The 266,167-nt window shown below is 32.4% G+C and overlaps 14 protein-coding genes, 5 long non-coding RNA genes and 1 other non-coding gene across 41 annotated transcripts; 6 read left to right on the top strand and 14 right to left on the bottom strand.

The window, feature by feature from the left end:
- Positions 1-2,145: 2,145 nt before the first annotated feature.
- LOC7478809 (serine/threonine-protein kinase ATG1a) lies at positions 2,146-7,992 on the top strand. The gene is made up of 13 exons (XM_024595714.2): positions 2,146-2,530; positions 2,628-2,745; positions 3,217-3,275; positions 3,751-3,815; positions 4,474-4,567; positions 4,658-4,738; positions 4,843-4,954; positions 5,350-5,404; positions 5,552-5,841; positions 5,946-6,310; positions 6,869-7,166; positions 7,261-7,331; positions 7,422-7,992. The coding sequence occupies exons 1-13, from the start codon at positions 2,294-2,296 to the stop codon at positions 7,656-7,658; spliced, it is 2,082 nt and encodes a 693-aa protein (XP_024451482.1). The 5' UTR covers positions 2,146-2,293; the 3' UTR covers positions 7,659-7,992.
- A 589-nt stretch (positions 7,993-8,581) lies between these two features.
- On the bottom strand, positions 8,582-17,247 carry LOC7478808 (protein LATE ELONGATED HYPOCOTYL). The gene is made up of 8 exons (XM_006386602.3): positions 16,955-17,247; positions 16,687-16,712; positions 16,242-16,431; positions 15,983-16,094; positions 15,699-15,760; positions 10,936-11,160; positions 9,397-10,848; positions 8,582-9,270 (listed from the first exon to the last, which is right to left on the bottom strand). The coding sequence occupies exons 3-8, from the start codon at positions 16,278-16,280 to the stop codon at positions 8,854-8,856; spliced, it is 2,307 nt and encodes a 768-aa protein (XP_006386664.1). The 5' UTR covers positions 16,281-16,431; positions 16,687-16,712; positions 16,955-17,247; the 3' UTR covers positions 8,582-8,853.
- A 7,106-nt stretch (positions 17,248-24,353) lies between these two features.
- On the top strand, positions 24,354-157,297 carry LOC7487746 (caffeic acid 3-O-methyltransferase). 9 transcript variants are annotated; one of them, XM_052450461.1, is made up of 5 exons: positions 24,354-24,692; positions 64,782-64,889; positions 65,066-65,376; positions 65,790-65,854; positions 65,944-66,379. In XM_052450461.1, the coding sequence occupies exons 1-5, from the start codon at positions 24,466-24,468 to the stop codon at positions 66,241-66,243; spliced, it is 1,011 nt and encodes a 336-aa protein (XP_052306421.1). In that variant the 5' UTR covers positions 24,354-24,465; the 3' UTR covers positions 66,244-66,379. The 9 variants fall into 9 exon arrangements, with proteins under 9 accessions (XP_052306421.1, XP_002302677.3, XP_052306418.1 ...); XM_002302641.4 differs by lacking the exons at positions 64,782-64,889; positions 65,066-65,376; positions 65,790-65,854; positions 65,944-66,379 and adding exons at positions 24,977-25,287; positions 25,700-25,764; positions 25,854-26,289 and having other exon boundaries at positions 24,354-24,800; XM_052450458.1 differs by lacking the exons at positions 24,354-24,692; positions 65,066-65,376; positions 65,790-65,854; positions 65,944-66,379 and adding exons at positions 155,985-156,295; positions 156,708-156,772; positions 156,862-157,297 and having other exon boundaries at positions 64,420-64,889.
- Positions 51,536-52,078, bottom strand: LOC127904991 (uncharacterized). The gene is made up of 2 exons (XM_052450462.1): positions 51,811-52,078; positions 51,536-51,715 (listed from the first exon to the last, which is right to left on the bottom strand). The coding sequence occupies exons 1-2, from the start codon at positions 52,032-52,034 to the stop codon at positions 51,559-51,561; spliced, it is 381 nt and encodes a 126-aa protein (XP_052306422.1). The 5' UTR covers positions 52,035-52,078; the 3' UTR covers positions 51,536-51,558.
- On the top strand, positions 97,723-100,132 carry LOC127904992 (uncharacterized). The gene is made up of 3 exons (XR_008058525.1): positions 97,723-97,968; positions 98,863-98,922; positions 99,882-100,132. It is a non-coding gene; the product is annotated as an uncharacterized LOC127904992 (long non-coding RNA).
- LOC112325484 (uncharacterized) lies at positions 112,655-116,776 on the bottom strand. The gene is made up of 5 exons (XR_008058524.1): positions 116,511-116,776; positions 115,959-116,294; positions 115,126-115,231; positions 113,731-113,786; positions 112,655-112,920 (listed from the first exon to the last, which is right to left on the bottom strand). It is a non-coding gene; the product is annotated as an uncharacterized LOC112325484 (long non-coding RNA).
- A 5,590-nt stretch (positions 157,298-162,887) lies between the features above and the next one.
- On the bottom strand, positions 162,888-164,620 carry LOC7478806 (protein CURVATURE THYLAKOID 1B, chloroplastic). Of its 2 annotated transcripts, XM_002301411.4 has the most exons (6): positions 164,247-164,611; positions 164,041-164,144; positions 163,875-163,961; positions 163,690-163,752; positions 163,336-163,373; positions 162,888-163,236 (listed from the first exon to the last, which is right to left on the bottom strand). In XM_002301411.4, exons 1-6 carry the CDS (start codon positions 164,413-164,415, stop codon positions 163,179-163,181), a joined length of 519 nt encoding a protein of 172 aa, XP_002301447.1. In that variant the 5' UTR covers positions 164,416-164,611; the 3' UTR covers positions 162,888-163,178. The 2 variants fall into 2 exon arrangements, with proteins under 2 accessions (XP_002301447.1, XP_024450503.1); XM_024594735.2 differs by lacking the exons at positions 162,888-163,236; positions 163,336-163,373 and adding an exon at positions 163,375-163,598 and having other exon boundaries at positions 164,247-164,620.
- Positions 164,621-167,183: 2,563 nt separating this feature from the next.
- LOC112326600 (uncharacterized) lies at positions 167,184-168,360 on the bottom strand. The gene is made up of 2 exons (XR_002980342.2): positions 168,213-168,360; positions 167,184-167,892 (listed from the first exon to the last, which is right to left on the bottom strand). It is a non-coding gene; the product is annotated as an uncharacterized LOC112326600 (long non-coding RNA).
- Positions 168,361-181,701: 13,341 nt separating this feature from the next.
- Positions 181,702-184,564, bottom strand: LOC7478805 (transcription factor bHLH70). Of its 3 annotated transcripts, none has more exons than XM_024595002.2 (4): positions 184,045-184,564; positions 183,025-183,681; positions 182,424-182,822; positions 181,702-182,261 (listed from the first exon to the last, which is right to left on the bottom strand). In XM_024595002.2, the coding sequence occupies exons 1-4, from the start codon at positions 184,075-184,077 to the stop codon at positions 182,181-182,183; spliced, it is 1,170 nt and encodes a 389-aa protein (XP_024450770.1). In that variant the 5' UTR covers positions 184,078-184,564; the 3' UTR covers positions 181,702-182,180. The 3 variants fall into 3 exon arrangements, with proteins under 3 accessions (XP_024450770.1, XP_024450769.1, XP_024450771.1); XM_024595001.2 differs by lacking the exon at positions 184,045-184,564 and adding an exon at positions 183,772-184,036; XM_024595003.2 differs by lacking the exon at positions 184,045-184,564 and adding an exon at positions 183,779-184,036.
- A 13,557-nt stretch (positions 184,565-198,121) lies between these two features.
- On the bottom strand, positions 198,122-201,944 carry LOC7478804 (metal tolerance protein 1). Of its 5 annotated transcripts, none has more exons than XM_024596012.2 (3): positions 201,784-201,939; positions 201,095-201,347; positions 198,122-199,536 (listed from the first exon to the last, which is right to left on the bottom strand). In XM_024596012.2, exon 3 carries the CDS (start codon positions 199,534-199,536, stop codon positions 198,355-198,357), a length of 1,182 nt encoding a protein of 393 aa, XP_024451780.2. In that variant the 5' UTR covers positions 201,095-201,347; positions 201,784-201,939; the 3' UTR covers positions 198,122-198,354. The 5 variants fall into 5 exon arrangements, with proteins under 5 accessions (XP_024451780.2, XP_024451784.2, XP_024451779.2 ...); XM_024596016.2 differs by having other exon boundaries at positions 201,211-201,347; XM_024596011.2 differs by lacking the exon at positions 201,095-201,347 and having other exon boundaries at positions 201,784-201,944.
- Positions 201,945-207,045: 5,101 nt separating this feature from the next.
- On the bottom strand, positions 207,046-208,066 carry LOC7478803 (NDR1/HIN1-like protein 12). The gene has a single exon (XM_002301408.4). It carries the CDS (start codon positions 207,868-207,870, stop codon positions 207,283-207,285), a length of 588 nt encoding a protein of 195 aa, XP_002301444.1. The 5' UTR covers positions 207,871-208,066; the 3' UTR covers positions 207,046-207,282.
- Positions 208,067-213,553: 5,487 nt separating this feature from the next.
- Positions 213,554-219,085, bottom strand: LOC7487745 (two-component response regulator-like APRR5). Of its 6 annotated transcripts, none has more exons than XM_024595647.2 (9): positions 218,514-219,085; positions 217,750-217,911; positions 217,521-217,651; positions 217,302-217,433; positions 216,359-216,533; positions 215,845-216,250; positions 214,426-215,194; positions 214,128-214,214; positions 213,554-214,047 (listed from the first exon to the last, which is right to left on the bottom strand). In XM_024595647.2, exons 1-8 carry the CDS (start codon positions 218,719-218,721, stop codon positions 214,164-214,166), a joined length of 2,034 nt encoding a protein of 677 aa, XP_024451415.2. In that variant the 5' UTR covers positions 218,722-219,085; the 3' UTR covers positions 213,554-214,047; positions 214,128-214,163. The 6 variants fall into 6 exon arrangements, with proteins under 6 accessions (XP_024451415.2, XP_024451417.2, XP_002301443.2 ...); XM_024595649.2 differs by having other exon boundaries at positions 214,128-214,205; XM_002301407.3 differs by lacking the exon at positions 214,128-214,214 and having other exon boundaries at positions 218,514-219,083.
- An 8,523-nt stretch (positions 219,086-227,608) lies between these two features.
- Positions 227,609-229,103, bottom strand: LOC18096393 (uncharacterized). The gene is made up of 3 exons (XR_002980026.2): positions 228,366-229,103; positions 227,999-228,273; positions 227,609-227,901 (listed from the first exon to the last, which is right to left on the bottom strand). It is a non-coding gene; the product is annotated as an uncharacterized LOC18096393 (long non-coding RNA).
- A 419-nt stretch (positions 229,104-229,522) lies between these two features.
- LOC7487744 (conserved oligomeric Golgi complex subunit 4) lies at positions 229,523-232,808 on the top strand. The gene is made up of 2 exons (XM_002302639.4): positions 229,523-231,293; positions 231,919-232,808. Exons 1-2 carry the CDS (start codon positions 229,632-229,634, stop codon positions 232,546-232,548), a joined length of 2,292 nt encoding a protein of 763 aa, XP_002302675.2. The 5' UTR covers positions 229,523-229,631; the 3' UTR covers positions 232,549-232,808.
- An 811-nt stretch (positions 232,809-233,619) lies between these two features.
- LOC7478801 (pyruvate dehydrogenase E1 component subunit alpha-3, chloroplastic) lies at positions 233,620-236,775 on the bottom strand. The gene is made up of 3 exons (XM_002301406.4): positions 236,305-236,775; positions 235,131-235,911; positions 233,620-234,176 (listed from the first exon to the last, which is right to left on the bottom strand). The coding sequence occupies exons 1-3, from the start codon at positions 236,572-236,574 to the stop codon at positions 233,899-233,901; spliced, it is 1,329 nt and encodes a 442-aa protein (XP_002301442.2). The 5' UTR covers positions 236,575-236,775; the 3' UTR covers positions 233,620-233,898.
- Positions 236,776-241,812: 5,037 nt separating this feature from the next.
- On the top strand, positions 241,813-241,884 carry TRNAC-GCA (transfer RNA cysteine (anticodon GCA)). Its single transcript has one exon. It is a non-coding gene; the product is annotated as a tRNA-Cys (tRNA).
- A 2,468-nt stretch (positions 241,885-244,352) lies between these two features.
- On the bottom strand, positions 244,353-245,482 carry LOC7478800 (60S acidic ribosomal protein P1). Its single transcript, XM_006386586.3, has 4 exons — positions 245,325-245,482; positions 245,099-245,171; positions 244,704-244,910; positions 244,353-244,600 (listed from the first exon to the last, which is right to left on the bottom strand). The coding sequence occupies exons 2-4, from the start codon at positions 245,165-245,167 to the stop codon at positions 244,544-244,546; spliced, it is 333 nt and encodes a 110-aa protein (XP_006386648.1). The 5' UTR covers positions 245,168-245,171; positions 245,325-245,482; the 3' UTR covers positions 244,353-244,543.
- Positions 245,483-248,487: 3,005 nt separating this feature from the next.
- LOC7478799 (pentatricopeptide repeat-containing protein At1g05600) lies at positions 248,488-250,911 on the bottom strand. Its single transcript, XM_002301404.4, has 2 exons — positions 250,745-250,911; positions 248,488-250,243 (listed from the first exon to the last, which is right to left on the bottom strand). The coding sequence occupies exon 2, from the start codon at positions 250,182-250,184 to the stop codon at positions 248,673-248,675; it is 1,512 nt and encodes a 503-aa protein (XP_002301440.4). The 5' UTR covers positions 250,185-250,243; positions 250,745-250,911; the 3' UTR covers positions 248,488-248,672.
- Positions 250,912-250,981: 70 nt separating this feature from the next.
- Positions 250,982-252,204, top strand: LOC112326672 (uncharacterized). The gene is made up of 2 exons (XR_008058622.1): positions 250,982-251,469; positions 251,602-252,204. It is a non-coding gene; the product is annotated as an uncharacterized LOC112326672 (long non-coding RNA).
- A 1,353-nt stretch (positions 252,205-253,557) lies between these two features.
- On the bottom strand, positions 253,558-256,660 carry LOC7478798 (uncharacterized). 2 transcript variants are annotated; one of them, XM_002301403.4, is made up of 6 exons: positions 255,807-256,660; positions 255,551-255,683; positions 255,042-255,159; positions 254,872-254,908; positions 254,528-254,777; positions 253,558-254,414 (listed from the first exon to the last, which is right to left on the bottom strand). In XM_002301403.4, exons 1-6 carry the CDS (start codon positions 256,011-256,013, stop codon positions 254,278-254,280), a joined length of 882 nt encoding a protein of 293 aa, XP_002301439.2. In that variant the 5' UTR covers positions 256,014-256,660; the 3' UTR covers positions 253,558-254,277. The 2 variants fall into 2 exon arrangements, with proteins under 2 accessions (XP_002301439.2, XP_024449806.1); XM_024594038.2 differs by having other exon boundaries at positions 253,558-254,440; positions 255,807-256,636.
- Positions 256,661-266,167: the final 9,507 nt, after the last annotated feature.

Here is a 266,167-nt window from a genome sequence, read left to right as displayed (position 1 = left end):
CATCATCTCAAATACACATCGTTACTTTTGGTTGATGCTCAATTGTACGAGCGTCTATTTTTATTATCATATCATTAAGTAAAAAATAAAAAAAACTTGTGAAACCAAGTGGAGTCCGTGATTTGGATTGCAGGTTTGATAGGTTAAGCCACGAAGCCCGGGTTGATCCTATATGTCACCCTTTCAATATTAAAAAAAAAATATTATCTTTAAGTTTTTTAAAGTCAAATAATGTTTTTACCAGTCATCCAATGCGTTTTTGACCTATCAAATCAATTGGATCATATCAAGACGACTTCCATGTGAATTAATTTTAAACCTAGGCTAGATAAGAAATTAAATCAAGAAGTTATAAGGTTGAACCGTTGGGTCGAGGTTTTTTTTCTTTTCTTTTAAATTCAATCTTCCAATTTCTTTCTTTTGAATGAATTCTTTTTACTTTATTTTTTTAATTTTATCATTCAGTATTTGGTTGATTTTAAATTGGTCTTCATTTTTTGTTTTGCTTTGCTTTCAATGAGGTTATTATAGTCTCAAACAAATATTCTGGTATTTTATTGGTGTTTAATTTTTCTAGTGTTTATTTTTTTTGCTATCATATAATTAAGTAAAAAAAAATAGTTTTTTTAAAAAACAATTTATTAAACCCCGTGGAGTTCATGATCTGGGTCATGAGTTTGGAGGGTTAGTCGTGAAATTTGGATAAATCCAATATGTCATTGTCATAATTTAAAAAAAAACATCATCTCGAATTTTTTTTAAAGTTAAACGACGCTTTTTAATTACCTATCATCTTGGTTTCTTTTGAGTTTTCCAAGTCGACGGTATCATATCATGACAACTCTCACGCAAGTTAATTTTAAACACGAGTTAGGTAAGAAGTTAGAGTAGACTGCTAATTCAGGTTTAATAACAATGTCAAATAGTTTCTTGTGCTTGAACTTTTTTTTTTCATGTTCAAAATAACTTTAATCTGACCAGCAGCATAACGCGTGCCAATAAATTAGTATGAGCTAAATTAATCTATAATATAATTAATCCAGGTAAATATAAGAGTAATCTTATTACTTTGGGAAATTTTATGGTGCTTAGAGCAACTTAAGGAGTGTGCTAAATGGAAAGCCAAAAATAAATAAAAAATATTATTTTGACTTTTCCATGCTTGTTTTACATGCTTCAAAGGGAATGCTAAACAAAATGTCAAAATATCTTTTCTCTTCCAAAAATATTATTTATACATATCTTTAAAAAAAAGCTAAAACCAACAAAGTAAGGCCAATAAAAATATAAACCAATTAAATGTAGCCATATGGAAAAAAATGATATTAAACTCATTAAAGAAAAAATAAAACATTTATTTCTTCCACTTCAATACAATTGGCTTTTCAAATGGTTTTTTTCATTGGAGTATACATAATAATAAAAAAACATATTTATATTATTCAAAATGCTATTTTATCAACTTAACTCTTCAAAATAACATTTTTCCTTGGAGATACATTCATAGAGTAATTAATAGCTTCCTACTAATTACTCTTTGAGGTCACCATAAAGAAAGAAACAAACTTATGAAACTCATGACCTACTAAAAGTAATGAGAATATTTATACCTATAATTTCTTTTTTCTATTTATATCTATTTTTTTAAAAGTGAATATAACAACTAACTAATAAAATATTACTAATTATTTTTTAAATACCGTAAGATTCTATAAATTATAAAGCATAACCAAAACTAACCTAAAAAAATAAGAGAATAATAATATATAGAGCAAACAAATACAACCAAAAACCAAGATTAAAACCAAAAAGGTGCAAAAAAGTTGAAAAAAATAACTATGCAAATCCTTGAAAAAATACACAAGTTGTGAAGCTTGTGAAATATGAGTTTGTATTTGTTTTTGTGATTTAATCATGATTTTTTTAAAAAATAATTTTTTTAAAAAAGTTAATTCCTTAAGAAAAACTTTAATCTTTTTTTATTTGAAATTAATTTTTTTTTATTTTTAAATTATTTTAATGTGTTAATATAAAAAAATTAAAAAATATATTATTTTAATATATTTTTAAATAAAAATAACTGTGTGCCCCCGGTATATTCTGTCCTTCTTATATATCAGGGACTATTTAGCCAAACACGTAAAAGACCACCAACATGAGTCTACGACAACAGCTGCAAAAGCAACTGCATGATCAATATTTTCTTGTCACTCTTTAATCATACCAATATCAACCCATCTAGACCTAGACCGAGACCCAGTCTTTTTAGTTTTCCTTCTTTTTTCTTCCTTCGATGGATCTTAACCAGACCCGTTTGATTGGTGATTATATTCTTGGCCCGATAATCGGGCGGGGATCTTTTGCTGTTGTTCGGAGGGCTAAACACCGGTCTTCGTGTTTAGAAGTTGCGGTTAAAGAAATTGACAAAAAATTACTTAGTCCAAAAGTTAGTGATAATTTGCTCAAAGAAATTTCTATTCTTAGTACTATAAATCACCCCAACATTATCCGCCTTTTTGAGTCCTTTGAGGTAAACTCTACTCTCCTTCCCCTTGTGTGCGCGCGCGCTTGTTATTTTTTAATATGGTCTTGCTGTAATTTGATTTTTCTATAATGATATTGTTTAGACTGAAGATAGGATATTTCTTGTATTGGAATACTGTGATGGAGGTGATCTTGCTGGGTATATTCAACGCCATGGGAAAGTAACTGAGGCTGTAGCAAGGCACTTTATGAGGCAATTGGGTATTCCACACAATCAATTATTAATCTTCCTTTTATAGATATATTGGTGGTTCTATTTTCATGAAATATGAACTTTGCAGATAGTTTTTGAATGGTTAAACTTAGAAAGATGCTGTTTTGGGTGCTTAACTATAATGGGTTTCATGCTTTTAGTGTTTCTGCAATTGGGTTCCTGCAAATATTTCTTTTGCTGTCTGTTTAATTACTGTTATACTATAATAGTGAGCAATTGAGTGTCTGTTTACATTTAAAAAGCGTTGCTATTTGTTTTAAGGATGATTAATTCAGATTAAATGGGAAAAGAGGACATTTAACGCAAGGTTATAATAAATCGATATTCTTAATTGGAAAGTCGTGAGGTTTTTCTCAAAATAGATTGTTGGTACTATATCCATCCCTTCCTTTCACCGCGGTTCATGAGGGAAATAAACAAACTTTTTTTTTTTGTTTTTTGTTTTTGTTTTTTTGCAGCTGCAGGGTTGCAAGCGCTTCAAGAAAAACATCTTATTCATAGAGACTTAAAACCACAGGTACATTGATTATTTTCGAAGTTCTATTCTGGCAACATTTAGTGAGATTATCTTATTGTTGTAGTTGTTGTGTCTGGCTATATCATCACATTTGGATCCTTTTTGTCAGGGCCTTTGCATCTGCACATATTGTTTTTTGTCTACTCATACAGTACTCTTATGTTCTGTTCTAGTTTGCTTTCATTGGTTATTAACCGCTAGTTAGAGCGTGTTTGGCAGTGTGGTTGTGGGTGCTTTTCAAATAACTTTTCGTGCCAAAATGCATGCCAATGATGTTTTTTTATTTTTTAAAAATCATTTTTGACATCAGTACATCAAAACGATCCAAAACATACAAACCATATTAAATTTTAGTAAAAAAAAAAAAAAAAAAATTCAAATTTTTTGGGAACGCAGCCGCAGCCGCGTTCCCAAACGTAGCCTAACTTCTCTCACTCTACTGTCATTCTGAACTGGGAAGTTGTCATACTTGCAGAACCTACTTTTGTTATCAAATGACTTAACTCCACAATTGAAGATAGGTGATTTTGGCTTTGCAAGGTAAGCATGCTTTGATGTTAGTGATGTTTTTTTTCTCCCGGAAAGTGATATTCATTTCAGATTTTTCTAAGAATAGAAATGTCTGTTGTTTTTAGCATACTCCACCAATTTGAAAATGTTCTATTCCCATTTATTTGGCTTGCCTACAAAGTTTATCACAGTTTATCCAGGCCCATATATTTCATAAGTGGCATCCCAATTTCATGTTTATCTTTCAGAGAGACAATTTGATAAAAAGGGCTCGCCTTTATATGCTCTTGAATAATTTGAATAATGCGATCCAATTCTATATGAAACTTCTTAAATCATCGCAAAAACCAGATACTATTGAATGATCAGATTTATGATCGGCTCTTGGTTTAAGGGGTCGTCATGGAAGTAACATTGCTGGTTTCTGTTATTATACCTCTGTGAAAACACAATTTTTTAGTAGCTTTGTAAATAAATTTGTTAACTCTATGTAATAATTACCATGTAGAAAAGTCTAGTTCACTGAGAAAATTGTACAAGCAAGTAGCAGCTTCGTTAAGCTGCTAAACTTGACAAATATTTCTTATTGATCTGAATGCCAAAAACCTAAAATACTAAGCTGCTTCATAATGCTCATGAGATTCTCTCTAACACTCGGTTATCTCCCTGAATTTCTAAAATATGCCAGGTCTTTGACATCATCAGACTTGGCTGATACACTATGTGGCTCACCATTATACATGGCCCCAGAGATTATTCAGAATAAAAAGTATGATGCGAAGGTGATGTAACATTGAATTTACATAAAATTGACAGTAATGAAATTAATTTTTTGGAAGTATATTCTTTAACATAATTTATCATATATGCAGGCTGACTTATGGAGTGTTGGGGCAGTTTTGTTCCAGCTGGTAACTGGGAAGCCTCCATTTGATGGCAACAGCCAATATCAGGTTTTTAAAAGAATTATACTCAAACTAAACATATGAGAAACCTAAAGATTTGCCATACATTATGCAGCTCAAGGCTAATTCTCACTGCTAATTGCTGTAAACAGCTTTTCCAGAATATTTTGACATCTACAGAGCTTAGGTTTCCACAAGGTGCGTTGGAGGAGCTCCATCCAGATTGTGTGGATCTTTGCAGAAGCCTTTTATGCCGAAACCCTGGTACTGATTACTATGGTGAAATTTTTGTTCTTGTATATGTGCACATGCTTGGTATGTCTTTGCATGTGGGTGGGGTGGACTACTGGTGGAAGGGGGTGTTCGCCCCACGTTTCAACCGGAGTTTTGCATATATATTTTTTTTTGCTTCAATTTTTTTTTTTTGTGATTTTGGATCGTTTTGATGTGCTGATGTCATCAATGAATTTTAAAAAATAAAAAAAAAATTATTTTAATGCATTTCTAACCGAAAAACACTTTGAAAAACAACCTCTAGCATTGTTCCAAACACCTCCGAAGTATATAAGCCAAGCTAGAAAGTACAAGGGTCATTACGGAGTCACTTGGTGCTGTAACCAATGAAATTTTCATGTAGATGTTCTGACTTTTATTTGCAGTTGAGCGATTAACATTCAAGGAGTTCTTCAATCACAAGTTCTTTGAGGAGCCAAGGTAATGTTCTGAAGTCCGGACCTTCATTTTTTTTTTATGCTTTCTTATTGGTGCATTTCATGTCTGTTGAGACTTTCTGCTTTGACGTGCTAGCAGTTAGGCATATCAAAGCTACTTACATATATTTACCACCACAAAATTCTGTAGGCTATTGCTGGATGCTAAATCTCCTCTACTTCCACAAATGAAATCAGTAGTTGAGCAGTTTGATGCGTCTGCTTCTAATACAAGGTCTCAAATGGGGCATTGCTTGCACTCAGCTAATAGAAATGCTATATTAACTAGCACATCTGAGCATGACAACATAACAATGCTGGCAAAGGTTCATGACAGTACATCCAGAAATGACAGTGTTCATGGGATTGTGCCAAGTATTGTGCATGATAGGATGGGGAGATCTGCTTATGGCAGCCAATCTTCATTGGATCAGCTTCGAGGTCTGCTTTTATTCTATTCTATTCCGTTTGCTTTCTTATATGTTACAATTCAGCTTGTGGTTTTTCCTTTTTGGGCAAGTACTGATTTCCTCTTTTCTATTCAGTTGCTGATTTAATGGAGTCCCTAGAGAAGGATTATGTTATTGTTAATCGTCATTTTTCTTCAATGGAAAATTTCTCTTATTACCTTGAAACATCTCTGCAAGATAGCTCCACCAGCAAATCTTCTGTACAGCTACCACAGAAAAATAACCAGGATATGGTTGTTGCTATACAAACAGAGGCGTTTACTGGTAGTTCTGTTAGTAGTGCAAACGATCCTCAGGTCCATGGATCAGAGCCATTAACTGCATCATGTGTGCCAAATATATTAAGGGAAGTGCAAGGACTACCCATACCGCATCCCTCAATTAAGCTTCACTTCCTAAATCAGTATGCACAGGCAATTGTAGAACTAGCCCAAGAAAAGGTGAGTTCTTCAGTATGTTATGCTGAGCTCTTGTCTCACTTTTGTTGATTAATCCATCGATTTTGCACAGGACATGTAATACAAAGTTATAATTCGGAATCATCACTCATTAGTCATGTTATTCTCTGTTTAGCAGTGCCCTTTTGCTTTCTAAGACAAGATGGGTGATAAATCCAGATGCCCATTGGGGCATATGGTACCACTGCAAAGTATAAGAACAGAGGTTCTTTTTTCTTTTAGGTTTCTTCATGAGCAACTTGTCCAGTGGAAACTTACTCACAGTATCACCAACCTTCGTCTTATGTCTTACGAGAACCATTTTTAATATTAATTTTGAATTCTTGAGCTATAGGATAATATTATATGCAGTGTCAAAAAATTTCATGTGCTATAACTAGGTATCTGAAGAGTAGAAAGGATACATATATATAGTACTGCTAAACATATTTGCACATGCCCAGTTGCTTTTAAACTGATCTTTCACTTTTGATTTCGTGTAGAAATGGTTCCTTTCTGTTTCTGTTTCTGATGTAAAGTTGTAATTGCTATTGCTTGCAGTATGATTCAGGATTGTTTCTGGAATCATTTTCAGTTGAGCTTGTTGTTTTGGCTATATGGAAGAAAGTTCTTGAAATTTGCAACCACTGGGTAGCCTCTAATGAAGGGAGCGAATTACCTGAAAGCAGTTCAGCCAATGAATCTACATTTGTTCATGGAGGCATAGATTTGATCCCGCCTGCAAGTGGTAAAATGGATTTTATCGAGCCTTCTTCTGCCTACAAGTGGGCAGAAAAAAGTTTCATTCTCGCGTTTGATCGTACAGAGAAGTTATCGCATAATCTCCGATACATGGATGGTATGGCTTTGTATCAATGTGCTGTAAATGCTTGCCTTTTTTTTTTACTGTGTTACTGCTTTTGCAATATCCTCATCTGTCAAATATGTTGCAGCTGCTGCTGAGATGCCTGATGCCATGGAACTGATATTCCAAGAAGCACTCGCTGTTGGGAGAAGTGGTGCCGTAAGTGACCAACATCTTTGCTGTAAGCATCAATTGTCCTGTTCCTTATACAAATACATTAATGCCGGGCAGTTCTTGTAATCGTTTCAGGTAGATGAATATATGGAGAACAAGGGTGGTGCTGATGTCTCATATTCCAAAGCAATGCTTCTGCTTCATTTTATAGCAGAAGAAGCAACATCTCTCCCACTGAAACCTCCATTTTCATTAACTTCTGCTTGTAGGAAGCGAATCCAAAGCTACATTCTCAACTTGCAGTCTCATAGATCTCACTTCTCAATGTTGCAGCCTATTCCTGAACAATCCCCTGATTCTCCTACCAAGTAGAAGACAACTGTTGTACAGCTATATTTAGAAACCCTCTTACGCTGCAGATTACCAACACATAACCTGAAAATTAAGGTCAGATGTGGCGTGCAATTTTAAGTCTGCATGTTTCTTGAAATGGATGCACAGTAATATGCTGACATGACCAAGGAAGCCCTTCAATGTATATATGATGTACAGAATAACATACAGCAGACCCGTCATACTGGAAGAAGGATGATCAATGTTTGAGGAATGTGTAAATAAGACTGCTTATTCATTAATGGATCTGTGTAAATAAGACTGCTTATTATGTCTGGAAAGAATTGTAAATATGAGAGCTTTCTTAGCATAAGTTCTAAGTTGATGATTGCACAGAAATTCTCATTGTTACCTCAAATCAGTTGTATCCAAAATCAAATATGATCAGGTGAATAGTAAGATTCCTACTTGTAAAAACAAGGATGAAAAATAGAGCACGCTGGTTTATGAAGGCAAAATTCTGAACCCACTCTGTATGTTATTCTTTTGTATGACCAGCCATCATTGTCTTGTTAGATGCAAAGTCTCGTATAACTCTGCGCACATACCCATAACTTCCCTATGTGGAAAGCTTGTCAAACCTTCTTCCTATGTGAGAATCTTTGGTATGGACTGTTGAGAAAAAAGGCACGAGCCTCAGAAAATTGCTTAAAAGAAACATTAAAATGTCATTCTGTATCCATCCTCTTTGAGACATAATCCAACTTCGTGATAAAAAATAATAATAATAATAATAATAAAAACCTTGTATCAGAAGATATCTCAACGCAAGTTCAATTTTCTTTCACACATCAGTGGCAACGGGCAATTGACCAACAAGGAGATACTTTCTGGTCACAGCCACAATGTGATTAGTAAGAAAGAGAACAGTAAAACCTAGATGTTAGGAAAGAATAATGAACTTCGGGGGAAAAAGGCCAAGCATGGCCAATTCAATACTTAATGCTTCTTAAGTTCTTATCTAGGTCTTTTGATGGATACTTAACTGCAGTCATGGGTTCAAGAAAGTAAATAAGCCAATGTCTGATATATAAGCACACACACTTACACGAAAAGTCTCCTGGGTTGCCGTTCCTCTAATTTAAACATGAACGGAATGATAGACAAGGGAGAAAATTAGAAATTACATACAAAAACAAAGGTTTTCCCTTGTTTAAGCATGCAGTATCAAGTATCAAACTGAAGCTTCCCTTTCCAAACGTAACCTCTTGGGGCCTTTCTCCTCGCCCTGGCCACCAGTGGTTCCCATCCTGCTTTCTTTGGCCTCCAGTGAACACCTTTTGTAAGGTTTAAATCCGGTTAGATGAGCCTTCAGATTTCCATGTCCAAGTCCAATAGTCAGCAGCCCTTCCTCCCCATCGTTTACACATCTAGGCACTACAGCATTTTTCTCCCCTTCTTGATAGCCAGAGCAGTAACCCCATGTTTTGCTGTTGAGATCTAACAGTGACGCATCTCCATCTTTCTCATCTGGATTTTTCTTTTCTTCAGTATCTTCCTTCTGGTGCATCTTACTCTTCAGATCATGTGGAGGTGAGAAGCTCTGGGGCAATCTCTCTCTGGTGAATAGTGCTTGAAATGCCAGCCGCCCCTGATAAAGTAGTAAAACATGAGTAGAGTGGAGATAAATGCAAAATACAATCATAATCTCTACTCTTCTGGGTTATAGGAATGCCATTAAATAATTATCAACAGAGAAGTATATTTATCTAGCCACCTCTTCGGAGACCTCTTTCCACGAATCACTCATGCTGCTGCTACTTCTGCTGCGGCGACAGTTCAACTCAGAGGCTGGATGATTTGCATCAGCTTCTTTTGGCTCTTCCTTGCCTTTCTCATTCTTCTCTAATGCATCTGTCTCAATTTCACTGCTAGATGGTGTATTTGAACCACATGAAGAACGGTCAACCTGTTTTCTGCTCTTTGTTTTGCCTGAATCCTGGACCTCAGGAGCTTTTGAATTTAACTCGTGATCAGTAACTTTTGGTGCAGTGTTTAGCTTTGTGCCTCCACTCTCTTCAGAATCTGATGATGACAACGTTGGTGGTTTTGATGCAGAGTTTTGAGCTTGCACAGCTTCAGAGTGCTCCAGGTCCTGTATTTGACCTTGCAAAGGAGGATTATCAGGAGTTGTTTCCTTCCTTTCTGGCTTGGCTGGAGGAACTTGATCAGTATCCGCAGACTGAATTGCAGTTGCAGAAGCAGGAGGGCAGGCAAAGGCAGTGTGAAGAGGAGCACATATGGGAAGTAGTCCATGTGCTGCCCACCATGCAGTTGCTGCTGCCACTGTAGCAGCAGCAATAGCTGCCATACTGGGAGCAGAGTTTATTTGCCCCGATTGGAAACCTTCTTGGGCACATGCTGGAGAATCTGCGGAACTCTCCACATTTCCATAGGGCCAAAAGGTAGCTGCAAAGCTTGCTGCAGCATGGGCTGCCGGGTTTTGTAGCAGAGTAGATACAACGGGACTCGAAAATGTGGAGGATATGTGGAGAAATGATCTGTAGTCATCTTGATTATGATGAGTTGGGGTAAATGGAGGAGGAAAAAATGGAAATGATTGATGCATAGAGGATCTTGGCAAATTAGTTGGATGATCAGTGGTAGTGGATCCAGTAGGATGTGAGTATAAAATAGGACACGCTGGAATATCTCCTACTGGATGAAACATGGAATCCTGAAATGACAAATCCGAGGGAGTTTCCATACATGTTCCCAGGCTCCCATCTAGAACGTGTACAGGGACATGCCTTGGATAGTTCTGCATGGCTTTCATCTCATCTGTTGGCAATGATCCAATAAAATCATCTGATTTCTTTTGCTGAAACAATATCTCATGCAAAGAGCAAGAATTTTCTGATTTTGAAGCTTTAACAGTGCCATTATCCAAAACTGTCTGATTGGCATCAGAGCTGTCCAACTTTTGATTTGCTTCATGCTCGACAGTGATAAAGGATTCATTGCATGCATCATGATTTCCCTTCTTCGGTGAAGGTACAAACTCCCTGAAAGAGCTAGTCTTTTTGAGAACCTCTAGTGCTGGTACACAATTTTTGTTGACTGAAGCTACAGAGGAACAATGAGCTTCTTGGAGAAGGGTAAATACTTCTGAGCAATTGTCATCCTGATTTTCCTTAGCATTGGTTGGCCTCTCATCTCCATTAGGTTTCTGTAGAATGTACAATAAAAAAAAATCGTAATGAAGGGGAAGGAACAACTGAGTGAACGAGGAGGGAAAAAGAAAATGATAGTTCACCTCAGGACGTGGTTCTTTCTCCAAATCTAAAACTTTCCTACAATGTGGAGAAGAAGTTGAAGTTAAAAGCTTTCCATCCTTTGCTCCTGCCTGTGATGCGGGAGGACCCACACCTGTCTTTCGAGGATAAGGATTGCTTGGTTTCCTTTTGGGACGTGGTGGTGGAATGTCTATTTCAAGTGCTTTTCCTATCGGAACACCTTTAGCAACAGCCTCCTTCTCCAACTGCAAGTGAGATATTTGTTAACACCTCAACGGAGAATAAATTACAAGAAAAAAAATCTGCTCCACAACATGGCAATAGTCCACAATCGAAGGTAAGACCTCGGCAGGGAAATATTCTTTTATCAGACAAGAGTATTTCTAAATATTCTCATATATGGCATGCAACTTTATTGTATGAACTCAGAAAAAGCATGTTATTTTGGTTGAGAAAGAATAGGATTCAAACCAAATAGTAACATATCTAAGACCTTTCAGTATCAAAACATGGTAAAAAAGGCAGTTATATATTGCCAAAATAAGTCAGATAAGATGCATTAAGTTTCGGCAGAAAGTTTTTGCTACCTCAGTAATCCAATTGTGCCACTTTATCCCACAACCCATCGCCTAAAATGTTGCTGGATGAGATGAGAATTTTATGAGATGACATCTCCATGCCCCTAAACATCATTCAGTGTCGTTCCTAGGTCTAAATCTCCATGTTAACGACCCAAAAATAACCTAGGCCTGCTATACTAATTGGCGCACATACAAAAGAAGAGGAATAATCCTGATGGATAAACTGCCTCAATATGCAGCACTAAAACACCTGATGTTCAAGAGTTTCCATGAGATCTTACAAAAAATGCACACCCATGCTCGAAAAGAAAAGAAAATATGCTATTCAGATAGCATCCTCCTACACTTGCTCATTTTGCATTCTCATGCAGATGTGTTTGCTCATGTGACCCCCACCTCCTCCGAAGTAGATGTTTACTCGTACCATTTATAAGTTTCATTGAAATAAGCATAGGAAAATGGGAGGGATTTCTTTACGATATTCGTTCCTTTCATTTATTAAAAATATAATCTCCCCTCTTAACTCCTTGAACTCCTAAACTTGCAATTCCTCACAAAACTATCCATCCTCAATCATGTGGCACTCTATCAAATCATAAAATACAGTAGTTTAGTTCGCTACTGTCCCTCCTTGTCAGTTGAATATGCTGTAAAATTAGTTTACCTATCATCTATAAAGAGTACATCTGCGCATACACTCACTCAGTACTGTTCCTGTACTTGCTACTGTTCATATAACAAAAAAAAAGGGGGACTGGTTTGGCCAAGCAGTCATCTTGACTCCTTGGCCAAACCAGCCCCCCCTTATTATCAGAACAGCAAAATACATATGGAGATCAAGTTGAGACGGATAGAAACAGACCATGGGATTTCTCATGGGCACATTTTGGTGTAATTTCACTGAAAATATTCAGAATATTGATTGATTAGGCAGGACAATAAATGGTAACAGCTATGCCATTCTTTGGTAGTCTATTGACCATACCCAGGTAATAGAAACTCAATCCAGATGGAAAGAGCTGAACTATTTCTCACATTTCAATACTAATGGATGTTGGCATTATGCTCGGCAGCTTGTTTTGAGCTTGTTTTCAACATCTTATATAAAGGTTCAGTGACTCCAAATTTAACTAATAAGAATTTCATTTTTTTTTTTTGTAAGATGAAAATCTTCATATGGTAATTGGCTCTTACATTAACATACACAAACGCTTGCACATAAGCCTTCATATCATCAAACTCCATTCAAGGTTTTCTAATTTATATCAAAGATAAGCAACAAATCAGGGTAAATTGAAGAAGGGAACTATTATTTATGATCCAAACAGAGAGTCCAATCAATATAGTTCGCCATTTCATTGTTTTTCAGTTAGTATTCAATGATATTGGAAACCCCCTCCCCATTTCAGTCCTTGTGTTTGTGTCACTCTGGCAAACAAGCCCCTGAAAGAAAAACTTCATCAAATTTACCTATATTTGCCAAATTTCATCAATTCAACCCGATTGGATTAAATTGTAAACAAACTGTGATTTACAATTCAGACCAATCAGGTTGAATTCATGAGATGTGATGAATACAGGGTGATTTTGATGATAATTCTTTACGAAGGCTTGTTTTCCAAATCAACACAAACACAGGGCAAAATGAGGGATTTTCCCAATGGTTATTATCATTCAACACATAGATTTTACGTCTGATACTTAAAATGGATAAAGAGATCAAATAGTCCCATTAGCATATTATGAAACCTTCACAAAAATAGCCCACCTCCATCTCTGGCCTAAAAAAATTGAAGGAAATCTAACAGTAAAGAATCATATGTTATGTGTGGAAAAGGGTATACTTTATTAACCAGAATATCATACAATACAAATAAAATTAGGGGCTATTTCTTGGTGGAATGGTAAAAGGCTCACGCCGGTTGCAGTTTTGACATTTAAAAGCAGCAACTTTTTGCAAAAATGTTGAAAGAATGGTAATACTCTGAATTTTCCCTTCTAAGACACTAGTTGAGTGAATCATATCTTGTTGCTTTTATAACAAAGTAACATGGTTAAAAAAACATCCGAAATGGACTGACCAAGTCAGGGACTGCAAATTGGAACATACATACTCTGCCTAGCACAAGTAATATCAAGGGTTCTTGCAATTATAGAGGACTAAGGATCGCAAGCGCAGAAATAGAAATAGTACAACTAATTCAACCAATGATAAGGAGATTGTAAATCTTCAAACTTCGCTAGCTTGGGATAGCCATCTCTGTCCACATTGTAACTTCATTTGAAGCTCTAATAAAATTGGTTAAAATGTTGGAAGTTGTTCTTTAACTCTTTTAAAAAAAAAATCAAAGCCATTTTGTCTTTTAATTTACTTTTGGAAAACAGCTTTATGCTGATAACAAATATTTCCTAGTCCTCATTGACATTGTTCTGGTACTCTGCTCTTCGACGAATAACTAGAAGAAACATTTTCTTTTAAACAAAAAATGGGGTCACCCTCCAACTGAGACAGCACAAGCCTGTTGGTTAGTAGAGAAAGCGTGCCCCTTAAACAAACTTTCCTAAATATACCCAACCTGGGTCCTAATGTCAAAATCCACAATTAAGCAACAAAAAACAGCCAAGACCTACTTAAGTGACTGGACGAGGCCAGTAGGCCACATAATTTCATGGGTGAATGTTAACAAAATTGCTTAGCGAGTTCACTATTGTCACAAATCACAGATCCAGATTTCCCAGGTGCCACTGCCAAAAAGATCACCAATCTCCTATATATCGTTCATTATAAATTCCAAGTTACTGATTTCTACATAATTGAGTAGAAACAGTATGACCATATGAAAGTATGCTAGACCCTTCTAAACTCCAGTAGGATCCTTTCTTAGAAGTTAGTGCCTTTCTGTAAGATGTAAGTCTATAAACCAGTTGATATTGATTGAAGGTTTTGTGGCTTGGGATGGCACAACACATTGTCCAGATATAATCTTCATAACAGCATGAACTACACAGATTACTATTAAAAAATGGTAAGAAAAGACAACAAAGTCATCTGCACCTCCATATGTCACAGCACAAAGATATCAACAGCATCATGGATTACAATGAACTTCCACCTGATGATATATGAACAAATCGAAGTAGATATATTGACAAGCACATATGGTGATCTTGATGACATTCAAAAGTGGAAGGTCATCAAAATACATTGTCAGAAATTTCAGATACTCCAGTCCAGGTCTAGTAAACAACCAAAATGAAACTTCCAAACCCTCAAGAATTATTAGAAGCATATTTGTTAAATAAAAATCTCCATGCTCATTTAAAACCTTAGATGATCAATAGTTCAATTTCTAGATAGTTCTGAATTTTTCCAAAGTAGAAAATGCTGGCTGGCATGAGCCTAAAGTCTCCATGCATACCTAAAGAGACTAAAAGGGATCAATACGAAGTTTGCATATTGTAACAGCCAAAGGTGCCACCCACATGGCTACAGAGACTAAAAGGGCACAAATTATACAAAATGCAAATTTTCCCTTATAGTTACCTCGCTAATTAGATATTTAATCAAAGATATTGACTGGTGGCATGTACGCTGCTTAAAATCCTAATGTGGCTATTTTCCTTCTACAAGAGTCTAAACACAATGTGTAAGAACTAGTACTATTTGAGAATAAAAAAAAAGTGTTTCAAACACCCTATTCTTTTCTCTAACTTTCCCTGACTACTTAAAAACCAAGCATCTTTAGAGACTAAATATTTTATGGGAGGATGTTCTTAATGATGAGGGAAGGGGGGGGGGGCAAACAAACATCAACATCCATCTCTGTTCTTCCTCAAAAAGTCAATTTAAATATACTCAACTCTTATGCATGGATCTTGTCAATTATAAGTTCAAAAAAGTCCCCAGCAAATAGTCCACCACTGTCAATCTCTCAAAAACTTTGATAAGCTGTGTGGGTATTGTGCAACAAGCATGTGTAAGAACAACATATACACTCTAGTTGGTTCCAAACACCAGAAACAGTTTGCTTCTAAAAGAGTGAACAGAAATTCAAATTACATATATGATGACAAAATAATCTTGAGGCATATAATTTAAATGGCACACAACTGAAGAATCAACAATGATGCACCGAATCAAGAAATATAGAAGCAGAAAAAAAATATACAGTTGATATAGAGGCATGCAAATAGATACAGACCTTCGAAAAGAACTTCTGTGCATGACTTCTGATTTGCACGGCAGTCTTTGTACCAATATGTTCTGCATAACACCAAGATGAAAACACAAAGAGAGAAGAGTCCGATCTCCAATTAAGAGTAAAATACAAAAGAACAGTTTTTCATGCATTCCTGTAAGGAATATTCATAATTTCGTATCATCCACCCACTTTTATTTTGAAAACACTTCATAAATTTACAATAAATCAGCCCACATCAATATTAACTTTAAAAAATAAAACTGAAGAATATATGAAAATTAGACCTTCGATTCGCTGCCAAGCTCGTCCATAGAGCTTCAAGGCCTCTAGGAACCTGTTATGCTCCTCCTCTGTCCATCTTTCTCGTTGCTTGGTAATTGTATATGGTTTCCTCGTCTATAATTAACACAACTTAATAATTCAGATTAGATTAAATGTAAACATTCAAAACTAATACTACTTCAATTTGAAAGAATTAATTTAAAGATCAATAAATATCATAATGAAAGTTACCTAATACTAATTTATTTATTTATTTTTTACCTTAATAACCAAGTCTTCTCCTGCGGAGTATGTATCCATTACCGGACCTTAAGCAGCTAACGCTGCTTCAAATCCTCGCTAACGAGCAACGGATAGAACAGAAGCCTCCCTTCATTTCTTGCACCACCCAATACTACCAATAAAGCCGTCGTCTTGTTTGAATTCCACAGAATCAGAAAATCCGCTGCAACTGCAAACACCCAAACAAGATACCAACAATCGATAGAGATTCGTCTCTCTGTAATCCGTATGTATGTATGTATTACAACAGCTATAATTATACGTATACGTATAGATAAACTATAAAATACCACTTCCAGTATAGAGGTAGAGACTTAGAGTATATGTATAATAAATCATTCAAGAACATAAAAGAATCCACCAGAACAGAGAGACGCTTCTCCGTTACAACTTAAAAGTAAATTCCTTTATTCAGAATCCTCACCAAAACGAACACATAGACTCCAATTCCTTCAAAAAACAAACAGAGAAAGAAAAACAGTGAAATCCGAATCAGTGATTAACAATAGCTTCCAATAATATCTAACAGTAAAATATAATTGTTGCAGAGAAAAATTTAAACAAATCTCGAATATTTTCACTGATTTAATGAGCAAATCAACTGATTGAATTCTGAGGAAAAAAAGGGTTCAATTTTCTCGTCAACCAAAGGGAAATGAAAAGAAACAAAACCTTGAAATGAGAGAAAGTACCTTGCGAGAAAGTCATGGTGAAGGAAAGCTGTACAAGTACGGATAGAGTTAGCGACCATGCACGCACGAACTCACCGGAAACTCACATGAAAACTCACTGTTCCCGGCAATGGTGGATCGGAAATTAGAAAAAAATTGAAAAGCAAGAACTATGTCCTGAGAGAACTGATGAGGAGGGGAAGCGGCAGTAAGAAGAGAAAGCCAATTTTCGGTGACTCCGAAGACACCAGAAACTACACCAAGGAACAATTTCAGCCACTATATTTTGTAGATTTATTTATTTTATTAATTTTTATTATTTGAGGCTGCTATTGAAGTTGGCTACCCAACTATGAGGGAGAGATGGGAGAGATGATGCCATGTGGCAATTATTTAGTGGCTGATTAGTCTAAATCACACCCCTGCACTTTTCCCCCATTTTTGCCCTCCTCGTTCAATCTCCAAATCTCCACCACAAAGTCCGTGGCTCTCTAAGGTTAATTCCGTAAACGCGCATATCATGTGGGGGATTCATTGGTGACGTGGCTCTTCTCTAAGGACCGGTTCCACACGGTAGCGTTTATGTACGGACGGGTAGATAGGAGGAAAGGGACGGTGTGTGCCAACGTGGCGGCTTACGGAGAAAACGGAAGATGTGCACCACAGAACGAGGCTGGTGTTTTTTACTCCAGTGAATAGTCGAGTACCGTTATCTTTGACTGCTGGGTTTTGTTTTGACTTGCTAAAGTTTCGTTATGGACGGTGTGATCAGGGTGATAGAAGTCCGTGAATATCTTGGCCGTTGAAGTGTTTTCCTTTTCATTTCTTACCCTGTATGAATCTTGAAGGGGCGTATACGCTGCGTCGCGTGAGACAGGGACAGTCTTGCTTTTGAGAGATGGGCCAGAAAACAGGCCCGATGGTGCAACTGGACAGATGAGCTCGGGCCTCTTTTTCAAAACAATTGGTCCATGGTTGCTTTTCGGTGCGCACAACATCAAGCCTGCAGTTTAAAATCTGAACCACGTGAAACTTTCTAGCTGAGCTAAAAGAAAAATTCGAACTCGGACATGTTTGATCATTTCATTAAACTAAAATTGTGAAGGGTTTCCGACCAAGATATAATTAAATCTTTTAGCCAGTTAAAAATTCATAAAACTTTTTTTTTATAAAAATTGAAACAGGCTTACATATCACTTTAAATAAATTTAAAAAATATAATAAAATTTTATAAAATAACTAAAACTCTTTAAATATATAGATGCTTGGTAACCATATTTAGACAATAAATCTAAAAATAAAATCATTAAAATTCTTCACAAAATTTTTATTGTAATTATTAAGTCTTAAAACATAATAAAAAATAAAAACAAAATCAAACCTTAAAGTAAAGATGATAGTAGATAAATTGGATAAAACATTTTCACCTTTGTTTTATATTTTTTTCATGGACATCATGAAAAAATATAAAAAAAGGTGAAAATGAAGAAAAAAACCGAAAAATAAAAGAAAGAAAGCCGATGATTTCATTGGGGGCAGCTAAGGCAAAGCCAAAAATAGAGGTGAGTAAAACAATTGAAAAATCAATTAAACCGAAAAAACCAGAAAAAAAATAACCGAAAAAACCAAACCGTGAAAAAAAACCGATTAAACCGATTAAAATTTTAAAAACCGACCGGTTCGGTTTTATAAGCCTAAAACCAAACCGAACCCAAACAAAAAAAACAGAAAAAAACCGAGTCAAACTGGAAAAAACCGAGCCAAACCGAAAAAACAGAATTGACAACTTTGGTAAGGACTCAATGAGGATTTGAAAAGTTTAATTAATTTTACTGAAGACTTAATTATAAGGAATATTATTTTTTTGGAGTCAATTTAGGTGTTAATTAGAAGAAATTGAAGTTTAGGAATTGAAATTGAACATGAAAAGTGTAATTGGTCAAATCATAGGCTTAATTATGAAAAAAAATAAAGTTTGATAGCTATTTAGGGGTTTGATTGAAGAAATTCAAGTCAATAACCAAATCATAAGAGATGCAAGACTTTAAGGGATGAAATTGACCAAATCATGGGTCAAATTTTTAAAAAATAAAAGTTTGATAATCAATTAAGGGTTCAGTTGCACAAATCTGAAATCAATGACCAAGATGAAAATGGTCACTTGTTGTCAATCGACACTTTCTTTCTCTACTGCTGGAATTCGATGACTTTCTCTTTTCTTTCTCAAACTAGAGACCGGAAAATTAAAAAAATAAATTTTTATATTAAATTTAAATTTTAAAAATGTTAAGGGACAGAAATGTTATCATTTAAAAAGTTGGTGGGTGAAAGTAAATTTTTTGCCCAAATTTTGAAAACCACCACCTTTTTTCTCTACTTTTCTTTTTTACTTTGACCTGTAATTTTCAATCCTCCACTTTCTTAGTAAATTAACCTAAATTGGTTATTAATCTAGCCATAAAAGAGCTTAATGGAGTATGAAAAAAATTTAATAATAAAATTAAGAAAATTATAGAAAAATAATACAACTCTAGTCGTAAAAATCTACTAAACAATCATAAATCCAAAATCCTAATAAATCAAGGTCAATCCTCGCAAAATTCCTATATACAAACTATTAATTATATGGCTGCCACAGCTCTTTTGTCTCAATTTCCTTGGTTCCGTGCTTATTATAGAAATAGAATCACCCCAACCTTATTATACTTATAGATTATAGTAGTTAACTCACCGGTGTTATGCTATGAATATGATTAATTTTTAAAACAACAAAGAATGAACATGCATTATTAACCTGTTTTTCTTTAATCATAAAAAATTAATTGTAAATTAGAAAATTGATGTGTGCATTTAATAAAAATAAAATGAAAATTATATGTTTTTTTTAACAAAAATAGTTTTTTTTTATCATAAGCATTGTTTTTTATATAAAAACTTAGCATGATATAAAAAATAAATTTTAATTTACAGAACACATTGAAAATCATGTCTAGCCATTTTGTATGCAATATAATAAAAAATGGCTAATCTGAGAAAACAATTTAAAAACTTTATAATAAAATTATAATAACTTATAAACTTTATTTTCATTGAGTATTCATATATACAAACTAAAAATACCTCCGTAGTAGGTTCATATATAATAATAAACAATGATTGCTAATATTATTAAAAAAAGGTGTTATAATCTTAAATGAAAATAAATGTTAAATTGAATGGTATTTAATGGAATAAAATTCTAAATATAATTTTAATTATGTGATTATAATGAATATTGACTAATAATTTAAGAATAATATAATCACTGTAAAAAAACAATATTTGCTAATATTATAAAAAAAGGTGTTATAATCTTAAATGAAAAAAGTTAAAATTGAATGGTATTTAATGGAATGACATCTTAAATATAATTTTAATTTTTTCTTAACAATTTATATTAATAAAAAATTAATGAAAAATAAAAATAATAATAAAGGATTGTTTAAAAAGAACATGGACGCTTGGGCTAGGGTGAGCCAGTGCAAATGACCCAACAAATAAAAGTTCTGGAGGATGTGAGCATGCAAGCTAGGCCTACATGCCTCTACTTTTTTTTTTAGATGACACGATCTATTTATACAAATTCTAGCTACGGCAGGAAAATCATGTTTCAACTTATCTAATCTAAAAAAACCTATTTTTTAATTTTTATTTTTTTGCTTAAAAAAAACCAAAAAAAAAAACATAATAAACTTATTCCTAACCTTAAAACACCCTTTAATATACCAAAAAATACAAAAAATAATTTGAATCAATAAATAACTCTTGAGTCCCATTGTACTTTTTCCAACAAGATAAAAAAAAAAATTCCTCTCATTAAATGAAACTCATTAATATTAAAATTGATTTTTTTATTGTCGAAATGTTATCAATCGATAACTTTCTCTCTCATATGTTGTTTTCAGTAATTTTTCTCTTTTTTCTCAAACTAAAATGAAACATGAATAAAATGAAGTTTTGAACCAAAACTAATATTTCTAAAACTAAATGGATAAAAAATAAAGTCACAGATCATATATTGTCTAAAGTGTAATTTTTTGCGTGAATTTAAGATGAGCAATGTTTTTTTTTTTTTTTTTTTTTAAATTTGTTAGATATGCTACAAATTCAAATTATACCTCATTTAATTGACATCCAATTAATTTTTTGAATCTAATTAACGCCTTTAATTCTTAAGGATATTCAAAGAAAAGAAACTAACCTACAAAACACAAATAGAACATATAAAGAATTAATTATTAAAATGAAAAAAAATCCATTATTACAATTCACAGAGTATGTACAATACACTCATCTATAGTAAAACACCCAGGGTATTTGGTTTTCTTCTGGTTTAATTTAATTTAATATATAAGTAGATTTGTCAAGTTCCGAGATTAGAAATAAAAACATGTGAAACAGGCGGACATGTCTCCGTTCTCAAGCAGCCACAGCTCAAATAATTATTGTTAAAGCTACCTGAGCGTGCAGTAATTCTTGTTTTTCACAGTAGTGTTTATTTAGAAATATATTAAAATAATATTTTTTATTTTTAAAAAATTATTTTTAATATCAATATATTAAAAAAATATATAAAAAAATTAAATATATTTTTTTAAAAAAATTTCATATAACGCGTGAGTGGTACGTTCCATTATGGTTGATAAAAAGTAAGGGTGATCATTTTCAGTTCGATTCAGTTTTTACCTATAAAAACAACCAAACCGAAAAAAAAAATTTATATAAAAAAAAACTAAAACCGAACTGAACCTGGTTCCAACCGACCGGTTTCGGTTCGGTTCGGTTTCTATGTAAAAAACCGAAAAAACCTATATTGTTTTTAACATAAAAAAGCCACAAAATCAATCCCATCTTCATCACCAGAAGCCCCCACGACAGTGTTGAATCCATACCGGCCTTTTCTCAAGCAAATAGCCTCCTACAGAACCACAAAAACACATCACGCTCTCTTACAATAATCAATCACTCTTCACTATCACAACCCCAAAAACCTACATCACCGAGAACCATACTCTCAAATACAAACCATCACCGCCACAATAAACACTGTGCAGTGCCCACTGCCACTTTCTTTATCCATTTTCCTTTCATAAAAAAAGAAAACTCAGCAGCTGCCAACAACCCAAACCATAAAATCCACTAATCACCTGCAAATTAAAGAAATCTCACTGCTGCTGAGGTTTATGGGTGTTATTGGGATGATAGATCTGGAGATGATTGAAGAATGAAGATTGGAAGGTTAGGTGTGGCGTGTGGGAGCTTGGGTTGGGGTGGTTAAACTTTGAAGAACGAAGAATTAATGTTGTGAAGAATTAATTGTGCTGTGTGCTATGGAGAATTAATTGTGAGACGTGAGTGGACTTGTGAGCATAGTTATTAAACCCGGCCCGGGGTTGACCCGGTCAAGGGGCCAGGTCTCGGGTTTCATGGGTCAACCCATGTCAACTCGGGTCAACCTGGATCAACCCGAAAAATTAAAAAAAATTAAAGTTTTAATATTTTATATGAAAAAATTAAGAAAAAATCCATGTAAATATAGACTATATAAATTGTAAATAATGAAGTTTAAAAGAATATTTTAAAAAGTTTTTTATCCCATAATAAAAAGATATTATGTTAAGCTCTAAAAAGTTTTTTATCCCACATTGAAAAAAAAATCTTTTTTCTTGGGAACATAAAGTATATATACTAATAGGTTTCAAATCCCACATTGAAAAAAGATAGTTTTTTTTTTGGGAACATAGAGTATATATACTAATAGGTTTCAAATCACACATTGAAAAAACATAGTTTTTTTTCTTGAGAACATAGAGTATATATACTAATGGGTTTCAAATCTCATATTAAAAAGATATTATGTTATCCTTTTAAGTTTAAGTATTTAAACCAAAAGGTTTTTTTTTTATCTCACATTGAAAAAACATAACTTTTTTCTTGGGAACATAGAGTATATATACTAATGGGTTTCAAATCCCACATTTGAAAAAAAAAAAACCTGGGTCTCACCCGGGTCACGGGTTGACCTGTCAGGTCGACCGGGTTTGGCCGGGTCGTTGCACCGGGCAGTCTTTTGATAAAACTGGACCGGTCCAGCCCCCAGGTCGATCGGGTCCCGAGCCAACCCACCGGGCCGAGTTTAATAACTATGCTTGTGAGAGCTTGGGTGGGGGTAGTTAAAGAACGAATAATTAATTGGGTGTAGAGTCTGTAGACTTTTGAGTGTTGTGGGAGGCTGTGCCGCTGTGAGGATTGAAATGGTGTGGCTCGTGTGGGTTGTGTGGTGTGTGTTTGTGATTATGAAGATTGAGGAGTATTTATAGATTTTTTTTTTAATTTAAACCGGTTCGGTTCGGTTCAGTTTGGGTTGCTCGTTTAAGTATTATAAAACCAAAACTGAATCGAACCAGAAGTTTTTCTAAATATTCTAATCGGTTTTTTTTATGGTTCAGTTTTTTCGGTTAATTGTTTTTCACTTTTTTCAGTTTAATCGATTTTTTTGCTTACCCCTAATAAAAAGATTACTCCATTGTCAACTATTTCTTCATCTTTTAATTTTTTAATTTTTTAGATTTGATCTCTATTATTTTGATTATTATTTATTTTATTTGAGATAATTTATGAATTTTTTTTTTCAATTTCATTCTCATTCAACTTTTTAATTTGTAAGATTTGTTCCTTATTATTTTAATAAACTTGAAAAAAATTATACATTAATAAGTTATTTTTCAGTTTATTTTCCATGACATAACCAAACACTGGAAATTGTTTCCAACTTATTTTTCATTACACTACCAAACATTAAAAAATAATTCACTTTCTCGAAATTCACTTTCCAAATAGAAACTACTTTTCAGCAAAAAAAAAAAGAAAAAAAAAGAAGCTAAAATGCAACTAGATTCTTGATATCATTTAAAAGAAAATACAAAAAAGAGAAACCAAAGCATTACAAGTGCGTTTTTTTAGAAAAATAAAAATCAAACATCTAAACAACATAATTTCTTCTAAAACATTAAAACTATTACGTGTTGTGTCAGACAACTTATTATTCTTTTGATTATTTTCATGTTAGCTCTAATGAGTTCAAGTTAAATGTTTTTATACTAAAATATCTAAAAATTATTATAGAAATGTTAAAAAACTCATTTACAACTACGACACAATCTTTAATGACTGTATTAGTTAAACATTGTTCTTACGACATTTTTTTTTATTTCTTTGTTGTAGTTTACAAGATGTTTTTGCGTTTTTTTTTTCAGTATCCTCGATTAAATCGGTTTTTCAGTTTTTTTTTTTCACCTACAAAAAGATTACTCCATTGTCAACTATTTCATCCAATCTTCCATTATAAATACTTTTGAAGCTGAATATTCATAAACCCATCCGGTTTCTTCTATCTAAAATTGATCGACATCCTCAAAAAACATTATGGCATCTTCTATAGAAATCACGTCAGTCAAGTTGATGAAGCCAAAGATGAAAACTTTGGATATGCCATGCAACTAGCTTTGAGCTCAGTGCTACCCATGACTCTACACACGGCGATTCAGCTTGGCATCTTTGAGATCATAGCCAAAGCAGGTCCAGATGTCAAACTCTCTGCTGCAGATATCGCAGCCAAGTTGCCAACAGATAACCCCGATACACCAAAGATGCTGGACCGTATTCTAAGGCTCTTGGCTAGCCACCAAGTGCTTTGTTGTTTTGTCGATGGCTCGGAGAGGTTCTACAGTCTGGCTCCTGTGTCCATGTACTTCGTGCGCAACCAAAATGGAGTTTCTTTGGCCCCCTTCATGGCCTTGATTCAAGAAAACGTCGTCTTACAGAGCTGGTTTGTCACTCCCTATCTATTGTCACATTTTTTCTACTTAATTTTTGCTTGCTTCAATTTACTAAAATAATATTAGTAAACATTGCACCTCTTATCATCATTTCTCTCCCCTATCTCTCTCTATTTTGTTGATAAGGGCAGCTAGCTAATCTCAATGTTTATCCGTTTCCTGCTAGGTCTCAACTAAAAGATGCAGTTCTTGAAGGAGGAGTTGCGTTTCACAGAGTCCATGGAGTACATGGCTTTGAGTACAATGGCTTGGACCCTAAGTTCAATCAGGTATTCAACACAGCAATGTACAACCAAACCACTGTTGTAAATGGTTTTATGCTTGAGAAATACAATGGTTTCAAGAACCTGAAACAGCTGGTTGATATTGGTGGCGGCTTGGGACACACTATGAAGGCAATAACCTCTAAATATCCCCATATCAAGGGTATCAATTTCGACTTGCCACATGTTATAGAGCATGCGCCGGCCTATCCTGGTATGTTTTGTTCCTCCTCTCCTTACGTTTAATTTATGGTAATTGTTAAATTTTATTCTTTCTGGTTCCGCTGATACTTGCTCATGTTTCTGTCAGTGATTAAGGTTAATCAAACACTGTGGGAAAATTAAATTGACAAATTGAGAGAATTTAGGAAAACATGATAACATGCTCCGTATTCATTATTGAATCTGCCTGAAACTTCAAACCTCGTACGACCAAAATCTGAAATTTGAGGTGCCACAATCTAAAACATGACAAGCCACACATATACTTTACCCATAAAAATGTTTTCAGTGAACCCAAAAGAAAAGAAGAGAAGTTTGCAGAGAATCACAGGCTTTACAGGACAAGGAAAAGACTAGACAATGAAAGACTTGGTCATAGATGTGGGAACTGGTTTCTCATGCAGGTGTGGAGCACGTGGGAGGAGATATGTTTGAAAGTGTTCCCAAAGGAGATGCCATTTTCCTGAAGGTACCAAAATTCTGACGGCATATAATCTACTTGCTCAATTTTAGACACCAAAATCACTAATAACGACTAATGGATATATAATCTTATAGTGGATACTCCATAATTGGAGTGATGATCACTGCTTGAAGTTGTTGAAGAACTGCTACAAAGCTATTCCAGGGGATGGGAAGGTAATTGTAATGGAATCAGTTCTTCCGATCACGGCCAAGACAAGCCCTGCTGCGAAAGCGATCTCGCAACTTGATGTACTGATGATGATAACTCAAAACCCAGGAGGGAAAGAACGGACTGAAGATGAATTCATGGCCCTGGCCACTGCAGCTGGATTCCGTGGCATCAAATTTGAAACCTTTGTTTGTAATTTTTGGGTCATGGAGTTCTTCAAGTAGATTACTGCTTAAAATTGCATTTTGCAGAAATTGGAGCATGCATTACCAGTTTCTACCAGAATTGAAGCGTTCATGACTGCCCGTGTGGAACGATATTTATGGAATAAATAAAATAGCTGTTCATCAGCTTTTAGCATTCCCAAGATAGAAGTTTGATGAGCTACATGCTTTGCAAATAGATATTGTATTTTTGTTGCAACAATGCATTCCTATCCATGTATGAACGTAAAAAAAACAAATTAATATGTTGAATAATAATAAGAGGTGATTGTGGATCCCAAATAATTATAAATGATTGGTGTATATTATGAGTGTTACGTTCAGGCATTGGAACTAACTCTATACTAATAGCTGAAAGGAGCTTCATTGTTCATGAATCGTGATCTCTTCATTTTTTTTCTTTTCATTTTTTCATTTTTTTTAATTTTATTTCCATATTTTTTTATTGAATTCTTCTCTGACCTAATTTCTTCATATAAAATTTTAAATTATTGTAGAAAGATAATATTTAAAGAGAGGATTGAAATGTAAAGCATGAAAAAAAAATGCATTTTGATTTTGATTTAAAAATTTATTTTATTTATTTTTTAGTCCTTAGATTTAAGAAAAGAAAGAAAAAGTTGCTAGAAAATAGCGAAATAGAGATAAAGTTGTTAAGTGCTCTTTTATGGAATAAAAACAATCTTTGTGTCAATGAATTTTTCTTCTTGAGAATAGTTCAATAAAGATGGCATCTCCTTGTTTTTTAGAGTAGATTGGGATCCATTTGTTTTTCTATTGGGTTGATTTTTATTTTTAGAGTGATTTTGGGATGTTTTGAGGTTGTTAAGTGCTCTTTTAAGGATCATATTATATTTAAAGGTGTTTTTAAGCAGAAAGAGTTGAAAATTAGATTTTTAGGGCCCAAAAACTTATCCTGATTTTCAATCATCCGACGAATCAAATAATGCAGGTCACTTATCACTATAGGTGACTTGTCGCTATTTGTTTTTTTAAAGAAACAAGCATCTCGTCTTAATAATAATAATAATAAAGCATATGCCCATACTTGGGAATTTTTATTTTATTTTTTCCTCACTAGAGCAATGCTTTGCTTTTGCCCCTTTTTTTATATAATTTTTAATTTTATTTTTCAATAACTAATCTTTTTTTTTATTTTTTCTTGCAATTTCAATCTTTAACATGTGATTGGTGAAATTATGCTTCATGTTTTTTTTGTAATTCTTTTATATAGGGCTATCATAATCTCATGATATGAGTAACGAGTTTGAAAGGTTAACTCACATTGATTAGAGTGATTTTTTTTAATTATTATTTTTTTCAATTTCATCTTTCAACATTGGATTAACTGTGAATTAAGTTTCATAATTTATTTTAATTAGTTTTTTATTGGTTATTTCGATCTCATGACTCAAATCACGGATTTGACAAGTTAACACGAGTTAACCCAAGTCAATCTAATTTGTAGTCATTTAAATATTTTTTAAAAAATATCACTAATATTCGTTGTCTCAATATTTAAAAAGATATCATATAATATGAATTATATTTTGAGTTCATGATTATAATTTTTATTTTAGCTAGAAATCACATTAGCAATACCTTGATTTTTATATTAAAAAAAATTTGATCCAATATATCATCATTTTTATAATTAAAAAAATACTATCTAATATTTATTATATTTTGATTTTATGATTAAAAAAATTTCTATTAAAAAACATGTTAGTAATATTTAATTTTTTTTTACATTGAAAAAAAATAAATATGAGATTTGTTTTAACATTAAAATTAATTGCATCGCACTCGCAGCTTAGCTCATGCATACTTGTGTTTGGTATTGTGGTAGCTTTTGTGGTTGTAGTTTGAAAAAAGTTTTATAAAAAGTATTTTTGGATGAGGTTGATTTGGTATATATATTTAAGTTTGCTTAAAACTGTGGTTAAAATTAAAGTTGAACAAAAAATAGTTTAATGTGTTTGGTTAAGAATGCTTTTTAAATTGAGGCAATAAAATAACTATATATATATTTACAACCCAAAGATATGAGAGCGGCTTTGATGGGTTAAGGCAATAAAATAAACCTAGTGGAGTTCATGATCCAGGTTAAGGGTTTGGTGGGTTAAGACGTGAAGCTTGGGTCGATCCAATATGTCATCGTCTTAATATTAGAAAAATAAAATAAAATAAAAGATATCATCTTGAAATTTTTTTAAAAGCCAAAACATGTTGTTAGTCCTATCTCTATTTTTTCTCGTTTAATAAATCATTATTTAAGTTTGTCAAGTATTTCTATAGTTATCAAGCATTTATGACAGGAATTGAGAATAAATTGGTTTGAAATACTCAACACTCATTGTATTTATGTGAGCTGTTAAAGTTGAGGTTTCTGTGACTTGTGCTCGATTAAAAGATAATTAATAGCATGCCACTGCTTTTTATCCATCCAGTGCCGTTGTGAATTTATTGGATCTTGGAACAAAAACTTGATGGCCGGATGTTATGAAACTACTAACCATTAATGGAAGAAATTATCATAGATCTAAGCCAATATATCTCAATCAAACAATAATGATTTGGGTTATCCTTCATTAACTCACGTCTAATGTCCCCACCATCTTCTCTTTAACAGCATCACATATTCCAAAGGCAGAGCTCTGGTTTGCAAATTATAACTTACTATACTTTTTATTCATCTAGTTAGGACTGGTTTTTGTTAGCTAGCCATCCCATCTACTTTGTGGATGGGTGTATCGATCGGCAAGGTCCTCAATATGCAACCAGGTTAGGTAATGACATATTTCTATTTGGTTTGGTATATATATATGACTTATTTCTACAAGTATGTAACCAAGTGTGGGCCAAATTAAGAAGTACATGATTTGGTCAATGAGTTGCCATAATGATACACAAGGGAATGATGAAGTTTAGAATGAATGAAAGGAGGATTAGGATACATTATAAAAATGGTCCAATTTTATCAAAGAAAAATTGACAAGTTACGTGGATTAATAGAGAAAAGCAATTGAATTTGTGCATCCTTAGAATTAGAAAAAATGAAGATTATGTGTGGTTACTTGGTGGTTTTCCTTACTTAAAAGAGGCTAAGAAAGAAAAATTGCACTGCTTGGTAGTAATTAATCAGCAGGCTTGTAATTAGTAGGTTTGTAATCTAGTAAGCTTGGAATGTTCATTATTAAGAAATCTAGAAAACACCAAAAATATCAGTTCATGCTTTTTTGTCAAAGCATTTCATTTCGTGGTTGTAATCGAACCAAAGATCATTCAATGAGTATAAATTCTTTAATCTTGAATTATTAAAGTTCTTATTTACATTCATAGCATTAAAATATTTGATTACTTTTCATTAATTAAATTATATTATGACATTGCTATAAGTCTAGAATTACAAATCTAGAGTTCTGGTGAAGGTCTAGAATATAAATTTCATAAATTAGACTTCCTATCCAAACTTGAGATAAAATTAAAGTCCTCTTAATTGAGGTAGACACAAAAGAACCTACAAAATAATTAGCAACCTCACTAGGAGTGCCATATTTGTTCTTTGAAACTATGGCACTAAAAATATTAATATTAGCGGAAAATGTAGAAGAAATAGAAGAATTAGTTGATCTCTTTATTAAAAAAATAAATAAATAATCAATCCTTTAAGGGGAAGAAATATAAAATGAAAAAGGAAACAAGTTTATGACTATAGAAGAGAGATATTTACTCTTTGAACGGAGAGTGGATGATGCAAATAATATACTCGAAGAGAGGTATAAATATCTTTCTAAAAAACCTAAGAAGAAATATAGAATCGATATAAAAATGACTGAATATCATTTAAATATAATTGTAGTAATGAAGAGATTAAATCATGTCATTTCAGAGTCTAATGTTAGAAAAATAAAAAATTCATGAAATAAGTTTGGACCATAAAGTAGGAAAATTACAAAATATAAAGAGAGGTATAAATGTCTTTATGAAAAAACTAAAAAGAAATATAGAATCAATATAAAAATAATTGAATATCATTTAAATATAATTGCATCAATGAATGAGTGATTAACTCGTGATATTCTAGAGTCTAATGTTAGGAAAAGACAGAAATGTAAAATAAGTTTGGAGCATGAAGTAGGAAAATTACAAAACATGAATAAATAATATTATAAGAGAATGATTAAGGCTATTAAATATGTCAGTGCAAAATTAAACACCAAAAAAAAAGAGGAAATGATGAAGTGATTTTTTATTTAATTATACTATGTTGGAGACAGTGAATAATATTTCTAAATAAATGGTAGTTAAAATTAAAAACCATTTAGATGAGAAAGTTGAAAAAGAATCAAATTATTGGAAGTATGATCATAAACAAAATGGAAAGCCTTTAATAATAGAGGAAGCCGAGAGTAGTTCAAAAAATAAATTTATTAATTGTAAAAGTTCATCACTAAAAGATATAGATGAGATTATGATTCCAAATAACCTCGAAATAAATGGACTTCCAAATAAAATTAATCCAGAGTATATTCTAGGTATAATGAAATAAGCTTATAGACTTAGATTTTAACAAATACATAGGCCAATATATAGAAAACCATATTTAGATTACATTGATAGAATATATATTTATCCTAATAATTTCAAGTTTCCAAAGTTTACTTTATTTAATGGCTAAAGAACTGTGTTTGCTAGAGAACATATAGCAAGATTATTTTGCCAATGTAAGAAAGTATTTGATTCTAACTTTTTAAAATTAATATCATTTTCAAATTCTTTAACTGGAGATGCTTTTACTTGGTTTACAAATTTGCCGCCAAATTCAGTCCAAAGTTGGAATGATATGTAAACAACAATCCAAGCTCGCATCTCTATAACAGAATCAGAATTTGTTTTGGCTAATTTGGTGAAATTGAAGCAATATCCTGAACAAATTGTTAAATGATATTTAGATAGGTTCATGATGCGATCTTGGCTACAACATCAAAGAATTCATTAGGAGTGTCTATCGGGTCTATTTTAAGGCCTAAAACGAAGTGGATCCAAGAGAAGTTTGATGGGCTAAGTCAAGAGGTTTGAGTTAAAAAGGTTCAAATCTTCCAATCTAAGCCTTCGTCTACCTTTTGGTTCATATTTGGAGCTACAAAAGAATTTTGGATGTGATTCCAATTGTGTTGGAAAATACACATTTGTACTTTTCTATCCATATATGGTAGGCCCGTTAATTCATCCGTACAAGAGAGAACTGAAGTTGGGCCTAGACTTTGCGAGCAAAGTGCGAAAACAAAAAAGATATTATTTCCTTAAGAATTATGGATTCCATTTACTATAAGGAGTCCTTAATGCTATTGGAAAATTATACGGCAGCCTTTGACTTACTTATTTTACAAAGATTCCATATCAAATAATAAGAACTAATTGGTCATAAATTAATTCTTATTTTATAAGGCATCAAGTCTTTGTTCAGTATGGATTCTTCAACAGTTATTTCTCTTAGGTATTTTTCATTATCATATATGGCAAAGGATGAAAAATAATCTTAGACTATTATTTTATTTATTTTTATTATTTTAAACCTAATTTTAATTAATTTGGGTTTTATTTAAATTGGGTGCATGTTTGACCAATTAGTTTTAAGGTTTACATACAAATACTTTTATCTAAGGATTTTATTCAGTTTTGACAATAATAAACAAAGTTGCTGCATTTTGTGTGTGCTCTGTAAGTTATTCTCATATTTTGATTCTTGATTGAAATACTTAAATTTATCGAAGGATTGACCAATCTTCGTGGCGTTTTCTATACTTCTCGTTCGCATCTTGATATAAGTGGAAGGTGGGGGTGGTCTTCTTTACAATCTTGGTTTTTCAAGATAAGGTTCTTGTTGGATCAAGCTTAAATTCAAACTTGATCTTAGCTTTTTTAAGAGGACATCAATTTTTATACGAGTTTGTGGATCTTTATATTCATAGGATTCACATCAGTTAATGGAAACAAGGAAAAATTTGGCTAGAATTCTTGAAACAGTTAATGGAAGCAAGGGAAATTTTTTGGCTAGAATTCTTGAAAGGGAATTTATTATGATTACTAAACAGGGATTAAAATTAGAGTTAAGAAAGAAATTCATAGGAATGGAGTTCAAAGAGATATATAAATTGGAAGTAAGGACTTCTAGACATAAAATTATTGAAAGAAGAAGTAGACAAGAGGAGTCCAAATTTTAAAACTTATTATCAAGAAAGTACATGTAGATGTCGTAGAGTTTGTACCTGGTGCACCTGTAGTTTATGATCTAATTTGTAGTCATTTAAATATATTTTTAAAAAATATCATCTAATATTCATTGTCTCAATATTTAAAAAGATATCATATAATATGAATTATATTTTGAGTTCATGATTATAAGTTTTATTTTAGCTAGAAATCACATTAGCAATACCTTGATTTTTATATTAAAAAGAATTTGATTCAATATATCATCATTTTTATAATTAAAAAAAATACTATCTAATATTTATTATATTTTGATTTTATGATTAAAAAAATTTCTATTAAAAAACATGTTAGTAATGTTTAATTTTTTTTTTACATTGGAAAAAAATAAATCTGAGATTTGTTTTAACATTAAAATTAATTGTATCGCACTCGCAGCTTAGCTCATGCATACTTGTGTTTGGTATTGTGGTAGCTTTTGTGATTGCGGTTTGAAAAAAGTTGTTTTATAAAAAGTACTTTTGGTTGAGGTTGATTTGATATTTATATAAGTTTGGTTAAAACTGTGGTTAAAATTGAGGTTGAACAAAAAATAGTTTAATGTGTTTGGTTAAGAATGCCTTTTAAATTGAGACAATAAAATAACTATATATATATTTACAACCCAAAGATATGAGAGCGGCTTTGATGTGGACTAGTTGTGGTCCTCTGGAGCTTTGACTTGTGACATCTCGAGGAAACAAAATTTTGTTATGAGAGCGGCTTTGATGTGGACTATCAATGATTTCCCAGCTTATGGAATGGTTTCTGGTTGGAGCACGCATGGAAAGCTAGCATGTCCATACTGTATGGAGAAAAACAAGGCATTCACGCTAACAAACAGGGGTAAAGCTTCTTTTTTTTTACTGTCACCGTCGTTTCTTGCCACATAACCATAGGTACAGAAAGAACAGAAAGGATTTCTTTATTGGCAGAGTTGAAAAGGATGTTGCACTCCCACGTCTTTCCGGTGAAGAATTGTTTGATGTTGTGTCAGAGTACGGTGACCAAGGTTGTTAAAATCATGTTTTGACTCGTAAAATCGTACGATTTTACGAGTCAAAACATGCTTTACGTGTTGAATAGCTTGAAAAAATCGAAAATGGGTGAAATCGGGTTGAAATCGGGTAAAATCGCAAAAATCGGATGAAATCGCACAAAATCACGATTTGAGGACCGATTTTGCGATTGTGCCAAAATGATGCGCTGAAACAAAATTCCCCCCTGGTCCAGCTGTCAGGCGCCTATTGGCTGTGGAAATGCATAGTCACGCGAGCCGCTCTTCACTGTCTTCAGTGAACAAATCCCTAAAATCACAAATCACAAATCACAACTCACAAATACTCTTTCTTTTCACAACTCACAAAATACTCGCCTGATACTCACAAATCCCTAATCAGCTAATCCCTAATCCCCTTATCTAATTAACCAACTGGGCACCAGCAACCATAAAAGCGGCGACGACGATCTCCATTCTCCACAAAAGCAGTCACGGTCCAGTCTTCACTCCTTCTCTTTCCTCAGTGCTCACGATTGCGGCTTCCTTTTCTGTTTATCGTGATTTTACAGCAACGATGATCTCCTCAACAGCTCACGGCTTCGGGCTTCCTCTTCAATCTTCATTAACAGCGGCACGCCAGCAACGATCTCCTTTCTTTCCCATCTTCAACATCAGCAAGCGACATCGGGCCTCTTCACCAGCAACTGTTCAGCCATCATCATCAACGGCTCTTCACCGTAAGTTCATTTTGCCTTCATCATCATCACTGCAGTCGTTGATTTTGCCCCTGTAATAGATTTTTATTTTGCCCTGTTAACTGTTAGTCTGTTACCCTATAATTATTAATTATAATTTTGATTTTGCTCGGTCCTGTAATTTGTATATGTATAATGTTGAATTGAATTGAATGGAATTGATCGGGTGAAAATTGGATGGACTGAATAGATCGGGTGAGAAAATTGTTGAATTGAATGCCACACTACGACAGTATATATCTTGACTGAATTAATAGTATTAATCGGGTGAAAATTGGATTGAAAACTGTTGAATTGGACTAAATTGAATGTCATTTCAGTATTATAGGACTGAATTAATTGGACTGAAATGAATTAAATTAATGGGGTGAAAATTGGACTAAAAAGTGTTGAATTGGACTGAATTTAATGCCATTTCAGTATTATAGGACTGAATTAATGGGGTGAAAATTGGACTAAAAATTGCTGAATTTGACTGAATTGAATGCCATTTCAGTATTATAGGACTGAATTAATTGGACTGAATTGAATTGGACTGAATTGAATTGAATTGAATTAATCAGGTGAAAATTGAAATCGTTAAATCATGTTTTTTGCTTTGTGGAGTGTGGGGCTGTGGGCTGTCCATTTATGTTGTGGAATGATGGAATGATTTTAGAATTCCATTTCAGTATTATAGTTTTATGAATTGTTATGTATAACAAAAAGTTAATTACAATCATAAAATGTTTGGATTGATTACATGGCTGATTTGAGTTGATTCTTGAATTTTTATTTGAAGCATGAATTTTTTGTTAATGTATTTTAAAATTCTTTACTATTTTACGATTTTACGATCCGTTTTTACGATCCGAGTTTGTATTACACTTTCCGTGCCGTGTCAAAATCGCGATTTTAACAACCTTGACGGTGACATTGTGTTTGGTCTCCAATTAGGTAAGCAGAAGTTTCCTGGTTTTGGTTTGACCCATAATTGGATGAAGCGAAGTATGTTTTGGGAGCTTCCTTATTGGAAGACCAATCTTCTCCGCCATAACCTTGATGTCATGCACATTGAAAAGAACGTGTTTGAGAACATTTTCAACACCGTCATGGATGTGAAGGGGAAGACAAAGGACAACATCAAGGCTAGATTGGATGTAGCGCTGTTCTGTAACCGTAAAAATATGGAGTTGGTTTGTGATGGGTCATGGGTCGCAAAACCAAGAGCAAGCTTCGTGCTAGAGAAAAACGCACAACTACTAGTCTACAAATGGCTTAAGAGTCTGCGTTTCCCCGATGGACATGCCTCAAACATATCAAGGCTGATTAATACGGAGGAATGCAGATTGTATGGAATGAAGAGTCATGACTGCCATGTGTTTATGCAAACACTCATCCCATTAGCTTTTCGTGATTTGTTGCCAAAGAGGATATGGGATGCACTAACGGAGATCAGTCATTTCTTCAGAGATATATGCTCCAGCAAGTTGAATGTTGATCACATTGAAAGGCTTGAAAAGAATATCGTCGAGACAGTATGCAAACTTGAGATGATATTCCCTCCATCATTTTTTGACTCAATAGAGCATCTACCCGTACATTTACCGTTTGAGGTAAAAGTTGGAGGACCGGTCCAGTACAAATGGATGTATCCATTCGAGAGGTTAGATATTACAGGAGCTATGTAATTTATAATTAAATGTTTTTATTTTTAGTTTTATTTTTTTAATTGATAATTTTTTTATATATATATATATATGCAGGTACTTGTTCAATCTTAAAAAAAGGTTAAGAACAAGGCGTATGTTGAGACATCAATATGTGAGGCCTATATTGTTGAGGAGATCTCAACATTTATCTCATACTATTTCGAACCTCATTTGAGAACGAGGATCAACCGTGTTCCACGGCATGATGATGGTGGTGAAGTGCCTTCAAGTGGGAACTTGTCAATATTCTCCAATCCTGGACGACCCACACCTAAAAATGCCGTGAGGGGAAGATATTTGTCTGAAATAGAGTTCAGACAAACACACAATTATGTCCTATTTAGCTGTAATGAGCTGAGACCTTTTATTAAGTAAGTAGATGTTCGACTTAAACTTTGTCAAGAGTGTACTATTTATGTTTTGTGATACCACACACTCATATAATTTGGAACAACCTTGCAGGCAACATCGACGATACTTACTGTCCAATAACTCACAGCTGACCGAATCCCAGATCTTTCAATTACAAGATGAACAATTTGCCACATGGTTTAGAACACATGTAAGTCCTATCACAAATTCATTATCTCTTGCAATGTAATTAATTGTAGTCAATGTTACATAATATCCGTTTATTGATTATTGTTGTATTTAATTTACAAGCTAGGTTTATCAAATGGGAGGTAGTGCTGCTATTTCACTGTCTTTACTATGTCTGGGCTCTGAAAGAAAAGTCAAGTGCTATAAAGGGTATTTTGTCAATGGATATGTCTTTCATACTGAAGAATACGGGCATGGAAGAAAGACATACAACAACGGTGTTTGTATTAAGGGATCGACTTCTAGTGAGTTTGAAGTTGACTACTACGGTAGATTGGAAGAGGTCATCGAACTGCAATATCATAACGAGCAAAATAGAGTGTTTTTATTCAAATGCTATTGGTATGACACAACTGACAGAGGAATCAGAGTAGATCCTCACTATGGTCTCGTTGAAATCAACTCAAAAGCTAGACACCGCAACGTAAACGACGTCTTTGTTTTCGCAAAGCAATGCCAACAAGTTTATTACACATACACCCCTTCCTTTAGAAATGACCGATCAAGAGTTGATTGGTTATCCGTTTTAAAAACAAAACCCAAGGGTCGTGTCGAGGTTGTTCAGGATGAGAACGAAGACACAAGTGTGATAGATGAAGTCTTTCAAGCTAGTGAGTTGGTTGAACCATACCGAGTTGCTCCGTCGATTGACTTAGAAGAAAATTTGAATTTTCGTGTTTTCAACGATAGTCTTGTTGATGTTGACGCAGAGGAGTTGAATGTTGTTCTGAGCTCTACTAGTGGAAAAAAGAATGTTGTTGAAGAAGATGATAACGAAATTGAAGAGTGCGATGAAGCTGATGATAACAATTCAATAGAGGATGAAAATGAAAATTCCGACTAACTAAACATGTTATAAAGCCTTATTTTATAATGTAATAATTTGAAACATGAAATATTTATTCTTCTTTAATGGTCAGCCCTTGTTATTGTGTTGTGTGTGCTGTAAGATTGCAATTCAAGATTTTTTGATAGGGTTACATAAAAAAAATAAGAAAAATTTACCGTTTCACCGACGGGTATACTGACGGACTATAACCCGTTGGTATTTCACAGAGAGTTGCAAAACAATTACGGGATTGTGCTACAATCACCGACGGATTTGCCGACAGACTATAACCCGTCGGTATTTCATAGAGAGTTGCAAAAAAATTACGGGATTGTGCCACATTCACCGACAGGTTTACCGACGGAGTTACCGACGTACAATACCGGCGAAATCACCAACGGATTTACGTACATCATGAAGTGCACACATGTCTGACACGTGTCCGTCTGCACAAATACCGATGGAGTTACCGATGGAATCACCGAAGACTTTACGCACATCCCGAAGCGCACGCATGTGTGACACGTGTCCGTCTGCACGAATACCGACGGATTTTCCGATGGATCGAAAAGTTTGGCGGGATTTTCGAACTTTTTTTGGTGCGCATTTCAATTAATTTCCGTCGGTAATACCGTCGGAAAAATTGCTATATATAACCCCCCCATCCCCCCACTTGGTTCATTTTCTTCTCTGCTTCCGTTTCTCTTCTCCTCTTCTTCTCTCGTTTATATTTAGCTTTTAGAAGGGATTTTATTGTTTTGGTGGTAGTTTTAAAAGGTACGTATTCTTTTTTCTTTATCTTTGTATTTTTTTTATTTTAATTATGATTATTTTTTTTGGTGTTCTTTATTTTGTGTATTGTTTGTAGATAAAATCTTAAATTCAACACACTATTAAGGTAAGCATTTTTTATTCCCAAATTTATTTTGAATTGATATAGTGTTTTTTAGTTTTGTGTATTGTTTGTTTTGTGTTTATGTTGTTCTGTGTAGTGTTTTTTAGTTTTTTAATTTTATTTATTAATTTTATGATATTATTGTTTGTATTGCTATAATTGTTATTGTTGAATTTATGTTAAAAATGTTAATTTATATGTATAGAATTACATTTAATTAGTTTATCTTAATTTAGGATATTATTGTTTGTATTGCTATAATTGTTATTGTTGAATTTATGTTAAAAATGTTAATTTATATATATATAATTACATTTAATTAGTTTATCTTAATTTAGGATATTATTGTTTGTATTGCTATAATTGTTATTGTTGAATTTATGTTAAAAATGTTAATTTATATATATAGAATTACATTTAATTAGTTTATCTTAATTTAGGATATTATTATTTCCATGTCATTGTTATTGCTTGTTATTACATTTTTATATTTATGTGTACACGTTAATTTCTATTTTGAGGTCCATTAGGTTCGATCGTGTTAGGAATGATATTGATTTAATTATCTTTTGCTTTTGACCATGTAATTATTTATAAATTAAGAGTCTTGTCTCCTAAAACTTGAAATGTAATATTAATCCGTAAATTTGAATGTATGACTTTAATCTAATGTTTGTAACTCTAAGTCCAATTTAACAATGAATGTTCATAGTTGAAATTGATTCTTTTACTTGAATATCATTATATGATGTTATTGAATAAAATGTTGTGTTGATGATGATGAGTTGGGTTGAGATCCAGGATGATTGGATCGGGATGTGAAATAAAATTGGAAGTGTAATATGATTTTGTCGATAACTTGGGACCCCCCAGTATAGGGGAGACTCTGTCGAATTTTTTTTAAAATAATCGAAGTTAATTATGTAATTATTCGTATAAATTTGTGTAGATGCGTAGAATGAAATCTACAGCACGTCGTTAGAAGACGGTTGCAGCTAGTTCTTCTAGCAGCTAGTTCTTCTAGCAGCGAGGAGGACGTATCCTTAGGTGCTGATCACGGCGAGGAATCTACGCCAACTTGTGATGCTGCCTCTTCTAGCGCAGTTTCACAGCGCAGAAGCGGTGTGCCTTCACAGCGGGGTCAATTCACCCGCAAGTACCAGGCACAATGGAAGCATGACCTCTCAATGTAAGTTTGTTTAGGTTTTAGTTTTTTTTTATATACTTATAACATAATTTATGAACAACTAATTAATATTAATTACTACTTTTATTTAATTTAAGGTTTCACAAACATTGAGGCTGCAAGGACTATAACAGTTGGCGTTTAAATCGTCGATGGAGATTCCATTGTTTCAATGGAGCCAGGTTTCCAAGACATCCTGAGTGGAAACCTAATATCGATGCATGGTTTAAGCGATTTCAGGTCGGTGTTAATTTTTAATTTCCAGCTTATTTTTAATAAATGATTTTTATAATTTTATATCTTGTACTATTTTTATTTTATATGAATTATTTATATACACAGAACAAATTTGAGTGGGATAGGGCGGACAACAATGTTGTGAGGAGGGTATGGGAGAATCACGCGGCAACTAGGTAACATCGAAAATAATATTTATTTTTGTTTTATAATTTTATGTTTTAAATTCTAATTTGTTACTATGGAAGTAGGTTGTGTGATTTTTGGTATGACACCAAAAAAAAATCAAAAAGACGTGCGAGGGATAACGGTCTTAAAGGATGGAATGAGGTGGCAGTTTGGCAAGAATTCAAACCGCCATTCAACTCGGGGGAAATATGGACGGCATATATTGAGCATGTGACCTTAGAGCGGTTCTCACGGCACTCACAGTCCGGCGCCGACAACCGGAACCGGCAAATTCATGGTTCGGTGACCATGCACACTGGCGGATCTGTCCCATTCAGCGCACATGCAAAACGGATGGTAAGATTAATTTTAATGAAATATATCGTTAATTAATTTGTCGTTCCTTATAATATATTTAACTTTCAACCTATTTTTTCCTTATAGGCTGTGTCTCTTGGACATGAACCGAGTCCAATGGAGTTGTTTGTAGAGACGCATGTGCGGAGTCAAGACCGCCAAAAGGGGGTGCAGCAGTTCGTGGACAACCGTGCTCAGCACTTCGTGGTATGTTCGTTCATTCATTTTATTTTGTAAGTTATTATTTTCTTGAATTGCATCTTGAACTGCATTTGATGATTTTTTTACCGACGGAATTTTCAGGAGACCTATAATAGCCGGTTGATGGGGAGATATGGGGACAATCCGTCGACCCATCCAGATTTGTGGATGGAGGCGGGATCGTCTGGTGGACCCGATAAAAATTGGGTCTATGGGCTCTCCAACACTACGGCTGAAAACTTGCATTCGGCTCGTAGTGTCTCAACTGTTGGAAGCTCTCTATCAGTATCGAACACCCAGTCTGAGGAGTTCATTGCGTTGAAACAACAATATCAACAACTCTTGACGAATTATGATGAGCTCCGTCAAATAGTCATGGAGATGAGATCAAAGATGGGTGACGATACTTGTGCAGCTTCTTTTTGGCCGTATGATCCCGGGAACAACCAGCCTCCTCCTCCTCCTCCTCCTCCTCCAACTCCGCCGCTATTTTAGTTTAATTTTGTTTTTTAAACACATTAAATTTGTAATGAATATTATTTAACATTACTTTTATATTTTTAATGTTTAATCCATTTTTATTTGTTTATTAAGGTTTTTTACTATTAATAAATTATTATTTTTATATATTTTAAATACATACCGACGGATATACCGACGGATAATATCCGTCGGTATTTCACAGAGAGTTGCCAAACAATTACCAGCCATGCCATAATTACCGACGGAATATATCCGTCGGTGATTAAATACATACGGATTTACCGACGGATACTATCCGTCGGTATTTCACAGAGAGTTGCGAAACAATTACCAGCCATGCCATAATTACCGACGGAATATACGTCGGTAAGTCCGTCGGTACTTACCGTTGAAATTGCAGACGGATTTATTCCGTCGGTAATGTTCCGGCGGGAAACTTTTTTTTTGGCGCGCGCGTATCCGTCTGTAAGACCGTCGGTGTTCTGTCGGTGGGTGTTTTTTTTTATTTGCGACAGACTTAGCGATGAAAATGGAAGTTACCGACGACTGGTATACCGACGGACGTGTTCTGTCGGTGAGGCCGTCGGTAATTATTTCACCGACGGATTTCAGTGCTGTCACCGATGGAATTAGTCCGTCGGTAAAACTGGTTAATGGTGTAGTGTATTTCTATAGTTATCAAGCATTTATGACAGGAATTGAGAATAAATTGGTTTGAAATACTCAACACTCATTGTATTTATGTGAGCTGTTAAAGTTGAGGTTTCTGTGACTTGTGCTCGATTAAAAGATAATTAATAGCATGCCACTGCTTTTTATCCATCCAGTGCCGTTGTGAATTTATTGGATCTTGGAACAAAAACTTGATGGCCGGATGTTATGAAACTACTAACCATTAATGGAAGAAATTATCATAGATCTAAGCCAATATATCTCAATCAAACAATAATGATTTGGGTTATCCTTCATTAACTCACGTCTAATGTCCCCACCATCTTCTCTTTAACAGCATCACATATTCCAAAGGCAGAGCTCTGGTTTGCAAATTATAACTTACTATACTTTTTATTCATCTAGTTAGGACTGGTTTTTGTTAGCTAGCCATCCCATCTACTTTGTGGATGGGTGTATCGATCGGCAAGGTCCTCAATATGCAACCAGGTTAGGTAATGACATATTTCTATTTGGTTTGGTATATATGACTTATTTCTACAAGTATGTAACCAAGTGTGGGCCAAATTAAGAAGTACATGATTTGGTCAATGAGTTGCCATAATGATACACAAGGGAATGATGAAGTTTAGAATGAATGAAAGGAGGATTAGGATACATTATAAAAATGGTCCAATTTTATCAAAGAAAAATTGACAAGTTACGTGGATTAATAGAGAAAAGCAATTGAATTTGTGCATCCTTAGAATTAGAAAAAATGAAGATTATGTGTGGTAACTTATAGTTTTCCTTACTTAAAAGAGGCTAATAAAGAAAAAGGGGACAATCAAACATAATAACAACCGAACAACCCAATAACAATTGCACTGCATTTCAATTAAGTTTGCAAAAACTTCACATCAACTACTAGGTAGTAATTAATCGGCAGGCTTGTAATTAGTAGGTTTGTAATCTAGTAAGCTTGGAATTTTCATTATTAAGAAATCTAGAAAACACCAAAAATATTAGTTCATGCTTTTTTGTCAAGGCATTTCAGTTCGTGGTTGTAATCTAACCAAAGATCATTCAATGAGTATAAGTTCTTTAATCTTGAATTATTAAAGTTCCTATTTACATTCATAGCATTAAAAATATTTCATTACTTCTCATTAATTAAATTATGTTATGACATTGCTATAAGTCTAGAATTACAAATCTAGAGTTCTGGTGAAGGTCTAGAATATAAATTTCATAAATTAGACTTCCTATCCAAACTTGAGATAAAATTAAAGTCCTTTTAATTGAGATAGACACAAAAGAACCTATAAAATAATTGGCAACCACACTAGGAGTGTCATATTTGTTCTTTGAAACTATGGTACTAAAAATATTAATATTACCGGAAAATGTAGAAGAAATAGAACAATTAGTTGATCTCCCTATTAAACAAGGAAATAAATAATCAATCCTTTAAGGGGAAGAAATATAAAATGAAAAAGGAAACAAGTTTATGAATATAGAAGAGAGATATTTACTCTTTGAACGGAGAGTGGATGATGCAAATAAGATACTCGAAGAGAGGTATAAATATCTTTCTGAAAAACCTAAAAAAATAAATATAGAATCAATATAAAAATGATTGAAAATCATTTAAATATAATTGAAGTAATGAATGAGAGATTAAATCATGTCATTCTAGAGTCTAATGTTAGAAAAAGAAAAAACCGTTAAATAAGTTTGGAGCATAAAGTAGGAAAAATACAAAATATGAAGAGAGGTATAAATGTCTTTATGAAAAAACTAAAAAGAAATATAAAATCAATATAAAAATGATTGAATATCATTTAAATATAATTGCAGCAATGAATGAGTGATTACCTCATGCTATTCTAGAGTCTAATGTTAGAAAAAGACAGAAATGTAAAATAAGTTTGGAGCATGAAGTATGAAAATTACAAAACATGAATAAATAATATTATAAGAGAATGATTAAGGCTATTAAATATGTCAATGCAAAATTAAACACCAAAATAAAAATAAAATAAAATGATGAAGTGATTTTTTATTTAATTATATTATGTTGGAGACAGTGAATAATATTTCTAAATAAATGGTAGTTAAAATTAAAACCCATTTAGATGAGAAAGTTGAAAAAGAATCAAATCATTGGAAGTATGATCATAAACAAAATGGAAAGCCTTTAATAATAGAGGAAGCCGAGAGTAGTTCAAAAAATTAATTTATTAATTGTAAGAGTTCATCACTAAAAGATATAGATGAGATTATGATTCCAAATAACCTCGAAATAAATGGACTTCCAAATAAAATTAATCCAGAGTATATTCTAGGTATAATGAAATAAGCTTATAGACTTATATTTTAACAAATACATAGGCCAATATATAGAAAACCATATTTAGATTACATTGATAGAATATATATTTATCCTAATAATTTCAAGTTTCCAAAGTTTACTTTATTTAATGGCTAAAGAACTGTGTTTGCTAGAGAACATATAGCAAGATTTTTTTGCCAATGTAAGAACGTATTTGATTCTGACTTTTTAAAATTAATATCATTTTCAAATTCTTTAACTGGAGATGCTTTTACTTGGTTTACAAATTTGCCGCCAAATTCAGTCTAGAGTTGGAATGATATGTAAACAAGAATCCAAGCTCACATCTCTATAACAGAATCAGAATTTGTTTTGGCTAATTTGGTGAAATTGAAGCAATATCCTGAACAAATTGTTAAATGATATTTAGATAGGTTCATGATGCGATCTTGAATACGATATCAAAGAACTCATTAGGAGTGTCTATCGGGTCTATTTTAAGGCCTAAAACGAAGTGGATCCAAGAGAAGTTTGATGGGCTAAGTCAAGAGGTTTGAGTTAAAAAGGTTTAAATCTTCCAATCTAAGCCTTTGTCTACCTTTTGGTTCATATTTGGAGCTACAAAAGAATTTTGGATGTGATTCCAATTGGGTTGGAAAATACACATTTGTACTTTTCAATCCACAAATGGTAGGCCCGTTTATTCATCTGTACAAGAGAGAACAACGTGTTTGAAGTTGGGCATAGACTTTGCGAGCAAAGTTCAAAAACAGAAAAGATATTATTTCCTTAAGAATTATGAATTCTATTTACTATAAGGAGTCCTTAATGCTATTGAAAAATTATACGACAACCTTTGACTTATTTATTTTACAAAGATTCCATATCAAACAATAATAACTAATTGGTCATAAATTAATTCTTATTTTATAAAGCATCAGGCCTTTGTTCAGTATGGATTTTTCAACAGTTATTTGTCTTGGGTATTTTTCATTATCATATATGACAAAGGATGAAAAATAATCTTAGACTATTATTTTATTTAATTTTATTATTTTAAACCTAATTTTAATTAATTTGAGCTTTATTTAAATTGGGTGCATGTTTGACCAATTAGTTTTAAGGTTTATATAGAAATACTTTCTAAGGATTTTATTCAGTTTTGACAATAATAACAAAGTTGCTGTATTTTGTGTGTGCTCTGTAAGTTATTCTCATATTTTGATTCTTGATTGAAATACTTATATTTATCGAAGGATTGACCAATCTTCGTGGCATTTTCTATACTTCTCGTTCGCATCTTGATATAAGTGGAAGGTAGGGGTGGTCTTCTTTACAGTCTTGGTTTTTCAAGATAAGGTTCTTGTTGGATAAGCTTAAATTCAAACTTGATCTTAGCTTTCTTAGGAGGACATCAATTTTTATACGAGTTTGTGGATCTTTATATTCATAGGATTCACATCAGTTATTGAAAACAAGGAAAAATGTTTGGCTAGAATTCTTGAAACAGTTAATGGAAGCAAGGGAAAATTTTTGGCTAGAATTCGTGAAAGGGAATTTATTATGATTACTGAACAGGGATTAAAATTAGAGTTAAGAAAGAAATTCATAGGAATGGAGTTCAAAGAGATATATAAATTGGAAGTAAGGATTCTAGACATAAAATTATTAAAAGAAGAAGTAGACAAGAGGATTCCAAATTTTAAAACTTATTATCAAGAAAGTACATGTAGATGTCGTAGAGTTTGTACCTGGTGCACCTGTAGTTTATGATCTAATTTGTAGTCATTTAAATATTTTTTAAAAAATATCATCTATTATTCGTTGTCTCAATATTTAAAAAGATGAATTACATTTTGAGTTCATGATTATAATTTTTATTTTAGCTAGAAATCACATTAGCAATACCTTGATTTTTTATATTAAAAATAATTTGATCCAATATATCATCATTTTATAATTAAAAAAATACTATCTAATATTTATTATATTTTGATTTTATGATTAAAAACATTTCTATTAAAAAACATGTTAGTAATGTATAATTTTTTTTTACATTGAAAAAAAATAAATCTGAGATTTGTTTTAACATTAAAATTAATTGTATCGCACTCATAGCTTAGCTCATGCATGCTTGTGTTTCGTATTGTGGTAGCTTTTGTAATTGTGATTTGAAAAAAATTGTTTTATAAAAAGTACTTTTGGTTGAGGTTGATTTGGTATTTATATAAGTTTGGTTAAAACTGTGGTTAAAATTAAGTTGAACAAAAAATAGTTTAATGTGTTTGGTTAAGAATGCTTTTTAAATTGAGGAAATAAAATAACTATATATATATATATATATATATATATATATATTAATGGTTTTAAATTTAAATATTATAGATTTAACTACTCCTATCACATCATGAAATAAATAATACTTTATATAAAATATTTTTTATTGTTTCATTAAACTATCTACAATTCTATTACGTACAAAATTCATCTGACAAGAACTATAGTTTTCATGATTTTTCGAGCGTGCAATAAAATTAGATAAAATATTATCAGGAATAAAATTGAGATTACAGTGCCAGTGAATTTAATTCAATCTACACTAGTTTTTCGGGTAAAAACAATACTGTTCACATGACAGTGTGAGTGAATTTATAATTCACTGTACTGGTTTGACGAAGAAAAAGATACTGTTCACGTTAACGTGAACAGTGCGACTGAAATTATAATTCATTGCACTGGTTTTTCAAGGAAAACAAATTGTTCACTTAAAAAAATAACAGTGCAAAGTAGAAAGCAGTCGAGAATTGCTTTGATAAAACCTGCGTTTGAAACGCGAAATACGTTGGGCCCCATAAAAAATAATTTGTGTTTTTAACTTCAATTGTTTCGCTGTGATTACTTCAAACACATTCATCATTTGTAGTAGGTTAATTAAACTACTCCGAGGGTTATTACATTAGTTTACGAAATTTGGCATCATTTCCTAAGTTATCACGTCAAGAAAAGTCTGTTAGGTGGATAAAGCTTTTCTATAATATTCTAAAATATTATCTATAACTAAAAGAATTCAGCCTTTTATTATGAATTGCACTGTATAATCCATAGTGCAAGGCTGATGCCTTTTGGTTATAGATTGTTTTTTTTTTGTTTTTTTTTCTTTTCAATTAATTTTTTTAATTAATTTTGTTAATATTAATTTTTTTTTCTATTTAGTTATCACACTCTCATGACACAAATCCCACGTTTGGCGGGTTAACCCAGTTGATTTAGATTTTTTTTTTCTTAATTAGTTTTTTTCTTCTAATTTTATCTTTTAATATCGATTTGATTAAGAATTAAAATTCATGATTTGTTTTGTTTATTTTTCATTAGATTATCGTGATCTCATGAGGGGATTTTACTGTACCCCTCTTCGCAAAGCACTTTTTATTGGAATAGTGCTTTGCTTTGTTTTTTTTCTTTTATTTTCCTTTTCAATTATTATTTTTTGTTTAATTTTATTCTTTAATATTATTTTTTTTTCTATTTAGTTATCACACTTTCATGATACGGCTTTGCAGATAGATCCACATCTAAGGCTCTTGGATCTGGTGTTGTAGTTAGACCAAAGGTTTATGGGCCTAACGTCGCAGCCAGACTCACTTAAACTTGGATCATGCAAGTTTAATATTATTATTAATATTAAAAATATTATTATTTGCATTATGAATATTATTATAATGAATATTTCTATTATAATAATTAATAAATTTGAAAAAATATTATTAATATTAAAAAATAACCATGATTTGATTTGAAGGATAAAATTAAAAACTATAAGAACTTGGGTCAAACATGTTTAATATTATTGTTAAAAATATTATTATTGTCATTATTATTTATATTATTAATAAATTTGAAAAAAATATTATTACTATAAAAAAAAACCTTACATTTGATTTGAAAGGTAAAATAAAAAATTATTATTGTTGTTGTTGTTGTCGTCGTCGTCGTTGTTGCTATTCTTATTAATTTTATGATTATTAGTGCTATTCTTATTCTTAATATGGTTTTTATTTTTATTATGATTAAATTTGAAAAAAAATATTATTGCCATGGAAGAAAAACCATAATTTGATTTGAAATGATTAAAAACTATAAGAACTTAGGTCGGATAAGTTTAATATTATTACTATTACTATTATTATTATTATTATTAGGAGAACCAGACCCCAGAAACTTAGGTCTGGTTGGGGCATCAGAACCGAGTTTATAATCATTAGTATTATTCTTATTGTTATCATTATCATTAATAATTTTTTAAAACAATATTATTACTATTGAAAAAAAAACCTTAAATTTGATTTCAAGGGATAAAAAACTATAAGAACTTGGGTCAGACAAGTTTAATATTATTTTTAATATTTAAAATATTATTATTTGTATAATAAATATTACTATTGGTATTATTATAATTAATATTATAAATATTACTCTTGGGTCAGGTGTTGCAACCAGGCCTATGACTCTTGGGTCTAGCTTTATAAATAGACCTAACGCTCTTGGATCTTAGCTTTTTTTGATATTTTTTTATGTCAAAAAAATTAACCCGCGGTGTAGTGCAGGCCACCTAACTAGTCTTTACTATAAAAACTGGAACAACCCAGCTTCTTCACTGCTTATGTGAAGAGTGAATGAGTTGCCTTTTTTATTTTCTTTTTAAATTTCATCTTTTATTTTTTTTATCGAATTATTTTAGGCTATTTATTTTTTCAATTTCATCTTTAAACATCTCATTGATTTTGAACTGGTTTTATAATTTGTTTTTGTTTGCTTCCTATAAAGTTATCATAATCTCAAACAAATATCACAATATTTGGTTAGTGCTCATCAATTTTATGAGCATCTATTTTTGTTATTATATCATTTGGGAAGAAATAGTAAAAAAAAATATTTAAACCTAATAGAGTCCATGATCCAGGTTGTTGGTTTGACAGGTTAAATAGCAAAGCCAGAGTCGATCAACAATATCACAATCTAAATATTGAAAAAAAGGATGTCATCTTAAATTTGTTTTAAAGCCAAACCAGCCTTTTTATTAGTTTTTCATATTGCCTTTGGACCCACCAAGTTGATTAGGTAACGTTAGAAAAACTACCACATCAATTAATTTTAAATCTGGGCTAAATAATGAGTCAGGTTGGGAGGTTTTAAAGTTGGGCCGGGCCCCTTTTTTTATTTGATTGAATCTTTTTTTCCTTTTATTTTTCAATCTTGTCTTTTAATATTTGGTTGAATTTGAATTGGTCTTTATACTTTATTTTAGTTCACTTTGTATGAGGTTATTACTGTCTCAAATAAATATCATGGTATTTGATTGGTGCTTAACTTTGCTGGAGATGATTTTTGTTATCATATTTTTAAGCAAAAAATAATTTTAAAAAACAAAGCGGTTAAACCTAGTAGAGTTCATGATCCAGGTTAAGGGTTTGGTGGGTTAAGACGTGAAGCTTGAGTCGATCTAATATGTCATCGTCTTAATATTAAAAAAATAAAATAAAATAAAAGATGTCATCTTGAAATTTTTTTTAAAAGCCAAAACAAGCTTCTTACTTGTTTTACGGGTAGTTTTTAGACTAGTCAAATTAACTGAATCATATCGAGACAACTTTCATTCGGGTTAATTTTAAACTCGAGCTAGAAAAATAGCCTATTATATAGATTTCAAGATGGGCTTTACATGTTCGAGTTTAATAATATTGATAAATAACTTTCTACGAACTTGACTCTTTTTTTTTAAATGATTAAAGGTTTGAGAAATTATTCTCGCATCCAAAAATTCGAATGAATTGTTGTATATTAGAAAAGAAGCGTATTATATGTAAAATTGTCCATGTGCAAAAATGCTTCTGCATGCTACCACTACAACATTATCCAGTTTTACCGACGGATTACTTCCGTCGGTGACAGCAATGAAATCCGTCGGTGAAAACAATACCGACGGACTCACCGACGGAACACGTCCGTCGGTATAACAGTCGTCGGTAAATCCCATTTCTGTCGCTAATTCTGTCGCAAATAAAAAAACCCACCCACCGACGGAAACACCGATGGTAATACAGACGGATACGCGCGCGCCAAAAAAAATTCCCCGCGGGAACATTATCGACGGATTTTCCGTCGGTAATGTTAAGGGTAATTACCGACGGCATCACTGACGGCTTTTCCGTCGGTAATTATGGTATGGCTTGTAATTTTGTTGCAACTCTCTGTGTAATACCGACAGATATTATCCGTCGGTAATGCCGTCGGAAGTTAAACACCGACGGATAATATCCGTCGGCGATGCCGTCGGTAACGATGGCATGGATGGTAATTGTTCGACAACTCTCTGTTAAATACCGACGGATAGTATCCGTCGGTATATCCGTCGGTAGGTATTTGAAATATATAAAAAAATAAATTATTAATTGTGTAAAACCTTAATAAACAAATAAAAATGCATTAAACATTAAAAATGTAAAAGTAATAATATTCATTACAAATTTAATGTGTTTAAAAAACAAAATTAAACTAGAATAGCGGCGGAGCTGGAGGAGGAGGCGGAGGAGGAGGAGGCTGGTTGTTCCCGGGACCAAACGGCCAAAAAGAAGCTGCACAAGTATCGTCACCCATCTTTGATCTCATCTCCATGACTATTTGACGGAGCTCATCATAATTCGTCGAGAGTTGTTGATATTGTTGTTTCAACGCAATGAACTCCTCAGACTGGGTGTTCGATACTGATGGAGAGCTTCCAACAGTTGAGACACTACGAGTCGAACGCAAGTTGTCAGCCGTAGTGTTGGAGAGCCCGTAGACCCTGTTTTTATCGGGTCCACCAGACGATCCCGCCTCCATCCACAAATCTGGATCGAAATCTGGATGGGTCGACGGATTGTCCCCATATCTCTCCCTCAACCGGCTATTATAGGTCTCCTGAAAATTCCATCGGTAAAAAAATCATCAAATGCAATTCAAGATGCAATTCAAGAAAATAATAACTTACAAAATAAAATGAATGAACGAACATACCACGAAGTGCTGAGCACGGTTGTCCACGAACTGCTGCACCCCTTTTTGGCGGTCTTGACTCCGCACATGCGTCTCTAGAAACAGCTCCATTGGACTCGGTTCATGTCCAAGAGACGCAGCCTGTAAGGAAAAAATTAGGTTGAAAGTTAAATATATTATAAGGAACGACAAATTAATTAACGATATATTTCAATAAAATTAATCTTACCATCCGCTTTGCATGTGCGCTGAATGGGACGGATCCGCCAGTGTGCGTGGTCACCGAACCATAAATTTGCCGGTTCCGGTTGTCGGCGCCAGACTATGAGCGCCGTGAGAACCGCTCTGAGGTCACGTGCTCAATATATGCCATCCATATTTCCCCCGAGATGAATGGCGGTTTGAATTCCTGCCAAACCGCCACCTCATTCCATCCTTCAAGACCGTTATCCCTCGCATGTCTTTTTGATTTTTTTTGGGTGTCATACCAAAAATCACGCAACCTACTTCCATAGTAACAAATTAGAATTTAAAAAATTAAATTATATAAAAAAAAATATTATTTTTGATGTTACCTAGTTGCCGCGTGATTCTCCCATACCCTCCTCACAACATTGTTGTCCGCCCTATCCCACTCAAATTTGTTCTGTGTATATAAATAATTCATATAAAATAAAAATAGTACAAGATATAAAATTATAAAAATCATTTATTAAAAATAAGCTGGAAATTAAAAATTAACACCGACCTGAAATCGCTTAAACCATGCATCGATATTAGGTTTCCACTCAGGATGTTTGGAAACCTGGCTCCATTGAAACAATGGAATCTCCATCGACGATTTAAACGCCAATGTTATAGTCCTTGCAGCCTCAATGTTTGTAAACCTTAAATTAAATAAAAGTAGTAATTAATATTAATTAGTTGTTCATAAATTATGTTATAAGTATATAAAAAAAAACTAAAACCTAAACAAACTTACATTGAGAGGTCATCCTTCCATTGTGCCTGGTACTTGCGGGTGAATTGACCCCGCTGTGAAGGCACACCGCTTCTGCGCTGTGAAACCGCGCTAGAAGAGGCAGCATCACAAGTTGGCGTAGATTCCTCGCCGTGATCAGCACCTAAGGATACGTCCTCCTCGCTGCTAGAAGAACTAGCTGCAACCGTCTTCTGACGACGTGCTGTAGATTTCATTCTACGCATCTACACACATGTATACGAATAATTAACTTCGATTATTTAAAAAAAAAATTCGACAGAGTCTCCCCTGTACTGGGGGGTCCCAAGTTGTCGACAAAATCATATTACACTTCCAATTTTATTTCACATCCCGATCCAATCATCCTAGATCTCAACCCAACTCATCATCATCAACACAACATTTTATTCAATAACATCATATAGAATTATAACTATGAACATTCATTTAATTATTTTATCCTAAATTAAGATAAACTAATAATTAAATGCAATTCTATATATATAAATTAACATTTTTAAAATAAATCAACAATAACAATTATATTTATAAACTAACATTTTTAACATAAATTCAACAATAACAATTATAGCAATACAAACAATAATATCCTAAATTAAGATAAACTAATAATTAAATGCAATTCTATATATATAAATTAACATTTTTAAAATAAATCAACTCTAACAATTATATTTATAAACTAACATTTTTAACATAAATTCAACAATAACAATTATAGCAATACAAACAATAATATCCTAAATTAAGATAAACTAATAATTAAATGCAATTCTATATATATAAATTAACATTTTTAAAATAAATCAACTCTAACAATTATATTTATAAATTAACATTTTTAACACAAATTCAACAATAACAATTATAGCAATACAAACAATAATATCAAAACTAAAAAACTAAAATTAATAAATAAAATTAAAAAACTAAAAAACACTACACAACACACAAAATTAAAAAACATTATATCAATTCAAAATAAATTTGGGAATAAAAAATGCTTACCTTAATAATGTGTTGAATTTAAGATTTTATCTACAAACAATATACAAAACAAAGAACACCAAAAAAAATAATCATAATTAAAATAAAAAAAATACAAAGATAAAGAAAAAAAAATACATACCTTTGAAAACTAAATGAGAGAACAAGAGAAAGGGAGAAGAGAAAGGGAGAAGAGGAGAAGAGAAAGGGAGAAGAGGAAGGGAGAAGAGGAGAAGAGAAGTGAAAGGGAGAAGAGGGGGAGAAGAGGAGAAGAGAAAGGGAGAAGAGGAAGGGAGAAGAGGGGGAGAAGAGGAGAAGAGGAGAAGAGGGAGGAGAAGAGGAGAGAAGAGGAGGGGAGAAGAGGGGGGGAGAGGAGGGAGAGACGAGGGGGGGAGAGGAGGGGGAGAGGGAGGAGACGGTGCGGGGGGGGTGGGGGTGGCGGTATATATAGGTAAATTCCGACGGAATTACCGACGGCACTTAATTGCTGTCGGTGCAATTAATTTCCGTCGGTAATTCCGTCGGAAATTAATTGAAATGCGCACCAAAAAAGTTCTAAAATCCCGCCAAACTTTTCGATCCGTCGGAAATGCCGTCGGTGATGGTGCAGACGGACACGTGGCAGACATGCGCGGTCCGTCGGTAATGCCGTCGGTATGGGACGTCGGTAATGCCGTCGGTGATGGTGCAGACGGACACGTGTCAGACATGCGTGCGGAAAACCCGTCGGTGATTCCGTCGGTATGAGCGTCGGAAAATCCGTCGGAAAGACGTCGGTGAATGTGGCAAAATCCCGTAATTTTTTTGCAACTCTCTGTAAAATACCGACGGGTTATAGTCCGTCGGTATATCCGTCGGTGAAAAGTTAAATTTTTCTTATTTTTTATATGTAACCCTCTAAAAAAATCTTGAATTGCAAACTAAAAAACACACACAACACAATAACAACGGCTGACCCTTAAAGAAGAATAAATATTTCATGTTTCAGATTATTACATTATAAAAATAAGGCTTCATAACATGTTTAGTTAGTCGGAATTTTCATCTTCGTCCTCCATTGAATTGTTATCATCAGCTTCATCGCACTCTTCAATTTCGTTATCATCTTCTTCAACAATATTCTTTTTTCCACTAGTAGAGCTCAGAACAACATTCAACTCCTCTGCGTCAACATCAACAAGACTATCGTTGAAAACGCGAAAATTCGAATTTTCTTCTAAGTCAATCGACGGAGCAACTCGGTATGGTTCAACCAACTCACTAGCTTGAAAGACTTCATCTATCACACTTGTGTCTTCGTTCTCATCCTGAACAACCTCGACACGACCCTTGGGTTTTGTTTTTAAAACGGATAACCAATCAACTCTTGATCGGTCCTTTCTAAAGGAAGGGGTGTATGTGTAATAAACTTGTTGGCATTGCTTTGCGAAAACAAAGACGTCGTTTACGTTGCGGTGTCTAGCTTTTGAATTGATTTCAACGAGACCATAGTGAGGATCTACTCTGATTCCTCTGTCAGTTGTGTCATACCAATAACATTTGAATAAAAACACTCTATTTTGCTCGCTATGATATTGCAGTTCGATGACCTCTTCCAATCTACCGTAATAGTCAACTTCAAACTCACTAGAAGTCGATCCCTTAATACAAACACCGCTGTTGTATGTCTTTCTTCCATGCCCGTATTCTTCAGTATGAAAGACATATCCATTGACAAAATATCCATTATAGCACTTGACTTTTCTTTCAGGGCCCAGACATAGTAAAGACAGTGAAATAGCAGCACTACCTCCCATTTGATAAACCTAGCTTGTAAATTAAATACAACAATAATCAATAAACGGATATTATGTAACATTGACTACAATTAATTACATTGCAAGAGATAATGAGTTTGTGCTAGGACTTACATGTGTTCTAAACCATGTGGCAAATTGTTCATCTTGTAATTGAAAGATCTGGGATTCGGTCAGCTGTGAGTTATTGGACAGTAAGTATCGTCGATGTTGCCTGCAAGGTTGTTCCAAAGTATATGAGTGTATGGTATCACAAAACATAAATAGTACACTCTTGACAAAGTTTAAGTCGAACATCTACTTACTTAATAAAAGGTCTCAGCTCATCACAGTTAAATAGGACATAATTGTGTGTTTGTCTGAACTCTATTTCAGACAAATATCTTCCCCTCACGGCATTTTTAGGTGTGGGTCGTCCAGGATTGGAGAATATTGACAAGTTCCCACTTGAATGCACTTCACCACCATCATCATGCCGTGGAACACGGTTTATCCTCGTTCTCAAATGAGGTTCGAAATAGTATGAGATAAATGTTGAGATCTCCTCAACAATATACGCCTCACATATTGACGCCTCAACATGCGCCTTGTTCTTAACCTTTTTTTTAAGATTGAACAAGTACCTGCATATATATATATATATATATATATATTATCAATTAAAAAAATAAAAATAAAAACATTTAATTATAAATTACTTAGCTCCTGTAATATCTAACCTCTCGAATGGATACATCCATCTGTACTGGACCGATCCTCCAACTTTTACCTCAAACGGTAAATGTACGGGTAGATGCTCCATTGAGTCAAAAAATGATGGAGGGAATATCATCTCAAGTTTGCATATTGTCTCGACGATATTCTTTTCAAGCCTCTCAATGTGATCAACATTCAACTTGCTGGAGCATATATCTCTGAAGAAATGACTAATCTCCGTTAGTGCATCCCATATCCCCTTTGGCAACAAATCACGAAAAGCTAATGGGATGAGTGTTTGCATAAACACATGGCAGTCATGAATCTTCATTCCATATAATCTGCATTCCTCCGTATTAACCAGCCTTGATATGTTCGAGGCATGTCCATCGGGAAACGCAGACTCTTAAGCCATTTGTAGACTAGTAGTTGTGCGTTTTTCTCTAGCACGAAGCTTGCTCTTGGTTTTGCGACCCGTGACCCATCACAAACCAACTCCATATTTTTACGGTTACAGAACAACGCTACATCCAATCTAGCCTTGATGTTGTCCTTTGTCTTCCCCTTCACATCCATGACGGTGTTGAAAATGTTCTCAAACACGTTCTTTTCAATGTGCATGACGTCAAGGTTATGGCGGAGAAGATTGGTCTTCCAATAAGGAAGCTCCCAAAATATACTTCGCTTCACCCAATTATGGGTCAAACCAAAACCAGGAAACTTCTGCTTACCTGATTGGAGACCAAACACAATTTCACCGTACTCTGACACAACATCAAACAATTCTTCACCGGAAAGACGCGGGGGTGCAACATCATTTTCAACCCTGCCAACAAAGAAATCCTTTCTGTACCTGTGGTTATGTGGCAAGAAACGACGGTGACAGTCAAAAAAAGAAGCTTTACCCCCGTTTGTTAGCGTGAATGCCTTGTTGTTCTCCATACAATATGGACATGCTAGCTTTCCATGCGTGCTCCAACCAGAAACCATTCCATAAGCTGGGAAATCATTGATAGTCCACATCAAAGCCGCTCTCATAACAAAATTTTGTTTCCTCCAGATGTCATAAGTCAAAGCTCCAGAGGACCACAACTGCGTCAACTCATCAATCAACGGACGAAGACAAACATCTATATTCCGCCCCGGACTGCTCGGACCTGGTATGACCATAGATAAAAACATGAACTCCGGCCTCATACACATCCCCGGTGGCAAGTTATAAACCGTCAGTATGACCGGCCAATAAGAATAAGGAGCAGCAAATGACCCGAATGGATTGAATCCGTCTGTACACAACCCAAGACGCACGTTCCTTGATTCAGCTGAAAAGGGAGGATGCATACTGTTAAAGTGTTTCCAGGCTTCACCGTCAGAAGGATGAACCATCACTCCATCAACCGCATGGTGTGATTGGTGCCATGTCATGTGCTCAGCAGTCCTTGGTGACATGAATAACCTCTGCAGTCTAGGTGTGATTGGGAAGTATCTAAGTTTTTTATATGCCACGAGAGTCTTCCCTCTACCAGTTTTGGGTTTGTAACGGGAATGCCCACACGTCATACACTCGGTCATCTCGGCATTTTCAAGGTAGTATAACATGCAGAAGTTAGGGCATATATCAATTTTCTGGTATCCTAAACCGAGGGGTTTCATCATGGACTTGGCAGCATAGAAGTTCTCTTTCAGCCTGTTCCCTTCAGGTAAAATGCTTCTCGCCCATTCAATAATCTTGTCATAACCGGCCTCACTCAACCCGTGATCTGACTTGATGGTGAACACCTGTGCTACGGCTGATAATTTACTGTGGTTCGTGCAGCCATCCCATAATGGTTCGTCAGAATCTCTCAACAGATCAAAAAACCTTGCTGCATCTGCATTAGGTTCTTCTTCTACGATTGGACATCCCCTGACATTATCTTCACTCATTCTCATTGCATCCATAACCATATTCCTGTAAGGATTACTGTTCTCATTTCCAACTTTATGCATGTTACTAGCACTAGAAGTTGACCCAACCACCTGTTCTTCCATGCTCTCATCAGGAACAAATAGTTCTCCGTGAGCATACCAACATATGTAATCTTCCATGAACCCTTTGGTTAGAAGATGCATCGTTACAACATCTTGATGCAGAAACTTTAAATTTTTACACTTTCTGCATGGACACCTAATACCGCCATCAGTAAAATTCCTCGGAATAGATGTTGCGAAATTAATAAAACCCTGGACACCGTTACAATAATCCATCCTCCGCAATCCTTGGGGTGAGTCCCGATACATCCATGAACGATCATCCATGACTTCTATTGAACCTCTATAAAACATAAAAAAAATATTGGTTTTCCCCGACATTATCCAACAAACTAAAACAACACTTATGTTAAATATTCATTATCAATTATCAATTATCAACTATCAACGTTCATACATACAAATTTATACATATATAAATTTACAGAATTAATCACAACTTCGAAATATAATTGATAACAATTAAACAAGACACTTAAACAAGCTATTAATTATTTATTTCATCACAACGACACATTTAATTCGGTGTAATTCAAACAAAATTTCAACAATTTACAAACAAATATAATTTGACAAAATCTAAAACAACCTATAACAACTACAAAATTATACATTCATACTACAAGTTTCTTTGACAAATAACAATTAAACAAGTACAAACGTTAACAAAATACATATACTAAAACAATAAAATTCACAATTAAATATTAAAACTAAAAAGGATAGATTTACTTACAAAAAAATGATAAAATCTACAAGAAACGGATATTGTGACCACGTACAAGATATAAGAAACTTGAGTGCTCGTGTTGAGAATAGTGGAGAGTTTGGGATGGGTGTTTGGCTGCAGTTTGGGAGGAGTTTGGGAGGGGAGAGGTGGGATGGAAAGAAGAAGAAGGAGAAACAGAGGATGAGAGTGTCGGCAGATGGGTGCATATAATGGTTTTTTCCGACGGCATCACCGACGGAAGGAATCCGTCGGTGATTCCGTCGGTGACAGGGCCACGTCACTGTACGGCAATCTCAGTTTGAATCCCTCGGTACTTTCCGTCGGTAAAATCGCCTGACGTCACCATGCCGTTGCGTATTTCCAGACGAACTGTATATTCCGTCGGTGAAACCGACGGTATATACTGACGGAAATATTCCGTCGGTATATACCGACGGCATTACCGACGGAATGATTCCGTCGGTATATACCGACAGATTTTGAGACGGAATTATGTCCGTCGGTATAAATTACCGACGGAATTTTTCCGTCGGTAATTCCGTTGCTTTTCTCCGGTTTTCTGGTAGTGTACAAACACAGGTTGCTTCTAAAACTCTTATATTTTTCAATATTTATTTTTAATTCTAATTATTTGTATTATTGCTTTTAGTTGTTGATTTAATGTAGATAAAGGAAACAAAAATCTATGTTGCCTTTGTTTGCCTAATTCTTTCCAATTAATCTTCTAACAGCTTCACCACTTTCCTTCATTGCACCACTCTCTGTTATCACTACAGGGAAAAATTAACCACCAAAATAGTCTCATAGAACAATCAAGCTGTTAGTCCCATCTCTATTTTTTCTCGTTTAATAAATCATTATTTAAGTTTGTCAAGTATTTCTATAGTTATCAAGCATTTATGACAGGAATTGAGAATAAATTGGTTTGAAATACTCAACACTCATTGTATTTATGTGAGCTGTTAAAGTTGAGGTTTCTGTGACTTGTGCTCGATTAAAAGATAATTAATAGCATGCCACTGCTTTTTATCCATCCAGTGCCGTTAACGTTGTGAATTTATTGGATCTTGGAACAAAAACTTGATGGCCGGATGTTATGAAACTACTAACCATTAATGGAAGAAATTATCTACAATCTTTGGGTTATCCTTCATTAACTGATCACGTCTAATGTCCCCACCATCTTCTCTTTAACAGCATCACATATTCCAAAGGCAGAGCTCTGGTTTGCAAATTATAACTTACTATACTTTTTATTCATCTAGTTAGGACTGGTTTTTGTTAGCTAGCCATCCCATCTACTTTGTGGATGGGTGTATCGATCGGCAAGGTCCTCAATATGCAACCAGGTTAGGTAATGACATATTTCTATTTGGTTTGGTATATATGACTTATTTCTACAAGTATGTAACCAAGTGTGGGCCAAATTAAGAAGTACATGATTTGGTCAATGAGTTGCCATAATGATACACAAGGGAATGATGAAGTTTAGAATGAATGAAAGGAGGATTAGGATACATTATAAAAATGGTCCAATTTTATCAAAGAAAAATTATGGACTAATAGAGAAAGCAATTGAAGTTGTGCATGAAGATGATGTGTGGTTTTCTATAGTACTTGGTGGTTTGCCATAAATTTAAAAGAGGCTAAGAAAGAAAAAGGAGATAATAAAACATAATAACAACCAAACAACCCAATAACAATTGCACTGCATTTCAATCAAGTTTGCAAAAACTTCACATCAGCTACTAGTTAGTAATTAATCAGCAGGCAAGTAACTTGTTGGCTTGTAATTAGTAGGTTTGTAATCTAGTAAGCTTGGAATTTTCATTATTATGAAATCTAGAAAACACCAAAAATATTAGTTCATGCTTTTTTGTCAAGGCATTTCAGTTCGTGGTTGTAATCAAACCAAAGATCATTCAATGAGTATAAGTTCTTTAATCTTGAATTATTAAAGTTCCTATTTACATTCATAGCATTAAAAATATTTCATTACTTCTCATTAATTAAATTATGTTATGACATTGCTATAAGTCTAGAATTACAAATCTAGAGTTCTGGTGAAGGTCTAGAATATAAATTTCATAAATTAGACTTGCTAACCAAACTTGAGATAAAATTAAAGTCCTCTTAATTGAGGTAGACACAAAAGAACCTACAAAATAATTGGCAACCTCACTAGGAGTGCCATATTTGTTCTTTGAAACTATGGCACTAAAAATATTAATATTAGCGGAAAATGTAGAAGAAATAGAAGAATTAGTTGATCTCTTTATTAAAAAATAAAATAAATAATCAATCCTTTAAGGGGAAGAAATATAAAATGAAAAAGGAAACAAGTTTATGACTATAGAAGAGAGATATTTACTCTTTGAACGGAGAGTGGATGATGCAAATAAGATACTCGAAGAGAGGTATAAATATCTTTCTGAAAAACCTAAGAAGAAATATAGAATCGATATAAAAATGATTGAATATCATCTAAATATAATTGTAGTAATGAAGAGATTAAATCATGTCATTTCAGAGTCTAATGTTAGAAAAATAAAAAATTCGTGAAATAAGTTTGGACCATAAAGTAGGAAAATTACAAAATATAAAGAGAGGTATAAATGTCTTTATGAAAAAACTAAAAAGAAATATAGAATCAATATAAAAATAATTGACTATCATTTAAATATAATTGCATCAATGAATGAGTGATTAACTCGTGATATTCTAGAGTCTAATGTTAGAAAAAGACAGAAATGTAAAATAAGTTTGGAGCATGAAGTAGGAAAATTACAAAACATGAATAAATAATATTATAAGAGAATGATTAAGGCTATTAAATATGTCAATGCAAAATTAAACACCAAAAAAAAAAAGAGGAAATGATGAAGTGATTTTTTATTTAATTATACTATGTTGGAGACAGTGAATAATATTTCTAAATAAATGGTAGTTAAAATTAAAAACCATTTAGATGAGAAAGTTGAAAAAGAATCAAATCATTGGAAGTATGATCATAAACAAAATGGGAAGCCTTTAATAATAGAGAAAGCCGAGAGTAGTTCAAAAAATAAATTTATTAATTGTAAGAGTTCATCACTAAAAGATATAGATGAGATTATGATTCCAAATAACCTCGAAATAAATGGATTTCCAAATAAAATTAATCCAGAGTATATTCTAGGTATAATGAAATAAGCTTATAGACTTAGATTTTAACAAATACATAGGCCAATATATAGAAAACCATATTTAGATTACATTGATAGAATATATATTTATCCTAATAATTTCAAGTTTCTAAAGTTTACTTTATTTAATGGCTAAAGAACTGTGTTTGCTAGAGAACATATAGCAAGATTTTTTTGCCAATGTAAGAAAGTATTTGATTCTGACTTTTTAAAATTAATATCATTTTCAAATTCTTTAACTGGAGATGCTTTTACTTGGTTTATAAATTTGCCGCCAAATTCAGTCCAGAGTTGGAATGATATGTAAACAATAATCCAAGCTCGCATCTCTATAACAGAATCAGAATTTGTTTTGGCTAATTTGGTGAAATTGAAGCAATATCCTGAATAAATTGTTAAATTATATTTAGATAGGTTCATGATACGATCTTGGCTATGACATCAAAGAATTCATTAGGAGTGTCTACATGGTCTATTTTAAGGCCTAAAACGAAGTGGATCCAAGAGAAGTTTGATGAGTTAAGTCAAAAGGTTTAAGTTCATGATATAATTTTTATTTGAGCTAGAAATCATATTCGCAATACCTTCGTTTTTTTTTTCACATTGAAAAAAAATAGATCTGATATTTTTTTAACATTAAAATTAATTGTATCGGACTCGCAGCTTAGCTCATGCTAATTATCTAACAAAAGTACATGTCTTCGTCATCATTTGTAGTGGGTTAATTACTACGAGGGTTATTACATTAGTTTACGAAATTTGGCATCATTTCGTAACCGATCATACCGATCACGTCAAGAGAAGTCTGACAGGTGGGCAAAGCTTTTCTATGATTGTACTAAATATTCTAACTTGTAAAATTATTCCATTTGTCAAGCTTTTTTTTCTAAACAGACTGCGGAAGAGTTGCGTGTTCTGTCATATAACCTATTATTCTTTTGACTATTTTCATGATAGCTCTATTGATTGAAAATTAAAGTTCAAATTAAATGTTTTTAACTTGATTTTATACTAAAATATTTAAAAAATAATCTAGAAATGTTAATATAGTCATTTACAACTACAAATGACATCTTCCTTTATTTCTTTGTTGTAGTTTATAAGAGTATGTTTGTTTTTGTATTATTTGTTTTATAATTTTTTTTATTTTAAATAAAATTTTTAATAATTTTATATTATTTTAATGTAATGATATTAGAAAGAAATTTTTTTTTAATTTTTTTTAATATAATTTTAAATAAAAATCACTTTATAAACAACTAATATCACAATTTTTAAAAATAACTTATTGATTTTTGCGTCAATCAATTGATTTAAGATGAAATGATTGATTTAAAATGAAATGATTGATTGTTTGATTTTTTATGTGGTTTTTTATATTTTAAATGGGTTTTGATTATTTTTTTTGTATAATAGCTTGTTGTATTTTAAACAGATAAAATATAAATTTGGCAATTAAAATAAATAAAATTAAAAATAAATCATTCAAAAAAAAAATGAAACGTTAAACACAAAATCTGCGGTTTTGTTTTAGTAATGACATAATTATATTTTTCTCTATTAATAGATTGTTGTAGCAATAAATACCACATTTATAAAAAAACAATACAGAGAAGAGATTATTAATTCGTATTAATAAAATTAAAGATGAGGGAATCCTTGAGATAACTAATGGAGGGGTTACAATATTGCAAACAAAGTTTTAGGGACCACAGTAAGAAAATATAAAGTATTGGAGTTTAGTTTTTATTGAATAATTTTTACATTGTGGATTTAATTTTGCAAACTGACATGCTATGACCCCTTTTTGTCTGGTGAAACATGTTTCTTTTAAGTGTGAGTTAGTTTTCTGGAAAATGACAGGTTACTTTTTAAATTTTCTCGTATTTATTAGTTATTATAAAAGTTGATCAACGAAAAATACTTTCCAGTCAAAGAAAAATTTGGCTTGGTTTCCAGAAAAGTGTTTTCCTTTTATTTTGGGCGGAAAACAATTTCTCGAAGTTGTGAAAAATTTAGAAATGTCATATTATTTGCTGATTATATCAAATTTGGTCCTCAAACTTTTGATTGCTATATATATTTTGTTTTGAATATTTTTTTTTTCAATTTCATCCCTTAGAATTAATTTTTATATTAACTTTGATCCTCATTTTTATAATTGTTATTTGCTTTTCCCTTATTATTTTTTAATTGAAATTTTTTATCTATCAAATATATGGCCCTCATTGTTTTGATTGTTACTTATTTTATTTGAAATCATTTATGAAATGGTAATTATTATTATTTTAATTTCTTCATCTTTTTATTTTTTTTTATTTTTTAGATTTGATCTCTATTATTTTCATTATTATTTATTTTATTTGAGATAATTTATGAAATTATATATTTTTTTCAATTTCATTCTCATTCAACTTTTTAATTTGTAAGATTTGTTCCTCGTTATTTTAATAAACTTGAAAAAAATTAAACATTAATAAGTTATTTTCCACTTCATTTTCCATTACATAACCAAACACTGGAAAGTGTTTCCAACTTATTTTTCATTACACTACCAAACATCGAAAAATAATTCACTTTTTTGGAATTCACTTTCCAAATAGAAACTACTTTTCAGCAAAAAAAAAAAAAAAGGCCTAAAATGCAACTAGATTCTTGATATCATTTAAAAGAAAATACAAAAAAGAGAAACAAAAGCATTACAAGTGTGTTTTTTTTAGAAAATAAAAATCAAACATCTAAACAACATAATTTCTTCTAAAACACTAAAACTATTACATGTCGATCGCGTCAGACAACCTATTACTCTTTTGATTATTTTCATGTTAGCTCTAATGAGTTCAAGTTAAATGTTTTTATATTTAAATATCTAAAAAATATTATAGAAATGTTAAAAAACTCATTTACAACTACAACACAATCTCTAATGAATGTATTAGTTAAACATTGTTCTTACTCTAATGACTGTATTAGTTAAACATTGTTCTTACGACATTTTCTTTTATTTTTTTGTTATAATTTACAAGAATATGTTTGTTTTTGTGTTATTTTTTTTCAGTATTCTCGATTAAATCAGTTTTTCAGTTTTTTTTTACACCTCTAATAAAAAGATTACTTCATTGTCAACTATTTCATCCAATCTTCCATTATAAATACTTTTGAAGCCGAATATTCATAAACCCATCCGGTTTCTTCTATCTAAAATTGATCGACATCCTCAAAAAACATTATGGCATCTTCTATAGAAAACCACGTCAGTCAAGTTGATGAAGCGAAAGATGAAAACTTTGGATATGCCATGCAACTAGCTTTGAGCTCAGTGCTACCCATGACTCTACACACGGCGATTCAGCTTGGCATCTTTGAGATCATAGCCAAAGCAGGTCCAGATGTCAAACTCTCTGCTGCAGATATCGCAGCCAAGTTGCCCACAGATAACCCCGATACACCAAAGATGCTGGACCGTATTCTAAGGCTCTTGGCTAGCCACCAAGTGCTTTGTTGTTTTGTCGATGGCTCGGAGAGGTTCTACAGTCTGGCTCCTGTGTCCATGTACTTTGTGCGCAACCAAAATGGTGTTTCTTTGGCCCCCTTCATGGCCTTGAATCATGAAAACGTCATCTTACAGAGCTGGTTTGTCACTCCCTATCTATTGTCACATTTTTTCTATTTAATTTTTGCTTGCTTCAATTTACTATAATAATATTAGTAAACATTGTACCTCTTATCATCATTTCTCTCCCCTATCTCTCTCTAATTTGTTGATAAGGGCAGCTAGCTAATCTCAATGTTTATCCGTTTCCTGCTAGGTCTCAACTAAAAGATGCGGTTCTTGAAGGAGGAGTTGCGTTTCACAGAGTCCATGGAGTACATGCCTTTGAGTACAATGGCTTGGACCCTAGGTTCAATCAGGTATTCAACACAGCAATGTACAACCAAACCACTGTTGTAAATGGAAATATGCTTGAGAAATACAATGGTTTCAAGAACCTGAAACAGCTGGTTGATATTGGTGGTGGCTTGGGACACACTATGAAGGCAGTAACGTCTAAATATCCCCAGATCAAGGGTATCAATTTCGACTTGCCACATGTTATAGAGCATGCGCCGGCCTATCCTGGTATGTTTTGTTCCTCCTCTCCTTACGTTTAATTCATGGTAATTGTTAAATTTTATTCTTTCTGGTTCCGCTGATACTTGCTCATGTTTCTGTCATTGATTAAGGTTAATCAAACACTGTGGGAAAATTAAATTGACAAATTGAGAGAATTTAGGAAAACATGATAACATGCTCCGTATTCATTAATGAATCTGCCTGAAACTTCAAACCTCGTATGACCAAAATCTGAAATTTGAGGTGCCACAATCTAAAACATGACAAGCCACACATATACTTTACCCATAAAAATGTTTTCAGTGAACCCAAAAGAAAAGAAGAGAAGTTTGCAGAGAATCACAGGCTTTACAGGAAAAAGGAAAAGACTAGACAATGAAAGACTTGGTCATAGATGTGGGAACTGGTTTCTCATGCAGGTGTGGAGCACGTGGGAGGAGATATGTTTGAAAGTGTTCCCAAAGGAGATGCCATTTTCCTGAAGGTACCAAAATTCTGACGGCATATAATCTACTTGCTCAATTTTAGACACCAAAATCACTAATAACGACTAATGGATATATAATCTTATAGTGGATACTCCATAATTGGAGTGATGATCACTGCTTGAAGTTGTTGAAGAACTGCTACAAAGCTATTCCAGAGGATGGGAAGGTAATTGTTATGGAATCAGTTCTTCCGATCACGGCCAAGACAAGCCCTGCTGCGAAAGCGATCTCGCAACTTGATGTACTGATGATGATGTCTCAAAACCCAGGAGGGAAAGAACGGACTGAAGATGAATTCATGGCCCTGGCCACTGCAGCTGGATTCCGTGGCATCAAATTTGAAACCTTTGTTTGTAATTTTTGGGTCATGGAGTTCTTCAAGTAGATTACTGCTTAAAATTGCATTTTGCAGAAATTGGAGTATGCATTACCAGTTTCTACCAGAATTGAAGCGTTCATGACTGCCCGTGTGGAACGATATTTATGGAATAAATAAAATAGCTGTTCATCAGCTTTTAGCATTCCCAAGATAGAAGTTTGATGAGCTACATGCTTTGCAAATAGATATTGTATTTTTGTTGCAACAATGCATTCCTATCCATGTATATATGAACGTAAAAAAAACAAATTAATATGTTGAATAATAATAAGTGGTGATTGTGGATCCCAAATAATTATAAATGATTGGTGTTTATTATGAGTGTTACGTTTAGGCATTGTTCATGAATCGTGATCTCTTCATTTTTTTAAAAATTTTATTTTCATATTTTTTTATTGAATTCTTCTCTGACCTAATTTCATCATATAAAATTTTAAATTATTGTAGAAAGAAAATATTTAAAGAGAGGACTGTAATGTAAAGCATGAAAAAAAAAAATGCATGACCAATCTCTAAAGTCTTAAAATTTTGATTTTGATTCAAAAATTTATTTTATTTATTTTTTAGTCCTTAGATTTAGAAAAAGAAAGAAAAAGTTGCTAGAAAATAGCAAAATAGAGATAAAGTTGTCAATTAATTACATTCCATATACACAAAAATAAAAGCAATCTTTGTGTCAATGAATTTTTCTTCTTGAGAATAGTTCAATAAAGATGGCATCTCCTTGTTTTTTAGAGTAGATTGGGATACATTTGTTTTTTTATTCGATTGGTTTTTATTTTTGGAGTGATTTTGGGGTGTTTTGAGGTTGTTAAGTGCTTTTTTAAGGATCATATTATATTTAAAGGTGTTTTTAAGCAGAAAGTGTTGAAAATTAGGTTTTTAGGGCCCAAAAACTTATCCTGATTTTCAATCATCCGACGGATCAAATAATGCAGGTCACTTATGACTATAGGCGATTTGTCATTTTTTTTTATAAAAAAACCCAGCATCTCGTCTTAATAATAATAATAAAAAGCCTATGCCCATACTTGGGAATTTTTATTTTATTTTTTCCTCACTAGAATAATGCTTTGCTTTTGCCCCCTTTTTTATATAATTTTTAATTTTATTTTTCAATAACCTAATCTTTTTTTTATTTTTTCTTGTAATTTCATCATTTAACATGTGATTGGTGAAATTATGCTTCATGTTTTTTTGTAATACTTTTATATAGGGCTATTATAATCTCATGACATGAGGAACGAGTTTGGAAGTTTAACTCACATTGACTAGAGTGGTTTTTTTTTTTTTTGTATTTTTAGTTGTCTTTTTTTTTTTCAATTTCATCTTTCAACATTGGATTAACTGTGAATTAAGCTTCATAATTTATTTTAATTAGTTTTTTATTCTCATGACTCAAATCACGGATTTAACAGGTTAACACGAGTTAACCCAAGTCAATCTAATTTGTAGTCATTTAAATATTTTTTAAAAAATATCATCTAATATTCGTTGTCTCAATATTTAAAAAGATATCATATAATATGAATTATATTTTGAGTTCATGATTATAATTTTTATTTTAGCTAGAAATCACATTAGCAATACCTTGATTTTTTATATTAAAAAGAATTTGATCCAATAGATCATCATTTTTATAATTAAAAAAAATACTATCTAATATTTATTATATTTTGATTTTATGATTAAAAAAATTTCTATTAAAAAACATGTTAGTAATGTTTAATTTTTTTTTACATTGAAAAAAAATAAATCTGAGATTTGTTTTAACATTAAAATTAATTGTATCGCACTCGCAGCTTAGCTCATGCATACTTGTGTTTGGTATTGTGGTAGCTTTTGTGATTGTGGTTTGAAAAAAGTTGTTTTGTAAAAAGTACTTTTGGTTGAGGTTGATTTGGTATTGATATAAGTTTGGTTAAAACTGTGGTTAAAATTAAGGTTAAACAAAAAATAATTTAATGTGTTTGATTAAGAATGCTTTTTAAATTGAGGCAATAAAATAACTATATATATATATTTACAACCCAAAGATATGAGAGCGGCTTTGATGTGGACTAGTTGTGGTCCTCTGGAGTTTTGACTTATGACATCTCGAGGAAACAGAATTTTGTTATGAGAGCGGCTTTGATGTGGACTATCAATGATTTCCCAGCTTATGGAATGGTTTCTGGTTGGAGCACGCATGAAAAGCTAGCATGTCCATACTGTATGGAGAACAACAAGGCATTCACGCTAACAAACAGGGGTAAAGCTTTTTTTTTTTTACTGTCACCGTCGTTTCTTGCCACATAACCACAGGTACAGAAAGAACAAAAAGGATTTCTTTGTTGGCAGAGTTGAAAAGGATGTTGCACCCCCGCGTCTTTCCGGTGAAGAATTGTTTGATGTTATGTCAGAGTACGGTGACATTGTGTTTGGTCTCCAAATAGGTAAGCAGAAGTTTCCTGGTTTTGGTTTGACCCATAATTGGATGAAGCGAAGTATGTTTTGGGAGCTTCCTTATTGGAAGACCAATCTTCTCCGCCATAACCTTGACGTCATACACATTGAAAAGAACGTGTTTGAGAACATTTTCAACACCGTCATGGATGTGAAGGGGAAGACAAAGGACAACATCAAGGCTAGATTGGATGTAGCGCTATTCTGTAACCGTAAAAATATGGAGTTGGTTTGTGATGGGTCACGGGTCGCAAAACCAAGAGCAAGCTTCGTGCTAGAGAAAAACGCACAACTACTAGTCTACAAATAGCTTAAGAGTCTGCGTTTCCCCGATGGACATGCCTCGAACATATCAAGGCTGATTAATATGGAGGAATGCAGATTATATGGAATGAAGAGTCATGACTGCCATGTGTTTATGCAAACACTCATCCCATTAGCTTTTCATGATTTGTTGCCAAATAGGATATGGGATGCACTAACGGAGATCAGTCATTTCTTCAGAGATATATGCTCCAGCAAGTTGAATGTTGATCACATTGAAAGGCTTGAAAAGAATATCGTCGAGACAGTATGCAAACTTGAGATGATATTCCCTCCATCTTTTTTTGACTCAACAGAGCATCTACCCGTACATTTACCGTTTGAGGTAAAAGTTAGAGGACCGGTCCAGTACAGATGGATGCATCCATTCGAGAGGTTAGATATTACAGGAGCTAAGTAATTTATAATTAAATGTTTTTATTTTTATTTTTTTAATTGATAATATATATATATATATATATATATATATATATATATATATATATATATATATATATATATGCAGGTACTTGTTCAATCTTAAAAAAAGGTTAAGAACAAGGCGCATGTTGAGGCATCAATATGTGAGGCCTATATTGTTGAGAAGATCTCAACATTTATCTCATACTATTTCGAACCTCATTTGAGAACAAGGATCAACCGTGTTCCACGGCATGATGAGGTGGTGAAGTGCCTTCAAGTGGGAACTTGTCAATATTCTCCAATCCTGGACGACCCACACCTAAAAATGTCGTGAGGGGAAGATATTTGTTTGAAATAGAGTTCAAATAAACATATAATTATGTCCTATTTAACTGTAATGAGCTAAGACCTTTTATTAAGTAAGTAGATGTTCGACTTAAACTTTGTGAAGAGTGTACTATTTATGTTTTGTGATACCATACACTCATATAATTTGAAACAACCTTGCAGGCAACATCGACGATACTTACTGTCCAATAACTCATAGCTAACCAAATCCCAGATCTTTCAATTATAAGATGAACAATTTACCACATGGTTTAGAACATGATTAGTACTTAAAAGTGCATTTTTATCAAGGTTCTATATCATCATTTTGCACTTGAAGTATCAATAACTCCTTAACTAAAGCATGTTTTATACTAACATATCTAATAATATAAGATACCTTTAATTTATGGTAAATATTCATCTTAAATGCAGGCCTATCACATAAATGAAAGAATTGATTGATGAGTTGAAGTACTGAAATTGAAAGGACAGAAAGATGGCCAAACTTAGAAAAGAGATGTTGGTGCAGTCCAAACTGGAACACTGTTCGGTAATCGGGTCATATCTGGAGTTGTAGATCTCGGATTTAGGTCTGCCTTATATGGATGGAAAGCTAAGACATAGGCCTACAACTTTCATGAGGAGTCCAAGATTTAACAAGGCCTTTTTCAAGTCCAAATTGTAGCAACAATGAAGAAGTCCGAATCTGTCCTACATCCCAGACACTGTTCAGTGTTCAGCCCATATCTCGAGTTCTAGAAGTCCATATGATCTCAAATTGTTACCCTGGAAAGATGAGACAATTCCCTAGAACTTTCATGATTGAAGTCTGTTCAAATTATGACGTTATCAATGACGTTTTTGGCAGACAAGAAGATAAGAATTGTCACCAAGTCAAGATGTGGCCACTCACTCATCAATTAGTCAACAAATCAATAGTTCCTGAATTTTGGCCTATAAAAGGAGGCATTTGCCATGTATTTAGGCATCTTGGTGTTCAGATCAAGATCATGCTCTTGCTCTCTCTTTATATTTTGTAATGCTTAAGTTTTGCTTATATTAATTTCTTGCTTATGCTTTTCATTTCCTTTCCTTGTTTATTTATGTTTCTTTCTTTCATTATGTGTTGCTAAGTTAATTATGTCAAGGTGAAAAGGGTACACTAATGGTGTAAGAATAAGTATAATATAAACTTAACATGGACCTTAATGTTGGATACTAACATGCTTTATATTTGTTATCTTGTTCACTTTTAATACTTTGCTTGTTAAATGGTTAATCTAGATTTATGTTGTATAACACTTGGTACAACAAATACTTGGCACTTTCATAGCCCATACTGTATGGTATAACCGACACCTGAGCTATGAAAGGAACTTGATTTGTTGTTAACATAAGTTATAATCATGAATGCCTGACAACATTTACAAGTATTAGCATTATTCGAATAAGATAACTAATGTAATCATGTTAACAATTTATAATCTGATTGGAACCTCCTTTGTGTGTGGTTTTCCAATTTAATAAAAAGAGTCTATACTATACTTGTTTGAAATACCATTAGTGGATCCTCTAACCTTGACATTTGTTGTTATCATTGTTTAATCCTTACGTTAATCTTGCATCTCAAAGTTCTCATCAACTTCTTTATTATTATTATTATTATTATTATTATTATTATTATTATTACTATTATTGTTGTTGTTATTGTGTTGCTGTTAACTATAATTTATACAATTAACCTCCCTGTGGTTCGACCCCGGTCTTGCCGGGTTATTTATTACTTCGACACTCCTACACTTGGGAGAAGACATCAATCTTTTGGTCGTGTCAAGTTTTTGGCGTCGTTGCCGGGGAGGTAAATTCTTGTACAAATTATAGTATTTATTTTATTCTCTCTTTTTACTTTTCTTGTATTTAACTTTATTTCTTTTGTGTTGTTTCTTTTTCTTTTGTTTTCTCCTTTTTATTCCCTTCCTATACGTGCATGAGAGTGTGATCACGTACATTAAGTGGTAGACTTTGTAGGGTATCCTCATCATTTTCAGAAAAAATGGCCGAAGAAGATAACCAATCACTTCATATTGAGAATAATGAGAATATTCGGGTTAGAACACTTAGAGACCACATGAATCCCACAAGAACAAGTGCACCCTCATGCATAATTTTTCCACCTAATGCATCTCATTTTAATTTTAAGGCAGGCATTATTCAACTTTTACCTTCTTTTCATGGTTTAGATTTAGAAAATCCATACTTGCATTTAAGGGAATTTGAGGAGGTCTGTAACACCTATAATGACTCAAATTGTAGCATGAACACCATTAGGTTAAAGCTTTTTCCTTTTTCATTAAAAGGTAAAGCTAAAACTTGGCTACAAAATTTGAGACCTAGATCCATTCGTACTTGGGATGAAATGCAACAACAATTTTTAAAGAAGTTTTTTCCATCCCACAGAACAAACTCCTTCAAAAGACAAATCATCACTTTCACTCAAAAACCAGGAGAAACATTTTACCAATGTTGGGATAGATATCGAGACTTGCTTAATACTTGCCCCCATCATGGTTTTGAAACATGGAGATTAGTTTCACATTTTTATGAAGGATTAACACCTAAAGATAGGCAAATGGTTGAATTGATGTGCAATGGAACTTTTGAAGATAAAGACCCTAATGAAGCAATGGAGTACTTAGATTTGCTAGCTGAAAATGCACAAAATTGGGACACCACAGGTACTTATAAGGCACCAAGTAAAACCCAACCTCATACATCTAGTGGAGGTATGTACAACCTTAGGGAAGATCATGACCTCCAAGCCAAGTTTGCATCCTTAGTTAGAAAAGTCGAGGCACTAGAATTGAAAAAGAGTGGTCAATTAAAATTTGTTCAAGACATTGCGTGTCAAATCTGTGAAACCAACGAACATTCAACCAATGACTGTCCAACCTTGCCTTCTTTTAAAGAATGTCTCCATGAACAAGCCCATGCTCTAAACAGTTTCCAAAGGCCCAATCATAACCCGTACTCGCAAACATATAACCCTGGTTGGAGAAATCACCCAAATTTCAATTGGAAGAGTGATAACAATAATGCACAAACTTCACAGCCACCATTTCAAGCACACCATAATTTCCAAAATTCTCATGGATATGCACCTCCTTATGCTCCACCTCCTAGAAGAAATCTTGAGGAAACATTGCATGCATTTATGGAAAAGCAAGAGGCAATTAACACTCAACTTGCTCAAAGCATGACAGATTTTAAAGATACTCTTGCAAAATTGACATCTGCTCTCAGTTTCCAAGAGAAAGGTAAGTTCCCATCTCAACCTCAACAAAATCCAAAGGGGCAATACAATGCGAAGGCAAGTAGTTTTGGAAGCCAACACATGGATCAAGCCAAATCAGTCATCACTCTTCGCAGTGGTAAGGTTATTGAAAAACCCATTCTTGAACCTTGTGAAAATGATGATGAGTCAATCTCTGAGGGTAAGGAAGGGGTTGAATCTGATCATTGCAAAGAAAAGACTGATTCCCCGCCAGCACTTCCATTTCCTCATGCCATGACCAAACAAAGGAAAGTTAATCACAACTCTGAAATCTTTGAAACTTTCAAACAGGTAAGGATCAATATACCTTTGCTGGATGCTATTAAACAGGTTCCTTCTTATGCTAAATTTTTGAAAGATCTATGCACTGTGAAGAGAAAACTGAATGTCAAAAAGAAAGCCTTTTTAGCCGAACAAGTAAGTGCCATTCTTCAGAACAATAATGCATTGAAATATAAAGACCCTGGTTGTCCTACAATTTCTTGCTTTATTGGAGAACATAAAATTGAAAGAGCTTTACTTGATCTTGGGGCTAGTGTGAATTTACTTCCATATTCAGTTTTTCAAAGTCTCAATCTAGGTGAGTTAAAACCAACTTCTGTGACTCTTTTACTTGCCGATAGATCTGTAAAAGTGCCTAGAGGAATAGTTGAAGATGTGTTAGTACAAGTCGATAAATTCATTTATCCTGTAGATTTTATTGTCTTGGACACACAACCTGTTGAAGTATGTAATTCATTTCCTGTTATTTTAGGACGTCCGTTTCTTGCAACTTCTAATGCATTGATTAATTGTAGGAATGGACTGATGAAGCTATCTTTTGGAAACATGACATTGGAGATGAATATTTTCAACATTTGCAAGCAACCTGGAGATGATAATGATTTACAGGAAGTGGACTTTACTGAAAAATTAGTTCATGATCAATTTCAAACCACTTCTAGTGAAATTGAGATTGATGAATCTGATGATTTGCAAATGGTTTATTTTCAGGAAGAATCAAAGGCAAATAATTGGAGACCAAAAATTGAGGAATTGCCACCACGATCAATTGAGTCCATACCTTCAAGTGTTCAACCACCAAAACCGGATTTGAAGCCGTTACCATTCCATCTCAAATACTCATTTTTGGGAGAAAATGAAACTTTTCCGGTAATAATCTCTTCCAAACTTAATGCACATCAAGAAGGTAAGTTATTACAAACTTTGAAAATGCACAAAAATGCATTAGGATGGACCATAGCTGACATAAAAGGAATTAGTCCTTTGATTTGCACACACAGGATTTATTTGGAGGAAAATGCTAAACCCTCTAGAGAAATGCAATGAAGGCTTAATCCTAATATGAAAGAAGTAGTAAAAAATGAAGTCATTAAGCTTCTAGATAATGGAATCATTTATCCTATTTCTGACAGCAAATGGGTAAGTCCTACCCAAGTTGTACCCAAGAAGTCTGGAGTCACTGTGATAACAAATGAGAAAAATGAGTTAATTCCAACTAGGACTATTACTGGTTGGCGCATGTGCATTGACTATAGGAAACTTAATTCAATGACTAGAAAAGATCATTTTCCTTTACCTTTCATGGATCAAATCCTAGAAAGAGTTGCAGGTCATGAATTTTATTGTTTCCTAGATGGCTATTCAGGTTATAACCAAATTGAAATTGCATTGGAAGATCAAGAGAAAACTACTTTCACATGTCCATTTGGTACTTTTGCATATCGAAGGATGCCTTTTGGATTATGTAATGCACCAGCCACGTTTCAAAGATGCATGCTCAGTATATTTAGTGATATGGTTGAACGTTTTCTTGAAATTTTTATGGATGATTTTTCTGTTTTTGGCGATTCATTTGATGATTGTTTGACTAACTTAGAAAAGGTTTTGAGCAGGTGTGAAGAGAAGAATCTTGTACTGAATTGGGAAAAATATCACTTTATGGTAACAAACGGCATTGTACTTGGTTACATTGTTTCATCAAAAGGAATTGAGGTTGACAAATCTAAAATCGAGTTAATTGCTAACTTGCCAACACCAAAATCTATTAAAGATGTTAGATCATTCTTAGGACATGCTGGTTTTTATAGAAGGTTCATCAAAGATTTTAGTGTAATATCTAAGCCCTTGAGTAACCTTCTAACAAAGGATAATATTTTTGAATGGACTGAACATTGTGAAGAAGCCTTTGTTAAACTTAAAAACCTGCTTACTTCTGCTCCTGTCATTCAACCTCCTGATTGGTCATTACCTTTTGAAATAATGTGTGATGCTAGTGATTATGCCGTGGGTGCTGTCTTGGGACAAAGAAAAGATAAGAAACCCTATGTGATTTACAATGCAAGTAAAACTTTGAATAGTGCTCAAATAAATTACACCACCACTGAAAAAGAATTACTTGCAGTAGTATTTGCATGTGAAAAATTCAGGTCTTATCTTGTTGGCTCACCTGTTGTTGTTTTTAGTGATCATGCAGCATTGAAATATCTTTTTTCTAAGAAAGATTCTAAGGCTAGATTGGTTCGGTGGATTTTGTTACTTCAAGAATTTGATATCACAATCAAAGACAAGAAAGGCACCGAAAATGTTGTTGCAGATCACTTGTCAAGATTGACAACAGAATCGAGATCTGACATCACACCAATCGATGACTACTTTCCTGACGAATCTTTATTTTCTGTCTCTACAATGCCTTGGTATGCTAATATTGTTAATTTTCTTGTTTCAGGACAATTGCCGGCTCATTGGAGTACCCAAGACAAAAGAAAGTTCTTGAACGAAGTAAAGAACTTTTATTGGGATGACCCTTATTTATTCAAATATTGTCCTGATCAAATATTTCGAAGATGCATTCCTGACAATGAGGTAAGTAGTGTCATTAAATTTTGTCATTCTGAAGCATGTGGGGGTCATTTCTCATCAAGAAAGACCACTAGTAAAAATCTTACAAATTGGATTTTACTGGCCCACCATGTTCAAGGATTCACATGCATTCTGCAAGACTTGTGAAAACTGTCAAAAGTTGGGATCTATTTCAAAACGTCACATGATGCCTTTAAATCCTATTCTTGTCATTGAGATCTTTGATTGTTGGGGTATAGATTTCATGGGTCCATTTCCTCCATCATTTGGTTTCTTGTACATATTAGTCGCAGTAGATTATGTTTCAAAATGGATAGAGGCAATTCCAAGTCGAAACAATGACCATAAAACAGTGATAAAGTTCTTGAAAGAAAATATTTTGAGTCGATTTGGAATCCCTCGAGCCATGATAAGTGATGGTGGAACACATTTCTGCAACAAGCCATTTGAGTCTTTAATGAAGAAATATGGAATCACACACAAAGTTGCCACCCCTTATCATCCTCAGACAAGTGGACAAGTAGAGCTTGCTAATAGGGAGATCAAACAGATCTTAGAGAAAACAGTGAACCCTAATAGGAAAGACTGGTCTTTAAGACTTAATGATGCACTTTGGGCTTATCGAACTGCTTATAAAACATCATTAGGTATGTCACCTTATAGACTAGTCTATGGAAAACCTTGTCACTTGCCTGTGGAACTGGAACATAAAGCTTATTGGGCTATCAAAGCTTTCAATTCAAACCTTGATGATGCTAGTCAGCTGCGTAAGTTACAAATAAATGAGCTTGAGGAAATAAGAAATGATGCATATGAGAATTCAAAAATTCATAAAGCAAGAATAAAAGAATTTCATGACAAGAGAATCTTGAGAAAAACATTTGATGTTGGTCAAAAAGTTTTGCTTTATAATTCTCGACTCCATTTATTTCCTGGAAAGCTAAGATCAAGATGGAGCGGTCCTTTTATTGTGAAACATGTGTATCCATATGGGGCCTGTGATATCGAGAATCCAAAGAATGTCAATGTTTTCAAGGTAAATGGGACATCGTTTGAAAGTTTACTTTGACAATTTTTCAGTTGAAAATGACTCTACTGAATTGAGTGATCCTGTATATAAAGAATGATTCTTTTTCTCACATTGTTTTGTGTTTCGTTTTGGTGTGAATTTTGTTTTGCTAGTCTCTCTCACCCCGGTCAAATGGCGGATAACGGTACTCCGTGACTTCAGTCGGTTCTTTCAGTTTCCCATAATAACTGATATCTGTATATATTTGTGCAATTCTTTGCTCTTTCTCCCTTCTTTGACTCTCTTCTCCAATTCTCATTTGAAAATGGACACCACTCTTGAAAAATTGAAAAAGTACTTTCCCGCTCTGCCTCAGAATGCGATTACAAAAATTTACCATGCTAGGTGTGCAAGATTGAGGTTGTTAATGAATCATGGAATTCCTGAAGATATTCGTTGGTTGATTGAAGCAAAGGTCCGATTATCAGGTGAGTCCTCCAATTCTTTCATCTCACACATGCCTGGAACAGGTAAAAGCACTTTTGCAAAGAAACGTCGTGCAAAACGACTGAAAGTCTGTCACAAATGTGCCAGATGGACTTGTAATGCACAATGTCGTTCTTTAGGAATGGTATCTATAAACCGTGAAGATAAAATACAATTCATTAAGGATGGCCTGAGTAAGGGGTCTTTAGATAATCTTCTATTAACCCTTGAGACGCATCCTAGTGGAGATGTGCATCGTGTTATTCATGATTTATGGCCCCATTTTCATAAAGAACATGATTGACTTAGTCTTGGGAATCTGACTAAAAAAGACCCTGTTTGCCAGTTTTTAAGAAAACTAGATGGGAAGCCTATCCCCGACCCATAGAGGGCGTTTAAGCCGTTCTTGGACGTAAAACCAAGGGAAGATGTGAGCCACAATCACAACTACCTGTACATACACATGTTTTTTCAAAATAAATAATTAAATAAAGAGAGAGAGAAAGAGTGTGTGAGACTCCAGCTGGTCTACATATAGGGGTATGATTGCATCTTCAATTTCTCATCTATAAAATCTTCTCTTCCTTCCCCTCATTTCTACTCAACCCTTACATTAGACAGATATAGAAGTGTGTAGAAATGGCAGGTCCCTCAAGTTATCACATAAAAAATATTTGTGTTTTCGGTGGATCCAGCCCTGGGAAGGAAATAGCATTTTTAGAAGCAGCAAATCATCTTGGTTAGGTACTAGCTGAGAGAAAGATTCATTTAGTGTATGGAGGAGGCAGCCTTGGGTTAATGGGGGGTGTGTCAATAGCTGCATTTTTAGGAGGTAGTCAAGTTTTGGGGGTTGTCCCCAAAGCTTTAGCAAAAGGGGACATCATTGGAAGAACAATTGGAGAGGAACTACAGGTCTCCACAATGTTTGATCGAATGAATACAATGTTTAACCATGTTGATGCCTTCATTGCCTTACCAGGTGGTCTGGGCACATTGGAAGAGATCTTTCATATTTCCTCTTGGGCCCAACTGCACATTCACCATAAACCTATAGGTTTGCTCAATGTTAATGGTTTTTATGATAATTTGTTGTCTTTTCTTGATCAAGCTGTGGAACAGGAATTTCTAACATCTTCGGCACGACAAATCATAATCTCTACTGCTACTGCTGAACAATTGATCGACCAACTACAATCTTTCACCCCTGTAATTGATCCTTCCATGAGTCGCATAAATTGGTCAACTAAGGAAAGCCGTAAAAAGCTTAGATTGGATTTGAGCCTTCGTTTATGAATCCTTGTGTCTTTTGGTTTTATTAATAGCATATTATTTTGTGTTGTTATTTCTTATATTTGTTTAAGTGTGTTTCAGGTTTGTCAGTGTTCGTTGTTTCAGGTGATGTCTTCTATACTCTATCTTTCTATCTTATGACATTGAGGACAATGTCTTGTTCTGGTTGGGGGGAGAGGGTAGTAGTTGACATTAAAAAAAAAAAAAAAACTAACTTACTAACTGTTTTTGCTATTATTAAAGCCATTTGACAAAACTGTTATTACTAGGATGACAGAGTAAGGAGGAATTTTAGTGACTCTTGAGACGCATCTTAGTAAACATTTTCTAATGGTTATTTGCAATATTCATAACAAGGCATATTAGAATACTTCTTGAAATATTCAGGTTTACAAACTCTCACATTATTATCACTTGATTCTGCTCATATACTCATTTAACAAGTATTCTTAAACCTTCATTTTCACACACACACTGTAACATATGATTGTGGGTTGCATATTGGATTATTACATTATTTATGTTCTTTTGTTAAAGGTAACAACTAAGGGATAGGGATAGTATATAATTTTCAAAAAAAAAAGAGAAAAAAAAATAAAAAAATGATGATAATAAAAACGTAGATAAGTTTGGTTTCGTAGCCTCCCTAACTTAAGCAATTAAGCCCGAAGGGGTGTTTTAACACCTAATACCCTAAAGTCAACTGACTTGGGAGCTATTGGCCCAAAGCTTGTTACATGGGTTAAGGAGAAAAGCTTAAGGGAATCAAATATTGCACTATCTACGTATCAGTATCTGCAACCCGAGTTACTAAGCTCGTAGGGGTGTCTCAACACCTAATGCCCTAAGACCAACTGGTCTAGGAGTCATTAGCCGAAAGCTCGTTACATGGGTTAAAGATGCATTGTGTTTTAAGTATATGTATATATATATTGAAAAAAAGACAAAAAAAAAAAGAGAAAAAGAAAAAAAGAAGATAATAATCTCAACCCAAGGAAGTTAACCTTAAACATTAGAACAGAATATTGTTTTCTTCCAATAAAAGCCCCATCATCTATGTTTTCATACATTGAGCACATAAAAAGGAAGGTTTAATAATATTTTGTTTAAGAGGTATTGAGCAGATATATAAAATTTAATGAGAGTTTGTTTATCTGGATAGATTAATGGAAGTTGAATGATGAATGCCTTGCTTTGTGGAATTTGCAAATTGTTTCTCTATTTTAACGCTTTGATTACTAGGGACTAGTAATAAGCTGGTTGGGGGGTGTGATTAGTACTTAAAAGTGCATTTTTATCAAGGTTCTATATCATCATTTTGCACTTGAAGTATCAATAACTCCTTAACTAAAGCATGTTTTATACTAACATATCTAATAATATAAGATACCTTTAATTTATGGTAAATGTTCATCTTAAATATAGGCCTATCACATAAATGAAAGAATTGATTGATGAGTTGAAGTACTGAAATTGAAAGGATAGAAAGATGGCCAAACTTAGAAAAGAGATGTTGGTGCAGTCCAAACTGAAACACTGTTCGGTAATCGGGTCATATCTGAAGTTGTAGATCTCGGATTTAGGTCTGCCTTATATGGATGAAAGCTAAGACATAGGCCTACAACTTTCATGAGGAGTCCAAGATTTAACAAGGCCTTTTTCAAGTCCAAATTGTAGCAACAATGAAGAAGTCCGAATCTGTCCTACATCCCAGACACTATTCAGTGTTCAGCCCATATCTCGAGTTCTAGAAGTCCAAATGATCTCAAATTGTTACCCTGGAAAGATGAGACAATTCCCTAGAACTTTCATGATTGAAGTCTGTTCAAATTATGACGTTATCAATGACGTTTTTGGCAGACAAGAAGATAAGAATTGTCACCAAGTCAAGATGTGGCCACTCACTCATCAATTAGTCAACAAATCAATAGTTCTGAATTTTGGCCTATAAAAGGAGGCATTTTCCATGTATTTAGGCATCTTAGTGTTCAGATCAAGATCATGCTCTTGCTCTCTCTTTATATTTTGTAATGCTTAAGTTTTGCTTATATTAATTTCTTGCTTATGCTTTTCATTTCCTTTCCTTGTTTATTTATGTTTCTTTCTTTCATTATGTGTTGCTAAGTTAATTATGTCAAGGTGAAAAGGGTACACTAATGGTGTAAGAATAAGTATAATATAAACTTAACATGGACCTTAATGTTGGATACTAACATGCTTTATATTTGTTATCTTGTTCACTTTTAATACTTTGCTTGTTAAATGGTTAATCTAGATTTATGTTGTATAACACTTGGTACAACAAATACTTGGCACTTTCATAGCCCATACTGTATGGTATAACCGACACCTGAGCTATGAAAGGAACTTGACTTGTTGTTAACATAAGTTATAATCATGAATGTCTGACAACATTTACAAGTATTAGCATTTTTCGAATAAGATAACTAATGTAATCATGTTAACAATTTATAATCTGATTGGAACCTCCTTTGTGTGTGGTTTCCAATTTAATAAAAAGAGTCTATACTATACTTGTTTGAAATATCATTAGTGGATCCTCTAACCTTGACATTTGTTGTTATCATTGTTTAATCCTTACGTTAATCTTGCATCTCAAAGTTCTCATCAACTTCTTCTTTATTATTATTATTATTATTATTATTATTATTATTATTACTATTATTATTGTTGTTATTGTGTTGCTGTTAACTATAATTTATACAATTAACCTCCCTGTGGTTCGACCCCGGTCTTGCCGGGTTATTTATTACTTCGACACTCCTACACTTGGGAGAAGACATCAATCTTTTGGTCGTGTCAGAACACATGTAAGTTCTATCACAAACTCATTATCTCTTGCAATGTAATTAATTGTAGTCAATGTTACATAATATCCGTTTATTGATTATTGTTGTATTTAATTTACAAGCTAGGTTTATCAAATGGGAGGTAGTGCTGCTATTTCACTGTCTTTACTATGCCTGGGCCTTGAAAGAAAAGTCAAGTGCTATAACGGGTATTTTGTCAATGGATATGTCTTTCATACTGAAGAATACGGGCATGGAAGAAAGACATACAACAGCGGTGTTTATATTAAAGGATCGACTTCTAGTGAGTTTGAAGTTGACTACTACGGTAGATTGGAAGAGGTCATCGAACTGCAATATCATAGTGAGCAAAATAGAGTGTTTTTATTCAAATGCTATTGGTATGACACAACTGACAGAGGAATCAGAGTAGATCCTCACTATGGTCTCGTTGAAATCAACTCAAAAGCTAGACACCGCAACATAAATGACGTCTTTGTTTTCGCAAAGCAATGCCAACAAGTTTATTACACATACACCCCTTCCTTTTGAAAGGACCGATCAAGAGTTGATTGGTTATCCATTTTAAAAACAAAACCCAAAGGTCGTGTCGAGGTTGTTCAGGATGAGAACGAAGACACAAGTGTGATAGATGAAGTCTTTCAAGCTAGTGAGTTGGTTGAACCATACCGAGTTGCTCCGTCGATTGACTTAGAAGAAAATTTGAATTTTCGTGTTTTCAATGATAGTCTTGTTGATGTTGACGCAGAGGAGTTGAATGTTGTTATGAGCTCTACTAGTGGAAAAAAGAATGTTCTTGAAGAAGATGATAACGAAATTGAAGAGTGCGATGAAGCTGATGATAACAATTCAATAGAGGACGAAGATGAAAATTCCGACTAACTAAACATGTTCTAAAGCCTTATTTTATAATGTAATAATCTGAAACATGAAATGTTTATTCTTCTTTAATGGTCAGCCCTTGTTATTGTGTTCTGTGTGCTGTAAGATTGCAATTCAAGATTTTGTGATAGGATTACATAAAAAAAATAAGAAAAATTTACGGTTTCACCGACGGACTATAACCCGTCGGTATTTCACAGAGTTGAAAAAAATTTACGGGATTGTGCCACATTCACCGACGGAGTCACCGACAGACTATAACCCGTCGGTATTTCACAGAGAGTTGAAAAACATTTACGGGATTGTGCCACATTTACCGACGGAGTCACCGACGGACCATAACCCGTCGGTATTTAACAAAGAGTTGTAAAAAAATTACGGGATTGTGCCACAATCACCGATGGGTACACCGATGGATTTACCGACGTAAAATACCGATGGATTTTCCGACAGATTTATGCACATCCCGAAGCGCATGCATGTCAGAATTACATTATATGATATATAAAACCCCCCTCCCCCCATTTGGTTTATTTTTTTCTCTGGCTCTGTTTCTCTTCTTCTCCATTTCTCTTCTCCTCTCCGTTTATATTTGGCTTTTGAAAGGGATTTTATTGTTTCGGTGATAGTTTTAAAAGGTATGTATTCTTTTTTCTTTATCTTTGTATTTTTTTTATTTTAATTATGATTATTTTTTTTTGGTGTTCTTTGTTTTGTGTATTGTTTGTAGATAAAATCTTAAATTCACCACACTATTAAGGTAAGCATTTTTTATTCTCAAATTTATTTTGAATTGATATAGTGTTTTTTAGTTTTGTGTATTGTTTGTTTTGTGTTTAGGTTGTTTTGTATAGTGTTTTTTAGTTTTTTCATTTTATTTATTAATTTTATGATATTATTGTTTGTATTGCTATAATTGTTATTGTTGAATTTATGTTAAAAATGTTAATTTATATATATAGAATTACATTTAATTAGTTTATCTTAATTTAGGATATTATTGTTTGTATTGCTATAATTGTTATTGTTGAATTTATGTTTTAAATGTTAATTGAAATATAGAATTAAATTTAATTAGTTTATCTTAATTTTAGGATATTATTGTTTACCTGTCATTGTTATTGCTTGTTATTACATTTTTATATTTATGTGTACACATTAATTTCTATTTTGAGGTCCATTAGGGTCGTGTTAGGAATGATATTGATTTAGTTACCTTTTGCTTTTGACCATGTAATTATTTATAAATTAAGAGTCTTGTCTCCTAAAACTTGAAATGTAATATTAATCTGTAAATTTGAATGTATGACTTTAATCTAATGTTTGTAACTCTAAGTGCCAATTTAACAATGAATGTTCATAGTTGAAATTGATTCTTTTACTTGAATTTCATTATATGATGTTATTGAGTAAGATGTTTTGTGTTGATGATGATGAGTTTGGTTGAGATCTAGGATGATTGGATCGGGATGTGAAATAAAATTGAAAGTGTAAAATGATTTTGTTGATAACTTGGGACCCCCCCAGTATAGGGGAGACTCTGTCGAATTGTTTTTTAAATAATCGAAGTTAATTATGTAATTATTCGTATAAATTTGTGTAGATGCGTAGAATGAAATCTACAGCACGTTGTCAGAAGACGGTTGCAGCTAGTTCTTCTAGTAGCGAGGAGGACGTATCCTTAGGTGCTGATCATGGCGAGGAATCTACGCCAACTTGTGATGCTGCCTTTTCTAGCATGGTTTCACAGCGCAGAAGCAGTGTGCCTTCACAGCGGGGTCAATTCACCCGCAAGTACCAGGCACAATGGAATGATGACCTCTTAATGTAAGTTTGTTTAGGTTTTAGTTTTTTTTTATATATATACTTATAACATAATTTATGAACAACTAATTAATGTTACTACTTTTATTTAATTTCAGGTTCACAAACATTGAGGCTGCAAGGACTATAACATTGGCGTTTAAATCATCGATGAAGATTCCATTGTTTCAATGGAGCCAGGTTTCCAGACATCCTGAGTGGAAACCTAATATCGATGCATGGTTTAAGCGATTTCAGGTCGGTGTTAATTTTTAATTTCCAGCTTATTTTTAGTAAATGATTTTTATAATTTTATATCTTGTACTATTTTTATTTTATATGAATTATTTATATACACAGAACAAATTTGAGTGGGATAGGGCGAACAACAATGTTTTGAGGAGGGTATGGGAGAATCACGCGGCAACTAGGTAACATCGAAAATAATATTTATTTTTATTTTATAATTTTATGTTTTAAATTCTAATTTATTACTGTGGAAGTAGGTTGCGTGATTTTTGGTATGACACCCAAAAAAAATCAAAAAGACATGCGAGGGATAACGGTTTTGAAGGATGGAATGAGGTGGCGGTTTGGCAGGAATTCAAACCGCCATTCATCTCGGGGGAAATATGGACGGCATATATTGAGCACGTGACCTCAGAGCGGTTCTCACGGCACTCATAGTCTGGCGCCGACAACCGGAACCGGCAAATTCATGGTTCGGTGACCACGCATACTGGCAGATCCGTCCCATTCAGCGCACATGCAAAGCGGATGGTAAGATTAATTTTAATGAAATATATCGTTAATTAATTTGTCATTCCTTATAATATATTTAACTTTCAACCTATTTTTTCCTTACAGGTTGCGTCTCTTGAACGTGAGCTGAGTCCAATGGAGCTGTTTGTAGAGACGCATGTGCGGAGTCAAGACCGCCAAAAAGGGGTGCAGCAGTTCGTGGACAACCGTGCTCAGCACTTCGTGGTATGTTCGTTCATTCGTTTTATTTTGTAAGTTATTATTTTCTTGAATTGCATCTTGAATTGCATTTGATAATTTTTTAAAAAATTTTCAGGAGACCTATAATATCCGGTTGAGGGAGAGATATGGGGACAATCCTTCGACCCATCCAGATTTTGATCCAGATTTGTGGATGGAGGTGGGATAATCTGATAGACCTGATAAAAATCAGGTCTACAGGCTCTCCAACACTACGGCTGAAAACTTGCGTTCGGCTCGTAGTGTCTCAACCGTTGGGAGCTCTCCATCAGTATCGAGCACCCAGTCTGAGGAGTTCATTGCCTTGAAACAACAATATCAACTCTCGACGAATTATGATGAGCTCCGTCAAATAGTCATGAAGATGAGATCAAAGATGGGTGATGACACTTGTGCAGCTCCTTTTTGGCCGTACGGTCCCAGGAACAACCAGCCTCTGCCTCCTCCTCCAACTCCGCCGCTATTCTAGTTTAATTTTGTTTTTTAAACACATTAAATTTGTAATGAATATTATTTAACATTACTTTTATATTTTTAATGTTTAATCCAATTTTATTTGTTTATTAAGCTTTTTTACTATTAATAAATTATTTTTATATATATTTTAAATACATACCGACGGATATACCGACGGACATTATCCATTATCAGTATTTCACAGAGAGTTGCCAAACAATTACCAGCCATGCCATAATTACCGACGGCCATATTCCGTCGGTGATTACATACAGACGGCTTTACCGACGGATATTATCCGTCGGTATTTCACAGAGAGTTGCCACACAATTACCACCGATGCCATACTTACTGATGGATAAGCTTTCGGTAATTACCGTTGAAATTGCAGACGGATTTATTCCGTCGGTAATGTTCCCGTGGGAAACTTTTTTTTTGGCGTGCGCGTATTCGTCTGTAAGACCGTCGGTGGGTGTTTTGTTTTATTTGCGACAGAATTAGCGACGAAAAGGGGAGTTACCGACGACTATTATACCGACGGACGTGTTCCGTCGGTAATTATTTCACCGACGGAGTTAATTCCTGTCACCGACGGAATCAGTCCGTCGGTAAAACTGTTTAATGGTGTAGTGTAAGGTTGTCGTAATCTCAAACAAATATCACAATATTTAGTTAGTGCTCAATTTTATAAGTATCTATTTTTGTTATTATATCATTAGGTAAGAAATAGTTAAAAAAAAAAATTTAAACCCAATAGAGTCCATGATCCAGGTTGTTGGTTTGACAGGTTAAACAGCAAAGCCAGAGTCGATCAACAATATCACAATCTAAATAGTGAAAAAAAGGATGTCATCTTAAATTTGTTTTAAAGCCAAACCAGCCTTTTCATTGGTTTTTCATATTGCCTTTGGACCCACCAAGTTGATTAGGTCACGTTAGAAAAACTACCACATCAATTAATTTTAAATCTGGGCTAAATAATGAGTCAGGTTGGGAGGTTTCAAAATTGGGTTGGGCCTCATTTTTTTCTTTGATTGAATCTTTTTTTCCTTTTATTTTTCAATCTTGTCTTTTAATATTTGGTTGATTTTGAATTGGTCTTTATAATTTATTTTAGTTCACTTTGTATGAGGTTATTACTGTCTCAAATAAATATCAAGGTATTTGATTGGTGCTTAACTTTGCTGGAGATGATTTTTGTTATCATATTTTTAAGCAAAAAATAATTTTAAAAAACAAAGCGGTTAAACCTAGTGGAGTTCATGATCCAGGTTAAGGGTTTCGTGGGTTAAGACGTGAAGCTTGGGTCGATCCAATATGTCATTGTCTTAATATTAGAAAAATAAAATAAAATAAAAGATATCATCTTGAAATTTTTTTAAAAGCCAAAACATGTTGTTAGTCCTATCTCTATTTTTTCTCGTTTAATAAATCATTATTTAAGTTTGTCAAGTATTTCTATAGTTATCAAGCATTTATGACAGGAATTGAGAATAAATTGGTTTGAAATACTCAACACTCATTGTATTTATGTGAGCTGTTAAAGTTGAGGTTTCTGTGACTTGTGCTCGATTAAAAGATAATTAATAGCATGCCACTGCTTTTTATCCATCCAGTGCCGTTGTGAATTTATTGGATCTTGGAACAAAAACTTGATGGCCGGATGTTATGAAACTACTAACCATTAATGGAAGAAATTATCATAGATCTAAGCCAATATATCTCAATCAAACAATAATGATTTGGGTTATCCTTCATTAACTCACGTCTAATGTCCCCACCATCTTCTCTTTAACAGCATCACATATTCCAAAGGCAGAGCTCTGGTTTGCAAATTATAACTTACTATACTTTTTATTCATCTAGTTAGGACTGGTTTTTGTTAGCTAGCCATCCCATCTACTTTGTGGATGGGTGTATCGATCGGCAAGGTCCTCAATATGCAACCAGGTTAGGTAATGACATATTTCTATTTGGTTTGGTATATATGACTTATTTCTACAAGTATGTAACCAAGTGTGGGCCAAATTAAGAAGTACATGATTTGGTCAATTGAGTTGCCATAATGATACACAAGGGAATGATGAAGTTTAGAATGAATGAAAGGAGGATTAGGATACATTATAAAAATGGTCCAATTTTATCAAAGAAAAATTGACAAGTTACGTGGATTAATAGAGAAAAGCAATTGAATTTGTGCATCCTTAGAATTAGAAAAAATGAAGATTATGTGTGGTAACTTATAGTTTTCCTTACTTAAAAGAGGCTAATAAAGAAAAAGGGGACAATCAAACATAATAACAACCGAACAACCCAATAACAATTGCACTGCATTTCAATCAAGTTTGCAAAAACTTCACATCAACTACTAGGTAGTAATTAATCAGCAGGCTTGTAATTAGTAGGTTTGTAATCTAGTAAGCTTGGAATTTTCATTATTAAGAAATCTAGAAAACACCAAAAATATCAGTTCATGCTTTTTTGTCAAGGCATTTCAGTTCGTGGTTGTAATCGAACCAAAGATCATTCAATGAGTATAAATTCTTTAATCTTGAACTATTAAAGTTCTTATTTACATTCATAGCATTAAAATATTTGATTACTTCTCATTAATTAAATTATATTATGACATTGCTATAAGTCTAGAATTACAAATCTAGAGTTCTGGTGAAGGTCTAGAATATAAATTTCATAAATTAGACTTTCTATCCAAACTTGAGATAAAATTAAAGTCCTCTTAATTGAGATAGACACAAAAGAACCTACAAAATAATTGGCAACCACACTAGGAGTGTCATATTTGTTATTTGAAACTATGGCACTAAAAATATTAATATTACCGGAAAATGTAGAAGAAATAGAAGAATTAGTTGATCTCTCTATTAAATAAGGAAATAAATAATCAATCCTTTAAGGGGAAGAAATATAAAATGAAAAAGGACACAAGTTTATGACTATAAAAGAGAGATATTTACTCTTTGAACGGAGAGTGGATGATGCAAATAAGATACTCGAAGAGAGGTATAAATATCTTTCTGAAAAACCTAAGAAGAAATATAGAATCGATATAAAATGATTGAATATCATTTAAATATAATTGTAGTAATGAAGAGATTAAATCATGTCATTTCAGAGTCAAATGTTAGAAAAATAAAAAATTCGTGAAATAAGTTTGGACCATAAAGTAGGAAAATTACAAAATATGAAGAGAGGTATAAATGTCTTTATGAAAAACTAAAAAGAAATATAGAATCAATATAAAAATAATTGAATATCATTTAAATATAATTGCAGCAATGAATGAGTGATTAACTCGTGATATTCTAGAGTCTAATGTTCGAAAAAGACAGAAATGTAAAATAAGTTTGGAGCATGAAGTAGGAAAATTACAAAACATGAATAAATAATATTATAAGAGAATGATTAAGGCTATTAAATATGTCAATGCAAAATTAAACACCAAAAAAAAAAGAGAAATGATGAAGTGATTTTTTATTTAATTATACTATGTTGGAGACAGGGAATAATATTTCTAAATAAATGGTAGTTAAAATTAAAAACCATTTAGATGAGAAAGTTGAAAAAGAATCAAATCATTGGAAGTATGATCATAAACAAAATGGGAAGCCTTTAATAATAGAGGAAGCCGAGAGTAGTTCAAAAAATAAATTTATTAATTGTAAGAGTTCATCACTAAAAGATATAGATGAGATTATGATTCCAAATAACCTCGAAATAAATGGACTTCCAAATAAAATTAATCCAGAGTATATTCTAGGTATAATGAAATAAGCTTATAGACTTAGATTTTAACAAATAAATAGGCCAATATATAGAAAACCATGTTTAGATTACATTGATAGAATATATATTTATCCTAATAATTTCAAGTTTCCAAAGTTTACTTTATTTAATGGCTAAAGAACTGTGTTTGCTAGAGAACATATAGCAAGATTTTTTTTGCCAATGTAAGAAAGTATTTGATTCTGACTTTTTAAAATTAATATCATTTTCAAATTCTTTAACTGGAGATGCTTTTACTTGGTTTATAAATTTGCCGCCAAATTCAGTCCAGAGTTGGAATGATATGTAAACAATAATCCAAGCTCGCATCTCTATAACAGAATCAGAATGATATCTAAGCCTTCGTCTACCTTTTGGTTCATATTTGGAGCTACAAAAGAATTTTGGATGTGATTCCAATTGTGTTGGAAAATACACATTTGTACTTTTCTATCCATATATGGTAGGCCCGTTAATTCATCCGTACAAGAGAGAACCGAAGTTGGGCCTAGACTTTGCGAGCAAAGTACGAAAACAGAAAAGATATTATTTCCTTAAGAATTATGGATTCCATTTACTATAAAGAGTCCTTAATGCTATTGGAAAATTATACGGCAGCCTTCGACTTACTTATTTTACAAAGATTCCATATCAATCAATAAGAACTAATTGGTCATAAATTAATTCTTATTTTATAAAGCATCAGGCCTTTGTTCAGTATGGATTCTTCAACAATTATTTCTCTTGGGTATTTTTCATGATCATATATGGCAAAGGATGAAAAATAATCTTAGACTATTATTTTATTTTATTTTATTATTTTAAACCTAATTTTAATTAATTTGGGCTTTATTTAAATTGGGTGCATGTTTGACCAATTAGTTTTAAGGTTTACATACAAATACTTTTATCTAAGGATTTTATTCAGTTTTGACAATAATAACAAAGTTGCTGCATTTTGTGTGTGCTCTGTAAGTTATTCTCATATTTTGATTCTTGATTGAAATACTTAAATTTATCGAAGGATTGACCAATCTTCGTGGCGTTTTCTATACTTCTCGTTCGCATCTTGATATAAGTGGAAGGTAGGGGTGGTCTTCTTTACAGTCTTGGTTTTTCAAGATAAGGTTCTTGTTGGATCAAGCTTAAATTCAAACTTGATCTTAGCTTTCTTAGGAGGACATCAATTTTTATACGAGTTTGTGGATCTTTATATTCATAGGATTCACATCAGTTAATGGAAACAAGGAAAATTTTGGCTAGAATTCTTGAAACAGTTAATGGAAGCAAGGGAAAATTTTTGGCTAGAATTCTTGAAAGGGAATTTATTATGATTACTAAACAGGGATTAAAATTAGAGTTAAGAAAGAAATTCATAGGAATGGAGTTCAAAGAGATATATAAATTGGAAGTAAGGACTTCTAGACAGAAAATTATTGAAAGAAGAAGTAGACAAGAGGAGTCCAAATTTTAAAACTTATTATCAAGAAAGTACATGTAGATGTCGTAGAGTTTGTACCTGGTGCACCTGTAGTTTATGATCTAATTTGTAGTCATTTAAATATTTTTTTAAAAAATATCATCTAATATTCATTGTCTCAATATTTAAAAAGATATCATATAATATGAATTATATTTTGAGTTCATGATTATAAGTTTTATTTTAGCTAGAAATCACATTAGCAATACCTTGATTTTTTATATTAAAAAGAATTTGATCCAATATATCATCATTTTTATAATTAAAAAAAAATACTATCTAATATTTATTATATTTTGATTTTATGATTAAAAAAATTTCTATTAAAAAACATGTTAGTAATGTTTAATTTTTTTTACATTGAAAAAAAATAAATCTGAGATTTGTTTTAACATTAAAATTAATTGTATCGCACTCGCAGCTTAGCTCATGCATACTTGTGTTTGGTATTGTGGTAGCTTTTTGTGATTGCGGTTTGAAAAAAGTTGTTTTATAAAAAGTACTTTTGGTTGAGGTTGATTTGGAATTTATATAAGTTTGGTTAAAACTGTGGTTAAAATTAAGGTTGAACAAAAATTAGTTTAATGTGTTTGGTTAAGAATGCTTTTTAAATTGAGGCAATAAAATAACTATATATATATTTACAACCCAAAGATATGAGAGCGGCTTTGATGTGGATTAGTTGTGGTCCTCTGGAGTTTTGACTTATGACATCTAGAGAAAACAGAATTTTGTTATGAGAGCGGCTTTGATGTGGACTATCAATGATTTCCCAGCTTATGGAATGGTTTCTGGTTGGAGCACGCATGGAAAGCTAGCATGTCCATACTGTATGAAGAACAACAAGGCATTCACGCTAACAAACAGGGGTAAAGCTTTTTTTTTTTTTTACTGTCATCGTCGTTTCTTGCCACATAACCACAGGTACAGAAAGAACAAAAAGGATTTCTTTGTTGGCAGAGTTGAAAAGGATGTTGCACCCCCGCGTCTTTCCGGTGAAGAATTGTTTGATGTTGTGTCAGAGTACAGTTACATTGTGTTTGGTCTCCAAATAGGTAAGCAGAAGTTTCCTGGTTTTGGTTTGACCCATAATTGGATGAAGCGAAGTATGTTTTGGGAGCTTCCTTATTGGAAGACCAATCTTCTCCGCCATAACCTTGACGTCATGCATATTGAAAAGAACGTGTTTGAGAACATTTTCAACACCGTCATGGATGTGAAGGGGAAGACAAAGGACAACATCAAGGCTAGATTGGATGTAGCGCTGTTCTGTAACCGTAAAAATATGGAGTTGGTTTGTGATGGGTCACGGGTCGCAAAACCAAGAGCAAGCTTCGTGCTAGAGAAAAACGCACAACTACTAGTCTACAAATGGCTTAAGAGTCTGCGTTTCCCCGATGGACATGCCTCGAACATATCAAGGCTGATTAATACGGAGGAATGCAGATTATATGGAATGAAGAGTCATGACTGCCATGTGTTTATGCAAACACTCATCCCATTAGCTTTTCGTGATTTGTTGCCAAAGAGGATATGGGATGCACTAACAGAGATCAGTCATTTCTTCAGAGATATATGCTCCAGCAAGTTGAATGTTGATCACATTGAAAGGCTTGAAAAGAATATCGTCGAGACAGTATGCAAACTTGAGATGATATTCCCTCCATCTTTTTTGACTCAACGGAGCATCTACTCGTACATTTACCGTTTGAGGTAAAAGTTAGAGGACCGGTCCAGTACAGATGGATGCATCCATTCGAGAGGTTAGATATTACAGGAGCTATGTAATTTATAATTAAATGTTTTTATTTTAATTTTTTTAATTGATAATATATATATATATATATATATATATGAGGTACTTGTTCAATCTTAAAAAAAGGTTAAGAACAAGGCGCATGTTGAGGCATCAATATGTGAGGCCTATATTGTTGAGAAGATCTCAACATTTATCTCATACAATTTCGAACCTCATTTGAGAACAAGGATCAACCGTGTTCCACGGCATGATGATGGTGGTGAAGTGCCTTCAAGTGGGAACTTGTCAATATTCTCCAATCCTGGACGACCCACACCTAAAAATGCCGTGAGGGGAAGATATTTGTTTGAAATAGAGTTCAAACAAACACACAATTATGTTCTATTTAACTGTAATGAGCTGAGACCTTTTATTAAGTAAGTAGATGTTCGACTTAAACTTTGTGAAGAGTGTACTATGTTTTGTGATACCATACACTCATATAATTTGGAACAACCTTGCAGGCAACATCGACGATACTTACTGTCCAATAACTCATAGCTAACCGAATCCCAGATCTTTCAATTACAAGATGAACAATTTGCCACATGGTTTAGAACACATGTAAGTTCTATCACAAACTCATTATCTCTTGCAATGTAATTAATTGTAGTCAATGTTACATAATATCCGTTTATTGATTATTGTTGTATTTAATTTACAAGCTAGGTTTATCAAATGGAAGGTAGTGCTGCTATTTCACTGTCTTTACTATGCCTGGGCCTTGAAAGAAAAGTCAAGTGCTATAACGGGTATTTTGTCAATGGATATGTCTTTCATACTGAAGAATACGGGCATGGAAGAAAGACATACAACAGTGGTGTTTATATTAAGGGATCGACTTCTAGTGAGTTTGAAGTTGACTACTACGGTAGATTGGAAGAGGTCATCAAACTGCAATATCATAGTGAGCAAAATAGAGTGTTTTTATTCAAATGCTATTGGTATGACACAACTGACAGAGGAATCAGAGTAGATCCTCACTATGGTCTCGTTGAAATCAACTCAAAAGCTAGACACCGCAACATAAATGACGTCTTTGTTTTCGCAAAGCAATGCCAACAAGTTTATTACACATACACCCCTTCCTTTTGAAAGGACCGATCAAGAGTTGATTGGTTATCCATTTTAAAAACAAAACCCAAGGGTCGTGTCGAGGTTGTTCAGGATGAGAACGAAGACACAAGTGTGATAGATGAAGTCTTTCAAGCTAGTGAGTTGGTTGAACCATACCGAGTTGCTCCGTCGATTGACTTAGAAGAAAATTTGAATTTTCGTGTTTTCAACGATAGTCTTGTTGATGTTGACGCAGAGGAGTTGAATGTTGTTATGAGCTCTACTAGTGGAAAAAAGAATGTTGTTGAAGAAGATGATAACGAAATTGAAGAGTGCGATGAAGCTGATGATAACAATTCAATAGAGGACGAAGATGAAAATTCTGACTAACTAAACATGTTCTAAAACCTTATTTTATAATGTAATAATTTGAAACATGAAATGTTTATTCTTCTTTAATGGTCAGCCCTTGTTATTGTGTTCTGTGTGCTGTAAGATTGCAATTCAAGATTTTGTGACAGGATTACATAAAAAAATAAGAAAAATTTACGGTTTCACCGACGGACTATAACCCGTCGGTATTTCACAGAGTTGAAAAAAATTTACGGGATTGTGCCACATTCACCGACGGAGTCACCTACAGACTATAACCCGTCGGTATTTCACAGAGAGTTGAAAAACATTTACGGGATTGTGCCACAATCACCGATGGGTACACCGATGGATTTACCGACGGATTTTCCGACAGATTTATGCACATCCCGAAGCGCATGCATGTCAGAATTACATTATATGATATATAAAACCCCCCTCCCCCTATTTGGTTCATTTTTTTCTCTGGCTCTGTTTCTCTTCTTCTCCATTTCTCTTCTCCTCTCCGTTTATATTTGGCTTTTGAAAGGGATTTTATTGTTTCGGTGGTAGTTTTAAAAGGTATGTATTCTTTTTTCTTTATCTTTGTATTTTTTTTATTTTAATTATGATTATTTTTTTTGGTGTACTTTGTTTTGTGTATTGTTTGTAGATAAAATCTTAAATTCACCACACTATTAAGGTAAGAATTTTTTATTCTCAAATTTATTTTGAATTGATATAGTGTTTTTTAGTTTTGTGTATTGTTTGTTTTGTGTTTAGGTTGTTTTGTATAGTGTTTTTTAGTTTTTTCATTTTATTTATTAATTTTATGATATTATTGTTTGTATTGCTATAATTGTTATTGTTGAATTTATGTTAAAAATGTTAATTTATATATATAGAATTACATTTAATTAGTTTATCTTAATTTAGGATATTATTGTTTGTATTGCTATAATTGTTATTGTTGAATTTATGTTTTAAATGTTAATTGAAATATAGAATTAAATTTAATTAGTTTATCTTAATTTTAGGATATTATTGTTTACCTGTCATTGTTATTGCTTGTTATTACATTTTTATATTTATGTGTGCACATTAATTTCTATTTTGAGGTCCATTAGGGTCGTGTTAGGAATGATATTGATTTAGTTACCTTTTGCTTTTGACCATGTAATTATTTATAAATTAAGAGTCTTGTCTCCTAAAACTTGAAATGTAATATTAATCTGTAAATTTGAATGTATGACTTTAATCTAATGTTTGTAACTCTAAGTGCCAATTTAACAATGAATGTTCATAGTTGAAATTGATTCTTTTACTTGAATTTCATTATATGATGTTATTGAGTAAGATGTTTTGTGTTGATGATGATGAGTTTGGTTGAGATCTAGGATGATTGGATCGGGATGTGAAATAAAATTGAAAGTGTAAAATGATTTTGTTGATAACTTGGGACCCCCCCAGTATAGGGGAGACTCTGTCGAATTGTTTTTTAAATAATCGAAGTTAATTATGTAATTATTCGTATAAATTTGTGTAGATGCGTAGAATGAAATCTACAGCACGTTGTCAGAAGACGGTTGCAGCTAGTTCTTCTAGCAGCGAGGAGGACGTATCCTTAGGTGCTGATCATGGCGAGGAATCTACGCCAACTTGTGATGCTGCCTTTTCTAGCATGGTTTCACAGCGCAGAAGCGGTGTGCCTTCACAGCGGGGTCAATTCACCCGCAAGTACCAGGCACAATGGAATGATGACCTCTCAATGTAAGTTTGTTTAGGTTTTAGTTTTTTTTATATATATACTTATAACATAATTTATGAACAACTAATTAATGTTACTACTTTTATTTAATTTCAGGTTCACAAACATTGAGGCTGCAAGGACTATAACATTGGCGTTTAAATCATCGATGAAGATTCCATTGTTTCAATGGAGCCAGGTTTCCAGATATCCTGAGTGAAAACCTAATATCGATGCATGGTTTAAGCGATTTCAGGTCGTGTTAATTTTTAATTTCCAGCTTATTTTTAGTAAATGATTTTTATAATTTTATATCTTGTACTATTTTTATTTTATATGAATTATTTATATACACAGAACAAATTTGAGTGGGATAGGGCGAACAACAATGTTTTGAGGAGGGTATGGGAGAATCACGCGGCAACTAGGTAACATCGAAAATAATATTTATTTTTATTTTATAATTTTATGTTTTAAATTCTAATTTGTTACTATGGAAGTAGGTTGCATGATTTTTGGTATGACACCAAAAAAAAATCAAAAAGACATGCGAGGGATAACGGTTTTGAAGGATGGAATGAGGTGGCGGTTTGGCAGGAATTCAAACTGCCATTCATCTCGGGGGAAATATGGATGGCATATATTGAGCACGTGACCTCAGAGCGGTTCTCACGGCACTCACAGTCCGGCGCCGACAACCAGAACCGGCAAATTCATGGTTCGGTGACCATGCATACTGGCAGATCCGTCCCATTCAGCGCACATGCAAAGCGGATGGTAAGATTAATTTTAATGAAATATATCGTTAATTAATTTGTCATTCCTTATAATATATTTAACTTTCAACCTATTTTTTCCTTACAGGTTGCGTCTCTTGAACGTGAGCCGAGTCCAATGGAGCTGTTTGTAGAGACGCATGTGCAGAGTCAAGACCGCCAAAAAGGGGTGCAGCAGTTCGTGGACAACCGTGCTCAGCACTTCGTGGTATGTTCGTTCATTCGTTTTATTTTGTAAGTTATTATTTTCTTGAATTGCATCTTGAATTTCATTTGATAATTTTTAAAAAAAATTTCAGGAGACCTATAATATCCGGTTGAGGGAGAGATATGGGGACAATCCTTCGACCCATCCAGATTTCGATCCAGATTTGTGGATGGAGGTGGGATCGTCTGGTAGACCTGATAAAAATCAGGTCTACAGGCTCTCCAACACTACGGCTGAAAACTTGCGTTCGGCTCGTAGTGTCTCAACCGTTGGGAGCTCTCCATCAGTATCGAGCACCCAGTCTGAGGAGTTCATTGCCTTGAAACAACAATATCAACAACTCTCGACGAATTATGATGAGCTCCGTCAAATAGTCATGGAGATGAGATCAAAGATGGGTGATGACACTTGTGCAGCTCCTTTTTGGCCGTACGGTCCCAGGAACAACCAGCCTCCGCCTCCTCCTCCAACTCCGCCACTATTCAAGTTTAATTTTGTTTTTTAAACACATTAAATTTGTAATGAATATTATTTAACATTACTTTTATATTTTTAATGTTTAATCCAATTTTATTTGTTTATTAAGCTTTTTTACTATTAATAAATTATTTTTATATATATTTTAAATACATACCGACGGATATACCGACTGTGAAGCCCGAGAATAAAATATACAAAGAGGGGGGGGTTTATAATAATTCAAAATGTTGTTATAATATAAAAAAAAGCAAAAAAAAAAAAAAGGTGAAAGATGGGGCCAAAATGGAATTAACAAGAGATGGGACTATAAATACCCATCCCTTCTCTCATCCATGGCCGGCTGATAATAAGAATAAGGAGGGGAGGAGAATTTCATATTTTTCCTTCATCAAAACTAGGAGTAAACACTTAAAATTAGTAAACCCAAATAAGCCTTGGAATTATTAAGTGGAGGAACACAATCGGGTGGAAGAATTAACAAGAAGAAAAGTGAAGAGTTGGTGAAGAAAAGAGGGGGAAGAGTGGCTGACTACATACAAGGAGAAGAAGGCTAAGATTCTTCTAAAAATTTGTGAAGTAAAGTTTAGATTTCCATCCAAGTAAGGAGTTCTAATTCCAATTTCTATGAAATCAACTTCAATTTGATTAGAAGTTTATGCTTTTCTTGAATTGGGAATTAGGGTTCTTTAACATAAAATGTTGGGAAAATGCAGAAATGAGTGAGGTTTAATGGATTAGAATAATCTAAGTGCCTTAAAGAAGAAGAACAAATGAGTGCATAAAAGAGAGGAAGGGAACTTTTGGTTCCTTTGGGCACGTTCTCTGCTGGATACTGCAGAGGGGAATGAGAACGTATGATATGCTTAATTAATTAATTTGGTACAAGTGACCTTAAGAGGACATAAAATGAGACGGGAATGCCATGAATAAAGGGAAGGGGCTGTGACTGATGAAGAAGCAGGGATTTAAGACGAAATGGAGATACTTTCTCCATTAGCAAAACAGGGCAGGTTCGCTGCCCTGTCTTCTGGGGGGATTTTGGACCTGAAAACTACTACGAATTCAGGGAGGGTCCCCTCATAGAAGTTGTAGCCGGAAGTGTTAGCTTTCCAACGAATCCGACCCCGCCTAATTTGGAGTCCTAGAACTCCAGATACAAATAAAAAACTGAGGAGAGGTCAAGCTGCCACCCCTGTTGGCAGATTCGGCCAAGTTGATAAAACGGCGAAATTTAGCCATATTAAGGGTAGAATTTGTTTTCTTGCCCTTCATAAAGTGTGTCTTGATCTTCAAAAAGAATAAACGGTAATCAAAATTGAATTTATGATGTTCACTTAGACTACAAATGAGCTGAAAAGTTAAAGGATAATAATGAGGAATGTAAGTGAGAAAGAAAAGATTTGGTAAAAGAGAAATGAATATTATTTCCATTGTTACTGTTGCGTTTGATATGTGGACTAATATGGAATAATGATGGGTGTTTGTGGTTTCAGGAGGAACCGCGGGAGGAGTACAACAACCACAGGGGAACGCAAGTCGAGCGTCTACAGCAGGTAGGTACTTGGTACCTATATCTCCTCTAGTTAATAATTATTTTCACTAACTTTTGAACTATAAAATTTTGGTGCTTATTGATGAGGAAAAGGGGGGGGAGGAAGGAAAGGTTAAATGACGAAAAATAAAATAAAATGAAACGGAGGACTAGATTTAATTTATGGGTTCTTTTGGAGTAACAACGAATTTTGGTAATGACTGTTTCTCAAATTTGATTTGTTTGTTTCTGATATGGGAGGCTGATGATGTTAACCAAGCTGGATAACATCGACATTACCGGTACGTGAAAGGAGAAATATAAACTTGATTAACTATTCGGTTTCAGAATAGTTAATGATATCGGCGGGTGACGTCGATATCGGCAAAATTTATAAACTTGATTAACTATTCGGTTTCAGAATAGTTAATGATATCGGCGGGTGACGTCGATATCGGCAAAATTTATAAACTTGATTAACTATTCGGTTTCAGAATAGTTAATGATATCGGCGGGTGACGTCGATATCGGCAAAATTTATAGACTTGATTAACTTTCCGAGGTGGAAGCTAATGATGTTAAGAATTTTTGACATCGGCATACCTGAGAACCTCCCAAGGTAATATGGAACAATGATTAACTATTTTAGTTTTTTTAAAAAAAATAGTTAATGACACAAACGGTTACGTTCGTGTCGGCATTTTCATGAAACTGATTAGTTGTTCCAGGACGGGCAACTAAAGACACTAATGGAGGCCAATGGTGTTGGCAATAGTCTTTCTGATGTGGAGGGGGGGGGGAGAAGTAGTCAACAGAAAAAAAAAAAAAAAAAAAAAAAAGAAAAAAGAGAGAATTCTTATATAACCATAAAAAGGGGTTTATGATTTAAGTAGATAGATATGCTGTTTAATTTTTCTTCCGTAAATTGCTTGTATTTGAATCATTTATTTTTAATTATATGGAAAATTTATATTTTTGCAGGTCCCTCCCATTCACGTCAGGAATAGATTTTAAGTTCTTTGATCCCTTTTTGTATAAGTTAAGAACTTAGGGATTTGTGGTGTAATTTTGTCATGCAGTAAACATGTAACCTGTATAGAATATTATATTCGTAATATTTTGTTTCTGAAATATTAAATGTATCCACCTATGCTTGGGATATTAGAATGTACTAGACTATGTTAGAATATTAAACTATGTTGTGTTATATATATGCAATCTTCGTGCTCGAATTTGGCTATTTTAATTATTAACTTATGCGTGTGATGTAAGATGGAGTTTGGGAATGAATATGGTCCTGAGCATAATCTGGAATGAATTATGCGATTGATTGTGCTAAACATGGATGTGATTGTGGATGAGATGTAATTCTAAATGTGTGCAGGGTACATTGTCGATAACTTGGGATCTCCCGGTATAGAGGAGACTCTGCCGAAATTTCGTTAGAAATTTCGGCGAGTAAAAAAAAAAAAAAAAAAATTGCTCCATCTACCCTTTATAGGGGGAAGATTAACGGATAAACTAATAGAAAAATTGGGGTTGTTACACCGACGGACATTATCCATTATCGGTATTTCACAGAGAGTTGCCAAACAATTACCAGTCATGCCATAATTACCGACGGCCATATTCCGTCGGTGATTAAATACAGACGGCTTTACCGACGGATATTATCCGTCGGTATTTCACAGAGAGTTGCCACACAATTACCACCGATGCCATACTTACCGATGGATAAGCTTTCGGTAATTACCGTTGAAATTGCAGACGGATTTATTCCGTCGGTAATGTTCCCGCGGGAAACCTTTTTTTTGGCGTGCTCGTATTCGTCTGTAAGACCGTCGGTGGGTGTTTTGTTTTATTTGCGACAGAATTAGCGACGAAAAGGGAAGTTACCGACGACTATTATACCGACGGACGTGTTCCGTCGGTAATTATTTCACCGACGGAGTTAATTCCTGTCACCGACGGAATCAGTCCGTCGGTAAAACTGTTTAATGGTGTAGTGTAAGGTTGTCGTAATCTCAAACAAATATCACAATATTTAGTTAGTGCTCAATTTTATAAGTATCTATTTTTGTTATTATATCATTAGGTAAGAAATAGTTAAAAAAAAATATTTAAACCCAATAGAGTCCATGATCCAGGTTGTTGGTTTGACAGGTTAAACAGCAAAGCCAGAGTCGATCAACAAGATCACAATCTAAATACTGAAAAAAAGGATTTCATCTTAAATTTGTTTTAAAGCCAAACCAGCCTTTTTATTGGTTTTTCATATTGCCTTTGGACCCACCAAGTTGATTAGGTCACGTTAGAAAAACTACCACATCAATTAATTTTAAATCTGGGATAAACAATGAGTCAGGTTGGGAGGTTTCAAAGTTGGGTTGGGCCTCATTTTTTTCTTTGATTGAATCTTTTTTTCCTTTTATTTTTCAATCTTGTCTTTTAATATTTGGTTGATTTTGAATTGGTCTTTATAATTTATTTTAGTTCACTTTGTATGAGGTTATTACTGTCTCAAATAAATATCAAGGTATTTGATTGGTGCTTAACTTTGCTGGAGATGATTTTTGTTATCATATTTTTAAGCAAAAAATAATTTTAAAAAACAAAGCGGTTAAACCTAGTGGAGTTCATGATCCAGGTTAAGGGTTTGGTGGGTTAAGACGTGAAGTTTGAGTCGATCCAATATGTCATCGTCTCAATATTAGAAAAATAAAATAAAATAAAAGATGTCGTCTTGAATTTTTTTTAAAGCCAAAACATGCTTCTTACTTGTTTTATGGGTAGTTTTTAGACTAGTCAAATTAACTGAATCATATCGAGATAACTTTCATGCTGGTTAATTTTAAACTCGAGCTAGAAAAATAGCCTATTAAATAGATTTCAAGATTGGCTTTACATGTTGAAGTTTAATAATATTGATAAATAACTTTCTACGAACTTGACTCTTTTTTTAAAAAATGATTAAAAGGTTTGAGAAATTATTCTTGCATCCAAAAATTCGAATGAATTGTTGTATATTAGAAAAGAAGCGTATTATATGTAAAATTGTCCATGTGCAAAAATGCTTCTGCATGCTACAAACACAGGTTTCTTCTAAAACTCTTATATTTTTCAATATTTATTTTTAATTCTAATTATTTGTATTATTGCTTTTAGTTGTTGATTTAATGTAGATAAAGGAAACAAAAATCTATGTTGCCTTTGTTTGCCTAATTCTTTCCAATTAATTTATCTAACAGCTTCACCACTTTCCTTCATTGCACCACTCTCTGTTATCACTACAGGGAAAAATTAACCACCAAAATAGTCTCATAGAACAATCAAGCTGTTAGTCCCATCTCTATTTTTTCTCGTTTAATAAATCATTATTTAAGTTTGTCAAGTATTTCTATAGTTATATCAAGCATTTATGACAGGATTTGAGAATAAATTGGTTTGAAATACTCAACACTCATTGTATTTATGTGAGCTGTTAAAGTTGAGGTTTCTGTGACTTGTGCTCGATTAAAAGATAATTAATAGCATGCCAGGAAGCCACTGCTTTTTATCCATCCAGTGCCTTTTATCTTCAATTGAATCAGTTCTACTCGGTACAACGTTGTTATTAGTCATAACAACAATTAAGATTCTGTCAACTCGGCTCATATATGTTTTTATAGATTCGTGAAGCTAGATTAAACAGGAGCCAGGGTGGCCCTGTTGTGAAATGTTGAAAACGTAGCAACTAAAAGAGAACTTTTGTGTAAAACATGTGGAGGGAGATATGTTCAAAAGCGTTCCAAAGGGAGATGTGTTATCATTCTAAAGGTGAGTTAAAACCTTGCTGACAGTTTCCCCTAGTGACTGGGATGATGAATACTGCTACTTGGAATTGTTAAAGAGCTGTCACATATTTGTTCTAACTGATGGGAAATTAATTGTTGTGGAGCAGATTCTTCCAAATCTTGCAGAGATTACTACTGTTTCCATGCATAGACGAGTCTCAACTTGACATGGTTTCACTAACTCAACAGGAGGGAAGGAACGAAGGTAAAATCACCTTTTTAACTTGGCATTCAGGGCTGGATTTAAAAGTGTCAATTTTGTATCTTATCTTTATCACTGTTAGGTTAGAAGTTCTTGAAGTAGATGATATCCGAGTTTAAAAGCTGTATCTCGTATAAGCTTTAATTATCACTGTTAGTTATCACTGTTAGTTACTCGTACCAGATGAGAAATGAAGTTGTTTGATGCATGTTCCCTAGCAGAACTGGGAAAAGGTATTTGATAGAGTCCCGTTGTGAATTTATTGGATCTTGGAACAAAACACTTGATGGCCGGATCTAAGCTAATATCTCAATCAAACAATAATGATTTATTGGATCTTGGAACAAAAACTTGATGGCCGGATGTTATGAAACTACTAACCATTAAAGGAAGAAATTATCATAGATCTAAGCCAATATATCTCAATCAAACAATAATGATTTGGGTTATCCTTCATTAACTCACGTCTAATGTCCCCACCATCTTCTCTTTAACAGCATCACATATTCCAAAGGCAGAGCTCTGGTTTGCAAATTATAACTTACTATACTTTTTATTCATCTAGTTAGGACTGGTTTTTGTTAGCTAGCCATCCCATCTACTTTGTGGATGGGTGTATCGATCGGCAAGGTCCTCAATGTGCAACCAGGTTAGGTAATGACATATTTCTATTTGGTTTGGTATATATGACTTATTTCTACAAGTATGTAACCAAGTGTGGGCCAAATTAAGAAGTACATGATTTGGTCATTGAGTTGCCATAATGATACACAAGGGAATGATGAAGTTTAGAATGAATGAAAGGAGGATTAGGATACATTATAAAAATGGTCCAATTTTATCAAAGAAAAATTATGGACTAATAGAGAAAGCAATTGAAGTTGTGCATGAAGATGATGTGTGGTTTTCTATAGTTTTCTACCTAGTACTTGGTGGTTTGCCATAAATTTAAAAGAGGCTAAGAAAGAAAAAGGAGATAATAAAACATAACAACAACCAAACAACCCAATAACAATTGCACTGCATTTCAATCAAGTTTGCAAAAACTTCACATCAGCTACTAGGTAGTAATTAATCAGCAGGCAAGTAACTTGTTGGCTTGTAATTAGTAGGTTTGTAATCTAGTAAGCTTGGAATTTTCATTATTATGAAATCTAGAAAACACCAAAAATATTAGTTCATGCTTTTTTGTCAAGGCATTTCAGTTCGTGGTTGTAATCAAACCAAAAATATAAGTTCTTTAATCTTGAATTATTAAAGTTCCTATTTACATTCATAGCATTAAAAATATTTCATTACTTCTCATTAATTAAATTATGTTATGACATTGCTATAAGTCTAGAATTACAAATCTAGAGTTCTGGTGAAGGTCTAGAATATAAATTTCATAAATTAGACTTGCTAACCAAACTTGAGATAAAATTAAAGTCCTCTTAATTGAGGTAGACACAAAAGAACCTACAAAATAATTGGCAACCTCACTAGGAGTGCCATATTTGTTCTTTGAAACTATGGCACTAAAAATATTAATATTAGCGGAAAATGTAGAAGAAATAGAAGAATTAGTTGATCTCTTTATTAAAAAAATAAATAAATAATCAATCCTTTAAGGGGAAGAAATATAAAATGAAAAAGGAAACAAGTTTATGACTATAGAAGAGAGATATTTACTCTTTGAACGGAGAGTGGATGATGCAAATAAGATACTCGAAGAGAGGTATAAATATCTTTCTGAAAAACCTAAGAAGAAATATAGAATCGATATAAAAATGATTGAATATCATCTAAATATAATTGTAGTAATGAAGAGATTAAATCATGTCATTTCAGAGTCTAATGTTAGAAAAATAAAAAATTCGTGAAATAAGTTTGGACCATAAAGTAGGAAAATTACAAAATATAAAGAGAGGTATAAATGTTTTTATGAAAAAACTAAAAAGAAATATAGAATCAATATAAAAATAATTGACTATCATTTAAATATAATTGCATCAATGAATGAGTGATTAACTCGTGATATTCTAGAGTCTAATGTTAGAAAAAGACAGAAATGTAAAATAAGTTTGGAGCATGAAGTAGGAAAATTACAAAACATGAATAAATAATATTATAAGAGAATGATTAAGGCTATTAAATATGTCAATGCAAAATTAAACACCAAAAAAAAAAGAGGAAATGATGAAGTGATTTTTTATTTAATTATACTATGTTGGAGACAGTGAATAATATTTCTAAATAAATGGTAGTTAAAATTAAAAACCATTTAGATGAGAAAGTTGAAAAAGAATCAAATCATTGGAAGTATGATCATAAACAAAATAGGAAGCCTTTAATAATAGAGGAAAGCCGAGAGTAGTTCAAAAAATAAATTTATTAATTGTAAGAGTTCATCACTAAAAGATATAGATGAGATTATGATTCCAAATAACCTCGAAATAAATGGATTTCCAAATAAAATTAATCCAGAGTATATTCTAGGTATAATGAAATAAGCTTATAGACTTAGATTTTAACAAATACATAGGCCAATATATAGAAAACCATATTTAGATTACATTGATAGAATATATATTTATCCTAATAATTTCAAGTTTCTAAAGTTTACTTTATTTAATGGCTAAAGAACTGTGTTTGCTAGAGAACATATAGCAAGATTTTTTTGCCAATGTAAGAAAGTATTTGATTCTGACTTTTTAAAATTAATATCATTTTCAAATTCTTTAACTGGAGATGCTTTTACTTGGTTTATAAATTTGCCGCCAAATTCAGTCCAGAGTTGGAATGATATGTAAACAATAATCCAAGCTCGCATCTCTATAACAGAATCAGAATTTGTTTTGGCTAATTTGGTGAAATTGAAGCAATATCCTGAATAAATTGTTAAATTATATTTAGATAGGTTCATGATACGATCTTGGCTATGACATCAAAGAATTCATTAGGAGTGTCTACATGGTCTATTTTAAGGCCTAAAACGAAGTGGATCCAAGAGAAGTTTGATGAGTTAAGTCAAAAGGTTTAAGTTCATGATATAATTTTTATTTGAGCTAGAAATCATATTCGCAATACCTTCGTTTTTTTTTTCACATTGAAAAAAAATAGATCTGATATTTTTTTAACATTAAAATTAATTGTATCGGACTCGCAGCTTAGCTCATGCTAATTATCTAACAAAAGTACATGTCTTCGTCATCATTTGTAGTGGGTTAATTAACTACTACGAGGGTTATTACATTAGTTTACGAAATTTGGCATCATTTCGTAACCGATCATACCGATCACGTCAAGAGAAGTCTGACAGGTGGGCAAAGCTTTTCTATGATTGTACTAAATATTCTAACTTGTAAAATTATTCCATTTGTCAAGCTTTTTTTTCTAAACAGACTGCGGAAGAGTTGCGTGTTCTGTCATATAACCTATTATTCTTTTGACTATTTTCATGATAGCTCTATTGATTGAAAATTAAAGTTCAAATTAAATGTTTTTAACTTGATTTTATACTAAAATATTTAAAAAATAATCTAGAAATGTTAATATAGTCATTTACAACTACAAATGACATCTTCCTTTATTTCTTTGTTGTAGTTTATAAGAGTATGTTTGTTTTTGTATTATTTGTTTTTAATTTTTTTTATTTTAAATAAAATTTTTAATAATTTTATATTATTTTAATGTAATGATATTAGAAAGAAATTTTTTTTTAATTTTTTTTAATATAATTTTAAATAAAAATCACTTTATAAACAACTAATATCACAATTTTAAAAAATAACTTATTGATTTTTGCGTCAATCAATTGATTTAAGATGAAATGATTGATTTAAAATGAAATGATTGATTGTTTGATTTTTTATGTGGTTTTTTATATTTTAAAATGGGTTTTGATTATTTTTTTTGTATAATAGCTGTTGTATTTTAAACAAATAAAATATAAATTTGGCAATTAAAATAAATAAAATTAAAAATAAATCATTCAAAAAAAAAATGAAACGTTAAACACAAAATCTGCGGTTTTGTTTTAGTAATGACATAATTATATTTTTCTCTATTAATAGATTGTTGTAGCAATAAATACCACATTTATAAAAAAACAATACAGAGAAGAGATTATTAATTCGTATTAATAAAATTAAAGATGAGGGAATCCTTGAGATAACTAATGGAGGGGTTACAATATTGCAAACAAAGTTTTAGGGACCACAGTAAGAAAATATAAAGTATTGGAGTTTAGTTTTTATTGAATAATTTTTACATTGTGGATTTAATTTTGCAAACTGACATGCTATGACCCCTTTTTGTCTAGGTGAAACATGTTTCTTTTAAGGGTGTGTTAGTTTTCTGGAAAATGACAGGTTACTTTTTAAATTTTCCCGTGTTTGTTAGTTATTATAAAAATTGATCAACGAAAAATACTTTCCAGTCAAAGAAAAATTTGGCTTGGTTTCCAGAAAAGTGTTTTCCTTTTATTTTGGGCGGAAAACAATTTCTCGAAGTTGTGAAAAATTTAGAAATGTCATATTATTTGCTGATTATATCAAATTTGGTCCTCAAACTTTTGATTGCTATATATATTTTGTTTTGAATATTTGTTTTTCAATTTCATCCCTTAGAATTTAATTTTTATATTAACTTTGATCCTCATTTTTATAATTGTTATTTGCTTTTCCCTTATTATTTTTTAATTGAAATTTTTTATCTATCAAATATGGTCCTCATTCTTTTGATTGTTACTTATTTTATTTGAAATAATTTATGAAATGGTAATTATTATTATTTTAATTTCTTCATCTTTTAATTTTTATTTTATTTTTTAGATTTGATCTCTATTATTTTCATTATTATTTATTTTATTTGAGATAATTTATGAAATTATATATTTTTTTCAATTTCATTCTCATTCAACTTTTTAATTTGTAAGATTTGTTCCTCATTATTTTAATAAACTTGAAAAAAATTAAACATTAATAAGTTATTTTCCAGTTCATTTTCCATTACATAACCAAACACTGGAAAGTGTTTCCAACTTATTTTTCATTACACTACCAAACATTGAAAAATAATTCACTTTTTCGGAATTCACTTTCCAAATAGAAACTACTTTTCAGCAAAAAAAAAAAAAAAAGGGCTAAAATGCAACTAGATTCTTGATATCATTTAAAAGAAAATACAAAAAAGAGAAACAAAAGCATTACAAGTGTGTTTTTTTTAGAAAATAAAAATCAAACATCTAAACAACATAATTTCTTCTAAAACACTAAAACTATTACATGTCGATCGCGTCAGACAACCTATTACTCTTTTGATTATTTTCATGTTAGCTCTAATGAGTTCAAGTTAAATGTTTTTATATTTAAATATCTAAAAAATATTATAGAAATGTTAAAAAAATCATTTACAACTACAACACAATCTCTAATGAATGTATTAGTTAAACATTGTTCTTACTCTAATGACTGTATTAGTTACACATTGTTCTTACGACATTTTCTTTTATTTTTTTGTTATAGTTTACAAGAATAGTTTGTTTTTGTGTTATTTTTTTTTCAGTATTCTCGATTAAATCAGTTTTTCAGTTTTTTTTTACACCTCTAATAAAAAGATTACTTCATTGTCAACTATTTCATCCAATCTTCCATTATAAATACTTTTGAAGCCGAATATTCATAAACCCATCCGGTTTCTTCTATCTAAAATTGATCGACATCCTCAAAAAACATTATGGCATCTTCTATAGAAAACCACGTCAGTCAAGTTGATGAAGCGAAAGATGAAAACTTTGGATATGCCATGCAACTAGCTTTGAGCTCAGTGCTACCCATGACTCTACACACGGCGATTCAGCTTGGCATCTTTGAGATCATAGCCAAAGCAGGTCCAGATGTCAAACTCTCTGCTGCAGATATCGCAGCCAAGTTGCCCACAGATAACCCCGATACACCAAAGATGGTGGACCGTATTCTAAGGCTCTTGGCTAGCCACCAAGTGCTTTGTTGTTTTGTCGATGGCTCGGAGAGGTTCTACAGTCTGGCTCCTGTGTCCATGTACTTTGTGCGCAACCAAAATGGTGTTTCTTTGGCCCCCTTCATGGCCTTGAATCATGAAAACGTCATCTTACAGAGCTGGTTTGTCACTCCCTATCTATTGTCACATTTTTTCTATTTAATTTTTGCTTGCTTCAATTTACTATAATAATATTAGTAAACATTGTACCTCTTATCATCATTTCTCTCCCCTATCTCTCTCTATTTTGTTGATAAGGGCAGCTAGCTAATCTCAATGTTTATCCGTTTCCTGCTAGGTCTCAACTAAAAGATGCAGTTCTTGAAGGAGGAGTTGCGTTTCACAGAGTCCATGGAGTACATGCCTTTGAGTACAATGGCTTGGACCCTAGGTTCAATCAGGTATTCAACACAGCAATGTACAACCAAACCACTGTTGTAAATGGAAATATGCTTGAGAAATACAATGGTTTCAAGAACCTGAAACAGCTGGTTGATATTGGTGGTGGCTTGGGACACACTATGAAGGCAGTAACGTCTAAATATCCCCAGATCAAGGGTATCAATTTCGACTTGCCACATGTTATAGAGCATGCGCCGGCCTATCCTGGTATGTTTTGTTCCTCCTCTCCTTACGTTTAATTCATGGTAATTGTTAAATTTTATTCTTTCTGGTTCCGCTGATACTTGCTCATGTTTCTGTCATTGATTAAGGTTAATCAAACACTGTGGGAAAATTAAATTGACAAATTGAGAGAATTTAGGAAAACATGATAACATGCTCCGTATTCATTAATGAATCTGCCTGAAACTTCAAACCTCGTATGACCAAAATCTGAAATTTGAGGTGCCACAATCTAAAACATGACAAGCCACACATATACTTTACCCATAAAAATGTTTTCAGTGAACCCAAAAGAAAAGAAGAGAAGTTTGCAGAGAATCACAGGCTTTACAGGATAAGGAAAAGACTAGACAATGAAAGACTTGGTCATAGATGTGGGAACTGGTTTCTCATGCAGGTGTGGAGCACGTGGGAGGAGATATGTTTGAAAGTGTTCCCAAAGGAGATGCCATTTTCCTGAAGGTACCAAAATTCTGACGGCATATAATCTACTTGCTCAATTTTAGACACCAAAATCACTAATAACGACTAATGGATATATAATCTTATAGTGGATACTCCATAATTGGAGTGATGATCACTGCTTGAAGTTGTTGAAGAACTGCTACAAAGCTATTCCAGAGGATGGGAAGGTAATTGTTATGGAATCAGTTCTTCCGATCACGGCCAAGACAAGCCCTGCTGCGAAAGCGATCTCGCAACTTGATGTACTGATGATGATGTCTCAAAACCCAGGAGGGAAAGAACGGACTGAAGATGAATTCATGGCCCTGGCCACTGCAGCTGGATTCCGTGGCATCAAATTTGAAACCTTTGTTTGTAATTTTTGGGTCATGGAGTTCTTCAAGTAGATTACTGCTTAAAATTGCATTTTGCAGAAATTGGAGTATGCATTACCAGTTTCTACCAGAATTGAAGCGTTCATGACTGCCCGTGTGGAACGATATTTATGGAATAAATAAAATAGCTGTTCATCAGCTTTTAGCATTCCCAAGATAGAAGTTTGATGAGCTACATGCTTTGCGAATAGATATTGTATTTTTGTTGCAACAATGCATTCCTATCCATGTATATATGAACGTAAAAAAAACAAATTAATATGTTGAATAATAATAAGTGGTGATTGTGGATCCCAAATAATTATAAATGATTGGTGTTTATTATGAGTGTTACGTTTAGGCATTGATGAATCGTGATCTCTTCATTTTTTAAAAAATTTATTTTCATATTTTTTTATTGAATTCTTCTCTGACCTAATTTCATCATATAAAATTTTAAATTATTGTAGAAAGAAAATATTTAAAGAGAGGACTGTAATGTAAAGCATGAAAAAAAAAATGCATGACCAATCTCTAAAGTCTTAAAATTTTGATTTTGATTCAAAAATTTATTTTATTTATTTTTTAGTCCTTAGATTTAGAAAAAGAAAGAAAAAGTTGCTAGAAAATAGCAAAATAGAGATAAAGTTGTCAATTAGTTACATTCCATACACAAAAATAAAAGCAATCTTTGTGTCAATGAATTTTTCTTCTTGAGAATAGTTCAATAAAGATGGCATCTCCTTGTTTTTTAGAGTAGATTGGGATACATTTGTTTTTTTATTCGATTGGTTTTTATTTTTAGAGTGATTTTGGGGTGTTTTGAGGTTGTTAAGTGCTTTTTTAAGGATCATATTATATTTAAAGGTGTTTTTAAGCAGAAAGTGTTGAAAATTAGGTTTTTAGGGCCCAAAAACTTATCCTGATTTTCAATCATCCGACGGATCAAATAATGCAGGTCACTTATGACTATAGGCGATTTGTCGTTTTTTTTTATAAAAAAAACAAGCATCTCGTCTTAATAATAATAATAAAAAGCCTATGACCACACTTGGGAATTTTTATTTTATTTTTTCCTCACTAGAACAATGCTTTGCTTTTGCCCCCTTTTTTATATAATTTTTAATTTTATTTTTCAATAACCTAATCTTTTTTTTTATTTTTTCTTGTAATTTCATCATTTAACATGTGATTGGTGAAATTATGCTTCATGTTTTTTTGTAATACTTTTATATAGGGCTATTATAATCTCATGACATGAGTAACGAGTTTGGAAGTTTAACTCACATTGACTAGAGTGGTTTTTTTTTTTTTTTTGTATTTTTAGTTGTCTTTTTTTTTTCAATTTCATCTTTCAACATTGGATTAACTGTGAATTAAGCTTCATAATTTATTTTAATTAGTTTTTTATTCTCATGACTCAAATCACGGATTTAACAGGTTAACATGAGTTAACCCAAGTCAATCTAATTTGTAGTCATTTAAATATATTTTTTAAAAATATCATCTAATATTCGTTGTCTCAATATTTAAAAAGATATCATATAATATGAATTATATTTTGAGTTCATGATTATAATTTTTATTTTAGCTAGAAATCACATTAGCAATACCTTGATTTTTTATATTAAAAAGAATTTGATCCAATAGATCATCATTTTTATAATTAAAAAAAATACTATCTAATATTTATTATATTTTGATTTTATGATTAAAAAAATTTCTATTAAAAAACATGTTAGTAATGTTTAATTTTTTTTTACATTGAAAAAAAATAAATCTGAGATTTGTTTTAACATTAAAATTAATTGTATCGCACTCGCAGCTTAGCTCATGCATACTTGTGTTTGGTATTGTGGTAGGTTTTGTGATTGTGGTTTGAAAAAAATTATTTTATAAAAAGTACTTTTGGTTGAGGTTGATTTTGTATTGATATAAGTTTGGTTAAAACTGTGGTTAAAATTAAGATTAAACAAAAAATAATTTAATGTGTTTGGTTAAGAATGTTTTTTAAATTGAGGCAATAAAATAACTATATATATGTAACACCCTGTAATTTAGTACATTCATAAAAGAGCTTTGAGCCTTAACTTTTAAAAAAAATGGATATTTTTTTTTTCATCCACCGAACTTATCCGAGAGTTGCCAAAATTTCCACTGAAATTTCGGCAGAGTTTCCTTTATACCTGGAGGTCCCAAGTTATCGACAATCATCCTGTATAGTTATACTCATTTCTCAATCATATCATAATCATGTAGAACCTTAACAACACATCATTCATGGTACATGCCTCACATTTCGCATGCTCATTTCTTTCCCATTAACACACATAATTCATAACAATTGCAAGTAAACAAACTAAGATTACAAATACATAATAATACATTTTTATGTCCGACACTTAATGTAAAAGGAGTACTATTACATATTAAGTCATTTAGTTCCTTAAAGACAAAATACATTAATGTTCATCTTCTTATTCAATCATACAAAAGGAGACTAGAGGACCTAAAACGCTACTCCTGGCGTGAATCTGAAGGACCTGCAATTTCATAATGTATATAATAAATATAGCATAAAAGGAAAATCACACAATACATGCACAAGTAATTAAACATATATTCAACGATATGCAATCATAGTTCCTTGAAATTCTCATTTATCCTTCCATTATTACGTCTCTATTCATCCTTCCTAGAATCATTCAACATTTTCATTTTGTGTCTTGTTTCACCTCACGAGCGCATTTAATCCATTATAATATCTACCATGTGATTTCTCTCCCTCTTACTCTATCTCTTTATATCAATTTCAATCCCAACATCTATTATACCCATTATGGCTTTTCCATATAAGTTGTCAAACTCGTCATGATTTCGGTCCAATTTTAGTTTATAAATATATTCAACTTACAAATTTCTTGTGCCCATTTCGACACATTCCAATGTTTCTTTAGATTTTCAGTAAAATCTCTCATTATCATGGAACCTGCCATCATTTTCACAATATTCACATCCGATCCATCTTCAAATAATATGAATACCATACATACATCATTCTCTTTAATTCATCAACCTAATCTCATTTGACCACTATAATTAAGGCCAAATTTCATTATCTATCACTATTATTGGCATTTTATTACACTAGTATAATTATCACCAAATTCTTATCATGCCAGCAACAACACGAAACCTTACTACAACATATTTACATTATTAGTCATAATTTCTTTGACATCCTCCATGTGCGCAGGACATGATTCTCAAATTATATCAATTACAATTCATTAATTAATTTAAAATACAACATATATATATAGCATTGCATTCCTTAAGTGTATAACACCTACCATGGTTAATGAACTTCTATTCTCACGTCCCAAGCGATACGATATTTGCCTCCATCCTTCACAAGAATTAGATCTTCATCAGTTTCTCTCTCTCTTTTTTCTTCAATAATCCATACCATAAACATAAATTACCATTTTTGTTTAACAATTAGGTATCGTCCAACATTCCATTTATAATCTGACAAGTCAGTCATCCTGACAATATTAACACCACACAAGTAAGTTTAACTCAAGTTGTATATTCCGGTCATTAGAAAACAAAACTAATGCCACTAGCCCATCACCGGGTAACTATTTCCTCCGCCCATCTTATTCCATAATTTCCAATCAATATCCGCCTCTTCAAGGCCGAATGAATAATCATATCAAGATGTCAATCCCCATTTCATTAATATTTTTAATTATTCCCTATCGGAAATATCATTATAATACCTCTCCCCTAAAACTTGGAAGGGAATGCTGACACTAATAAATTTTCATTAGTGTTATTAGTCTCCCATATCAGGATCGGCTAATCAAGTTCATTGTAAACATCAAAATTAATACCACTGATTGATGTTGTCGACTATTTCTAACATGAAATAGCCAATCAGATTTTTCTTTCCATAATATCTAGGAATATTTCCGGAAATATTGATGTCAAGATTCTTGACACCATTAGCTTTCACTTCAGGAATAGCTAGTCAGGTTTCATGTGATTGCCGATATCAACAACACCGGTCGATATCATTAACTATTCTCACCCAAATAGTTAATCAAATTCAGTATCCCTCATTTTCAGGGATGATTATGCAGATGGATGATTATGCCGATGTTAGTAAACCTTACTAACATCATTAGCCTCCGCATTCGGGACCGGCTAATCAAGTTTCGTGTGATTGCCGATATTGACAGCACCGGTCAATATCATTAACTATTCTCACCCGAATAGTTAATCAAGTTCAGTATCCCTCGTTTTCAGGGATGATTATGCCGATGTTAGTAAACCTTACTAACATCATTAGCCTCCGCATTCGGGACCGGCTAATCAAGTTTCGTGTGATTGCCGATATTGACAGCACCGGTCAATATCATTAACTATTCTCACCTGAATAGTTAATCAAGTTCAGTATCCCTCGTTTTCAGGGATGATTATGCCGATGTTAGCAAACCTTACTAACATCATTAGCCTCCGCATTCGGGACTGGCTAATCAAGTTCGAGGAATGATCATCAACGAAGTCTATTAGTGTAATCCATATTCTTAACCCAGTCAAGTACTCAAATCCATTTTTAATTTCTCGTTTATTTCACTTTATCCTCTCTCTTTGTGGTTTCACCCATAGACGCAAAGACCAAGAATTTAATAAGTTAGTAAATTAACGCTACGTAAAAAGTGTAGGTATAGAACACCTACCAGCTGCAGAAGCTCAACTCGCTCTTCCTTGTTGTTGTGCCCCTCTTGCAGTCCCTCCTTAAGCTCCTAATATACGAGCTCCTGAGAAGTCGAGTGAATGCTTCTCCTACATTTTTAATATAACATCCTGAATCATTATTGAATCTTCCCGATTTATTCATAATATTCATAAATTCACAAAATCGAATACTTCCGTAAACAATTTCCATGAATGTATTTTATTTTCTTACTTGTCATTTAAATTCATTTACATTAGAATTTATTTACACTAACATTAAACGCCCATTTAATTCAATTTTTCATCGATGATCTTCAATGTCCAAAGGGCATGACTTTTCGTCACCGATTTTCTTTTGTCCCAAGACATTTAATCTATCACCAAACAATGTAATTTAACTTAAATTTCATCAATGACTACACATGCCAAATTTTTCCAAAAGCACACTCAAAATGATTCCTTATATCATAATTCAACTTACAACATGATTTCCCATTCTAACACAACCAAAGTATTAGTCAATCACTATTCTTTATAGAATTTAACTATATCATCACTTATCAACACATCAAACATGACTCAAACATAACACAAACACAACCATCATCATTAAACCCATTGCCATTATCCTTAGTCCCAAAACATACTTTTTATGCTAAACCTCGTATTCTCATTCAATATTTCTCAAACCAAACTTAAAACATCATTCTGTAAATTTAGAATTCAATAAATCCAAACGGTGGAATTATACATCATCATCATTAGAATAACATATCCAAAATTAACATACATCCAACGGTTAAACCTCCCGATATCAGAACAATACTGGACTGACCTGAAATTTGGAGACCTGCTGTTCGGGAAGTATAATTTATGGTAGGAGTGTTCTTTTCCGATCCAAACCGTTCAGAATTTATATAACATCTGGATGAATAACATATCCAAAATCCAGACCAATCCAACGGTGAAACGATGATATAACGGCCGACGAACAAAGCTGTCTTGAAGGGTGATTTTCCAGAAATGTTCCTCCGGTGACAGCCCTCAAACGAAATCTGATATTTGCAATCCCTCCAGTCAGAATGTAGGTGACATTGAGTATAATAACATATCCAAAATTCAATCTAATCCAACGGTGCAAAGTCAAAATATGGCTGCCGAAGTTCCTGCCCTGTTGCAATCCCAAAACCCATAGTTTCAAATCAATTTATTCCTTCTATTTTTCAGCAAATCAAGCCATTATCATGCAATTAATCTTGAAATTCACATGAACAATTACTCCCCCAAAATATTTACATGAACCCTAGAATTTTAAACTTGGAGGTTTTCTTCTCCTCATGCAAGAACAAGAGAGAAAAACGAAATTACTAAAGGGTATGTTGCTTACCTTTGCTACTTTAACTTATTTCAATGAATTCTTGCAAAAATTTACAAAAATCATGTCCTCCTCTTCCAATTTCCAGCTTCTTCTCTTTGTTTCTCTCAAGCTCTATAACTCTCTAAGTTGTCATTTAATTTGTTTTCTTGGATATAATCCTCCTAAGCACACTCCCTTTTGATTTAGCTTGAAGAAATGAAGAGAAAATGAAGAAAATGGGACAAAACAAATGGTCTCCCTCCTGTTTTTCCATTTGCAGAGGACGTGCTATGTTTTTGAAGAGAGGAGAGGAGAGTATTTGTTTTGATAAAATTACAAAAATACCCTTATTAATGCCCCTTGTGTCATCTTCTTCAATTTACCTGATTTTCAGTGCTCTCGTAAATCCTTCCCAGACTCCGATTGACACGAAATTTGAACCTAATATAAAATAATATGTTTGGAGATTCCTTATAAAATTTCAGCCCGATCCAACGGTCGGATTGAGATATATCATCGATACCGTAAAACTAGACAATCAATGTCTTTTACGCTAAAATCTGAATTTCATGCATTAATTTATTTACTTAGATCCTCGTGACATTTCCCCTTAATTTATACTCAATAAATTCAATTTACCACATTTATCATTAATTTGTCAAAATACGTGTTTTGACCGGGGTTTACATATCTTCTGGTTTTTTTTTTTCTTATTCTTTTATCCATTAAAACTCGTCACTAGTTTCGCTAACGTTACAAGTTTTAAACTAAAAATCATGACTCTCTTTTCGACTTCAACAATATCTTTAAATTTGTTTATGGAGATCATTCTCTCTCTCACATGACACATTTATTGTCATTCCTACTATTTATTCATTTCTTTCATACCGAATATCCATTACTCATCGAAATGTCATTACTTCGATCCTATGTGTTGTTTTTTTTTTATTATTATTATTATTTATTTTTATTTACGGGGGTTTACAATATATATATATATATATATATATATATATATGTTTTTAAATTTAAATATTATAGATTTAACTACTCCTATCACATCATGAAATAAATAATACTTTATATAAAATATTTTTTATTGTTTCATTAAACTATCTACAATTCCATTACGTACAAGATTCATCTGACAAGAACTATAGTTTTCATGATTTTTCAAGCATGCAATAAAATTAGATAAAATATTATTAGGAATAAAATTGAGATTACAGTGCGAGTGAATTTAATTCAATCTACACTAGTTTTTCGGCTAAAAAAACATATTGTTCACATGACAGTGCGAGTGAATTTATAATTTATTGCACTGGTTTGTCGAAGAAAAAAACACAGTTCACGTTAACGGGAACAGTGCGAGTGAATTTATAATTCACTGCACTGGTTTTTTGGAAAAAAAACACTGTTCACGTTAACGTGAACAGTGCGAGTGAATTTATAATTCACTGCATTGGTTTTTCGAGGAAAAAAAAATTGTTTACTTAAAAAAATAAACCGTGCAAAGTAGAAAGCAGTCGGGAACTGCTTTGATAAAACCTGCGTTTGAAACGCGAAATACATTGGGCCCCATCAAAAATAATTTGCATTTTTAACTTTACCCGATAATTGTTTGGCTGTGATTGCTTCAAACACATTCATCATTTGTAGTAGGTTAATTAAACTACTCCGAGGGTTATTACATTAGTTTACGAAATTTGGCATCATTTCCTAACTTATCACGTCAAGAAAAGTATGATAGGTGGATAAAGCTTTTCTATAATATTCTAAAATATTATCTATAACTAAAAGAATTCAGTCTTTCATTATGAATTGCACTATATAATCCATAGTGAACGGCCGATGCTTTTCGGTTATGGATTGGTTTTTTTTGTTTTTTCCTTTTCAATTAATTTTTTTAATTAATTTTGTTAATATTAAATTTTTTTTCTATTTAGTTATCACACTCTCATGACACAAATCCCATGTTTGGTGGGTTAACCCAGTTGATTTAGATTTTTTTTCTTAATTAGTTTTTTTCTTCCAATTTTATCTTTTAATATCGATTTGATTGAGAATTAAAATTCATGATTTGTTTTGTTTATTTTTCATTAGATTATCATGATCTCATGAGGGGATTTTATTGTACCCCTCTTCGCAAAGCACTATTTATTGGAATAGTGCTTTGCTTTGTTTTTTTTCTTTTATTTTCCTTTTCAATTATTTTTTTGTTTAATTTTATTCTTTAATATTAATTTTTTTTCTATTTAGTTATCGCACTTTCATGATACGGCCTTGCAGCTAGATCCACACCTAAGGCTCTTGGATCTGGTGTTGCAGTCAGACCAAAGGTTCATGGGCCTGACGTCGCAGCCAGACTCACTTAAACTTGGATCATGCATGTTTAATATTACTATCAATATTAAAAATATTATTATTTGCATCATGAATATTATTATAATGAATATTGCTATTATAATAATTAATAAATTTGAAAAAATATTATTAATATTAGAAAATAACCATGATTTGATTTGAATGATAAAATTAAAAACTATAAGAACTTGGATCAAACATGTTTAATATTATTATTACAAATATTATTATTGTCATTATTATTTATATTATTAATAAATTTGAAAAAAATATTTTTACTATAAAAAAAAACCTTACATTTGATTTGAAAGGTAAAATAAAAAATTATTGTTGTTGTTGTTGTTATCGTTGTCGTCGTCGTCGTTGTTGCTATTCTTATTATTATTATGATTATTAGTGTCATTCTTATTCTTAATATGGTTTTAATTTTTATTATGATTAAAAAAAATATTATTACCATTGAAGAAAAACCATAAATTTGATTTGAAATGATTAAAAACTATAAGAACTTAGGTCGGATAAGTTTAATATTATTATTATTATTATTATTATTATTATTATTATTAGGAGAACCAGACCCTAGAAACTTAGGTCTGGCTGGGTCATCAGAACCGAGTTTATAATCACTAGTATTATTCTTATTGTTATCATTATCATTAATAATTTTTTTAAAAAATATTATTACTATAAAAAAAAAACCTTAAATTTGATTTCAAGGGATAAAAAACTATAAGAACTTGGGTTAGACAAGTTTAATATTATTATTAATATTGAAAATATTATTATTTGTATAATAAATACTACTATTGGTATTATAATTAATATTATAAATATTATTCTTGGGTCAGGCGTTGCAACCAGGCCTAGGACTCTTGGGTCTAGCTTTATAAATAGACCTAACGCTCTTGGATCTTAGCTTTTTTTGATATTTTTTTATGTCTTTACTATAAGAACTGGAATAACCCAGCTTCTTCATTGCTTGTGTGAAGAGTGAAAGAGTTGCCTTTTTTATTTTCTTTTTAAATTTCATCTTTTATTTTTTTTATCGAAGTATTTTAGGCTATTTATTTTTTTAATTTCATCTTTAAACATCTCATTGATTTTGAACTGGTTTTATAATTTTTTTTGTTTGCTTCCTATAAAGTTATCGTAATCTCAAACAAATATCACAATATTTGGTTAGTGCTCATTAATTTTATGAGCATCTATTTTTGTTATTATATCATTAGGTAAGAAATAGTAAAAAAAAAATATATTTAAACCCAATAGAGTCCATGATCCAGGTTGTTGGTTTGACAGGTTAAACAGCAAAGCCAGAGTCGATCAACAATATCACAATCTAAATACTGAAAAAAAGGATGTCATCTTAAATTTGTTTTAAAGCCAAACCAGCCTTTTTATTGGTTTTTCATATTGCCTTCGGACCCACCAAGTTGATTAGGTCACGTTAGAAAAACTACCACATCAATTAATTTTAAATCTGGGCTAAATAATGAGTCAGGTTGGGAGGTTTCAAAGTTGGGCCGGGCCCCATTTTTTTCTTTGATTGAATCTTTTTTTCCTTTTATTTTTCAATCTTGTCTTTTAATATGTGGTTGATTTTGAATTGGTCTTTATAATTTATTTTAGTTCACTTTGTATGAGGTTATTACTATCTCAAATAAATATCATGGTATTTGATTGGTGCTTAACTTTGCTGGAGATGATTTTTGTTATCATATTTTTAAGCAAAAAATAATTTTAAAAAACAAAACGGTTAAACCTAGTGGAGTTCATGATCCAGGTTAAGGGTTTCGTGGGTTAAGACGTGAAGCTTGGGTCGATCCAATATGTCATCGTCTTAATATTAGAAAAATAAAATAAAATAAAAGATATCATCTTGAAACTTTTTTAAAAGCCAAAACATGTTGTTAGTCCTATCTCTATTTTTTCTCGTTTAATAAATCATTATTTAAGTTTGTCAAGTATTTCTATAGTTATCAAGCATTTATGACAGGAATTGAGAATAAATTGGTTTGAAATACTCAACACTCATTGTATTTATGTGAGCTGTTAAAGTTGAGGTTTCTGTGACTTGTGCTCGATTAAAAGATAATTAATAGCATGCCACTGCTTTTTATCCATCCAGTGCCGTTGTGAATTTATTGGATCTTGGAACAAAAACTTGATGGCCGGATGTTATGAAACTACTAACCATTAATGGAAGAAATTATCATAGATCTAAGCCAATATATCTCAATCAAACAATAATGATTTGGGTTATCCTTCATTAACTCACGTCTAATGTCCCCACCATCTTCTCTTTAACAGCATCACATATTCCAAAGGCAGAGCTCTGGTTTGCAAATTATAACTTACTATACTTTTTATTCATCTAGTTAGGACTGGTTTTTGTTAGCTAGCCATCCCATCTACTTTGTGGATGGGTGTATCGATCGGCAAGGTCCTCAATATGCAACCAGGTTAGGTAATGACATATTTCTATTTGGTTTGGTATATATGACTTATTTCTACAAGTATGTAACCAAGTGTGGGCCAAATTAAGAAGTACATGATTTGGTCAATGAGTTGCCATAATGATACACAAGGGAATGATGAAGTTTAGAATGAATGAAAGGAGGATTAGGATACATTATAAAAATGGTCCAATTTTATCAAAGAAAAATTGACAAGTTACGTGGATTAATAGAGAAAAGCAATTGAATTTGTGCATCCTTAGAATTAGAAAAAATGAAGATTATGTGTGGTAACTTATAGTTTTCCTTACTTAAAAGAGGCTAATAAAGAAAAAGGGGACAATCAAACATAATAACAACCGAACATGTAATTGTCATGCGTGCTAGTAGTGTTTTCGCCAAGCCTTGACTATCCATTGTCTAGACTCATCATCAACCTCTACTGTCGATTCTATCTACACTGTTGATTTCGATAGTACTGTCCTAAAAACTGTCATTGCCCACTGTGTTGTCTGTACCCCCGACAAATTTACTACCAGAAATTTGCTAAATAGCAACGAATTTACCTACAAAATATGTTTATCGGTAATTTGAAGTCGAAATTACCGACGGATACATTTCCGTCCGTAATTCAGTCGGTAACTACCGACGGAAACTTTTCCGTCCGTAATTCAGTCGGTAACTCCCGACTGAATTACGGACGGAAAAGTTTCCGAATTAAAAAAAAACGGGTCGCTTACGTGGAGGTTTTGGCGGGTTATTTTTTCCGACGGAATCACCGATGGATTCAAAACGACAGCCCGTACAGTGACGTGACCGGTTCGCCGTTTAAATTGCCGACGGACTCACCGAGGGATTTGAAATGGCAGATCCGTACGGTGACGTGTCGATGTTTTTGTCAGAATCACCGACGTAATCACCGACGAAGTTTCCGTCGGAAAAAGTTAATATATGACAGCTCTGCCGACCCTCTCCTCCCCTATTTCTCCTTCTTTTTCCTAATCCCAACTCTCCCCATCTACAAACAACCAGCCCCCCCTCCCCAAAAAAAAAAAATCTCCCTCATATCAGCAATGTCAACAAGTTTATTACACATACACCCCTTCATTTAGAAAGGATTGATCAAGAGTGGATTGGTTGTCCGTTTTAAAAACAAAACCCCGGGGTCGTGTCGAGGTTGTTCAGGATGAGAACGAAGACACAAGTGTGCGAGATGAAGTCTTTCAAGTTAGTGAGTTGGTTGAACCATATCGAGTTGCTCCTTCGATTGAATTGGAAGAAAATTCAAATTTTCGTGTTTTCGATGATAGTCTTGTTGATGTTGACGCAGAGGAGTTGAATTTTGTTTTGAGCTCTAGCGGACAAGCAAATGTTGATGAAGAAGATGATATCCATATTGAAGATTGCGATGAAGGTGATGACAATTCAATTGATGACGAAGAAAAAGAAAATTCTAACTAACTACCAAAATGAAGCCCTGTGTAAAACCTTTTTTTTCATGTAATTGAGATTATGGATGATATATTTTGAAACACCAAATATTTATTACTTGAAATAATTACTTGAAATGCCACAATTACGAAATAATTACTTGAAATAATTATAGATCATGGATGATATATTTTGTAACACGAAATAATTACTTGAAATGTCACATTCACCGACGTCCATACCGACGGACTAAGTCCGTCGGCATTTCACAGAGAGTTCGAAAATAATTACTTGAAATGCCACAATCACCGACGTCCATACCGACGGATATAAGTCCGTCGGCATTTCACAGAGAGTTCGAAAATAATTACTTGAAATGCCATAATCACCGACCCTAATACCGATGGATTTATATCCGTCGGTAAGTTGTCGGCGGGTCAAGTTTACCAACAAAAATATCACTAGTACGCAAGTTGTCCCCTATCCATATAAAAAGGGGACCATTTTTTATTTGCATCTTCGGCTTGCTGGTGTGCTAGCGTTTGTTGATCGATCTTGATATTTTTGGGCTCTAATTTGTAGGTTAGTCTTTCCTTGATTTGTGCAATGGAGTGATTGTCCATGAAATGCGTTTCGGCAAGTTATGCAGATATATTGTTGTTTGTGTTGGGAGGGGTGCTTACTATACTTTTTATTCATCTAGTTAGGACTGGTTTTTGTTAGCTAGCCATCCCATCTACTTTGTGGATGGGTGTATCGATCGGCAAGGTCCTCAATATGCAACCAGGTTAGGTAATGACATATTTCTATTTGGTTTGGTATATATGACTTATTTCTACAAGTATGTAACCAAGTGTGGGCCAAATTAAGAAGTACATGATTTGGTCATTGAGTTGCCATAATGATACACAAGGGAATGATGAAGTTTAGAATGAATGAAAGGAGGATTAGGATGCATTATAAAAATGGTCCAATTTTATCAAAGAAAAATTATGGACTAATAGAGAAAGCAATTGAAGTTGTGCATGAAGATGATGTGTGGTTTTCTATCGTTTTCTACCTAGTACTTGGTGGTTTGCCATAAATTTAAAAGAGGCTAAGAAAGAAAAAGGAGATAATAAAACATAATAACAACCAAACAACCCAATAACAATTGCACTGCATTTCAATCAAGTTTGCAAAAACTTCACATCAGCTACTAGGTAGTAATTAATCAGCAGGCAAGTAACTTGTTGGCTTGTAATTAGTAGGTTTGTAATCTAGTAAGCTTGGAATATTCATTATTATGAAATCTAGAAAACACCAAAAATATTAGTTCATGCTTTTTTGTCAAGGCATTTCAGTTCGTGGTTGTAATCAAACCAAAGATCATTCAATGAGTATAAGTTCTTTAATCTTGAATTATTAAAGTTCCTATTTACATTCATAGCATTAAAAATATTTCATTACTTCTCATTAATTAAATTATGTTATGACATTGCTATAAGTCTAGAATTACAAATCTAGAGTTCTGGTGAAGGTCTAGAATATAAATTTCATAAATTAGACTTAGTAACCAAACTTGAGATAAAATTAAAGTCCTTTTAATTGAGGTAGACACAAAAGAACCTACAAAATAATTGGCAACCTCACTAGGAGTGCCATATTTGTTCTTTGAAACTATGGCACTAAAAATATTAATATTAGCGGAAAATGTAGAAGAAATAGAAGAATTAGTTGATCTCTTTATTAAAAAAATAAATAAATAATCAATCCTTTAAGGGGAAGAAATATAAAATGAAAAAGGAAACAAGTTTATGACTATAGAAGAGAGATATTTACTCTTTGAACGGAGAGTGGATGATGCAAATAAGATACTCGAAGAGAGGTATAAATATCTTTTTGAAAAACCTAAGAAGAAATATAGAATCGATATAAAAATGATTGAATATCATTTAAATATAATTGTAGTAATGAAGAGATTAAATCATGTCATTTCAGAGTCTAATGTTAGAAAAATAAAAAATTCGTGAAATAAGTTTGGACCATAAAGTAGGAAAATTACAAAATATGAAGAGAGGTATAAATGTTTTTATGAAAAAACTAAAAAGAAATATAGAATCAATATAAAAATAATTGACTATCATTTAAATATAATTGCAGCAATGAATGAGTGATTAACTCATGCTATTCTAGAGTCTAATGTTAGAAAAAGAAGAAATGTAAAATAAGTTTGGAGCATGAAGTAGGAAAATTACAAAACATGAATAAATAATATTATAAGAGAATGATTAAGGCTATTAAATATGTCAATGCAAAATTAAACACCAAAATAAAAAAAGGGAAATGATGAAGTGATTTTTTATTTAATTATAGTATGTTGGAGACAGTGAATAATATTTCTAAATAAATGGTAGTTAAAATTAAAAACCATTTAGATGAGAAAGTTGAAAAAGAATAAAATCATTGGAAGTATGATCATAAACAAAATGGGAAGCCTTTAATAATAGAGGAAGCCGAGAGTAGTTCAAAAAATAAATTTATTAATTGTAAGAGTTCATCACTAAAAGATATAGATGAGATTATGATTCCAAATAACCTCGAAATAAATGGACTTCCAAATAAAATTAATCCAGAGTATATTCTAGGTATAATGAAATGAGCTTATAGACTTAGATTTTAACAAATACATAGGCCAATATATAGAAAACCATATTTAGATTACATTGATAGAATATATATTTATCCTAATAATTTCAAGTTTCCAAAGTTTACTTTATTTAATGGCTAAAGAACTGTGTTTGCTAGAGAACATATAGCAAGATTTTTTTGCCAATGTAAGAACGTATTTGATTCTGACTTTTTAAAATTAATATCATTTTCAAATTCTTTAGCTGGAGATGCTTTTACTTGGTTTATAAATTTGCCGCCAAATTCAGTCCAGAGTTGGAATGATATGTAAACAGTAATCCAAGCTCGCATCTCTATAACAGAATCATAATTTGTTTTGGCTAATTTGGTGAAATTGAAGCAATATCCTGAACAAATTGTTAAATGATATTTAGATAGGTTCATGATGCGATCTTGGCTATGACATCAAAGAATTCATTAGGAGTGTCTATATAGTCTATTTTAAGGTTTAAAACGAAGTGGATCCAAGAGAAGTTTGATGGGTTAAGTCAAGAGGTTTAAGTTCATGATATAATTTTTATTTGGGCTAGAAATTATATTAGCAATACTTTCGTTTTTTTTATCACATTGAAAAAAAATAGATCTAATATTTTTTTAACATTAAAATTAATTGTATCGGACTCGCAGCTTAGCTCATGCTAATTATGTAACAAAAGTAAATGTCTTCGTCATCATTTGTAGTGGGTTAATTAAACTACTACGAGGGTTATTACATTAGTTTACGAAATTTGGCATCATTTCGTAACCGATCATACCGATCACGTCAAGAGAAGTCTGACAGGTGGACAAAGCTTTTCTATGATTGTACTAAATATTCTAATTATTCCATTTGTCAAGCTTTTTTTTCTAAACAGACTGCGGAAGAGTTGCGTGTTGTGTCATATAACCTATTATTCTTTTGACTATTTTCATGATAGCTCTATTGATTGAAAAATTAAAGTTCAAATTAAATGTTTTTAACTTGATTTTATACTAAAATATTTAAAAAATAATCTAGAAATGTTAATATAGTCATTTACAACTACAAATGACATCTTCCTTTATTTCTTTGTTGTAGTTTATAAGAGTATGTTTGTTTTTGTATTATTTTTTTATAATTTTTTTTATTTTAAATAAAATTTTTAATAATTTTATATTATTTTAATGTAATGATATTAGAAAGAATTTTTTTAAAATTTTTTTAATATAATTTTAAATAAAAATCACTTTATAAACAACTAATATCACAATTTTAAAAAATAACTTATTGATTTATGCGTCAATCAATTGATTTAAGATGAAATGATTGATTGTTTGATTTTTTTATGTGGTTTTTTATATTTTAAAATGGGTTTTGATTATTTTTTTTGTATAATAGCTGTTGTATTTTAAACAAATAAAATATAAATTTGGCAATTAAAATAAATAAAATTAAAAATAAATCATTCAAAAAAAAAATGAAACGTTAAACACAAAATCTGCGGTTTTGTTTTAGTAATGACATAATTATATTTTTCTCTATTAATAGATTGTTGTAGCAATAAATACCACATTTATAAAAAAACAATACAGAGAAGAGATTATTAATTCGTATTAATAAAATTAAAGATGAGGGAATCCTTGAGATAACTAATGGAGGGGTTACAATATTGCAAACAAAGTTTTAGGGACCACAGTAAGAAAATATAAAGTATTGGAGTTTAGTTTTTATTGAATAATTTTTACATTGTGGATTTAACTTTGCAAACTGACATGCTATGACCCCTTTTTGTCTGGTGAAACATGTTTCTTTTAAGGGTGTGTTAGTTTTCTGGAAAATGACAGGTTACTTTTTAAATTTTCCCGTGTTTGTTTGTTATTATAAAAGTTGATCAACGAAAAATACTTTCCAGTCAAAGAAAAATTTGGCTTGGTTTCCAGAAAAGTGTTTTCCTTTTATTTTGGGCTGGAAAACAATTTCTCGAAGTTGTGAAAAATTTAGAAATGTCATATTATTTGCTGATTATATCAAATTTGGTCCTCAAACTTTTGATTGCTATATATATTTTGTTTTGAATATTTGTTTTTCAATTTCATCCCTTAGAATTTAATTTTTATATTAACTTTGATCCTCATTTTTATAATTGTTATTTGCTTTTCCCTTATTATTTTTTAATTGAAATTTTTTATCTATCAAATATGGTCCTCATTCTTTTGATTGTTACTTATTTTATTTGAAATAATTTATGAAATGGTAATTATTATTATTTTAATTTCTTCATCTTTTAATTTTTTTTTATTTTTTAGATTTGATCTCTATTATTTTCATTATTATTTATTTTATTTGAGATAATTTATGAAATTATATATTTTTTTCAATTTCATTCTCATTCAACTTTTTAATTTGTAAGATTTGTTCCTCATTATTTTAATAAACTTGAAAAAAATTAAACATTAATAAGTTATTTTCCAGTTCATTTTCCATTACATAACCAAACACTAGAAAGTGTTTCCAACTTATTTTTCATTACACTACCAAACATTGAAAAATAATTCACTTTTTCGGAATTCACTTTCCAAATAGAAACTACTTTTCAGCAAAAAAAAAAAAAAAGGGCTAAAATACAACTAGATTCTTGATATCATTTAAAAGAAAATACAAAAAAGAGAAACAAAAGCATTACAAGTGTGTTTTTTTTAGAAAATAAAAATCAAACATCTAAACAACATAATTTCTTCTAAAACACTAAAACTATTACATGTCGATCGCGTCAGACAACCTATTACTCTTTTGATTATTTTCATGTTAGCTCTAATGAGTTCAAGTTAAATGTTTTTATATTTAAATATCTAAAAAATATTATAGAAATGTTAAAAAACTCATTTACAACTACAACACAATCTCTAATGAATGTATTAGTTAAACATTGTTCTTACTCTAATGACTGTATTAGTTACACATTGTTCTTACGACATTTTCTTTTATTTTTTTGTTATAGTTTACAAGAATAGTTTGTTTTTGTGTTATTTTTTTTTCAGTATTCTCGATTAAATCAGTTTTTCAGTTTTTTGTTACACCTCTAATAAAAAGATTACTTCATTGTCAACTATTTCATCCAATCTTCCATTATAAATACTTTTGAAGCCGAATATTCATAAACCCATCCGGTTTCTTCTATCTAAAATTGATCGACATCCTCAAAAAACATTATGGCATCTTCTATAGAAAACCACGTCAGTCAAGTTGATGAAGCGAAAGATGAAAACTTTGGATATGCCATGCAACTAGCTTTGAGCTCAGTGCTACCCATGACTCTACACACGGCGATTCAGCTTGGCATCTTTGAGATCATAGCCAAAGCAGGTCCAGATGTCAAACTCTCTGCTGCAGATATCGCAGCCAAGTTGCCCACAGATAACCCCGATACACCAAAGATGGTGGACCGTATTCTAAGGCTCTTGGCTAGCCACCAAGTGCTTTGTTGTTTTGTCGATGGCTCGGAGAGGTTCTACAGTCTGGCTCCTGTGTCCATGTACTTTGTGCGCAACCAAAATGGTGTTTCTTTGGCCCCCTTCATGGCCTTGAATCATGAAAACGTCATCTTACAGAGCTGGTTTGTCACTCCCTATCTATTGTCACATTTTTTCTATTTAATTTTTGCTTGCTTCAATTTACTATAATAATATTAGTAAACATTGTACCTCTTATCATCATTTCTCTCCCCTATCTCTCTCTATTTTGTTGATAAGGGCAGCTAGCTAATCTCAATGTTTATCCGTTTCCTGCTAGGTCTCAACTAAAAGATGCAGTTCTTGAAGGAGGAGTTGCGTTTCACAGAGTCCATGGAGTACATGCCTTTGAGTACAATGGCTTGGACCCTAGGTTCAATCAGGTATTCAACACAGCAATGTACAACCAAACCACTGTTGTAAATGGAAATATGCTTGAGAAATACAATGGTTTCAAGAACCTGAAACAGCTGGTTGATATTGGTGGTGGCTTGGGACACACTATGAAGGCAGTAACGTCTAAATATCCCCAGATCAAGGGTATCAATTTCGACTTGCCACATGTTATAGAGCATGCGCCGGCCTATCCTGGTATGTTTTGTTCCTCCTCTCCTTACGTTTAATTCATGGTAATTGTTAAATTTTATTCTTTCTGGTTCCGCTGATACTTGCTCATGTTTCTGTCATTGATTAAGGTTAATCAAACACTGTGGGAAAATTAAATTGACAAATTGAGAGAATTTAGGAAAACATGATAACATGCTCCGTATTCATTAATGAATCTGCCTGAAACTTCAAACCTCGTATGACCAAAATCTGAAATTTGAGGTGCCACAATCTAAAACATGACAAGCCACACATATACTTTACCCATAAAAATGTTTTCAGTGAACCCAAAAGAAAAGAAGAGAAGTTTGCAGAGAATCACAGGCTTTACAGGATAAGGAAAAGACTAGACAATGAAAGACTTGGTCATAGATGTGGGAACTGGTTTCTCATGCAGGTGTGGAGCACGTGGGAGGAGATATGTTTGAAAGTGTTCCCAAAGGAGATGCCATTTTCCTGAAGGTACCAAAATTCTGACGGCATATAATCTACTTGCTCAATTTTAGACACCAAAATCACTAATAACGACTAATGGATATATAATCTTATAGTGGATACTCCATAATTGGAGTGATGATCACTGCTTGAAGTTGTTGAAGAACTGCTACAAAGCTATTCCAGAGGATGGGAAGGTAATTGTTATGGAATCAGTTCTTCCGATCACGGCCAAGACAAGCCCTGCTGCGAAAGCGATCTCGCAACTTGATGTACTGATGATGATGTCTCAAAACCCAGGAGGGAAAGAACGGACTGAAGATGAATTCATGGCCCTGGCCACTGCAGCTGGATTCCGTGGCATCAAATTTGAAACCTTTGTTTGTAATTTTTGGGTCATGGAGTTCTTCAAGTAGATTACTGCTTAAAATTGCATTTTGCAGAAATTGGAGTATGCATTACCAGTTTCTACCAGAATTGAAGCGTTCATGACTGCCCGTGTGGAACGATATTTATGGAATAAATAAAATAGCTGTTCATCAGCTTTTAGCATTCCCAAGATAGAAGTTTGATGAGCTACATGCTTTGCGAATAGATATTGTACTTTTGTTGCAACAATGCATTCCTATCCATGTATGAACGTAAAAAAAACTCCTCTCAATTAAGCCGTGTAAAAGAATTTATGAACAAATGAAATATACTAGAATTTCATACAAATTAATATGTTGAATAATAATAAGTGGTGATTGTGGATCCCAAATAATTATAAACGAGATGACATGCCCGCACGCTGCCGCGGGCTTATAAAATAAATGCACTTGACAGTGTTATAATTGTGAACAAACGCTAGATAAGTAATAGAAATTAAATGTATGATGGAGCAAATATTTCATGACGGGAAAAAAAGTTGTGTTGGTGATCAAAAACTTAGAGACTGAACAAAATGATTTGTAGCAATCTACAATATTTTGTAAGGAAAGATACAGTGCTTTCGCCACATGATTTAGCTTTTCAGTTAATAAAAAGAAAAAAAAATTACAAAGCTAAATTCTCTACCAACTTAATATTAAAAAAAAAAACCAACAAAGATAATTTTGGAAGGAGAAAAACCCATGAGAAAAAACGTTGTAGCAATTGACAATGTTCTGTGAGGAAAACTATAGCGCTTTTCCCAATAAAATAAAATAAAAAACCATTTAGAGAAATATTGTAGCAAGCCACGGTGTTTTGTGAGAAAAACTACAACGCTTTCCTCATATAATTTAGCTTTATTGTAATTATAATTCTTAACCAACTCAATATTCAAAAAAAAATCGACAAAGATAATTTTGGAAAATATCATAAAAAAATCACATGGAAAAACACTGCAACAATTCACAGTGTTTTAAAGAAAAAAATTACAAAGCTAAATTCTTAATCAGCTCGATATTTAAAAAAAAATCGACATAGATAATTTTAGAAGAAAAAAATAACAAAACAAACACCAAAAAAAGAAAAAACAAATCATTCTGGAAACACTGTAGCAATTCACAGTGTTTTGTGATGAAAGCTACAGTGCTTCCCCACATGATTTAGCCTTATTTGTAATGACTTGTAATTGTAATTCACAAACAACTCAATATTAAAAAAATAAAATTGAAAAAGATATTTTGAGAAAAATTATAACAAAAATAAAACCATGCGGAGAGACACTGTAGCAATCCATAATGTTTTATGAGCAAAGCTACAATGCTTTCCCCACATGATTAAGCTTTATTACAAAGTTAAATTCTAACCAACTCAATATTAAAAAAAATAAAATCGACGAAGATAATTTTGGAAAAAAAAATTACAAAAAAAGAAAACACAAAAGAAACTGGAAAAAAACCATGTGAGGAAAAACTGTATCAATCCATAGTGTTTTGTGAGGAAAAACTTGTATTTACTTGTAATTGCAATTCTTAACCAGCTTAATATTTAAAAAATAAAATTGATAAAGATAATTTTAGGGAAAAACATAACAAAAACAGGAAAAAATCATGTGGGAAAAAACACTGTAGCAATCAACAATAATTTTCGAGGAAAGTTACAGTGTTTTCCTCACATATTGTAACTGTAATTTTTAACCAGCTCCATATTAAAAAATAAAATAAAAAAAAGATAATTACGGAGAAAATCATAAAAAAAACCATGCGAAGAAACATTATAGCAACCAACAATGTTTTAAAGAAAAAAAATTACAAAACTCAACTCTCAATCAGCTCAATATTAAAAAAAAATCTACAAATATAATTTTGAAAAATAAAGAAATAAAATAGAAAAACTATGTGGAAAAACATTGCAGCAATCCACAGTATTTTAAAGAAAAAAATTACAAAGCAAAAATTTTAATAGGTTAATATTTAAAAAGTAAAATCAACAAAAATAATTTTGGAAAAAAAAAAGAAAAAATAGGAAAGTTGAAAAAAAAAGTAATTTTGAAAAAAAAAGAAAAAAAAGGGAAAAGTTAGCAAAAAAAAAAGAAGAGGAAAGCACTATGGAATACTGTTGTAATCCACAGTACTTTGTGTGTAGGGAAACAGTGATTCCCCCACACCATTTAAAGTATTGTATAATGATTGGTGTATATTATGAGTGTTACGTTTAGGCATTGGAACTAACTCTATACTAATAGCTGAAAGGAGTTTCATTGTTCATGAATCGTGATCTCTTTATTTTTTTTCTTTTCATTTTTTCTCTTGTTTTTTTAATTTCATTTCCATATTTTTTTATTGAATTCTTCTCTGACCTAATTTCATCATATAAAATTTTAAATTATTGTAGAAAGATAATATTTAAAGAGAGGACTGTAATGTAAAACATGAAAAAAAAATGCATGACCAATCTCAAAAGTCTTAAAATTTTGATTTTGATTCAAAAATTTATTTTATTTATTTTTTAATCCTTAGATTTAAGAAAAGAAAGAAAGAGTTGCTAGAAAATAGCGAAATAGAGAGAAAGTTGTTAATTAGTTACATTCCATACACAAAAATAAAAGCGATCATTCTGTCAATGAATTTTTCTTCTTGAGAATAGTTTAATGAAGATGGTATCTCCTTGTTTTTTAGATTAGATTGGGATTCATTTGTTTTTTTATTCGATTGGTTTTTATTTTTAGAGTGATTTTGGGGTGTTTTGAGATTGTTAAGTGCTCTTTTAAGGATCATATTATATTTAAAGGTGTTTTTAAGCAGAAAGAGTTGAAAATTAGGTTTTTAAGGCCCAAAAACTTATCCTAATTTTTTATCATCAAATATATTAGATGATGCAGGTCACCTATCATTAAGGTGACTTGTCGCTATTTAAAAAAAAACATTCTCAACTTAATAAATAAAAAACCTATAAATTTTCAATTATATTTAAACTTAGGTCTGGCTGGGTCATCAGAACCGAGTTTATAATCATTAGTATTATTCTTATTGTTATCATTATCATTAATAATTTTTTAAAAAAATATTATTACTATCGAAAAAAAAACCTTAAATTTGATTTCAAGGGATAAAAAACTATAAGAACTTGGGTCAGACAAGTTTAATATTATTATTAATATTTAGAATATTATTATTTGTATAATAAATATTACTATTGGTATTATTATAATTAATATTATAAATATTACTCTTGGGTTAGGCGTTGCAACGAGGTCCAGGACTCTTGGGTCTAGCTTTATAAATAGACCTAACGCTCTTGGATCTTAGCTTTTTTTGATATTTTTTTATGTCAAACAAATTAGCCCGCGGTGTAGCGCAGGCCACCTAACTAGTCTTTACTATAAGAACTGGAACAACCCAGCTTCTTCACTGCTTATGTGAAGAGTGAATGAGTTGCCTTTTTTATTTTCTTTTTAAATTTCATCTTTTATTTTTTTTATCGAAGTATTTTAGGCTATTTATTTTTTTAATTTCATCTTTAAACATCTCATTGATTTTGAACTGGTTTTATAATTTTTTTTGTTTGCTTCCTATAAAGTTATCGTAATCTCAAACAAATATCACAATATTTTGTTAGTGCTCATCAATATTATGAGCATCTATTTTTGTTATTATATCATTAGGTAAGAAATAGTTAAAAAAAATATTTAAACCCAATAGAGTCCATGATCCAGGTTGTTGGTTTGACAGGTTAAACAGCAAAGCCAAAGTCGATCAACAATATCACAATCTAAATACTGAAAAAAAGGATGTTATCTTAAATTTGTTTTAAAGCCAAACCAGCTTTTTTATTGGTTTTTTATATTGTCTTTGGACCCACCAAGTTGATTAGGTCACGTTAGAAAAACTACCACATCAATTAATTTTAAATCTGGGCTAAACAATGAGTCAGGTTGGGAGGTTTCAAAGTTGGGCCGGGCCCCATTTTTGCCTTTGTTTGCCTAATTCTTTCCAATTAATCTTCTAACAGCTTCACCACTTTCCTTCATTGCACCACTCTCTGTTATCACTACAGGGAAAAATTAACCACCAAAATAGTCTCATGGAACAATCAAGCTGTTAGTCCCATCTCTATTTTTTCTCGTTTAATAAATCATTATTTAAGTTTGTCAAGTATTTCTATAGTTATCAAGCATTTATGACAGGAATTGAGAATAAATTGGTTTGAAATACTCAACACTCATTGTATTTATGTGAGCTGTTAAAGTTGAGGTTTCTGTGACTTGTGCTCGATTAAAAGATAATTAATAGCATGCCACTGCTTTTTATCCATCCAGTGCCGTTGTGAATTTATTGGATCTTGAAACAAAAACTTGATGGCCGGATGTTATGAAACTACTAACCATTAATGGAAGAAATTATCATAGATCTAAGCTAATATATCTCAATCAAACAGTAATGATTTGGGTTATCCTTCATTAACTCACGTCTAATGTCCCCACCATCTTCTCTTTAACAGCATCACATATTCCAAAGGCAGAGCTCTGATGAATACTGCTACTTGGAATTGTTAAAGAGCTGTCACATATTTGTTCTAACTGATGGGAAATTAATTGTTGTGGAGCAGATTCTTCCAAATCTTGCAGAGATTACTACTGTTTCCATGCATAGACGAGTCTCAACTTGACATGGTTTCACTAACTCAACAGGAGGGAAGGAACGAAGGTAAAATCACCTTTTTAACTTGGCATTCAGGGCTGGATTTAAAAGTGTCAATTTGTATCTTATCTTTATCACTGTAGGTTACGAAGTTCTTGAGATGATATCCGAGTTTAAAAGCTGTATCTCGTATAAGCTTTAATTATCACTGTTAGTTATCACTGTTAGTTACTCGTACCAGATGAGAAATGAAGTTGTTTGATGCATGTTCCCTAGCAGAACTGGGAAAAGGTATTTGATAGAGTCCCGTTGTGAATTTATTGGATCTTGGAACAAAACACTTGATGGCCGGATCTAAGCTAATATCTCAATCAAACAATAATGATTTGGGTTATCCTTCATTAACTCACGTCTAATGTCCCCACCATCTTCTCTTTAACAGCATCACATATTCCAAAGGCAGAGCTCTGGTTTGCAAATTATAATTGCAGTTATAATTAAAAAAAAAAACATTAAAAGATTTGGTGATTCAACTGTTCACTTAGAGGCAATCAACTATTCACTAGACTAGTTCTAAGCTACACCCCCTCGACTGGCTTTTTTTTCCAGATATGTCTGGTCCAGGAGCTGCTAGGTGCTTTGTTCAACTAATGTTTTCCTATGTTCCTATGAATTTCCTGCCTCATGTGCCCTTTTTTCCATCCAAGACACCAAGAGCTGCATTATTTCTTGTGTTATAGAATGGCTTATGTTGGTCTTTTTAGCTCACAGGGTTTGCACGTCTTATCAGTCTTTATTCTCTTTCTTTTTTATTTGCATCTTCGGCTTGCTGGTGTGCTAGCGTTTGTTGATCGATCTTGATATTTTTGGGCTCTAATTTGTAGGTTAGTCTTTCCTTGATTTGTGCAATGGAGTGATTGTCCATGAAATGCGTTTCGGCAAGTTATGCAGATATATTGTTGTTTATGTTGGGAGGGGTGCTTCCTATACTTTTTATTCATCTAGTTAGGACTGGTTTTTGTTAGCTAGCCATCCCATCTACTTTGTGGATGGGTGTATCGATCGGCAAGGTCCTCAATATGCAACCAGGTTAGGTAATGACATATTTCTATTTGGTTTGGTATATATGACTTATTTCTACAAGTATGTAACCAAGTGTGAGCCAAATTAAGAAGTACATGATTTGGTCATTGAGTTGCCATAATGATACACAAGGGAATGATGAAGTTTAGAATGAATGAAAGGAGGATTAGGATACATTATAAAAATGGTCCAATTTTATCAAAGAAAAATTGACAAGTTACGTGGATTAATAGAGAAAAGCAATTGAATTTGTGCATCCTTAGAATTAGAAAAAATGAAGATTATGTGTGGTAACTTGGTGGTTTTCCTTACTTAAAAGAGGCTAAGAAAGAAAAAGGGGACAATCAAACATAATAACAACCGAACAATCCAATAACAATTGCACTGCATTTCAATCAAGTTTGCAAAAACTTCACATCAACTACTAGGTAGTAATTAATCAGCAGGCTTGTAATTAGTAGGTTTGTAATCTAGTAAGCTTGGAATGTTCATTATTAAGAAATCTAGAAAACACCAAAAATATCAGTTCATGCTTTTTTGTCAAGACATTTCAGTTCGTGGTTGTAATCGAACCAAAGATCATTCAATGAGTATAAATTCTTTAATCTTGAATTATTAAAGTTCTTATTTACATTCATAGCATTAAAATATTTGATTACTTCTCATTAATTAAATTATATTATGACATTGCTATAAGTCTAGAATTACAAATCTAGAGTTCTGGTGAAGGTTTAGAATATAAATTTCATAAATTAGACTTCCTATCCAAACTTGAGATAAAATTAAAGTCCTCTTAATTGAAATAGACACAAAAGAACCAACAAAATAATTGGCAACCACACTAAGACTGTCATATTTGTTCTTTGAAACTATGGCACTAAAAATATTAATATTACCAATGATTGGCAACCACACTAAGAATATATATTTATCCTAATAATTTCAAGTTTCCAAAGTTTACTAGTTGAAACAAGGTTTGTGATAATTGAGAGATATTTACTCTTTGAACGGAGAGTGGATGATGCAAATAAGATACTCGAAGAGAGGTATAAATATCTTTCTGAAAAACCTAAGAAGAAATATAGAATCGATATAAAAATGATTGAATATCATTTAAATATAATTGTAGTAATGAAGAGATTAAATCATGTCATTTCAGAGTCTAATGTTAGAAAAATAAAAAATTCATGAAATAAGTTTGGACCATAAAGTAGGAAAATTACAAAATATGAAGAGAGGTATAAATGTTTTTATGAAAAAACTAAAAAGAAATATAGAATCAATATAAAAATAATTGACTATCATTTAAATATAATTGCAGCAATGAATGAGTGATTAACTCATGCTATTCTAGAGTCTAATGTTAGAAAAAGACAGAAATGTAAAATAAGTTTGGAGCATGAAGTTGGAAAATTACAAAACATGAATAAATAATATTATAAGAGAATGATTAAGGCTATTAAATATGTCAATGCAAAATTAAACACCAAAATAAAAAAAAAAGAAAATGATGAAGTGAATTTTTATTTAATTATACTATGTTGGAGACAGTGAATAATATTTCTAAATAAATGGTAGTTAAAATTAAAAACCATTTAGATGAGAAAGTTGAAAAAGAATCAAATCATTGGAAGTATGATCATAAACAAAATGGGAAGCCTTTAATAATAGAGGATGCCGAGAGTAGTTCAAAAAATAAATTTATTAATTGTAAGAGTTCATCACTAAAAGATATGGATGAGATTATGATTTCAAATAACCTCGAAATAAATGGACTTCCAAATAAAATTAATCCAGAGTATATTCTAGGTATAATGAAATAAGCTTATAGACTTAGATTTTAACAAATACATAGGCCAATATATAGAAAACCATATTTAGATTACATTGATAGAATATATATTTATCCTAATAATTTCAAGTTTCCAAAGTTTACTTTATTTAATGGCTAAAGAATTGTGTTTGCTAGAGAACATATAGCAAGATTTTTTTGCCAATCTAAGAAAGTATTTGATCCTGACTTTTTAAAATTAATATCATTTTCAAATTCTTTAACTCGAGATGCTTTTACTTGGTTTATAAATTTACCGTCAAATTCAGTCCAGAGTTGGAATGATATGTAAACAACAATCCAAGCTCGCATCACTATAACAGAATCAGAATTTGTTTGGGCTAATTTGGTGAAATTGAAGCAATATCCTGAACAAATTGTTAAATGATATTTAGATAGGTTCATGATGCGATCTTGGCTACGACATCAAAGAAATCATTAGGAGTGTCTATCTGGTCTGTTTTAAGGCCTAAAACGAAGTGGATCCAAGAGAAGTTTGATGGGCTAAGTCAAGAGGTTTGAGTTAAAAAGGTTCAAATCTTCCAATCTAAGCCTTCGTCTACCTTTTGGTTCATATCTGGAGCTACAAAGGGATTTTGGATGTGATTCCAATTGGGTTGGAAAATACACATTTATACTTTTCTATTAATATATAGTAGGCTCGTTAATTCATCCGTACAAAAAAGAACAACATGTTTAAAGTTGGGCCTGGACTTTGCGAGCAAAGTGTGAAAACATAAAAGATATTATTTCCTTAAGAATTATGGATTGCATTTACTATAAGGAGTCCTTAATGCTACTGAAAAATTATACGGCAGCCTTTGACTTACTTATTTTACAAAGATTCCATATCAAACAATAAGAACTAATTGGTCATAAATTAATTCTTATTTTATAAGGCATCAGGTCTTTGTTCAGTATGGATTCTTCAACAGTTATTTCTCTTAGGTATTTTTCATTATCATATATGGCAAAGGATGTAAAATAATCTTAGACTATTATTTTATTTATTTTTATTATTTTAAATCTAATTTTAATTAATTTGGGCTTTATTTAAATTGGGTGCATGTTTGACCAATTAGTTTTAAGGTTTACATACAAATACTTTTATCTAAGGATTTTATTCAGTTTTGACAATAATAAACAAAGTTGCTACATTTTGTGTGTGCTCTGTAAGTTATTCTCATATTTTGATTCTTGATTGAAATACTTAAATTTATCGAAGGATTGACCAATCTTCGTGGCGTTTTCTATACTTCTCGTTCGCATCTTGATATAAGTGGAAGGTGGGGGTGGTCTTCTTTACAGTCTTGGTTTTTCAAGATAAGGTTCTTGTTGGATCAAGCTTAAATTCAAACTTGATCTTAGCTTTCTTAGAAGGACATCAATTTTTATACGAGTTTGTGGATCTTTATATTCATAGGATTCACATCAGTTAATGGAAACAAGGAAAAATTTGGCTAGAATTCTTGAAACAGTTAATGGAAGCAAGGGAAAATTTTTGGCTAGAATTCTTGAAAGGGAATTTATTATGATTACTAAACAGGGATTAAAATTAGAGTTAAGAAAGAAATTCATAGGAATGGAGTTCAAAGAGATATATAAATTGGAAGTAAGGACTTCTAGACATAAAATTATTGAAAGAAGAAGTAGACAAGAGGAGTCCAAATTTTAAAACTTATTATCAAGAAAGTACATATGTAGATGTCGTAGAGTTTGTACATGGTGCACCTGTAGTTTATGATCTAATTTGTAGTCATTTAAATATTTTTTAAAAATATCATCTAATATTCATTGTCTCAATATTTAAAAAGATATCATATAATATGAATTATATTTTGAGTTCATGATTATAAGTTTTATTTTAGCTAGAAATCACATTAGCAATACCTTGATGTTTTATATTAAAAAGAATTTGATTCAATATATCATCATTTTTATAATTAAAAAAAATACTATCTAATATTTATTATATTTTGATTTTATGATTAAAAAAATTTCTATTAAAAAACATGTTAGTAATGTTTAATTTTTTTTTTACATCGGAAAAAAATAAATCTGAGATTTGTTTTAACATTAAAATTAATTGTATCGCACTCGCAGCTTAGCTCATGCATACTTGTGTTTGGTATTGTGGTAGCTTTTGTGATTGCGGTTTGAAAAAAGTTGTTTTATAAAAAGTACTTTTGGTTGAGGTTGATTTGATATTTATATAAGTTTGGTTAAAACTGTGGTTAAAATTGAGGTTGAACAAAAATTAGTTTAATGTGTTTGGTTAAGAATGCCTTTTAAATTGAGGCAATAAAATAACTATATATATATTTACAACCCAAAGATATGAGAGCGACTTTGATGTGGACTAGTTGTGGTCCTCTGGAGCTTTGACTTGTGACATCTCGAGGAAACAGAATTTTGTTATGAGAGCGGCTTTGATGTGGACTATCAATGATTTCCCAGCTTATGGAATGGTTTCTGGTTGGAGCACGCATGAAAAGCTAGCATGTCCATACTGTATGGAGAACAACAAGGCATTCACGCTAACAAACAGGGGTAAAGCTTCTTTTTTTTTACTGTCACCGTCGTTTCTTGCCACATAACCACAGGTACAGAAAGAACAGAAAGGATTTCTTTATTGGCAGAGTTGAAAAGGATGTTGCACCCCCACATCTTTCCGGTGAAGAATTGTTTGATGTTGTGTCAGAGTACGGTGACCAAGGTTGTTAAAATCATGTTTTGACTCGTAAAATCGTACGATTTTACGAGTCAAAACATGCTTTACGTGTTGAATAGCTTGAAAAAATCGAAAATGGGTGAAATCGGGTTGAAATCGGGTAAAATCGCAAAAATCGGATGAAATCACGCAAAATCGCGATTTGAGGACCGATTTTGCAATTGTGCCAAAATGATGCGCTAAACAAAATTCCCCCCTGGTCCAGCTGTCAGGCGCCTATTGGCTGTGGAAATGCATAGTCACGCGAGCCGCTCTTCACTGTCTTCAGTCTTCAGTGAACAAATCCCTAAAATCACAAATCACAAATCACAACTCACAAATACTCTTTCTTTTCACAACTCACAAAATACTCGCCTGATACTCACAAATCCCTAATCAGCTAATCCCTAATCCCCTTATCTAATTAACCAACTGGGCACCAGCAACCACAAAAGCGGCGACGACGATCTCCATTCTCCACAAAAGCAGTCACGGTCCAGTCTTCACTCCTTCTCTTTCCTCAGTGCTCACGGTTGCGGCTTCCTTTTCTGTTTATCGTGATTTTACAGCAACGATGATCTCCTCAACAGCTCACGGCTTCGGGCTTCCTCTTCAATCTTCATTAACAGCGGCACGCCAGCAACGATCTCCTTTCTTTCCCATCTTCAACATCAGCAGGCGACATCGGGCCTCTTCACCAGCAACCGTTTAGCCATCATCATCAACGGCTCTTCACCGTAAGTTCATTTTGCCTTCATCATCATCACTGTAGTTGTTGATTTTGCCCCTGTAATAGATTTTTATTTTGCCCTGTTAACTGTTAGTCTGTTACCCTGTAATTATTAATTATAATTTTGATTTTGCTCGGTCCTGTAATTTGTATATGTATAATGTTGAATTGAATTGAATGGAATTGATCGGGTGAAAATTGGATGGACTGAATAGATCGGGTGAGAAAATTGTTGAATTGAATGCCACACTGCGACAGTATATATCTTGACTGAATTAATAGTATTAATCGGGTGAAAATTGGATTGAAAACTGTTGAATTGGACTAAATTGAATGCCATTTTAGTATTATAGGACTGAATTAATTGGGCTGAAATGAATTAAATTAATGGGGTGAAAATTGGACTAAAAAGTGTTGAATTGGACTGAATTTAATGCCATTTCAGTATTATAGGACTGAATTAGTGGGGTGAAAATTGGACTAAAAATTGCTGAATTTGACTGAATTGAATGCCATTTCAGTATTATAGGACTGAATTAATTGGACTGAATTGAATTGAATTGAATTAATCAGGTGAAAATTGAAATCGTTAAATCATGTTTTTTGCTTTGTGGAGTGTGGGGCTGTGGGCTGTCCATTTATGTTGTGGAATGATGGAATGATTTTAGAATTCCATTTCAGTATTATAGTTTTATGAATTGTTATGTATAACAAAAAGTTAATTACAATCATAAAATGTTTGGATTGATTACATGACTGATTTGAGTTGATTCTTGAATTTTTATTTGAAGCATGAATTTTTTGTTAATGTATTTTAAAATTCTTTACTATTTTACGATTTTACGATCCGTTTTTACGATCCGAGTTTGTATTACACTTTCCGTGCCGTGTCAAAATCGCGATTTTAACAACCTTGACGGTGACATTGTGTTTGGTCTCCAATTAGGTAAGCAGAAGTTTCCTGGTTTTGGTTTGACCCATAATTGGATGAAGCAAAGTATGTTTTGGGACCTTCCTTATTGGAAGACCAATCTTCTCCGCCATAACATTGATGTCATGCACATTGAAAAGAACGTGTTTGAGAACATTTTCAACACCGTCATGGATGTGAAGGGGAAGACAAAGGACAACATCAAGGCTAGATTGGATGTAGCGCTGTTCTGTAACCGTAAAAATATGGAGTTGGTTTGTGATGGGTCACGGGTCCCAAAACCAAGAGCAAGCTTCGTGCTAGAGAAAAACGCACAACTACTAGTCTACAAATGGCTTAAGAGTCTGCGTTTCCCCGATGGACATGCCTCGAACATATCAAGGCTGATTAATACGGAGGAATGCAGATTATATGGAATGAAGAGTCATGACTGCCATGTGTTTATGCAAACACTCATCCCATTAGCTTTTCGTGATTTGTTGCCAAAGAGGATATGGGATGCACTAACGGAGATCAGTCATTTCTTCAGAGATATATGCTCCAGCAAGTTGAATGTTGATCACATTGAAAGGCTTGAAAAGAATATCATCGAGACAGTATGCAAACTTGAGATGATATTCCCTCCATCATTTTTTGACTCAATGGAGCATCTACCTGTACATTTACCGTTTGAGGTAAAAGTTGGAGGACCGGTCCAGTACAGATGGATGTATCCATTCGAGAGGTTAGATATTACAGGAGCTATGTAATTTATAATTAAATGTTTTTATTTTTATTTTTATTTTTTTAATTGATAATTTATATATATATATATATATGCAGGTACTTGTTCAATCTTAAAAAAAGGTTAAGAACAAGGCGCATGTTGAGACATCAATATGTGAGGCTTATATTGTTGAGGAGATCTCAACATTTATCTCATACTATTTCGAACCTCATTTGAGAACGAGGATCAACCGTGTTCCACGGCATGATAATGGTGGTGAAGTGCCTTCAAGTGGGAACTTGTCAATATTCTCCAATCCTGAACGACCCACACCTAAAAATGCCGTGAGGGGAAGATATTTGTCTGAAATAGAGTTCAGACAAACACACAATTATGTCCTATTTAGCTGTAATGAGCTGAGACCTTTTATTAAGTAAGTAGATGTTCGACTTAAACTTTGTCAAGAGTGTACTATTTATGTTTTGTGATACCACACACTCATATAATTTGGAACAACCTTGCAGGCAACATCGACGATACTTACTGTCCAATAACTCACAGCTGACCGAATCCCAGATCTTTCAATTACAAGATGAACAATTTGCCACATGGTTTAGAACACATGTAAGTCCTATCACAAATTCATTATCTCTTGCAATGTAATTAATTGTAGTCAATGTTACATAATATCCGTTTATTGATTATTGTTGTATTTAATTTACAAGCTAGGTTTATCAAATGGGAGGTAGTGCTGTTATTTCACTGTCTTTACTATGTCTGGGGCCTGAAAGAAAAGTCAAGTGCTATAAAGGGTATTTTGTCAATGGATATGTCTTTCATACTGAAGAATACGGGCATGGAAGAAAGACATACAACAACGGTGTTTGTATTAAGGGATCGACTTCTAGTGAGTTTGAAGTTGACTACTACGGTAGATTGGAAGAGGTCATCGAACTGCAATATCATAACGAGCAAAATAGAGTGTTTTTATTCAAATGCTATTGGTATGACACAACTGACAGAGGAATCAGAGTAGATCCTCACTATGGTCTCGTTGAAATCAACTCAAAAGCTAGACACCGCAACGTAAACGACGTCTTTGTTTTCGCAAAGCAATGCCAACAAGTTTATTACACATACACCCCTTCCTTTAGAAAGGACCGATCAAGAGTTGATTGGTTATCCGTTTTAAAAACAAAACCCAAGGGTCGTGTCGAGGTTGTTCAGGATGAGAACGAAGACACAAGTGTGATAGATGAAGTCTTTCAAGCTAGTGAGTTGGTTGAACCATACCGAGTTGCTCCATCGATTGACTTAGAAGAAAATTCGAATTTTCAGTGTTTTCAACGATAGTCTTGTTGATGTTGACGCAGAGGAGTTGAATGTTGTTCTGAGCTCTACTAGTGGAAAAAAGAATGTTGTTGAAGAAGATGATAACGAAATTGAAGAGTGCGATGAAGCTGATAATAACAATTCAATAGAGGATGAAGATGAAAATTCCGACTAACTAAACATGTTATAAAGCCTTATTTTATAATGTAATAATTTGAAACATGAAATATTTATTCTTCTTTAATGGTCAGCCCTTGTTATTGTGTTGTGTGTGCTGTAAGATTGCAATTCAAGATTTTTTGATAGGGTTACATAAAAAAAAAAAAAAAAATTTACCGTTTCACCGACGGGTATACCGACGGACTATAACCCGTTGGTATTTCACAGAGAGTTGCAAAAAAATTACGGGATTGTGCCACAATCACCGACGGATTTGCCGACAGACTATAACCCGTCGGTATTTCACAGAGAGTTGCAAAAAAATTACGGGATTGTGCCACATTCACCGACAGGTTTACCGATGGAGTTACCGACGTACAATACCGGCGGAATCACCAACGGTTTACGTACATCATGAAGTGCACACATGTCTGACACGTGTCCGTCTGCACAAATACCGACGGAGTTACCGACGTCCAATACCGACGGAATCACCGAAGACTTTACGCACATCTCGAAGCGCACGCATGTGTGACACGTGTCCATCTGCACGAATACCGACGGATTTTCCGATGGATCGAAAAGTTTGGCGGGATTTTCGAACTTTTTTTGGTGCGCATTTCAATTAATTTCCGACGGAATTTAATGCCACCGACAACAATTAATTTCCGTCGGTAATACCGTCGGAAAAATTGCTATATATAACCCCCCCATCCCCCCACTTGGTTCATTTCTTCTCTGCTTCCGTTTCTCTTCTCCTCTTCTTCTCTCGTTTATATTTAGCTTTTAGAAGGGATTTTATTGTTTTGGTGGTAGTTTTAAAAGGTATGTATTCTTTTTTCTTTATCTTTGTATTTTTTTATTTTAATTGATTTTTTTTTTGGTGTTCTTCGTTTTGTGTATTGTTTGTAGATAAAATCTTAAATTCAACACACTATTAAGGTAACTAAACATGTTATAAAGCCTTATTTTATAATGTAATAATTTGAAACATGAAATATTTATTCTTCTTTAATGGTCAGCCCTTGTTATTGTGTTGTGTGTGCTGTAAGATTGCAATTCAAGATTTTTTGATAGGGTTACATAAAAAAAAAAAAAAAAAATTTACCGTTTCACCGACGGGTATACCGACGGACTATAACCGTTGGTATTTCACAGAGAGTTGCAAAAAAATTACGGGATTGTGCCACAATCACCGACGGATTTGCCGACAGACTATAACCCGTCGGTATTTCACAGAGAGTTGCAAAAAAATTACGGGATTGTGCCACATTCACCGACAGGTTTACCGATGGAGTTACCGACGTACAATACCGGCGGAATCACCAACGGTTTACGTACATCATGAAGTGCACACATGTCTGACACGTGTCCGTCTGCACAAATACCGACGGAGTTACCGACGTCCAATACCGACGGAATCACCGAAGACTTTACGCACATCTCGAAGCGCACGCATGTGTGACACGTGTCCATCTGCACGAATACCGACGGATTTTCCGATGGATCGAAAAGTTTGGCGGGATTTTCGAACTTTTTTTGGTGCGCATTTCAATTAATTTCCGACGGAATTTAATGCCACCGACAACAATTAATTTCCGTCGGTAATACCGTCGGAAAAATTGCTATATATAACCCCCCCATCCCCCCACTTGGTTCATTTTCTTCTCTGCTTCCGTTTCTCTTCTCCTCTTCTTCTCTCGTTTATATTTAGCTTTTAGAAGGGATTTTATTGTTTTGGTGGTAGTTTTAAAAGGTATGTATTCTTTTTTCTTTATCTTTGTATTTTTTTTATTTTAATTATGATTATTTTTTTTGGTGTTCTTCGTTTTGTGTATTGTTTGTAGATAAAATCTTAAATTCAACACACTATTAAGGTAAGCATTTTTTATTCCCAAATTTATTTTGAATTGATATAGTGTTTTTTAGTTTTGTGTATTGTTTGTTTTGTGTTTATGTTGTTCTGTGTAGTGTTTTTTAGTTTTTTAATTTTATTTATTAATTTTATGATATTATTGTTTGTATTTCTATAATTGTTATTGTTGAATTTATGTTAAAAATGTTAATTTATATGTATAGAATTACATTTAATTAGTTTATCTTAATTTAGGATATTATTGTTTGTATTGCTATAATTGTTATTGTTGAATTTATGTTAAAAATGTTAATTTATATATCTATATATAATTACATTTAATTAGTTTATCTTAATTTAGGATATTATTGTTTGTATTGCTATAATTGTTATTGTTGAATTTATGTTAAAAATGTTAATTTATATATATAGAATTACATTTAATTAGTTTATCTTAATTTAGGATATTATTGTTTCCATGTCATTGTTATTGCTTTTTATTACATTTTTATATTTATGTGTACACGTTAATTTCTATTTTGAGGTCCATTAGGGTCGATCGTGTTAGGAATGATATTGATTTAATTATCTTTTGCTTTTGACCATGTAATTATTTATAAATTAAGAGTTTTGTCTCCTAAAACTTGAAATGTAATATTAATCCGTAAATTTGAATGTATGACTTTAATCTAATGTTTGTAACTCTAAGTCCAATTTAACAATGAATGTTCATAGTTGAAATTGATTCTTTTACTTGAATATCATTATATGATGTTATTGAATAAAATGTTGTGTTGATGATGATGAGTTGGGTTGAGATCCAGGATGATTGGATCGGGATGTGAAATAAAATTGGAAGTGTAATATGATTTTGTCGATAACTTGGGACCCCCCAGTATAGGGGAGACTCTGTCGAATTTTTTTTAAAATAATCGAAGTTAATTATGTAATTATTCGTATAAATTTGTGTAGATGCGTAGAATGAAATCTACAGCACGTCGTCAGAAGACGGTTGCAGCTAGTTCTTCTAGCAGCGAGGAGGACGTATCCTTAGGTGCTGATCACGGCGAGGAATCTACGCCAACTTGTGATGCTGCCTCTTCTAGCGCAGTTTCACAGCGCAGAAGCGGTGTGCCTTCACAGCGGGGCCAATTCACCCGCAAGTACCAGGCACAATGGAAGCATGACCTCTCAATGTAAGTTTGTTTAGGTTTTAGTTTTTTTTTATATACTTATAACATAATTTATGAACAACTAATTAATATTACTACTTTTATTTAATTTCAGGTTCACAAACATTGAGGCTGCAAGGACTATAACGTTGGCGTTTAAATCGTCGATGGAGATTCCATTGTTTCAATGGAGCCAGGTTTCCAGACATCCTGAGTGGAAACCTAATATCGATGCATGGTTTAAGCGATTTTAGGTTGGTGTTAATTTTTAATTTCCAGCTTATTTTTAATAAATGATTTTTATAATTTTATATCTTGTACTATTTTTATTTTATATGAATTATTTATATACACAGAACAAATTTGAGTGGGATAGGGCGGACAACAATGTTGTGAGGAGGGTATGGGAGAATCACGCGGCAACTAGGTAACATCGAAAATAATATTTATTTTTGTTTTATAATTTTATGTTTTAAATTCTAATTTGTTACTATGGAAGTAGGTTGTGTGATTTTTAGTATGACACCCAAAAAAAATCAAAAAGACGTGCGAGGGATAACGGTCTTGAAGGATGGAATGAGGTGGTAGTTTGGCAAGAATTCAAACCGTCATTCAACTCGGGGGAAATATGGACGGCATATATTGAGCACGTGACCTGAGAGCGGTTCTCACGGCACTCACAGTCCGGCGCCGACAACCGGAACCGGCAAATTCATGGTTCGGTGACCATGTACACTGGCGGATTTGTCCCATTCAGCGCATATGCAAAACGGATGGTAAGATTAATTTTAATGAAATATATCGTTAATTAATTTGTCGTTCCTTATAATATATTTAACTTTCAACCTATTTTTTCCTTATAAGTTGTGTCTCTTGGACATGAACCGAGTCCAATGGAGTTGTTTGTAGAGACGCATGTGCGGAGTCAAGACCGCCAAAAGGGGGTGCAGCAGTTCGTGGACAACCGTGCTCAGCACTTCGTGGTATGTTCGTTCATTCATTTTATTTTGTAAGTTATTATTTTCTTGAATTGCATCTTGAACTGCATTTGATGATTTTTTTACCGACGGAATTTTCAGGAGACCTATAATAGCCGGTTGATGGAGAGATATGGGGACAATCCGTCGACCCATCCAGATTTGTGGATGGAGGCGGGATCGTCTGGTGGACCCGATAAAAATTGGGTCTACGGGCTCTCCAACACTACGGCTGAAAACTTGCATTCGGCTCGTAGTGTCTCAACTGTTGGAAGCTCTCTATCAGTATCGAACACCCAGTCTGAGGAGTTCATTGCGTTGAAACAACAATATCAACAACTCTTGACGAATTATGATGAGCTCCGTCAAATAGTCATGGAGATGAGATCAAAGATGGGTGACGATACTTGTGCAGCTTCTTTTTTGCCGTATGATCCCGGGAACAACCAGCCTCCTCCTCCTCCTCCTCCTCCTCCAACTCCGCCGCTATTTTAGTTTAATTTTGTTTTTTAAACACATTAAATTTGTAATGAATATTATTTAACATTACTTTTATATTTTTAATGTTTAATCCATTTTTATTTGTTTATTAAGGTTTTTTACTATTAATAAATTATTATTTTTATATATTTTAAATACATACCGACGGATACTGTCCGTCGGTATTTCACAGAGAGTTGCCAAACAATTACCAGCCATGCCATAATTACCGACGGAATATATCTGTCGGTGATTAACGGATTTACCGACGAATACTGTCCGTCGGTATTTCACAGAGAGTTGCCAAACAATTACCAGCCATGCCATAATTACCGACGGAATATATCCGTCGGTGATTAAATACAGACGGATTTACCGACGGATACTGTCCGTCGGTATTTCACAGAGAGTTGCGAAACAATTACCAGCCATGCCATAATTACCGACGGAATATATGTCGGTAAGTCCGTCGGTACTTACCGTTGAAATTGCATACGGATTTATTCCGTCGGTAATGTTCCGGCGGGAAACTTTTTTTTTGGCGCGCGCGTATCCGTCTGTAAGACCGTCGGTGTTCCGTCGGTGGTTGTTTTTTTTTATTTGCGACAGACTTAGCGACGGAAATGGAAGTTACCGACGACTGGTATACCGACGGACGTGTTCTGTCGGTGAGGCCGTCGGTAATTATTTCACCGATGGATTTCATTGCTGTCACCGACGGAATTAGTCCGTCGGTAAAACTGGTTAATGGTGTAGTGTATTTCTATTGTCCCCACCATCTTCTCTTTAACAGCATCACATATTCCAAAGGCAGAGCTCTGGTTTGCAAATTATAATTGCAGTTATAATTTAGAAAAAAAACATTAAAAGATTTGGTGATTCAACTGTTCACTTAGAGGCAATCAACTATTCACTAGACTAGTTCTAAGCTACACCCCCTCGACTGGCTTTTTTTTCCAGATATGTCTGGTCCAGGAGCTGCTAGGTGCTTTGTTCAACTAATGTTTTCCTATGTTCCTATGAATTTCCTGCCTCATGTGCCCTTTTTTCCATCCAAGACACCAAGAGCTGCATTATTTCTTGTGTTATAGAATGGCTTATGTTGGTCTTTTTAGCTCACAGGGTTTGCACGTCTTATCAGTCTTTATTCTCTTTCTTTTTTATTTGCATCTTCGGCTTGCTGGTGTGCTAGCGTTTGTTGATCGATCTTGATATTTGTGGGCTCTAATTTGTAGGTTAGTCTTTCCTTGATTTGTGCAATGGAGTGATTGTCCATGAAATGCGTTTCGGCAAGTTATGCAGATATATTGTTGTTTATGTTGGGAGGGGTGCTTCCTATACTTTTTATTCATCTAGTTAGGACTGGTTTTTGTTAGCTAGCCATCCCATCTACTTTGTGGATGGGTGTATCGATCGGCAAGGTCCTCAATATGCAACCAGGTTAGGTAATGACATATTTCTATTTGGTTTGGTATATATGACTTATTTCTACAAGTATGTAACCAAGTGTGAGCCAAATTAAGAAGTACATGATTTGGTCATTGAGTTGCCATAATGATACACAAGGGAATGATGAAGTTTAGAATGAATGAAAGGAGGATTAGGATACATTATAAAAATGGTCCAATTTTATCAAAGAAAAATTGACAAGTTACGTGGATTAATAGAGAAAAGCAATTGAATTTGTGCATCCTTAGAATTAGAAAAAATGAAGATTATGTGTGGTAACTTGGTGGTTTTCCTTACTTAAAAGAGGCTAAGAAAGAAAAAGGGGACAATCAAACATAATAACAACCGAACAATCCAATAACAATTGCACTGCATTTCAATCAAGTTTGCAAAAACTTCACATCAACTACTAGGTAGTAATTAATCAGCAGGCTTGTAATTAGTAGGTTTGTAATCTAGTAAGCTTGGAATGTTCATTATTAAGAAATCTAGAAAACACCAAAAATATCAGTTCATGCTTTTTTGTCAAGGCATTTCATTTCGTGGTTGTAATCAAACCAAAGATCATTCAATGAGTATAAGTTCTTTAATCTTGAATTATTAAAGTTCCTATTTACATTCATAGCATTAAAAATATTTCATTACTTCTCATTAATTAAATTATGTTATGACATTGCTATAAGTCTAGAATTACAAATCTAGAGTTCTGGTGAAGGTCTAGAATATAAATTTCATAAATTAGACTTACTATCCAAACTAGAGATAAAATTAAAGTCCTTTTAATTGAGATAGACACAAAAGAATCTATAAAATAATTGGCAACCACACTAGGAGTGTCATATTTGTTCTTTGAAACTATGGTACTAAAAATATTAATATTACCGGAAAATGTAGAAGAAATAGAACAATTAGTTGATCTCCCTATTAAACAAGAAAATAAATAATCAATCCTTGTAGGGGAAGAAATATAAAATGAAAAAGGAAACAAGTTTATGAATATAGAAGAGAGATATTTACTCTTTGAACGGAGAGTGGATGATGCAAATAAGATACTTGAAGAGAGGTATAAATATCTTTCTGAAAAACCTAAAAAAATAAATATAGAATCAATATAAAAATGATTGAAAATCATTTAAATATAATTGTAGTAATGAATGAGAGATTAAATCATGTCATTCTAGAGTCTAATGTTAGAAAAAGAAAAAACTGTTAAATAAGTTTGGAGCATAAAGTAGGAAAAATACAAAATATGAAGAGAGGTATAAATGTCTTTATGAAAAAACTAAAAAGAAATATAAAATCAATATAAAAATGATTGAATATCATTTAAATATAATTGCAGCAATGAATGAGTGATTAACTCTTGCTATTCTAGAGTCTAATGTTAGAAAAAGACAGAAATGTAAAATAAGTTTGGAGCATGAAGTATGAAAATTACAAAACATGAATAAATAATATTATAAGATAATGATTAAGGCTATTAAATATGTCAATGCAAAATTAAACACCAAAATAAAAAAAAAGGGAAATGATGAAGTGATTTTTTATTTAATTATATTATGTTGGAGACAGTGAATAATATTTCTAAATAAATGGTAGTTAAAATTAAAAACCATTTAGATGAGAAAGTTGAAAAAGAATCAAATCATTGGAAGTATGATCATAAACAAAATGGGAAGCCTTTAATAATAGAGAAAGCCGAGAATAGTTCAAAAAATAAATTTATTAATTGTAAGAGCTCATCACTAAATATATAGATGAGATTATGATTTCAAATAACCTCGAAATAAATGGACTTCCAAATAAAATTAATCCAGAGTATATTCTAGGTAAATAAGCTTATAGACTTAGATTTTAACAAATACATAGGCCAATATATAGAAAACCATATTTAGATTACTTTGATAGAATATATATTTATCCTAATAATTTCAAGTTTCTAAAGTTTACTTTATTTAATGGTAAAGAATTGTGTTTGCTAGAGAACATATAGCAAGATTTTTTTGCCAATGTAAGAACGTATTTGATTCTGACTTTTTAAAATTAATATCATTTTCAAATTCTTTAGCTGGAGATGCTTTTACTTGGTTTATAAATTTGCCGCCAAATTCAGTCCAGAGTTGGAATGATATGTAAACAATAATCCAAGCTCGCATCTCTATAACAGAATCATAATTTGTTTTGGCTAATTTGGTGAAATTGAAGCAATATCCTGAACAAATTGTTAAAAGATATTTAGATAGGTTCATGATGCGATCTTGGCTATGACATCAAAGAATTCATTAGGAGTGTCTATATAGTCTATTTTAAGGTTTAAAACGAAGTGGATCCAAGAGAAGTTTGATGGGTTAAGTCAAGAGGTTTAAGTTCATGATATAATTTTTATTTGGGCTAGAAATTATATTAGCAATACTTTCGTTTTTTTTATCACATTGAAAAAAAATAGATCTAATATTTTTTTAACATTAAAATTAATTGTATCGGACTCGCAGCTTAGCTCATGCTAATTATGTAACAAAAGTAAATGTCTTCGTCATCATTTGTAGTGGGTTAATTAAACTACTACGAGGGTTATTACATTAGTTTACGAAATTTGGCATCATTTCGTAACCGATCATACCGATCACGTCAAGAGAAGTCTGACAGGTGGACAAAGCTTTTCTATGATTGTACTAAATATTCTAATTATTCCATTTGTCAAGCTTTTTTTTCTAAACAGACTGCGGAAGAGTTGCGTGTTGTGTCATATAACCTATTATTCTTTTGACTATTTTCATGATAGCTCTATTGATTGAAAAATTAAAGTTCAAATTAAATGTTTTTAACTTGATTTTATACTAAAATATTTAAAAAATAATCTAGAAATGTTAATATAGTCATTTACAACTACAAATGACATCTTCCTTTATTTCTTTGTTGTAGTTTATAAGAGTATGTTTGTTTTTGTATTATTTTTTTATAATTTTTTTTATTTTAAATAAAATTTTTAATAATTTTATATTATTTTAATGTAATGATATTAGAAAGAATTTTTTTAAAATTTTTTTAATATAATTTTAAATAAAAATCACTTTATAAACAACTAATATCACAATTTTAAAAAATAACTTATTGATTTATGCGTCAATTAATTGATTTAAGATGAAATGATTGATTGTTTGATTTTTTTATGTGGTTTTTTATATTTTAAAATGGGTTTTGATTATTTTTTTTGTATAATAGCTGTTGTATTTTAAACAAATAAAATATAAATTTGGCAATTAAAATAAATAAAATTAAAAATAAATCATTCAAAAAAATAAATGAAACGTTAAACACAAAATCTGCGGTTTTGTTTTAGTAATGACATAATTATATTTTTCTCTATTAATAGATTGTTGTAGCAATAAATACCACATTTATAAAAAAACAATACAGAGAAGAGATTATTAATTCGTATTAATAAAATTAAAGATGAGGGAATCCTTGAGATAACTAATGGAGGGGTTACAATATTGCAAACAAAGTTTTAGGGACCACAGTAAGAAAATATAAAGTATTGGAGTTTAGTTTTTATTGAATAATTTTTACATTGTGGATTTAACTTTGCAAACTGACATGCTATGACCCCTTTTTGTCTGGTGAAACATGTTTCTTTTAAGGGTGTGTTAGTTTTCTGGAAAATGACAGGTTACTTTTTAAATTTTCCCGTGTTTGTTTGTTATTATAAAAGTTGATCAACGAAAAATACTTTTCAGTCAAAAAAAAATTTGGCTTGGTTTCCAGAAAAGTGTTTTCCTTTTATTTTGGGCGGAAAACAATTTCTGGAAATTGTGAAAAATTTAGAAATGTCATATTATTTGCTGATTATATCAAATTTGATCCTCAAACTTTTCATTGCTATATATATTTTGTTTTGAATATTTGTTTTTCAATTTCATCCCTTAGAATTTAATTTTTATATTAACTTTGATCCTCATTTTTATAATTGTTATTTGCTTTTCCCTTATTATTTTTTAATTGAAATTTTTTATCTATCAAATATGGTCCTCATTCTTTTGATTGTTACTTATTTTATTTGAAATAATTTATCAAATGGTAATTATTATTATTTTAATTTCTTCATCTTTTAATTTTTTTTATTTTTTAGATTTGATCTCTATTATTTTGATTATTATTTATTTTATTTGAGATAATTTATGAAATTATATATTTTTTTCAATTTCATTCTCATTCAATTTTTTAATTTGTAAGATTTGTTCCTCATTATTTTAATAAACTTGAAAAAACTTAAACATTAATAAGTTATTTTCCAGTTTATTTTCCATTACATAACCAAACACTGGAAAGTATTTCCAACTTATTTTTCATTACACTACCAAACATCGAAAAATAATTCACTTTTTCGGAATTCACTTTCCAAATAAAAACTACTTTTCAGCAAAAAAAAAAAAGGGGCTAAAATGCAACTAGATTCTTGATATCATTTAAAAGAAAATACAAAAAAGAGAAACAAAAGCATTACAAGTGTGTTTTTTTTAGAAAATAAAAATCAAACATCTAAACAACATAATTTCTTCTAAAACACTAAAACTATTACATGTCGATCGCGTCAGACAACCTATTACTCTTTTGATTATTTTCATGTTAGCTCTAATGAGTTCAAGTTAAATGTTTTTATATTTAAATATCTAAAAAAATATTATATAAATGTTAAAAAACTCATTTACAACTACAACACAATCTCTAATGAATGTATTAGTTAAACATTGTTCTTACTCTAATGACTGTATTAGTTAAACATTGTTCTTACGACATTTTCTTTTATTTTTTTGTTATAGTTTACAAGAATAGTTTGTTTTTGTGTTATTTTTTTTTCAGTAATCTCGATTAAATCAGTTTTTCAGTTTTTTTTTACACCTCTAATAAAAAGATTACTTCATTGTCAACTATTTCATCCAATCTTCCATTATAAATACTTTTGAAGCCGAATATTCATAAACCCATCCGGTTTCTTCTATCTAAAATTGATCGACATCCTCAAAAAACATTATGGCATCTTCTATAGAAAACCACGTCAGTCAAGTTGATGAAGCGAAAGATGAAAACTTTGGATATGCCATGCAACTAGCTTTGAGCTCAGTGCTACCCATGACTCTACACACGGCGATTCAGCTTGGCATCTTTGAGATCATAGCCAAAGCAGGTCCAGATGTCAAACTCTCTGCTGCAGATATCGCAGCCAAGTTGCCCACAGATAACCCCGATACACCAAAGATGGTGGACCGTATTCTAAGGCTCTTGGCTAGCCACCAAGTGCTTTGTTGTTTTGTCGATGGCTCGGAGAGGTTCTACAGTCTGGCTCCTGTGTCCATGTACTTTGTGCGCAACCAAAATGGTGTTTCTTTGGCCCCCTTCATGGCCTTGAATCATGAAAACGTCATCTTACAGAGCTGGTTTGTCACTCCCTATCTATTGTCACATTTTTTCTATTTAATTTTTGCTTGCTTCAATTTACTATAATAATATTAGTAAACATTGTACCTCTTATCATCATTTCTCTCCCCTGTCTCTCTCTATTTTGTTGATAAGGGCAGCTAGCTAATCTCAATGTTTATCCGTTTCCTGCTAGGTCTCAACTAAAAGATGCAGTTCTTGAAGGAGGAGTTGCGTTTCACAGAGTCCATGGAGTCCATGCCTTTGAGTACAATGGCTTGGACCCTAGGTTCAATCAGGTATTCAACACAGCTATGTACAACCAAACCACTGTTGTAAATGGAAATATGCTTGAGAAATACAATGGTTTCAAGAACCTGAAACAGCTGGTTGATATTGGTGGTGGCTTGGGACACACTATGAAGGCAGTAACGTCTAAATATCCCCAGATCAAGGGTATCAATTTCGACTTGCCACATGTTATAGAGCATGCGCCGGCCTATCCTGGTATGTTTTGTTCCTCCTCTCCTTACGTTTAATTCATGGTAATTGTTAAATTTTATTCTTTCTGGTTCCGCTGATACTTGCTCATGTTTCTGTCAGTGATTAAGGTTAATCAAACACTGTGGGAAAATTAAATTGACAAATTGAGAGAATTTAGGAAAACATGATAACATGCTCCGTATTCATTAATGAATCTGCCTGAAACTTCAAACCTCGTACGACCAAAATCTGAAATTTGAGGTGCCACAATCTAAAACATGACAAGCCACACATATACTTTACCCATAAAAATGTTTTCAGTGAACCCAAAAGAAAAGAAGAGAAGTTTGCAGAGAATCACAGGCTTTACAGGATAAGGAAAAGACTAGACAATGAAAGACTTGGTCATAGATGTGGGAACTGGTTTCTCATGCAGGTGTGGAGCACGTGGGAGGAGATATGTTTGAAAGTGTTCCCAAAGGAGATGCCATTTTCCTGAAGGTACCAAAATTCTGACGGCATATAATCTACTTGCTCAATTTTAGACACCAAAATCACTAATAACGACTAATGGATATATAATCTTATAGTGGATACTCCATAATTGGAGTGATGATCACTGCTTGAAGTTGTTGAAGAACTGCTACAAAGCTATTCCAGAGGATGGGAAGGTAATTGTTATGGAATCAGTTCTTCCAGTCACGGCCAAGACAAGCCCTGCTGCGAAAGCGATCTCGCAACTTGATGTACTGATGATGATGTCTCAAAACCCAGGAGGGAAAGAACGGACTGAAGATGAATTCATGGCCCTGGCCACTGCAGCTGGATTCCGTGGCATCAAATTTGAAACCTTTGTTTGTAATTTTTGGGTCATGGAGTTCTTCAAGTAGATTACTGCTTAAAATTGCATTTTGCAGAAATTGGAGTACGCATTACCAGTTTCTACCAGAATTGAAGCGTTCATGACTGCCCGTGTGGAACGATATTTATGGAATAAAAAAAATAGCTGTTCATCAGCTTTTAGCATTCCCAAGATAGAAGTTTGATGAGCTGCATACTTTGCAAATAGATATTGTATTTTTGTTGCAACAATGCATTCCTATATATCCATGTATGAACGTAAAAAAAACTCCTCTCAATTAAGCCGTGTAAAAGAATTTATGAACAAATGAAATATACTAGAATTTCATACAAATTAATATGTTGAATAATAATAAGTGGTGACTGTGGATCCCAAATAATTATAAATGATTGGTGTATATTATGAGTGTTACGTTTAGGCATTGGAACTAACTCTATACTAATAGCTGAAAAGAGCTTCATTGTTCATGAATCGTGATCTCTTCATTTTTTTTCTTTTCATTTTTTTTATTTTTTTTAATTTTATTTCCATATTTTTTTATTGAATTCTTCTCTGACCTAATTTCATCATATAAAATTTTAAATTATTGTAGAAAGATAATATTTAAAGAGAGGACTGTAATGTAAAGCATGAAAAACAAATGCATGACCAATCTCAAAAGTCTTAAAATTTTGATTTTGATTCAAAAATTTATTTTATTTATTTTTTAGTCCTTAGATTTAAGAAAAGAAAGAAAACGTTGCTAGAAAATAGCGAAATAGAGAGAAAGTTATCAATTAGTTACATTCCATACACAAAAATAAAAGCGATCTTTGTGTCAATGAATTTTTCTTCTTGAGAATAGTTCAATGAAGATGGCATCTCCTTGTTTTTTAGAGTAGATCGGGATCCATTTGTTTTTTTATTCGATTGATTTTTATTTTTAAAGTGATTTTGGGGTGTTTTGAGGTTGTTAAGTGCTCTTTTAAGGATCATATTATATTTAAAAGTGTTTTTAAGCAGAAAGAGTTGAAAATTAGGTTTTTAGGGTCCAAAAACTTATCCTGATTTTCAATCATCCGACGGATCAAATAATGCAGGTCACTTATCACTATAGGCTACTTGTCGCAATATTTTTTTTAAAAAAAAAACAAGCATCTCGTCTTAATAATAATAATAAAAAGCCTATGCCCACACTTGGGAATTTTTATTTTATTGTTTCCTCACTAGAATAATAAGAATCAAACGTCTAAAAAACATAATTTCTTCTAGTTTGTTTGGAAGTGTGGTTGCGGTTGCTTTTCAAAGTGCTTTTCACTTAGAAATATATCAAAATAATAATTTTTTATCTTTTAAAAATTAAAGCATCAAAATGATCTAAAAACATCAAAAAATAATATCAATTAATTCTTGTATTACAAAATGCGTTTGTTAATATTAATTTAATTCAAAGTGCGTTTGTTGTTGATCGATCTTGATATTTTTGGGCTCTAATTTGTAGGTTAGTCTTTCCTTGATTTGTGCAATGGAGTGATTGTCCATGATATGCGTTTCGGCAAGTTATGCAGATATATTGTTGTTTGTGTTGGGAGGGGTGCTTACTATACTTTTTATTCATCTAGTTAGGACTGGTTTTTGTTAGCTAGCCATCCATCTACTTTGTGGATGGGTGTATCGATCGGCAAGGTCCTCAATAAGCAACTAGGTTAGGTAATGACATATTTCTATTTGGTTTGGTATATATGACTTATTTCTACAAGTATGTAACCAAGTGTGGGCCAAATTAAGAAGTACATGATTTGGTCATTGAGTTGCCATAATGATACACAAGGGAATGATGAAGTTTAGAATGAATGAAAGGAGGATTAGGATACATTATAAAAATGGTCCAATTTTATCAAAGAAAAATTGTGGATTAATAGAGAAAGCAATTGAAGTTGTGCATCCTTAGAATTAGAAAAAATGAAGATGATGTGTGGTTACTTGGTGGTTTTCTATAGTTTTCCATATTTAAAAAAGGCTAAGAAAGAAAAAGGGGACAATAAAACATAATAACAACCGAACAACCCAATAACAATTGCACTGCATTTCAATCAAGTTTGCAAAAATTTCACATCAGCTACTAGGTAGTAATTAATCAACAGGCAAGTAACTTGTTGGCTTGTAATTAGTAGGTTTGTAATCTAGTAAGCTTGGAATTTTCATTATTATGAAATCTAGAAAACACCAAAAATATTAGTTCATGCTTTTTTGTCAAGGCATTTCAGTTCGTGGTTGTAATCAAACCAAATATCATTCAATGAGTATAAGTTCTTTAATCTTGAATTATTAAAGTTCCTATTTACATTCATAGCATTAAAAATATTTCATTACTTCTCATTAATTAAATTATGTTATGACATTGCTATAAGTCTAGAATTACAAATCTAGAGTTCTGGTGAAGGTCTAGAATATAAATTTCATAAATTAGACTTATTATCCAAACTTGAGATAAAATTAAAGTCCTTTTAATTGAGATAGACACAAAAAAACCTACAAAATAATTGGCAACCACACTAGGAGTGTCATATTTGTTCTTTGAAACTATGGTACTAAAAATATTAATATTACCGGAAAATGTAGAAGAAATAGAACAATTAGTTGATCTCTCTATTAAACAAGGAAATAAATAATCAATCCTTTAAGGGGGAGAAATATAAAATGAAAAAGGAAACAAGTTTATGACTATAGAAGAGAGATATTTACTCTTAAAGGAGAGTGGATGATGCAAATAAGATACTCGAAGAGAGGTATAAATATCTTTCTGAAAAACCTAAAAACAAAATATAAAATCAATATAAAAATGATTGAAAATCATTTAAATATAATTGTAGTAATGAATGTGAGATTAAATCATGTCATTCTAGAGTCTAATGTTAGAAAAAGAAAAAACCGTTAAATAAGTTTGGAGCATAAAGTAGGAAAAATACAAAATATGAAGAGAGGTATAAATGTCTTTATGAAAAAACTAAAAAGAATATAAAATCAATATAAAAATGATTGAATATCATTTAAATATAATTGTAGCAATGAATGAGTGATTAACTCATGCTATTCTAGAGTCTAATGTTAGAAAAAGACAGAAAGGTGAAATAAGTTTAGAGTATGAAGTAGGAAAATTACAAAACATGAATAAAGAATATTATAAGAGAATGATTAAGGCTATTAAATATGTCAATGCAAAATTAAACACCAAAATAAGAAAAAGAAAATGATGAAGTGATTTTTTATTTTAATTATACTATGTTGGAGACAGTGAATAATATTTCTAAATAAATGGTAGTTAAAATTAAAAACCATTTAGATGAGAAAGTTGAAAAAGAATCAAATCATTGGAAGTATGATCATAAACAAAATGGGAAGCCTTTAATAATAGAGGAAGCCGAGAGTAGTTCAAAAAATAAATTTATTAATTGTAAGAGTTCATCACTAAAAGATATAGATGAGATTATGATTCCAAATAACCTCGAAATAAATGTACTTCCAAATAAAATTAATCCAGAGTATATTCTAGGTAAATAAGCTTATAGACTTAGATTTTAACAAATACATAGGCCAATATATAAAAAACCATATTTAGATTACTTTGATAGAATATATATTTATCCTAATAATTTCAAGTTTCTAAAGTTTACTTTATTTAATGGTAAAGAACTGTGTTTGCTAGAGAACATATAGCAAGATTTTTTTGCCAATGTAAGAAAGTATTTGATTCTGACTTTTTAAAATTAATATCATTTTCAAATTCTTTAACTGGAGATGCTTTTACTTGGTTTATAAATTTTCCGCCAAATTCAGTCCAGAGTTGGAATGATATGTAAACAATAATCCAAGCTCGCATCTCTATAACAGAATCAGAATTTGTTTTGGCTAATTTGGTGAAATTAAAGTAATATCCTGAACAAATTGTTAAATGATATTTAGATAGGTTCATGATGCGATCTTGGCTACGATATCAAAGAATTCATTAAGAGTGTCTATCGGGTCTATTTTAAGGTCTAAAACGAAGTGGATCCAAGAGAAGTTTGATGGGCTAAGTCAAGAGGTTTGAGTTAAAAAGGTTCAAATCTTCCGATCTAAGCCTTTGTCTACCTTTGGGTTCATATTTGGAGCTACAAAAGAATTTTGGATGTGATTCCAATTGGGTTGGAAAATACACATTTGTACTTTTCTATCCATATATGGTAGGCCCGTTAATTCATCCGTACAAGAGAGAACAACATGTTTGAAGTTGGGCCTAGACTTTGCGAGCAAAGTGCGAAAACAAAAAAGATATTATTTCCTTAAGAATTATGGATTTCATTTACTATAAGGAGTCCTTAATGCTATTGGAAAATTATACGGCAACCTTTGACTTACTTATTTTACAAAGATTCCATATCAAACAATAAGAACTAATTGGTCATAAATTAATTCTTATTTTATAAGGCATCAGGCTTTTGTTTAGTATGGATTCTTCAACAGTTATTTATCTTGGGTATTTTTCATTATCATATTCAGTTGTCCCACTTCTATTCCTAGAGGCTTATCTTGTTACACCACTTTCAAACGGTGCTGCACTAGCTTTGCAAACATAATTTACACTTAAAATGTTTAATGCTCTAGCTTTTCTGGATTATTAAGACAGCGCAGCCTTCTACATGGGTCCATGGAGTTTTAACTAGCTTTTGTCATTGCTTTTATGCAGGGCGCATATCTAATTTTTGTTTAGACTTTGAGATTAACCACAAGATGAGGGTGTTTTTTTCTTTATAAGAAAATTCTGGCAACAGATTCTTGTAAAACAAAATTTGGGTAACTCTTTTCTTTGCCTACATTTAGAGCCTCAGATTTATGAAAACCATCGTTTTGTGAACTTGTTTAGTCGCCAAGCCAAGCATAGTTTTTGTTGTGAATGGTGAACTGAACGATATATATTTAGCCGAGGTCGATATTTTTAAGACTGCAATAATGAAATCCTTATATGTGTTAAGACCTTGTGGTGTGTGTTCAGTAAAAGGGGAAGTATATCAGGTCCTTGCAGTCGCGGTTTAAATTTTGTATGTCATGACTCGAGCAGTTTGACATGCACTAGCTTTGCAAACATAATTTACACTTAAAATGTTTAATGCTCTAGCTTTCTGGATTATAAGACAGCGCAGCCTTCTACCTTTTATAAGAAATTCTGGCAACAGATTCTTGTAAAACAAAATTTGGGTAACTCTTTTCTTTGCCTACATTTAGAGCCTCAGATTTATGAAAACCATCGTTTTGTGAACTTGTTTAGTCGCCAAGCCAAGCATAGTTTTTGTTGTGAATGGTGAACTGAACGATATATATTTAGCCGAGGTCGATATTTTTAAGACTGCAATAATGAAATCCTTATATGTGTTAAGACCTTGTGGTGTGTGTTCAGTAAAAGGGGAAGTATATCAGGTCCTTGCAAGTCGCGGTTTAAATTTTTGTATGTCATGACTCGAGCAGTTTGACATCATTTCATTTTTTCCCTCATCCTTCCTCAGATTGAAAGAAGTGTTGTGCAGACAATCGACACTCACCAGCCCTTTAATATCCAGAATTCCTCATTTATTCAGTGGATCAGCATTAAACGCTTCATTTTCATGCTCGTAAATGTTTCCCAGATGCTTTTGGTCAGATTCTTCTCTAATTTAGGCAATACAAAATTTTGATGTGGAGTCTTCATACATTGCAAACCCAAAGAAACAAGCTGAATTGCTTTGCTAGCACACAAAGGGAGAGAGCAAAACATAGCCGCAAGGTACTTGGATAAATATAGCTGCTCTAGACCTTCCACCTAGAAGGTGATTATGGGCATAACTAATTCCAAGGGCGAGGAAGCAAAATATTTAATTACATGTATCTTCAAGATAAAGGTACATTACATGGATTTACTCTGGTTAGAAGCTTATGTAAACAAAATGAAGCAAGGCAACATGTTCATGCACAAAGCGGCATGATTCCTTTTTTCTTTTTGAGAAAACCGAAAGTTCATCTCATTAATTGCAGCAGTGTTTCAACTGGCTTCCTTTAGCTGCTACCAATTACTTCCTTGTATGTGTCTTTTATTTTTGCAATCAAAGCTTCCCTGCAATTTTCCCATGTGTATTAACATAAAATTAATGAGACAAACATGATGCATTTTTGCACCAATTTCTAGGTGGTTGTGTAGCAAGCATACACTTACCTGTCAGGTTTGAAAACCAGATTCTTGTATGCAAACCACTGGAAAGAAAAACAGGTGATGTATGACACATTAGAAAAATATTATATTGTTAGCCACACACTGTATAAACAACAAATTTTAAGTTTTCAGACATCATAGACAAAAAAAGGAGCAATTAAGTTGAAGATTGTTGAGATGATGTGCTGATATTCGCACAGGCTCCTATATCCTACAATATTCCATCAACGTTGGAGGCATTTGGTGGATGTTGATGATATCAAAGCCTTCAGATGTAAGAAGGAAAATGAAATCTACTTAATATAATTTGTCTTCTTATATAAATCAAAATAGAAAAATTGAGAAATTACTACTTACTCCAGTGTAGCCAATTCCAGCAAGCTCAAGAACCCCAGGAATCAAAGGAAGTCTCTCAATTGCCTGGTACAGGAACACTTTAACCTCTTCAATTTAATTTAAAGGGAAAGATCAATGCCAAAGGCAGGTAAGGGGACTTAAAGAAATAACATTGGGAAAAAAGTGCATTTGGCGAAGCAGCTCACCGAGATAAACCCAGCCGAGCCCCAAAGTGCAACTCCACCAGCTACTACAACTGAACTCACTGCATATTTGTCTTCAACTTTATCCCACTGTCCACCGATAACAGATTCAAATAAAAATTTTGCCAAACTTAATTAAAGCACGTTTCATGAGAGGAAGATTTCTTACAGCTTCTTGAACTGTCTTGACAATCTCTGGAAGATCAGTTGAAGCGACTGCTACTGGGGCCTCTCCTGTAGCCATAGTCATAACATTGCGAGCGATCTTTCGACCTGAAATTAAAAATCGAAAATCACTGTGAATAAAACAGAACATCTGTGTGTCTGATATGTAATGCGAAGTGTCTACATGTATGTGTATTATTTGAGACTCACAATAAGCAGCGGCTTTCCAGGGGCGGTTTCGAGGCTGGACAGGAGGAGGGGGGAGTGTAGGGAGGCTCACACACTGTGGCGATGCAACTGCTGATAGGCGAGAAGCCTTGGCATCAATAAGGCTTGATGATGAGGAGATTGACAGGGGTGTGGAGGAAGTTGAAGCCATGACTGTAGTGAATCCCTACAGGTCACTGCACTGTTTGTCCTGTGAGAGGATTCTCAAGGTCACCAGGGAAAGTCACTGTTTGATAAATTCTTGATTAGACTGTGGAGATGGATCTTCTTCCAAGTCTAAGCAAGAGCACCACACATTCCTTCCATGTAGATAGAATGCTGATGTGGCTGTTGGATAGCCAATCTATGGTGTTTATGATTGGATAGGTTACTCGAGGCTGGAGCTCTGTTGTGCTTACAACTTTATTATGATATCTTCTCTGTTTTTTTTTTTTTCCCTTCCCATAAACAGTGCCAAAAATATCCTCTCCATTCGGTCAATAACGTTGTACTCGATGGCATCACTTTTATCTCTTCGAGCAAGGAGGGGATAAGTATTTATCTATTTTTATGTTTAAAAATATTTTTAAAAAATTTATATATTTTTTTAAAATTAATATATTTTTAATATTTTTAAATTATTTTGATGCACTGATATCAAAAATAATTTTAAAATAATAAAAAAAATATTATTTTGATACATTTATTAGTATAAAACATTTTAAAAAATAACCGCAACCATACTACAAATAAACTTTTAAACATGCAAATGTAGAAAATGTTCTTATCCAAATATTTTTTTTATCTAAATATAACTCATCAGATAACAAATTACTGCCGACTTTCTTCTATGCATTGAGATTTTCTAAATTAAGTACATAGGTGGCTCGAGATGTTCCGCAACAGGGGAAAAAATAATAAAAAAAAATGTTTAGGTGTTATTAATGTTTTTTTTAAGATAAAAAAAATATAAAATTTAATTTTTAAATAAACTAAATATTAAAAAAATAAAATCAAAAAATATTCAATTTTTAAAATTCAAGTCAATCTATACTAACTCATTAAACCATTAACCTAGTTCATGAGATCGCAATAACCTCATAGAACAAAAAACAAAGAAAATCATAAAGTTCAATTCTTAATAAATTCAATGTTGAAAAATGAGATTGAAAAAGAAAATTATTGTAAAAAAAAGATCTAAACAAAATACTGGTGTCAACTTGAGTTAACCTTTTAAGCCTATAACCGGGTTATGTGACTAAGATTATCCTATAAAAAGATCATAAAGCTTATTTCTCAATTAATCATATGTCAAACGATGAATATTGGAAATAAAATAAAAAAGATCCCTTAGAAAATAAAAAAAAATTAAAAATTAAATTTGATATAAAAAAAAATAATTGGACATCTTTTATTTTTTGCTATACTAGCGTGAATCTAGGAGATAAGAGAGAAGTAAGTGTTTTAACGTAAGAAAAAAATTAAGTAATCTAATAAAAAAAAAAAAGAATATGAATTCTTCTATTTACCACCATGCAAATCAGTTCTTGATTTTATATAAAAAAGGACTAAATACTTTTTCAAACTTCAAATTTGGAATCGAAGCTCTAATTTTTTTAATGAATAAAATTAAATTTTATTTTGTTAAATTAAATATTAACTGAGCCACAAAATATATATACAAGCATAAAAAAGCAAATCTCCAAGAATAATTCCGAATCAAAGCAATGTTAAGACCAAACAAAAACAAAATTGAGGGATAAAAATAAAATAAAAAATCCTAAAGACCAGAAAAATAAAGGAATCAGTACTGAAATTCATGGTGATTCCTTTTTGAAGACACACGAATCAATCGGTGAGCCCTCTTAGGCCATGTTTGTTTCTCGAAAAGAAAATTGCTTTCCAAACTTTTCTGTGTTTGTTTGCTATTAAAAAAGTTAATCAATTAAAAATACTTTTCGATCAACGGAAAATATTTTCCAGTCAAAGAAAAATTTGGTTTGGTTTCCAGGAAAGTATTTTCCATTTTGGTTGTGTTTGTTTTCTAGAAAGTGGTTTCCGGGAAATCACTTTCCAAACTTTCCTGTGTTTATTTGCCATTAGAAAAGTTGGACAACAGAAAACATTTTCCAGTCAAAGGAAAATTTAGCTTAGTTTTCAGGAAAGTATTTTCCTGGAAAATTTGGGCGGAAAACACTTTCCGTAGGTTGTGAAAATTTTAGAAATGTCATTATTTGCTGATTATATCAAATTTGATCCTCAAACTTTTGATTGCTATATATAATTTGTTTTGAATATTTATTTTTCAATTTCATCTCTTAAAATTTAATTTTTATATTAACTTTGGTCTTTATTTTTATAATTGCTATTTGCTTTTTCCTTATCATTTTTTTATTGAAATTTTTTATCTATCAAATTTGGTCATTATTCTTTTGATTGTTACTTATTTTATTTGAAATAATTTATGAAATGTTAATTATTATTATTTTAATTTCTTCATCTTTCATTTTTTTTTAATTTTTTAGATTTGATCTCTATTATTTTGATTATTATTTATTTTATTTGAGATAATTTATGAAATTATATTTTTTTTTCAATTTCATTCTCATTCAAATTTTTAATTTGTAAGATTTGTTCCTCATTATTTTAATAAACTTGAGAAAAATAAAACATTAATAAGTTATTTTCCAGCTCATTTTCTATGACATAACCAAAAACTGGAAAGTGTTTTCCAACTTATTTTTCATTACACTATCAAATATCAAAAAATATTTTCCCAGAATTCACTTTTCCCAGAATTCACTTTCCAAAAAAAAACTATTTTCCAGCAAACAAACAGGAACTTAGTTCTTTTTAGTTTTTCGTGATAATTACAAAAAACCCATATAAGAATGGATCATATTTTTATTTTCTTATTGTACTTTGAAACTCAACCTATCGTGCTAAAAAAGTATCTGAATATTTACATGTTTATTATTTTATTAATTAAAAAGAAAGTCCATGGAAACTCAAAATAATAAAATTGTCATGTTAATTACAACAATGCCAAAACATTCCATTAACACAAATTTCTTCGAGGCATTTCATCAAACAAATTCTGTACATTCACCAAACTATCACATTTCGCATCAATCAAATTCACAGTGACAAATGAATGGTGCGGATGAGGTTCTGCAAAATATTTTTGGTATTCTCCATCAGTCCTTTGCCAGCAGCCAAGCCCAAGATGCCTCTTCATCAGCGAAAAGCGATAGTGTAGACTACCGGCAGTGCACAAGTGATAAATATTTAGCTCAGAGACTCTTTGGTATGGACATTTCTCGGTTTTGTGACAGCTATGGTCAGGAGTGAGGCATCGCACTTTTTTCTGACCTTTCTCACTACATAGGCTCAAGTCAGCTTAGAGGGGAAACAAAAGAAGAAGAAGAAAATGGCAGTATTCGCTATTTTTCCCTTTCTTTTGATAGCAAAGTTGCTTCTTTTTTTCTTTTTTTTTTATCCCATATTATAACAGACACCAAAATAATTTGTAACCCATTAGCCTTTGTGTGAGATGGTTACCTGCTGAGATCTAGATTTCACCTTCTCAGTGTGAGACAGCAACGATTCTACATGGTTGATTGATGTTTTACAAGTATGAGAACTATGTCTGCACAGAGGGAGAATAAGGAAGTGAGACTATTTTACGTGGATTCTTGTGCTGCCAGCCAGCTTCTTAGATCTTTGATCTGGCATCATCATCTAGGTTTTCAACCCCATTCAACAAGAAAAACCCTAATAAACCCCACCTCAAATTTCAACACATGACCCATTAATCCACAAAAAAAAAAAACAAAAAAACTTTAGAATCCTAGCCTTAAATTCAAATTGTCGAGACTCGAGAGAGATCCATGAAAATCCTTTTGCATTCCAAAACCTTGAAGTTGTAAGCAAATTAAAGATATGAGTTCTACATAGCTTTTAAATTACCATAATGAAGAAGCAGAAACAAATAGAGGATTAGGTCAATGAAATGAGCAAATTGCAGACAAATGGAAGAGAAAGACTATGATGTTTTTAGAGAGAGAAAGCAAGATAAGAGAGAGAGAGAGAGAGAGTGTGTGTGTGATTTTTTAAGGTCAATTTTATTTTTTGATTTTTTTTCTCTTTTAATTTTTTTTAAAATATAATTTTTCAAAATATAAAAGAAAAATAAACATACAATCAAACTTTAAAAAGCTTTTTATAATTATTTTTATTTATAAAAACACGATCAGATTTTCTTATAACTATACCTATTTATTATAATAATAATAATAATAATAATAAGTGAGTGGAGACTCCGACTCCATCCATTTAAATAGAACCAATTCTTGCAATTTTTTTCATAATTCAATTAATATTAGTATTAGTATTTTTTGAGACCTCAGACTCAAACCTATTATTAATGACGCAAAAAAAATTATTTAATCAAGTAAAGTTTAAGGTACTGATTTGTTTTTATTTTTTTTGTTTTTGTTAGAAAATGTTTTGGTAATTTTTTTAAAAAAAATCAAATTAATTTTTAATTTTTTTTTAGATTTTTTTAATGAGATGATGTTAAAAATTTATAAAAAATATATGATTTTAATATATTTTAAAATAAAAAATATTTAAAAAACATCCACTATTACATACTTTAAAATTAAAATTGACATGACATCTTAATTAGAAAAAATTAAACTCATTTAATTATTATAGCCATTTTGTTATTCAAGTGAGACCCAGATGCGCACTGAGGACCTGGCCGACAGCAGTGAAAAGCTTTCTTAAAAACGATAAATGACCTAAAATAAAACCACTCAACGTTAATGGATTGGGACTTATACGTCCAAATGCAAGATCTGGGCTTAACGACCCATACTTCTTTTTTTTTTTTTTTGGCGCTCATAATATTAATATTATTGGGTGTTTGAAAATATAGCAGCGGTTATTTTTTAAAATTTATTTTTCACATCAGCACAATAAAACAATTCAAAAAAACTAAAAAAAAATTAAATTGAATAAAAAAAATCAAATTTTAACAAATAAATAGGTTGAAACTCACTCTCAAACAATATTATTAAGAAAAAATATAACCTTGAGCTCAAATATTACGCCCAAGTCTTGCGCTTGATGGTACTTACTACTCATGACATATACATTGTGCTCATTATACACACACAAAACCAAGTGTTTGTGTGTGTACACACACATAATGAGTATCATTAGATCTATTTTTATATATAAAAACTAAGTTTTATAGTAATATATAAAGAAAATTTATTAAAATAGTTAAGTAAATTACTATAGTAATCTATAATACCATAAAGTTTTTAATCCAATTTCATTTTTAAGTTTATTTTTTCAATTGTAGCTTTTTATGTCTAAATCAATAACTAGTTTCTTAAATTTTATTAAAAAAATTCAATAAATAAAAACCAAAGTGTAAAATAATGTGAAATTTCAAGTCAATCTCAAATTCATTATAAAAAGTTTTGTTTAGTCCACCTATTTTCATTTTTCTCCGTATGAAATCCCTTTTGATTTTTAATTTTAATTTTGGTCTACGAGACCATTTTCTTAACATTTCAATCTTTGAGTTTGAAAGAGGATATATAAAGTTACATAAAAACAACGAATGAGAGATAAAGTTGTTTGTTTGTCATAATTTGATAAGAAAAATGGCTGATCTTGGTGATAAATGGTTCCATTTGATAAAAGAGTTCGAAGGTGATGGTTTTCCTCCTATAAACATGACAAAAAATAGATTGGGTTCAATTTAGATTTTTTTATTCATTTTATTTTTTTGTTTTAAAATTAGTGATTGGTTTACAAAGGTTCTTATGGTGTTTTTATGTGAAAATGAGTTGAAAATATAAATTTAGACCAAAATAACCCTAGATTGTTTTAGGCATCATAATTGTCGCTGGATTCTGGGCAAGTAGCCTAATAGGTGATAGGTCCTCAACCACTGTAGGCCACCAATCACCCTCTTAAATTAAAAAAAGAAGAAGCAATGTCTTCTCTCAACAGAAGAAAAAAAAAAACAAATGTTGGCATGGGGTGGCAAGTCTATGTGTTTGAGCTTTTACTTTCTTTATTTTTTTCTAATTTTTTCCTTCAATATTGAATTTTTATTGATTTTTTTATTGCTTTGTTTCTAAATTTTATCCCTTAACATTTGGTTAATTTTGAATTGGTCTTCATAACTTGTTTTAGTTTGTTTTCTATAAGTTTACCGTAGTCTCAAACAAGTATCTTGATATTTGGTCGATTTTGAATTTTGAGATTGATTATTTTTATTATCATATATTTAAATAAAAATAGTTTAAGAAAAAAACAAAGTTATTAAACTCAATAAAGTCCATGACTTGAATTACATATTTGGTTGGTTAACTTGTATTGATTGAAAATTGAGTTTCATAATTTATTTCGTTTGCTTTTTATAGAGTTACCACAGCCTCAAACAAATATCTTAATATTGTATTGGTACTTGATTTTGTGAGTATTCAATTTTATATCATATAATTAAGTAAAAATTAGTTTTAAAAAACAAAGTTATTAAATCATGTAGAGTCCATAACTCGGGTCATGAGTTTAGTATATTCATCCATGATGAATGGTTCAACTTAATATATCATCGTCTCAGTATAATTATTTTTTAAAAATGTCATCTTTATAAAAAAAAAATTAAAGTCAAACTATGTTTTTCTTCCGGTCACTTAGGTTGCATTTGGAATCGATAAGTCGATGGGTCACATCGAGATAACTCCTACATAAATTAATTTGAAATCCAATCTAAGTAAAAAGTCGAGTCAGGAGGTTTAAAGGCTGATATGTTGGGAAAGGTTTAATGACAATATCAAAAACTTCTCCGCGACTTAAACATTATTATTTTATGTTCAAATGTTATTTAGTCCACCACAAAGTATAACGCGGGCCAGTTATCTAGTACATCTCTACAAGTAATAATACATTCATATATATATATATATATATATATATGAATTTTATTAGTCTTTCTTAAGATTTGAATCCTAGGTAATAACAAAAAAAACACATCCACTTTTACTCCTAGAAAAACTCTTTCTTTAGCTATTATATTGTTTTCAATATCTTCTCAAATATATTCCTTGATTAATTGATATTTTAAAATAAATTTGTTAATAGATTTACCATTTTATTTTTTATATTTAATTATGTATCAACAATAAAACAAAGTTCAATATTTATAAAGATTTAACTAGTTTTGTACCTCTACCACGTTGCACGTATGATTTCAAGTTAATTTTTAATGCAAGATAAGAAAACATATATGATATGGATGTGTTTTCAGATATCATATTTTTTTATAATTAGAAAACAAAAATATATGTTATTCATGCTTAATAAAATAAATCAAAAAATAGAAATGATAAATCAAAAAAGAGTTATTTACATTAGTCAAATAATAAAATAAAATTCTAACATTCTTAGTAAAAGAAAAAGATAAATGCAAATATGAATGTTTGACATTAGTTGTACATTTTATTTTCATAATTTTATTTATTTTATTTTAGATTTTAATTCTCAGTTCTAATAACAAACAATTTATTTTTATAAGTGTCATGCCAATACAACACATTTATACAAAATTCAAAAGGGAAAAAGTTATAAACAAATTATAATAATCACTTCAAAGTACTATATGTAGAATTAAAAAGATCAACCATTATTTCAGGAACAGTTCAAAAAACTAAGAGAGAAGGTATTAAGCAACACTTAAATTCACAAGAATTATTAAAAGAAAGAAAAATAAAATGAGGTCAGGCCCAGTAATTGGCCAACCATAAAGGCATAGACATGCACGTCTGAAAAAGGTCTGGTAGTGAAGGACATGGGAGATCATTTCAAGGTGAATTATCACAATATTGTACCAAAAAAAGAAGAAGAAGAAGAAGAAGAAGAAGTGAATTATCACTGGAAAAGAGTGATCCAAGACGCCAAATCATTACGATATTATCGAGATTAATTACATGCTTACCTGTTCCACATTTTCTATCTAAAAAGATTAATATAAAATCAAGTTTACCCATAATTAATGTCATGAACAATGATTAGGAAGAAAGCTTGATTATGATAAGACCCTCACAGAGAAAACAAAAATTTAGACCAAACACAAAAATAAAAAAAAAATAAAAAAAAAAAGAACAGTTACATGCAAACATTCTTACACAAATGTAAATTTCTTTTTCATCTTTTTAGCTTGACTTATAAAATAACTATTAATATAAAATTTCTCATGTTATTGTACATTAGTTGTGTTTTGGAATGAATACTTAATTTTTAATTTAATTTAATGAGAATATTCAAACCCGAAACCATTTAATTATTAAGAATATGATATATTAACAAAATAACTATTTTTTTTTTAAGATGTTAGAAATTATTTTAGAGGTGTTTGAGAATATAGTAGTAGTTATTTTTCAAAGTGTTTTTCACTCGGAAATGCATCAAAATAATATTTTTTTTATTTTTTAAAAATTATTTTTTACATTAATACATCGAAACGATTTAAAAAGATTAAAAACAAATTAATTTAAAGTAAAATAAATAATTTTTTTAAAATTATTTTTAAAACAAAAAAAATTATATTTCAATATTCATGTGAAAGCTCGGACTGAGCGTCAAAACATCAGGTCCGTCTGAAGGACATGTTGCCTTTAGTTTTCAACCAATAATGCACTGCAGAATGACTCTCTGAATTTGAATTGAGTACTGGGGGCAACGATCGAGTACATCAGGGATTTGACGAGAACCAGCATGCATCAACCACAAGGAACATATGCAAGATATTACCATGTTTCACTAGTTCCAATGACAGAAATCTGAGTTATTAGAATTTTGGATGATTATTAATAATAGAATTTTAAAAAATTAATTGAAGCGTATATATATATATATATATATATTACCTTACCCCTGCAAAGAAATTTTTCTCAGCACCTCTCTCTTGAATAAAATAACTAAAATTTTAATTTTTTTAAAATAATTTTTTTAATTTGACCCCTTAATTATTTTTTTCTTGCTCCGTTCCTGACCATGTTACTAGGCATGGGAAAGCCAGGGAAGATGCCGTAGAAGAATCAAGAGAGAAAACAAATGAAAAGGTTTATTTTCAAGGAAAATAAAGTGGTTTCTATTTACTCCTTTTCTTTTTATTTCTTTTTGCCTTTTCCCTTAAACTTTTCGTCAGTGGAGTTTTCACAGCTGACGGCGATCGATGACTTTGGTAATCCACCATTCTGAGACCTCCAACTTCTCATCCAGCAACGAGAAACCTTTCCAGTAGATAATAAACAAACAGAGCTGTTTCTACTAAATACTATACGCTAATGTGCTCGAAGAAGTAACGATAAGATAATGCTGATGATGCTATGGAAATGCGAGATTAACACATAATCTAATGCCAACGATACTCTGAAAACGAGATTAGTTTTTGAATATGCTGGCCCGGGTTTCCAAATAAAGCAGTCTCCGATTCCAATATATATGTGAGACCAATGTTCCTTCTGGATCCATTGATGTCATCAAGGTGGAAGTTGCCCCCTGGCTTCACTTTAATAGAACATAAATCGGGATAAATCAATCTGCTGTTAATTCTTGTTCTTGAAAGTATATATATACTCAACCATAAATCACGTAGAGAAATGTATTCATGATATAAAAAAAAAAAAAAAATTTATAAGAGGAGAGATTGAGGCTGGCACCGGAGAAGGAAGAGGGGAGCAAAAAGCTGTCGAAAGAAGAGACTCGAAAAACCAAAATGACTAGGACTGGTCTGGAGAAAGGATGATGATATGTCTCTGACCGGACGTTGGTGATGCTTCTGCACATGGGGATATGTGCGACTATAGCCGCTGTACAGTCCGCATCTCTCAATCTGAGCCATATGACAATTTTCAGAGACTTGAAACATGGGCTCTCCTTTCCCCACCCTCTGACTTTTTCCCTATTTCCATCCATCATTTGCCCTTCGCAATCCTTCCACCACGTCACCTTCGCAATCCTTCCTACTTGGACCTTTATCCTTCATCTGAAGATGAATGAATCCACAAGGTGAAGGTTAACACTTAATAGCATGTTTGGAGTTAACACTTAATAGCATGTTTGGAAGTGTGGATGCAGTTGTTTTTTAAAGTGTTTTTTATTTAGAGATATATCAAAATAATATTTTTTTTATTTTTTAAAAATCATTTTTGATATCAACGCATCAAAATGATCTAAAAACACTAAAAAAATTTTAATTTAAAATAAAAAAATTTTAATTTTTTTTAAAAGTACTTTTGAAACGCAAAAACAAACAGGGTTTAAGCTAATAGGAATACGATACCCTTCGTATGTAGCTACAAATAACAATGTTTTTTTTTATGACGTGTCAGGAGCTGGAGCTACAGGAAGTTGTAGGGGTGTTCACTGTCGGTTTGGGCTTTGTTTTTCTTAATAAAATGACCCGGACCGAACCGAAAACCAGTTTAAATTGAACTAGTTCGGTTATGTCAAGATCGGTTTTTTTTATTAAAACATGAAAAATTAATCCTTTTAAATGATCTTGTTTTTTGTTTTTTAAATGAGCCTATATATTAAATTGAGGTTTAACAATTTCTTGTTGAGTTTTGTTTTTCTAGACTTTTTAATCAAAAAAAATTATTAGGCTTTTTTATATAATGCAACCTAACTCAATTACTAAATTGAAAATTAAATTTAAAAGGAATTCAATTAGATATTTTCATTCTTTACACCATATCAACAAGTGAAAATTCAAAGTTTTGTTAATTAAAGGGGTTTAGGGTTCACCAGATATAAGAGGGTAGGGAGAACGAGGGAGGTGGGGAGTTGCGACTAATGGCTAATGGCTACTGTCAAAACTTAAAGGGATTTAAGGGTAGGTAATCATAGGAGAGAAGAAGAGAACGAGAGATAAGAGGGAGGGGCAACTTAATTTCTTTTAGGGTTAGGTTATGTTTCTTTTTTAGACTATTCAAATTCAATTGAATTGATCCAGTTTGGTCCAGTTCAATTGGTTTTAGCATTCTAAATCAAAATCGAACAGGACCGAGTGGTTTTTCTGGTTCTTTAATCAGTTTTATCTCTCGGTTTGGTTTTTTTAGTTAGTTTTTTTTTTTGTTTACTCGGTTGGTCAATTTTTTTTAATACCTATAGGAAGTTAAGACTCGACATCTATCAGGCATTTTTCAAATAAACCCCATGATCTATGCCATTTCACCTCTCTCTTGTGTCGTCTCTAGCTATTAAAATGCCTTTAAATTTTATGAGTTTTTTTTTTTTGGAATTTAGCAAGGTAAAAAAATAGTAAAATACCATATTCCATAAAATATTTGAAGAAATAACATAGTTTGGAAGTCCCATGTCTCACTTGTGATTCGCCAGAAAATAATAGCCAGGGTAGTTTTTTGAACCTCTCAACTCCGTACCATAAAATATCAACCTAATAATTCACAATTCAGAAACATAATCCATCTCTCTAACACAATTAAAAAATCAACATACTTCACAATTCATCAAAATTAACAATTCATAAACACAATGAAGATTCATATAATATTTTATGAAATTTAAAATAAATTCATAATTCTTATAACATTAAAGCATATAATCTAACTGCATCTAAAAATCAACCCAACTCGTGGACGAGCTTAGAGTGTTAATGAACATGTTTGCATCACCCCAACTTGTCCAACTCAAAGACGAACCTATAGTTCATTTGTAAGGGTCGACACCATAATCATCCTAACTCATAGACGGGCTAGGTATGCTCATGGATGAACCTGCCTCCCTAACTATATTTCCTTGTTCACAATAAGTAGTCTCATCTTCCAATAAGATCGTTTCTAGATTTTTAGTGTCCCCAACCTCTTGAAGTCCACCATGGTATAAATTGAGCGTATTGTTGGCAAGAGCACGCCCCATCTCATTGATGCTTTCACGGTAGCGACTGCTGCTCTTTGAGCCTCCCATAATGAGTAATCAATCTAATAAATACATTTTAAAACAATTAACACTCGTCATCTATAATAACATTAACAATATTTAATAAATGTTAAGTAGAAAAAAATATTGCATACCAATCAATTTGGTCTCGAATATTGAGGCTCATAATGCATCAGATTACATAGACACATCGGGAAATACAACCATGTAGGTGTAATAAATTAGTGTGTTATGAGAAAAAAACCATCTCATGTATGTGTCTAGATCAATTACCGGATGTCACTCCATAAATATATGTTCTTATTGGCATCTCAAAGATCTAGATAAGTTGTATAAATCACCAGCCAATTCTCTTTTCACTTACTTTGACAACTGATCGTATACAACTCATCACTAGTATTTTTATAATCCAGGATGTGCTGAGACAAGCCAAACTACTGCATTATATAATCATGGCAATGCATCTCAACTATATCAAAGCAATGCAGCATGACTTATGCTAACCATAAAACTTGTCCCTCCTAACATACATGTAAAGCTGATAATATCAAATCATTGGTATGTGACATTTATGTAACCTATCAAGATATGAAAAGATATATTAGAAAAAAAATCAAACTAAAACATTAACAACCAAATAAAATATAAATAAATTTGTAACTCATAACTGGGGAAGTTGTTACACATTCAACTAATCCCGGTAAAACTTATGGACATGAATGAGATTTAAAGTGAAATATGTAGCCCACACTATTTGACATGACAAGCCATAAAGTTAGTATATTTTTTGCATTTAGTTTATATAAATAACATGTTATTCAAAATTTATTAAAATTCATTATTACTTATATCCTGTAGAGAGTTTCCTCTAGGTGCCGCGTCAAACATATTACTCCTCCAATTCTATGGACGATTAATATGAAAATGCTCCCACGACTAGAGCTATATTAATTTATATTTATAATTCTAAGTTAGTATGTGAAATGGAATTAACTCTAACAAACAAAGTAAATTCTTCGCTGAAAAATTATACCTTGAAAAATATTAGACACCCAACTATTTATCCCATCTTCTTCAGACATGCTTTACATAGTTACTAGTATATATATATATAAACACACACACACACACAATCATAGCCCTCTAGCTATGGTTAACAATGGTTCAAAAGTCCTCTAGTGGTGTTAGGATAAACATTGGCATTAGATTACCTGTAGTACTTGTGAAAATGAGCCCCCCAAACATATGCATTATGTATACTCAAGCATACAAAACCAATCCTCTATCACATCAACTAGGGGGTCTTAAAATTAGTATCGAACCACATCATTTTGTGTTGTCACCTCTATAAGCACTAGCCAAAGGCACGCGTCCTAGTAGACAACCACATAAATCATCTCTATCAACCGACCTTTCGCATCCTGTTATTGGAGCTCTATTTATCGGAAGGCCAATTAATGTGACAATTTCCTACAATGTCGGTACATCTCACCATTATACAAGTGGAATGTTTAAGTCTCACACCTTCATCGCTCAACTAGTATTGCAATCAATCTAGGGTCAAGATGTAGATATGTAGTTGAGTCATCTCATAAAAGTTATTGTTGATAACATACAGGCAAACACGCTCATGCAAATCTATAATGGCATGATGACAATGTATCATAGGATTACTGCCGCTAAAATCATGCAATTTATACATAATTATTTAAACAATATTGTTAGTTAAATTTTAGTTTTTTTTTAAAAAAAAAGTCAAGTCGACTGACCTTTCCATTCCAAATATCTTCATAGCAATACTGGTCCTGCATGTACAAAACTGACATGTCATCTAGACCTAGCTGCATAATTAAATGGTCACGTTAGTCGGCGTTAATAGAAGTAGATGAACCTCCTCTAGTTCAAACAATGTCTGGCTTGAGATCCTATAAGAAAGAGTTGCTAGTATTGTAATACAATTAAATTTTAAATTAGGTGACTATAAAACAATAACATATGTTAATAATTTGAAACAAATGCAGTTATTAACATATATTGTCTATTTTGACATGTTTTCTTCATATGATCCCTTTGACAATACATGCCACATTTTTTTATGAGTTCGCTTCTCTATCATTCATCTCGTTATGCAGACGAGTAGATCTCCTTCAATCCTTTTTCATTCTCCATCAAGTTGGACATCCATTATATATATATATATATATATATATATATATATATATATATATATATATATATATATATTCACTACCAGAAAATCGATGAATACAAACGGAAATACCGAGGAAATATTTCCGTTGGTAAATTTCCGAGGGATTTTACCGACGGAAATATTCCCTCGGTATATACCGAGGGAATTACCGTGGGAAAAAAATTAAAACAAAGCAAAAAAAAAATGATGACGTGCCATTTTTACCAACGGAATTACTGACAGAAATTCCATCGGTAAATTCGTTGGTAAATTGTGAACACTGTTTATCATGTCAATTACAAAGGGAATCACCGACGGAATTTTCCGTTGGTATTTTCCAGAGAGCTCCAGAACTGTTCACTTTCCAATTGCACAATTAATTGTTGTTCTTTACAGACAAAATCACCGACGGATTGAAAAGTCGTCGGTGTTATTTGGCGGTTTTCTGAAAAAATTCAATTAATTTAAAATTTTCATTTAAATATTACAGACGGAATCACCAACGGATTGAAAAATCATCGGTAATTGTTGGCGGTTTCTAAAAACTTTTTACGAAATTGAAAATTTAAATTAAATATTACCGATGGAATTACCGACGGAATATTTAAAAAATATTAATATTCAATTATCCGTCGGTAAATCCATCGCTAACGCACCCCAATAAAAAGCCTGAATCTCCTTATTTCACAAGAGACAGACTCATTTCTTATTCTTCTTCTTCTTCTTCTTCTTCTTCTTCTTCTTCACTATATGTAAAAAACATCAATATCTATTTCTTTCTCTTCTTTTCTCTCCTCATCTCCTCTTTTCCTCCATGCTCGGGTATGTCTTCTTCTTCTTTCTTCTTTTATCCTCTTAGTTTTGTTTTAATTAATATGCTTTACGAATTTTGTTTCTCTCATTAGCTTCACTTGCAACTACATTAAGGTAAGATTTTTCTTTTTTCTTCTTTTTTCATGATTTTTTTCACTATATTTGTTTTTTATTTTATTTTTAATTGTTTTGTTCTTAATAATTGTATAAATGTTGTTGTGAGATTTGTTTTTCATATGAGATCAATTTTTAATTGAATTTATTTTTTCGTTTTATTTATTTGTTGCAAATTTGTTTGAGTTGATTTTTTTATTCTTTTTTCCAAGCATTTTGAGTATATATTATAGAGTGTTGATTTATGTTAATTTAATTATTTTATAATTTTATAAAATGATTTTTTTTAAAACAAATTTAAAATAATTACCGACGGACTTACCGACGGAAATTCCATCGGTAATAAAAAATATTATTACCGACGCGTCATTTCCGTCAGTAAATCCGTCGGTAATAATATTTTTTTATTACCAACGGATTTACCGACGGAAAAAAAATTACCGACGAAAGATTCACCGACGGAGCATTTCCATCGGTGATTTCGTTGGTAAATTAATTACCGACAGAATATGTGTCTTACGCCGACGGAAAAATTACATCGGTAAAACTGTTAAATCTTGTAATGTTTAGACCGTAGTGGTGTGTCATGTAAAGGTTAAAAGTAAAGAATATATTTATGTTTATACGACTCGTTGGAGAAGAAATGATCAATAAATTGCACATGGTCAATATTTCATAAAATGCAACATACAATGAGATGTGAATATGATCAGTGATACATTTGTCATTTACCATTGCAACTTACATTATTAATGATAATTGTTTCCTTGACTTCTCTTATAACATTATCTATTAGGATTGTCTTAACCTGAAATAACACCTTTGTAAGATTAAAACACTTGCCATAGAATATATGTTCTAGATATTACCATATACAAGTAATTTAGTTAAGATAGCTAGAGGCTACAATACTTCAAGTCTTAGAAATTTTTCAACAACATCTATTCGTTAAACAAAATATTTATTACAATTAAAAAAGACCATTTGCATTATAGCCATTAAAGGTAAGCCATAAACACTTTTCAATATATTATTAAAAACCTCTAACAACTTAATCATTATATTTCCATAATCAAGACCACTAAAATCATATTAAAGTGTTCATTTCTCTTCAGGTTCAATTTCTAACCATTTTTTGATGACGTCACCCGTCTCATTTAAATCATTATATAAATTGTCTAACTCCTGTTTTGAAGGATTTATACATATCATATGTAATATATTTTTCAATATAATATTTTTTTTAATCTAGTGCTAAAGTTACTGATAAAGTGTTGTTAACAATATCAATGATACCTAACAGACTAGAAAAATATTTGTGTCATTGAATTCTTAATCATCGTGTATCTATTTGATATAATACATAACTAGGAGTGATCGCTAACTATATACCGACAAAGCAAATCTAAAAGCATCTCTAATTATTGTTAATTTCTTTATTGATAATAACAAAACATAACAGATAAACTCTATTATCTATGTCATAAGCAATTCCAATTAACAACTTTACTTTATATTTAGCACACAAGTGATTGTCATCAATATTAATCAAATAGGCTTTATTTACTAGCGATATTTTTTTTAATTATGTTATTAAATTGTTCAATTTTATTAAATTTTGTTAAGTCAATAATCCAATCTATATTTTTCTTGTTTTTAAAAAAGTACTATTATTATTTGAATATTATTTTTTATATAAAAGAAATTTGATCCAGATTCATTACATAAATTCTAATAAATCCTAAAGCCAACATCGTCGAAAAGGAGGGTACGAAAAAGCAAGTGCCATAGCAACTTTATAAATCATTTCTACACGTACGGACATTTGAAAGTCAATATAAAAAGAAATACATCATTTGTAATTCTCATAATGAGATATTAGATTATTACGATTAATGTTACAATTACAATTAAAAAACAAAAATGAAAGAGGTGGCAAAAACATTGATATCGATACACCAAGCCTTACGAATTGGGAAGATGCTTCCCCATTTATTTCTTGTACTTAATTAAAAGCATTTTTTAATCCAGTCACCATAATTTTTTCTTATTTCATTCTTCTTTGTTACCGTGATTAAAAATTAAGTTTGATAATTTATTCCCAACTTAATCTGTAAGTAGATTAATATTTTTTTAAAATATTTATTGGTACATATAATTATAAATTTATTTTATTAGACACATATTAAGATTTTAATTTACAATTATTTTTTTTAAAACTACAAAACATGTTACTGATGTTTGCATTTTTTCTTTCTTGAAAAAAATAATTTGCCTCGCAACAACCAGCTATGGAGATGCTAAAAAAAAAAAAAAGAACCCAATTAAAAATTACATCCACACCAAGAATGCAAACGATAATGAACTATTAAATTAGCTATTTTGTGGAAGGATTTGATCCCGATTTCAGGACTAGTTACTTCTGTTCTATATGCCCCTAACTCCCAGCGTGCCTAACCCACGCTACCCTTCATCCAAGCAACTCTTTTATCCCCCCCCCTCCTGCTAAAAAATAAATTAAAAAAAAAAAAAGACAGAGCGAGGCAAACTCTTTCAGCAGGTTAAGCAATAAACATCATCTGCTCCTGTGCACTTCTGTGTACTGGCAGCAGTCCTCTCTGTGGTACTAAAAGTAAGAGCTTAGAATGGAGACAAATGGTCGTGCCCTTCTGCCTAGTCTGCTCCTCATCTGCCATCCTCGTAAAGCCAAAATTACATTTTCTTGTTTTCCATAAAGAAGAAGGCAGTACTGTAATAATCCTATAAATTTAGCTGTAAAATTGCTGTCTCTCTTGCCAAGTAGCACTCCTACCATACAGACCAATCAGCTAGCCGTTGAAACTGCTGAATATTTGATGAACTGCTGCTGCTACCTCATCTGTGGATCCCAGCTCACAATCATCCTCTAACTGTCATTACAACACCATAATAAAACCCATAAAAAAAAAAAAAAAACACTGACATGAAAATAGGGTTTTGGATTAGGCAAGAGCCAAGCTAGCTGGCTAGTAAAAAACATTTGACCTGAAAGAAGAAACTATGAATTAACTTAGGGAACAAAGTAGTATTACCTTAAGATTGAAAGAGTAAAGAATTGTTGCTTGGGAAGAACTAATGTTAAGGTGCAAAACTGTAAGGCTAAGTTCCTCCAATGCAACAATAGCTCTCGCCAACTGCCCAAGACTTCTTTGACACTTTATCTTCAAATTTACATGGTTTTGTACAGCAGTCACCTCTATCTCCGCCGCCTCCGACTTCTTCTTCACTGTTCTTTTCTCTTCACATTTGCCTCCTTTCTCCGCCAGATTGTCACTTTGTGGCGGCGAAGTAAAGTATTGGTTGGATGAAATGCCGATGGTGGAGCCTGCTTCTATTTCTTTCATTCTTTTTTGTGCTTCAAGAGATTGAAGAAGCTGCTCTAGTTCCTTCACAAAGTCTATTGCACCTCCTATTATAGATGCCTGATCACCCTGTTTTATTCAACAACAAAAGAAAGACACCGTCACTTTCAAGTCTACGAGACATAAAAATGAGTCGTGGATGCAAAGAGTGGAAAAGGAAACAAAGGATTTTGAATACTTGAGTCTAAAAGTGAATTCTTGAGAGTAATAATAACAATAATTGCAAACTGAAAATGTAGATAGTAATTAATATTAGTAATTTTAAGATTACCCTTTGAACATAAGAGGGTGGCATGAAAGAACGGAGAGAGTTAAGATGGTCGTTCATTAGGCGACGGCGTTTGCGTTCAACAGCAATGTGGTTCATGCGTTGGCTCTCTACTTCTTCTTTGTTCTTGGTTGGCCTTGTACGCTTTCTCTTTCTTCTTTCTCTGGTGATTATTGTAGTGGATTTGGAGAACTGGGTCTTAATATTAGGTACGGTTTGTGGTTGAGTACCCAATGGAATTAAGGAACCTGAGTAGGGTTCAGCGGGCTCAGGACTTACACCTCCGAGGCAGGAATTTGAATGTGGGTTTGGGAGTTCTCTGGTTTCAGATTTGACTGGTGAGTGTAAATCAAATATGTCATGGGTGACACAACTTTCAAGCTCCGGTGGTTGAACTTGGCTTTCTGTTTCAGGCATGTAATAATTGTTCATATTCCATGGTTTTTTGAGGTGTTGGAGTTTGAGTAGTGTCTGAAAGCAGGGTTCTTTGAAGGGAAAGGTGGGTGGGGTTTCTACTGTTTGAAGCATTTGAAGAAAAGGCATTTTTTCATCAAAGATTGGGCTTGAAAAGTATGGTCTTTCTTCTCCAAATCTTAAGCTTTCTGTATTGATAAATCCTTGGTCTAAGCATTCCAAATCCAAGTTATGCTCCCCTAAGAACTGCAAGAAGAAAACAATAACTTAATAAGAAAAAAAAAGAATCTTGAGAGAAAGAAAGGCAATGAGGGAAACTCTTGGATGGGGTCTTACACCTAACCTTCTGAGGAGGTGTGGAGAAAAACCAACTTTCATGGATTTGATGGGTGTTCAGTTTCAATAGAGAGAGTGAAACAAACGAAGAAAGGAAATAGAATGTTAAAGTGGAGGAAACAGTGCAGTAAACGTTAGCATTTCAAGAAAAATAATGCAATGCATTAAATGCAAGCATTTGGATAAGTAAATGCAAGTCCATTTCTTTGATTCTAGTTAAGGTACTCTAGGAAAGAAAGAGTGAAAAAAAGAAAATGAACAAGAGTAACATACACAAGGATTAATGGGTCCTTCGAGCCTCTCCATTGATGAGCAGTAGTGTTGCAAGAAATTAAATTCTCTCTCTCTCTCTCTACCTCTCACTTCCTCACCAACATTCCATTGTGATTCTAACAAAACGATAGTAATAAATGTAACCCCCAAGAAGCAGAAGGAGAGACCCCATGTACACAACCTCAAAAATTAATATATTCCTTTGTGTTCTGCTGCTGGTGAAACTCTTATATAGAATGATATTAAATTCTCTACAGGAAAAGAGAAAGAAAGTAACTTAGCTACTAGCAGTAGCAGTAGTAGTTATAGAAATGGAGCCCAAGAAGAATTAATCAAGATGGGTAAAACTTAAAATCAAACAAAGGGTAGAAAAATTAAGACCACTCGAGTCAGCTAGAAAGATGTAAATTAGAGTAACAAGTGAAAAGAGTTGAGAGTTGGTGAGGGTTTAGCAGAGAGAGAGAGAGAGAGGAAGAAGAAGAAGAAGGGAAGAGGGAGTTGTCTGGTTTGAAAGGTCCCAATAGCATTATTTCGCAGTTTTGTCCAGCAGCGGGGACAGCCAGTTGTGGGGACTCTTCCTCCCCACTCTCCTCTTTCAACTTTGAATTTTTTATTTTGTAAAATTAAGATGGTAAATGTAAAATTTTATGAGAATAGTACAAATTTCATATTTTTAAAACGTTATATCAAAAAAAATCTCGTACTTTATAATCGCAAAAAACATAGATATCATATTTGAGAAGAAGCGCTTTATCAATTAAAATCTAAACCTATATCAAAGAACACAGAATAAACACAAAAAATCATGGTTCTTTCTCCCGAACCAACCGACTCCCTCACTTTCTCTCTACAAAACCCACCAAACACCTTTATTTAACCTTTAAAACAACAAAAAATCAAACCCATTAGAGATCTTTACCATCATTGGATGTTTTTATGAGCAAAATTGATAGATCTATTTGTTATTGTCTTGCGCGCACCACCGTAACTTTTTTTTTAGTCCTGCAAGCAAGGTAAATATACTAAATTGCTATAAATTTATGTTTTGTTTTGTTGAAATGAAATGATTGTTTAGGTTGAATTTAAAATTTATGGTGAATTTAGGGTTTGTTGAATTAATATGAAATTAGTTAAGAATATAATCAATTAGAGTTGATTTAATATAGTTGAACATGAAAATAAGTTAAATTAATTATAAAATAATTTTTTTAATTAATTATGTGTTGCGTTAATTGATGTTAAGTTTTTTGAATTACAGATTTTACGTGTATTGGTGGAATCAACTAATAATGTAATTAACTACGCTTGATGATTTCATGGACAAGAGCTTGATCATAGTAAAATTATGATGAAGTAAATGTTTCGTTAAATTGTTGATAAGTTGAAGAATTTGTTATTTTCTTAATTATATTAAATTGTGTTTGATTTAATGCATTTGAGCATTAAAATATCATGAATTATGTTTAATTTATGGTGAATTTGCTTTAACATTAAATTTTGAAAATTTGATTGTATTTGATATGAATGATGTGAATAGTGTTAGCATAATGCAATTTAGTTACAATTACATCCAATTGACTAAAATCTAATTTTTTTTAATAGAATATCTTGTAACATATTTAAGTTGTGTCATTATGGTGACACTACTATTCATGATATGAACAGTAGTATAATATACAATGGTGAGAACAGTTTGTTGTTAAATAGTAATTTAGGCATGTCATATGCAAAAATGAAAGAAATCATTTATCATGGACTTTAGTGGAATTATAATGATATTGATGTAGAAATCACTTGGAGGTGTCAGATTGGTGAACACCATTATTATCTTGTACCAATTGTGTGTAATGATAGTTTTAAAACAATGATTAACTCTTTCACCCAAAGTGGTTGAACATGATGGTGTTGTATGATTAACTAATAATGTAATTAGTCGATCAAAATCAGTGTGTGTCGCTTAACTTCTGTTGGTCATTCAAATTCAGTTAGTAGAGGTAAAAACAGTTATTGTTGGTTGATTTGTTGCAAAGGATAGATGATACTATGTTTGACAATCCATTTGATGATAAACATAGATTTGACTATTTTGAGTCTAGTGACAATGAGGATGATGATACGTTAAACCCAAATGTGATGGTAAATGATGATGATGACGTTGATAGTGATATTGATGATGATGTGATGATGAAATCATACCTCCTGATCCTGAATTTGAGGATGCTTTTAGGTCTAGTTTTGCTATTTCTAATGATTGTGTATAAAGTCATAAACATATTTCAGGAAGGTCTGAGTTGGAGGTTGGACAAACATTCAACAGTAAAAATGAATTGGTTAATGTTGTTAAACGATGACACATCGCATATTCACTTGAATACCGAGTCCAACGGTCGAACTCTATATTTGTTCAATTACAATGTGTGTAAGAACTTGAATCTAAGTAGTATTTGTGTGAGGGATATCATAAAAGGTTGGATTCATTTTATATAGCTAAGTTAAAAAGATAGCACACATGTGTTTTGACCTTTGTCAAAAAAAGACCATCATTAGCTTAATGAAAATTTTAATGTTAATGCTATGTCAACCCTTATAATGAATAAGCTCTCAATGATGATTGCAAGTATACAAGATGAAATAAAATTGCATTACAAGTATAAAATTTCATATGACAAAGCATGAGTTGCAAAACAGAAGATCATCAAGCATCTTTTTGGTTCACATAATGAATCTTTTGAAAAATTATCCAGGTTATTGTTGACAATAAAAGAATCAAATTCTGGAATAATCATTGATTAGACACACAAAAGAAATCTTGATTATAGTAGAATGATTTTTAGACGCGTGTTTTGGTCATTTGGACCTTCTATTAAAGGTTTCAAGTATTGTAGACCATTTATCAGTGTTGATGACACATATTTATATAGGCGATATGATGAAAAGTTATTGATTACAGTTGTTTTTTATGCAAATAATAGGTTATTCCAAACGTCGCGGCAACCATTAAAAACTAGAAAAAATAATAGATATATAACATCTTGTTATTAGAGGGGATATATTTTATTTAAGGAGTCGTCACCTGGTATTATGGTCATTAGAAATCCTAGCTGATTTTTAGAGATTCTATGGCAATGGATTTGTTATGCTAGAGGGAAGATATTATCACCTTTAAAAAATCCTCCCTTAGGCAGGTTGTATTGCTAGTTTTGTCTTAAATTGCTATAGGTTGTTATGATATGTTATCAATAATTTATCTATAATATTTCTGACTCTAGCCTCAATAAATATTAGGATTGATATTTTTTTACTCAAATATCAATAAATATCAGAGTTGATATTTCTGACTCTAGAGTCGTAAATACCGAGATTGATACTCATCATGAATTCACTTGCCTCGAACACTTTTGGATTGAGTTTTAAAATGGTCATTGGACTCGTAAGAATGATAGAACTGCGCTTTGGACCCTTTTAAAGGGATGAGTTTTTTGTATTTTGTATGTAGACCCAATGGGTCATTTCATTTGGGCCAAGTTCTAATAGGCTTTATAAACTTATTTTAAAGTCCATAGGCAAACAAAATACATTTTTTTATATCAAAAAGTGATAAAACAACAATTTTATAAAAATACTAAAACTTGCAAAAATATTTTTCAACTGTTTTTTATGCTAAGAAATCACAAGTTAATGCAAATGCATTTTTCACATTTTTTTTAGGATTTGGCCATGACGTAAATTTTATAAATAGTTAATAAAAATGCTTAATGATTTTTTTTATTTTCTTATTTTATTATTCTAACACATGGTAAAAAATATGAAATCATGCATCACACACACCTATTTTTACTAATCTACTCACATGCTCGCTTTTACAATGCTAAAAAAATACTCACAACAAATACAAACAATTAATTTGCAAAAACACAAATCTTAGCTTATAAATTAACCTTCAACAGTGTTGCTAAATAGGATGAGACTGCAAAAATAAAACCAGATGTTGTAATAACAGTGGGTTTCCAACAACATGTGTTTGTCACGCGCTGCCATAAATGATGGCGTGTGGAATGATGCTCTGGAGTCCTGGATTGAACATGGCAAAGAAGATTGGGTAGCTTCCCATTTCCTTTTCGTGTCCATGCTTGCGATGAGAATCAATATTACATGTAAAAATAAGAAAAATTCACAAAGCAAAATCAATTTAATCCCCTCATATCTTTACACATATGCTATCATTTTGGGAGGAAAAGATGGTGGCATGTGATTTGGAGTAAGAAGAGTTGTTGGTTGTATGTGACACGATCAAAAGATTTGATGTCTTCTCCCAAGTGCAGGAGTGTCGAAGTAATAAATAACCTGGCAAGACCGGGATCGAACCACATGGAGGTGAACTATATAAATTACTAATAATATATATAATAAAACAAAGAGTTTATGAGAATTTTATGGGATATTGATGTAAGGATTAAACAAGGATAAAACAATTATCAAGGTTAGAGGATCCACTAATGGTATTTCAAATAAGTATAGTATAAACTCTTTTTATTACTCAACTGGAAACCACACATAAAGGAGGTTCCAATCGGATTATAAATTGTTAATATGATTACATTAGTTATCTTATTCGAATAATGCTAATACTTGTAAATGTTGTCAGGTATTCATAATGTTAATTTATGTTAACAACAAATCAAGTTCCTTTCATAACACAAGTGTCGGTTATACCATACAGCTGGTTATAAAAGGATTAAGTATTTGTTGTACCAAGGGTTATACAACATAAATCTAGACTAACCATTTAACAAGCAAAGTATTAAGAGTGAATAAGATAACAAATACAAAACATGTTAGTATCAAACATTAAAGTCCATGTTGAGTTTACACTATACTTATTCTTACACCATTAGTGTAACCTTTTCACCTTGACATAATAAACTTAACTAAACATAATGAAAGAGAGAAACATAAATAAACAAGATAAGAACATGATTATATAAGTATAGTAAAGGAAATGAAATGCATAAATAAGAGATTAATGAAAGCAAAACTTAAGCATTACAAAAATATAAAGAAAGAGAGCAAGAACATGATCTTGATATGATAACCAAGATTCCTAAATGCATGGCAAATGCCTTCTTTTATAGGCCAAAATTCAGAACTATTGATTTGATGACTAATTGTTGAGTGGATGGCCATCTCTTGACTTGGTAATAATCCTTATCTTCTTGTCTGCAACAAACGTCATTGCTAACATCATAATTTGAGCAGATAGTCCTCATGAAAGTTCTGGGAAATTGTCTCAGCTTTCCAACAAAACAAGAATCGGTGTATTTGGACCTCTAGCACTCAAGATATGGGCAGAACACTAAATAATGTCTAGGTTGCAGGACAGGTTCTGACTTCTTTGTTGTTGCTACAATTTGAACTTGAAAACAGTCCTTTTGAATCTTGGACTCTCATGAAAGTTTTAGACCTATTTCTTAGCTTTTTATACATATAAACCAGACCTAAATCCAAATTCTACAGCTCCAGTTATGATCCAATAACCGAATGGTGTTCCAGTTTGGACTAAACCAGCATCTCTTTTCTAAGCTTAGCCCTCTCTTTGTCTTCTCAATTTTAGTAGTTAAACTCATTAATCAATCCTTTGATTTATGTGATAGGCCTGCATTTAAGATGAACATTTACCATAAATTAAAGGTATCTTATATTGTTAGTCATATTATTATAAAACATGCTCTAGTTAAGGAAATATTGATACTTCAAGTGCAAAATAATGATATAAAACCTTGATAAAAATACACTTTTAAGTACTAATCAGTGTGACTCACGATGCTGGTGTAGGCCGACTATTTTGAAGGCTAGTTCGGATGAAACAACTAAGTGTAAAAAGGTGTTGCTATAAAAGGTTAAAGGTTTTGCATGACGATGGGTGCGCCGTAAGTGGTGGTGTTTAGGGGCTGTTGATGGTTGTCTTAGGTATATAGGTTTGTGACGGTGAGAGAGAGAGAGAAAGAGAGAGCAAATGATTTTCCTGTCAATGAAAGCTTTGGTTTTGGAGAGAGAGGTGGAGATAGATGTTGTGAGGCTAGCCAATAATAGAAGGGAAGAGTTGGATCTACTGTGGATATGGTGGCATTAATATGCTAGAATCAGTAAAGATGTTGGTATGGCGGGTGGTTGGTGGTTGGTGATTTTTTTGTTTTTTTTGTTTTTAAAGAGACAGCGACAAGAGAAAGAAAATGAGAGAGGGATGGGCAAGTGTTTTTGGCCAGATTATCAATTAAAGATTTTTAGGTTTTGTGTGGGAGTTTTGGCCTTTTGTTTTGCTTTTTTTTTTTTAATGTCTACTCTCGAAATAGAATTTTTTGATCTCCCCTTAATGTAGAAATTTTGATATGTTCCCTCCTCCATTTTCTATATATTTGTATCTGTATTTAAAATACAAGAGTCCTAGAGCATATGGAATTCTAAGTACAAAACAAACTCATCATCTTTTTTAGATTTAAACTTGATTAGAGTTTAAAGTTAAATTTGAAAATAAATAACTAAGATATCATGATCATCTTTTTCAAAATGAATATTAAGAAAGAAGGATAAACATACATTATAGTCCCTAATTTTTTCACAAGTTGACAAATCACTCTCTTAATCAAAATTATTCCCCGATCTTTTAATTCCAAATTTTACCCCCTTAAAAAATTAAATTAAATTGAAAGTAAATGGGTCAAAATTGTGTTATGACAGTATTATATATGTATGTACTTATAATTTAAATTGTTATGCAGGATGAAACTATTATGACAGTATTATATATGTATGTACTTATAATTTAAATTGTTATGCAGGATAAAACCATTATTTATTATCGTACATATAGACGGATGAGACTAGATGAGTGGGTCCAACCATATGTGTTTCGTGCAGATTTTTTGTTCGTAAGTTGTCTAGACCACATCAAGCTTGACCACGGCTTGATCAATGCACTAATTAAACAGTGGAGATGTAAAACACGCACATTTCATCTTAGGCATGAAGAGATGACACCGGCACTACAAGACATGGTAGTTTTGCTTGGATTGCCCATTGATGGATAGGTAGTCATATCTTTTGGTGTTCGTAATAGAATTGTGTTATACAAGCGATCATTTGGACTAGCACCCCTTCCTTCTAAATTGAAGGGACTTAGCATACATCTTCAGTAGATTGAGAAGACATTTGTGACACCATCAATCAATGTTAGTGAGGAGGTCCTATAGAGGTATAAAATAAATTATGAATCTAATGTGTTGATTATTTGTTAAGTTTGCATGAATTATTATGATAATTTTAATGTGTTATATAGGTATGTCAGAGCATATATACTTCATCTATTTGACAGTGTATTATTCATTGACCTAACAGGGAGATATGTGACTTTAATTTACCTAATGTTCATGGAGGATTTTGACATTATCCCCACATATAGCTGGGGATCTGTTATTTTAGCATGCTTGTACAGACATCCATGTCTTACATGCATGAAGGAGGTCAAACAGGTTGGGAGATGTTTGCTACTTCTACAGGTATGAAGCAAGAAACACTATATAGACTTTAAATGTTTGTTGTTAACACATCCGATTCAAAAGGTGTTTTATTGAATAACACTTATGGTCGTGGGAACATTTTCATGTAGGCAGACTCTAGTTACCCCAGTTACTAGGGGTGTTCAAAAAAACCAAATAATCGAGAAAAACAAAAAAACCGAAGAAAATTTAACCGAGAAAACCGAACCGAGATGAAAAACTGATTAAACCGATTTTTAAAACCATAAAATCTTACCGGTTCGGTTCGGTTTCGGTTTTAAAACGGAAACCGATGAACCGAACCGACCCAACCAAAAAAACAAAAGGGCTATAAATACTGCAATTAACCTAACCCTAACAAATTGCCCCGCCCTCCACTCTCCATCTTAAAACTGATAACACAAAAATTCGCCACCCTCCACTCTCCATCTCAAAACTGATAACACAAAAAGCCATCGCCCTCCACTTTCCATCTCAAAACTCAAAAGCTAAGTCATCCACCCACATCTCCATCTCCTTGGCTTCTCTTTTTATTTATATGCATCATCTTCATCTCTTCTGCGCAAGCCGAACAAAAACCCACATCTCGATCTCCTTGGCTTCTCTTTTTTATTTCTATGCATCATCTCCATCTCTTCTGCACAACCCATATCTCCATCTCTTCTGCGCAAGCCAAACAAAAATCAACATCTCCATCTCTTTGGCTTCTCTCTTTATTTCTACGCAAGCTGTCATGAAGATCTGGTTCGTCTTCTTGTTAAATGGGTAAATGAGAATAGAGACAGTCAAAGTGCTTTTGATTTTTAGTGTTGTTTGCATTGGCCTGCTGAGCACGCTAAAAAAAGACTTCCATAGCAAAAACTAATGATAATTTTATATGTGCAACTTTAGATTGGTGGGTGAAAAGTGTGATTACAACCAGTGCCCATGAGAGAAGGCTAGCCTCCTCAATCTAGTTTGTCATTTTCTTTTGTTTTGTAAATTTCTTTATCAATAAATATTCTTATTAATCGGGATGTTAAAACTTTTTAGGCTTTGCCTTGCCATATTTGCAGGATTTGAACAACAAGATTCTGGCTAAACTGAAAAAAAAACCATATATGATAGGATTGGATTTCTCGGTTTTATGGCAAAAAAACTGAATTTCACCGAACTGAACCGGTTCGGTTTGAACCGGTTTTCGGTCCGGTTCGGTTTAAAATTTTCAAAATTTAAGTTACTCGGTTCGGTTGGTTTTTGTAGTCTGAACCGAACCGAACCGAACCGTGAACAACCCTACCAGTTACCATCTATGACTGTCTAAACTATAAGGGTTACACTTCATCTACCACTCAAATGCAAATATTGCGATATTATTTTGCAATTATATAATGTAATTGTAACTTTAAAAAACACATTTAAACTGACATAATTTTAATACTAGGTGGTGTGTTGGTAGAGTATTTGAAAATAATCCAACACATAAGTTGACATTTTATTAGAGAGAGCTAGACAAGTAGCTTGCTATCCAGGTATTTTTTAATCATTTGTTTAATAAAAGTCATTACACTTCACCGAATTATTAATGTTTAATATTTAAAAAATTATATTCTATAGGTAATGTGAACGCCTTAGTCGGATGACAGATTAGCAATTGTTCTAGCAATTTGCACTAGCAGGATGAACTTATAGACATCAATGGTCCTGCTAATATTTTTTTAGATGCTCAAGCTACATTGCCCAGACCAAATAATACGACAATTTGTCTACAAACAACACATTCCAGTCGATATCGACACGAGTGATGCGTTGCTCGCCATAACTTGTTGGGGTAAAAATAATGATTACGATTGATTAAGCTGACATGGGGCTTATGTATTATAGTGGGATGCACGAAGGAATGAGATATTTACATAGATGAATCTTATGATTACAAATGATAAGTATATGATTTAGTACATGAATATCACACATCGAGTCATTACTTTAGATCCCGAGCATGTTCTACCACCTAGATACATACAGTACGAGCAACATGTCCAACAAATTCAAATTCTCGTAAGTAATCAAATCTTTTCATAATTATGAAATGTTAAATTTTAGGTTCTATATATTGATATTTTAATTTAACTTTAATTTTTTATTAATACCAGGTTGGTTTCATGTTACAGGAGGGTCAAGAATCCACATCTTATCTTTGTAATACTGATGAAGAAAGAAAAGTTTATATTGTTGCATCCTAGTGGTTAAATGTTTGTCATACTAGACTCGATACCTTTAGAGAATGGTTAACTCTTGATGATGCCATAGCAGATGACGAAGCCACTCAGGCAAGTGCAGGAGCTAAATCCAATTGTGCTTCTGATGAGCATGAATCATCTAGTAGATGATGTAGATGTAAATAGATAGATGATTTATGTTTTTATATTTTTAGGATTACTTGATTATTAGATAGGATGAATTATTTTTTATTCATTTAAAATATATATTTTTTCCATTCATGGGGCTACTTATGGTTATGAAATATGAGAATTTATTGAGTTTAGTTAGAATTTGTTAATTGGGGTTATTGTGGTTTTTTGCAAGTCTTTTTAAGTGAGAAATTGTTTTGGATATAGTTTATATATAGGGTAAACTCTGTCCAAATCTTGTTAAAATTATAAAATGTTTAGCTCTCTAAAATCTTAAAATTAAAATAAATTTTAGATTAATTGAAACAATGATTTTATGAACTTTTTAGGCTCAAAACACAAAATATTTCCAAAACTAGACCGTAGACAAGAAATAAAGGGAGTGAATTTATGTGATGGATGTATAAAAACACTAAATATAAAATATAAAGTATAAAAACCCATATAAAAATCTCGATGAAATAGAGGGAGTGAATTTATGATTATCCCCCCCTACACAAATAACACATTCACTCCCTTTTTTAACCATTATTTTTTATCCTTCCATTTTTTGTTTTTAATAGAAAGGTAAATATAGTATTATCCTATTTCCATTTCTGTTTCTGTTCATAAACATAACACAATGCACATGGGAATCCAACCATACGATTATGATCGTTTTGTTATCGTAGAGGGAGAGCTTACCAGTCTTACATTGCTACATTTATGTTTTTTTAACCATTTCACACTTAATTTGCATTTATTTTCTTTTGTATTACTTGAAGAAACTTTTTTGTATATGTTGAATTAAAACCGTTCTTCTAGTGATATTATAACTAAAATTCTAAAAAAAGAAAAACAAATCATAATTTGATATGGGGTGCTTTCTCAATTATTTTTTACATAATTATTTTTACTGTATTATTTCCTTAATTGTTAAGATTTTCTAGGTTTTGAGAATTTCTATAAGAATCTAGTGAACAATCTAGTAAAATAAGGATAAATTTAATATATAACCATTAAACCGAGCTTAAATTTTGACGGACATTTCTAAAGGACATGTTTTCAATAGGGTTAAAATTTATTTGTCATCAAAGATTTGGAAGGCCTTCAAATAAGACCTAAAAGTTAGTGTTCAGAATTTTCTTTATTTTTGTATTGTATTTAGACCTTTTTTTTCTGTTTCTTTTGAGACTTTTAATTTAATTGATATTTTACTAATTAGAGTGTTTTTCTTGTATTTAAACAGCTTGGTAAGCTATTTTTAAGGATTGAAGATTAATGAAATAAACCTTTCATAATTTTCTCTACAATTAAGGGATATATAACCTTAAGGCTTAAGAACGCTAATTTATTGTTAAATATAGGGCAATTCTTCAATATATTCTTTTGTAAAATATTCTTATTTAAATCTAAATTGATGAAAGCATCTCTTCACATGAGAAACTCAAATCAAATCTAATTTATTATTAAGAGTAATTATCATGAAAAAAATAACGATTTAAACATCACATTGTAATCTTGTAACTACCACTAACTACGAATGTCTGAGAGGATGGTACTGTGTTTGGAGTAAAATTGATTAAATTAGAAGATCTGTGACTCAATCGATATACGCTTAATTAAAACTGAATTGAGGTTTAAAAAAACTGATTGTATATTCTCCCACATCTACTAATTAATAAAGCTTTTACAAGACCTCTCTCTTAAAGGATAAATTCTGTAAATTAACAAAATATAACACCTTTCATTAATTTTTAGTTTTTAAGTTTGAATCAAATCCTTCATCAACCCACCGTAATTACTAATTAATACGAGGAAGATAATTAATATCATCATTTTATTTATTTTTCACAGTTAAATATTTTTAAATATGTTTGAGATGTAATATCATGCACTAGTAAAAAGGAATCAACGTGCCGACTACTCGAAGTCAAGTGATTCTGTTTGGAAATGCGGTAGTTTTTGTTTTGATATTAGCCATTGGCAGCAATAGATTTTTCAAAGATAAGAAATAAAGAAACTATGAAAATAATTGATCTTTAACTCTTCTGCATGGAGATGTTTATGCATGTCTTTTGTTGGGATGTAGTCTTTTGCTTAATTTCATCTTCCATTTTGCTAGAAATTTATAAAAATTAAGTAATGTTATTTTATCTAATAATTTAAATTCTTTAATCAAAATAATTTATTAACATGGTATTATATTTGTAATATTAATTTTATTTTATTTAAATTAAAATCATCATGTAAAAACTAAATTGTTGACTAAAAAAGAAAAATCTTATATCAGATTAATTTATAATAAAAATTAAATTTATAACACCAACTAAATATAAAAATATATAAAAAATAATTTTAACTTCTTACATTGCTCCCTTCCATCCTTGATATGCTAGAAAAATGTCGGGCGTTGAAGTTGCTTTCGTCCTAAATAATTGAATGTCTTTTGGATTAATCCTACTTCGATGGGAAGTTGTGGGCATTTTCTGCATTAATTGTGTCTGAAAGTCAACTTTTTTTCTAGAAAGGGAGCACATACGATGGATGTTTGATTAGAGGTAAAGTTCCCAGAAACTTGCTCTGTAAATCCATTCCATAGTCCCTTTGATATATAATTCTGAGCTCCAAGCTCTAGTTATGAGCTTGTTACTTGACTGATCCAAGAGTAGAAACTCGGTACCATAATGTTCCGGACAGAAACGCAAAATGCTCCGAAGTTCCTCCATCAATGTCCCACTGTAATTTTTGCTTGGAGACTGATGAGGTAAGATCCCTTTGCTTGCCCTTTATTTCAAGCAGGGTGCCAAAATAAAGGGTTTTTTTCCTCTGGCTATATCCAAATGAAGAAGTATTTAGTTTAAGGAATTGAACTATTGATAATTATATATATACCCGAGTTCTAATTCCAGATATTTTCAAGAGAGATAGGAAAATCGGAAACCTGCGTCCCCAGCTTCAGTGTACTATATAGTAGATTACCTGATGATTAGGGCACTCTGTCTCTGAGAATCCTAACAAAAAATGCCTACAATTTATAAAGGGGAGGGGGGGCACCATGCTTCTGACTCTCAGAGATTGAGAATCCTAAGCTAAGACAGCCTTACATTTTAGGGAAAAAAAAACATCTTTAAAATTAACGTTGGGTTCCTAAAGGCCTTCCATGTGATATCATCCCTTTTTTTAAGCGTCAATCATGTCCTGTCCTGTCCTGTCCTATAAGGCATTATTTTTATTTTTATTTTTATTTTTTCTGTTTTTAGTACCTTGATATTTCCTACGACCATCTCGCATGTGGCAGCTTCCCCTTTCTACATCAAGGCAAGCAGTCAAATTATCAAACAGCTCAACATTATTACTAGTTCTAAGCAGCAGATGTGAACTAGTGAGAGCACAGCTTCCATGGAAGACACCGATAGTATATGAAATGCACAACTTCCACTGAAACCTCTTCTTGAAAACCCCAGATTTCACTTGATAATGTCTATGAACCTTATCTTTTTGAACCAAGTCGTGGTTCCTTTTACTCCTATAAAATATATTGTGCAACTTTAGCCACACAACAAGGGTCATTTTCATTCTCAAGAAACTGCAACAATTTGAACTTGTCTTGTAGCTGATTGATTATTTCTAACCCATCCAGAGACCATAAAATAAAATAACAAAATGTTTTCTAGCATTAACCCATCAACATTGACTCTGGTTAAGTTAAACCTATCATCCTTGTTCTCGTCTTACAAGGTCAAGAAACTTCTCTGCAGTAATTCCTGTTTCAACATCTGTTTTAGCATCAAGTACATCACCAGGTCAGTTTACCGAGAGACCTGCCAGCATTTCACCGTAAGAAGGAAGGTCACGAATCTTTTCACTCAACTAGATGACACCAGCGTCCCCACACCCCAGCATCATGTTCCCAGCTGTAATATAACAAACGAGCTGTTACCTGGACAGAAGCTTCATCTCCGCCTCAAATTGGTGCCTGTGACACTTATTATCAGTGGTAGACCCCAACTCTGGGTGAGTTGATGCATGCCTAAAGCGGGAGACAAAGCAATACCCTTTCCAAGCCTGACGGGAACTTCTTCCTATAGAAGAATGCTCTACGCATATGGATTTTTTTGTAGTAATTTGTGTGGAATGGAGCAAAAGAGAAGATTGAAGAAACTATATTTATCAACTCCACAATTGTAAATTCACAATACCAGAATCCAAACAACACTCGCGACAAAATTAAAGATGACAATTTCTATCTGTGCGTAAAAAACAATTGTAAAGGACATGGTGAAAGATATCCTATGAACAGTATATGCGTGCATGTGATGAAAGATCATCACTTTCGGAAACATCAGGCCCCAGATTCAACTAGCTAATTCCTTAATTTGCCTCTGCTAACGTTCTATCTGGATGGTTACATGACTGATACTATACTCACTTCTGATATAGTTTATCAAATTGTCTAGCACCATGTCTGCATTTACTTCAGGCCTGATTTTCACATGACAAGCCAGGAGAATCTTGCCCACGGTAATGGCCCATATATGCAGTTCGTGGATAGCCACCACGTCCTCCATCTCAAACAATCCCTTTTCAATCTTTGTTGCATCTATCTCTCTTGGAGTGCTCTCCATCAAGACGTCAAGTATGTTCCGAAGCATTTTGATTGTTGTACCCAAGACTATAACTGAAAAGAATAGGGTGCAGATCACATCAACTATCTTCCACTCAGGCTTATACCATACAATTGCACCTCCTATCATGACCCCGATACTCTGGATGGAATCCCCAAGTACATGGATATAAGCTCCTTGTACATTTATGTTCCTTTGCTTCTTTTCATGCCTGGCTTCCTTTTTATCCAGCAGCGGCTCAACATGTTCTTCATGAGCATGACGGTGCTCATCTTTCGAGTGCTTATGATGATTGCCCGCATCTTTTGGGTGCTCGTCATGATGACGATGATGAGTAGTAACTGTCATTCCATGGCTGTGGCCAGTCCCATGATTGTGATCATGGTCATGCCCGTGATCATGTCCCAACACAAGTGCCATGACGATATTCACTAGAAGACCGAATGCAGCAACAAGAAACATAAGAAACCCATCTACCTCCCCTGTATCATGGATGAGCCTAACAATGGCTTCATAAACCAAAATCCCTGCAAGCAACCAGATGAGCTGTATGGAAACCAGTGCACCGAGAACCTCAATCCTAACAAATCCATAAGATTGACGGGGTGTGGCTTCCCAGCCAGCTGCCCAAAATGAAAACAAGGAGATAGCAAAGGCTGCAACATCTGAAAGCAAATGTGCAGCATCAGTCAAGATTGCCAGACTATTGGCTTTGATGCCACCAGCTACCTCAGCACTCATGAACACTACACAAAGTGCCACGGCTATCCAGAGCTTACGCATTGAAGTTGAACGTTCTTTGGCATTCTTGAGGTTATTTCCAGTATCTGAAAATACACAGGGTGCTTCCCCACATACGTTACTCGCTCCACTATCCCCTCCATCAAGAATATCCACGCTTGTTTCAACAGGGGGGGCATGCTGAGTATTTTGTTCTTCCATCTGAAAGTTCACGGTTACACCATGAATACCATGTGAAATCTAACAGAACATGCCTGCATATATAGTGCACAATGTGTTCTGTAATGATACACGGAAGAGTAAATGCATTGTCTTACAACATCAAAGAGAATTTGGCAACGGATACACCATCAAAGTAGCTTATGATGAACCAACATGCAAAAAGAGAAAAAAATGAAAGAACTGAAAAGATGAATAGCTGATAATGGTATTTTACACCAAACTCAGGCACTATAGGGAGAAATTCCAGGTTCCTCAATATTCAACGAGTTTAAGAGCCAAAACCCACGAAGATTATTTGATTGCATGAACTTGTTGAAAGTAATAATGTAATTCTGAACTAGGAACGTTCCTCCTCCTCGTGCCCTTTCAAAGACAGCAGCCTTAATAGAACTAGACCCCAAACTCTTAATGACAATTCATGCTTAAACATGAATTTGATAGATTGCAAATATGAATAAATTTGATTGTAATGACAGTGCTTAGAAATTACACCAATAACTCCCCAGCAGAAACAAAACCACAAACATATTGATTCCGAGCAGTGTCACTCACATGGTCAGCCCCCAAACAGTAGAGATTAAGGCTGTCATTAGCCCTTAACTACAATTCAGAATTTCAAAAGGATTTAGAAAATGAAGTTCATAACGTGATGATCACTAGCTAAACACGCCAGCAGAAGAGCATTCCCTGCCAGTAATATAAGCCGTTTGATACAAAAGACTAATCCAAATCAATGGATCACTGATCACATAACACACAACACCTTGCTCAGTGACAATTAAAAACATAAACAAAGTTTCAAAGTTTTAACCCTCACGCAGAATCCATGAAAGAAGGAAATCACGCACTACCAATTAAGTTCACAAGACAAGCACCTATTGTATAGACAGCATATTAGCATTTGCACATATAGGGAACGAGAACTGAGTCAAGCCAAAGAGTGGAACAATAGAAGTGGCTGAATGGCAGTCCACCAAGTAAGCCTTCGTCTTCTTCTCTCTCTCTCTCTCTCTATTTAAGTAAAAAGAAATCATTTAACACAATCAAACAGATGCAGCTTTTCAACGACATTCGAATTTGTGGCAACAATTATGCATCAAAGGAATCCAGTAACTGAATTCCATTTCAAACATGGATCATCCCCACTTGTAAAAAGATCTAATAAAGGAAAAATCCATAATCACAGCGATATCCTTTGCACGAACTTTCTCCCTTTATGTCAGTGGCTTCATTACACATACGTACCAGATGCAAAGAGATTCAGTCATAGAAATGTTTCAGAAGAAGGAATCAAAAAAGAAAAGATTATTTCCCATGACCCTATTGACAGTGTAACGGCAACCCATCAGTAGTAAAGCAACAACTAGTACCAAGCATTGGACCATGTGGATTGATCTACACATCTAAAACTCATGAGGAATGACATGCCGCAGCTTTAACATCTCTAATTGGAAGATGGGGGGAAAGAAGAAAAACAGAGAGTAAAGCATGGACATACAAGGATCAAAGCCATAAAGGAGATAAGCCAATAGATTACCTTTCAAGGCACTCGAAATTTTTAAGTTACAGGATGCAATCAATGCAAACAAGTGGCGGGAGCTTAATTTTTGGTAAGAAATAATATTTTCTCATCAAACACACTAAAAGCATCACCTAAAAGCCAGAAAATAGACTGTTACTTCAAGATCATAGAAGTGGCAAATAGAAATCAAACACCCTTTAATAGATATCAATCTCCTGGAAGTCTTTGATTGAATTAGGTAAAGAATCTTAGCACAATCAGCACCATCCTGAATCAAAACCAAACAAAAAGCAGCATATCGTTATTGGTGCTGAAAGCTAACCTGCTGCAAATGATCAGAAGACAAAAACCAACAAGATAATAATAACGTCCATTAATACGTATTAGATAAACAAACAAGCAAAACACAAGACTCGCCGAGCTTAATTATTATATACACTTAAACCCAAAAGTCAGAAGATTACGCGCGCACAATATATATATATATATGAAGAATAATTGGATAAGTTAGAAACCTTGAACCTAGAATAAATAAAGGTGTTAGCTTGAGTTGTTCTTTTCAATCTTTGTTATTGCTTGTGGCATCAATTTGACTTCCGTAAATCATTTTCTCTACATCAATCACCCTCGCTTAAACAATTCAATTTCAAACCCTAAGGATAATCGTTGCAACTGGGATGATGCAATAAATAAAGGGCACTCACTGTCTTCCAGTTTACACGCCCATGTGGATGGATCTGGTATGGTGGATGCTCCGTAGCATGTCCCCGGAAATTGAGAGTAGGTGCAAATTCTCCTAATTTATGACTCACCATATAATCTGTTATATAAATAGGTAAATGCTCCTTCCTATTATTGAAAGCAATAGTATAGCCGATCATAAATCATTATGAGTATAATAGTAGATGCCCGGGACCTCAAGCTGTATTACAATTTACAGATGACAGTGATGCTAATTTTAACCAATGTTCTTTCGGGATTTGTTTTTCAAAAATCTCATGCTTGCATTAAAAGTAAGTGAGTTTTACTACTGGGTCTTACAAATTAAATGTTGGAAGCTTTTTACAAGATGAATTCGGGGGGGAAAAAAAACTTACAATTCATATATGATTTACAAACACTAAGATCTTATATAGTAAGTGGGTATCCTCCCAACATTTAAATGTTTTTGGAGATCTTGATAAGAATAGTTTCTTACAGATAAATTGTTAACGAACCACTGAAAATCTAATTGAAAAAAGATTTAATTTCAATACAAAAACTAATTGGAAGATACCTCTGTCTTAAACATTTTTTTTTCCTCTAGATTAATGCTTAATCTAACCTCTTTTGGAGGTAAGTCTTAATCCATGAATTATGTGAACAAAGTTAAAATTGATTACCAAACATATCATCAATTACTACAACTTGTTAGTGATGTTTTGATCTGTCCGTGAGGGGGACAAAATTGCATTTCAATTCCAATCAATCATTCCACGTGTTATTTCCACTTGGCAATGGTTGTCAATCAATTTGCCCGAATTACCTGTATATGCAATCAAAATCAGAGGGTTTTTTTTTTTTTTTTTTTTTTTGAGACCGTGGAGGCTGCCTGATTGGTGGAAATGATCCCAGTACAATTAGCTTCATATCAATAACTAAATATCTGCTCAAATTATTTGAAGAAGTACAAAATATACTAAAAGACAAGTTTTTTTCAGTGTAATCCATAGTGCATTTTTTTCTTTTCTTTCCTGTTTGATCATTGCTTTTTCTTTTTTTATTACCGTCAATTACATAAATCATTTTATGGATAAGTCTAGAAATGATAATTTAATATCAATACAAATGAGTGAATTTTTTTTCATATAATTACAAATAAAATATGAATATTCTCAAAATCAACTCAAAACCTGAACCAAATCTAATTTTATTTTTTATATATATATATATATATATATATATATTACTTTATGTTGAATAATAAATAATAGTCAGATGATAGATATTTATATAGATATCTGAAACTCGATATATAAGATATAGATATTAGAATTTTATACTCGATAGATAATGAGTAAGGTATAAATATAAAGAAACTAAATCCATGGATGCCCATTGCCATCTCTAGCCAAATCAATCATCAATTTCTTATAATTTATATTGTTGAGATAAAAATTAAAAGAGAAGACCAAAGTGTTGAACACGATAAACATTCATGGTCACTCAAAACTTCAGACTGAAGAGTTCATTTCAATCTCTCTATTATCCTTTGACTACCTTTTAGTCTCTTTTATTTTAAAATTTTTATTTTTGGTTCATAACTTCATTATATTCATTTTTTGGTCTCTGGTTTGATATAAAAAAGAGAAAATTACTAGAAAATAGGTACAAAGAGAGAAAGTTGCATAATAGGCTTGTTTTTGGAGATAAACAAACGTTGATTGTGGAGTTAATAGGTTTTATTCAATAAAAAAAGTTCAATTGAGAAGTTATTTGGTACGCATCTTACTAGAAAAACTAGATCAAAGTTGAGAAAGATATTTTTCCCATTTGATTTTGTTTTTTTTTTATTGATTTAGAGGCATTTTAACTTGATAAATTACATATAGGTGTTGAGAATGTTTATTATGTATTTTTAAATCGAAACAGCTTGAAAAATAGATTTCTATACCAAAAAATTGAAGCCTGATTTCCAGCCACCTTTTTAGAGGATGAAATCTAGGCAAGCAGACGATGCATTATTTGCCATTTATTTTTATTGTTTTTTTTAAAAAAAAAAGGGGGAAACAACATGAAAGGAAAAAAAAGGGCCTGGCCTCGTGGGGCCATGCGTGTGTGGCCTTTTTTCTGCTGGGATAACTGCTTGGGCTTGGCTTTTTTTTATTTTTTTCTCATTTTTATTGGATTTAGATTTAAATGTAATAAAAAAACTTGACATGATATTTTATTTATTATTAATTTTTTTCATGGTTCTCTAATAAATTTTTTAGGTTTTTATAAGGATGTTAACATTTATTTTTCCATTATTATGTGCCTAATATGAAAAAAATAATTTCATAGATATTAAATTTATGTCTTATTATCTTGGAATAATTACAAAAAAAACCTCTTATAGTTTGATCGTATTTTCATTGTCTCGATGTTCTTTGAGAAATTGTATTGCACATCTTTAACCTTGTGCACCAAAAAAATAAAAGAAATGTCTAAATATTTATATGTTTGTCATTATATTCATTTTAATAAATAAAGAGAGTTGGAATTATTAATCTTTTTATAAGCAATTTTACTATTGTATTATTAAATGAAAAAAATATCAAAGAGCTCCCTACACAATGAGATCGTTTATCTTAATATGCTTCTTTACGTTAATTTATCAACTAGGTCCGTAGCTAGAGTTAAAGTTTTTTTTAGTATTTATTAACATATTTGATTTTTTAAGTTTATTTTTTTGAATTTCTTCATTGAAAACTGGTTTCTAAGAACAGTTTTTTTTAGCATTGTAAAAAATATTTTGATCCATTACACAACAGAGCTCAAGCACTCAACTAGCATTCTCCTATTTTTAATTTGAACTACTCATGAATATAGTTTTTTTCCTGCATTGACATAATTAAAAAAATAATTCTCATTCTAGCAAAGAGACAATAATTGTGCATGTAATATATACACTACCAATGATAATATGCAACTATTATTTATGTGTTATAGGAAGAATTATTTTAAAAACTGTGCTAGTTTAAAAAATAAATTTTTCTAATGTGCTGACGTGGGAAAAAAGGGTCACGAATGGGCGTCTGATCCCTTTTGCTCTCCCCAGCCTTTAGTTTTTGAGACTTGACAGCAGCCCACTCGCTCCAAGCTTAATTCGAGAGAGACAGCCTCCACCTTTCTTTCATCGGCAGGCTCTGAAACGAAGGTTGATTTACAAGCTTTCGATCGTTGATTCCCAAGGCATCTATCTGGGTAACTACGCAATGGGAGACTGACATTAAGTTGCCAAAGTTACGAGCATCTGATACCCACATCATCATGTAGAGAATCAGGTCTCAGTTGGTACAAGATTATTCAAAAATGCGATGCTCCATGCAATATCAGGGGGTGTCATCCCCCCACTACACAAAAAAAAAAGTCTAACTAAAGGAAACAAGTAGACATTAGTTTATATTTTTAAAATAATTAAAATGTCCCAAAAACATATGATAAAAAAAAAATTTAAATATTTTTGACGGCAAATACATATCACTAATTAAAATATTAGTCATTATAAAGACCATGAATGAGTGGTGTAAGAAACAAACTACACTAAGATTTGTTTGTTAGAAAATAATATAAATTATATCTTGGGATCTTACCTAAACTTTAAATTATTAGGTTGAAATGGTTTTTTAACATGGTATCAGAGACTTGATGACCAAGCGGTCCCGAATTTAAATTTTATTATTCTCATTTACTTAATAAAAATTAAAGATAAAGTAATGTGAGTTTGGGTAAGTTTCAAGTTTTTATTTCAAAAAATATATTAAAAAATAATATAAATTATATCTAAAAATTTAAATTATTATATTACATGTGGACACATACAGTAGAAGAAAAAAGATATAAATCCTTTAATTTTTATGTGAAAATACTTCGTCTCGCTGTCTAAAGGAAGCGCATTTCATCAAAAAGCGAGGCATCCTTCGTAAGAGAGAACATATTTTGCACTAGCGTTTCCAATAATATAATAGGACAGGTAGTGGTAGTGATTTCTGAGCTGATCACTGTCCACCCCATGTCTAGTCAATTATCTCGTGGTTATTATCAGCATGATTCATCGATCGTGCTGCCCTCTTTCCTGGTGGTGTTATCAGTCACTGTGCCTCAGCTCCATCACCATTCTGCAGTTTCCCAGTGAGGTTTTACTGGCTTTTGCATCACACAAGATCCCCTGCCCTATTTCATTTCATTAAACCCTTACCCATTTCAGGAAGCAAGTTCAAATTAGTTACCCGAAATTCTCAAATTAATTTTACTATGTTGCCTACGTTCCCTAATTATTCCAGTTTTGGACAAAATTAAGGCTTTGTCTATATCCATTAAGGTACTTAGGGCTGTCAAGAACCAATTTAATTTAAAAATTTAAGTTATTAAATAAAACAGCAATATATAATTTATATTATTTTTTAATATACCCCTAAATGAAAACCTTTTGAACTTGAAACTTACACAAGAAATTACCTTGTGCTTAATTTTTATCAAATAAATAGGGATGATAAGATTTAAATTCGTAACTGTTTGGTTATTACGGCTCTGATACTATGTCAAATAATTAACTCAACTCAAAAGTTTAAGCTATTAGGTGAGGTTACAAGATATGATTTATATTATTTTCTAATAAGTATTATGTTTGCGATGGAGTTTTAGTAAATTTTGAAAAAAAAAATTATGTTTCTGAATAGTTTAAAGTGTTAATGTTAAAAATAAATTTTAAAAATTAAAAAATATATACTATTTTAATATATTTTTAAATAAAAATTATTTTAAAAAACAATTTCAACCAAATATACTTTAACATACTTAATAAGAAGCAAGCAGATTAAGATGCTTTTCTTATCAGCATTTTGACACATTCCATATCCATTGGAGCACATATGTTATGTTATGTGTGAAGCTTCGTGTTCGTTACCAAAGTCAGAGTAGGTCATGGTAAAATTTTATTTATCAATTATCATAAAAAATTTATTTTTTTTACTCTGCTGCGAAAAGTTTTCGACTGCATTGGACATACTTTTAGATGGAGAAGACAACCGGTCCATGGTTGGCTGCATGGGGAGCCATGCGTCTCGTTTGTTTTACTCCAGTGGTGACATAATTAATTTGAAATTAAGCAAAACCTTGTCAGAGTAACCAATCGGTTCTAGAGAAGGAAAAGGAAGAATTTCGTCTTTGTTGCTGTTTATATATAATCATGATCGGACCATATATATATATATATGCACGGATACTGGACTAGAACATGGCGTTCTCACCAGTCTGAACTTCCTTAATTTGATCATCTGCCATTCATATTACAAGCTACTGCTGCTTGAAAGGAAGATAAAAAGGGAAGTCTGCATAATATATATATATAAAACAAGAAAAGAAGTACACTAAAACCCGCATAAAGAAGGAAAAAAACACAGAAGAAATTAGCTTGCTAGCTCATGATGGCCTTGTAAGGTTTCATACCTTCATGATTAACTTCATATATCGACTTTACACTTTGGAGACCCAAGCAAAGGCACCTGCCCTACGAAGCCCTTCTTCAAACCCACCCAGACATCACACTTCACATAAACTCCATATCTCAGAGTCTTTATAGCCCCAGCCTTCCACCTTAGCCGCCCCAACAACACCACACTCAGCGCCACAACCCCATATGCCTCATCCATCACCAACCCGTTTGAAACTTCCACTGAAACCGGCACCCCTGCCCCACCAAGCACCGGAGACAGGGCCACCGTGCTCTTTGTCGCGTGATAAAGTGGTGGCAATGCCAGTGAAGGAGTTATAGCTTGGTTCCTGTATGATACATAGGTAGTGAGTTTATCATACATGATCGAGACCCTCCTGTTGGGGTTTCTAGTGACAAGAGAGAACTGCATGGAGGTGGAAATGAAAGGTGGGCATGTGGTGTTAAGGTCATATATAGCTGCCCCAACTACAGTGAACTGGGGCTTGTGAGGTCTGTAAATTAACCAGACTATTAGAACTGCAAGACCTGCTAAGAGAAGGAAGATAGTGATCAATGTGCAGAGAGCACGGAGCGTGTTTCTTGGTGGTGATGCCATGTGTTCTCTAGGAAGATGATGACCAGCTGTGGGTTGATTTCTATTGGTTGGTGCTCTTCTGCCATGAGAAATATGATTATATTATTGGGTGTTTATATATATGCGAACAGGGGGTGGGGGGGGCTGAAGATGCCGAGTGAATATAAGAGAAAACAAGCTGAGGAAGGAGAAAATCCATGGGACAAGTGTATCGAAAAAGGAAGAGGAAGAAGGGGGAGTTTATTGGGTAACTTTGAACTAAAGTTATCTTTAAAAAGAAAATTATTTGTGGATTAATAGGTGCTCTTCTCTTTTCAAATTTCCTTTTTCTTTTTTTTCATAACAAAAGGTCAAAATTAATAATAATGAAAGTTCTATAAAACAAAACAATTGAGGGTAGTGGTTCACAAGAAAATATTTCGATAATGAATACAATAGGATGTTCGGTCAATACCGGTATGAGCTAAGCTATTAGTTAGATAAAAAAAAATTCAAAGTAAGAAAAAAATATTTAGGTGATATAGAATTATTTGTTATTATTATTAAATCTACCTGGAAAATCAATCTTAAAACTTTATAATTTAATTTTTTATTTAGCTCCGGTTTAAAATTAAACAATAAAAAAATTGGCTCTAAATGACTCAATCAACTTGTCTAATCTAAAAACAACTCAATTGATCAATAATAAAAGTTTAATAATAAAATTGAGAAAACAAATACTAAAATTAACATAAAAAAATCTCTCAACAAAACTTTTTTTCTAACTCGGGTTTAAAATTAAACTATATGGAAATTGTCCCAACGTAACTCAATTAACTTGGCTAATCTAAAGGCAACCAAACTGACCGGTAAAAAATATACGAGGATAAAATTGAGAAAAAAAATGATGAAATTAACTTAAAAAACCTCTCTATTGGATTTCTTGTCTAACTTGAATTTAAAATTAAATCATGTTAGAGTTGTCTCGACATGACCCAGTTGACTTGACCGATCCGAAAGTAATCTGGCTGGCTGGTCCGAAAGTAACCTGGCTGGCTGGTAAAACAATTTTGATGATGAAATTAAAAAAAAAATAATGAAATTAATAGAAAAAAAAACTCTTGACCCGAATCTTTGTATAGCTTAATTAAATTGTGTGAGATATGCTTTTCTATGATCTAGTAAACTTGATTACTTTAAAAATAACTCAAACCATACAAAATATGAAATAAAGGGAAAGAAGTGGAAAAAGAAGGCTAAATTAAAAAAATAAAAAGAGAAACTTTACTGTTATTATAAAACATTAAACTACACTAAGCATTCCAACTCTTTTAGTTTAATAAGGTAATATGAATTACCGTCAACCATATATATATATATATATATACAGTGCGCGCGCATGTGGCAAGTACTTGTGCAATAACGCATGATGATCAGCTAGCTCCCCTTCTAATGGTTGACATTTTAATCCAAACATGATGGGTTTTTGTCTGGTTTGTTTGAATGCATGAAATCTTTTTCATATAGTTCGCTTCGAGCCAAATATAAAAATCCAAAATTTATATTTACTGAAAAAGATAAGAGTATTATTAAATTCAAAACTTTATCTAAATATGAAAATAAATATTATGATGTGTATTGATTAAATAAATATTTTTAAATTTATAATTAAAATAAAACATATAACGTACCACATATATATCCCATTTCTAATACTTATTTTGGTATTAAAAACATTATTCTCGGAATGATGTCATTAATAAGTCAATGCACAAAGTCTTAACACGTGACATATAATTTAACAAAATTGAATAAAAGGGTAGAAACTTCAACGGAATATATTAATGAAGGAGTAAAAATCATGAAAAAATTATATCAAGACAAGAATTATATAAAAAAAAACAAGAGTATAAGAGTACAAGAGCAAAAAGGGACATTAACCAATAAATATTTATTGGGTATTTATTGTTTCATATAGAAATGAATATCTAAAGTATTTATTTAATAAATAATAAAGAAAATATAAAATATAAATTATTTCAAAACTTCATCAGTGAAATATAATCCAAACCCGATCTAAAATATATGCATTAGTATTATATTTTTTTTCTGCATGAATAAAGTTGGTGGCTGATTTCTGCCTTCTCTACATGCCTCTTTTTTTCCATAGCTAATGCCTCGTCAGATCCAACATTTAAAAGTTTCAAGATTAAAGTATCTACCCCTTCTTATTCGCTTACGAGTCGTTATTCGTATGCATTTTTGTATTTATCTACCCCACTTTGTGTTTTTGGTATTAATTTGATGTTTTTTAAATGAAATATGTTGATATAGTTTATAAATGAATAAAAAAATAAAAATATTTATCAAATATCAGAAAGAAAAAAATTTTCGTAAGTGTTTAGAAGTGTAAGTTTCTAGTGTGTAGTAAATTAAGTTAAAGTCATGGTAGATGGACTCTCCTAGTAGGCTTTTTAATGATATTATGTGGATATTTATAATATGTTAGTGAGATTCATTTATTTTTGAATTAATTTCTTTAATTTTTCATAATTAATTTTGATATTTATGAATGTTGAAATAAAACTGAATAACAGCTATTTAGTTTAATTTAAAATATAATAGTTTCATTAACAGTTATATAATTTTATTAACAGTCATAATATTGAAAGACACAATGTTTCATTATAATGTTTCCAGGTCTAATAAAATCATAAAATCAGTTACTGCATAGAGAATATATATACAAAAAACATATTTTATTTCCTTAGTCTTCTCTTCTCATTCTTTTAGAGATTTAGAGGACTTAATTGTATCATGAAAATGTTGTATTTTTGTGGGACAAATAAACACTTTAAAGATATTATTTTCACACCTTTAAACCAACTCTTTATTTATCTCCATCTTAAACAATTTCTCCAACAAAATATATTTTTAAAACATATAAAATACTCTTTTACCCTTGAAATTTGGAAAAAAAAAGTTTTTCATTAAGTTTTTTTTCATCCTTTTCTATTTATTTGCACAGTAAAATAATGTTTATACCATTGGCTGCTTAGAAAAATAACCTTGCAAAGAGGGGTTTATTTGTCTTTATATTTTTTTCTGTACAGTAAAATTACATATTTAACATTTAACTTTTCAAGTTTTAAGAATGACTTCGGAGGGTATTTTTGTCTTTGTGCCATGATTGTTTTGTAATAATGATATGCCCTTGGATTCTTTTTTGTAATTTTTCTTATTAAAATATTAATAAATTAGTAAAATATGATGATGTGTGCCACATATGTATCAGCACGTCAGAGTCCTCCGCGTTATTCCGGAGGTGCGTGAGGAGAACGGTTGCCAAAAAAAACCCGATTGTTGTCTCAGCTGATGCACAAAGTTATGGCCCAGCTGTTGGGGCGGCGCGTTTGGCAAGGCGGACGGCAATGGATTTTTGTCTCTTGCCCTTCATTTCTCTTTCCTAGGCCTTGGTATTCGTGCCTTTAAAAATTTAGTTGTGTCCTCACTTTGTATTTGTTTTGGGTTTGATCCTTATACTTTTAATTTTTATTTGATTTTATTTTAATGCTTCTTGAAGTTTATTTATTTCAATTTCATCCCTCTGCATTTAATTTTTTTTATTTTTTTTATTCAATTTGGCTCTTATTCTTTTGGTTGCTATTTCTTTTATCCTTTGCATTTATTTTATTTTTTTGATTTTGTCATTTAGAATTTTCATTTATTTTTTTTCAAATTTTGGTCCTCATTTTTTTCATTTATTTTGTTCTCAATTTAATCCTTGATTAGTTTCTTTCAATTATTTTTGGTGCAAGATTTAGTCCTCATTGTTTATTTTTTTTAATTTTTTATTTTTTATAATTGAGAATTTAGCTTTGTAATTTTTTCATGTCTACTTTTTATAGGGTAGTCCTAGTCTCCTGACCCAATCCATCAATTTCAATGATTTACCTGGTTTGAGTTCAATAATTTGTTTTTTAATTCTTTTTGGAATTCGTTTTTTTTTCATTTGACATTGACTTGTTGGACCTTAAGCTTTGTGATTTGTTGAGTTTTTATTTTTGTGAATTCATCTCCATCTCATATCTCGGGTCACAAGTTAGTCGAGTTAATATGGCTTGACTAGTTTTTAAAAAAAATTAATTTTTTATTCGGTTTTATCATTTGTCATTATATTATTGACCCTTAAGCGTTGTCATTTTTTCCACCTTTCTTTACACGAGGTTATCCCAAGTGCGAGGAGGTCAAGCATCTTAGCGTCCCCTCCACAAATAAACAGTGCGTCTAGCTCGATGGTGGCCGAGGTGGCGCATGTAGCCTTTTGTTATTTTACTTTTCCTTATCTCTTACTTGATTTTCGTGTTGGCCTTGAAAAAAAAACAAATCAACCCCAAAGGTTTGTTACACTTAAGATTTCATTCTTATTCTTTTCATTACAATTTTTTAAATTTAAAATAATTTATTGAAGGGGTTTTTTCAATTTTATCATTGTTCTCTTTATTGCAATTTTTTATTAAGAATAATTTATTAAATTAAGATTTGTTTTTCAATTTCACCCCAATAGATATTTTAACCTATCAGATTTGGTTACTATTCTTTTTATTGTTGTTTTTTAGATGGTTTTTGCAATTGTTTTTTTTTTTGGCAATTTCACCATTCTTTTATTTTTTTTTTCCTGTCAAATCTAATCTTTTTTTTATTATTGTATTTTTTTACCTTGCAAGAATTTTTAGATTGATTTTTTCTTATTTCATTCTCCAACATTTAATTGAACGAATGTTTAGCTTCTTAGTTGAGTCCGAGTCTAAAATTTAACGATTTATTGGTTTAAGAGGTTGATTCTGATTTATGAAGTTGACACGAGTTTCCGTTGTTTTTTTTTCTTTTTGTAAATCTTTTTTTTTTTCATCATTTACCATTCTTTTATTTTTTTTGGATTCGTTTTCTATGAGATTTTTAGTCAACTTTAAAATAACACAGGTCAGCTTGCTTCTAATTTTTTTTGTCTTTGTTAAATTTAGTTTTTCTAATGAAATTTTGTTTTAAGATTGAATTGAATTAATTAATTTATCCTCCAACATTTAATTTTTAAACTCCTAAGTTGAGTTCAGGTCAAGAATTTAATGAATTGCGGGTTGAAAGTTTAACTTAGATTTACAAAGTTTGTATCATCTTGATATTTTTTCTACAATAAAAAAAAAAAGTGATTGGCTCTATTTTAGTTTTTTATTAATTGCATCCTTGACATTTAATTTAAAGAATTGTATTTTTTTAATTATTTTGTTTTTGAAAATTAGTATTCTTTGTCTATTTATCTTTTTTTTATTGAGTTATTTCAATATTATATTTCGAGTCATAAATTTACCAGATTTATCATATTTGACTTAATTTTTTTTTCATTGCTTTTTAATATTTTTAAATCTCGAGTAAATGATTATAATCTTAATATTTTTAAAAAGAAAAATTTGCATGGTCTCAATTTCTTTTCTACAAAAAAAAAAAAAAAAAGGCGCACAGTGTAGCTTGAGCGACCTATTACAAGACCTTCTCCAGGATCTATTTATTTATTTTTGGGGTTTTCCGGTCCATGAAGTAATGCTTTCATAAAAGGCTTGCCTAATAAATAATCAATCGTAGCGTCTAGAAGTTTTGTTGTCTATTAAGATAATCAAAGGAACGAATGCCTCAATCAGATGAACCGAACCAAATTAAACATAAAGAATACTAATAATATCCACTTTCTCCTAATTAATTGATCAACAGAATCTCAGGCAGGCACAAAGTGGAAGCTGCCCAGCAATCATATAAAGCAATACTTGTAAAGCTAACAGGAAGAAACAAGCCCACTTTAAACCTATCAACCCAAATTATCTACTTTTAAAGCTTCCTAAAACCTACAAGTCAGTCATCTACTGCGCGAGCAAAGAAATTAACCAGAGTAGAAGAGGATTCAGACTTCACCCCATAATTACAAGCCTACCTTTTCTAGTAGACTCAAAGGTAAAGGAGGTTGCAAACACATTCATATCTCACCATAGACATGCCATCATTTCCAAAACATCAAGGCGCTCGAGCAACAAACAACACACAGGTGTGCGATGATAACCTTCACGGTCAACCATTAGCAACTGGGCAATCATTTTGCGCTTGACGAACAAACTGACCTTTCACCCGAGGACGTTGCTCTGCCAGTCTTTTCCGACTTTGGTATCGAACCTGCAGGTCAAAGGTAGTCTACGTTTAAGAATTGCATATCATTCCATACATGTCTTGGCATGTGATTTTGCTATCCTCACCACAGGCAATAGCATATCATTCCTAGCAGCTGAATTCTAACTTTTCATGTCTATGTCCATGAGATCATCACTACAGTTCTGTAGAAACTGAAATTTCCAAGCTAGTTTAGATTACTCATAGCAACATATAAAAATCAGCAACAGGAAGAGTTGACAAAAGGATGACAGTTTAAAGAATATTTGTGATAAGATACGACAGCTATATGACATGGGTTCACAAGCAGCTACAGAAGGAGTCATCTCAATGCACATGAGCACATCAGCACAATATCTGCATAGAGCAATAAGTAGTACATACCCTTTTCTCATAGCATCGATCTTTCCGCTTCAAGCGGAACTTTGTTAGAGCAGCTTCTCTTTGGCTGGAGCGATAGGAATCGCTCCCTCCAAAACCATCATGGTTGAAGTTACCCCCATTATTCAAGTTCTCTTGAGCCATGGACTTCTCAGCTGTCCCAACCGAAGAGGCATTTACATCGTTTCCACTGCCAAAGCTTTCATAAGCACTGCTACTATTATTATTGGCAACACGGTTACATAAACTACTACTAGTACTCTGACCAGCAGCAGGTGAATCATGTCTCATTTCATCCACAGGTTCCCTATTGTTCTGCTGAAGATCATTTTGGTCAACATAACACTTGTGGTTTTGCTTGGAATCAAGAACTTCAGGATTTGAATGAACTGAGGCAGTTGTAGGAAATGGAGACTGTTGCCGCCCCGCAAGATTGGGATTCCATGCTGCATTTGATTGTGTATAACATAGAGGGGAGAAAACATGACCACATCCGGTAGAGATATTGTCAAGCCTTGTACCTAAGACAGGAATCAATCCAAGTTGAGGGCTTGGATGTGCTAATTCCACCTTCCCAGACTGGCCAATGACCGGAGTGGTCATAATTTCTTGATTGCCACTCAAAGAGGCATCGTGTATCTGAGAAAGAGTACCAACATTTTGAGCAAGTTGATTGGATGACGGATCAGGAGACTTACTGGCTTCTTCCTTGGAATCTGAGCCATTACTGGCAGATGTTGGAAAAAGGGATTGCAGTGTCTTACTATTGTACCTGCAGAGAGAACCTATGCGTTAATCAGAGTAGCATTTCCACATGTGACCTTCTAGAATTAAAAGAAATAACTTTCATTAAAATTATGCAATCAGGATGCAGAAACCACTTCTTTTTTTTTCTGACAAAGGTGAGGCTTGAACTCATGAATCCATCTCTCTTCCTATACAAGCCCATTAGTTGGGGCAGAAAACACATCATAAAAAGAAAAGACTGTAAAAACACAGCTCCTGTTCTTTAACAAATCAGTTAAAGCAGTGGATAAAATTATGTTATTATGATCCTTGCATTCAACGAATGGGGAACACCCTATCTAATATCAATACTGAATCTCATAGCCACCTATGCCATTAAATCCACCGTCTCAGAACTCCTGCTTCTTCCTTCATCTAAGCCTAATATTTTATTATAATAGAGAAATTATACTGAATTAGCACAAGAAAGATGAACCTTACATGATAGCTAAATAATTATTTGAAAATAAATATAAAAACAAGAGAAAGAAAAGCGAAACCGAAACTGAAACAAAAAAGAAGAAAACTTGAAGGGAGATAGACTCACTTCCATGATGTTAAAATAAAGTTTGAGATGGAAAACAGTATGATGGTCCAGGTTTTATCTAATATTCAGTATTGGGTCCAAAAACTTACAGTGAGAAGGCTGAGGAATTGGAATGGTTCAATGCATGTCTTTCATCTAGCCCTTGGTTCTTTGAGCTACTGGGATACAATCTTCTGAGAGAGAGTTCAAGTAGTGGAGGGAATTCAAACTTGTTTGTCGCATCATGTAAACTAGAGTATGCATATGTGTGCTTTGGTTGATTATTGAAGGAACCAATCAAGTCAATGGCTCCACTTGAGGTTTCAGCAAGTACATCATCGTGGCCAAAGGAGCTATTAGCATGTTCCCTATCATTTTCTGGTCTCGAGTTCTCATCATGAATCGCTGACTTAGCACAAGCATGCTCCTCTACCAGTCTCGAAGCAGTTGGATTATAAGCTCCATGGTACGGTTCTCTGTCAGGTCTCGTCCTGTTTGACCTTTCTGCTACAAATACTGTGTTAGAAGTCCCTTTGTTAGGTATTATTGAACAAAGAAAGCAAAGTTTTCAAGCAGTGGTAATAAATGATAAGTAAAAAGTAGGAATGGAAACGTGAGACATACCTCCGGTCTTGCTCTCAGGATTTACTGGGCTTTTATTTAATTTGGCATAATCTTCATACTTCTCATTATCTGCATCGCTCAAGTTTGAAGCACTCCTATACTTCAGATATGAAAGTCCCTGTATATTTTGCATGTGAGCACTCTCAGCTTCCAAGCAAGGGGTCGTACAAGAGCTCTGCACGGGAAGTGGCAAACATGCAGTCTCTATGTGATACTTTATAAAGCCAACCTAATCTGGAAAGAGAAATTTTCCTCACTCTACAAGTGTCCTCCATGAATTTCATCATGACTGGATATATCTATAGCTTACTGCTTTATAAAGATTGTGCAATTGATGAGCCAAAAGGAGTGGGGGAAGCAAAGAGGAAAATCAATTGATTCTCGGCAGGTTACATGAAAATACCGAATCAACTATTTCTTCCCCTGTCTGCATCGCATTCAGAAGCAGACATTTGGGAAAAGGGAGCATCGGTCAGTTCAGTTTGATTTGGACAAAAGGTCCAACTGAACGCATTTTATTTTAAAATTTGAATCGAACTGAAAAACCAGTTCAAACTGAACAATTCGGTTAAGTTCTCGCAAATAAGTCCCATGGATCTTTTAATTGGGCTTTTTTAGAGGATTTGGTGCAATGGGCTTGGGCTTTTTCAAGTTTTTTTAGTTTTCTATTGAAAAAAATCTGTTTGGTTTGGATTTTTGGTTTCTCTGAATCCAAAACTAAACCGAAACGATTTTTTTAAATTTTCTAAATAGTTTTTTGAGTTTGATATCTTGGGTCGGCCTTTCCAGTTAATTTTATGTTGGCTTTTTTGGTTAATTCGGTCTCTCGTTACTTTGCTAACCCTTATTTGGGAAATTGGCAGACATTACATCACAAGAATGGATTCCAAGACAGAGACTACATATTTCTACAAGACTGACAATTAAGTGACCTAATACTCACTTGGGCATCACTCCCTTTCTCGCTGCAATCCTTATTTTTCTGCAAAGACGTCGCAAAATCACTCGAAGCTGCGTTGTTTTCAGATGAGGCCTCAACTCTATTCGAGTTTCGAGGGATTTTTCCAGCAGTTTGCTGATCAATGATTAAAAAAAAATCCATTAGTAGCATGCTCCTGAACCAGAAGAATAGAACGAAAAAATGAACTTGAAAGTTACATACAGTTTGCCTTCTCCAAACATGCTGCCACAAGTTCCTCAATTCATTCTTCCGAACAGGCTTAACGAGAAAGTCAGCTGATCCTTTTAACATGCACTTCAGAACCACACTAATTGAATCGTGTGAAGACATCACTGTATGTTTATGATGCAAAAAATTCCTGACATTGTTTAGCACCACGACAAACAAAATATCAAGATAGTAAAGTTAACAAAAACACGCTTTTACATACTTATGACAGGAATGTTTTTGCAAACATCATGCTCCATGACCAAAGCAAGAAACGCATATCCCGATATTAATGGCAACTCCACTTCAGTTAATATGAGATCTATGCTATGGGGTCTCTCCTTCAAAGTCTCCCACGCCATTAATCCATCAGGAACAGCAGAAACTGCTCAGAGAGAAAAGCATACATCTTCAGTCGAAGACCATGATACCGAAAATTGAAAATGTCATGATTTTTTATTTTTATTTTGCAAATTGCAAACTCAAATTGTACTCGAATATTAAATATAATGTTCAATTACATCATATAACAGAGAAAGAGGGAAAGAAGAATCAACAGGTTACAGAGCAAGGGTCAGAAGTAAATTCATCCAGGCTACATAGCATGATAAATATTTTTCCATCAAGAGCAGCAAAAACAGTAATGCCGCCTTATTCAACCAAGCATGATAAATAGATTTAACACAAATTCCAGTTCCCTCAAAAACAAATCAGAAGTGAAATATCGATTTTTTTTATAAAAAAAAAAAGAGGAATCTTTATCAAAATCAGCAAAAACAAGTCAAGATGATAGTGCAGCCACGAGAGACTGACATGTTTATATCACCAAAAAAATTCAAATTGTTGTCTACTTAACAAAGATAAGTTGATCGAGAAGAAAAAAGAAATGAGAATTTAAATTAAATTAAATTAGACAGAAAAAAGAAATTACAAAAAAATAAAAATGATGGTAAAGCCAACGAAGAGTGAAAAGCAAGAAATTAAAACCTCTGTAACCGCATTTTCGGAGAAGAGCAACAATAATCTGACGAGTAGAATCATCCGCTTCGACCAAAAGAACCCTGAGCACCATCTTTGGTAGAAACTTTTCCCATCGAACCACCTCCGACGATCCAATATCCTTCTTCTCTGTCTCTAACTCCACCACCATCCCCCCCGCCTCTTCACTACTGCTACTCAACACCACCTTACCCATTCTCAAACACGATGATACTTACACAAAACAAAACAAAAAATTTGAAAATTTGAAAATAACACAACAAACAAACCCTAATTTCTGCAGAGAAGAAAAATCAAAATGAAAACTGTAGTGGTATCAGAAAGAAAAAACGAGAAGAGAGAGCGGGTTAATGTTAGAGCAAAATTAACCTCGTCCTTAGCAAGACAGTAATCAAAAAGAAATAACTGAAATTAATTTTAGTGAAGAGAAGAGTTAGCAAAAACTGCCTCCTTATTCCAACTTGCACTCACAACCGCAAAACCGCTGAAAATATCTTCTCGTCTGAAGGATTTTTTTTAATTTTTTAAGCTGAGAGAGTTTCGGTTTTTTTATTTGATTAAGGAGATCTGAGGGTCGATCAAAAGGTGGCTCGCCATTGGCAACTGGTTGATTTAGATGACGTGTCAACATATAGGCCACTGTTTTTTATTTTTCTTGTTAGGAACCGGTACTTCTATCACCATGCTGCGGTTTTAATTTTCTTCTCTGGTGGGGGCATATCTGGACACGTGTTGCGTAGTTTTGGGATTGTTGGGAGAGATATTTTTGAGAGGGGTTGCCACGTTGGCCTTGGAGAGCATAGTTTGAGATCTTATGGTGAAGCGTTTGACACGTGGAACGTTCAAGCGAACCTTTTCTTCGTGTATTAAACTTAAGATAGCGATGACTTTTAATTTAATTTTAAGTTTTTCTTTAGTAATATTATTCTTCTGGTCGAGTACGTAGAATAAACGTGGATCGCTCTATGCCATGAGTTTGTATTTTTATATATAAAAAATAATATCGAGGTACCGTAAATATACTTTTAAAAAAATTTAAAAATAAATAATAATTCATATTATACTTCTAACCAGGTTTAATAAGTTAATTTTATTTTAATTAGATGATACAAATAAATAATGATAGTTAATATAAATTTTTTAAGAAAAAATCACAATAATCTAGAAAAAAACCTTTAAAAGTATAAAATTAAATAAAAAATAACAAAAAAACAGATCGAGTCAACTCAAGGTAGTGTGATAGACAAGTAACTTGGGTAATAAAGGACGAGTTAATCTAGGGTAACCCGCAAACCCCGTGGTCCAAGTCAAAAGATCATAATAACTTATATAAAAAAAATTGAAGAAAACCACAGTTGATTTTCTTTAAAAAAAATTACATCAAACGATGAAATCAGAAAAGAAAATAAGCCTAAAAAAAGATGTTGATCAGCATTAATTTTTTAGACTTGTGACTCAAGTCACTAGACCGAAAAGTAGCATACAAGGAAAAATTGTGAAGTCAAATCCCCAGCAAATCAAACTTTGAAAGATGAAATAAAAAAATAATCAATTACACAAAAAAAATCTAAATAAAAAGATAGTAATTAAAATAATTAGGTGTAAATCAAAATAAAAATAAATTAAAGGGTAACTATAAATTTTTGATTGAATTGTTAAAATAAAAGGAAAAATAACTTTAATAAAAGGACAAAAAATCAAAAAAATGAGAGCAAAAATGACCACAAACTTGGATTGAATGATGAAATTGACAACCATTAAGACTTTTATAAAAGGACCAAGGAGAAAAATTAAAAATAAAAAGAATAAGAACCATATTGAAAAAAATAATATATGACAAATTAGAATTGAATGAATAAATTGAAAACAAATAAAACTTTTATAAAAAGGTTAGGAACGAAAATTAGAAATAAAAAGAATAAGAACTAAAATTGAAATATCAACAATAAAGAGGAACAACGTAAATTTTGTGAGGGAAGAGAGAGAGAAAAAAAAGAGATTGATCGGCAATAAAACATTATGTTGTCACCGGCATGTGTCACATGTGGAGGAGGAAGACTCAACGACACTTATAATGACACAACGAACATGCATTTTATGTCATTTAGAGGTGTCATTTTCACTGTTTAAAGTGCACGGCGCCTCCTATATGCTAGTAACTATTTTAGTTTAATTAATACTTAATTATTGCTAAAATATTAAAATGTCGTTGATGAACCTGGTAATCACATAAACAATCTAAGTGAAAAGACCTAAAGGGCCCTGGATGCATGGTTTCGTTTTTTTTTATTGCAAAAGTAAACTTATCATTTTACTATATTTTAAAAATAAAAAGATAAAAATATCCTTACTAACCAATTTTTAAAAAATAGCTTAGAGGGTAATTAAATTATTTTACAGTACTAATAAAAATTAAAAAAACACTTATATCCCCAGTCAATTTAATAACTAATGGTCATATAAAAAGATCAAAATACTTTCAACACCAACACCATGACCATTAGTTTTTTTATTTATTTGAAAGGATAAAAATATAATTAGACTGCATTGCATTTTACAATAAAAATGCGTTCATTTTTTATTATTATTATTGTTATATCTTCCCTTATGGTTGATATGTGTGAGATTATTTGTTAGGTTCCGCTGATTTACCATCACCCATTGTTTTCAAAAAAGTTTTATTTTTTTTGTTTATTTGATTGCATTGCATATGTACAATAAAGTTTTATTTTCAGAAAAGTTTTATTTTTTTATTTTTTATCTAAATTCTTCTGTATTTCTCCTTTTTCAAAATCAGATTGCAGGGTATTTTAATAAATATAATTTGCAGATTTGAGACAATTTCTGTTGTAAGAAAATAGTTTTCTTTCTTTCTGTATTATAGCATGAGGATGATATCTCTAATTAGAAGTTAGCAAGTAAAAAAAAAGAGAATATATAGGCTTTTTCAACATGTTTTTTGTCAAAAACAAATTCCTAATAAAAAAAAATCCATTGAATAAATCAAGAATTACTCATGCCAATAAATGTAAAACAAATTTGTTAATAAAAAGTAAAGATTAAACTGGAACAATCGAGAGATAGATATAGATTTAGATATTTGATCTCATAACACGGGTCATGATCCAATTATGTTTAATAACTTTGTTTTTTGAATAATTTTTTATTTAATCAAATAAGTTTCAGTGCCAATAAAATATATATAAAAAAACCGATTAACTATTACTAAAGATTAAACTCAAAAAATAAAGAGATAGATGTAAATTAAGATATTTGACATTGCAACATAGGTCATATAACCAATTGTGTCTAATAATTTTGTATCTTAGAATAAATTCTTTATTTCATCAAGCGATAATAGAATTGGCTTGCGCTACTCTGTGAGTTGGAGCAAAAAAAACATTTTGAATGCCAAAAAAAGAGTCTAGGCATCGCTAACGTATTTTCTAAAAAAATATATATTTTTTAACTAGGAATTCAAAATTAGTTGCATACTAGACGATATTTTTTATCTATTATTGAGTTGGAAATATATTGGATTTATTTAGGTCAACCTGAAGTGACTTGTGAAACCCATAGGAATAATCTTGCAAAATTCAAATTGGAAAGCTCAATCTTCAATTAACTCAATATTGAAGGAAACAATTGGTAAAAACAACATTCAATTAAAAAAATCAAGTGGACTCTAGTCAATCATCCAAACTTGCGACATGTGTTATGCATGCCATCGGAGTCAATAAACTTTTTATTCCATAGATTATTTTTCATTTAATTATATAATAACAAAGTGCATGGGAATTTTTTTGTATAAATATTTCTTAAAAAAAAAAACAGGACAAACATGTTGGACTGAGATAGAAAAGGTAAATAATTGATAACAAATGGAGAAATTTTTTTTTTTAGTTTTAAGTTAAATAAAAAATAGATCATCGATAACAAAATGGTGAAATTGTGTATTTTTTTTTAAATAAGGGACAGAAAATGCATTAAACAACAAAAAAAAATACCTCAAATATTGTGGCTCAACCCGTCAAACCTGTAATTCAGGTTATGGACTCAGCCGAGTTCAATAATTATTTTTCTTAAATTTATATTTAACCTAAATATAAAATAAAAAGAAATGAAAAAAATAACAAAAAAAGGAAAAAAACAGAGAGAGTCGAGTTGAATAATTTTTTTTCTTAAATTTATATTTAATCTAAATATAAAATAAAAAGAAATGAAAAAAATATATAAAAAAGGCAAAAAAAGAGAACCTAGCTCGTATGGGCCTTTCAAAGGAAGAGCCCAGGCGCGTGGGTTTTCAAGCCTAGACCAACATGTCTAGTAGGGGTGAGCAAAAGAACCGAAAAATCAAGAAAACTGGAAAAAAAACCGAAAAAACCGAACCGTGAAAAAAAACCGATTAAAATTTTGAAAAAACTGACCGGTTCGGTTCGGTTTTATAAGCCTAAAACCAAAAAAATTGAACCGAACCAAACCCAAACCGAAAAAACTGGAAAAAACCGAGCCATAACCGAGCCAAACCAAAAAAACCGAGCCAAACTGGTTTTTGTCATAAAAAACCGAACCGAAACCGGGCGGTTTGAACCGGTTTTGGTTTTTTTTAAAAAAAATTGATTTGGCTACTTTTGTTTTTTATAAAAACCGAATCGAACTGAAAATGATCATCCCTAACGTCTAGTCTTGTTTCTTTTTTCTTTTAAAAGGGTAGACAACATGTTTTTTGCTAGCCCAGATTCCGGCCACCTTTGTGGTGACTAGAAAATCATGACAGTGAGTTTTTTACTCTAAGAACTCAATTTTTAATCCATTTCAATTTTAAAATACCTTACCAACATTTTAGGCGTCTTTAACTGGTTTTTTTCTTTTAATCTTATTCTTTGTCAATAAATTTAAACAAATTATTCTTTAATTTGACTTCAAAAATATGCAAGCGTCTTAAAAAGGTTTGAGAATTGTAATAAAAAAAATGAATAGCCAGTCCAAGTGAAATGTGTGAGAAAAATATCATACATTTTAGTGTTTTCTATAATATCTCTTTTTTTTATTTATTGTTTTGAAGTATAGTTCAATTGATAAAATAAAAATAAAAAGAAATGAAAAAAATATATAAAAAAGGCAAAAAAAGAGAACCTAGCTCGTATGGGCCTTTGAAAGGAAGAGCCCAGGCGCGTGGGTTTTCAAGCCTAGACCAACATGTCTAGTAGGGGTGAGCAAAAGAACCGAAAAATCAAGAAAACCGGAAAAAAAAACCGAAAAAACCGAACCGTGAAAAAAAACCGATTAAAATTTTGAAAAAACTGACCGGTTCGGTTCGGTTTTATAAGCCTAAAACCGAAAAAATCGAACCGAACCAAACCCAAACCGAAAAAACCGGAAAAAAACCGAGCCAAAACCGACCCAAACCAAAAAAACCGAGCCAAACTGGTTTTTGTCATAAAAAACCGAACCGAAACCGGGCGGTTTGAACCGGTTTTGGTTTTTTTAAAAAAAAATTGATTTAGCTACTTTTGTTTTTTATAAAAACCAAATCGAACCGAAAATGATCACCCCTAACGTCTAGTCTTGTTTCTTTTTTCTTTTAAAAGGGTAGACAACGTGTTTTTTGCTAGCCCAGATTCCGGCCACCTTTGTGGTGACTAGAAAATCATGACAGTGAGGTTTTTACTCTAAGAACTCAATTTTTAATCCATTTCAACTTTAAAATACCTTACCAACATTTTAGGCATCTTTAACTGGTTTTTTTTCTTTTAATCTTATTCTTTGTCAATAAATTTATACAAATTATTCTTTAATTTGACTTCAAAAGTATGCAAGCGTCTTAAAAAGGTTTGAGAATTGTAATAAAAAAAATGAATAACCAGTCCAAGTGAAATGTGTGAGAAAAATATCATATATTTTAGTGTTTTTTATAATATCTCTTTTTTTTATTTATTGTTTTGAAGTATAGTTCAATTGATAGTAACCTTGAGAGGTGTAACTCATTAGTCAAACTCTAAGTTTGCTTTTTAGAAGTTATTAGTTCGAGTCTCATAAATCTCAGGGTTACTAGAGACTTACATGGTTGTTAATTTTAGAGCCCGTAAAATTAGTCGAGATACATGCAAGCTAATCCGAACATCCGAGTTAATAAATTTTTTTTGATAGTATTAACAATCACATGAAATAAAACTTGCACTTGAGGGTCTAGCTGCTGTGGTCAATCGTGGACTTGTTCCGTCCCCATCCCGGGTTCGACCCTCTATGTGCACGCCTGTCACCCCCGCGGTGCTTTACCTGCTCCTGGGCTTGCAGGATGTCCAGTGGACCGTGGGAATAGTCGTGGTGCGCGTAAGCTGGCCCGGACACCCCACGTAAATAAATAAAAAAAAAAAACTTGTATCACGTGCACTAGTCATAAATGTTTCGGCAAAATAAGTTTTTGCGGTTATTGGCTGCGTGCAAATTAGGCTATCACGTTATTATTATAATTATTATAAGAGGGCTGCAAATTAGCGGCACGCAACCTGGTAAAAGCATGTGATGCAGTTAAGGTGCGGGGCCCGCGGGCCGTTCCAGTGATGTGACAGGGTGATTTCTAATTTGCGTCTCGTCATGAAAAGCATGACCGAACCCAACGAACGAGCGAAGGCGAGCCCAGACATCTCTTAGACCATCTTTATCCAATGAGGAAAAGGCACGCGAGAAAGAAATTGATGGCACATTAGCAAAGCGTCCACCGTCACCGTCACCGTCACCGTCACCGTCACCGTCACCGTCACCGTCACCGGTTTGAGTCCTTGAATGTTTGTATTAGAACGAGAATCCAATCTCAGAACTCGTGGAAAACTCAATATTGAATTCCTCTTGGAAGAGATGAACTGGGTGAAAAGCCTGAAAAAAATAGAAAGACGTGTCCCGTCTGCTTAATTTTTATTATTTTTTAGTGATATTGGGATGCTAAAGAATTGGTAAGTAGTTCATGGAGGTTTTATGTTGTTGTTGGAGTATTTTCCCATGAAAACAATTTTAAATTGGTTTCTGGATCCAAAACATAACAATAAACAACCTTTCACCTATTAAAAAATTAAAAGCAAATGACATATTATTTGCTTCCAAGAAAAAAATTAGAAAACACCCAGGCATATTCCTAGGCTTCTAGACTTAAGCGTGCTCGTGATGCACGTTTGGAAATGCGGTGCAAACCGCGTTCCTTTAAAATTTTAATTTTTTTGTTAAAAATTAAATTTTTTTGTATATTTTGGATCGTTTTGATATACTGATCTCAAAAATAATTTTTTAAAAATAGAAAAACATCATTTTGATGCATTTCGGCATAAAAAACACTTTGAAAAGCAACCGCAACCACACTTCTAAACATGATCTATGCTGGGTTATCCAACAACTGATTTTTTTATAATTTAAATTTATTTTAAAAAATTAATTAATTGAAAATATTATAAGTATATTAATTTATTAAATTCTTAAATTAATTAAGAATATATTTTAGATATTATTTTATTAAATAACATTCTTTGTTTTCCAGTAGGATTATAAGTCTTTTTATAATATTAGTAAGATATGTTTTTTTCCGATTCATCATTATTTGTTTTTAAATTTTATCTGGTTATTTTTTTAAAGTGTTTATTTTTGTTATCATATAATAAAATAAAATTTTTAATTATAAAAATGATATTACTAAACCTATTGAGTTTATAACTTGAGTTATATATTTAATAATTTAACTTAAGATGACTAGATCGATAAGTGTAGGTGTGTATATAGGTTTCCTAGCCTACAACAACTAGCAAGAAAATAAATAGGAGAATTAAAGTCTTCAAATTAAATCTAGTTAGGGAATAAATGGTAGAATTAATTGTTGGTACAACATTTTTTTTATAAAATATATAGTTGTTAGAAAATTATTTTTAAGAGTTTAAAAAACTATGGTGGCAATTTAAAGGCAAAAAAATAAATTATTACCAAATATAAAAGGTTCAAAAAGTATAGGCGATGTCTTACGCGCAGGGGCAATCAAATGTTTTTTTCTTACTCGATCTAACCTTATATGCATGAGCCTACCACCTTTTATTGTTGGCTACTAATTCATATCAAAGTTCACTATATAACTATATAAATATTATAAAAAAATATTATTTTTTAAATGTAGGATTGAGAGTCCATTAGTATATATACTTTATATTCACAAGAAAAAAATCGTGCTTTTCTAATGTAGGATAAAAGATTTTTTTAGTTTAAATACTTCAACTTAAAAGGAGAAAATAATATCTTTTTAATGTGAGATAAAAATCTTTAAAATAATCTCTTAAACTTTATTATTTATAAATATCATTGTTTTGATATTTTTTTTTTAAATTGCTTTATACATAACAAATTTTAAGCTCATAATAAAAAAAAACTTTCTTGCAAATAAAAAAGACATGGATTTTTAGGAGGAGGGTGAGCTGTGATTTTGGTTATGATTGTTTAGGGATTTCTTATTATAAGAATGATAGGACAGAATATTATTTTTTTTAATGTTGTTGACATGGATTTTTAATGAGATGGATTTTTAATAACGTAACATGCTAATAAATAATAAATAATCAAACTGTAATAGATCCTTGCTTATGAATAAATAAAATGGAGAGGTCGAGTGTTCTTTGCTTCTTTCTGTGCTGCTGACTTTTCTTTCTCCTTTAAACAGTAAATAGATCCTGAGGCTGGGGATCACCAGGCCATAGAATTCTCGTGATGGTTCGCTAGGGTTTATGGTTTTTTAACTAGTGACAGAACTGGATACTGATGAGTGAATTGTAAGGGCAAGCACGAAGGTGTAATCAAGAAAATCAAATCTCAATTGTAGTTTCCATTCTGAAAAAAAACACGCAGAAGGAAAAGGTTTCAGCTGGAAGAATGGTGCCTAATTTGCTCAGACAACAATTCCATGCTCAAATCCAGGGAAAATTTTGGCAGCTGCTGTGTTCTACTTGCGTCTTACACAATAAATCAGCAAAGTAATCAATCTCGTAATACATAAACAAGAGGCTACGAGAGTATATCAGAGCACATGAATATGCAATCATGAATCACCTACCAAGAATCTAAAACCAATTTTACTTAGATTTACTTAGATTCTCATGTACTTTTAATATAAAGTTGATGCCTACAAAACTTTGACGGGTACTCGAACTTCAGTGTGAGATACAAAACTTGAATTTGAAGGAACGAGGATGAGAAAGCAAACCCTCTGCCAATGTTTCAGGTAAGGAGAATGCTTCGAGCTATTGTATTTGTCCAGCCTCATTACATTTATGCAAGCAGCAAAATCTCAGCCAGAGCTTGGTCGTCTCTCAACCCCGCTTTTAACAGCTAAAACACGATCATGGAAGTCCTGCAAGAAAAATTCAATTAACGGGCCGGTAACAATGACAAACGAAGTGAAAGAAGAGAGAAAGCTGAAAGAAGGGAGGATGCTAATGAGCCTTAACTGTTCCATTCATTGAAAGTGCAGCATCACGTTCTGCAGCGGATGAAAATGAAAGGAAGGCATAAGTAGGGTTCTTTCCTCCTCTACGATCATACAACACCCTTGCACTATCCACAACCCCAAACTGGCTAAATAGATTCCTCAGCTACTCCAGTTTTGTACTCCAGGGAAGATTGCCTATGCACAACTTATGTGGACTTTCGTAAAATAGGTGTTTTGTGGGTGCTGAGTTCAGAGCCTCAGGGTTCCTTCTCCCTGCCAAGTGCCACCGACATCCTAGAAAACGAATTTCAGGCAATATGTTTGTTAATCAGATACAGAAATAATTACAATGATAATAAAAAAATGGTAGCTAGTTCACACTCAACTGATCCATCCAATGCAGAGACTGCATTCCTTGCCGACTCTATAGAACTCATTGTGATGTAACCACATCCTCGGCTTACACCGGTCTCAGGGTTCCGAGAAACCTGCAATTAACTCAACAAGGAACCGAAAACTTGAGAGTACAATCCCACAGCTTTATAAGTGATGAATCTTGTTTCACTTTTTATATTCAGCTAAAACCCAAGCTTCCACCTTCCCACCAGGTTAATTTCGTTTCAATCCTTTTAATTTCAGCAAAAAGCCTATCTACCATGCTTGATAGAATTTCATCTTTCCAATTTTTGGCTAAAATCCCACCAAGTTTCCAAATTATATAGTGTAGCTGTTGCAATTGAATCAAAACAATGAAAAAAAATCGATTAATCATAGCTGCAATAGAACCAAAATAAAAATTCACTTGAATTGAGTGAGGACACAGTTGTCTGAATTTCAGATGATCGAATCCAAATTTTCAAAAATAAACTAGAATTCGTATTTCTTTATATAACCCAACCCAGGTGTCACTAAGAAGAAAGGTAGGGTCCAAAGTTTCGAGAGGAGAAGAGAGTAGTGTCGGGTCCTCCTAAGAGCCTGCTGCGGGTGGCCATTGGAGAAATGAGCTCCAAACTTTCCAAGTGGATATGGTTGGTCAGCCCATTTGCGAAACGGAGCCTCCAGCTCCAAAATTTGCATGGATATTTGTTTTGGAAAGGCGGATCGACCCTTTTACAAATAAGAGAGAATTTAAATTTCATTTGTGATTATGCACAAGTAAATGAGAAATTTTTAAAAATACATACTAATCTAATTATTTTTAATAAATGGATAATTTGATTTTTTTTCTATTCATTTAAATTATTTTTTAATAAATTAATAAGATACAATACATGTAAAAATATAATATGTGCTCACGGCATTATACAATTTTTTTTCTAAGAAAAACATTTTAATAAAGAAAGAAGAAAATATATAAAAAAAATTGAAAGATGAAATATAATTTCCATTGACCTATAGCCGCTCCATTTCTCATAAATAGTATTTAAAATAAGAAAAATATAATTGTTTTTTTTTTAAAAAAAAAAGAAGAGCAGAAAAACAATGAAGTGAGTACGTAGACGGTATGGGTTTGTTTGGATCTATATGGCCCGAAAATAAAGAAACCCAAACAAACTTAAAACAGGTGAAAGATCAAAACACCGCTCATCACTCCATCATCTGTTTGTTCATCAATATCCCCATCCTCCTCCAGATCCAGGATCCAAAAAGAAATGAAAATGGTAGCAACCCCAAATGGAGCAGTCACGAAATCCCCAAAACCCCAACCACAACCACTACAAGAAGAACCCCAACAAGAAGACGAAACCACCCTCAACTCTCCCTCTATTAAATTCGGCACCCCTGAAGCCTTAGACCACGTTCGCAACCTAACCGACGTAGGCGCCATGACTCGTCTCCTCCACGAATGCATAGCCTACCAACGCGGTCTCGACCTCAACCTCGATACTCTTTTATCCCAACGTTCCGATCTCGACAAGAATCTCCATCACCTCCAAAAATCCGCTGATGTTCTCGAGATTGTCAAGGCCGATTTCGACCACATGCACTCCAATGTCCGCTCCACCTGCGATTTAGCAGATCACGTGAGTGCCAAAGTGCGTGAGCTCGATCTTGCTCAGTCGCGTGTTAATTCCACCCTCTTGCGTATTGATGCGATTGTTGAGAGAGGGAATTGTATTGAAGGAGTGAAGAATGCGCTTGAAAAAGAGGATTATGAGTCTGCTGCCAAGTATGTGCAGACATTTTTGCAGATTGATGCAAAGTATAAAGATTCTGGGTCGGATCAGAGAGAGCAGTTGTTGGCGTCGAAGAGAACGCTCGAAGGAATTGTGGGCAAGAAGTTGTCCGCTGCGGTGGATTCCAGGGATCATTCGACGATTTTAAGGTTTATCAGGCTTTTTTCGCCTCTAGGATTGGAAGAAGAGGGCTTGCAGGTTTATGTTGGATATTTAAAGAAAGTGATTTCGATGCGATCTAGGCTTGAGTTTGAGAATTTAGTGGAGTTAATGGAACAGAGTTATAATAATAGTAATGTTAGTAGTAATGTTAATTTTGTTGGGGGTTTGACGAATTTGTTTAAGGATATTGTTTTGGCTATTGAAGAAAATGATGAGATATTGAGGGGTTTGTGTGGTGAAGATGGGATTGTTTATGCAATTTGCGAATTACAAGAGGAGTGTGATTCGAGGGGTTCTTTGATTTTGAAGAAATATATGGAGTATAGGAAACTGGGGAAGTTGGCGTCGGAGATTAATGCACAGAATAAGAATTTACTTGCTGTTGGTGCACCGGAAGGGCCAGACCCAAGAGAGATTGAGTTGTATTTAGAAGAGATATTGTCATTGATGCAATTAGGTGAGGATTATACAGAATTCATGGTTTCGAAGATTAAAGGGTTGAGCTCTGTTGATCCCGAGTTGGTTCCACGAGCTACTAAATCATTTAGGAGTGGGAGTTTTAGTAGAGTAGTTCAGGAGATCACTGGGTTTTATGTGATTTTAGAGGGATTCTTTATGGTTGAAAATGTAAGGAAAGCTATTAAGATTGATGAGCATGTGCCTGATAGCCTTACAACGTCTACTGTTGACGATGTGTTCTATGTTCTTCAAAGTTGCTTGAGAAGGGCAATATCAACTTCAAACGTTAATTCTGTGATTGCAGTCTTGAGTGCTGCAGGTAGTTTGTTAAGTAATGAATACCATGAAGCTTTGCAACAGAAAATGAGAGAACTAAACCTTGGTGCAAAGCTGTTTTTGGGTGGTGTTGGTGTACAAAAGACTGGGACTGAGTTTGCCACTGCATTGAATAATATGGATGTGAGTGGCGAGTATGTCTTGAAGTTGAAGCATGAGATTGAAGAGCAATGTGCTGAGGTAAGTTATAATTCTTGCTTTAAGTAACCAAAAGAAATAGCTGTTGTGCTTGCTAGTCTATGCCTTGCGTGTTAACTTGCTTGTGATTTTTTATTTAGTCACACTATTAGTTAGACTGTTAGAATATGTTTGTTATCCATTAATGTTCCACATAGAACCTGTTATGGTAAGTGAAATGATAGAGATGTCATGAACTTCAAGGAATAAAAAAAAAAATCAGAAGAATTGGCATCATCGTCTACATTTAATGTATGGCTGATTCTTATCTTTTATGTTGAACTAAATATTGCAATTAAATGAGTATGGATGTTTCTCAAGCATATTTCGATGATCCTTTTGTTTATTTTGTTGCTTATGCTCTGTTGTGCCCTTTGACATGGTTGTTTTCGAACTCCTGGATTGCTTTTCTTGCTTGTTTGTTGAAACCACCTCATTGCTTATAATTAAAGTGTCCACAATAATTTCAATAGTTACTCCTTCCATGTTCGTTTTCTTTGTTATGATACTTGTTTCCCGTTATACCAGTTGACATGGTTGATTTCAATCACTTGAATTGCTTTTATTCCTTGTTTGTTGAAATCACCTCAATGTCTAACAATTAAACCTAATGCAATAATTTCAACAGGCATTCCCTGCAACAGCAGATAGAGAAAGGGTGAAATCTTGTTTGTCTGAGTTGGGTGATGTGAGCAGTACTTTCAAGCAAGCCCTGAATGCTGGCATGGAACAACTAGTGGCAACCGTTACACCTCGAATCCGTCCAGTATTAGATAGTGTAGCAACCATCAGTTATGAATTATCTGAGGCTGAATATGCAGATAATGAGGTGAATGACCCATGGGTCCAGAGGCTTCTCCACTCTGTTGAGACAAATGTATCGTGGCTCCAGCCTCTAATGACTGCCAACAATTATGATTCATTTGTACATTTGGTCATTGACTTCATTGTGAAGAGGCTCGAAGTGATCATGATGCAGAAGAGGTTCAGTCAGCTTGGAGGCCTTCAGCTTGACAGGGATGTGAGGGCATTGGTAAGCCATTTCTCTAGCATGACTCAGAGGACTGTGAGAGACAAGTTTGCTCGTCTCACTCAAATGGCAACTATTCTCAACTTAGAAAAGGTATCTGAGATTCTAGATTTCTGGGGTGAGAACTCTGGACCTATGACCTGGAGACTAACCCCTGCAGAGGTTAGGCGAGTGTTGGGTCTAAGGGTTGATTTTAAACCTGAAGCTATTGCTGCTTTGAAGTTGTGATCCCATCTATTTTGGTGAAGAAATGTCCCTTGCATATTCTTTTTGCCCGCCATGTGAATGATAAGAATCACCTTGTAGTTGCTCTTAGTCTGATGTTATTTTGTCTGCCTTTTGTGCTCCTTTTGTTCTCTATTTCAATTGAAGTACACATTTTTTCGCCATCATCTTGAGCTTATTTGAGCGTTGTACTTTTGAAATTCAGGAAGTGTATAAACATTCTTAAAGATTTTATGAGACAAATAAGAAATTTTGGTTGTTCAGATTGGGAAGCTCACCGAATCAACTTCTTATATTTGCTACGGTGTACTATCTGCAAAGAGTATTACCGAATCAACTTCACATGCTTATTTTTTCGATAAATCTCTCATGATTCATTTTACAACCAGGTAATGCGTAATTAGTTTGCCAGCAACTGTGTTCTGTGAAATTAAGAATACGGTCTGTTTCAAACTGGTGTTTATTTCTGATTTGCGACATTGTTTATTCTGTGAAGATAGGAATTTTCGTCAGATTTTCACCGTTCTTTTCTTGGTAGCATCTTGTTCTCTCGAGTCTCGTGGTATATTTGTTCGGGTCACATGGAGTGCTTTTGGGGACCTTGCTGATTCGGTTTATATTCACATGGATATCGGAGATACGGTTAACAAATACTTGCTCTGCCACCAGAAAAGCCCAGTTAGCCAACTCAAATGGAGTACCTTTCCCAGTATCATTGAAGTGTGCCGTAGTTTGCGTCGCCAAATCTCAACAAGACCCTACATGCTCAAACCACTAATTCTATCTTTAGGAGCGAACTCTCTCTCTCTCTCTCTCTCTCTCGCCTTTTTTAGCTAAGCTAACGATTAGCAGGACAAAGATTAACAATTTGGCAGTGCTCTGTGTGATGATTGCAATTTTTTTGATATAATCGTCAGATAATGCTGTATATCCAACCATATCATTTTCATCCGACGATATTTGGAACACATGCACAAACCATGTGATCCTTGAAATTTAACTGATATTGCTGGCTGCAATAATTAGCTAACAAAACAAAAAAAAATTTAAATGGCAGCAAGATGGGCTAAAAAATTGCAAAATTCGGAGCCATTATCCATTGGTACAAACATTCGAAGCTATATGAACCAGGAACCATTAGTCCATTGGAGGTTTGTTATTCAAAACGCTAGTACAATGAACGGACATGCTTAAGAGAACAAAGCCAAAATCTAAGATTGAAAAGGTAACCTGAACAACATAACTTGCTTACACAGTAATTTAGGGCGGCAACAAATGACCAGATTTAATGAATATGGAGCTGTGCAGACCAACGAGCACAACTGGAGTTGATGAATGTTCCACTTCAAAAACCTAGACACGAGCCGTACCTTCTGTGAATTTTGGATCCTCGCATCTATACCGGCCATCAGGTCCAATTCCAAAGCCCTTTGGATCAGCAAAGACATTCTCAAGTAGCTGGCTGCGTGATGGATGAGGGCTCTCATCTGCAAATTCAACAGCCTCCTCAACCACTTCGTCTATCTTCTTCTCAATAGCCTTTAGCTCTGCTTCACTGGCAAGGCTGTTCTCAATCATGTACTTCTTCAAGGCTGCGATGGGATCTCTAGCAGCATAGCGAGCCTTCTCAGCTGCCAAAAGGAACCAAGAGATTGAGGAAGAGAAATGTGCATGGGCTTATGAAACAAAACTATAAAACAGAAAATCGAATACTAGTATCTCGTGTTTTACCGAATCATTTCAAGGTGCTCTATTGAGATATTGAATACCTCAATGAGTTTATATGTAAATGCTTGTTAGGCCTACTGACCACCACATATAATATACAAGGGAATCTCCCAAGTAACATATTTCCTTTTCTGGACTAGCATTGTTGGAAACTAATCACTAGAGCTTTTTTCTCAGTAGCTTGGTTTTTGTCATGGTATCATAATGTAAAGGCATTCATTTAGAGGAAAACAAACCAACAAATGAAATTGGATAGAAAGGATAGTAGACATCATTGCAATAAGATGTTGTGAAGAACTCTGTGCTAATACTATGATACCACAATAACAGATGGGAAGGTTTTTAACTCTGCTGAAGAGCCAAGAAGAAGAAACACAAGACAAGAAAGGGAACGAAAAGGTGCAGATGAAAAAAGTTCACTAAATAATAAAACACCTCCTTAAAAAGTAAAGCTGTGCACTAGCAGGGTCAATAATAACCAGAATTTAACTCAAACAAGCCTCAATAAACCTATACATAGTTGGCAACTCATTTTGAACTTTTAGCTCCATATTGCATCAAATCAAGATGGAGAAATGGAAAACAATTTTATTACTGTAAATGGTAGATATTTCAATAGGCACAGGAAATGGAAAAAATCAGAAGCATTTCACAAAAATCATACAGGGCCTGGTGTCCTTCATATCATTTAAACTTGCAAAGGCAAAAAGCTAAGTCACAAAACATAGAAGAAATGGGATTCTAAAGAGAAAATAACAATGATCAAATTGAACTGCTAAATGCAAATTCATTAAATTAATCAATGACCAGGAATGAAATAGACAGCCAAACAACGAGAACCAAATGTAAATGCTCACCAGGGTCACGAAGCTCATCAGGATCAGCCAATGAGTGTCCTCTAAACCTGTAAGTTTCACATTCCACCAATGTTGGTCCTTCTCCTCTCCTAGCCCTTCCAATTGCCTCCTTGGCCACCTCCCTCACCTTCAAAACATCCATTCCATCAACATGAACACCTGGCATCCCAAATGCTGGACCCTTCTTCCAAATCTCTGGATCCGAAGTTGCCCTCACGTGTGACATCCCAATAGCCCACAAGTTATTCTCAACAACAAACACGATGGGCAATTTCCACAATGCTGCCATGTTCAAACACTCAAAGAACTGCCCATTGTTACAAGTACCATCACCAAAAAAGGCCAATGTCACATGATCACAATCCGCCTCCTTCAAAACCTCCCTCCTATACTTGCTGGAAAATGCTGCACCAGTAGCCACTGGAATTCCCTCTCCAATAAAAGCAAACCCACCAATCAAGTTGTGCTCTTTCGAGAACATGTGCATAGATCCACCTTGGCCCCGGCAACACCCAGTAGTCTTGCCAAAGAGCTCGCTCATGACAGCACGAGCTGGGACCCCCTTACTTAAAGCATGTACATGATCACGATAAGTACTGACAACAGAATCCTCCCGCTTCAAAAGCTTGATGAACCCAGTTGAGACAGCCTCTTGACCATTGTAAAGATGAACAAAACCAAACATTTTGCCTCTATAATACATCTGGGCACACATGTCCTCGAAAGCTCTGCCCAATATCATATCTTCATATACCTCCAATCCTTCTTCTTTAGTGATCAACTAAAGACACCACTAATTAAATGAGTAAAAAATGGAGAAGAAAGAAACGTTCTTGATTTCTATCTCGTTAATCATAATTCACAAAAGTAGCTTTAACACGTCAACGCATACGAAGCTTCTCCGTTTTAAATGCCTAGCAATGCATCTAATTAAATCTCTAGGCTAATTACATAGTTACAATCAATTTAAAAAATAAAACTTGGGATTTAATTTAATGTCATCCTAATTGACAAAGAAAATGACATGATTTCAATTAAAGCTTAAAACGGTATACGATAATCAGTCTCTTGTGCACAGAAATGCAAACAAAAGCAAAATAAAAACCAAAATAAAATCAAAACAGAAGCATTCGATAAGGGAAATAGTGGAGAGGTTATTTGTGGAATTGGTTACCAGATTGGTGGTAGATTTGACCTTCTTTTCCTTGACAACATCAGAGACAGCGACAACAGCCGATCGACGGTTGGGATTGGCCACAAGCTTGGATTTGGAAGCAGAACTAAGGCGAAGTTTGCGGGTGGATCCAAGGAAAGAGGAAGAAGAAGGGGCAGTCCTAAGAGGATCAAAGAAAGATTGGTGCTTTTCATGAGATCTGGAGGTAGTGCCGTTGAGAGAAAACGGCTGGGTGAATTTGGTAGCAGAGAAAGCTGAAGCTGATGCCATTTAGAGTGGGAAAGGAAAAGAGAAGAGAAGTGAGGGGAAGAAGGAAGTGGGGAAAGGGAGTATAAGAAGGGAAAGAGGGGGCGGAGAACACGAGGGAAGAAGGCGTGGGAATACCCGCTTTTGATTGATGAAAATGAAGGGAGGTGAGGAGGGGGGAGGGAGGCTACCCAACTCTCAACTGCCTCCTTACACTTATTAGCTTTGCTTTGTAAAGTCAGTTTAACATTTTATTTTTATTTATTTTTATTATTTCTTTTCTTTTGACACTTGGCCTTTTTGCCATTTGCAATTTCTTGTTTGTGTCCCCTTTGCCTTTATTTCTTGCCAATTTTATTTGGTGGATCTCTTCTCTCCATGCCCCCTCTCTCTATCTCTTGTTTGTAGCAAGTTTTCCTTTAGTGCGTTTGTTTTGTTCATTGTATTTATTGTTTTATTTTTTTAAAAATTACTCCTAACCTCTTATATTTAATCAAAATTGCATTTGTACTAAATTTTAAAAAATTATAGTTTGCATTATTGATTGATAAATTTTTTTGGATATTTTGATGTAAAAAATTTTAAAAAATATATAAAAAATACAAATCATTTTAATGCACTTTCAATTGAAAAACATTTTTAAAAAAACATATTGCATATTAAAACTCCTAGTGTACCCCCACAATTCGATCAAAAGTTGACCATGTTCATGCGTTCTCATGCATTATAAAGGCTCTTTTGCAGGAATGAGTTCTGCTAGAGAATCAACGAGAACAAAGAAACAAGCATAAAATAATATAGTCATGACTGTTTAGTCTGCTCTGAAAATATACATGAATTTCATCTTTTTATATAATTCATGTTCAGATTGCTCTGACTTGGTTCAAATCTAAACAAGTAGTAATTTATCAACCATTTCCAGAATGTAAAAGGTGGTTTGTTCACTGTAATAAGCAAGTTAGGAATTGGGAACTACTGCTTCTTTTTCATCTTTCTCCTTTATTTTTCTTCGAAACTAGAAAATTAAAGGCATAGATATATACATGTGATCTAAATCCTAGACTATATATCTTGCCTATGAAAATAAAAAAAGATAGATTCGTGGTAAAGTTGATGACCTTAAACTTGATGAGGTCTCTTCTGCGGTGATTTATTTTATGATCCAAGGTATGTGGTTTTAAAAAGTTTGTAATGAGATTAGTTTTTTTTCTTATATGACTCGTAGATAGTAAGAATAATGAATCAGATTTGAAAGTAGTAAATATGGTCATAATCTTTTAGGTTTTGTAGTTGGTGTTTGATTCAAATGGGTCATGGAAAATTATGATTGATTCTGTATTGCACACAAAGTGTTTGATGAGATACCGAGTTTTAGTTCTTTTCTAATTTTCAGCAAAATTGTAATATTAGTTTGATGGCAATATTATGATATTAATATTATAAAGGCTTTTTAGTCAATAAATAGAAAATAATGGCAAACTTGTAAATAATTAGATATTTTTTATTGATTTTTTTAACACGTCACGTATAAGATGTAAAGTTTTATTCCCACACTAAAGTTTAGGATGCCTATAATTTTTCAAAACTTGATAAACAAGTATAATTTCGACCAAATAGAATGTCAGGGGTAATTTTTCCAAACTTAAAAAATATATTTGGTTGAGCTACAACATTTATTTTTTTATGAACAATTTAAAAAACTAAAATAGTTTTTATTTTATTTTATATTCTTAATTTCTTACATGTGATTGCTATCATTTTCACTACCACATCACCAATAATATCACCCTAACATTATAATAAAAATCATTATTATTATCCATTATTATTATGATCATTAAACCATTATTTTTTACATTCACTTCACCACGACCTTTTATTTTAGCAGTTTCATCATCATCATATATATTGTCATAATCTAATTTTTATCTCTAATTTTTCAATGTATTTTAAGTTCCCAAGAAAATTTCTTTCTAGTGTGATTCAACCAATTTACGATTGTTTTATGATTTATGGCATTTTACTTATCTTATTTTATATGGAAATTTTTATATAAAAAATAGAAAAGAAAAAAAAACAAATTAGGGAGTGAAATGATAAGCATGCAAGAAAAAGTACAGTTTTAATAAAGATATTTAAAAAATCACCAATTATGCATCTCATTGAATTCAAGAAGGAAAGGAAGAGATTATGCATGATTCAATAAAATAAAATAAATTAATCTTTGACCATAAAATTTTTAAATTTGAAATCCTCATTTAAGAATGAAAGAATATAAAAATCTTTCAATCTTTCAATATTTTTATTTTATTTTTAAAATTGATAGGTTCCACTACACTATAAATTGAAGCATAAGAAAAAAATATAAACACGTTAGAAAAACCTAGAGAAAAAACACTAGGAAAAGGCTAACAAAAAAATAGACTAGGAAGAGAAAAAAAAATAAAAACACAAAAACCAATTAGAAAAAAAAAACAAAAAAAAAAGAGAGACCTATAGGAACATGGTTAGAAGAAGAGTGACTATGGTCCTTGGGTAGTACCATAAACCTATTCTAGAGGTAGGAGCAAAGGAGATAGCCTCTTGATCAGGAAAAAAAAACTGGAGATTTTGGATTTCGCATTAAAATTCATAAATTCACAGGATCTTTACAAGAAGAAGAGTTCATAAATTGGATGAATGATGTGGAATAAACATTTTTTTTACTTAATCAAAGTTATTTTTTTAAAAAAATATATCATTTATGTTTTTTCATGATTATGCAATAATTAATTTTTATTATCCATTAAACCAATATGAAATAAATGAACTATTCGATTGTTATTAAAGGATGATGAAAGATGAAAGATGAAAAATAAAAATAGTTAATACACAACTTTTTATAAATAAAAAAAGGAATAAAAAAATGATGATTTATTTGTTAAGTGATTTTTCAACATGTGCAAATGTGTTTTGGGTGCTAGGATGTTCATCCTTGTATAATAAGAAAATATGAGTTGGATTGATGTACTCTCATAAAGGTCTATCGAGTATGAGTGATGGCTTTCAAGCCCATTCTGAATATAACAAAGGTAAATGGGTCAAAGCCTAATTGGTCATTATTATCCTCTTAGGTTATACACTTGTATTTTAAAAGTGAGGGTCTTGGCTCTATAGTCAAGCCTAGGTCCCTAATTACTGCTTTAAGACTTAACAATCGTTTACCTTTAGATAAATATAGGCAAAAGTCTTAGCATGTAAACACCATATGTACATTTATCATAAAAAAAAAAAAAACATGAAGCAACTTGCCTTAGAATGATGTTTTAGAGTGATTTTAATCTTTCATTTAAGATAACCAGTCCTTTATGTAGAATTTTTAAAAAATCAGTTAAGGTTTATAATTACCATAAAACTAGGTGGCAACTCCTTTTTTTATTTTTATCCTTTCACAATTAGCTCGTCAAGATATTCTTTACAACACCAAAGAACTTGAAATAACCACCACCATCCAAAATTATCAAACCCATAAAAAAAGATAAAGAAAATAAAAAATCAAAATCTCTCTTGGCTTAATCACTTTTTTGGAGTGGTGGTGGACTTCACCATCAATATAGAAAGGAAGAGGAGAAAGATGCGTACTTGATTCAACCGGTTGACACTTTAATCAATATGCACCTATCCTTATTGATGCATTAATCCATGTGCCATCATCCATATCAGTGTGTGAATCCATATGCCACAATCGCTTCCACTCACCACCGTGTGCGAGACATGTGTCGCCATTGTTTTGACTAATTTCCAGTAGATTGCATGGTAAAAGTAAGTTTTCCTTTCTTATTTTTATCATTACAATGTATTCTCAAGATTGCCGGCGAAGCTTATATTTTGGGGCAAACTATTATTACAATCAAGATTGTTATTCGGTCCAAGTAACTCTCTCCAATCTCTTAACTCTCCCCAATCTCTATAATTAAAGGAACCCTAAATTTTGCACAATAAAAATCACACTTTCATGTGCTTGCCCTTCTGCATATATAATCTCTCTTTATATTTCATTCACTTACCTGCATTATGAGGGTTTTGTTAATAAATTTTTAGCCCTAAAATGTTTTAGGAAGAAATAGTTCTGTGCTCCCATGGACTGTAAAAGAGGGTTAATTTATTTATAATTGAGTTTTAATATTATGATATTTTATGTCATATATAGCATTAATGTTAGAACAAAATTTAACCTGAAAAATTGATGGACGTCACTTTTAATTAGATCTCCAGAAAGCCCCGCAACCATAACTTGAAAGCAAGTTTTTTTCATCAGCGAATTCAATCAGGACGGGTATCCATGCTCGTTTTTCTTAAAAAATAAATGGGTATCTCCAAGCTGATGCAGACATTAGACATGTCGACGGTATCTAAATTTCTTTCTCGCATCCTTTTTGCTTCAAACACCTTGGGGCAGCAAACTCACATTGGAAATGGGCTGCAGCATGATGTTGAATATTTATGTAAAGGTTATTGGCATCTAAATTCAGATGATGCTGGATATTATTGTACGGGGAGTGAGAGACCAGATAAAAATTGTGTTTATTTTTATAATTGAGATTGAGGTTTGTATATAAAACCATAGAAAAAACAAGAAAAACTAGTTTTTATAATTAAATTTTATATATAATTAAATTATACTTGACTTCAACAACAAGCTTAATCAGATAAACTTTTTTTTTGGATTCGAGAAAACCTCACTCTTAGAAAAATGTATTTTGTGGGTCTAGGTGAGCAAGTAAAACCCTGACTTTTTTTTTAATAATTTTTTTATATATCTTTTTAAATCATTTTGATATGCTGATATTAAAAATAATTTTTAAAATATATAAAAAATTATTTTAATATATTTCTAAATAAAAAATAATTTAAATTACGATTTCAAATAAACTTAGACCGGTCATAATCTTTTGTAAGAGGTTCCTTGTGCACTTTGTTGCTTCATTGTGTCGGAGTAGTTTTTGTGTCCTTCCTTAATAGCCAACTCTGAAGCTTGTCAGAGTAGTTCTTTGATTGCTGTAGGATGAATTGACACGAGTGGTGGTGTGAGTATACAAACAACTTTATTCAAGTGCACGTGGAAATGTCACCGACATCTTCTTTAAGACCGACCATGTGGAGCTCGGTAAGGGATGAGATGTCCGACGTAGCACCGGATAAGTTTCAAGTCACTTTCGCATCTGGAAAATTTTCCGATTACAAATGGCTAAGTATAACACATGCTTTACTTAAAGCCAATCGGGGTCCATAGCTCAGTGGTAGAGCATTTGACTGCAGATCAAGAGGTCACCGGTTCGAACCCGGTTGGGCCCTTTTTTATTAAACAAAATTTAAACGACATCAAAACTTTCTTCTGTAAGAAGAAATATTGATTACGATGTCATTTTGTGATATACTATTTACATAACCCTTGCGTGCCTTTGAGGGTTAAGTATTTTTATTTTTTATAAAAAAATTATATATATATGTTTTTTCAATGCATTTATAGTTCAAAAAATTTAACAAATTGCACATGTAATTAAATAAATTGAGAATTATATACATAAATAAATAAATAAATAATTATTAATGATATCTAAAAACAAAACTTGAAAAATCGAGAAATAAATGTAAATTAAAGTATTTAATATTAAAAAATAAGATATTTAATAGATAAATATATTAAATTGATTGAATAAAAAAAATAACAAATGTAAGAAGTATTTTATGTTCTTTTTCTTTTTTATCATTTTTCTATAATTTTGTTTCCTTATGTCAACCAGGTATGCATCCCACGGGCCTAGCTTTCAAGTCCCAGGCACCCGGCAAGACCTTGTTTAGATTTTTTGTGCCTTTTCCCTTTCCTATGGAGCTTTTGCATTATTTAATTACAACTCCCTTTTATACAGTAGGGGGGCAGTGCCATTATTTCTGATGTGATTGAGTTTTGAAGGGATATATCAACTTGAGGCTAATGTTGCAAGTTTAGAATTTGAATTAATGTCTGCAAAGCAAAAATTAAAAAAAAAAAGATTACATGTTCTTATAGACTTTGACAACCTATAAATATTAGATAGGTAGTCCGATCTTATACCAACCATCCTATTGCTAAATATTTATCATACAAAAAACTTTTCTAATAATTATAAACATTTTTCCTCTAAGATATTTTAATCATTTATTTCAAGAAATATTCAAGAAGATCTACACCGATGTAGATTAGGTTGGAAGGACAACTTATACCAGATCAACTTCTAGTTCCTGTACCTATATTAAAAGGAATTTAGCTACTTAACGAAGAAAAAAAACTGAGTAAAATATGACTTGGCACAACTCTTGAAACATGAGATTTTCTACAGGCAACAATGTATGCAATGAATTCAAACAGATTTCCTTAAATTCTGACTTTCAGCCGTCGTATTGTTTTCTTGCTAAGCCTCCATATTTGTACTCGCACCATCTTGCAAAGAGAACTCATGCTTCGGATTTTCAGCATCTAACAAAGTGCAAGTATAACGAAGCAGCCAAGTGGGTTTTTAAGCTATTTCCCCTCTTCCTTCTCCTTGAAAATACATGTAGGAGCTAGCTAGAGAGAGGGATGGCTACCTAGCAAGCTCTCACTAAAAAGCTTGGAAATAACACACCATTGATCCACACTTTAAAGACTTTAGGGGAGAGAGAGTTAGAGGTGAAGCAACGAGAACTCTTTAAATCTTCATTAACAAACAAACAAACATACTCAAGAAAGCGAGTTTGAGCGTGAAAGGTAGATGAAAAAACAGGAGACAGAGAGAGAGATAAAGAGAGGCATGCGTGTTGCTAGGCAAAGAAGAAAAAAGGATAATAAAAATAATTAACTACTATCTCTTAAATTTATAAAAAAATAATAAATTGAGTGGCACTGAAAGGAAAGGAGAGGACGGATAGACAAAAGATTGGATTTGGGTTTTGGTTCTTGAGTATATCTTGGAAAATAACACTGGAGAGAAGAACAGGGGAAACTATTTTCACCACCTTCAACAGCACTGATGACTCGCAAGCACACGAATGGAGGGACGTACTATTTCAAAAATGCCATCAATAATCAACTCGCTAACAGTTCGCTAATCAAGCAGAAACGAAACTATTTACAGCAATGGCTCAGGAGGCACGCTAGGCTTCTCGATAACAGAAGTTTTTACCTCACAACGAGTACATGATCTAACAGCAAAAGGTAAAAACAACGGCATACAAATATTATACGACAGCTTTAACTAGCTAATAAAAGACAGAAGACGAAGCATTTAAATCCTCCGCAAGAAAAAGATTAAATACAAAAAAAAGCAGTACAGTCACAAAATATTAGAGCATCAACAATGGCTACCAGGCTTGCACAGGTGAGAGAATGGCGGAAGACTTGGGCATCCAAATCTTGGATAACAAAATATTTAAAATCCATATCATGAGGAGCTCATTACACATTGGTATTCCACAATGGTAAATAGCCGCTGCTTAATATGCACAGATAACAGGTAATGTACAGGCAAGCACTCGAGTCCTTGTTTTGTAAATGTACCAAGAAATGAAAATATTGGAAACCAAGATTACAAAACCAATGTCTAAGATAATCTAAAATGCCAATCCGAAGAAATTCTTAAAACAAAAGGCCATTTTGAAAGCAATTTCAAGCAACAATTCTATAATGGCTGGAACAAACAAGGCAAAAATATTTTAGATCATACTTAATATTTAAACACGCATCAACATACTAAATAAAACTACTGTCAACAGTGAAGCATCAGATCAGAATCCAGCAAACATAATAAAAAACAAAACTCAACTGAAATACTTCTATTATATCTAGAAGCCCCCAGTCATGAAGATAAATATCCAGGATTCTCAAGAAGTCTTGCATTCACGAATAAAAGTATTTCTAATGACAACTGCCAATCAATCCAAAAAGGTATTTCACTACTAAAAGCACCAGAGGACTTGGGCATTCTGCAAGGAGCTTCTAATCAAACAAGCTGAATCCCATGTCTTCATCCTCACTTTCCTCCTTAACCTCTTCCTGCAAAATACAACCAGCAAATCACCAGAGTCAGAGAGCTCAAGAGCTGAAAACAACCACCACCCAATTCAACAACAAATATGACTCGTTCCTTTCTTCTTACCTTCTTCTTCTCCTCAACAACAGGAGCAGCAGCAGCAGGAGCACCACCAGCTGGGGCAGCAACAGCTACAGCAGCACCGCCACCAGAGCCAACATTCAAGATGAGATCCTCAATGTTGCGCTTCTCAAGAAGCTTGGCAAACAAGCTTGGCCAGAAAGATTCAATTTGCACATTGGCTGCTTTAACCAATTCTGCAATCTTCTCTGCCTAAAAACATTAGTTAAAGAATCCGAGAAAATACACAGATCCGCTTGAAATCCTAAAAATAACTTTAACATGTTACAACAACGGAATAAAAACTTTAAAAAGAAATCGCAAATCCTATAAAACATATGAACGAAAGAACTGAGAAACAGAGCAACGATAATACAATTTATCTAGGGTTCGAAGGATACAGTGATGGCGATGTTATCATCGTAGAGAATAGCAGCAGCGTACGTGCAGGCAAGCTCGCTAGTAGACATCTTTCTTTAACCATTAAAAAAAAATCAAAGAAAAAATAAGAAATCAGTAGACAAAGTTTCAGCAATCAACGATTTAAACGCAAAAAGAAAAAAAAATAGAGCGATTGCATCCAGCTATCTATAAACAAACAGTGTTCCGGAAGAAAAGTTTGTTTACCTTGTGGAAATAAGATCTGAGGCTGGTTGCTTCTAATCTCTGGCTGCGCTGCTGCAACACAAAATAATCTCTAGGGTTTGGAAACGAGAGGGAGAGGGGGGTTTTAAAGGCAGTGAAACGTGGGCTCTAGTGGTTTAAGGGGTTCAGCGTTATAGAGCCCACCTTACGAAGGCGAGGCCCATTATGTGATTCTTATAATGGTAAGCTAAATTTCCATCTCATATATTTAGACATGTTACCTTTTGACCCCTGTAGTTTAGACTTGTTCAGAACCAACCCTCATCATGTTCCCTAGAAGCGCCACGTTGCTGTTGGCAAGTGAATTAATTTTTAAAATCCTAATACTTTTTTGTTGAATATTATCATTTAAGAGAAAAGGATGACATAAAAGACATGTAAAAACTAAAAAGTAAGGGCAAAGGAGGGGTGAAATTGAGAATGGCTAGTATAAAATAAGAAATAACGAGAATAGAGGGGTGATTTTCAGTAATTAAAAATGGCTACATTAATAGAAATTATTTTTAACTTTAATTACTTAATGATACTCAAATATCAAAGGTTAAGTTCAATTTGATCCAAAGTCCAAAATTAATTGAGGTAATTTAAACTTAAAAATAAAAGAGAAAATAATTAAAATTACAAGGAATCCTTCATAAGAGATAATTTTAGATCTCCAGATTAATTAATAGTTAGCGTGATATCAGCTTTTTTTCTTTCTTTTTTGACCTAATATATTTTTTATTCAAATGATTATATTGATTATCGTGCACCTTACTTTTTATTTAGTATCAGATTTTTATATCGTATATAGTAAAATATTAGTTTTGCTTCCACGAGCCTTCCGGCATAATTCCAAAATAACAAAACAACTAAAACAAAAGATAAATTCATTATGGTTATTGACATATTTTATCATTCACTTTTTTTTGCGACTCCTCCCAGTGGAAAAATGTCTTTTTTTTACATGTTGATGGATGAGTTTTTGTTGTTGTTTTTTTTTTTTTTTTTTTTTGTTAATACTACACATGTCAATGGTGATTAGATGATTTATTATCAATGGGGTTTTTTTTTTTTCTCTCTTTTCTTCTCTTAAAATTACAGGTTGGTTTTCTTTGTTCTTGATATTTCAACTTCAATCCTTCTTTTTTTTATTTTTGATTTTTATGTTTGATCCTTTTATAAAAGTTTTATTTATTTTTAATTTTATCCTTCGATCCTATTTTTTCATATGTTATTTTTTTTCAATTTGATTTTTATTCTTTTGATTTTTTATTTTTTTCTGTAACTCTTTTGTAAAAGTTTTATTAGTTTTTAATTTCATCTTTCAATCCAAATTTATGGTGTATTACTTTTTCAATTTGTTACTTGTTATTGATTTTTTTCCCCTTTCATTAAAGTTAATTTTCTTTTTCATTTCACCATCTGATTAAAAAATTGTAGCTGCCCTCTGCCTTATTTTTTTTTTATTTTTATTCTCATTCTTTTTATTACTATTTTTTTAGTCCTTTTATGTGATCACTTTTTTTCCTTGATTTTATCCTCCGGCATTTCATTTATTGGGGATTGGGTTCGTTATTTTTTTATTTGTGTTGCTTCTGGCATAATGATCCTGGTCATGGGTTTGAAAAGTTAATGGAGATTGGTATTTTTTTTTTGCTTATTTTCTTTTTCAATTTCATCGTTCGCCATTATTTGTTTTTAGAAAAAAAATCAGCTTTGTGGTTTTCTTTGATTTTTTATTGAATTATCCTGACCTCATGATCTAGGATGCAGGTTTGGCGAGTTAACCCAGGTTGTCTCACCACTTATTGCTTAGGTTACATATCTATCATGCTAATTTAAGCTGGCTCGATCAGGTTTTTTTATTCTTATTTTACCCAATTTCATCCTTTCATATTTAATTGGCTAAAAAATAAAAATCATCATTTTTCTACTTTTAGAAAAAGGTTTTTTCACAAGTTATTGTGATTGTGTTTTTTGTCCGTTTACTATTATTAGTGTTTTTTCATCTGATTAGAATAAAATAAGCTTATTTGAACAATCAGATCCAAATTATTGAGTTTTTGTTTTTTTTAAAGCACGCGTACAATACATAAATATCATTTTTAACAGAAAAAATTCAAGTGCACTTGCAGCATAGCACATGCACACTCTAATTACATTCTATACTAAAAGGCATCGGTGTCCCTTCACTGTTTACCTAGACACAAATCACTGTGGATTGAAGCAATATAATGACGAAGTTGTTCTTGCCAAAGATACTTGCTAAGCATGTAGTGGAGGTGAGATTGTCTTTTCCACGAGATGTATTTGGTATTGAAATGATGATTGAGAATAAAATAGTTAGTTCGGATTTTGTTGGGATATTATAAGGTTGTCAGTGGGGCATGACAAAACTGTCTACCCTTGGCACGGGGGCGGGGCATGGCATGGCTGCCATACCCTAGGCGCCCGGGTCAGGCAAGGCAGCCAGACTCTAGGCTCTAGGGTTTAGGGTCTACGGTCTGGATCTAGGACTTCTGGATCTGCAGACCCGCAAGCCCGGGTCTTCTGACCCCGCAAGGGTTACAAACCCAAACACCTGGGTTTGACTTTTAAGAAGGTCTCAAAGCTCTTGGATATAGTATTGCAGCTAGATTCACTTAAACTTGAATAAGACATGTTTAATATTATTATTTGTATTATAAATATTATTATACAATCTAAGCAAAAATAATGTACATTAACTAGGAAGATGTAGTTGAAACAAGTACTCTACAAATCCTGCCTACTAGATTTTTAAAACAAACAAAACAGACGGAACAAACCTGAAACATCTTGCTCGGGATTTGGATAAAAAATTCAGAATGACCCAAGATCATCAATAAAATGAAATTTACTCTACTTTGTTTTTTTTAAATGATACAAGAAAACTGGTCAACTGGGGCAACTGAACCTAAACAAAAGGAAGCAAAACACAAAGAAGATAAATTTTCCAGAAAAGGGTCTTAACAACAAGAAAACCCCATTATATTTTTATTATTGAATTTATTCTCTATGATAGATTACCGAAATACAAGCTAAATATCTTTATTTATACTAATTCCAAGTGTATCTTAAAAAGAAAAAAAATCTCAATAAATAATTATGGAATTATTATAGAGATTTTTTAACTAAGTAGAAAAATAAAATTATCAAGTATAATATTTAATTTTCTAAACTAAATAAAAAAAATAACCAAGGAAAATTAATTTCCCTTCAAACCTCCTGCATCACTACTCAAACTCTAATTTGTGAAGAGAGACGGAGAATATCAACGTGGACGTCAAAGAGGACAAACTTCATGTATGATAGTTGCTCTTACATGCGCTATGAACTGATAAGCTGATTAAATGTCTCACAGCTAACATCTACAGCAACCATATTACAACAAACAGAAGTTACCAAGGATCTCCACACATAAAGTTCTGGTAGCTTATCCTGGCTGACCATCTCCTCTAACCATATAACAGCTTCATATTGCCTGCCCATGGAGGAAAGACCCCTTATAAGGATATTGTAGGTATCAGCTGGTGGCCAATATGATTTAATTAACATCTCTTCCAAAACCTTACTTGCTTCAACAAACCTACCATCTCGACACAGCCCATCCACTAAAATGCCGTAAGTTTCCTGATTGGCAACACAACCCACCTGCTTAGCCATCCTTTTCAAATAACTAACAGCGATTGCTGAATTCCCTGCATCACATAAGCCTTTCAATAAGACATTATACAATCTTACATTTGGAACACTATTTCTCTCTACCATCTCCCTTTCGATTACATTAATGGCTTCACCACTCCTACCTTGTCTACACAATGCGGTGACCTTCGCTTCATAAGTCCTAAGTGATGGCCTATAGCCTCTCTCTTGAGTTTCATCTAGCACTTTATCAGCCTGACCAGTCTTGCCTTCACAGTAAAGATCAACAGCCATCGCTGTATAACTAGCCAAACTGGGAACTCCGCCTCTGATTAGAGCTTCATTAATCAAAAGCTTTGTGGCTTCTATATCTTCACAATTATTGCACTGACTAAGATCAAGACGGTGGCGGTATCGCTTAGGTGCCTTCAGCCCCTTCCTTAATATCTTACCAAGGATTTCCATAGCTTCTTCAACCTGCCCATTATCACATAGAGCATCCAAAAGGGTTCTATATACTACGATATCCTCTCCGCTTCCCTTTTGAGAGATCCTCCAAAACATTGAGTATAACAAATGTGTGGCCTCGTTTAGCCTTCCATCTTCACACAATCCCCTCATAAGAATTCGATAACTATCCCTATTCGGATAGCAACCCTGATAATCCATCTCTTGGAAGATTTGCAATGCAAGGTCAGAGCGATTACGTTGGCAAAGAACATCCAATAGCAGGTTTAAGGCACGAATGCGAGATTTCACTTCCCACCCACATGAGTTCTCCAAGAAAAAACGGTGAGCTGTTTCAAGTTTTGATTCCTTCACCAATATTTGCAAAAGGGTATTGAAAGATTCAGTCCAATTTACACAGTTGAATTTTGGAATATTCTTGAAGAGTGAGACAGCTTCACTTATTTGGCCTGCACTCGCATAGGTCTTGATTGCAGTAACAAAGACTGAATCTTTGCACTCACAGGAATCGTCGCGCATCTGATCAATAACCTCTTTCATCTCAGCAATTCGGTCTGAGTTTCCAAGGATGCTGATCATGGTGGCATACACAGGACCATTGTGGTGATAGCTGGGGTATTTGTCTTTTGCATCCTTGAAAATCTGCAACGCCGTTAATGGATTTTTCTGGCTCCTCAAAATTTGAGAGAGTTGTGTTGGTGTTAGAAGCCTAGGCCACCTTATACTCATGGCAACATAAGCATTTAGTCAATAGCTAGAGCACAGTGGAACACTTTTCATTAACAACCCTGCTTGACATTGAAAAAAAAAAAAAGTTATAGCAGAAGAAAAAGAAATGCAAACAAAGGAACTAAGTCTTTGAGGTCTAAAATGACTATCTTCAGAAGAACAGAAATAACATTTTTTTACCAGAAAAAAAAAAAAAGCGATTGTCTTTACTTATTTGACCCGCAATTTCAATGAGAACTTCAAATCTATTTAACGATAGGCAAAAACTAACATGGGTGCTTTAATTAAAATTAAACATCAGCTGAAAGCTATGAAGGAAGCCGATGAGACCTATTTTTTTCTTTGTTTTATCCGATTAAGGCATGACATAACATATGATCGAGCTGAAATTATCTCAAATAAATTCAATATTATAACCAAGAATAATACATAACCTGTTTAATTTATGCAGAAATAAAGAATTATTGTAGCATTTATGAATCAATACAACAGAATAAAAGACTAATGCATTAGTCTTGGTTATAATATAGAAGGTAAGTGAGAAACCAGAATAAACCAACCTTAGGTGCAGACTTGCTGGCTTGCTGCTGGTGTTGCTGGCTTGCTGCCGGCAGGTCTGCTGCTAGCTGGAGATTGAAGAAGACTGAAGAAAGCAAGAGGGATACAGAAAGAGAAGGGAGGATTCGGCTGGAGAGGCAAGTAAGAAACCTAGTTTTTCTTCAAAAAAATATAGGTGGGGATATAAATGTAATTTTCAAAAACTTTAAGGTTATGGGTCGGGTTTAGACAGGATTTCGGGTCGAGGACCAGAGCAGTATCGATACCCTATCCAAATTCCAAACCTGATTTTTTCACTTCAAATATTATCCAACCCGATCTAACAAAAAAAAAATAAAAAAATCATTCCGGTAAATTCAGGTAGGTCTTCACGGGTGAAATTGTCATCGCCAAAATAGAGCTGTTACAACTTGAGGGAAATATTGTTTTATTATGAAGGGAAAGACGTCGTTTTTGGCGGTCATCACACTCAACATTAGGAGGCGGTAAACCGCCATTGAAGTAGATAGAGTTTCATTGACCAGGCATCAGGTGCTCTCTCTCTCTCGTAGATTTTTTTTTCAACAAGTTAATTCCATGTGTTTAGATTTGCGTTATAGGAGTTCTTTTGAACAAGTTCCATGTGTTTAGATTTGCAGGGCAGTTTTTCTTGTTTCCTGGGTGTTGAGGAAGCATGTTGTGTTGTGTTTTTTGACCATTGCATAATATGCTTGTCATGTAACAGTTGGTATGTTTGGTTTCTTTGGAAGAAATAGATTTTTGGATATTTCTGCTTGAAAACATCCATTCAGCTTAGGTTTCTGTTGCATAGGTTTCTAATTGTTTTGTTCTTGTGTCTGATTGCTGCATCTTATACCAGATACTCTAGGAAGCTCGAAGGTTAAGGAGTTCGAGAGACCCATGAGACTAGCTGCATTGTCTACTTACTGTAATATGCTTGATATAGACAGTTTTAGTGAACTTTCTTTTAGCATAACATAATTTTCCTGTTTTGAATTAACCAAGTTTCCTTTAATTTCACTTTTTACTAAGAACTTGATGCAACCATGAAATGACTGCCTTTCTAGGAAGCATAGCCTCTTGCTTTGCACTTCCTGAGGGTTAGTTGCTCTGCCTATAGATTATGCTCTGGGTGCTACCATATGTTCTTCTGTATGATAATTTCTGTAGTATTGCATGTCAAACAATAGAAAAATTTGATCAGAGACAATCGTTCGTTTTATTTTGGCTGTTGTATTAGGAAGAAAACTGTTTGAGCTTGGACAGTAGTATTTCAAGAAGCTTGGTTAGTACTCGTTCCTGGATTTGTACACAAATGCCAAATTTTTAAGTGTGTCCGCAGCTTTTATTGAATCTATCTGCTATGAATAGAGATGGCATGTACCTTGTAAATTTGGGGAATATTTGAGATCCGAAAAAGATTCATTTTATGGCAATTATAGAGATGCAAGAAGCTTTGTCATTGTATGAATGTCTAGATTTCAAGTGGTCTAATGGATTTCTTCTTCCCATTTATTTTGGGGCAACATCTACTCGAATTTTTGGGTTGATTCTTGGGCATAGAGAAGATAAGATGTCTATCTACTAATAGTGTGTACTACGCTTTAAATTCCATTTTGTCATCAAACCTAAGGTATGCTTCCACAATATTTTACTATAACATTTAATGTTATTAAATCTGGTCTTGCCACGGGATTTGACTTAGAGCCAGGTTTTAAATTAAATTGGATGAGAGTTGACTCAGTCGACCTAATCAAAACTTGAGTTTTTTAGAAAAAAATCAAAATGATATCGTTTTAAATTAATCCGGATTAACTCGAGTTAACTCATTCAATTCACTCGGGTTTTAAGTCAGGTTATGACTAGACCTGTTTTAATAACTTCGTTAAACATTAGTCCTGCTGGTTGGCAATGACGATGTCAAGATGTGCTGTTGAAAACTACGCGAGAATGCTTCCCTACCACAATTTGAAATCATTTATTTGTATCGTGAAGTTTGAAAAAAATGTCAGACGTATAGCCATGTGAAGCAGAAGTGATAGAATCGTTTCTGGTATGCTAGCCTAATTGTGTTCTTGAAACAACTTATAGATGCGCTGGTATTCTCCTTCCAGAAGAACATGTCTGCAACTCATGTTGCTTTATTGTATGCCATTTTCGATTTCAATCTTGCATCGGTATCATGACCTTCTCTGTTTGAGATGAGTTACGGAAAACTCAGTGCACTGCCAGAGAGGTAAACTCGGTGATTGAGTAGCTAGAGCTTGCAGGTTGTTTGGGTACACAACTCACCTGATGCTTTGTACAAAAAACTTGTAAAAGATTTCCCTGGTAACCTTTCGCGGATTTATTCTGCCTTTGCATTAGAACCAAGTTGCTATGAGAATTGGAATCCATGTTTAGGCGAAAATCATCTTCAATTGGTAAGCTAGGCAGCAGGTTTTGTAATTTTCTAATTCTCCAGAAACTAACAAAAACCTCGTTGGAGACCATGTGATGAGGAGAAAAAGTAAGAACCTATCTTCATTAGCCATTGACCATGTACGCATTATCCATATCAATGATATTAGTTTAGATTCGTCTCATCATCATTTGTTTAGCAGAAACTTCTTCACCCACTTCCACATAGAATTCCAACTGCCACAGCCATGTGATGCAAACCCGCATGCCCGACTTTGGAACAGAAAAGGTACCAACACCCATTTGACTCCCCTTTGCGAGATCCCCTTGGATTCCAAACACACACCCCAAAAGATGTGATAATGCAAAAGAAGGGATTTGAATAAGAAAAGAAATGCCGGATGAAAGCAAAAGATGAAATGTAAAGGAGATGATTATCTGTAAACAGAAAAATATAAGGTGACAGAGACACCATCTTCTTTCCCCCGACTAATGTTCTGATCCTATTATAAAAAAGCAGTCAATCATGAATAATGAAGAAACAAAAAATAAAATAAAAATTACAAGTTAATGACTGAGCTATCCATAGCCCAACTTTCTTGTTGACCAATATGGGCTCAAAGATATAAAACCAATCTTTGAACCCTGATTGCTGCCAAATATAAACAAGAGTAAGTCATCGGATGCTCTCTGCCTCCGAGACATAATAATCTGCTGATTAGTATCTGAGGTAGAATCCAATGCCAATATTGGATTCCACCTTGTGCTAATACATGAAATGAATATGATTTCTTTTCCTAGTTAACGCTAACAACTGCTTGAGACTCCCTAGTGTCCTAGACCGAACATGTGTGATGATGAAGTTGATAATGTCGGGGGCTTGAAAGATTGAAAGAGAGTTAGTGGAGTGAGCTTTTGTATCTCAAATGCCTGTTTCCATGAAATGAACAATCTGATGCTGAATTTTTGGATTCTTCTGATGTTATGCTAACTGATGATCATGCATAACCCTCCTTTTGAATCAGAGACATGAAACAATGTTTTCCTTATTCCTTCTTCCCCATTATGTTTTTCCTGGTCTGCGATTTGCGGATGTTGTCAGTCATGTGAGAAGACAACGAACTTTCCATACTTATTATTTGGTTGGTGAGTTTTGTTCAGTAGCTGTTCCAGATGCTTGCAAAGCACCTGTTCCTGCTCCCACCACCCCTGTATTTGCTGTTGGTGCTACTGCTGCTGTTGTAGTAGTTGTCATAGTCATTGTGGCTGCACCTGTTGCAGGTTACATTCAAATGATCCTGTCATTAGCCTTATGTTAAGTAAACTAGCATCAAATGGATAAATTTGATTCATGAACAAGTCAGGGAAATTATTAGAATGATCACCTGCAGTTGTAGTCGCCATTGCTACAGAAGAAGGAAGTGATAAGATTCCTGTAGAGCCAAACTGCTGAGGTAAATAAGGGTACTGTACCATTTGGGGATATTGAATTCCAAAACCGTGTGCTTGGCTACTCTGTGCATACGGAGTGTAAAATGGGTAGAAATTGTGTTGGAACATCCCTGGTGTTCCTGATGCCCCTCCAGTGGTATAGTAAGGTGAGAATTGCTGACCTCCATAAACACCATAATAGCCCTGCAAACGATGCCATAAGACTCTGGTCAAACAACGCAGATGAAATTGGTTGGACAAGACATTAGCTATACAAGTATATCACGTCAATACAAACCAAGGGATACATGGCATCCTGTGAATATCCAGTGTACCTGTGAGATGACAGGAGGAGGAAAAGGTAGAATATGATAAGATAATGAATACAGAAAATTGAAAGCATATTAAAGGAGAGTGAAATTGAAGAAAACATTCCCTGGTGACTTTTATTTGTTACTGTTTACTTACCCATAAGCTGAATAAGGAAATGAATATTGACCAGTGGGTTGATGGGTGTATGGAGCTGCGGATCCAGGATAAGTAGGTGAAGCCACTACTCCATGTACTGGTCTAAACCGTCCTGTGCCTGCGATTTCATTTTTTTTCCTTAAGTAAATACTTTAATCCTCTTGTTCAGTGAATACAGATCTACATTTCAGTTAGCAAGCGGACGAATAGAGTAATTATAAGCTTGTAACAGCTATCTTGCCACGGTTTTTAAAGACAATATCAACATGGAGTGGGTTCAAAAATTGGAATCTTTACATGTTTTAAGAATGAAAGACAAAAGGGCATTTGCCCCATTTTTTGTGTTGTTTCATGGAGCAATGTTGGTTGAATATTCAAGGGATAGTTAACTTTTGCATAGAAAGTGGATATATATATATACACACACACATACATTGAGATGAGCAAAGTATTCTAAAAAATATCTGGGAAGGTATGGAAAGGAGATGACAGAGAAGAGAGAAATGGACCGTGTTGAGGGGTTGGTGGTCGAGTCTTTTGTGCACCAAGTGATGCAAGATTGCAGTTTGCCCTCCTTCCATCGATCACCGGAGATGGGTTTTGACAAGCTCTCATGGCTGCATCTGGATCCTTAAATGTAACCTAAAGAAACAAGAACAAAGACCCACTTTTTACCGAATCATGCAGTGAGAGGAAGACAGGGAAATATACCCCTCGCAAAAGGGAAAGAAAAAGGAAGGATAAAAAAACAAATAATGGGCTTACAAAGCCATATCCCTTGGATCTCCCTGTATTCTTATCTGTGATAACAACAGCCTCCAGGATCTCTCCAAACTGTTCAAAATAACGCCTCATGGTGTCTCTCTGTGTCTCCCAGGCCAAACCACCAACAAAGATTTTGGTAAAAGTCGTGTCATTGTACTGCCCTGAATTGCCACCACCCGCCATCTGAAATTGCCTTTGTTGAGCCATGATGATATACAATATTGCACACCAAAAAGAACAAAATACAAAGAACAAGGCCCAGATAAAACAAGAAAAAAAAAGAGGAATGTTAACGGAAGAACCACCCTTCAGCCGGAACAAAAATCAGTAAAAGACCCCCCAAGAGAGACCAAATATAGAGAGAAATACGAAAAGACGGTAAATAAAGCCAGAAAGAGCCGTTTGTTTTGGTGATGATCACATCAATCAACAAAACAAGCACTCTTTCTTTTCTACACACACCAAACACTCGTGTGCCTGTCTATCTATCTATATCTCTGTCTGTTTTTCTTCCTCTTGTTCTTGTTCTTCTAGTTGTTGTCTTTCTAATGCTTTAACTGCCACTTTTTCACAACCACAACTCCTCAGATTCCTCAACAACGATACCCGTAACGAGAAAATCATTACTGTTAAGGGGAGAGAGAGAATAACAGGAGAAGAGAAAAGAAAGAAACCCTACAATAAATAATAAGTACTATATTTATATACCCGAAAATAAATTTATAGCATACATAGCACAAGAGAAGGAGAGATGATAAAATTAAGAAGAAGGGAAAAGGAGAAGACAAAAAAGCCGCTAGTGGACACCCACGACAATAGTAGGCAAGGTTGTCCAATGAAATCCTAAGAACCAACCTTTTTTTTTCCCCCTGTATCAGCCACTTTCTCTCTCTAATATTATGGGAAGACTACAAACCAGTCCTATCCTACACAGCCACTGACAAATAAGCCCTCAACCCTCAGTGATACTATTTCATGAGAAAAAACGACAGCGTGACATGGCAAGAACATTATAAGATACTGGATTGGTGGGAAACACCATCTCCTGCAATGTTAATTTATGATCTACAAGAACATTATGTTTTTCTTTTAGAAAAGACCATGCAATATGCAAGAAATGTGTGATGTATATGCCATTCCGAAGTGATCTATGAATCGATTAATAATTTATTTAATAATAGTTCCATCTATTATTTTATTGTGAAAGAAAAGATTAGCCTATTCGGTGATAAATATCTCTATATTTCGATGAATAAAGCTCGATAATAGATTTGAGTTAATGCTTGGAAATTTTTTTTTTCTCAATCTTGATTTGTGTAGAAATTCAGGAAATATAGTCCTAGTTGCACATTTTTATGCATTTATTTAAGCACACAAAAACAAGAAAATTTTATGAATAAAAGAATCATGAAGTTGCATTTTGTAAGGCACTCACAATCTGATTGGGAAAGCTATAGGTGGCCATAACTTTTAAAAAACTACAAATTATAACTCCTGGAAATGATACATGGAATGAGCTGTGACATTAGTTTTTAAAGCCACCGCCATAACTAAAATCACACTCATAATCAAATTAATGATCCCTAAATGAACACTCAAAATTAACAAAAAATTAAACCCTTACAAAGGCAATGCACTAAGCTTTGGGGATAATATTGTTTTTTCATCATGATGCAATTATTATTTTTAAATTGTATAGGATTAGATTAATAATTTTGTTTTGTTTTGTGACGTAAAATTACTAATTTAATCCTAAAATACCATAATCTAATATCTATTACTCTAGGATATTTTTGCATTTTTAATTTTTTATAATAATATAATTATTTTGATGTCTTTAAAGACAAAATCAATTGAACTCTCGTATAAAGGTTTTTTCCATCATTTTACATTATTTTTTTTAATTGAAATTTTCAAGGTACTCAGAAGTATTGTTGTAAATTACATTTCTTAAATATAATTAAAAAAAACATGGTGGAGCATGCATGACATACACCAGCGTGTGAACGGCCCTCGCACCATTCAAGTGGCGCGTGAGGGGTAATCCGCCCATCAAACGCCGCTATAAAGGGCAACATTTGGAAGGTATCAGAGTCCTAGACCAAATAAGACAGCGCGTGGGTCAATATTCATAGCGGTTTCGTGTTAGTAGCCATTTTTTTCCCTCCTTTCTCTCTCTCCCCTTACCTAGATTTCCTCGCCAACTCCTTAAAAATTCAAGAACAACCATTTAATTTATTGATTCTTCAAATTTGATCTTTTTTTATTGTGATTTTTTTATCTTAAATAATTTATTGGATTAGCCCACTTTATTTTGATTGCTATTTTTTTTTGGAATCATTTTTTCAATTGATTTTTTTTTTTATGATTTCACCATCATTTTCTTTTTTTTTCCTTTCAAATTTAATCTCTCTTCTTTTGATTGTCAATTTTTTAGCCTTGACAAGTTTTTTTTAAAAAAATCTTGAATGATTTTATTTTATTATTTCACCTTACTTTGTTTTTTTTTTCTTGTGAGATTTAATCTCTATTCTTTTGATTGTTATTTTTTTTTCTTTAAAAAGTTTTTAAAATTTATATTCTTAAATTGGCTCATAATAAATTTCTTGATTAACGCCGGATCCAGGGTTTCACGGGTTCTGAGTTTTTAAAATTTGAACAGGTTTGTTATATTTTCTTATTTTTAACCTTTTTTTTTTTATCTTTTTGCATTTTGATTTTATTGGTACAAACTACAAATGTTTTTTAATTTCATCCCCTATAACTCTTTAATCTTTCAAATTTAGCACCCATTCTTTTAATTGCTATTATTTTGTTTGGTATTATTTTTTAAAAAAATCAAATTTCATCCTCTTTAACTGTTTTTCTTTCAAATTTTATCCTCGTTCTTTTTGTTGCTTTTTCATGTTTTCTTATTAATAAATTTTCAATAATTTCACCATTTAAAATTAATTTGATTGACAATTAAACTTTTTGATTGAACTCTAGTCCATGATTCAACGAGTTGTTAGTTTTTTTAAATTAGACCGGCCTTAAGAGATTCTCCTGCATTTTCTTAGTCCCCCCTTGTTTTTTAAACTGATATTTTCTTTTTCTTTTGAAGTTTAACTTTTTTACTTTTTGCGGTTTTTCTTTTATTAGGTTAGCATTGTATTATTTAATAATACAAATAGGCTCATGTATAGTTTTTTATTTTATTTTTTCCCCTGTTTTTTTCAGTTTATTTATTATTTTTTTCATATTATTTAAATGGTCCCTTAAGCCGATAACTTAAGATTTGGATTTGATTTAGCTTAGCACTTTTTTTTTACATAAAAGGTTTTTTCAGCACGCGATGAAAAGGGTGGGCAACATATCTTGTCATATACTATAGATCCTCGGCCATTAATGATACTCTTTTAGTCCTTTGTTTTCTTTCTTTTCGGTGAAGCATATATAATTAAGGAACTAGTAAAGATAGTAATTATAAATATAAATCCTTCTTTGACGACTTACGCCCTTCATAATATGTTGTTTAAAATAAATAAAATATAAAATTTGAGTCAATAGAAAGTAAAGCAAAATTTTCGAAATTACAGGTTTTATATTTTTTTTTTCTCTGGGGTCCTTTTTATAGTTTGTACTAGATAACTTACATAGCTACATGTTAGATAAAAAAAAATTAAATCTAAATTTTTTTAAAATAATTTTTTTTAAAATATTAAAACAATAATATATTGAATCAACTATAATTAATATAAATTAATATATCAAACTTGTAATCTGAGTCGTGTACTATTTTGGATTCAATAACCTTTTCTTTTAATTTAGTTACTTAATAAAAAAAAATTATAAAAATCAATTTAAAATAAAAAATATTAATATAATGAAATTAAAAAAATCAACAAAAACCTATTGTTGAGGAAAAAAAGAGTCAAGCCAAGCACGCTTGAGGAAATAAAAACTAAATTAATTATTAATTAAATAACATGGAAGTAAGGGTTATTTATAATTTAATTTTTATAATTTATTAAAACTATTTAATTAGTCATTGTAGTATAAAAGTTAATTAGATGATGCCTTAATCATTATTTTGCTCGTGCAATTCATGTGGTGAATATATTAATTACTATATTTTAATATTATTTTTAGAAAGATAATTATATTTTAATAATTTCAATATATGTTTAACTATTAATTTTGTTGTACATGTATATTAGGTTGTATATTTTGTTATAATTATTTTTTAAGAAAAAACAAAAATAAATCTTGATAAGCAATTTAAATATCTAATGAAAAAAATAACTTTTTTGTCTTTATATATTCACATTTTCTCTTATATGTCACATTTGTTTTTATGATATTGTCCCTCAAATCACCAAAAGAAAAATTCATTTAAAAAAAAACTAAAACATAAAACTCATTTAGAAGTTTTATTTTTTTTTAATTTCAAATATTTTTTTAATTTAATACTCATTCTTTTAATTTTTTTTAGGCCTTTTGTTAAATTGATTTTTCTTTTTAATTTCACAATTCAATAAAAAATTTATTTGTATTTCTTATTTTAATTTTGATCGTCATTCATTTGGTTATTTTTTTATCCTTTCATTAAATTGATTTTTTTCAATCTCACCATTCGATAAAAGATAAAATTTATTTTGTATTTTAATTTTGATCATTATTATTTTAATTATTTTAATCCTTTTATATAATTAAAATTCTTTTTGGAATTGAATTTTATGACTTTTTCAAATAAGATGTTTCCGGTTTTGTGATATGAGCCACGAGTTTGAAAAGTTAACGTATATTGACATTTGTTTTTTTAATAGGCTTTGTGATTTTTTTTTTCTATTTTGTTATCTCAATCTCGTGATCTAGGCCGGAGGTTTACCTGGATAACCCAGGTTGGCTTGACATTGATTACCGGGATTACAGATTTGTCATGCTAACTCAAGTTGACTCAAACGAATTGTTTTAGGTCTTTTTTTTACCCAAATTTATCTTTCCATGTTTAAAGAGTTAGGAATTAAGCTACATTATTTTCTATTTTTGAAAAAAATATTTTTTCCATTTTATAATAATCTGTTTTTTTTTTTAATTTGATCCATTTGTTGCATTTTTTATTTTTCTTATTAGCTGATTAAAACAAAACGAAATTATTTAACCCAATCAAGTTTATCACCTAAATTTTAGATTTTCCTTCCTTCTTTTTTAAAAGCATTTGCAGCTCTTGAATATTATTTTTTATGGAAAAAACTCGAGCATACAGTTACGCGTGAGTCTAAAACTAGTTAAGGTCATGTTTGTTTTCCGGAAAGTAGTTTCCGGAAAACCACTTTTCAAACTTTCCTGTGTTTGTTTGTCATTAGAAAAGTTGGTCAACGAAAAACACTTTCCAGTCAAAAGAAAATTTGGCTTGGTTTCCAGGAAAGTGTTTTCCTGAAAAATTTGGACGGAAAACACTTTCCGGAAGTTGTGAAAAATTTAGAAATGTCACATTATTTGCTGATTATATCAAATTTGGTCCTCAAACTTTTGATTGCTATATATATATATATATATATATATATATATATATATATATATATATATATATTTTGTTTTGAATATTTATTTTTCAATTTCATCCCTTAAAATTTAATTTTTATATTAACTTTGGTTCTCATTTTTATAATTGTTATTTGCTTTCCCTTATTATTTTTTTATTGAAATTTTTTATCTATCAAATTTGATCCTTATTCTTTTGATTGTTACTTATTTTATTTGAAGTAATTTATGAAATGTTAATTATTATTATTTTAATTTCTTCATCTTTTATTTTTTTTATTTTTAGATTTGATCTCTATTATTTTGATTATTATTTATTTTATTTGAGATAATTTATGAAATTTTTTTTTCAATTTCATTTTCATTCAACCTTTTAATTTGTAAGATTTATTCCTCATTATTTTAATAAACTTGAGAAAAATAAAACATTAATAAGTTATTTTCCAGCTCATTTTCCATGACATAATCAAACACTGGAAAATGTTTTCCAACTTATTTTCCATTACACTACCAAACATCAAAATATAATTTCCTTTCTAGGAATTCACTTTCCAAAAACAAATTACTTTCCAGCAAACAAACGGGACTTAAATGCTATTTGTGCAAGATGGTAGGATTTTCTAATATAATTGTTTTTGGATTACTACTGAAAAACCTTCTTTAGTTTATATTTTTTTTTATTTTGCTCTTGTTATTTCAAAAATCACATTTTACAGTATGAAGTTTATATATTCATAATAGTTTACGTTCTCAAGTTGATATAAAAAAAAATCAACAAAAAAATATCAAATTATTTATAAAATAGTTATTATATTTTATTTAATGAATAAAAAATATTTACAATAATAATATTACAACTTTTATATTAAACTAAAAAAACCATACCATCATTAGCTAACTTCTTCTTCTTCTTCTCTTTCATTATTTTTTTTCCAATCTCTAGCAAGCCCGCAATAAATAATTGAAGCCATTATTTTCTCTTATTGTTTCTACAAGAAATCCTCTCCCTTCCTTGTTGGCAAGAAACCCAGCCAACCACAGTGACAGTTCCTGGTGTAGGGCCGAAGAAACCCAGCTGAGCTTAAACAGTTTTATAAGGATAATATTATGGTAATTTGAGAAATAAATCTTCTAATTTGAAGTTTGTTTGTTATGTTTGAAGTATTGGTTTTGTGGGTTTTAGGTTTAGATTTCCATTGTGCAGCTGATGATGATCCGATGAGCCACAAAAGCACACACTCATACTCTCCTCCTCCAATCTTCCACCACCACTACGGAAATCACCAGTCTTCTCTCCTCTACCTCCTCTTTTATAATTACCTTCGTATTTAAATTTAAATATAACACTACGATTTCCACTGAAAAAGACACATAAGCATTGATTTTCCTTGGGCCAACATAATGTCATCTATAACTGAGCTTCAAGCTCCATCCATGGTCTAAATTGCCTAGCTATTTCCAGGAAACACTGCAAGAGCCTAACAATTATCTTCGTCTATTTCTTCAGCTTCCTCAATCAATTATTTATTTTCAACTAGTTTCACCATGATGGTATATCTGGTGCTAACAAGAAACTTCACAATTGTTTTACCAATCGTTGTGATCGCAGAGAAAATATGGTGATAGCATGTGATTCTCAAGCCTAACTTGGGTTTCTTTAATGGAAATGTAGAGGGATTAATCATTAATGGAGAGGCACCGAGCAACTTTCAGGACAAATAAGAAAATACTCGGAGGGCTTGGGACTGAATCATCACTATATAGATAAGTTGGGGACTGATTTGTAGTACGGTTCGATAATACTATACATATCGATATCCGACACCTATTTGTCGGGTGGGTCAGCATAAACATCTGCTTTGCTGTCCTCAACCTTCCATCCTCACCTTAGTAATGCAGTACAAGTTGGCCGACGGTATACCGGAGGTCCGTAATTTTTTTAAAAAAGTATTTAGGTGTGTAAATGCATTTTAAGGAAATAAAAAAAACTAATGATTTAGGTTATAATTTTCACATGTTTAATAAATTAATTTTATTTTAATTAAATAATAAATAAATAAACAATAATAATAAATAAATAATTTTTTTAAAAAAATCTCAATAACCTGAAAAAAAGAAACTTTTAGAAATATTAAAACAATGTTATTTTTTTTATAAAAATTATGAAAGCAAAATCTTTAATTGGTTCAATTTGTTCAATTGGATATCATCCAAGTTTAATAGATGAACTAAATTATAAATTTACTCATTAAATAATAAATTTGACTGGATTAATTCCAAAATAATTTTTTAAAAATTCTGATACAAAATTAAATTCTAAGTCAACGGATTATAATCAACCCACCATGTTCGAGACATGATACGTCGACCATCCTTCCTCCCAACCAGTTTAATTGGTTGATTTGGTCCCACACTCTCTGCAGCCTTTCTGGCACAACCTTCTAAATTCTTGTGAAAAAAAATAAAAAAAATAGTGATTGTTGCATCAAGACACTAATTACTGCATTAATTAATGAGAGCACCGCTTGTCTTTTTCTTTAAAGACAATCCATCGTCTTTGAATATTTTCGTAATTAAAGTTAGATTTTTTAATAAGAAAAAAAACCTAAGTATATGTACATGTGTAGTGATGCACGCGCACATACACAATATTTTCCTTTTCATCCTTCTTTGTCTCCAATAAATTAAGATGTAATATTTTTACTATTAGATATTTATTTGATTTTTTTGCTTAAGATATTTATTTTTTATTTTCATCTTTTTTTTATATAGATTTTTGTATTGCAATGAAATTTAAACAAATTGTTAATTAATCAGTTTTGAAATTCTTTATAAAAAAGAGAGAGTGTAAAGTAAGAGATTAATACAGAAAAACTATCATTATTGGGAGCAATGGAGAGTGCACGTACTTTTTATAGGTTGATTTTTTATTTTTTATTTTTTTGATTTACGTGGGGTGTCCGGGTCAGCTTACGCGCACCACGACTATTCCTCATGGCCCACTGGACATCCTGCAAGCCCAGGAGCAGATAAGGCACCGCGGGGGTGACAGGCATGCACATAGAGGATCGTACCCAGAACGGGAGCGGAACAGGTCACATGATTTTTATTTTTCATTGATATAAAATTATTGGATAGTACGAAATCTTATGTATAAATTGCAGCCTATATAATTTTCAACCGATAAAAAATGTCATCTATGTAACGAGTGCATATCATCATGAGCATCGGTAAATTTTTTTTTTTATATAAAAAAAGGTAGCAGTTACCCCATGGTCCCAACCTCTGCGGTAATTTTAAGGCACACAAAAAGACGCAACCAGTGACGTTAATTATAATTGTATTTACATTGCTCTAAAATGTGGTTCAATTATTATATTCCATTTATTTTTATTTTTCAAAAGTATTTTTAATATTTTCTGATCATTTTAATATATCTATGTTAAAAATAATTTTTAAAAAATAAAAAATATTATTTAATATATATTTTTTTTAAAAATATTTTAAAAAATAATCACAATCACATTTCCAAACAACCCTAAATACTTTGCTTTTTATTTTGAGAAAAGGGTCCCCTCTTATTTATGGTTTTCCCCAAATCTATGATTTAATCCATTAAGTGTATATATCTAACCAGCTATAGTTAATTTTAGTATTGGTATCTCACTCCAGATATGTTAGGACTAGTTTGATCCCTATAAATATATTGCTAGTCAGACTAAATTTTTTTAGTATGAAAAGAAAAATATTTAGTTAATGCTAGTGCTTTTTTTAAAAAGTAAAAATAATTTAAGATTTAGATAATTAAAAAAAACCATACACGATATCAAAGCAACAATTCAGAAACATGCTTATATTTAATCAATTTATTTCATTTAATTAAAAAAACTCATTTTAAAAAAACTAAATTTGATAAGGATGAAAATACCATGAGATAACCCTTTTATTTTCAAAATCATTGAAAAATCTCATCGAAAGCGTAAAAAAAAGATCAATTTTTAATTAAATAAATGCCGAATGATAAAAATAAAAAAATATTAAAAAAGAACAAAAAATAATAAACTCGGGCTAATCTCTCAAACCCGCAATCCGTTAAATCTTGGACCTAAGCTCAATCAAGAAACTTAATACCTAACTAATTTAATGTTGAGGGATGAAATCGAGAAAAACTATTAATTTTAAAAATTTTTAAAGGCGAAAAAAATATAAAAAAACGAGAATCAAATTTGATAGAAAAAAAACTCAAGGTGGATGAAATTGTAAAAACAAATAGCAATTACAAGAATGAAGACCAAATTTAACAGATGAAAAAATTTAAAGGGATGAAATTGAAAAAATAATCAAAATTTATAAATTATTCAAAATAAAATAAAGAGTAATAAAAGAAAAAAGATAAATTTAAAGGAAAAACAAACTAGAAAGATGTTTTAAAAATTTAGAGGGTTAGTGTGAAAATCAAGAAGAAAGGGAAAAAAAAAACATCACTAGCACTAAACCATAGGCTCGTCGATGACATAGGCCACCCAAGCATGAAGGAGTCGCCAAGACGATTTAGACAACGCCCTGAAAGCCTATGTTTAGCCACCGGATGACATTGCCCAAAATACATGGATACTATTCATGTATTGCCACCTTTTTTGTTTTTTTTAACAAATTTCATCTTTAGCAAATGATCAAATTGCCTCTTGAGAGAATCTACGAACTACAATAAAACCAAACTAAAAAGAAAAAGAAACCCCTAAACTGATTTTTTTTTATTTTCAAGGGTAATAAAATTATTTTAATATACTAAAGCAAATATAAGGTCTAAAAAGCCCTTGAATGTTAGTTTATTT

This window comes from Populus trichocarpa, chromosome 2 (genome assembly GCF_000002775.5).
Source record: "Populus trichocarpa isolate Nisqually-1 chromosome 2, P.trichocarpa_v4.1, whole genome shotgun sequence".
NCBI lineage: Eukaryota > Viridiplantae > Streptophyta > Magnoliopsida > Malpighiales > Salicaceae > Populus > Populus trichocarpa.
The sequence above is the reverse complement of the archived record's forward strand: the minus strand, read 5'-3'. Positions and strand labels throughout refer to the sequence as shown.

Excerpts from the sequence above, each read along its gene's own strand:
- LOC7478804 (XM_024596011.2), bottom strand. The coding sequence starts at position 201,894 with ATGGTGAGTCATAAATTAGGAGAATTTGCACCTACTCTCAATTTCCGG. Across the intron at positions 199,537-201,783 it reads GGCGTGTAAACTGGAAGACA|ATGGAAGAACAAAATACTCA; the intron begins GTGAGTGCCCTT and ends GTGAACTTTCAG.
- LOC7478808 (XM_006386602.3), bottom strand. The coding sequence starts at position 16,280 with ATGGATACATACTCCGCAGGAGAAGACTTGGTTATTAAG. Across the intron at positions 16,095-16,241 it reads GAGAAGACTTGGTTATTAAG|ACGAGGAAACCATATACAAT; the intron begins GTAAAAAATAAA and ends TGTTAATTATAG. Across the intron at positions 15,761-15,982 it reads AGCTTGGCAGCGAATCGAAG|AACATATTGGTACAAAGACT; the intron begins GTCTAATTTTCA and ends GGTGTTATGCAG.
- LOC7478809 (XM_024595714.2), top strand. The coding sequence starts at position 2,294 with ATGGATCTTAACCAGACCCGTTTGATTGGTGATTATATTCTTGGCCCG. Across the intron at positions 2,531-2,627 it reads GCCTTTTTGAGTCCTTTGAG|ACTGAAGATAGGATATTTCT; the intron begins GTAAACTCTACT and ends GATATTGTTTAG. Across the intron at positions 5,842-5,945 it reads TTCATTGGATCAGCTTCGAG|TTGCTGATTTAATGGAGTCC; the intron begins GTCTGCTTTTAT and ends TTTTCTATTCAG.
- LOC7478801 (XM_002301406.4), bottom strand. The coding sequence starts at position 236,574 with ATGGCATCAGCTTCAGCTTTCTCTGCTACCAAATTCACCCAGCCGTTT. Across the intron at positions 235,912-236,304 it reads TCAAATCTACCACCAATCTG|TTGATCACTAAAGAAGAAGG; the intron begins GTAACCAATTCC and ends TGGTGTCTTTAG. Across the intron at positions 234,177-235,130 it reads TGATGAGCTTCGTGACCCTG|CTGAGAAGGCTCGCTATGCT; the intron begins GTGAGCATTTAC and ends TCCTTTTGGCAG.
- LOC7478800 (XM_006386586.3), bottom strand. The coding sequence starts at position 245,167 with ATGTCTACTAGCGAGCTTGCCTGCACGTACGCTGCTGCTATTCTCTAC. Across the intron at positions 244,911-245,098 it reads ATGATAACATCGCCATCACT|GCAGAGAAGATTGCAGAATT; the intron begins GTATCCTTCGAA and ends TAATGTTTTTAG. Across the intron at positions 244,601-244,703 it reads TTGTTGAGGAGAAGAAGAAG|GAAGAGGTTAAGGAGGAAAG; the intron begins GTAAGAAGAAAG and ends TGTATTTTGCAG.
- LOC7478803 (XM_002301408.4), bottom strand. The coding sequence starts at position 207,870 with ATGGCATCACCACCAAGAAACACGCTCCGTGCTCTCTGCACATTGATC.
- LOC7487744 (XM_002302639.4), top strand. The coding sequence starts at position 229,632 with ATGAAAATGGTAGCAACCCCAAATGGAGCAGTCACGAAATCCCCAAAA. Across the intron at positions 231,294-231,918 it reads TTGAAGAGCAATGTGCTGAG|GCATTCCCTGCAACAGCAGA; the intron begins GTAAGTTATAAT and ends TAATTTCAACAG.
- LOC7478806 (XM_002301411.4), bottom strand. The coding sequence starts at position 164,415 with ATGGCTTCAACTTCCTCCACACCCCTGTCAATCTCCTCATCATCAAGC. Across the intron at positions 163,962-164,040 it reads TCAAGACAGTTCAAGAAGCT|TGGGATAAAGTTGAAGACAA; the intron begins GTAAGAAATCTT and ends ATCGGTGGACAG. Across the intron at positions 163,374-163,689 it reads CTGGAATTGGCTACACTGGA|TGGTTTGCATACAAGAATCT; the intron begins GTAAGTAGTAAT and ends TTTTCTTTCCAG.
- LOC7487746 (XM_052450458.1), top strand. The coding sequence starts at position 64,486 with ATGGCATCTTCTATAGAAAACCACGTCAGTCAAGTTGATGAAGCGAAA. Across the intron at positions 64,890-155,984 it reads AACGTCATCTTACAGAGCTG|GTCTCAACTAAAAGATGCAG; the intron begins GTTTGTCACTCC and ends GTTTCCTGCTAG. Across the intron at positions 156,773-156,861 it reads GAGATGCCATTTTCCTGAAG|TGGATACTCCATAATTGGAG; the intron begins GTACCAAAATTC and ends ATAATCTTATAG.
- LOC7478799 (XM_002301404.4), bottom strand. The coding sequence starts at position 250,184 with ATGAGTATAAGGTGGCCTAGGCTTCTAACACCAACACAACTCTCTCAA.
- LOC7487745 (XM_002301407.3), bottom strand. The coding sequence starts at position 218,721 with ATGGGTAAGGTGGTGTTGAGTAGCAGTAGTGAAGAGGCGGGGGGGATG. Across the intron at positions 216,251-216,358 it reads TCCTGAGAGCAAGACCGGAG|TATTTGTAGCAGAAAGGTCA; the intron begins GTATGTCTCACG and ends CTTCTAACACAG. Across the intron at positions 214,048-214,425 it reads ATCGATGCTATGAGAAAAGG|GTTCGATACCAAAGTCGGAA; the intron begins GTATGTACTACT and ends TTTGACCTGCAG.
- LOC7478805 (XM_024595001.2), bottom strand. The coding sequence starts at position 183,813 with ATGAAAGTTGGTTTTTCTCCACACCTCCTCAGAAGGTTAGGT. Across the intron at positions 183,682-183,771 it reads ACCTCCTCAGAAGGTTAGGT|TTCTTAGGGGAGCATAACTT; the intron begins GTAAGACCCCAT and ends TTCTTCTTGCAG. Across the intron at positions 182,823-183,024 it reads CACCCTCTTATGTTCAAAGG|GGTGATCAGGCATCTATAAT; the intron begins GTAATCTTAAAA and ends TGAATAAAACAG.
- LOC127904991 (XM_052450462.1), bottom strand. The coding sequence starts at position 52,034 with ATGCGTAGAATGAAATCTACAGCACGTCGTCAGAAGACGGTTGCAGCT. Across the intron at positions 51,716-51,810 it reads TGGAAGGATGACCTCTCAAT|GTTTACAAACATTGAGGCTG; the intron begins GTAAGTTTGTTT and ends ATTTAATTTAAG.
- LOC7478798 (XM_002301403.4), bottom strand. The coding sequence starts at position 256,013 with ATGGCTCAACAAAGGCAATTTCAGATGGCGGGTGGTGGCAATTCAGGG. Across the intron at positions 255,160-255,550 it reads ACCACCAACCCCTCAACACG|GCACAGGACGGTTTAGACCA; the intron begins GTCCATTTCTCT and ends ATGAAATCGCAG. Across the intron at positions 254,778-254,871 it reads AGGATGCCATGTATCCCTTG|GGCTATTATGGTGTTTATGG; the intron begins GTTTGTATTGAC and ends CATCGTTTGCAG.